This window comes from Salarias fasciatus, chromosome 20 (assembly GCF_902148845.1).
Source record: "Salarias fasciatus chromosome 20, fSalaFa1.1, whole genome shotgun sequence".
Classification (NCBI taxonomy): Eukaryota; Metazoa; Chordata; class Actinopteri; order Blenniiformes; family Blenniidae; genus Salarias; species Salarias fasciatus.
The window spans coordinates 5,658,049-5,863,720 of NC_043764.1; the positions used below are offsets into that span (position 1 = coordinate 5,658,049).

Consider the following 205,672-nt stretch of genomic DNA (forward strand, 5'->3'; position numbering starts at 1 on the left):
AAATCAGACATGAATGAAAACATAACTGTCACTTCCAAACCAGCATTTTCCTTGAATTGGCCTTCATAAATGAACCTGAAAAAACATTGTACGATATTATATGTCAAACTGAAAGATTTATGACCCCAATAAACCCCTCCCTCCACTTCCGACCCTCGCCATCTGTCCACCATTTGTCCACCATTTGTCCACCATTTGTCCACCGCGCATTTGTCCAACGCCCCTTCTGAGGTCTTTTGAAGTTTTTATGATGGGTCAGGTGTTGAGGAGATGACAAGGAGCAAGACAGACGGATAGAGGGGGGTGAATTTAAATTGTGATAACACGAGTACTTAACTGCAAGAAACGGACTGATGAACAGGTGTCTGAATATGCAGAAAGAAGTGTCAGATAAAGCCGGTGATTTCTTTGTGTCAATGATCATTAATGGACTGGGAACACAGGATGCTTATACTTTAAAAAAATTAGCAGCCCCAGATGTGTTTTAATTGAGTCTTGTGGAATTACTAAAACGAACTAGAGAAATAGATGCAACTGAATTGTTTGCAAATCAAAAAAAAAAAAAAGCTAAGTTTCAAGCTGTACAATACACAACTCTGGGAGAGTATAGACCGTTTGTATCAACACAAGCATGCTTCAGAGGATGAGGACGAGACAGGATGAGACCAAATCAAGGATGATTTAGGGGTCGAGGTTATTATAATAATACTAATGATCACAAACTGGCAAGGGCAAAGAAACCTAAATGATACATGCCATTATCAGAGACTGTGAGCAAAGGAAAAAAGAGATGAAGCTAAAGTAGCTAGACCCACTGGAGTGCCACAAGTGTTGAATCAAGGCCAAACTCAACAAGTACCAAAGACAAACATTACACCAGAACAGAGAGCAGTTTCATTTCTGTGGAGAAAAACTTCTACACAATGAAAAGGCCTGACAGTCTTGGGATGCTGACAGTGATCAAATAATAATAATGATGGCTATTCAGACACAAGTTTCAAAATACACTGGTAGAAAATACCAAAGATTTGTTTAAACATTAAAGGGGAAACCAATAAAGTTTCTCATAAATGTAGGTGCATTTTTCTCTTGTATTCGTCAGCAGGAGATATACTGTCCATTAAGTAATGACACTGTTCAAACTGTCTGCATTTCTGATGTCCCACAAAGAGAACCACTGTCAAAACTGTTACCGGTTGAGATAGATGGCTGGAAATTTCAACATGTGTTTGTGATTTAGAAATGTTGTCATTATTAGGAAAAGTTATGATGTCAAAATTAAGATTATATAGTATTTGTGCTCCAGAGTGAGTAACAGTAAAACATCACAAAAATACATCAAATAGTAGGACAATATTTCACTGTTTGGCAAAAAGCAGCCTCTGTTTTTTGCTAAATGTTGATGTCGTTACTTGACTGTTCACAATAGAGGGGATCAGAACATTAGTGTCCTGTTAAGCAGCCGTGGCATTAAAGGGGCTGTATCATGCAAAATTCACTTTTTCTATGTTTTAACCTTGTTATATAGTTATGTACTCATCAAAACCACCCCCAAAGCATTTTTTTCCTTCGTGCCTGTGCGTTTGAACTTTCCTCGTTGTTGTGCTGCTCAGAGAGGCAGCCCCTCCCGTACCGTGAAAACGCTCTGTTTCCCACGTTCACGTCACACGGTGAAGATGGCTCTCCTGAGCCCCCCTTCCGCAGGCCCTCGGCAATCAGCGTTGCTGCTTTTTGTAACTCCGATTACGGAAATAAACTTTGACCATCGTCTGAAAGCAACAGTCAAACAAGAGCAAGAGTCTGAAGGGTCTGCGCTTGGTGAGTTTCTCACAGGAAAAGATGTTTTCGCGTGTCTTTGCGTGTAGAGAAGCTAGAGCTAAAGAGCTAAAGCTAGCTAGTGTATTTGTTTTGAAACGCTGATTGGTTGAAGTACGCTGTCAGTCAAAGTCCACAGGGGGAGAGGCGGGATTTTCAGTGAAACGGAGCGTTTTCTCTTTCGGGTTTCAGAATTAGCCCCAGAAAATCTTTTATTTCACACAAAATGACTTTTCCTTAGCGCCAAAAATTAACTAATACCATGTTAATGCCATTTCTAGGGTTTGGACTAGCTAAAAAAGCATGATACAGCCCCTTTAAGAATATTGCAGATGAGACCACTCGATAAACCATTGTAGGACAGAGTAGTGAAAAAGGACGAATTAGTAGAAAGTCCACAAATTTTGTTTGCCTCTCCAGAGGGACTGATGTTATTATTGAAAGATGTGCACGGAAATGTTGAACCATTTATCTGTGCAGCTACAAATGATCATTAGGACAGCGACTAAAATGTTTGACATTTGTTACCAGTTTCTTCATAGACAACCAGATGATGAAGATAGCAACTAAAATTTTATTGTTTGCTCGTATGATGAGGACACTTTGCATTTTTTTCATTAAAATCCTACAAAATACAATGATAGCAGAAGTTCAGTTGGATGACACAAATGTGTTGTTACAACCTCCGTCAGTTGTAGCGTCTGTTCCATCTAAATTGTGGACACAGCACGCAAATCATGTAGGACTGCTGGATATGGAACCTTATCAAGGAACAATTAACTATGTGAAATATCCTGTTTATGTTCACAGTATCCCTGGTCAAAGGAAAAAGAAATGGGGATCAGACCAGTGGTTCAGTCATTGCTGAAACAAGGAGTAATTGTGCCATGTGTGTCTCTAAACAACACTCCAATAAATCCCATTCAGTAAAAGAAAAAAACAGTGGCTCAGTAATTTGAAGATGGTTCAGTTTTAAAGTATCAGACGAACAACAAAGTCACGTTATATGTAGGGAGTGCTATAAACAAGATACAGCCAAGGGTGGAAGCACAACAAATCTTTTTCACCAACTAAAACAGTGGCACAAACTGCAGTACAGAGTGTGTAAAGCTGTGCCCATTACTGTCTGTCAAAGTAGAAAAAGAGTGAGAAAATGTAAATTGAGTTGATATTCTGTTTCTTGTGCAACTGGTTGAGACTGTTCAGAAAAGAAATTGCTACAGGAACAAAAAAAAAAACTGGTAATATAAAGCTGATGTTTATATTTGTTTCTTAAACTAAGCGCTTTATTTTGTTCTTTCTTTGTTCTTATATAAATGCTGCTCTTACAAGGGGTTGTCATATTTTGTTCTTTGGTAGTGTTTATTATTTGCATCTATGGATTTGTTAGAAAGGAGAAGAAAATCTGTAATTGCAAATCATGTAGGATTGCTGGCTATGGAACCTTATCAAGCAACAATTATGCAAAATATCCTGTTTATGTTAAAACAGTAACCCTTGTCAATGGAAAAAGAAATGGGGATTAGACCAGTGGTTCAATCATTGCTGAAACAAGGAGTGCCATGTGTGTCTCCAACCAACACACCAATAAATCCCATTTTTGAAACCAGGAACAAAAGTATAGATTTGCACAGGATCTGAGAAGAAAAAAAAAAAAAAAAAATGACAGCGTCATTCCTTTAACTCCGGTTGTACCAGATGTTAATGCTATTTTAGTATCAATACCAGCCAGAGCGAAATGGTACACAGTTGTGTATTTGTGTTCTGCTGGACACAGGAATACACAGGATTTGTTTAGTTTCACCTTCTGTGACCAACAATATCATTTTACAAGATTAACAATGTTTTTTTGTTTTGTTTTGGACAGTCCAACTGTCCACACAGCAAAATCACCATACCCAAATTAAAGGACAACTCCGGTTTTTTGACACCTGGACCTTATTTATAGGTGTGTGCATGCTCATATACTCACTCAGACAAACATCGTGCAGCTCGGAGTCCTTCAGAAGTTATTTAGATCCAAACGATGTAGCCGCACTAGCGGGGGTGCCACAGCAATGGAGCGTTAGCGCGGGACATAATCTCTGCAAAGTCGCTCATTTCGGCTGTATTTCTTCATCCATCGCCAGTGTTATCATAAAGTCAGCTCGTCTACCGTCTTCAGGTGGGTCAGCTGAAGAGCTGACAGTTTTCGCTAACTTAGCCACAATTAGCTCGGATGGGAACGTTGCAGCGCTCCTCTCCCCAGCAGAGAGGCACTTTGAGTCGGCCTCGGCTGTCACGGTGCCCCGGCGTCTGACTTCCAGGGGCCGAGTTGGAAAACGGCCCTCAGCTGCTCCACGGAGGCTCCGGACACCTGCGAAGACGCACGGCTCACACGCGGCCGCTGGGCCGCTGGATGTCTCTCCTCGCCGGGAGGATGCGTATCTCCGCTCCCCGGCAGATGTGCGCTCCGGGCCGGCCGCGGGACGCGCGACGGCCCACCGCGCCGAGGCCGGTGCTCTCTCCTCGCCGGGAGGAAGCATATCTCTGCTCCCCGGCGGATGCACGCTCCACGCCGGCCGCGGGACGCGCGACGGCCCGGAGCTCTCTCCCCGCCGGGAGGAAGCATATCTCCGCTTCCCGGCGGATGCGCGACGGCCCGGAGCTCTCTCCCCGCCGGGAGGAAGCATATCTCCGCTTCCCGGCGGATGCGCGCTCCACGCCGGCCGCGGGACGCGCCACGGCCGGAGCGCTCTCCTCGCCGGGAGAATCCAGATCTCCGCCGCCCGGCGGATGTGCGCTCCGGGGAAGGCCGCGGGACACCGCCGGAGGCCCCCCTTCCGACCGAAAGGCAACCCAGCGCCGATGGAGGAAAAATACAGCCGAAATGAGCGACTTTGCAGAGATTATGTCCAGCGCTAATGCTCCATTGCTGTGGCACCCCCGCTAGTGCGGCTGCATCGTTTGGATCTAAATAACTTCTGAAGGTCTCCGAGCTGCACGATGTTTGTCTGAGTGAGAAAATGAGCATGCACACACCGATAAATAAGGTCCAGGTGTCAAAAAACCGGAGTTGCCCTTTAACACTGTCAGATTTGATTTGAACACTTTTGCAGTGTCCATATGGGTCCACACCCATAGTGTTACTTTAATTCTTTTTTGAGTGTTGGTACTTTAACACTAATTAGGTGTAATTATTGACTCTATCTCGAGTTAAAATTTAAAAGGTTTGAATGATTGTATAGAAACTGGAGAGAGCTTCATCATAAGAGAGACTGAAAACAAAGTGAGCTTTGAATAGTCCAAAAGCAGCCAGTGAGCGCTGCATGGGAGAGCTTTCTGGTCCACAACGATGAAGAATTTTTGGATGTTCTTCTTTTGCTCACCATTGCAGAGGAGGAAGTGCTGTGTGGCACCAATTTTCTCCAGGAATGTAGTGAGGCTGGCTCCTTGCTGTAGGTAGAATGACACAAATACATGTACACAGTACAGTTAGCATAATATACCAGATGAGTAGAGCTAATTTTTTTGGGGGATGAATTTAGTTTACTTAATAGTCAGTTTGAGCCAGTATCTAAAGCGCATATACCTTAAAGGGCAACTCCGGTTTTTTGACACCTGGACCTTATTTATAGGTGTGTGCATGCTCATATACTCACTCAGACAAACATTGTGCAGCTCGGAGTCCTCCAGAAGTTATTTAGATCCAACCGATTTAAGCCGGCCACACACTACAGGATTTTTTCAATCTTCCCCGATTCAGACACCACACACTACACGACAGCAGAGGACAGATCGTACCCGATCTTCCTCTCCTGATCTTCTAGTGTGTGGTGTCACTCCGGAGCAGACCACACACCAGCAGATTCTTCAGCCGAGAATCGGCTCCTCACTCCTCCAAATCTCACGTCGTCCGACGTGACTTTGTGCCGTTTCCCTTCATTGCTGTTTTTACATTCATCTCCACTTTCAATAATAAGTGGAGAACTCATTCGTTCCCTCAGTTCATTCATTCACATTGGTATCGCTCCTTCAGTGCAGACCCCCCCCCACCCGCCGTGCGCACGGAGCACGGACTGTCAGCACCTTGTTAGAAAATTTAAATGTTCCAGTACAGAAGAGGGAAACAGTTTCAGATCATTTTATTATAATTTACATTTAATAATAATTCAGCTTATTAGCTAATCTGTTTGTGTGTTTTTTTTTTGTTTTTTTTACTTTTGAGTCCCGAGTGCAGCAGTAGAATAAAGTTATTAGCAGACCGTGTCAAATAAAAGCTACTTTTTAAAATCTTTTTTAAATCATCAAATATCTTAAATCATTCTTTATGTCCACAGATTTGATAGTTTAAATCAGAGTAAAAATACGTTGATTAGGAAAGTTTCATTATAGTCCGCTCTGTCTCTGAGGGCACGGAATCAGTGGAAAGTTTTTTTTTTCTTTTATTTTTTTCTTCCCCATTCTTCCGTGATGGTTAATAACGGAGATTAATTAAAACATTGGGATTATTGCAGGACTGGCGGAGATGCAGATATTAGATCGGAGTTTGAGTCTGAATGGAGGATCCAGTTCATCCAGGAGCGACAGGATTAACCATCACTTTCTGCACGGCTGAGTTTAGGAGCTCTGGCTTTTCTGTTTCACTGTCATATATAGTGAATATATTTCACAGACATATATTCATCATCCAGCTCTGACAGCTGTGAGTGGATGTTTTTAATCAGCAGCACCTTGGTGAGACGGAGCTGTTCATCCAATCAGAGAGCTTTATTTCGAGGGTGTGGACAGCTCTACTCAGAGCTGATCGGCGCCTCTCGGAGCGCACCACACACTACAGGATTTGCGATCGGAAATATTGAACATGTTCATTATCTCCGATCTCCCCTTCCGACGCCTCCCGAGAGGCTCCGACCGGAAAAAATCTCTCGGAACACACCGCACACTACAGGAAGATCGGACCCGAACTCATTTGCATACTCCCGACAATCGGACCCTGTCGGCCTCGATCGGGAGGAGAGGATCGGGGCAAAATTCGGCCCGATTATCCTGTAGTGTGTGGAGGCCCTTAGCCGCACTTAGCGGAGGCCACGGCAATGGAGCTTTAGCGCGGGACATAATCTCTGCAAAATCGCTCATTTCAGCTATATTTCTTCATCCATCGCCAGTGTTATCAGAAAAGTCAGCTCATCTACCGTCTTCAGGTGGGTCAGCTGAAAGTTTTCGCTAACTTAGCCACATTTAGCTCGGATGGGAACGTTGCAGCTCCTCTCCCCAGCAGAAAAGCACTTTGAGTCAGCTTGGCTGTCACGGCGCCCAGGCGTCTGACTCGCCGGGAGGCTGCATAAAGTCAGCTCGTCTTGGATGCTCAAAGCTCTGCTCTGCTCTGCTCTGCTCTGCAGGGATCTGCTGCGCTTAGCTCTTCTCTGACACCGTACTAACTTAGCCACAATTAGCTCGGATGCTGGAGCCTCTCCCGTCAGCCGCCCCGCGGCCTGCGCACAGCGCTCCTCACCCGGCTTGGAGACCTCCAGAGACTCTCGGTGAGGAGAAACTTCCAGGAGTGCGTCAGCCTCCGTGGAGCAGCTCCGGGCCGTTTACCCAATCGGCCCCTGGAAGCCGCGGCCTGCTTCATGCGCCTCCGTGGAGCAAGCTGCAGCGCAGCAGCTCCGGATCTCCCGGGCGGACACGCGCTCCGTGCCGGCCACGGCGCGCGCGGTGACCCGCCGCATAACCACGGAGGCGCGTGAAGCAGGCTGCGGTTGCTGGAGCTCTCCCGTCCCCTCCGTGGAGCAGCTCCAGGCCGTTTACCCAATCAGCCCCAACTCGGCCCCTGGAAGTCAGGCACACAGGCGCCGTGACAGCCGAGGCTGACTCAAAGTGTTTCTCTGCTGGGGAAAGGAGCTCCAACGTTCCCATCCGAGCAAATTGTGGCTAAGTTATTTATTTATTTATTTATTTATTTATTTATTTGATAGGGACAGTGCACATTAATTAACATCTGCATTGTCAAAACAAAACAGACGTAAATATGCCGGATTATAGCCACAAGGCTAATTTACATCCGTAGTCCCTAGACAGATATGAGAAAAAAGAAACACAATTAGTACAAAAGAAAACATGTTAAAAAATAGAATCAGTGATTACAAGACTGGTTTGCTTTAAAGGAATACTCCACCCAAAAAATGATTTGGCCTCATTTTCTACTCACCCTCATGCTGAGAAACACTCTGGAGCATTGTTTTGATGTGTCAAATGCAGTTGGAGATTTTGGCGGATTTTCGTTTTCCACAAACAGGGACCGACAGAGCCCGACAGAAAAAACGGTCCATAAAGTCCATAAAACGTGCCCATTTTCCTTCATACTGCTTGTCCGCTGTAATCCAAGTGTCCTGAGCGGGTAACGTCCATAATTAATTCTTAATGAGGTCATTTAGTACATTTTAAGGGCCTAAACAGTGCTTTCTCGTACTTCCCCGGTGCACGTCTGCGCGCGCAGCCTGAACTACAGAAGCCGTGGCAGACCAAGTCAGACGCTTGCGCGTTCTCAGCGACTACTTTTCAAAATTGCAAGCGTAGAAGAAGAAGTTCCGCTGTTTTTATTCTGCTGTGAGTGACCGAGCTGTGGACAATCACAAAAGTGATTGGCTACTGTTTTAAAGCTTTGACTTCTGTGTCCTGCTGAAAGCGTGCAAGCGTCTGGCTTGGTCTGCCGCGGCTTCCGTAGTTCAGGCTGCGCGCGCAGACATGCACTGGAGCAGTACGGGTTGGACAAATGCGCGGTGGACGAATGGTGGACAAATGGTGCAATGTTTTTGAACCTGTAATCCATCTCAGCAAAGGTGTGTTTATTTTGACACAGATCAGCATCAATTTAAAATACTAAAAAATTAGTACAGTGTTAAAGTGCAACAATGCGAAGTGTTGAGTGACCTTAGGGAAAATTTTTTTTTAAATCAAATTCAACAGTTCAAGTTATTCATTTACAGTTTTTTTCATTTCTGCTGCCATCAAAATGGGATCATTGTGATACAAATACACTGTCTCTTCTCTGTTTACAGTCACTCTTTAATTCTGTCAAGTTACAAAAGGTTTCTGGTCATGAGATTTGCTGTCGAGGAAATCAACAACTCCACCAGCCTCCTACCAAATATATCACTTGGCTATATTCTGTTTGACCAGTGTTCAGATGGGCATAGCTTCCCAGGCATATTCAACCTCATCTCAGTGAATGGCCTGATTGATCCTTGGGGTGAGCCATCCAAGAATTTGATTGGTGTGATTGGTAGTCACACAAGCCCTAAGACAATGAGCGTTGCTCCACTCTTGATGATGGATTTCATTCCCATGGTAACTTTGCAACCTGTTTTCTATTGTTTGAGCAAATCCATTACTCATTCTGTCACTTCATATCTGGCAATGTATTACAAATGTAAATCATCTAATTCTCTGTTACTTTCAACAGATCACTTATACTGCATCTGCTTCGGTGTTTTCTCAAAAGAAAAACTATCCATCTTTCTTACGAACGGTGCACACCAACAAAGACGTCATTGAAATTATCGTCAAGATTTTGAAGCACTTTCAGTGGCATTGGGTGTCTTTCCTTTATGATGATAATAGTTATGGCGATGATGGTAGAGAATTATTCATAAGGAACATTAAAGATACTGAGATTTGCCTGGCATACACCAAAGGCCTTGATCATCAAACAGATTACCCCCAAATATTCAGACAGATCAATACTTTGAGAGTACATGTCATAATTGTTTTTGCAACCGAATGGACGGCAGAAGTTCTTTTTGAATCAGCAATACAACAAAATGTCACCAACAAGGTGTGGTTGGCAACGGATTCATGGTCCTTGAACAGAAAACTCCCCAAGACAGAAGGAATCAGAGATGTTGGGACTGTGCTTGGGGTTGCTGCACCTGCAGTGACGATACCTGGCTTCAGTGATTTTGTTCATTCTGCCAAAGCTGCTGCTCTCTGTGAAAATGCAGAGCAAGAGACATTTTGCAATCAAGTTTTCAACTGCAGTGGGTTGAGTGCTGCAGATGTCATTGATGCAGACCCAAGTTTCTCTTTTCCTGTTTATGCTGCTGTGTACGCCATCGCCCACGCCTTACACAATACATTACATTGTGGTGCTGGCAGATGTAATGACAAAATGACAGTGAACCCACACATGGTAATACTCTACTTTGTTCCTTTGTGTATGTTTATATCAACAATATAAACAATATTCATAACACTGGATCAGAAATACTTTGTGAAGCCTGGTGCTAATATCAAGTCTCTGTAATGGACAAGTAACTGAATGTCCATCCATCAATCCATCATCCATCCATCCATCCATCCTTCTTTTCCACTTAGTCCATGCGAGGTTGTGGTAGCAGTATAGAGAGAAGTCTAGACATGTCTGTTCCTAACAAAGTTCGTCCAGCTACTGTAGATGAATTTCAAGTCGCTCCCAGACTAAACCAAAAGTGTACTCTCTCCAGTGACTCCACCTAGAAATCTGAATTCCTAACTATATCAAAAAGAGCGATTCTCACCACCTTGTGGAGAAAACTCATTCCAGCTGCTTGTGTCTGTGATTGTATTCTTTTGATAATGATCCAAATCTCATGACCACAGATGAGGGTGAAGACGTAGATTAACCTGAGCTGTAAAGTTCTGTTCCTGTGAGTGCATTAGTGCAGTCACCTTTTTGAATCTGTGGCCAATCTTATGATTCTTCCTTTGATCCCTTGTGAAAAAGACCTCAAGATACTTAAACTTTTCCAAATGATGAAGACGCTCCCTTCCTACCTGGAGATGACATGGCATAGTTTTCTATGGAAAAAAAAAAAAACAGGGACTCATCTGGACATTTGGAGGAGCTGATCCACATCCCAACCACACACTCACACTCAGTTGTAAACTGTTCCAGTGAATGCCGGAGGCTCTCATGCAATGCTGCCAGAAAGACATCATCTGCACAAAGCATACGGGCCACCCTCTTGGCCCTGAATGCACCCTGCCACCCTGTCCATGAATATCATAAAAAAAGAAGTGACATGGTACAACCTTGGAATCCAGTGCCCACCTTGAACAAGTCTATCTTAATGATGAGGATAAGGATGCAGCTCTCACAAAGACCAAATAGCAGCAGTGGTTCTGGTACTTTATACTCTCTAAGCACCTTCCACAAGACATCTCAGGGGACACGATCATAGGTCTTTACCAGGTCTCCAAAACACATGTAGACTGGATTGCCAAACTCTACTGTTCCTTTCCTTTTTTTTTTTTTTCCCTTGTCCTGTTCGGCAGCTTGGGCGTGCAATATTGTATGATTGTAGCCTTTTACTATCCGAACAGATTTTAATGTTAGCAGCAGGACGAGACTGAGTCTCCTCCTGCTGCTGCCTTTATTTAAAGCTGGCATCCGGCATGGCTGCCGGACAGGACCGGGACGGAAACGCTCAGAGAGCAGGGACAGAAAGAGAGAAAGATAAAGAGAGGGAGAACGGGGGGGGGGCACAACCTATGTACAAAGTCACAATACAAAACAGTGTTGTCGACGCACCACACGCAACCTAGAACAATCCCAAACCCCCAATCTAGACAACACCAAAACAGAGCCGACAACCAACACAGAAAATTACAGAACCATACATACACTTTTTTTTTTTTTTTTTTCCTGAACCATATTAGTGAACAGACCAGGCCACAAAAATAAAAGGAGGTGTAGGGGAGGAAGGAAATGCAAGGACACCACAAACCCTTTTTTTTTTTTTTTTTTTTTTTTTTGAATATAGCCAGCCGTAACTAGTAGTAAACTCGGGGCGTGCATCAAGAGAGGTCTACTACAGATCACCATTATTCTAACCACCACAAGAAGACAAGGTAACCGAGTGTGTGAAGAGTGATTAAAGATCAACGTGATCATGTGAATATGATGGTGACAGTGATGGTGATAGTGATCATGCATATATGACCTCTGACCTCTGAGAAGGCCAGAAGCAGGCCAGAGAGGCCCTCAGAGCCCAGACAGCCGGCGGTCATCACAGAGCCCGGATCCAAGCCGCCCCCCCAGGCAGACGCCCACGCTCCAGTCCAGAAACGGGGCAGAGGAAAGCCCCGGCCGGGGACCCCGGCAGTCCCGGGGCCCGGGCCCCGCGGAGCCACGACCGGCAGGAGCCGGTCCACCCCGGGCGCCGGACGCCCGGGGCGGGCAGGGCCGAGAGCCCAAGGCCCAAGAGCCCAGGAGCCAACCCCCCACCCCGGGCGGAGGGCCATGACCCACCCGGGAGAACCAGCCCACACGGGCGGCTACCCACCCCAGGCCAGTACACCCCCCAGCGCTCCGGCCACGCACCCCGAGATCCAGGGCATCCCCCCCCCCCCCCCCCCCCCCCCCACCCCCCCCCCCCCCTATTTAGAGTTAAATAGGAACACTGGTCAACAGAGAGGAATATTAATAGAACTCCACAGAGTGTCAGCATTAGAAAATTAACACTGGACAGTGTTGAGATTTTAACTCTACAAAAGTGTATATATGAGACCACTCTAACACTTTTAGAGTTAATTTAACACTGGAAAATTTGCTGTGCTGTAGCTCTTTCCTCTCTAGTGAAATGACAATACATGTTTCAAGAACCAGTATCTGTTGCAGGGGCTGACAACTTACTTTGCTCGCTGCTCTCTCATGCTGCATGAGCAGTGTACTGCTTGCCCAGGTTGGATGTTGTGTGTGGTGGGCCATGTAGCCCTCCTACATAGCTTTTTCAGGCTGTCCACGGCCAGCACAGCTGTTTTCCATAGGCTGTTTCTTGGTGACCTGTTCTGTCAGTGTACATGATTTTCTGTCTCCTTGGCATAGGAGACGTTTAGACATGTTTGAGCATTCACTCCAGAACTGTCAACCTTGGGTGGCCCTACCTGGAGCATGTGCATTGGACAGCACAGCTCTGAAGATCACAACACAACACAAGCCCTCAAGCCACAATTATGCCACAAATAAAGAGGATGCAAACAATGGCTGGATTGAAAGAGTTAAAAAGTTTTCAATGGATACCTACGAACCTGAAAGTATATTATTTGACATAGTAAGGCAATCTTGAGGAAACTTATATGAAAAACGTTAATTGAGGAGTTTAGTGATTTTTTTCAAACAACTGAAACCAGTAAAGGATTTTTTCAAGCTGAAGAAGGAATTCTGTCGAGTTTTGGCGGTGTGTTTTGTGTATTTGGAGAACTCGCTCCACTGCGTCCCTCCTATAAGGGCTGCATCAGGAGTATGGACTCCAGGACTCATTGCTAAGGGCTGTCTGGTCTCTGTATATCTGAAATAGGAGTCCTGTCCACATTGCAGGCAGTAAGTCAGACCTGCTCCCAGTGCACGTTAGATTTCAGCAGGTCTGCCCTTTTTGACAGGTTTCATTTATAATTATTATGGACAGAATTTCTGGTTGCAGCCAGAGGTCCGGTTCCGGAACAGCCCACTCCTCATCCACGTTTGGATTTTGGAGTTGGGCTCAGTCTGGGTAGGAGCCCATAGAAGGTTATTCAGCTTGGTCGTGAAACGACCGAGCCAATCAGTGTCGCGGCTTTGTGTTTTCAATTTTTTTTTTTTTTGCGAATTCCGATGGCTAAACCGGAACTGACGCTATCGCTGCGTGTAGTGGACTTTGACTTTAACCATCAAAGCTGCAATAAGTAAAGTTATAGCCAAAATACCAAGAATTACAACAATCAAGCAAGAGCAAGAGTCTGCGCTTGGTGAGTTTCTAACAGGAAAAGACGTTTTTGCATGTCTTTGCGTGTGGAGAAGCTAGAGCTAAAGTGCTAAAGCTAACCCTTAGCGAAGCTAACGCATTTTGATAACAAATTTGTTTTGAAGCGCTGGTTGGCTGAAGTGCGCTGTCAGTCAAAGGAGTAACGGACACCCCTTGCATGAAGTCTCTATGGGCTCCTATCCAGACTAAGCCCAACTCCAAAATGTAAATCTGGATGAGGAGTGGCTGGGTCTGGTTTAAGAGGCTATTTTGCGTCTGCTTTTCACAGAAAATATTGTCCTGTTAGCTTCATCAAACCTGGACCTACAACATGCACTAGAGAAGTCTGAATGTGAGTGTCAAGTGAAGGGAATGAACATAAGAAGCTTCAACTCTCAGGCCATGGTCCACAATTGAGAGATGATTTGCCCTCTCTGTGTCAGTGGAGAGTCCCTGTCTCAAATTGAGGAGTTCACTTATCTTGGGGTAGGAGTAGGGGAAGGATGGAACATGAGATTGATAAGTGGACTGGTTCAGCATTGGCGGTAGTCCATCAGGGTGATGAAGTAGCTGACCCAACTTACCATTCAATCAACATTCCCAACCTCATGGGTCATGATGGAAAGGACAAGATCCTGGATACACGGGGCCAAAACAAGCTTCCATAGGGTGGCTGGGTGCTCCCTGAGACATCTGGTTAGGAGGTCACCAGGAAGGAGACTGTCTCAAGCATGTCCTGCCACTTGGAAGCCCCAGGGAAAACCTAGGATATGCTGAAGAGACCGTCTGTTGGTTGGCCAGGGAACACGACGGAATTTTTGTGGAAGAGCTGGAGGAAGTTTCTGGGGACAGGCAAGTCTGGGCATCATTGCTTGGACTGCTGCCCCTGTGGCAGTGGACCAGTAGCTGAAGATGAATGGATGGATGGCACTCAAAAGTCTAAAATGTTCAACCAACGTTGAAATAGCATTTTCTGTGATATTGTAACATTTCATGAAGAAACCCTTGTTAATCACTTCAAAATATTTATTAACACTTTCCTCAGGTTCTAGCAGAGCTGAAAAAATCTAATTTTACACTCTTCAATCAAACTATACACTTTGATGAGAATGGTGACCCCACCTATGGATTATACGTAATAATTTTTTGGAACCACAATGGTGATGTACAGGAGGTCGGCTATTATGAATTTTACCCACCCTTCCATTTGGTCATCAACAGCACCGAAATTCAGTGGCACACAAATGGAAAAGTAAGTCATTTTTTTTCTCTCATTGAAAAATCTGCACTTTTTAACAAGAGCATTTTCTTTTGGTATCTGCTCAGATGTGAGGATAGATTAGAAAAATAATAAAATAGTGATTTCAAGATTGTGTTTCCACAAATGTTTGTACCTAAAATCTTTTCCAAAACCTGAACCTAACTCACATTCTTTCGTATGTCCCTAACAACTGTGCCCAACAGGTTCCAGCATCAGTTTGTTCCCAGGAGTGTCCTGATGGATACAGACAAAAGCCAGAAGGGATTCACAGATGTTGCTTCTACTGTGAAATCTGCCAAAATGGAACTTTTGTCAATGTCACAGGTAAAGCATTATTGGAATAATTTTTTAACCATGGATATGCTGAAAACTGTTTCAGACTGTGTTTTCTTTAAAGGCAAAGGTGGTTACCCACTCAGGTAATTGACTCGACTCAGATATACATGTTTCAATTTAGCCATTGCACATGTAAGTTATTATTCTGTCACACCTTCACTGACAGCGTGTCTCTCTGTGTTGTGAAACAGAGGATCCCTACACTTGTGTCTCCTGCACTGATGCTGAATGGTCTGCAGAGGGAAGCACATCATGCAGCCTGCGGGTGGTGGAGTTTGTACCTTTCACAGACACTGGAGCTGTGGTCATCATGGTTGCTGCCTTGGTCTTGGTGGGACTGAATCTGGCTGTGTCTGTTCTCTTTGCCATCAACTATAACACACCTGTGGTCAGATCTGCTGGAGGACCCATGTGCTTCCTCATTTTAATCTGCCTCACTCTTTCTAGTCTCAGTGTGTACTTTTATTTTGGTCAACCAACAGCAGCTTCCTGTGTCTTCAGGTTTTTACCATTTCTGCTGTTCTACACTGTCTGTCTGGCCTGTTTTGTTGTACGCTCTTTTCAGATTGTTTGCATTTTCAAAATAGCAGCTAAGTTCCCAAAGCTTTACAGCTGGTGGATGAAATATCACGGACAGTGGCTGGTCATCGTTGTGTCTTTTGCCATTCAGGCTCTTTTACTTATTATTGGATACTCTTATGATTCTCCCAAACCCTTCAATGAAACATTTTGGTATAGAGACAAAACAGTTCTTGGTTGTGACATTAATTTGAAATCAACATCCACTTCTGTGATTTTCCTTTTATCCCTTTGTTTTCTTTGCTTCATTTTCTCTTACATGGGGAAAGACCTCCCAAAGAATTACAATGAGGCCAAATCGATCACTTTCTGTCTGCTCCTGTTCATCCTCACATGGATCGCTTTTGCCACAGTGTACGTACTTTACAATGGGGCATACATCCAGACTCTGAATGCTCTGGCAATCCTCTCTTGTCTGTATTCTTTCCTTATGTGGTACTTCATTCCAAAATGTTTGATCATTATCTTCCAACCCCAGAGAAACACACAGCAGTACTTCCAAGGTCTCATTCAGAGTTACACCAAAACCATCAGTCAGTAACTGCAACAGTGAATATCCTCTAAATACATTCAGTAAAATATAATCTAGCATTTTCAGTAATTGTACAAAAGCTTTAAAATGTGAAATTGTCCCACATATCAAAAACATAACCATAAAATTGCTTTCAGGTTTATCTTAATTGAGGCAAACTGACATAGACTGACCAAGATTATTCTTGGGATGTGAGAAATCCTGAAAACATTCCAATTGTATTAATACCCATTGTATCCTGCAAAGCAACGGTGGTCAGCAGTGGGCCATATAGTGAACCCTACTATCTAGCTGACAATTTTTCGTGTGCCACTTCAGTGATTTTGCCCTTGGCAGTTGCCCACATTGCCTATCACAAAAAAGCCAATCTTATGAAGCTACAAAGAAAATATATTTTTATCAAAGCATTTTGCTAAATAAATTATCTTACTACTAGCATTAGTTTGAAATTATTTGAAAGTAGTGGTAAATGTATTAGAGGGTGTGGGGGTCCTTGGTGTGTTTAACTGTATACCAGATCTTGTTGAAATCAGCATTCGAGCTTTGTCACTGTTTAATGTAGATTTGCATATCTGTTTACTATATTGTGATTGAAGTATGAAAACCTGAGAATTATAATTTTCTTCATGATCAATAAAGATTTTATCGTGTTTGCTGTTTCTGTAGTATGTACTTCAAAGTTTTTCTGTTTTCATTTACTGTCAATGTGACAGTTTTATATTTGGATGCCTAAGGTTGTGAATGTTGGCATTAAATAAATACTGTTTCATAGAGCACTGCAATCGATTGCCATTGTCACATGTGAGTTCAATTCAATTCAATTCAGCTTTATTTATGAAGTGCCAATTACAACATGGTTGTTTCTAGACACTTTTACAGAGAAAACCCAACAGATCCACATGAGCAGGCATAAGCAACTGTGGAAAAGAAAAACTCCCTTTTAACAGGAAGAAACCTTTGCAGAACCAGGCTCAGAGGTGGCGGCTTTCTGCTATTCCGGTTGGGGTGAGGGGACAGAAAGAGAAGGAGATAGGACAGACAGCTTCTTGTATCTACATACAATTCATATATAAACACAGGGTACATAGGTTACAAGAGGAACAATCATCAATGACATGTAGCAATACAATGAAATTACAGTAGTACAATGAAATTACATTGAAGGGAGAGAAGGAGCAGAACTGGGAGCCGGTTCCACATGGTAGGAGCCCGGGGTTAAGTAAACCTTACACTCGCTGGGTCCGGGTTACCTCGATTAATCAGTGGAGCAGCTGTTTTGTTTGATGCCAAATTACAGTTGCACCCATTGAATCCAGGCTGTCTCAATGGATCAGCTGATTGATGTTCTGTCTGCAATCCCTCAAGCATGGCTCTAGTCCAGCTAAGAGACAGCCTCTTCGTCCAGGGTTTTGGTGTTCTGACTTTTTGGTCTCCCACAGTGGAAAGAGAGAGAGAAGTGGACCATTGAAGTGGACACAGGTTCACAAATTTATACAATAAATCCACGACTCATTTTCCCAACATAACCTTACAGAGCAGTTACATTGTGGTTGAGAGAGAGAGAGAGAGAGAGAGAGAGAGAGAGAGAGAGAGAGAGAGAGCAGGCGCAACTCCTAGCTGTAAGCTTTATTGAATAGAAAGGTCTTAAGCCTCGTCTTAAAAACCGAGACTATGTCAGCCTCCCTTACAGACACTGGGAGCTGGTTCCACATAACAGGAGCCTGGTCGCTAAAGGCTCTACCTCCTGTTCTACTTTTAGAGAACCTTGGAACCTCCAGCAGACCAGCACTCTGAGAACGAAGCGTTCTCCTGGGGCAGTATGGGACTAAGCTGTTTAAGATATGATGGGGCCTGGTTGTTCAGGGCTTTATAGGTTAAGAGGAGGATTTTGAATTCTATTCTGGATTTAACAGGAAGCCAGTGAAGGGAAGCTAATATTGGGGTGATATGTTCTCTCCTACTGGTTCTTGTGAGAACTCTTGCAGCAGCATTTTGAACGAGTTGGAGACTTTTTAGGCAGTTATTGGGGCCCCCTGATAACAAGGAATTACAGTAGTCTACTCTGGAGGTAACAAATGCATGGATTAATTTCTCAGCATCGTTTTGAGTCAGCATGTTCCTGATTTTAGAAATATTACACAGGTGAAAGAAGGAGGTCCTGCAGATCTGTTTAATGTGGGAGTTAAAGGATAAATCTTGGTCGAAGATCACACATCCCTGGATTAATACGTTGGTTGTCGTGGATTTTTATTTAAAAAGTATCCTCGGCCAGTCATGGTGCAAAAAACCCACAAACATATTTTCCGGAAAAATCTCAAAATCTTCAAGTATATCCACTCTTGGTTCTTGAAGTGTTCAATCGTAATTCTCCTCGGAACAATCAGGCAGAGTCGGAGTCAGAATGCAAAGTAGAGAGCTTTATTACTAAAACCCCCGGCAGTCAGGTAGACCAAAAAAACTGACGAGCGGACCGCTCTCCACTCCTTCTATTTATACTATTTTCTGGGAGTACATTGCATGTCATATGACTTTTCATCAAGACTACACAAATGCTATAAACCATTCCGTAACCCTCCATTGTGGCTGTACAGATCTGAAAGCACAATTGTGAACCTGTCATTTGCCTCTCTTCCCCCCTCCCTACAAAGGTGAATGTCCGTGACCCCTTCTGAGGCCTTATCAGCCTCCATCAATTCTCCATGCATTCTCCATCCATCCTTCCCAAATGCCAGATGTTGTTTCAACAATTCATAGTGTCACATTCCTTGTCAAGTGAGCCTCATTTGCGCAAGAGGGAAACAGAGAGGCAAATGACCTGTAGTCTTAGCTTTAGAAAAAAGCAAACTGTCCAGCTGCCAAGAGGCTGCCGCAAAAATGAATAATGGCAGGCAGGAGAACAGAAAAAGGATACATGTCTTTTCCACACCTGTGTACACAAGCACACTTTAACTAACAGAGACATGCATGATATGAATAATAGTAAATAACATAATATAATAAGCATGATGTAAAGAATATTATAAAATTATTCAACATGGTCCAATAATGTAATACGTGAACTAAAGAAGCGATATTGATTTCAGGGAGAACTGGAACTTTGCATAAATCTCATCAAGGACAACCCCACCTGAATATTTTTCAACGCTACATCATGTTACATCAGAACCATTTAGTATGTTGCTGATTGTAGTGTCCTGCACGTCTCCAAACATTTCTATTATTGCATCAGCCAACACATTGAAAAATCATATTTTAATACTGTAAATCAACAAAATAATATTTTTTTTAAAAAAAATAACATTTTAGCCATCATGTGTTTTTCTTTTCTTATTTATGCATATCCACACACTTTCACCAGCTTTTTTCTATTTTCAGAAAGTGTGCAATAATTACTGAAACAAAAGTAGGCAGGTGCATAAATTTGGACACCCTTGTTGTTTTATTGATCTGAGTACCTTTAGCACTAATTATTGGAACACAAAGTTTGTCTGGCAAGCTCATTGACCCTTGACCTACATACACAGGTGAAGCCAATCATGAGAAAGGGTATTTCAGGTGGCCAGTTGGAAGTTGTTCTTTTTGCATCTCCTCTGAAGAGTAGCAACATGGGAGCCTCAAAACAACTCTCAAATGACCTGAAAACAAAGACTTCAACATCATGGTTTAGGGGAAGGATACAAAAAGCTAGCGCAGAGATTTAAGCTGTCAATTTCCACTGTGAGGAACATCGTGAGGAAATGGAAGACGGCAGGCACAGTTGTAGTTAAGGCCCGGAGTGACAGGCCAAGAAAAACCTCTGATAAGCAGAGGCGAAGGATGGTGAGAACGGTCAAAGTCAACCCACTGACCAGCTCCAGAGACCTACAACATGATGTTGCTGTAGATCAGGGGTCGGCAATTAGCGGCCAAATGTGGCCCGCCGAACCGTCCAATCCGGCCCGCGAGAGGATCCCAACACACGCGCGCACAAACGCATTAACGCACGCATTACCCCGGGCCCTCGAGCGGACGCACGCACCCCTGTTAGAGTGCGATATCTGTCATTGTGTTGCAATAGACAACCTTCGAGGGATGTGTTGTTTAGTTGTGGTTGCCGGTTTGTCACTGAAAAATAAAGAGGAGTGGCACCCCGCCTGGTGAACATAGAGCGCAAGTGAGTGTGCTGCACCGAGCTCACCGTGTGTGTTTATTCTCCAGTAAGTTTGAATGTTTGTTTCACAAAGTCACTGTAATGAGGCGATTGTAGCTCAACCTTGAGCGGCGAGCGTTTCCAGGGAAAATCGGCGCGCCCGTCGACTTGCACTGCCACTCGCTGCCGCCCGCCACCCGCCGCTCCATCGCTCGTCGCTCGAGTTGAAATAATTGAACCTTTCAAGCGAATTTGCGCCAGGACAGCCTATCAGCGTGGAGGTCTTCACGGACGTGCTGACGTAGAGCAGCAGGGCTCCAGCCACGCAGAACAGTTGGCTTGATGCCAAGGCGAGCGGCGAGTGGCTTGCGGTGAGCGGCGTGCGTGATCTCACTTGTTCACCGCTTCTGGTGGAAACCGGGCGAGCCTGAAGCAGCGCTGGAACCGGCCGTCCGGGCGCAGCTCCTGCAGAAGACGGTGGAACTCACCGAGCTCAGACCACCTCCGGAGGGCAGCAGGCAGCCTGAAGTGATGCTGACGCCTCGCTGCAGCCGGAGCTGACTTCCTCAGGCCAAATACAGAGCAGCGATGGTGGCAGGCGGAACATCTCAATCTCTATTTGTAAAAGCACGTCTCATATTCATAAAAGTGCTGAACATTAAAAACGGTCATAAAAACAAAAAAGAACAAAACCCGCACCATCGATCAGTATGTGCGCGCGCACACACACACACACACACGCTCAGTCTTGTATTTCTATCCTTGTGGGGACCGTCCATTGACTCCCATTCATGTCTAGCCCCTAACCCTGACCCTTACCCTAACCCTAACCCACACCACAACAAAGCCTAACCCTAAAGAAATGTTTTTGCACTTTTACTTTTTTCAGTAACAACAACATGGTCAAGAAAACACTGTTTCTCCTACTTAGGACCGGAAAAAGGTCCCCACAAGGCACGTCGTTCCACGTTTTGCTGTCCTTGTGGGGACATTTGGCCCCAACAAGGATAGAAATACGAGAACACACACACACACACACACACACACACACACACACACACACACAGACAGCCGGGTGCACACAGGACTGTGGGACAGACAGATGAGTCCTGTCCACTGCTGCTGTGCAGGAGACGGTGAGGAGGAGCTGTGATGTTTCTGCAGGATGTTCTGTGTTGCATATTTGTTCCAGCGTGACGCGTCCCGCGAATAAATTCACACACCAGCGATAAAAGTCGTGCATGTAGCGCGGCGCGGTGCCATTTGTTGCGCAAATGCAGTCGCGTTAAATACGTCAGGTGCTGCAGCCCCCCCCCCCCCCCCCCCCCCCCCCTTGGCCCGCGATTAAAGTGCCCCCCAAAAAAGTGGCCCGCCGCCAAATCTAAGTGCCGACCCCTGCTGTAGATGGTGTCACTGTGCATCGTTCAACTATTCAGCGCACTTTGCACAAGGAGATGCTGTGTGGGAGAGCAATAAGAAGGAAGCCTTTTCTTTGCACATGCCACAGAGTCGCTTGTGGTATGATGAAGCACATTTGGACAAGTTAGCTTCATTTTGGAATAAGGTGCTGTGGACTGATGAATGTAAAATTGAGTTATTTGGACATAACAAGGGGCCCAGACTTTTTCATACCACTGTATACCGCATAGGTGGAATAATAATAATAATAATAATGATAACACAAGATCAGAGTCTGGACACACGATCCTACCACCACCGCTTCATCAAGGATGGAACCGACCCACAATGCAGGATCTGTGGAAGATATGAAGAGATTGTCGACCACATCATCTCAGGCTACCCAGAACTGGCAAAGACAGAGTATATCCACCGACACGACAAAGCGGCAGCCTACCTGCACTGGAAGATCTGCAAGGAATACAACATCAAGACAGCTGATAAGTGGTACAAACATCAACCCAACACCGTCACCGAGAACAACCAGATCACCATTCTATGGGACATGCCCATCCAGACAGACAGAGAGATCAAAGCAAATAGGCCAGATATCATCATCAAGCATAAAATGAAGAAGGAATGCATCCTCATAGACATGGCCATACCATCTGAAAGCAACACCTCTGTCAAGGTAACAGAAAAGCTGTCGAAATACAAGGACCTCGAAATCGAGATCAATAGGATGTGGGGAACAAAGACCACAACAATACCAGTGGTCATCGGAGCTCTTGGACTTGTGAAGACGGGATTAGAGAAATACACCGACAAGATCCCTGGCAACATCAACATCCAAGAAGTCCAGAAGATAGCCCTCCTTGGAATAGCACACATGCTACGGAGGGTTCTATCAATCAAGTAGAAAGCAACAGCTACCCTTTAGCGTCTCAGGACCATTGTTTGGACCCGGCTCTCTCGGAAGTAAAGAAGGACGCATAAAGAAAATATAATAATAATAATAATAATACATTGGTTTTACATAGCGCTTTTCTGGACACTCAAAGATGCTTTACATTGCATAAATTCATTCACTCTATACTGGGTGGTGGTAAGCTACGACTGTAGCCACAGCTGCCCTGGGGTAGACTGACGGAAGCGAGGCTGCCAATCTGTGCCATCGGCCCCTCCGACCACCACCAACCATTTACTCTCACAACTTTCATACTTTGGCAAGGTGGGTGAAGTATCTTGCCCAAGGACACAACAATACATTGGTAATTGATGTAACTGTGTATCATAGGTGATGTTGCTTTTGCAACTCTGTTAACTATTTAATCGGTATTATGCAAGCATTTGTTAGCCGCTCTCCCCAACAAATTTCACCACCAGCCGCCACTGGATGGATGGATGGATGGATGGATGGGTAAATTAATTGAAGATTTATTGAATGAATAAACATGCCGAAGAAGTTTAAAGGAAAATATCAATGTAGTTTAACATAATGACCCAATCTACACCTGTATTTGTCTTTTTTGTTTGTTTTGTCTGTTTGATAGCTCTTTGACGGATATTATTAAGGTAAAAATGCCATGTCATGGCGACTGACAAAACACTTCCGAATAAAGGACTAAATACTGCTCATTTGAATATTTGTAGTTTGCGTAACAAAATTCAAGATATAGCTGGAATTTTAGGAAATTATAATTTAAATATTTTGGCAATATCTGAAACGAATCTGGATGACACAATAGAAAACTCTCTTTTGCAGATAAATGGGTACTTATTATCTGATAGAAATTTAGATGGGGGTGGGGTTGCCTTTTATGTTCAGGATCAATTGCCTGTCAGAATTCGACATGACCTTGGCTGCGTTGGTGTTGAAGTTCTTTGGTTGGAAGTGCAGTTACCACATATGAAGCCAATACTGATAGGCTGCTGTTACAGGCCACCCAATGCACCAGTTGTTTGTTTGGATCGAATTTGTTATATGTTAGATAATGCCTGTGACTTAAACAGAGAGATTTTCTTTTTAGGTGATTTAAATATTGATTGGAGCTCAAAAAATTGTTCCCTAAAAAATAAGTTGGAGTCTTTAGCTGCAACTTGTAATTTAGCCCAAGTTGTCACGAAACCAACTAGGATAAGTTATAGGCCCGACGGGACAAGGTCTACTACCTGTATCGATTTACTTTTTACTAATTCAATGGATTTGTGCTCAAAAGCAATTTCTATTTGTGTGGGTGTCACTGATCATAATCTAATTGCAATTAACAGGAAGACAAAAGTTCCAAAAGCAGGTCAGAAAATAATTATGAAACACATATTTAAATATTTTAATGAAGATATTTATTGTGCAGACATTGCAAATATTAACTGGACTCAAGTGTTGCTTGAGGAGGATCCTGACGAAGCTTTGGAGCTGTTTATGAATTTAATAATGCCAATTATCGACAAGCATGCACCACTGAAACAAATGACAGTGAGAAGTATTGCATCTCTGTGGGTGGATAATGAATTGAAAGAATACTTCAGTAAGAGAGACGCGCTAAAAGCTGAAGCAACTTCAACAGGTGATGTTGTATTATGGGACAGGTACAAACGGTTAAGGAATTATGTGACAAAATTAAAAAGAACAAAGAAAAAGGCCTATTACGAAAACAAATTCAAGGACATAAAAACAAATGGTAGTAAAATGTGGAATACGCTGAATGAATTAACGAAAAGAAACTCAAAATCAGTTCCATCATTTTTGGAAGTGGATAATTTGTTTTTGACTAAACCAGTTGATATTTCTAATTATATAGGTGACTATGATAAAAACAAAGTACAAAACTTGAGAAATAACATGAATTCAAAGACAAAAACCGATTTAGGACATACAACTATCCAAAAAAATATTATGAAAAATACATTTTGTACATTCATTTTTGACAGAGTGACTGTATCTACTGTAGAGAGTGTCTTAAAATCAATGAAAGTAAAACCCTCAGGTACAGATGAACTAGATATAAGGTTATTAAAATTAGTGTCTGACATTGTTGCAATGCCTGTGAGTCATATCATTAACATTAGTCTAGAAAAATATAGATGTCCTGTCAAGTGGAAAATAGCTAAAATTGGGCCTCTTCCTAAAAATGCTAAAGAGCCTTTTTCTGCAAGAAATAGTAGTAATAAGTATTCTACCTGCTTTGAGCAAAATCATGGAAAAAATACTATATGAACAAATAAATCTTTATTTTTGTGAAAATGGGTTGAATTCACCATCACAACATGCTTATAAGAAATGGCACTCCACAACGACAGCTTTAACTCAGATGACTGATGATTGAATCAATGACATTGAAAACAAAAGACTAGTTGGAACTGTATTGATAGATCTTAGTGCAGCGTTTGATTTATTGGGTCATGATTTACTTTTGGAAAAGTTACGTTGGTATGGGTTCCAAAATTCTGCTTTGCAGTGGATGAATAGTTATCTGAGTAATCGAGAGTTTATGGTTTTATTCAAGGGCAGTTATTCTGAGGTAAGAAGTCTCTCTTGTGGAGTGCCGCAAGGTAGTTTTCTTGGGCCATTGTTATTTTCTATCTTTATGAACGAGTTGCCTTTTATTTTGGAGAGTGCCCCCATTGTACTATACGCAGATGACTCAACAATTTATGCAGCCGCTCATAATTCTGTGCAACTGAATACAATTTTGAATAAAGAGTTAAAGTTAGTGGAACATTGGATTAATGAAAATAGGTTAGTCATTAATACCGAGAAGACTAAATCATTGGTGATAGGATCACCTTATCTCTTAAAAGACTCTCCTGTATTAAATTTGTCTGTTGGAGGTACAATTATTGAACAAGTGACTGAGGCCGAGCTGTTGGGATTAACAGTTGATAGGATGCTCACATGGAACAGTCAAATTAAAAATATCCTAAATAAAATGGGTAAAGGCATGGCAATGGTGCGCCACTGCAAAAAATGTATTCCACGTAGTATAAGGAAAACATTGGTTGAATCAATAGTTTTGTGTCACATAGATTATTGTTCTTCCATTTGGTCAACCACAACAGAAGTAAACTTGAACAAATTACAGGTTGCACAGAATAAGGCGACTCGGCTTGTCCTGAACTGTTCATTTAGAACAAGTATCAATGACATGCACGTTTTTTGTTACCTCGCTGTCGTACCAGTCAGTCTCAGAGGACAGTGCCATATAGGGCAATGGTGGCATGGAATTCATTACCACAATTCTTGATTTTTCAGAGGCATGCAAATACGTTTTGTAAAAGACTGAGATTGTTTATATATACACAAGATTAAAATGATTAGATTATTTTTATAGCAAATTGTGCGCAAAACTAATATTTTGAAGAATGCTTGTAAATGAGCTATTATATTTTGATCGAGTATGTCTATTTATTTCTGAGAGATTTTCTTAAGAAGAGATGAGCTATCACATTTGTTTGTATTGTGTTATTGTATTGTGTTATAGTGTTATTATGTTTGTGTTGTTTGTTATTGATTGTCTTTGTGAAGGTGTCATGAATGAATACTCTATGTGCATCCTGTTCTTTCGGATGAGTTGGTGTATTTGCCTTTGTTTAATGATGAGTTTAGACCCCAGGAAGAATAGACACTGATATTCAGTGGCTAATGGGGATCTTAATAAATAAACAATAAACAACCTGATTAAAAACGAAAACTCACTTGCCCATGAGTTGTCATTTTCTGTGTTCCTGCTTCCATAATTCATAATTAACACACAAATTTACAAAAAGTTTTCTGACGATGTGTAGGTAACTATGTATCTATAAATGTCATGCATGTCCACAAATATGGAAATTAAGAGATTTTTTACCACCAGTATATCTTATATGACCAAAGGTGGAGGCAAATCTCATCATATGACACTCCAGTACAAAAGGGACCTATCGATATCAAATGATGAAACCTCTTGATACAATTTGGGGCTGAATGTTTTCCAAGAGACAACTTGGGCCCAATCCCAATTCTACCCCTTTCCCCTACCCCTCAGCCCTATCACTCTCCTACCCCTTTTAGAATAGGGCTGAGGGCTCGGGCTATCTTTGCAGCACGATGAATTGGGATACCCCTTGGCCCCGCCGCACTCCTATAACAACAAAAAATTATGGATATTAGAAATGATAGAAATTACATTAGAAATTACTTTTATTTCTTAATAATGGTATTATTATTTACCTTATATTTCTTTTTGAGGTTCTCCCACTTTTTTGAAGCTTGCTGGGCTGTAACTTCCCCTTCCAAGCCATTGTCTTTTATGAATTTCCTAAAGTAATACATATATATTTATATAAACACGTTTTATTACTGACATATTATAGCTCAGACGAATAATATAATTTACTCCCACTGTGTTTTGGCGCTGTATTTTGATTTCAAAAACTTTTCTTCATTTTCACCTCTAAACTGAATCAGAAGTCGGGTTTCATCAGGGGTCCCTGTGTCAAACATATTACGTTAAAAACATGATAAAAGATGACGTTAATACACTGATTAGTGCTCTTCAGAAGTTACACATTTACGATCGGAAACGGTGCTACGTAGCGCTAAAACGTTAATCCATGACTGGGACACTGTCACGCTAGTATAGCTATAAATTTCAGTGAAGCAAATACACTTTTTATAGCTTTTTAAATAGTAAACAGAAAGCAAGCTTACATTTGTGCGACTCCGTGGTGGGCGCCATGTTTTTTTCTGGCCAATGCAAAACTCCGCCTACCCCTATTGAGAATAGGGAGCATCGATGCAGACTTCACTGAAAGGGGTGAAATAGCCCTTCCCCTTTCCCCTACCCCTATTCAAAAAGTAGAATTGGGATAGCCCTTAAAGGAATACTCCACCCAAAAAACGATTTGGCCTCATTTTCTACTCACCCTCATGCTGAGAAACACTCTGGAGCACTTTTTTGACATTTCAAATGCAGTTGGAGATGTTTGGGGATTTTCGTTGTCAACAAACAGGGACCGACAGAGCCCGACAGAAAAAATGGTCCATAAAGTCCACAAAACATTCCCATTTTCCTTCATACTGCTCGTCCGCTGTAATCCAAGTGTCCTGAGCGCGTAACGTCCATAATTAATTCTTAACGAGGTCATTTAGTACATTTTAAGAGCCCAAACAGTGCGCTCTCGTACAGCTCCATTGCATGTCTGCACACGCACCCTGAACGACGGAAGCCGTGGCAGACCAAGCCAGACGCTTGCGCGCTTTCAGCGACTACTTTTCTAAATTGCAAGCGTAGAAGAAGAAGTTCCGCTGTTTATATTCTGCTGTGAGTGACCGAGCTGTGGACAATCACAAAAGTGATTGGCTACTGTTTTAAAGCTTTGAATTCGGTGTCCTGCTGAAAGGGCACAAGCGTGTTGCTTGGTCTGCCGCGGCTTCCGTAGTTCAGGGTGCGTGTGCAGACATGCAATGGAGCTGTATGAGAGCGCCCTGTTTGGGCTCTTAAAATGTACTAAATGACCTCGTTAAGAATTAATTATGGACGTTACGCACTCAGGACACTTGGATTACAGCGGACGAGCAGTATGAAGGAAAATGGGAACGTTTTGTGGACTTTATGGACCATTTTTTCTGTCGGGCTCTGTCGGTCCCTGTTTGTTGACCACGAAAATCCCCAAACATCTCCAACTGCATTTGAAACATCAAAAAAGTGCTCCAGAGTGTTTCTCAGCATGAGGGTGAGTAGAAAATGAGGCCAAATCGTTTTTTGGGTGGAGTATTCCTTTAAGCCTCATGAACGCGCATATCATTGGGGTCGGGGTAAGGGGGAAGGGTAAGGGGTAGAATTGGGATTGGCCCTAAGTCCAGCAGATGTAACCTGATGGCTCTTACCTGAACAGATAAGAACAGCCACACTCATACTGAAAACTTTGCATTTGTTTACTTAGTTGAAACAAACCCTCAGCTGAAAGCTCAAGCCAATCACAAGAGATCAAGTCAGATGCTGTCAACCTGCCTGCACCAGTCCCCTGTAAACACAGTTCATATTACGTTTGCATACAGATTTGTGGTTTTCCACCAACTATTAGAGCTGGCTATTTGTGTCAGTCCTTCTTCATTCTCGAATGACAAACTGCTGATTTCGTTTCAGCTGATGTATCGGAAATTAAAAAAAAAAAAAACACTAAAGGCAATGATGGTGCAGATTTTGGCTTTTCTGTGTCTTCTGGGATCTGTCCTGAACGCTGTACCTCAAAACACTATCCCATCCTCAGAGTTTCAGCTGGATGGAGATTATTTGCTCGGTGGGCTTTTTAACATCCATCATGTCAGCTCTCCTCTTCATCTCGACAGACCAGAGGCCATCGACTGCACCAGGTGAGTTCCATGCCTTCATTTAAGCTTTTAACAAACCTCTATTTATATGAGTCAATCAGATCTGTTCATTCTTACATTCAGTCTGACACCATGACAGAATGCTTTGTATGACTTGTGACCAGGGGCGGAGCAGGGGTCCCAGCCCAGGGGGGGCGGAGCAGGGGTCCCAGCCCAGGGGGGGCAAAGCAGTTCTCCATGGGCCCTTGTGGCCTGAACATCCCCATTAAAACATAATCGCTTTAAAAAATGCCGCAGATAATGTAATGTACAATGTACGTAATGTACTACACTGTCTGGTTCAGACACAAATCTTTCTTTAAGCTTTTAACATTTTCAATATTTTCTATAAAAAATAGATTTTTTTTCTCAATAGCTCCCAGGTTATTTGACCTATTGACTCCTAATCACTTGTGAATCACATTACTGTAGTGTCTCTTTCAGACACACGTCGTTGTTTTCGCTTTAAATATTGCAAAAAAAAAAATTAATCTTTGTAAGAGAAATGCAGTATTTGAGCTCAATATCTCCCAGTTCATTTGACCTATTGACTGAAAAGCAGCATTATCACAAGCTTTCCTTAATTTACTTTGTTGCTCAGTTTAGTTTTTGTCAACATTATTCATGCGTCTTCTATTAATTATGAATAAGGTTGTGATCAATGTTTGTTTTGCAATCCTCTCGTTTCGCTTTTACTGTAATGCGTAGAATATGTGCGCACCGCAAAAATAACGTGTCGGCTCACTTGGCTTTGTCAGAGCGCCGGCTGGCTTGACCGCAGTAAAATTGCAGCAACACATTATTTAGCGGTGCGCACATATTTTACACATTACGGTATAAGCGAAACCGAGAGGATTACAGGCTGCACCTCCGGGAAAACTAAACAACAGACAACATGAGCAAGCTTTTTTTTTTTTTTTTTTTTGTTTTTAAACTTCATCCTCATGAATGCGACTGTTATAGAGTCCAATTTTCCTTTCTTACCATTTTCTTCAGCACACCCCCCCCCCCCCCCCCCCCCCCTTCAGGATGGGCCCCCACGCAGCAGTGGGCCCGGGCAGCTGCGCCCCTGCCTGCTCCACTATTGCTCATGACCCAAACCTTGAATTCCCTCAGTGTTGGAAAAATAAATCTGAATAAATCTTCAGAGCAGGGTTATCTATTTATTCATTCATTCATTCATGTTTTACACCACTCATTTGCTGCAAAACATCTGGTGGTCTCATATTATGAACGTGCCCTGATTCACATCAGACATGAATGAAAACATAAGTGTCACTTCCAAACCGGCATTTTCCTTGAATTGTCCTTCATAAGTGAATCTGTAAACCATCTCAACAAAGAACAGCATTAGTTTAAAATATTAACAAAACGAGTAAAATATTAAAGTGCAAAAATGTAAAGTGTTGAGAGACTTTAGGAGAAAAAAAACATTTTAATCAAACTTAACAGTTCAAGTTATTTATTTACAGTTTTGTTTTCTTTTTTGCTGTCATCAAAATGTTAATATTCTGATTCAAATACACTGTGTCTTCTCTGTTCACAGTCACTCTTTAATTCTGGCAAGTTATAAAAGGTTTCTGGTCATGAGATTTGCTGTCGAGGAAATCAACAACTCCACCAGCCTCCTACCAAATGTATCAATTGGCTATATTCTGTTTGACCAATGTTCAGATGGGCATAGCTTCCCAAGCATGTTCAACCTCGTCTCGGTGGATGGCCTGATTGATCCTTGGGGTGAGCCACCCAAGAATTTGATCGGTGTGATCGGGAGTTACACAAGCCCTAAGACAGTGAGTGTGGCTCCGCTCTTGATGATGGATCTTATTCCCATGGTAACTTTGCAACTTGTTTTCTATTGTTTCAGCAAACCCATTACTCATTCTGTTACTTCATACTTGGCAATGTATTACAAATGTAAATAATGACATTTTTTTGTTACTTTCAACAGATCAGCGATGGTGCATCTAGTTCTGTGTTTTCAGAAAAGAAAACCTATCCGTCTTTCTTACGAACAATCCATACCAACAAAGACGTCATTGAAATTATCGTCAATATGTTGAAGCACTTTCAGTGGCATTGGGTAGCTTTCCTATATGATGATAACAGTTATGGCGATGATGGTCGAGAATTGTTCATAAGGAACATTCAAGATACTGACATTTGCCTGGCATATACCAAAGGCCTTGACCATCAAACAGATTACCCCCAAATATTCAGACAGATAAATATTTTGAGAGTACATGTCATAATTGTTTTTGCTTCAGACAGGACGGCAGAAGTTCTTGTTGGGTCAGCAATACAACAAAATGTCACCAACAAAGTGTGGTTGGCAAATGATTCATGGTCAGTGAATAGAAAACTGCCCAAGACAAAAGGAATCAGGAACGTTGGGACTGTGCTTGGGGTTGCTGCACCTGCAAAGACGATACCTGGCTTCAATGATTTTGTCCATTCTGCCAAAGCTGCTGGCCATTGTGAAAATGCAGAGCAAGAGACATTTTGCAATCAAGTTTTAAATTGCACTGGGTTGAGTGCTGCAGATATCATTGATGCGGAGCCAAGTTTCTCTTTTCCTGTTTATGCTGCTGTGCACGTCATTGCCCACGCCTTACACAATACATTACAATGTGGAGTGGACAGATGTAATGACAATATTACAATGTACCCAAACATGGTAAGCATGCAAATATTCCACTTTGTTCCTTTGTGTGTGTTTATATCAACTATAAAAAACAATATTCATACCACTAGATCCGAAATAGTTTGTGAATCCTGGGGCTAATATCAAGTCTCTGTGATGAACAAACCATTGAATGTCCATCCATCCATCCATCCATCCATCCATCCATCGTCTTTTCTGTTTAGTCCATGCGAGGTTATGGCAGCAGTATAGAGAGCATAGAAGTCCAGACATGTCTGTTCCTCACAAAGTCCTCCAGCTACTCTGTGGGAATTTCAAGTCGCTCCAAGACTAAGTCAAAAAATATACTCTTTCCAGTGACTCCTGACTGTATCAGAAAGATTGATGCTCACCACCTTGTTTAGAGAACTCATTTTACCTGCTTGTAGTAGAAGTATAAAGCTCCTCTTGTTAACATGCTTTCTTATTCTATTTTATTTATTTTGAGTACTGATACATGATATTGCTGGACCTGACAGGGGGACAGAAAGACAGGTAAAGAGAGAGAAAGTGAAAGAAAAAAAAATGAACAGACAGGCAAACAGCAGCAACAAAAAAAAGACTGAAGAGAAGGAAGAGAGTGCAAAGATATGACGGTCATTTAATTAGTATCAACACTCCACCTGCATAAAGGTATGACAGAGGGCATCCTTTGGACCTTTGTTGGAGAACATAGCTGGGAGTGAGCTGAGTCGTGCAAACTAAGAATCCAGTTATGAAATTACACTAGAGCATCAGGAGAGGCCTTTTACAGATTGCCATTAGTCTAACCCACCCCAAGAAAACAAGGTAACCAAGTCCACATGCAGAATATGAAGGGTGATTAAAGATCAGTGTGATCAAGGAAATGTGACAGTGATCATGCACATATGACCTCTGACCCCTGAGAAGACCAGAAGCAGGCCAGAGTCACAGAGAGGGATGGACATGTAAATGTTTCTTCACTGTTACACTTTTGTCAGGTCATTTGTAGTTCTAAACATATTTAGGGTGTTTTTAGCTCACTTTTTGCTTCTCCCACAACATAATTTCTCCCTCCTACAGCGTTCATTACAATTACATGCAAATTGCCAATTATGCAAATTGGGTGATAACGTCATTGAGCTAACTTCTAGTGACTTTTAGGCCAGCCAATAGCTACTTTCCTTACTGGAGAGTTGGCAACACTGCTTGCACATCCTGGATAACTTCCAACTATGCTTCCTAACAAAAGTCTGGAGAATATTTTCTGTTATATCTTTGTGCAAGTGTGGTGGCCAGTCATCTGGAGTGTCGCTTCCAATTGGATTGTCATATCTTCTATGCACTCTCTTCTTCCTCTCCACTCTTTTTCATTTGCTTGTTTGTTCACTTTTTTTTTTGTCTCCCTCACACTCTCTCTCTCTTCCTGTGTTTTTGTCCCCCTGTCAGATCCAGTGATATTCTGTCCCAGTATTCAAACCAAATAATATAAAGTATTGAATTATACTATCTAGAGGAGCCTCATACTTAAAGGTTCCTCTTGGAACAGCAGCCAGACCTCCATTCTGTTGCATTATGCTGGACAGGACAGGGTAAAAAAACAAAAAAACAAAACAAACAAACAAAAAAAGACCAAAGCCCATTTTACACTGGATGCAAAACAAAGCAGAAAGGAAGCAAAGCAGAACCATTATGTCACACAGTGTTAGCTACAAGCATAGATACATGGTGACAAGTATTAGCGGTAATTAATGGCATCAGGCGGCATCTGACCTCCAGTTGTGAGTGCTGGACACTCAGGTAAAGCAAGGGGCAGAGCTGTTGAGCTGCCTCCATTGTTGAAGCAACTGCTGAGAGCTGTGCTCACAAAGTGTCCCACGCCTGCGGCAACCCCCAAACCCAGTGGTGGACACTGAAAGTAAGGGATTTCTTCAAGCTGAAGAAGGAGCCCCATAGAGACTTGTTGGCTTGTGAGACTCCCGAAATAGCTGATGGGCACTGTCAGGCCAGGCTGCAGCTCAAGTGGTTGTCGAGGCAAAAACTTGGGTCTGGGTGGAGTTTAGGAAGGCCACAGAGGAGGACTGTCAGTTTGCCCTGAAGAAATTCTGGAAAACTGTCTGGCACCTCTGGAGGGGAAAGCAGGCTTCCACCAACATTGTGGACAGTGGACGTGGGGAGCTACTGACCTCAACGAGGCATGTCATCAGGGTGTGGAAGGAATACTTCTTCTCAATCCTGCTGCTACATGTTCCACGGAAGAAGCAATGACTGAAATCTCTGAGGTGGACTAATTCATCACCCAAGCTGAAGTCACTGAGGCAGTTGGTAAGCTCCTTGCTGGCAGAGCATCGGGGGGTAGATGAAATTTGCTTCGAGAACCTGGAGTCTCTGGTTGAGCAGGGACTTTCTTGGCTGACACGTCTCTGCAACATCACGTGGTGGTTAAGGTCAGTACCACTGGATTGGCAGACCGGGTTGGCAGTTTCCCTTTTATAAGGAGGTACCAGAGGGTGTTCTTGTAGTATATGCGGATCACACTCCTCAGCCTTCCTGGGAAAGTCTTTTGCTGGGTAGTGGAGAGGAGGATTCCACCGACAGTCAAACCACGGATCCAGGAGGCACAATGCAGTTATCACCCAAGTCACACAACACTGTGCCAGCTCAATACTCTCCATCGGGTGCTTGAGGGTTCATGGGAGTCTGCCCAACCAGTCCGTACATGTGTTTTATGTATTTGGAGTAATCGTTTATCTGTGCCCCTCCTATGAGGGCTGCTTCAGGAGTGTGGAGTCTTCGGCCCTTTGCTCAGAGTGTCTGCTCTCTGTATCTAACTGAAGTGGGAGTCCGGTTCGTATTGCAGGCAGTAAGTCAGACCTGTTCCCAGTGCATGAGAGTTTCAGCAGGTCTGACCCTTGTCGCTGATTCTATTTAGAATCTTATGCTCAAAATTTGTAGGTGCAGCCAGGGGTTAAGTTCAAGGATCATATGGTTTTGTTTCTGCTTTTCGCAGATGATTTCCCTTTAGCTTCATCAAACCAGGATTTACAGAATGCATTAGAGCTGTTTGAAGCTGAGTGTCTAGTGACGGGGATGAACATAAGAACCTTCAAATCTGAGGCCATGCTCCTCGACTGAAAGATCCTTTGCCATCTCTGTGTCAGTGGAGAGTCCCTGCCCCATGTTGAGAAGTTCAAGTATCTTATTTTTCATGAGTAGGGAAAGAATGGAACATAAGATTGATCGGTGGACTGGTTCAGCATCTGTGGTGATCCGTCAGGGTGATGAGGCAGCTGACCCAATGTACCATTAATTAGTATTTCTACATTCCCATCCTCATGGGCTCTTGGTCATGATAGAAAGGACAAGATCCTGGATACACAGGGCCAAAATAAGGTTTTGTAGTGAAACTCAGTGTTCCCTTAGAGATCTGGTTACAAGGTCACCACGGAAGAGATTAGGTCAGGGCCACTAGTCCTCAACAACCAGTGGGACAATTTGAGGTGGCATGGACATCTGTTTTCAATCAATTTTCAATAAATTTATTTTTGTATAGCCCAGTATCACAACAACAGTTGCCTCAGAGGGCTTCAAGATGTTACATTGATTGGTAAAAATAAAAACAGTGAATAAGCATAATATTAATATGTCAAATTCACAGTAACGAGACAAAACGAAGCAACCACCGCCTTAGAATCTCACATCCGGCAAGGAAAAACTCAAAAAACCCAGTGGGAAAAGAAGAAATCTTGGGGAGAACCACAGTATGGAGGGATCCCTCTCCCAGGGACGGACAGCTTTGGCAACAGCTAGCATGAGACAATAAAAAGTAAAGCCTAGGACTATGTTGAGTACAGTCTGTTGGACGGTCCAGCACAGGAACTACGGATCCCAGAGGTAGAACTGAAGCCAGTCTGTGGGCAGGACCGACAGGAGTGTCCTCCCGGTCCGGCCGGAGCTTGTTCGTAGGCCCTCGTAATAGTGGAGTCAGCAACTGAAACTGGAGAAGACTCCCCCTCGAAGGGGGGGACAGCAGGTGAAAAGCAATGAAGGGACTAAAGGGAATAACATTCAGACATTAGAGGATAGGGCTCAGTGCACCGTATTTCCCACAGCATTCTTGCTCCTGGGGCAGCTTTGTGAATAGTTTAGTATTTAAACTAGTATTTAGTTAGTATTGTTTAGATAATTTAGTTTAATTTAGTTTGGTTTAGTTTAGTTTGGTTTAGTTTAGTTTAGTTTAGTTTAGTTCAGTTTAGTTTTGGAGGCCTCACGGGCACCTGCCAGGGGAGGTGTTCTCGGCATGTCCTACTAGGAGGAGGCCCCGTGGAAAACCTTTAGGATATGCTGGAGAGACTGTCTCTTGGCTGGTCAAGGAATGCTTCAGGAACCTTCTGGAAGAGCTGGAGGATGTGTCTGGGGACAGGGAAGTCTGGGCATCGTTGCTTGGACTGCTGCCCCTGCAACCTCGAATCAGCAGCCAAAGATGAATGGATGAATGGCACTCAAAAGTCTAATGTATTCAAACTTTAAATCGCATTTTCTGTGATCTTGTAACATTTCATGAAGAAACCCTTATTATTCACGCCAAAATATTTATTACCCTTTCCTCAGATCCTAGCAGAGCTGAAAAAGACCAATTTTACACTCTTCAATCAATCTATACATTTTGATGAGAATGGTGACCCCAACTATGGATTCTACCTAATAGTTTTTTGGAACCACAATGGTGACGTACAGGAGATCGGCTATTATGAATTTTACCCACCCTTCCATTTGGTCATCAACAGCACCGAAATTCAGTGGCACACAAATGGAAAAGTAGGTTATTTTCTTTCTCTAGCTGAAAGTTCTGCACTTGTTTAGGAGATCACTTTCTTTTGGTATTCCACTTCTGCTCGGACGTGAGGATGGAATAGCAAAATAATCAAATAGTGATTTCAGGATTGTGTTTCCACAAATATTTGTACCGAAAATCTTTTCCTGGACCTGAACCTAACTCACATTCTTTCGTATGTCCCTAACAACTGTGCCCAACAGGTTCCAACTTCAGTTTGTTCCCAGGAGTGTCCTATAGGATACAAGAAAAAGCCAGAAGTAGTTCACAGGTGTTGCTTCTATTGTGAAATCTGCCAAAATGGAACTTTTGTCAATGTCACAGGTAAAGTATTATTGAAATAATTTTTTAACCATGGATATGCTGAAAACTGTTTCAGACTGTGTTTTCTTTAAAGGCAAAGGTGGTTACCCACTCAGGTAATTGACTCGACTCAGATATACATGTGTCAATTTTGCCACTGCACATGTAAGGTATTGTTCTTTCATACCTTCACTGACAGCGTGTCTCTCTGTGTTGTGAAACAGAGGATCCCTACACTTGTGTCTCCTGCACTGATGCTGAATGGTCTGCAGAGGGAAGCACATCATGCAACCAGCGGGTGGTGGAGTTTGTACCGTTCACAGACACTGGAGCTGTGGTCATCATGGTTGCTGCCTTGGTCTTGGTGGGACTGAATCTGGCTGTGTCTGTTCTTTTTGCCATCAACTACAACACACCTGTGGTCAGATCTGCTGGAGGACCCATGTGCTTCCTCATTTTAATCTGTCTCAGTTTAGGTAGTCTCAGTGTGTACTTTTATTTTGGTCAGCCAACAGCAGCTTCCTGTGTCTTGAGGTTCTTCCCATTTCTGCTGTTCTACACTGTCTGTCTGGCCTGTTTTGTTGTGCGCTCTTTTCAGATTGTTTGCATTTTCAAAATAGCAGCCAAGTTCCCAAAGCTTTACAGCTGGTGGATGAAATATCACGGACAGTGGCTGGTCATCGTTGTGTCTTTTGCCATTCAGGCTCTTTTACTTATTATTGGATACTCTTATGATTCTCCCAAACCCTTCAATGAAACATTTTGGTATCGAGACAAAACAGTTCTTGGTTGTGACATTAATTTGAAATCAACATCCACTTCTGTGATTTTCCTTTTATCCCTTTGTTTTCTTTGCTTCATTTTCTCTTACATGGGGAAAGACCTCCCAAAGAATTACAATGAGGCCAAATCGATCACCTTCTGTCTGCTCCTGCTTATCCTCACATGGATCGCCTTTGCCACAGTGTACTTGCTTTACAATGGGACATACATCCAGACTCTGAATGCTCTGGCAATCCTCTCTTGTCTGTATTCTTTCCTTATGTGGTACTTCATTCCAAAATGTTTGATCATTATCTTCAAACCCCAGAGAAACACACAGCAGTACTTCCAAGGTCTCATTCAGAGTTACACCAAAACCATCAGTCAGTAACTGCAACAGTGAATATCCTCTAAATACATTCAGTAAAATATAATCTAGCATTTTCAGTAATTGTACAAAAGCTTTAAAATGTGTAATTGTCCCACATATCAAAAACATAACCATAAAAATGCTTTCAGGTTTATCTTAATTGAGGCAGACTGACATAGACTGACCAAGGTTATTCTTGGGATGTGAGAAATCCTGAAAACATTCCAATTGTATTAATACCCATTGTATCCTGCAAAGCAACGGTGGTCAGCAGTGGGCCATATAGTGAACCGTACTATCTAGCTAACAATTTTTAGTGTGCCACTTCAGTGATTTTGCCCTTGGCAGTTGCCCACATTGCCTATCACAAAAAAGCCCCTGATGTAAAACAGATATGTGGGCATAAATGGACTATGAATTAATAGGTTGACAGGAGATACTGGAGGGAAGCTTTTACTAATAATATTTTAATAATTCTCATCATGCCAAAGTGCTTTCAAAGAAATATTATTCTGCAATTCATTTTTGCTGAATATGATGTAATGTATTATATTCTCAATATTATGAAGCTACAAAGAAAATATAATTTTATCAAAGCATTTTGCTAAATAAATTATCTTACTGCTAGCATTAGTTTGAAATTATTTGAAAATAGTGGCAAATGTATTGAAGGGTCTCGGGGTTCTTGGTGTGTTTAACTGTATACCAGATCTTGTCGAAATAGGCATTCGAGCTTTGTCACTGTTTTATGTAGATTTGCATATCTGTTTACTATATTGTGATTGAGGTATGAAAACCTGAGAATTATAATTTTCTTCATGATCAATAAAGATTTTATCGTGTTTGCTGTTTCTGTAGTATGTAGTTCAAAGTTTTTCTGTTTTCATTTACTGTCAATGTGACAGTTTTATATTTGGATGCCGAAGGTTGTGAATGTTGGCATTAAATAAATACTGTTTCATAGAGCACTGCAATCGATTGCCATTGTCACATGTGAGTTCAATTCAATTCAATTCAGCTTTATTTATGACATGGTTGTTTCTAGACACTTTTACAGAGAAAATCCAACAGATCCACATGAGCAGGCATGAGCGAATGTGGAAAGGAAAAATTCCCTTTTAACAGGAAGAAACCTTTGCAGAACCAGGCTCAGAGGTGGCGGCTTTCTGCTATTCCGTTTGGGGGGAGGAGACAGAAAGAGAAGGAGATAGGACAGACAGCTTCTTGTATCTACATACAATTCATATATAAATACAGGGTACATAGGTTACAAGAGGAACAATCATCAATGACATGTAGCAATACAATGAAATTACAGTAGTACAATGAAATTACATTGAAGCGAGAGAAGGAGCAGAACTGGGAGCCGGTTCCACATGGTAGGAGCCCGGGGTTAAGTAAACCTTACACCCGCTGGGTCCGGGTTACCTCGATTAATCAGTGGAGCAGCTGTTTTGTTTGATGCCAAATTACAGTTGCACCCATTGAATCCAGGCTGTCTCAATGGATCAGCTGATTGATGTTCTGTCTGCGATCCCTCAAGCATGGCTCTAGTCCACCTAAGAGACAGCCTCTTCGTCCAGGGTTTTGGTGTTCTGACTTTTTGGTCTCCCACAGTGGAAAGAGAGAGGGAGAGATCATTTTATTTCCATTGAAGTGGCACAGGTTCACAGATTTATACAATAAATCCACGACTCATTTTCCCAACATAACCTTACAGAGCAGTTACATAGTGGTTGAGAGAGAGAGAGAGACAGAGACAGAGAGAGACAGAGAGCAGGCGCGACCCCCAGCTGTAAGCTTTATTGAATAGAAAGGTCTTAAGCCTCGTCTTAAAAACCGAGACTATGTCAGCCTCCCTCACAGACACTGGGAGCTGGTTCCACATAACAGGAGCCTGGTAGCTAAAGGCTCTACCTCCTGTTCTACTTTTAGAGAACCTTGGAACCTCCAGCAGACCAGCACTCTGAGAACGAAGCGTTCTCCTGGGGCAGTATGGGACTAAGCTGTTTAAGATATGATGGGGCCTGGTTGTTCAGGGCTTTATAGGTTAAGAGGAGGATTTTGAATTCTATTCTAGATTTAACAGGAAGCCAGTGAAGGGAAGCTAATATTGGGGTGATATGTTCTCTCCTACTGGTTCTTGTGAGAACTCTTGCAGCAGCATTTTGAACGAGTTGGAGACTTTTTAGGCAGTTATTGGGGCCCCCTGATAACAAGGAATTACAGTACTCTACTCTGGAGGTAACAAATGCTTGGATTAATTTCTCAGCATCGTTTTGAGTCAGCATGTTCCTGATTTTAGAAATATTACAAAAGAAGGAGGTCCTGATCTGTTTAATGTGGGAGTTAAAGGATAAATCTTGGTCGGAGATTACTCCTGGGTTCACACATCCCTGGATTAATACGTATGTCCAATAATGTAATACGTGAACTAAAGAAGCGATATTGATTTCAGGGAGAACTGGAGCTTTGTATAAATCTCATCAAGGACAACCCCACCTGAATATTTTTCAACACTACATCATGTTACATCAGAACCATTTAGTATGTTACTGATTGTAGTGTCCTGCACGTCTCCAAACATTTCTATTATTGCATCAGCCAACACACTGAAAAATCATATTTTAATACTGTAAATCAACAAAATAATAATTAAAAAAAATAACATTTTAGCAATCACGTGTTTTTCTTTTCTTATTTATGCATATCCACACACTTTCACCAGCTTTTTTCTATTTTCAGAAAGTGTGCAATAATTACTTAGACAAAAGTAGGCAGGTGCATTAATTTGGACACCCTTGTTGTTTTATTGATCTGAGTACCTTTAGCACTAATTATTGGAACACAAAGTTTGTTTGGTAAGCTCATTGACCCTTGACCTACATACACAGGTGAAGCCAATCATGAGAAAGGGTATATCAGGTGGCCAGTTGGAAGTTGTTCTCCTTTTTGCATCTCCTCTGAAGAGTAGCAACATGTGAGCCTCAAAATAACTCTCAAATGACCTGAAAACAAAGACTGTTCAACATCATGGTTTAGGGAAAGGATACAAAAAGCTAGCGCAGAGATTTAAGGTGTCAGTTTCCACTGTGAGGAACATCGTGAGGAAATGGAAGACCGCAGGCACAGTTGTAGTTAAGGCCCGGAGTGACAGGCCAAGAAAAACCTCTGATAAGTAGAGGCGAAGGATGGTGAGAACGGTCAAAGTCAACCCACTGACCAGCTCCAGAGACCTACAACATGATGTTGCTGTAGATGGTGTCACTGTCATTCAGCTGCAAATTCTACGTCGCTTCCGTTGACGTCACTTCCGGGGACGCTCCATAGCGTGCGACCCGGCAGCTCCTCGAGTGTTGTTTCGGTTGTTTGTACAGCGTCTGAGGTGTCACCTTGTCAGTGATCAACAATGTGGTTACTCAGATTGGACTACTTGCTGCTTTTGTGGGGACTGCTTCTCGTGCTCTGTACATGTTACGAGCCGAGTGAACCTACCCGGATTGGTTTTCTCCCGCGCATCACCTTTAGCTGGGAGTCTTTACTTCAGCTCCAGTTCCCCACGCTTCATGTCAGGCCGCCTCCTGGCATCCCACCGGAGCTCTGATGCACAGCAGCTGAACCCGCGTGCCGCAAACGGGGTAAACGTGGTGGATTAATCAGGATGGATCTTCTGGACCGGCGTCAGCTCCCGGCTCTGCCGCCGATCGTGCTTGGGAACACACAGTCGATCCGCCACAAACTGGATGAGGTAGAGGCGTGGATCACAGTCCGACAGGAGATCAGGAACGCCTGCCTGCTTGTCTTTACTGAATCCTGGCTCAACGACTCCGACCTGGATGAGGATCTGTCACTGAGCGGCTTTGGGATTCCGCTGAGATTGGATCGTAAAAAGGAAGTTACTGGCAAGTCATGCGGAGGAGGAGTGTGCTGCTATATTAACCAAAGGTACTGTAACACTGTGGTGGTGCGAGAGAAGATCTGCACACCTGACATAGAACTTTTGTGTATCTCTCTCCGGCGAGTTTCAACAGTTATTTTTCACCATTGTGTACGTGCACCCGCGTGCAGACGCTGCAGCCGCTGCACAGCTGATCGGTGACGTCACGCACCGGCTTGACAGTATCTGCCCCGACGCCACGCCCCAAAATTTATCCTGGGGGACTTTAATCACTGTCGTCTGGGAGACACTCTGAAGACTTATGAACAATATGTCACCTGTGCCACAACACAGAGGAACACGACCATAGATCTGTGCTATGGCAGTGTGAATGGAGCGTATAAGTCAATGCCGCTTCCTCCACTTGGATCATCGTATCATAACTGTGTTTACCTCATGCCGCGGTACGTCCCTGTGTTCAGGCGCTTGCCACGCGAGGAAAAGACTGTGAAGTGTTGGTCTGAGGACAGCATTTCTACTCTTCAAGCTTCGTTTGAATGCACTGACTGGGACTGCTTCTTTGATTCTTCTGATGATATTAATGAAATGTGTGACTCTATCTCTTCTTGTGTCACGTTTTGTGTGGATTCAGTTATCCTGTCAAAAAAGGTTGTTATTTATCCAAATAACAAGCCATGGGTAACTAAAGAGCTCAAATCAGTTATCAATAAGAAGACAATGATTTATTGCACTGGTGATCAATGGGAGAAGAAAGAAATCTCCAGAGAAGTGAAAGGTGAACTTAGAAAGGCCAGACTTAAGTACAAAGAGAAAGTTAAGGCCCAGTACACCAGTGGTGATATCAGAGCAGCTTGGCGTGGGATTAAAAACATGGCCTCTGGTAGCCATCAAAAGGAGGACAGGAAGCTTGTCACAATTAATGGTTTGTCTGATTTTGAACTGCCAAGTGCTTTTAATTCTTTTTTCACTCGGTTTGAAAGAGTTGATGTGGAGGAAAATGTGTCAGATTGCAGGAATACTGTCAAGCCTGTAAGTGAGATTGTAATTTCTGAGAGTCACGTCACTGCCCTCTTTAAGAAGGCCAAAACAGGGAAGGCGAGGGGCCCTGATGCCATCTGTGGTCGTACCCTGCACCACTGTGCCACACAGCTCAGTGGTGTGTTCTCCAGACTGTTCTAGTCTTGTATGAATCGCTGTAAAATCCCCTCTTTATGGAAGACCTCAACAGTAATTCCTCTTCCAAAATCCAGCAAGCCAAGAGAGCTGAATGAATTCAGACCAGTCGCACTCACGTCACGCGTCATGAAATGCTTTGAGCAAATATTAAAAGCCCACATATTGCCTTTTATAGCAGGGAGACTAGATCCACTGCAATTCGCTTATCAATCAAATAAAGGGGTGGAGGACGCAAAGCTTTTCCTACTTCACACTATCTACAAGCACCTTGAAAACGCAGGGGCCCATGTCAGACTCTTATTTGCAGACTTCTCTTCTGCTTTTAATAAAATGCAGCCTCACATCTTGATTCAAAGGCTGGCTTCAGATTTTAACCTTCCGGACCAATTGTTGTCATTGATCTTAGATTTTCTCACTGATCGGGTCCAGCGTGTTCTAGTCAATGGTTGCTTGTCTCCTCCCACCACCTCCAACACGGGTTCCCCTCAAGGCTGTGTCCTGTGTCCTCTTCTGTTTATTCTCTACACCAACAACTGCAGATCCGCTGAGGAGAACAGATTTCTGATTAAATTTTCAGACGACACAGTTCTGGTTTCTCTACTGTCACGAAAGGAGGGAAATCATGGTCCTGCTTTAGGCCATTTTGTTAAGTGGTGCGAGGAAAATTACCTTGACTTAAATGTTTTAAAAACTAAGGATATGGTCATTGATTTTAGACGGACTTCCTCCCACAGTGTCAGTGTCATCCATGGAGAAAACGTGGAAATTGTCAATAGTTATAAATATCTGGGCACGGTGATAGATGACAAATTAAGATTTGACATGAACACTGAGCACATTGTCAAACGTGGGCAGCAGCGTACCTACTTGTTAAGAAGGTTGAACTCTTTTAATGTGAACAAAACTCTTTTAAATAATTTTTACTGATCGTTTATTGAGAGTTTACTCACATTTTCTTTTATCTGTTGGTTTCAATCCTTGTCTGTGAGGGACAAAAACAAACTGCAGAACATTGTCAAGACCTGCTCTAAAATCACAGGTGTTAAACTGAGGGACTTGCATTCTCTGTGGGAGCAGCAGGTGCTGAGTAAAGCACACAGCATCTTGGCTCAGCCTCTTCATCCTCTGACTCCAGAGTTTATCTTGATGCCTTCTGGACGCCGGTATTATGCTCCAGCGAGGAAAACTGTTTTTCAAACTCTTTTGTGCCTTCTGCAATGAAATTATTGAATTCCAGCTCCTAAATTGTTTATTGTATTGCTTGTTTTAATATCGTTCAACCTGAGTTCCACTTGTGGTTAAACTGGACTGTCTCATGTTGTATTTACGTGTGAAACGACTTGAGATGTGCTGCAAACAAATTGCCCTTTGGGATTAATAAAGTTTTCTGAATCTGAATCTGAATCTGTGCATCGTTCAACTATTCAGCGCACTTTGCACACGGAGATGCTGTGTGGGAGAGTAGTAAGAAGGAAGCCTTTTCTTCGCACATGCCACAGAGTCGCTTGTGGTATGATGAAGCACATTTGGACAAGTTAGCTGCATTTTGGAATAAGGTGCTGTGGACTGATGAATGTAAAATTGAGTTATGTGGACATCACAAGGGGCAATATGCATGGCAGAAGAAGAACACAGCATTTGAAGACAAACATGTGCCACCCACAGCAAAATTTGGTGGCGGTTCAATCATGCTGTGGGGCTGTGTGGCCAGTGCAGGGACTGGCAATCTTGTTAAAGTCGGAGGTCACATGGATTCCAGTCAGTATCAGCAAATTCTTGCAAACAATGTTCAAGACTCAGTGACAAATTGAAGTTGCGCCGGGGCTGGATACTTCAACGCAACAACGCCCCGAAACACCGCTCAAACTCTACTACGGCATTCATGCAGAGGAACAACTACAATGTTCTGGAATCGCTATCTCAGTCCCCAGACCTGAATATTATTGACAGTTTGTGGTGTGATTTCGAGCAGGCTGTCCATGCCCAGAAACCTTAAAACCTGACTGAAGTGAAGATGTTTTGTTAAGAAGAATGGTCGAAAAATACCCTCAACCAGAATCCAGACCCTCATGGGAAGCTATCGGAAGCATTTACAGGCTGTTATTTCTGCAAAAGGAGGATCTACTAAATATTGATGATATTTTACTGTTGTGGTGCCCAAATGTATGCACCTGCCTACTTTTAAGTAATTATTGCACACTTTCTGCTAATCAGAATCAGAATCAGCTGTATTGTCATTGCATCAAGTTACCGAAGTTACAAGTCATAACGGAATTTCTTGGGTTTTAAGGACACCCAGGCAGTCAATTATGGCGCTGCGTTTTGAAAAAGAAACAGAGTTAGAGAAACTCAGACAGAAATTGGGGGAGGGGGGCTGGTAAAAAAAGATACATCAATTCAGATCGCGGTTCCAAAAGGGAGTCGTGATTAGAAGTGAGAAACCAAAAAAAAGCCAAGCTGCGCACAAACATAGCAAAACACATGAGACAAATTGCTATCAGACTAGTGGGTCAGTGGTTGCTGCCCTCATCGGCGCAACACGCCATCACCACTAGTTGTCAGCAGAAGAGAGGGGAGGAGACATTGAGAGAGTGTGTGTGTGGGGCGAGGGGGGTGCGAGTGTGTGCTCTATCAGTTCGTCAGTCCATGTGTATGTGTGTGTGTGTGTATGTGTGTGTGTGTGTGTGTGTGTGTGTGTGTGTGTGTGTGTGTGTGTGTGGTTGGCCCGTCCTCTCTGCGCTCCAGCTGGTGGCCTCCGTTGCCATGGGGATGTCCTCCAAGGAAGCAGTCCAGAAGGGGGAGGGTGATTTCGGGGGATCAGTGGTAGGAGATAGGGAGCGACCTCATGTCCTTATCTTCTTCTGGGAGATTGTTTGAATTCCAAGGGGCCCCAGATTCAGTCCAAAGGTTTCTTGGTATCTTGTTTTAGTTGGAAGAAGCCGTTGTGACTTTCCCGTTATCGCTGGTTCTCAACCGTCTCAGACAGCAGCTGAGTTTAACCTCTCATGATGAAATCCATCTTGCGTCTCAGTTCGTCCACAATCCCAGCGACATTGTCCATCTTTCGAAAGAGTTCGCAAATTCGATCAGCCTCAGCTTTTGCCCGTTGATTTGAAAAGACCGTCCACCCTTGGACGTCTTTTGTGGTGGCGGTCTTGTCAGTCTTCCAGAGGATCAGACCACTGACCAGGCCAATCAGCAGCAGACCGATCCTCATGAATCCAAAAATGTAAACATCTTCTGCATCCTCTACAGACAGGGTTGCCAGACATATGATGGCTCTCCATTGACCACGGGACTCCATCACAGACCCAGCATGCCGAGTCCCGTCAGGGCAGACAGGCTCCCCCGCTCCTGTATTTCTTTGTGAGAAAATCGTATCAATTGCGTTGAGAGACCAGCTGATCAATTCCATGGTTGATATGTTTTGATTCTTCGAAGAAAATCAAGTCAGGTGGTTGCTCTAGTTGAAAAAGACAAGACAGAGTGCTACAGCAGAGACAGTAGGAAGGGAGAGAAAAAGCAGGAGTGATCGGAAAAGCGTCCGCCTCCTCCAAGAGCCAGCGCAGACACCTAATCCTAAAAACTTCATTTCACTTCTCAAACATCACTATGTTTGTCTGCTATATGATGTATTTAACTAAAATTGCTGATGTGAACAACCAATGATTTATAAAGGAAAATCTTGAAAATGATCAGGGGTGCCCAAACTTTTTCATACCACTGTATACAGCATAGGTGGAATAAAAATAATAATAATAATAATAATAATAATAATAACAATAATAACACAAGATCATCAGAGTCTGGCCACACGATCCTACCACCACCGCTTCATCGAGGATGGAACCGACCCACAATGCAGGATCTGTGGAAGATATGAAGAGACTATCGACCACATCATCTCAGGCTGCCCAGAACTGGCAAAGACAGAGTATATCCACCGACACGACAAAGCGGCAGCCTACCTGCACTGGAAGATCTGCAAGGAATACAACATCAAGACAGCTGATAAGTGGTACAAACATCAACCCAACACCGTCACCGAGAACAACCAGATCACCATTCTATGGGACATGCCCATCCAGACAGACAGAGAGATCAAAGCGAATAGGCCAGATATCATCATCAAGCATAAAATAAAGAAGGAATGCATCCTCATAGACATGGCCATACCATCTGAAAGCAACACCTCTGTCAAGGTAACAGAAAAGCTGTCGAAATACAAGGACCTCGAAATCGAGATCAATAGGATGTGGGGAACAAAGACCACAACAATACCAGTGGTCATCGGAGCTCTTGGACTTGTGAAGACGGGATTAGAGAAATACACCGACAAGATCCCTGGCAACATCAACATCCAAGAAGTCCAGAAGATAGCCCTCCTTGGAACAGCACACATGCTACGGAGGGTTCTATCAATCAAGTAGAAAGCAACAGCTACCCTTTAGCGTCTCAGGACCATTGTTTGGACCCGGCTCTCTCGGAAGTAAAGAAGGACGCATAAAGAAAATATAATAATAATAATAATACATTGGTTTTACATAGCGCTTTTCTGGACACTCAAAGATGCTTTACATTGCATAAATTCATTCACTCCATACTGGGTGGTGGTAAGCTACGACTGTAGCCACAGCTGCCCTGGGGTAGACTGACGGAAGCGAGGCTGCCAATCTGTGCCATCGGCCCCTCCGACCACCACCAACCATTTACTCTCACAACTTTCATACTTTGGCAAGGTGGGTGAAGTATCTTGCCCAAGGACACAACAATACATTGGTAATTGATGTAACTGTGTATCATAGGTGATGTTGCTTTTGCAACTCTGTTAACTATTTAATCGGTATTATGCAAGCATTTGTTAGCCCCCCTCCCCAACAAATTTCACTACCAGCCGCCACTGGATGGATGGATGGGTAAATTAATTGAAGATTTATTGAATGAATAAACACATGCCAAAGAAGTTTAAAGGAAAATCTCAATGTAGTTTAACATAATGACCCAATCTACACCTGTATTTGTCTTTTTTGTTTGTTTTGTCTATTTGATAGCTCTTTGACGGATATTATTAAGGTAAAAATGACATGTTATGGCGACAGACAAAACACTTCCGAATAAAGGACTAAATACTGCTCATTTGAATATTTGTAGTTTGCGTAACAAAATTCAAGATATAGCTGGAATTTTAGGAAACTATAATTTAAATATTTTGACAATATCTGAAACGCATCTGGACGACACAATATACAACTCTCTTTTGCATATAAATGGGTACTTATTATCTGATAGAAATTTAGATGGGGTGGAGTTGCCTTTTATATTCAGGATCAATTGCCTGTCAGAATTCGACATGACCTTGGCTGCGTTGGTGTTGAAGTTCTTTGGTTGGAAGTGCAGTTACCACATATGAAGCCAATACTGATAGGCTGCTGTTACAGGCCACCCAATGCACCAGTTGTTTGTTTGGATCGAATTTGTTATATGTTAGATAATGCCTGTGACTTAAACAGAGAGATTTTCTTTTTAGGTGATTTAAATATTGATTGGAGCTCAAAAAATTGTTCCCTAAAAAATAAGTTGGAGTCTTTAGCTGCAACCTGTAATTTAGCCCAAGTTGTCACGAAACCAACTAGGATAAGTTATAGGCCCGACGGGACAAGGTCTACTACCTGTATCGATTTACTTTTTACTAATTCAATGGATTTGTGCTCAAAAGCAATTTCTATTTGTGTGGGTGTCACTGATCATAATCTAATTGCAATTAACAGGAAGACAAAAGTTCCAAAAGCAGGTCAGAGAATAATTATGAAACGCATATTTAAATATTTTAATGAAGATATTTATTGTGCAGACATTACAAACATTAACTGGACTCAAGTGTTGCTTGAGGAGGATCCTGACGAAGCTTTGGAGCTGTTTATGAATTTAATAATGCCAATTATCGACAAGCATGCACCACTGAAACAAATGACAGTGAGAAGTATTGCATCTCCGTGGGTGGATAATGAATTGAAAGAATACTTCAGTAAGAGAGACGCGCTAAAAGCTGAAGCAACTTCAACAGGTGATGTTGTATTATGGGACAGGTACAAACGGTTAAGGAATTATGTGACAAAATTAAACAGAACAAAGAAAAAGGCCTATTACGAAAACAAATTCAAGGAAATAAAAACAAATGGTAGTAAAATGTGGAATACGCTGAATGAATTAACGAAAAGAAACTCAAAATCAGTTCAATAATTTTTGGAAGTGGATAATTTGTTTTTGACTAAACCAGTTGATATTGCTAATTATATAGGTAACTATGATAAAAACAAAGTACAAAACTTGAGAAATAACATGAATTCAAAGACAAAAACCGATTTAGGATATACAACTATCCAAAAAAATATTATGAAAAATACATTTTGTACATTCATTTTTGACAGAGTGACTGTATCTACTGTAGAGAGTGTCTTAAAATCAATGAAAGTAAAACCCTCAGGTACAGATGAACTAGATATAAGGTTATTAAAATTAGTGTCTGACATTGTTGCAATGCCTGTGAGTCATATCATTAACGTTAGTCTAGAAAAATGTAGATGTCCTGTCAAGTGGAAAATAGCTAAAATTGTGCCTCTTCCTGAAAATGCTGAAGAGCCTTTTTCTGCAAGAAATAGTAGACCTATAAGTATTCTACCTGCTTTGAGCAAAATCATGGAAAAAATACTATATGAACAAATAAATCTTTATTTTTGTGAAAATGGGTTGAATTCACCATCACAACATGCTTATAAGAAATGGCACTCCACAACGACAGCTTTAACTCAGATGACTGATGATTGAATCAATGACATTGAAAACAAAAGACTAGTTGGAACTGTTTTGATAGATCTTAGTGCAGCGTTTGATTTATTGGATCATGATTTACTTTTGGAAAAGTTACGTTTGTATAGGTTCCAAAATTCTGCTTTGCAGTGGATGAATAGTTATCTGAGTAATCGAGAGTTTATGGTTTTATTCAAGGGCAGTTATTCTGAGGTAAGAAGTCTCTCTTGTGGAGTGCCGCAAGGTAGTTGTCTTGGGCCATTGTTATTTTCTATCTTTACGAACGAGTTGCCTTTTATTTTGGAGAGTGCCCCCATTGTACTATACGCAGATGACTCAACAATTTATGCAGCCGCTCATAATTCTGTGCAACTGAATACAATTTTGAATAAAGAGTTAAAGTTAGTGGAACATTGGATTAATGAAAATAGGTTAGTCATTAATACCGAGAAGACGAAATCATTGGTGATAGGATCACCTTATCTCTTAAAAGACTCTCCTGTATTAAATTTGTCTGTTGGAGGTACAATTATTGAACAAGTGACTGAGGCCGAGCTGTTGGGATAAACAGTTGATAGGATGCTCACATGGAACAGTCAAATTAAAAATATCCTAAATAAAATGGGTAAAGACATGGCAATGGTGCACCATTGCAAAAAATGTATTCCACGTAGTATAAGGAAAATATTGGTTGAATCAATAGTTTTGTGTCACATAGATTATTGTTCTTCCATTTGGTCAACCACAACAGAAGTAAACTTGAACAAATTACAGGTTGCACAGAATAAGGCGGCTCGGCTTGTCCTGAACTGTTCATTTAGAACAAGTATCAATGACATGCATAACTGTTTGGCCTGGATGCATGTAAAAAGTAGAATAAATTATTCTCTTATTAAATTCATAAGAAATGTTATAATTACAAAAACACCAGAAATTCTGTTCAATGAATTAACTTTTTTCAGTGATGTGCATCAATATTCTACACGTCAATCAGATGACGGACGTTTTTTGTAACCTCGCTGTCGTACCAGTCAGTCTCAGAGGACAGTGCCATATAGGGCAATGGTGGCATGGAATTCATTACCACAATTCTTGATTTTTCAGAGGCATACAAATACGTTTTGTGAAAGACTGAGATTGTTTACATATACACAAGATTAAAATGATTAGATTATTTTTATAGCAAATTGTGCGCAAAACTAATATTTTGAAGAATGCTTGCAAATGAGCTGTTATATTTTGATCGAGTATGTCTATTTATTTCTGAGAGATTTTCTTAAGAAGACATGAGCTATCACATTTGTTTGTATTGTGTTATTATATTGTGTTACAATGTTATTATGTTTGTGTTGTTTGTTATTGATTGTCATTGTGAAGGTGTCATGATTGAATACTATATGTGCATCCTGTTCTTTCGGATGAGTTGGTGTATTTGCCTTTGTTTAATGATGAGTTTAGACCCCAGGAAGAATAGACACTGATATTCAGTTGCTACTGGGGATCTTAATAAATAAACAATAAACAACCTGATTAAAAACGAAAACTCACTTGCCCATGAGTGGTCATTTTCTGTGTTCCTGCTTCCATAATTCATAATTAACACACAAATTTACAAAAAGTTTTCTGACGATGTGTAGGTAACTATGTATCTATAAATGTCATGCATGTCCACAAATATAGAAATTAAGAGCTTTTTACCACCAATATATCTTATATGACCAAAGGTGGAGGCAAATCTCATCATATGACACTCCAGTACAAAAGGGACCTATCGATATCAAATGATGAAACCTCTTGATACAATTTGGGGCTGAATGTTTTCCAAGAGACAACTAAGTCCAGCAGATGTAACCTGATGGCTCTTACCTGAACAGATAACAACAGGCACACTCAGACTGAAAACTTTGCATTTGTTTACTTAGTTGAAACAAACCCTCAGCTGAAAGCTCAAGCCAATCACAAGAGATCAAGTCAGATGCTGTCAACCTGCCTGCACCAGTCCCCTGTAAACACAGTTCATATTACATTTGCATACAGATTTGTGGTTTTCCACCAACTATTAGAGCTGGCTATTTGTGTCAGTCCTTCTTCATTCTCGAATGACAAAGTGCTGATTTCGTTTCAGCTGATGTATTGGAAATTTAAAAAAAAAACACTAAAGGCAATGATGGTGCAGATTTTGGGTTTTCTGTGTCTTCTGGGATCTGTCCTGAACGCTGTACCTCGAAACACTGTCCCATCCTCAGAGTTTCAGCTGGATGGAGATTATTTGCTCGGTGGGCTTTTTGACATCCATCATGTCAGCTCTCCTCTTCATCTCGACAGACCAGAGGCCATCGACTGCACCAGGTGAGTTCCATGCCTTCATTTAAGCTTTTAACAAACCTCTATTTATATGAGTCAATCAGATCTGTTCATTCTTACATTCAGTCTGATACCATGACAGAATGCTTTGTATGACTTGTGACCAGGGGCGGAGCAGGGGTCCCAGCCCAGGGGGGGCGGAGCAGGGGTCCCAGCCCAGGGGGGGCGGAGCAGGGGTCCCAGCCCAGGGGGGGCAAAGCAGTTCTCCATGGGCCCTTGTGGCCTGAACATCCCCATTAAAACATAATCGCTTTAAAAAATGCCGCAGATAATGTAATGTACGTAATGTACTACACTGTCTGGTTCAGACACAAATCTTTCTTTAAGCTTTTAACATTTTCAATATTTTCTATAAAAAATAGATTTTTTTTTCTCAATAGCTCCCAGGTTATTTGACCTATTGACTCCTAATCACTTGTGAATCACATTACTGTAGTGTCTCTTTCAGACACACCTCGTTGTTTTCACTTTAAATTTTGCAAAAAAAAAAAAATAAATCTTTGTAAGAGAAATGCAGTATTTGAGCTCAATATCTCCCAGTTCATTTGACCTATTGACTGAAAAGCAGCATTATCACAAGCTTTCCTTAATTTACTTTGTTGCTCAGTTTAGTTTTTGTCAACATTATTCATGCGTCTTCTATTAATTATGAATAAGGTTGTGATCAATGTTTGTTTTGCAATCCTCTCGTTTCGCTTTTACCGTAATGCGTAGAATATGTGCGCACCGCAAAAATAACGTGTCGGCTCACTTGACTTTGTCAGAGCGCCGGCTGGCTTGACCGCAGTAAAATTGCAGCAACACATTATTTAGCGGTGTGCACATATTTTACACATTACGGTAAAAGCGAAACCGAGAGGATTACAGGCTGCACCTCCGGGAAAACTAAACAACAGACAACATGAGCGAGCTTTTTTTTTTTAAACTTCATCCTCATGAATGCGACTGTTATAGAGTCCAATTTTCCTTTCTTACCATTTCTTCAGCACCCCCCCCCCCCCCCCCCCCCCCCCCCCCCCTTCAGGATGGGCCCCCACGCAGCCGTGGGCCCGGGCAGCTGCGCCCCTGCCTGCTCCGCTATTGCTCATGACCCAAACCTTGAATTCCCTCAGTGTTGGAAAAATAAATCTGAATAAATCTTCAGAGCAGGGTTATCTATTTATTCATTCATTCATGTTTTACACCACTCATTTGCTGCAAAACATCTGGTGGTCTCATATGAACGTGCCCTGATTCACATCAGACATGAATGAAAACATAAGTGTCACTTCCAAACCGGCATTTTCCTTGAATTGTCCTTCATAAGTGAATCTGTAAACCATCTCAACAAAGATCAGCATCAGTTTAAAATATTAACAAAACGAGTAGAATGTTAAAGTGCAAAAAATGTAAAGTGTTGAGTGACTTTAGGAAACAAAACATTTTAATCAAACTTAACAGTTCAAGTTATTTATTTGCAGTTTTGTTTTCTTTTTTGCTGTCATCAAAATGTTAATATTCTGATTCAAATACACTGTGTCTTCTCTGTTCACAGTCACTCTTTAATTCTGGCAAGTTATAAAAGGTTTCTGGTCATGAGATTTGCTGTCGAGGAAATCAACAACTCCACCAGCCTCCTACCAAATGTATCAATTGGCTATATTCTGTTTGACCAATGTTCAGATGGGCATAGCTTCCCAAGCATGTTCAACCTCATCTCGGTGGATGGCCTGATTGATCCTTGGGGTGAGCCACCCAAGAATTTGATTGGTGTGATCGGTAGTAACACAAGCCCTAAGACAGTGAGTGTGGCTCCGCTCTTGATGATGGATCTCATTCCCATGGTAATTTTGCAACTTGTTTTCTATTGTTTCAGCAAACCCATTACTCATTCTGTTACTTCATATTTGGCAATGTATTGCCACAGAAAGTAATGAGAAATTCTCTTGTCTTTTCACCAGGTCAGCTATGGTGCAGCCAGTTCAGAGTTTTCAGAAAAGAAAACCTATCCGTCTTTCTTACGAACAATCCATACCAACAAAGACGTCATTGAAATTATCGTCAAGATGTTGAAGCACTTTAAGTGGCATTGGGTATCTTTCCTTCATGTTAATGACAATTATGGCAGTGATGGTCGAGAATTGTTCATAAGGAACATTCAAGATACTGACATTTGCCTGGCATACACCAAAGGCCTTGACCATCAAACAGATTACCCACAAATATTCAGACAGATAAATACTCTGAGGGTACATATCATAATTGTTTTTGCAACCGAATGGATGGCAGAAGTTCTTTTTGAATCAGCAATACAACAAAATGTCACCAATAAGGTTTGGTTGGCAAATGATTCATGGTCCATGAATAGAAAACTGCCCAAGACAAAAGGAATCAGGAACGTTGGGACTGTTCTTGGGGTTGCTGCACCTGCAAAGACGATACCTGGCTTCAATGATTTTGTCCATTCTGCCAAAGCTGCTGGCCATTGTGAAAATGCAGAGCAAGAGACATTTTGCAATCAAGTTTTCGATTGCAGTGGGAGTGCTGCAGATATCATTGATGCAGAGCCAAGTTTCTCTTTTCATGTTTATTCTGCTGTGTACTCCATCGCCCACGCCTTACACAATACATTACAATGTGGAGTGGGCAGATGTAATGACAATATTACAATGTACCCAAACATGGTAAGCATGCAAATATTCCACTTTGTTCCTTTGTGTGTGTTTATATCAACTATAAAAACAATATTCATACCACTAGATCCGAAATAGTTTGTGAATCCTGGGGCTAATATCCAGTCTCTGTGATGAACAAACCATTGAATGTCCATCCATCCATCCATCCATCCATCCATCCATCGTCTTTTCCACTTAGTCCATGTGAGGTTATGGTAGCAGTATAGAGAGCATAGAAGTCCAGACATGTCTGTTCCTCACAAAGTTCCTCCAGCTACTCTGGGGGAATTTCAAGTCGCTCCAAGACTAAGTCAAAAATATACTCTTTCCAGTGACTCCTGACTGTATCAGAAAGATTGATGCTCACCACCTTGTTTAGATAACTCATTTTACCTGCTTGTAGTAGAAGTATAAAACTCCTCTTGTTAACATGCTTTCTTATTCTATTTTATTTATTTTGAGTACTGATACATGATATTGCTGGACCTGACAGGGGGACAGAAAGACAGGTAAAGAGAGAGAAAGTGAAAGAAACAAAAAATGAACAGACAGGCAAACAGCAGCAACAAAAAAAGAGTGAAGAGAAGGAAGAGAGTGCAAAGCTATGACGGTCATTTAATTAGTATCAACACTCCAGATGAGCAGCTACTGCACCTGCATAAAGGTATGACAGAGGGCATCCTTTGGACCTTTGTTGGAGAACATAGCTGGTAGTGAACTGAGTCGTGCAAACTAAGAATCCAGTTATGAAATTACACTAGAGCATCAGGAGAGGCCTTTTACAGATTGCCATTAGTCTAACCCACCCAAGAAAACAAGGTAACCAAGTCCACATGCAGAATATGAAGGGTGATTAAAGATCAGCGTGATCAAGAAAATGTGACAGTGATCATGCACATATGACCTCTGACCCCTGAGAAGACCAGAAGCAGGCCAGAGTCACAGAGAGGGATGGACATGTACATGTTTCTTCACTATTACACTTTTGTCAGGTCATTTATAGTTCTAAACATATTTAGGGTGTTTTTAGCTCACTTTTTGCTTCTCCCACAACATAATTTCTCCCTCCTACAGCGTCCATTACAATTACATGCAAATTGCCAATTATGCAAATTGGGTGATAACGTCATTGAGCTAACTTCTAGCGACTTTTAGACCAGCCAATAGCTACTTTCCTTACTGGAGAGTTGGCAACACTGTTGGCAACTACCAACTATGCTTCCGAACAAAAGTCTGGAGAATATTTTCTGTTGTATCTTTGTGCAAGTGTGGTGGCCAGTCATCTGGAGTGTCGCTTCCAATTGGATTGTCGTATCTTCTTTGCATTGTCTTCTTCCTCTACACTCTTTTTCATTTGCTTGTTTGTTCACGTTTTTTTTTTTGTCTCCCTCACACTCTCTCTCTCTTCCTGTGTTTTTGTCCCCCTGTGAGATCCAGTAATATTCTGTCCCAGTATTCAAACCAAATGATATAAAGTATTGAATTATACTATCTAGAGGAGCCTCATACTTAAAGGCTCCTCTTGGAACAGCAGCCAGACCTCCATTCTGTTGCATTATGCTGGACAGGACAGGGTAAAAAAAAAAGAAAAAAAAAAGAAAAAAAAGACCAAAGCCCATTTTACACTGGATGCAAAACAAAGCAGAAAGGAAGCAAAGCAGAACCATTATGTCACACAGTGTTAGCTACAAGCATAGATACATGGTGACAAGTATTAGCGGTAATTAATGGCATCAGGCGGCATCTGACCTCCAGCTGTGAGTCTTGGACACTCAGGTGAAGCAAGGGGCAGAGCTGTTGATAGATCACCACCTGGTGGTGAGCTGGTCCGCTGGCAGAGGAGGAAACTGGATCGACATGGTCGGTTTAAAAGTGGTTTAAAAGTCTGTTGGGATATTTGGTGAAGACCTCTGTCAACACATTTTTCAACTCCCTCCCCAGAGAGAGTTTCTCCAAGATCCCAATTGAGGCTGGGACATTTAGTCTGAGTGGACGATGTTCTATGCCTCCATTGTTGAAGCAACTGCTCAGAGCTGTGCTCACAAAGTGTCCCGCGCCTGCGGCAACCCCCAAACCCAGTGGTGGACACTGAAAGTAAGGGATTTCTTCAAGCTGATGAAGGAGTCCCATTGAGACTTGTTGGCTTGCGAGACTCCCGAAGCAGTTGATGGCTACTGTCAGGCCAGACTGCAGCTCAAGTGGTTGTCGAGGCAAAAACTTGGGTCTGGGTGAAGTTCAGGAAGGCCACAGAGGAGGACTGTCAGTTTGCACTGAAGAAATTCTGGAAAACTGTCTGGCACCTCTGGAGGGGAAAGCAGGCTTCCACCAACATTGTGGACAGTGGACGTGAGGAGCTACTGACCTCAACGAGGCATGTCATCAGGGTGTGGAAGGAATACTTCTTCTCAATCCTGCTGCTCCATGTTCCACGGAAGAAGCAATGACTGAAATCTCTGAGATGGACTAATCCATCACCCAAGCTGAAGTCACCGAGGCAGTTGGTAAGCTCCTTGCTGGCAGAGCATCGGGGGGTAGTTGAAATTTGCTTCGAGAACCTGGAGTCTCTGGTTGAGCAGGGACTTTCTTGGCTGACACGTCTCTGCAGCATCACGTGGTGGTTAAGGTCAGTACCACTGGATTGGCAGACCGGGTTGGCAGTTTCCCTTTTATAAGGAGGTACCAGAGGGTGTTCTTGTAGTATATGCGGATCACACTCCTCAGCCTTCCTGGGAAAGTCTTTTGCTGGGTAGTGGAGAGGAGGATTCCACCGACAGTCAAACCACGGATCCAGGAGGCACAATGCAGTTATCACCCAAGTCACACAACACTGTGCCAGCTCGATACTCTCCATCGGGTGCTTGAGGGTTCATGGGAGTCTGCCCAACCAGTCCGTACATGTGTTTTATGTATTTGGAGTAATCGTTTATCTGTGCCCCTCCTATGAAGGCTGCTTCAGGAGTGTGGAGTCTTAGGCCCTTCGCTAAGAGTATCTGCTCTCTGTATCTAACTGAAGTAGGAGTCCGGTTCGTATTGCAGGCAGTAAGTCAGACCTGTTCCCAGTGCATGAGAGTTTCAGCAGGTCTGACCCTTGTTGCCGATTCTATTTAGAATCTTATGCTCAAAATTTGTAGGTGCAGCCAGGGGTTAAGTTCAAGGATCATATGGTTTTGTTTCTGCTTTTCGCAGACGATTTCCCTTTAGCTTCATCAAACCAGGATTTACAGAATGCATTTGGGCTGTTTGAAGCTGAGTGTCTAGTGATGGGGATGAATATAAGAAACTTCAAATCTGAGGCCATGCTCCTCGACTGAAAGATCTTTTGCCATCTCTGTGTCAGTGGAGAGTCCCTCCCCCTTGTTGAGAAGTCTTATTTGTTGAGAAATCTTATTTTTCATGAGTAGGGAAAGAATGGAACATAAGATTGATCGGTGGACTGGTTCAGCATCTGTGGTGATCCGTCAGGGTGATGAGGCAGCTGACCCAATGTACCATTAATTAGTATTTCTACATTCCCATCCTCATGGGCTCTTGGTCATGATAGAAAGGACAAGATCCTGGATACACAGGGCCAAAATAAGGTTCAGTAGGGAAACTCGGTGCTCCCTTAGAGATCTGGTTACAAGGTCACCAGGGCCACTTGTCCTCAACAACCAGTGGGACAATTTGAGGTGGCATGGACTAGGGCATTAACAGAAACATTGACTCTTCGACAAGTCGACTTCCGTTGCACAAGTCGACGTAAATTTGGACGAGTCGAAAAGTGGTAGGTTATTCTTTCTCTCACCTGATCACCCGACAGAGCGCAAGTCTCCATCCAGCACGTGTAGATGCGTTCATCTTTCTCCATGAAAACATGCAGCACAGTCCAAGAATGTGAGGGAAGGTGACCCAGAGTAGGATTACTAAACTGATTGTGATCTAAGGCTATTACAACAATAAGGATTATTTTTTACACTTTATCTTTAGAGGCTGGTGAGTTCTATTTTCTTTACTTTTATTGCAAGCTGAAGTTAGTTTCTCATTGATGCCTATGCGGTTCTGAAGTATTTAATTTTCATTTATTTCATGTTGAAAATGGTTTTCTAAGTAATTTTCTGTGAACCATGCAAGTAAGACCAGTATTGAATTATGATTCCGACAGCTATTGGGTTTTGATTACTTTATTATTTATTTAATTGAGACAAGTTGCAGACTGAAGTTGGTTTCTGATTGGTGCCTATTTACCGTTCTGAAGTATAATTTCCATTTATTTCACGTGAAAACAGTTGTCTAACCAATGTTCTGTGAACCATACAAGCAAGACCAATATTGAATTATAATTTTGGCAGCCATTGGTTTTTGATTATTTTGGTATTTATTTCATGAAGACAACGCGCTCTTTTTTTTCCAAAGCATGATGAAGACACGGACGGTGTGCGTCTTGGCTGCCGCTGCTTTAAACGTAAAAGAAAACTCTCGGTGTTAGCCTTTGTTTTGTTCGGGTTAAAATATACATGGCTACGGTGCAGTGAACCTTAATGCATATTGCTCCTTGCTGGACAGCTGTGTGTCCGTGTCGCCCCCCCAGTCAACGTGATGACGTCATCACCTTTTTTGACGGATAAGTCGACTTGAAAAAAACTGAAGTCGTTAATGCCCTAGCATGGACATCTGTTTTGGAGGCCTAACGGACACCTGCCAGGGGAGTTGTTCTAGGCATGTCCTACCAGGAGGAGGCCCCGTGGAAAACCGAGGTTATGCTGGAGAGACTGTCTCTTGGCTGGCCAGGGAATGCTTCAGGAACCTTCTGGAAGAGCTGGAGGACGTGTCTGGGGACAGGGAAGTCTGGGCTTCGTTGCTTGGACTGCTGCCCCTGCAGCCTCGAATCAGCAGCCAAAGATGAATGGATGAATGGCACTCAAAAGTCTAATGTATTCAAACTTTAAATCGCATTTTCTGTGATCATGTAACATTTCATGAAGAAACCCTTATTATTCACTCCAAAATATTTATTACCCTTTCCTTAGGTCCTCGCAGAGCTGAAAAAGACCAATTTCACTCTCTTCAATGAATCTATACATTTTGATGAGAATGGTGACCCCAACTATGGATTCTACCTAATAGTTTTTTGGAACCACAATGGTGACGTACAGGAGGTCGGCTACTATGAATTTTACCCACCCTTCCATTTAGTCATCAACAGCACCGAAATTCAGTGGTACACAAATGGAAAAGTAGGTAATTTTCTTTCTCTAGCTGAAAGTTCTGCACTTCTTTAGGAGATCACTTTCTTATGGTATCCCACTTCTGCTCGGACGTGAGGATGGAATAGCAAAATAATCAAATAGTAATTTCAAGATTGTGTTTCCACAAATATTTGTACCGAAAATCTTTTCTTGGACCTGAACCTAACTCACATTCTTTTGTATGTCCCTAACGACTGTGCCCAACAGGTTCCAACTTCAGTTTGCTCCCAGGAGTGTCCTATAGGATACAAGAAAAAGCCAGAAGGAATTCACAGGTGTTGCTTCTATTGTGAAATCTGCCAAAATGGAACTTTTGTCAATGTCACAGGTAAAGTATTATTGAACGAATTTTTTAACCGTGGATATGCTGAAAACTGTTTCAGACTGTGTTTTCTTTAAAGGCAAAGATGGTTACCCACTCAGGTAATTGACTCGACTCAGATATACATGTGTCAATTTAGCCACTGCACATGTAAGGTATTATTCTTTCATACCTTCACTGACAGCGTGTCTCTTTGTGTTGTGAAACAGAGGATCCCTACACTTGTGTCTCCTGCACTGATGGTGAATGGTCTGCAGAGGGAAGCACATCATGCAACCAGCGGGTGGTGGAGTTTGTACCGTTCACAGACACTGGAGCTGTGGTCATCATGGTTGCTGCCTTGGTCTTGGTGGGACTGAATCTGGCTGTGTCTGTTCTCTTTGCCATCAACTTTAACACACCTGTGGTCAGATCTGCTGGAGGACCCATGTGCTTCCTCATTTTAATCTGTCTCAGTTTAGGTAGTCTCAGTGTTCACTTTTATTTTGGTCAGCCAACATCAGCTTCCTGTATCTTGAGGTTTTTACCATTTCTGCTGTTCTACACTGTCTGTCTGGCCTGTTTTGTTGTGCGCTCTTTTCAGATTGTCTGTATTTTTAAGATAGCAGCCAAGTTTCCAAAACTTTACAGCTGGTGGATGAAGTATCATGGACAGTGGCTGTTCATCGCTGTGGCTTTTGCCATTCAGGCTCTTTTACTTATTATTGGATACTCTTGTGATCCTCCCAAACCCTTCAATGAAACATTTTTGTACAGAGACAAAATAGTTCTTGATTGTGACATTAATTTCATGGCAACCTCCACTTCTGTGATCTTCCTTTCATTACTGTGTTTTCTTTGCTTCATTTTCTCCTACATGGGGAAAGACCTCCCAAAGAACTACAATGAGGCCAAGTCGATCACCTTCTGTTTGATCCTGCTCATTATCACATGGATCATCTTTGCCACTGAATACATACTTTATTATGGAAAGTACATCCAGACTCTAAATGCTCTGGCTGTCCTCTCCAGTCTCTACTCTTTTCTGATGTGGTACTTCCTTCCAAAATGTTCAATTGTCATCTTCCAACCACAGAGAAACACACCGCAGTACTTCCAAGGTCTCATTCAGAGTTACACCAAAACCATCACTCAGTAGCTGCAGAAGTAAAGATGTTGGTGTCTTCACATACTCTTAAGACTTTTTGTAACAACATGATTTTCCAATTTCATTCAGTGTATAAAAGGTCTATAGTGGGATATTTTCACAAATACTAAAAACATAACCAGAAGACTGGTTTAAATCTCATCTTAACTGAGCCAGCATGACCTGGACTGGCCAAGGCTATTCTGAAATGTGACAAACCCCTAAAACTTTACATCAATGATTAGACCAATTGTATCGACCAAAGCAGATGTGCCTTAAATTGGTTTTATATTTTTAACCTGACAAATGATATTCCAGTGAAACTATTTTAATCATATGTGAAAGAATGATCCATTGTTATCTCAGAAAAAAAAAAATCAATCTGCGTTGTTATCTTGAAAAAATAATGTAAATGTTGACACTCTTTAATTGTTGCCATTGCAATCTTTCCTGTCCAACAACCAGGCAGTCTCAATCAAGACACCATGGTACCACACCTTCGATCTGGCGTTTATACAGTAGAAAGACGAAATCCACTCCACCCATACGCACTCTCTCACTACTACAGGGCAAGGACATGTATATGTTTTTCTCTATTTCCATCTGTTTACCTCAGTGGCTGGATACACACTCTAAAAAGTAAGTCAGAGAGGCTTCTAACACCACTTGATTTAATACATGGATCCAAGTAAAAAATTGCAATTAGTTGATTTTGATAAACTTTCTAAGTTCCAAACCTATTTTTTTCAAGTTGTGAAAAAGTTATGTTCTTAATTACATCAACTTAATTTTGCTTGCAGTTTGAACTCAAAATTCATTGTTGATGGGTTTAAAACAAAATTCAAGTTGTTATAACTTAACAAACTTGGCTTGATAATTTGATTTTGTCAACGTTGACTTCACAATTTTAAGTTCCCTCTCGCCACACACCATGACTGGCTAAGTTGGACAGTGGGTTAGCAGGATGAAAAACCTTGATACAAGCAACATTTCATGGGTGACTAAAATTCATTTTTAGTAGGGTAAGGACACCACGTCGGCATGTTTAGAGTTGGTCACAGCATAAAGGAAACAGGCTCTTTGAAGAATTTAACAATGATAATGGTAGTGCCGCAATGCATCATGGGAGTTTTGGTTGAGCTATTCCAGATTTAAACATTGATTTCATTATTTATTTCGATGTTCTGATGTTAATAGTGTTATTGGTAGTTGTGTTTGGTTGTGTTCTTGTTCAGTTAATCTAAATAGTTTAGTTACTTTTTGTGTCAAACCTGGAATGAGAAGTATTGAGCATTTAATCTGCTCCTGCTACTACTTTGAAACTTATGGCGTTCAACAGAACAGTTCCCATATGCCGCTGGGCTTATTAATAGCCTGATACCGCCTGTGCAGAATCAGTCCACAGTGCCCATGACAACATCGTATTCCCAAATATTCACAACATTAAGGTTCAACAGAAACTGGCCATTTTAACAACTTAAAAGTGGGCAGCCAATTTATTTGAGTTATCAACTTAAAAATCTTGCATTTATTAAGTAAGCAGTACTTAAAATGATCTTTTACTGATGGCAAAAAATGAATTCACTCAAAGTAATATAGTTTGTTGGTTCAATGTAATTTCTGAGGTTGCCATAACTTAAAAAGACTGATGCAAACTGTTAATTTTTTTTGTTGAGTCTAGACATTTCTTTTTAGAGTGCACACCAATGTAATTACTGAGGTTGAGTGAGTGATTATTATACCATGTCACCACGTGCAAGGTGGTTTCTCCAACCACAGTAGTCTTCTTTATATCAGACCCAGGTGCAGATTAATGTGTGGGCTCTTCTAGGTTGCAGCCCAGTGGCCCCAAATGTTGTGGGGCCCTCTGACTGGCCACAGGATTTTTGGAAATTTAAATGTACTTTAATGGAAAATTTGATTAGCCTCTATTTGTCCATAAGGTAAAAAATAAAAACAACTAAGCACCTGATTGCGTATGCATATTTTTAAAGGGAGGCTAAAAACATACCTTTTTAATCTGGCTTTAATTGACCTTTTATCGTTCTTATCGCCATCATTTTTATCTTTCGTCATTTTTATTTTTAATCTACTTATCCTATTTCTTTATTCTATTTTTACTATGTACTTCAAACTTATTTTACATTTTTTACTTTATGATCTTATCGTACTTATTTTCTATTAACTTTGTATCACGTCTTGTTATGTTTTTAGCTGCTTAAATCCAGTGTTTCCTGAGGGGGGTCCTTCACACCGGGAGTTGGTTCCGGTCTTCTGCTGGGGTCACTGCGCTCAAGTCCTTTGGTCCTGGCTGGCCTGGGGGCCTCCACACCTCGGTGTGTGGGGTCCCCTTGGTCTGACGGGGTCGGGGGTCGAGCGCTGGGGCCCCAGTATTAATGACCTTTGCCTTCTCCTGGTGTGGACGGCCCCACTGGTAGTGTTTTCCCATGATGCTTAGTGCCATGCCATGTCTCCTCTGCTTTGCTGTGCGCAAAAATTGGGAGTATGTCTGTTTGTGTGTGTGTGTGTGTGTGTGTGTGTGTGTGTGTGTGTGTGTGTGTGTGTGTGTGTGTTCTCGTATTTCTATCCTTGTTGGGGCCAAATGTCCCCACAAGGATAGCAAAACGTGGAACGACGTGTCTTGTGGGGACCTTTTTCCGGTCCTAATAAGGACAAACAGTGTTTTCTTGACCATGTTGTTGTTACTGAAAAAAGTAAAAGTGCAAAAACATTTCTTTAGGGTTAGGCTTTATTGTGGTGTGGGTTAGGGTTAGGGTTAGGGTTAGGGGTTAGACATGAATGGGAGTCAATGGAAGGTCCCCACAAGGATAGAAATATGAGACTGTGTGTGTGTGTGTGTGTGTGTGTGTGTGTGTGTGTGTGTGTGTGTGTGTGTGTGTGTGTGTGTGTGTGTGTGGTGTTTACTTATTGATGGTGCAGTTTTTATTCTTTTGTTTTTATTACAGTTTTTTACTGTTCAGCACTTTGCGTTGTTTTCATTAATAGGAAAAGTGCTATGCAAATAAAGTTTGATTTGATTTTATTTGATTTGATACATGACTGCCCTCTATCCAATGAACAGACTTGGGTCGTTGTCAACTGATCATTTTGTCTTTCAATCACACAATGGCAAAATATCCAACAGAATTCTCAAGTGGTTGTCATAGGCTACGTTCACACTGCAGGCTGAAGTGACCCAAATCCGATTTTTTTGCCCCTATGCTAACCGTATCGGATCTTTTCCTGACAGTCTGAACGACACAGATCCGATTTTTTCAAATGCGACCCAGGCCACTTGGATATGTGGTCCTAAATCCGATGCGTATCTGATCTTTTGCCATGCGACTTCAGTCTGAACGGCCAGGTCGCATTTATCCGACCTGCACGTCACGATACGGGGCGCCGAAGACGTGTGTCTTACGTGAGAGTTAAAAAAAAGGCGCTCGCAGACGTACATTAAGGGGGTTATTGTCATCCGAAAATTATTATTGAACTCCGTAATTATTGAACTCCTCTCACATCACCGTCCCACCACTCCTGGCTGCGTTTCTCTGTTGCTGCCGCTGCCCCACAAAACGTCATGGACAAAAACTTGGCTCTCTTCCTTCTCATTCGCTAAATTCTGCAGGGCCAGGACAACGGAGAGGAAAAATAATAATATCAACATGCGCTCTCTCTCTCTCTCTCTCTCTCTCTCTCTGTCGCGCGCACGCGCGCACAGACAGAACGAGGTCGGCGCGGCTGATTAGAAGCGCTGCGCTCAAATGTTGTTCAATGTTTAATTGTAAGAATGCTGTTTGATCAGTTCTTAAATAAATCATTGACGCTTGAAAAGCTGTAGATTCTATATGTTGTTTGTGAGTTCCGCAAACACTGAAGCGCACTGCTGCGTGACGTCATTATTTCCTCTTCTGCGCATGCGGGACACTTCTGGGTGGTATTCCGTTCAGACGGGAGATCACATACAAGTCGCATTTTATTGTAAATGTGAACGAACTCGCAAAAAAATCGGATTTCACAAAAAAATCCGAATTGAGCATTAAGCCCTGCAGTGTGAACGTAGCCATAGACAAAATAACCATCCACAGCAAGCAGAGGGGGACTGTGACCAAGCTTATATCTGTATAGCCACAGTTACCTGGCAAAGTTACTGGCAAGGCGCATCAAAACCACAACACCTCCACAAGGTGGTGTTTCCAGATGTTGACAGTACTGAGACTCTGTCTGACTTTACCTGTTGCCAACACCAGCAAGGAACACTCCGTATCAAAACTTTGACTTGTGAAAATTAAACTGAGTTCCACAATGGGCCAACAGATTGAATCACCTGTCTCTAATGGCCATGGAGAGTGCTGTTCTCAGACATTATGACTTTACCAGCTTTGGAAAATACTTCTCAGCCAGGAAAACAAGAAAGAGAGCCCTGTAAAGGGAAAGTGTGTCTATTGAGGTGCTGCGCTGTTGTATTCCTGCCATTATTATCTTTCATATTTGCTGCTGCTGTGTTGCTGCTTTTTGTTGAATAGCTTTTTTTCCCTATCTGACCGATATGTAAGAGTGCGTAATGCTTGTCCTCCCCTGAAGAGATCGTTGTCCAAGATGTCATCTGGTGCTGCAAGAACCAATTGAAGAGATTCCTTCCTTCGGAGGAAATGCAAGGATGAGAGAGACACTTGTAAAGCAGTTGTTGAATAAAAATCTTTACTTATGTTGCTTTGTTATTGGCGAGAGTAGGTGGAAGATAATGTTGTCAATTGTTCCAACACCTGGTAACTCTGGGCAGGTTGCGCAACTCTTCTTGTATATTTCTCAAAGTGGTGTATGATGCCTTCAGAACTGTACATGCCAAGCATTTTGTAGCTCAATTTCTGGGGCTTAGTTGAAAGATTTTGCTTGTTCCTTCCCTTGAATGGGATCTGTCAATCTACAGCAAACTTCTCAGTTATTGGGATGGTTTCAACTTTGATGTGATGCAATCTATTAGTGGTCAGATCTTGTGCAGTGGATGATCCTGTGTTCCTACTTCTTTGTTGCTGAAGTGCAGGGCTATCTTGATGGCTTCCCATCTCTTCAGATTCATTGCCTGGAGCACTCTTTCCAAAGCATGCAGGTGGATGGTAATCCATACATGTACGTGACATGTAGACCACAGTACCTGCGGACTGGCTCAGATCTTTCGTCATGAGATTTCTCTGCTATTCTGTTCTATTTTTTATTTTCTTCTTCGTCTTTATTTTCTTCTTCACTCTCCTCAGCAGACTCCTTATCACCCACTGGTCCTTTTGCTTGGAAAATAGAATACTGATACATACCATTTGAATGAACCTCTGTTTCTATTACTTATACATTCAGGTGCTTGCTCTGTTCACACACCTTAATCACCTGAAGTCTTCAAACCTGATTCTGTGGCCCACTCCTCCCCACTGTCACTCTCAACTATCAAGTTCACTGTCCTCACTGTCTGTTTGAATGACCATAACTTCATAGTGAGGATCCTATGACTGCAACATGTAGTTTGGTCCATTTCCTATAATTGTGTGTGGATTATATATGAAAACATGGATTGTGTTGCTTATTGTAGCGTCTACCTCTATAAATACGTGTTTGGATGAATCAGACAATAATAGGGAGAACACAATTTTAATATTATACATCAACAAAAATAAACATATTTAAACCATCATATGTGCTTTTATTTTTATTTGTGCATATTGTCATATTTTTTGCTTCTGAATTATTTCTATTTAATAACATGCCTATATCATATCCATCTGACAACTGGAAGTACCTGTCTAAAATTAAGGAATAATTAAAAAATTGCACAATGGCTGATAGTTATCGCTGGACAACATTGCTCTATAACCTCCCCAAAGTTGGACAAGATGATAAGGTTTGACTGGTGAATGAACTCTCCAAAGTGAAAATGTCTAAACTGGATCAGGGATACAGGTTCTTTGGTTTACCTTCAATTATTGTAGTAAGTACTCTGATTCTGGTGACTCCATCGCTAGTTTGCTATTTTTAATGAAAAGCTCAGCTACTAACAGAGAATACGTATTCAACATCGGGCAGTGGCACATAGAAGATAGAACATCTCTCAGTGTCAGAAGAGGACAGTGGAAAGGACATCTCAGAGGCTGGAGGTCCTCAGCCTACCTGTCTGGGCATGTCTGCTCCATGGCATTCTTTGACCCGGTCAAAAACTGATGGTCGAAGAGTCCGATTTTCCCCCCAGCAGTTAACTGACTTGGTGTAGAGACAGTTTTTAGACTCTTCTGCTCACTCTTCAACACATTAATGCTCTCCTCATCAAAATGTAAACTGCAGACAAACGTGATACCCCGGAGAATATTAAATAAAGGCCCTTAATCCCTCCTTATCAGCCTCACCCAAGAGTTGCAGAGGAGTTCATCTTTCGGGAAATTGTGGAATCTGAGATGTGGCTGTCTTTGTTTTGAGGTTGAGCAGCCTGGCATGCTACAATAACAGTAACAAGAGGAGACACTCATTGTTCACAAGTAACTGGCAGCCACCTGAAGTGATTGTACACTGCTCTGTTACTGGAAACGTACCAGAAGCAGGAAGTGTAATATAGGCCTATTTAGAAAACCGAGCTTCAATCTTTCCTTTCACCATCACTCTGTCACATATATCATTGCTTCCTGAAATGACTGTACATACTCCCAAAAAATCCAATTCCTACTTCAAATCCTGCTTGTTTTGGAAAGAAATATATCCCACAACAATTTCAAATAATAATAATAATAATGATAATAATAATAATAATAATAATAATGACAATAATAATAGTAATCATAATCATCATCATCATCATCATCATCATCATATTGGAACAGAATCAAAGGGTTAGTTTCAGGACCAGAAATGTGCTTTGTTGACAGGTGTACTTTACATTACAGTGCCTAATGAAGTGGATGGTGAAAGCATGTTTGAGAAAAGGTTTTTACAGTTAAGACGATTAGAGTTAGTTGAATTTACAGTTGCATTTTTAACCCTGTTTGGATTTCTTCAGAAAACTGTAAAAGTAAGACATTTCCCCAGACTACATATTTGTTGAGTTGTGACCTGAATAGCTAAAAAATACAATCACAATTTTACCATCTTTAGTAGAATGAAGGGCCGCACGGTGGTGCGGTGGTTAGCGCTCTTGCCTCACAGCAAGAAGGTCCTGGGTTCAAATACCGGCCGGGGCTTGGGGCCTTTCTAGGTGGAGTTTGCATGTTCTCCCCCTGTGTGCGTGGGTTCTCTCCGGGTACTCCGGCTTCCTCCCACGGTCCAAAAACATGCATGGTAGGTGAATTGGTCACCCTAAAATTGCCCCTAGGTATGAATGCGTGAGTGAATAGTTGTCTGTCTCTATATGTCAGCCCTGTGACAGACTGGCGACCTGTCCAGGGTGTACCCCGCCTTCGCCCACAGCAGCTGGGATCGGCTCCAGCCACCCGCGACCCCGAAAGGGACCAGCAGCAGAAAATGAATGAATAGTAGAACGAAAACACTTTTTTTAACGTACAAATAATTCTCAGATCATATTCATGGTGCATTTCTGTAAATGGTACAAACCAAATAATGTGGAAATGTGCTGCAAATCAATAATTACTAGGATGTAGTGTCAATACACAACTTGTAAAATCTTATAAAACTGGTACAGAGTTACCACTTTTTGTTGCAACTTCCTCAGTGTTTAAAGGGGCTGTATCATGCTTTTTTAGCAAGTCCAAACCCTTGAAATTGCATTAACATGGTAATAGTTTATTTTTGGCGGTAATAAAAAGTCATTTTGTGTGAAATAAAAGATTTTCTGGGGCTAATTCTGAAACCCGGAGGAAAAAACACTCTGTTTCACTGAAAATCCCACCTCTCCCCCTGTGGACTTTGACTGACAGTGTAACCAATCAGCACTTCAAAACAAATACACTGGCTAGCTTTAGCTCTTTAGCTCCAGCTTCTCTATACGCAAAGACACGCGAAAACGTCTTTTCCTGTTAGAAACTCACCAAGCGCAGACCCTTCAGACCAGGGGTCTCAAACTCGTGCCAAAGGGCCGCGTGGCTGCAGGTTGTCATTCCAACCAAGCAGGAGCACACCAGACTCCACTCATGTGATCAGGTCTTCAGTGTAGCTTGATGACATGAGTGGAGTCTGGTGTGCTCCTGCTTGGTTAGAATGAAAACCTGCAGCCACGCGGCCCTTTGGCACGAGTTTGAGACCCCTGCTTCAGACTCTTGCTCTTGCTTGATTGTTGCTTTCAGACGATGGTAAAAGTTTAAATCCGTAATCGGAGAAACAAACAGCGGCAACGCTGATTGCCCAGTTCCTGCCGGAGAGGGGGCTCAGGGGAGCCATCTTCTCCGTGCGACGTCAACGTGGGAAACAGAGCGTTTTCACGGGTGCGGGAGGGGCTGCCTCTCTGAGCAGCACAAAAATGAGGAAAGCTCAAACACACTGGCACGAAGGAAAAAAACCCTTTGGGGGTGTTTTTGGTGAGTACATAACTATATAACAAGGTTAAAACATACGAGGGGGTACCCAAAAAAAACGGAATTTGGTCAGAAAACAATAATAATAATGAGTTCCGACTTCTGGCTGTCAGATGTGCTGCAGGTAAGCCTCATGCACATCTGTGAGAAATCTAAGCTCCGAGAGTTACACTGACGCCTGTCAGGCGCTATTTATAGTAACAGAGTGCAGAGGCGGTCTGTGATTTTTTTCCAAAATGGCAACATTGACTGGGAAGCCAGAGCAGCACGTAAACATTAAATTCTGCTTTTTGCTGGGAAAAAACAGCAGCAGAAACACTCAGCTTGTTGCAGCAAGCCTACAAGGATGATGCTCTGGGAAAAAATCAGGTCCATGAGTGGTTCGGGTGGTTTAAGAAGGACCAGATGTCCACGCATCAGGTTCGCTCAGCCGTGAAAACAATGCTGAGCTGCTTCTTGGCTGTCCAGGGTATCGTCCACAGCGAGTTTGTCCCTCCAGGTCAGACTGTAAATCAGGACTACTGCATGGAAGTCCTCAGACAGCTCCGTGAGGATGTGAGGAGGAAGCGGCCCGCGGAGTGGAGCCCGGTTGATCCACCACCACAGAGCACCAGTGGACACGGCGCTGCGCGTCACGCAGTTTCTGACGAAGAATGGGATGAATCTCCTCTCCCATCCGCCTTATTCGCCAGATGAAGCCTCGAGTGACTTTTTCTTGTTCCCCAAGTTGAAGAAGGAGCTGAAGGGACAGCGGTTTGCAGGTGTGGAGGAGGTGACAGAAAAATCGCAGCCGGCAAAAAATGGCACAATTACACGCGGGTCTGATGATGCATTCGTCAAGTGGGAGACGCGGCTGGAGCGCTGCATTAATGCGGATGGAGACTATTTTGAAGTCGACGGTGGTGTTTTATTTTGAAATGTCATAAGTAAAAAGTTATAATCAAATTCCGTTTTTTTTTTTGGGTACACCCTCATACAAAAAGTGAATTTTGCATGATACAGCCCCTTTAAAGAAACCAGTAGGCATGTACAAAACATTTCAGTTCCATAGTGCCACCAGCTGTCTGCAGCATACTCAACTTACTCTGTTTACTGATTCCATTTGATCTGATTTAAAAAAAAAAAAAAGCTATCATCAAAATCACAGAAATGAGATCACATAAAGTGGTTTTGTCACTTAATTATTATTATTATTATTATTATTATTATTATTATTATTATTATTATTATTATTGTAACGTGAGGGTTCAATGGGTGGTGGTCGGCTTACTCTAAGAAGGAGTAAACCAAAGGAAGAACACAGAGATGGTCACAAACAGCTTTTTACTTTAATCGCACTTTCCCTCCACTACATACATCACACTTCCTCAACCCGTCTCGTCATTCATCACATGTTCCCACTGACCAATAAGCAGCCAGAAGCATTTGAACTACCAAACTCATCTAAAACTCAAGGGGGCGCCACACCTCTGCCAATATCCCCATATACAAACATGACAGCATGGAAATAAATGTAGAAACAATAAACACAGATTTCCAACAAGATACAAGAACCATCTTGAACATCTTACATTTCCTTCCTCTCTCACAAAATGAAACGTCCTCGTTTCACATACAACAACAGAAGCAGCAAACACTGGAAACAACATTCATGAACAATGGCTTCAATGTAAAACATAGTCCATAAGGTATTTGGGGGCTCTGACTGGACGTCTGCTGGGGAAAGATGAAGAGTCAGTGCCCAGCTCAACCAGGACAGACGGGACACAGTCAGTGTCATGAGCCAAATCAAGGGGGGAAGCTGTCAAACAGTTGGTCTGAGAAGAAACCAATGGGGGAGAACAGGATTGCAAGTGTGGTTGGGGCTCAGGCACCGGAGCACTGCCTTGTCCAGGTGTGTCGTGAGTCGTCACTGCTGCAGGTTGAGAAGGCTTAAAGGGCAACGCACCAGACAAAGCAGTCAATCGAGGGGGATGGGGCTGCAAGCAGGGGTCAGGAGGAGGCGCCATACTTGTTTGACCCGGCACGGGAGCATTGTAAGGTCTGAGACGGTTGTAGTGAACAATCTGGGACTTGTCAGACTGGTCCAGAAGATAATGAATCCGATAGGTTACTCCAGGAGATTCCATGCCTGCACCAAGGCACTCCAATATTTCAAAGGGGCCTTTCCAGTGAGGAGCAAGTTTTTGTTTGGCTGTAGTAGGGTCATTTAACCACACGAGGTCGCCAGACGAATATGGAGTGTAATTAATTCTTTTGTCAAACTGCTGTTTTTGTTGGTTGTGAGCAAGGTCGCTGTTCCATTGAGTAGATCTGAATGCTGACTGAAGTTTCTGAGTTAATTGTGCAACATAATCAGCAGTCGAACCTGAAGTCGACGAAGATGTTGTAGACAGCAACAGGTTAGCAGGCATTCTTGCTTCATGGCCATGGGTAAGAAAGAAAGGGGTGAAGCCCGTTGTTGAGTGTGGGCTGGCATTGTAGGCCAAGGCAACTTGATTCAAACAGTCATCCCATTCACCTGGCTGCTGGAGAATTGACTTGGCCAACTGATCAATGAGAGTTCTGTTAAATCTCTCAACCATGCCATCACATTGAGGATGATATGGGCTGGTTCGCGTTTTCTGGATGCCCAGCAATTCACACAGATGCCTCACCAGATCAGATTCAAATTGACATCCCTGATCTGTGTGCAACATCTCCAGAATGCCGTGCTCACAGATGTAGTTCTCAAACAGACACTTTGCCACTGTTGTGGAGCGTTGATCAGGAATGGCATACAGATTGACATATTTGGAGAAATAATCCTGAACAACCAGCACATATCTGTTGCCACGACTTGTAATAGGGAGCTCAATGGTGTCAGCTGCAACCTTTTGACATGGTGCATCAGCAGCAATGGTTTTCATCGGAGCTCTGTGGTGAGGTATGGGGTAACAACTGGTACAGCCCAGGGGCTGAAGCTCTCTTCAATAACATCAGCTTTCAAGAGGTTTTCAACTTGTGCTTGTATTTCAGCTCTCTGCTCTGGCATTACTCTGTAAGCCCTCTGTTTGATTGGTGTGGCATCACCCGTTCGAATATGGTGCTTAATTATGCCAGTGCGACCTCTGTCCTCTGCATCTTTACTGAATACAGCTGAATATTTCTGGAGCAGTGATTTCAAAGACTGTAGTTGAGAAGGTGAGAGTTGTTTTTCATTCAACTGCACAGGAGGAGCCACATCAATCTGAGGGAGGGTTGCACAACATGTTTCATCACTTGGCACAATATCAACAGAGGAAGCAGAATGAAACTCACCCAAGTGTTGGCCAGAATACAGTTCAATATCATCTCTGGAGGGATTTAAGAGCCGAACCACAGTCGTGCCGTTTTGAACTTCACTGAGGGAGTGTGCCATAATTACATCACAGGTTGGGTTAGGCATAAGAACACCGCAGTAGTCAGTTGGGACAGGTGAAGCGGGTGTAGCTGGTGAGACACTGGCCGTGATGAGGGTTTCACTCATTGCTGGTATTTTGGTGGGAGCTAGTACAGACACATTACAGCAAGCAGCCACTTCATGCCCTTTTGGTAGTAGAGGAACTGTGACATCCCACAGTTGCAGTTCCTTATGTTTGAGATCAAGGAGGGCATGATGTTTTTCGAGGAAATCCCAACCCAAAATAACTGGCTGGTAGGCACCTCTGAGAACTTCAAAGTCATGCTGCCACAAGTGTTTCCCAAGTCTGATCCCAATAGTTAATTTGCCCAAGATATCCAAGCGCTGTCCATTGACTGAGCGTGCTGTGGCAGATGAAGCTAACATTGGACGTTTCTTCAGAGCTGGATGTGCATTCCGAAAGTCTTCACTAACAATGGACATGAAAGAACCAGAGTCAATTAAAGCACACGATTCAATGCCTTCAACAATAGCACAGATGTTAGGAGAAACACAATGTTCAGATGGAGCACACTTGACATCAGGTAGCCGTTTGGAAGAATTGTTCTGGGGCTGTGATGTCAAAGCTGATGTTTGCCCCGCAACAGCAGCTAATTGAAGTTTCCCTGGTTGTCAGTGCTGGAGCGTGTGCGTCTGTCAGGAGACTGGAAGCGAACACTGGTCCTTGGATGTGGACTCACATCTCTGTATCGCTGACCCGCAGGACTTGGACTGCGTCTGTTAGCATCATTGTCACGGCGACCATACCCAGAAGACGAGTAAGACGAGTGTGATGGGGAGTGGTGTTGATCACGTCTGTCGAGACGTCCATACTCACGATGTCTGCGATGGACAGGTGAAGGTGAACGGCATTCATAATATGACTCTGGACCACGATCATAATACTGGTTAGGTGAGTAATGGCGTCGAGGAGGATGGCTGGTATCTGATGGTGAAGGAGAGGCACCACGGGCATTGTGTCGGTAATCATCATATCTGCCACGCCCGGAGTCCAGACGCTGAGCAAGGTAACCCTGCTTCTCATGCAGTTGTTTCACTTCCTGTTGCAGGTTGGCTACTGTAAGCGTCAGCTGCTCAACTGCATGTAGGAGTTTGTCATCAGTGGGTTTAGGATAAATCACAGCCACATGTTCAGCACGCTGAGCATAAAGGGATCCTGGTGTGGTCAGTTGCAGTGCTGCACGTGCTCTTTCACAACGACTTGCAACACGAAGGGCCTCATCCAAGTCTGCAGCGCCCATTTCATGGATTTTAGGTTGTAAAGTGCCAGCAACAAAGCGGCGAAATTTTTCACCTTCCAGTGCATTGTGGTCATAGTTCGGGAACGCCTCAAGCACAAGACGAGTAATGTCAGCACTGTACACATCCAAACTTTCACCTGGTTTACGAGGTCGGGCAGTCACATGTGTTTGAAAGAATGGCAATGAGTATCTACGTCCAAAAACATCCTGGAGTTTGTCTTTTACTGAATCATAGTCTCTCTGAATTGATGGTGATAGGCTATCCCAATACAGAAATGCAGCATCAGCAAGACGAGTGGGGAGAATGGAAGCCATTACCGTAGTCAAATCTGCGTCCTTGGTAGTCATGGCTTGCACTGCCACTTCAAAACGCCGAGACCAACTCGTGAAGGATTCAGTCCCATCACCTTTGAAAACAGGAGGAAGCTCAATCTTGAGGGTGCCAGCAGGTGAGGGCAAAGGGGGGCAGCATTTCTTGAAGCATCCACAGATCTCCGTTGCCGTGTGGGGGAGGGTTGCCGCGGACGTACAACATCACTCTCATCAGCGGACATGGCAAAGCAAAAGAAAAAAAAAAGTCCCCTCAAAAGTCACAAAAGTGCATCAAAATAGAAAAAAAGACTGCAAAATGTGTCCACAAAACCTCCTAAAACGTTAAAGCTCCAAAAGAGTACTCCAGCGGGTGTAGCACAAAAAAAAGAGTCCACAGTGAAGTGAATAAAACTCACCCAATGTGCAAAACCACCCAAAAATAGCACCACGCTGCCACCAAATGTAACGTGAGGGTTCAATGGGTGGTGGTCGGCTTACTCTTATAAGGAGTAAACAAAAGGAAGAACACAGAGATGGTCACAAACAGCTTTTTACTTTAATCGCACTTTCCCTCCACTACATACATCACACTTCCTCAACCCTCTCGTCATTCATCACATGTTCCCACTGACCAATAACCAGCCAGAAGCATTTGAACTACCAAACTCATCTAAAACTCAAGGGGGCGCCACACCTCTGCCAATATCCCCATATACAAACATGACAGCATGGAAATAAATGTAGAAACAATAAACACAGATTTCCAACAAGATACAAGAACCATCTTGAACATCTTACATTATTATTATTATCATTATTATTATTATCCCATTATGGCTTCTTTCCATAAAAGTTCAATGATAATAATTATGATACTTTTTATTTAGAAGCACCATTCAGATCACTCAAAGTCATTGTACTGAGAAACAGTAAGATAAAATACAGGCAGAGTAGAAAGAACAAAACCGTCAGACTCTGTCTCCCATACTTCTGCTGTCTTTATTAATAATAACAATAATAATAATAATAATAATCATGATAATAAACTATTTGTACAACACCTTTCTATTTCATCCCTACTGACTGCCAGAGGCGGTGCTTAAAGCACTGGAATGGTCCCTTCGCACATGCGTAGTTTGAGTATGTACACCAACAATCGTCACTCGTGACCGCTGGGTTCCACTGACGGGACGAGCCTGTACGGCGTCATGATGCACCATCACTGGGAGCCTTGTGACATTCGAGGTCGGAGCTGCTGATGCCCTCCAAAGGCTGTGACGTGTTGCGGTCCCGTTCACCTGACTCGGCAGCGCTGCGCGTCACCTGTGATGAGAGATTCATTCATACCTTCGGCAGACGGTAAGGTTGCTGAATCTACTATTCCTCATGGTGAGTGATGGGGGGAGCTGCTGCTCCCCCCGGGCTTGTTTACATGACGACTGCGGCCGTTGCGGCGTGGTCGGTAGTAGCTTGGGGCTCAGGGACGCTGCTGGTGTTCTCCCCCAGCTTCAGGTAGCGAGCAGCAATCTGTCTGATGTGTTACTGTGCTTCTGACTGTTGTGCAGCCGCCTTGAGTTCCACGCTGAAGAGGCTTGCCGTGGCTGCTGGCTTGGGCTTATTGCGCCGACAGGCGTGCCGCCGCGGCTGGCGGAGCATGGCGGGTGGCGGCATACGGCTGCTAGCTTGGCTGAGCAGCTAGCCTGTGATGTGTGTTTTGGTGGAGGAGGCCCAGCCGCCTCTTGCAACTGACTGCTGCGTGGTTTTCTGTTCTGTTGTGTCACCGCTGCTCCGGCGGATGACGTCGCAGCTGGCGGACGGACGGGGGGCCGCCGTTGCCGCTGCCACCGTGGTGGGCGCGGTCCACGGCGGGTGTTAGCATGCAGTCGGTAGCGCACGGCTCGGCTGAGCGGCTGGTCAGTGATGTGTGTTGCGGGCAGGGGGCACTGCCCCCGTGTGCACCAGCCATTACATGCTCGTGGTTATCACGTGCACCCCCGCTCCGGCGGGGGACACCACCACTAGCAGGCGGAAGAAGTCGCCACCCTGTTCTCTGGCATCTACGTTGTTGTGCAGGCCAGGGGTGTATCTCTGTTTTTGAGCCTGCAAGGCAGACAGTGCAGGAGGCTGCTAAGCACTCTGGGTTGGCTCTCTGAGCTGCTGGCCCGGTGATTGCGCTGCACCCCCACTCTGGTGGGTGGCGCTACTGTGGGGGCTGATGGAGGAGGGGGCTGCTGCACAACCGTTCCTCCTCCTGGACGGAGCTCTATTCGTGCGCGCCTCGCTTGGCTTGTCGGCATGATTTTTGCTGATTGCGGTAGGGCTGGCATTGGCTGGCTCTGGGTTAGAGGCCGCATGTGCTGCTTACCCTGCTGTTGGACCCCGCGGTGGCAGTCGCCACGTGATGAGTGTTGGTTTGGGCACTGCCAGTGCCACTGTTGTGTTCTTCCGCTTATTGGTGCATGCTTTGGAGCAAGGCGCCTCTGGTGAAGGGGCAGGAGGGAAAGGGCCCTGCTGTGCCACCGTTCCCTCCCCTGAGCGTAGTGCAACTACCCCTTGTTGGCCTTGCCGTCGTGCGCCGGCTGTGTAGGCGGTGTATGCCCCCTTCTTCAGCGTATTGCACTAACCTTGTCTCCTGACCCTCTGACACTGTGGGTGTCGGTTCGGCTGTGTCCACCCCTGCCTCATCCCAGCAGGTGCCGTCTTATGAGACGGAGGGGAGCGGGGGCCGCTCCCTCTCCCGGATGTGGCTCCGCTACTTTGCTGATATGGTGACGTTGCATTGGCTGTGCAGGTGACGTGTGCTCCCTTCCCGCAGCTTATCGCCCTGGCCCCGTCTTGTCCTACCGAGCCCCACTCTTGGTGTCGGCCCTGAGCCTCTAGCTGGTGACGGCCGTGCTTTGCCTTTCCCAGGCTTGTACGGACCCTGTTTGTGGTGTAACGAGGCCAGCATAGGGCGGTGGCCGCGGTTCCCACCGTGGGGTCCATTCCCCTACTGGGCGTAGCATCGGCCGGGCTTCATGGGCAGGCCCGCCTGTTGATGGCTGGCCTCCCAGTGGCGTTGTGGACGGTTGGCTTCCTGTCTGGCTGGCCTGCAGGTTGTGTGCCTTCAGGGGCCTCAACGCACTGACGGAATCCATCTCCTGTTGGAATCCTCCGCCAGGGGGGTGGTGCCTCCATGGGGGATATGTGCGCTGGGGTTTGCTTAGGAGGTGGCCACTTTCCACCTGACCTCCCCAGAGCTGTTGGCCTCTGGGCCACGAGGCGCTCGTGCACTCTTGGCCACAAGTCCTTCAGTGGACGTTCCCGCCTGCCCCTCTCCTTGGTCGACGCCCATCACAGTGCTTTAGAGGGGTGCACACACGGCTGCTGGTGGCCCCCTACTGGCCGGTGCGGGCCTGGTTTCCTCTGCTCCACCGGTTGTTCCACAGCAGACCATGGCGCCTTCTCAGCAGGAGGGTCCTGCTGTCTCAGCACGGTGGCCGGGTGGGACACCCCTGTCCTCACCGTCTCTGTTTTGCACCTGGCGACTGAGGGGCCCGGCTCACTGGTGAGCAGCTGTTCGGAGTCTGTCGGGCGAGCCGCCTCGGATGCTCGGGCGCCATCTACTGGCGGGTGTATGATAGTGGGTTGCACAGTGGTGCAACGGCCATGGGGAGGATCCGGTGCCCTGCCCAGTTCTCCGTGGTCCTGGACTTTTGCAGTCTTTGAACGTAGCCCGGTCCCCATTCACCCTGGCAGTGTATGTGGCGGAAGTGCCAGCCGGCAAGCATGGTTGCAGGCAGTGTGATTGGGGACCACACTGTGGTGTGGGCTTTCCTCAGGGGGGCTCTGAGGCTCACCCCCCCTGGAGCCCGCGGGCACCCACCTCGGATCTACATCTGTTGCTGGAGAGTTTGTGTCAGCCTCCCTTGAACCTCTGACTGCAGCAGAGTTGCAGTTTGTGTGTACGTAAGACGGCATTTATGCTGGCCGTTACCGCGGCATAGCGTGTGGGGGTACTGCACGCTCTTTCTATTTGCCCGTTATCTACAGTGGCCCTAGGCGGGGCTCTGCTCTTTCTAGGCAGTGCCTGTCCCACTGGGTTGTGGACACCATTTGCCATTCCTATTAGGCCGCAGGGCGGCCTCTGCCCGAGGGTGTGCATTGCCGCTCCACCAGGGCGGTGTCCACGCCATGGGGTGCCCTGACGGGGGTGCCCCTGGGCGAGTTATGGGCTGTCGCTGTCAGGACGATGCCTGGCACCTTTTCCAGGTCCTACAGGTTGGCCATTGGGCCTCCGCACCCACTGCGGTTGGTACTGGGCCCTGCAGAGGCTTCCCAGTGGGGTTGGTCTCTGGGATTCCTCGTGACTAAGTTGGCATACGTCATTCCAGTGCTTTAAGCACCGCCTCTGGCGGTCAGTAGGGATGAAATAGAACGAGAGTTACGAATGTAACTACGGTTCTGTGAATCCCGGATGACCGCCAGAGCGCTCTGTCACTCAGAATCCTCGTGGTCATGCGAGAAGATTCTGTAGGAACCGAACTGGGTTCTCCCGTGGGAATTTATAGTAATTCCTGGGTCACCCAGGGGTCACGAATGACGATTGTTGGTATACATACTCAAACTACGCATGCACGAAGGGAACATTCCAGTGCTTTAAGCACCGCCTCTGGCGGTCATCGGGGATTCATAGAACCATAGTTACATTCGTAACTCTCGTTCTAGGTCATTGTGTCACAAAGTGCTTTACACAAACATAAATAACAAGGAATAAAAACACAGAGCAGAAAACACAAAAACAGGAAAAGAAACAACAATATCACAGAAAAGCGAGACTAAAGAGATGAGTCTTGAGCTGCTTTTTAAACGAGTCGACAGAGTCCGCTGATCTTAGACCAATTGGGAGGGAGTTCCAGAGAGTGGGTGCCACCATTTCAAACGTGCGGTCACCTTTAGTTTTCAGTCTCGAACAAGGAACTACCAGCAGGCCCTGATCAGAGGACCTCAGGGACCTGCTGGTAACATAAGGCTGTAACAAATCTGAGATGTAAGCCGGTGCCTGGCCATGCCGAGCTCTGTACGTGACCACAAGGATTTTATATTGTGTTCGGAACTTAATGGGGAGCCAGTGGAGAGTAAACAAGATTGGAGTCACGTGGGACGTCCTGGGGGTCATGGTCAGCAGTCTGGCAGCGGCGTTTTGGACCACTTGCAGGCGATCCAGAGACGCTTTGCTGACACAGGTAAACAGCGAGTTGTAATAATCCAGGCGTGAGGATACAAAAGCATGGATTAGGATCTCCATCTCAGCTTGAGACACAATGGGCCTGAGTTTGGCTATGTTCCTCAACTGGAAAAAGCAAGAACGAATCAGAAGTTTCACATGTTGATCGAGAGTCAGAGCCTGGTCCACAGTGACACCAAGAATTTAACGGACGGTTTAATCAAGGAGGTGTGGAGACATAAGACATCTTTGATCCTAGGCACAAGACTAGGAGGAGCAGAGTTAGGAAATTCAGTTTTATCAGAATTTAGCTTCAGAAAGTTATTAGCCATCCAGTTTTTTATCGCTGCCGCACAGTCACTTAGAACTGACAGTAGAACTGACAGTGAGGCAATGTTGCGGGGTGTGAAGGAAAAATACAGCTGGATATCATCAGCATAGCAATGATAAGAGACACCTTTAAACTGATTTATTATTTGCCCAAGAGGAAGCAAATACAAGGCAAATAGACTGAACCAAGGACTGAGCCTTGAGGCACACCACAGCAGAGAGGTTCAGATGAGGAGGCGAAGTTACTAACAGAAACAGCACAGCTCCTGTCAGAGAGGTAGGAGGAGAACCACTGCAGGGCTGTCCCCGTCACACCCACCCAGTGAGCAAGTCTCTCTATCAGTATGCTGTGGTCCACTGTATCAAATGCTGAGCTGAGATCCAACAGCACCACCATCGAACAGTCACTGCGCATCAGGAGGTCATTAGAGACTCTAAGAAGGGCCTGACTGAAACTTATCAAAAATACCGTGATCATCTAGGGCAGTTGTGAGCTGGATCGCGACCACTTTCTCCAAGATTTTTGACAAAAAAGGCAGCTGGGAGATGGGCCTGTAGTTCTGAGGCAGAGAAGAGTCCAGATTTGATTTCTTGAGCAGAGGCTGAATAACAGCACCTTTGAAACTAGCAGGAACACAACCAGATAACAGAGAGGTGTTAATTATAGAAAGCACCGCAGGACCAATTGACCCAAGAACATCTTTAAACAGAGATGTTGGAAGGACATCAAAAGAGCAAGAAGAAGTTTTCATACGATTAAACACGTCAGAGAGTTGATGCAGGGTTATAGGAGAAAAGCTCTCCAGGATAGACTGCCGAGAGAACCAACAACCAGAGGGGGCTGGAGAGGGGACAATATTTTATCTAATATCATTAATCTTGCCTAAGAAAAAAGAAAGAAAATCCTCATCAGAATATATTGGTACCGTGGGTAAAGCTGGGGTAACAATATTACCAATAGTCTCAAATAACACTTTGGAATTACACCGGTTATTCCAAGCCTGGAGAAATATGCAGTTCTGGCATCCTTCACAGCATTATTAAAAGATGTTAAAAGTTATTTTAAAGAAGAAAAGTGGACATGCAGTTGAGAGGATTTCCATAGGTGCTCAACCCTTCGACAGTCTCTCTTCAGCGAGCGAATACTGTCATTAATCCAGGGGGCGGGCTTGGTTGCGGGGGCCCGTCTTGTTTTGAAAGGGGCCACATCGTCCAGAACAGTACGGCAATGATCATTAAAAGAATGTGCCAAGGTGTCAACATCACAGTCTACATCAGAATCAAAACAAAATGCAGCAGTAAATTTTCCTGCAGAGAGGTGGTTAAGGATGCGAGAGCATATGGTAGGTCGGCAGGGTAAGGAATCCAGTGATTTTCAGTTCATCAGTCCTTTTGTTTGTGGCTTACTTTCTTGTTTTTTTCACATGTGATAAACCTGCTATTTCTTGTGAACTGATCCAGTCCAAAGCTGACCTGTGTGAACACAGATAATTGACTGTTGTTTTTTTTTTCTTTTTCCTTGTGACATCTTGTTTTATTCAACCATCCTGCTTTCTTAGGTATCAGGTATTGCCCCCCTGTTGTTTGTCTTTTTCTTTTGGATTTCAGTACCTGTTTGGCCCACTTTTAGTCCTCCGTTTTGTTTTTGTTTTGTAAAATTACTAAACTGACTTACTCAACGATAATTCTGGGTTACTCAAGTTACATTTTTCATCTACTTTATGTTGCTCCTCCAAGCTGAGCCGGGTTGTAACAAACAAACACATGTCAAACAAGTCAATAGGAAAATATCAATGTAGTTCAACATAATTCCCTAATCTAGACTTGATCAAGACATAAAAATCACATGCCCATGGGTGTTATTTTTTATGAAGCAGCTGCCGTAATTCATTTGCTCACGATTTTTAAAAAAATGTTCAAACCACAATAGTGCTGGACAGAATTTCAATATCAATATATACCGCGGCATATTTTTATTCAATAACGGTGATATGAGTTTTAAACAAAATTTCGATATAGTGCATTACAGTATGCATTTCACAAACACTAATTGCTGTTCACGGCACCGCTGATTCAAGCCAAACAGAAAGCGCTGCAAGAGAGTGATCAGTGCTCTGCACGCCACAGCTGGCCGTCCTCAGCTCAGGCTACAAGCTAGCTCCACCACGGTAAGTTTGAGCTCCAAAATGAGAACTCGTGATGTAAACGCGACTGAACAAGCTTCCACAAGCTAATTTGTGGACACGAAATAATAAATCGTGTGCATGAAATAGTAATTCGTGGCCACCAATTAGGTATATCATTCACTGAACAGTCCAGTAAAGTTAGCAGCATGTTGACAGATGCGGACTTTCGGTCTCAATAACTCTTTTACAAAATGTCAGTAACATACAAAGGGCACCTCCATCCCATCATTATGAGGTGGACTACATGATACAAGCTCATTTTTAGTAAAAGTATCTGTCTATCAAGCATCAGAAACAATATTGATTTATATGAGCAGCCGTCCTGCTGCGAGGTTAAGGGACCGTCTACAATTTACAAGACGCTACAACAGTGAAGACAAATACCACAAAAAAAAACAGTACAGGGATTCACTGCAGTGTCACCATAATCACTACAACCTTAAAGGGGCTGTATAATGCAAAATTCACTTTTTGTATGTTTTAACCTTGTGATATAGTTATGTACTCACCTAAAACACCCCCAAAGCGTTTTTTTCCTCCGTGCCTGCATGTTTAAGCTTTCCTCCTGTTTGTGCTGCTCAGAGAGGCAGCCCCTCCCGCACCCGTGAAAACGCTCTGTTTTCCCACGTTGACGTCACACTGTAAAGACGGCTCCCCTGAGCCCCCCTCCCGCAGTCAGTCCCGCAGGCAATCAGCGTTGCTGCTTTTTGTAACTCCGATTTCGAGGATAAACTTTGACCATCGTCTGAAAGCAACAGTTAAGCAAGAGCAAGAGTCTGAAGGGTCTGAAGGGTCTGAAGGGTCTGCGCTTGGTGAGTTTTTCACAGGAAAAGACGTTTTTGCACGTGGAGAAGCTAGAGCTAAAGAGCTAAAGCTAGCTAGCGTATTTGTTTTGAAGCGCTGATTGGTTGAAGTACGCTGTCAGTCAAAGTCCACAGGGGGAGAGGCGGGATTTTCAGTGAAACGGAACGTTTTCTCTTCCGGGTTTCAGAATTAGCCCCAGAAAATCTTTTATTTCACACAAAATTACTTTTCCTTAGCGCCATAAATAAACTATTACCATGTTCGAGCCAATTCTAGGGTTTGGACTAGCTAAAAAAGCATGATACAGCCCCTTTAAGTAATTCTGTACTTAACCTTAGTAATTCTGAGCACTTTTATTTTTCTTCCTGGTTGAAGCACCTTTGTTTGAATCTATAACAATAACATAACTGTATTTAAGTGTAAAGTTAAAGCTATTTATATTGAAAAAGGTGAAACTTGTGTTTATTTGACAGTGATTTCATATTTCTTAAAAAAAGGTAAATATTTAATTTATTGTAGTTTTTATTTCTAAAATTTTATACTGGAGGAGCTTCCTGGATAAATAGTTTCTAGTTTTACAGGTAGTACATTATGTACATGATTCTTAACAGTTTTTCTGAGGCTTTTGTATTATTTATATCGATATCGGAATTATATCGTATCGACCGAAATTAAGACCTATATCGTGATAAAATTTTTGGCCATATCGTCCAGCCCTAAACCACAATCATACATCCAGGTAATCACATATCTATTAAACATCATGCATTCCCATCCATCCATCCGTCCATTCAAATTCTATGCTGCCTCTCCTTTTCAGGGTCACGGGATGCTGCAGCCAATCCCGGCATACTGTGGGCAATGACAGGATACAGTCTGGACAGGTCACCAGTTTATTACAGGTCATGCATTCATTCCCACATGCATGGAAATTATGACTGAGGCTTTTGCCTCACCAATATATCCTATCTTATGAAAGGTGGAGGCAAATCTTACATAACATCCCACTTGAAAGGGGACTCACCACAATTACATGTTTTTATCTCATTTCTGCTTCTTGGTATTTTTCTAAATAGCTTTATAAACTGATAAAGCCTCTGGGATACAATTTGTGGTGAAATGCTCTTCAAGAAACAACTAAGTCAGCTCACCTGAGAAGATGATTTTTACCTTAACAAATAAGAACATGTACTATCACACTGAAAACTACATTTGTTTACTTTGCTGAGGCAAACCCTTGCTGACAACACAAGCCTGTCACAAGGAGTCAAGACAGATGCAGTCAACCTGCCTGCACCAGTCCACGCCAAACATTTCATGTCATGTTTGCATACAGATTTGTGTTTTTCCACCAACTATTAGAGCTGGTAGTAGGTGTCAGTCTGAGCATTCTCAAAAGTGACAAAGTGATGATTTAGGGTCAGTTGATGCTTCAAAACTAAAACAAACACTGAAGGCAAAGATGAAGTACATTTTGGATTTTCTGTGCCTGCTGGGATGTCTCCTGCTTGTTGTAGCTCGAAACACTGTCCCAACCTCAGAATTTCAATTGGATGGAGATTATTTGCTCGGTGGGCTTTTTGATATTCATCATGTCAGCTCTCCTCTTCATCTCGACAGACCAGAGGCCATCAACTGCACCAGGTGAGTATCATACCTTCTTTTAAGGTTTTAACATACAGCTATTCACAAAAGTCAATCAGATTTTTTAATCCTTCAATTTTATTTACATTTAATACCACAACAGAATGCTTCAAATCAGCGATGACCTAAATCTAGAATGAGCCTAAATAATTCTTCAACAGAGCAGGGTAGTTGTTTTAGGTTTTATACTACTCATATTTGGTGAAAAACATATGATCATATATGAATATGCCAAGATTTACTTGAGACATGAAAACACAACTGCTAGCCACATTTTAAACATTTTTCTTTAACTGACCCTTACTTTGACACAAAACATTCTCAGTGTTCAAACATTTTTAGCACTGCTAGAATGTAAAGGTAATAAAAAAATATTGGCAAATGAGTAATTTTAGGAGATTTTCTCAAATTTCACAGTGAAAGTTCTAAATTTACAGTATTTGTATTGCTGTCCTTTTTTAAAATGCAGTGTTTTCCCCATTCACTTTCTATTTGCAGTCAGCCTTTAATTCTGTCAAGTTATCAAAGGTTTCTGGTGATGAGATTTGCTGTGGAGCAAATTAACAACTCCTCCAGCCTCCTCCCAAATGTATCCATTGGCTATATTCTGTTTGACCAGTGTTCAGAGAGGTATAGCTTCCCAAGCATGCTCAAACTCATCTCAGTGAATGGCCTGATTGATCCTTGGGGTGAGCCACCCAAGAATTTGATGGCTGTGATTGGGAGTTACACAAGCCCTAAGACTGTGAGTGTGGCTCCCCTCTTGATGATGGATCTCATTCCAATGGTAACTTTACCAATTGTTTTCTGCTGTTTCAGCAAACCCATTACTCATTCTGTCACTTCATATTTAGCAATGTATTACCACAGAAAGTAATGATAAATTCTTTCTTTTTTTCACCAGGTCAGCTATGGTGCAGCCAGTTCAGAGTTTTCAGAAAAGAAAGCCTATCCGTCTTTCTTACGAACGGTGCATACCAACAAAGACGTCATTGAAATTATCGTCAGGATTTTGAACCACTTTAAGTGGCACTGGGTAGCTTTCCTATATGATGATAATGATTTTGGTAATAATGGTCAAGAATTATTCACAAGTAAAATTCGAGATACTGATATCTGCCTGGCATATACGAAAGGCCTTGATCATCAAACAGATTACCCCCAAATATTCAAACAGATAGATGCTCTGAGGGTACATGTCATAATTGTTTTTTCTTCTGAATGGACGGCAGAAGTTCTTTTTCAGTCAGCAATACAACAAAATGTCACCAGCAAGGTATGGATTGCAATGGATGCATGGTCCTTAAACCAAAAACTCCCCAAGACAGAAGGAATCAGGAACGTTGGGACTGTGCTTGGACTTGCTGCTCCTGCGACGACGATACCAGGCTTCAGTGATTTTGTCCATTCTGCCAAAGCTGCTGCTCTTTGTGAAAATGCAGAGCAAGAGACATTTTGCAATCAAGTTTTCAACTGCAGTGGGTTGAGTGCTGCAGATGTCATTGATGCAGACGGAAGTTTCTCTTTTACTGTTTATGCTGCTGTGTACTCCATCGCCCACGCCTTACACAAAACATTACAATGCAAAGTTGGCAGATGTAATGACAATATCACGGTGTACCCACACATGGTAAGCATGCAAATATTTAATTTGATCCTTTGCGTTGGTTTATGTGAACATTAAAAACATCAGTCATATAATTGGATCAGAATTCATTTGTGAAGTCTGAGGCTCATATCAAGTTTCACTTGGAAGGCCAAGCCTGTGTGCCAACCAACAAAAAGCATTTGTGTTGGCGCCATCAGAGGTTGATCCAGTTGAGCAGGTGAAACATAGTATTGTTTCAAATCCTTGAAATGTGACATTTTATGTTTATTAAAACTGAATTCAAATTGAACTGAAATAGACAAATGCAATAAAAACAAAATTTGGGCCTTCCAGCAGTCTAGTTTGATATTTTTGAACTAACCCAATCATGGGTATTTATAATCCTTTCAATGACAACTGCTTTACTTTGTAGCTTGTCAGTTAAAGTGTCTCTGAGGATGGTGGGTTTATGAAGTATTTTCTCCCATCACCACCCCACGCAGGCCTTTCACAACCACACAGTGCATTAGCAGGTCAGAAGGCCCTGCATGTCCAACCGATATAATGTAATCACGAAGAAGTGAAGAAATGATTGACAGCATTGTAGATCGGTTAAAGGAGAACTATGCAAGTTTTGCTCTCGCGCTCCCCCTACTGGTCTGCTGTGAAAGCTCACTGTCATAAAGGTTCGCTGCATCACCCTCCGCCCCCACCCTCTCCCTCGTGTGCAGTGACCGTCCCTGTCCCGTTTCCTTTTTTACGCTCATCAGACAAAGGTTTTTTCTGTCTTTTTGGTCCTGCCATCCGTGAGCACCTAAGGGTGGCGTTGCTAACGCTAGCCAGGGTTTCATGTTTGTTACACGCGCTTTTACTTGTACTCCCGTATGAGTGCCGTGAAGCAGGTTTGTTCTCGTGAGATGTACTCGGGTCGGTCCCTATGAAAGTTGCAAGTGCTGTTTTCAGGACACAGACACCAGGGGGAGTGGAGGGACTGGCGAATCGCCGTGACAAGTCTTTGTTTACCCCCACAGGGATTCTGAAAAACATTTATTGAGGTAAAAAAGTTGCATAGTTCTGCTTTAAAGTTATGCGATCTGCAAACAAAAACAGATAGTCGGTGATCTTGTGACCTGAAAAGCATATTCAATCAAAAAATAAACCCTTTATATTCACCTACAAGTGTTCTTTATTTCTATTTTCAGGTCCTGGCAGAGCTGAAAAAGTCAAACTTCACACTTTTAAATCAAACTATACACTTTGATGAAAATGGTGACCCCAACTATGGATTCTACTTTATCGTCTTTTGGAACCACAACGGTGAAGCACAGGAAGTCGGATATTATGAATTTTTCCCACCGTTCCATTTTGTCATCAACAGCAATGAAATCCAGTGGCATACAAATGGAACTGTAAGCACCCCCCCCCCTCCCCCAAGTCAAATTAAAACTTCCGTACTTCTGAATGACAGTACTTTGTTTCATGATTCCACACCTCCGTGTGTGCATGGATGACAGTACAAAGACTTTTTTTTTGGCATACCTATAGCAGTCAAATCCATCCACTGGGCAACAAAATAAATTTGTGGTTTATTTGTTTTCACAAATATTGTGCCCTATTTTTTTTTTCCTGAGCCAAAATCTGAGATAAAATCTTTCTTGTGTTCCAAATGATTGCCTCCAATAGGTTCCAACTTCAGTTTGCTCCCAGGAGTGCCCTGTAGGATACAAGAAAAAACAAGAAGGAATCCACAAATGCTGCTTCAGCTGTGAAATCTGCCAAAATGGGACTTTTATCAATGTCACAGGTGAAGTATTATACAACAAAACATCAGCAACAAATGTGTAAACCATGGAAATGCTGGGACCTTTTTCAGACTGTTGTGAGTTGTCTTATCAGGCAAAGATGTTTCACTATTTACTAACTGGCTCAACTCAGGAAAACAAGTATCAATTTAGTAACTGCACATGTAACTTACGGTTTTATTCTGTCATGCCTTCACTAACAGTGTGTCTCTCTGTGTTGTGAAACAGAGGATCCCTACACTTGTGTCTCCTGCACTGATGCTGAATGGTCTGCAGAGGGAAGCACGTCATGCAGCCTGCGGGTGGTGGAGTTTGTACCATTCACAGACCCTGGAGCTGTGGTCATCATGGTTGCTGCCTGGGTCTTGGTGGGACTGAATCTGGCTGTGTCTGTTCTCTTTGCCATCAACTTTAACACACCTGTGGTCAGATCTGCTGGAGGACCCATGTGTTTCCTCATTTTAATCTGTCTCAGTTCAGGTAGTATTAGTGTTCACTTTTATTTTGGTCAGCCAACATCAGCTTCCTGTGTCTTAAGGTTTTTTCCATTTCTGCTGTTCTACACTGTCTGTCTGTCCTGTTTTGTTGTGCGCTCTTTTCAGATTGTCTGTATTTTTAAGATAGCAGCCAAGTTTCCAAAACTTTACAGCTGGTGGATGAAGTATCATGGACAGTGGCTGTTCATCGCTGTGGCTTTTGCAATTCAGGCCCTTTTACTTCTTATTGGATACTCTTGTGATCCTCCTAAACCCTTCAATGAAACATTTTTGTACAGAGACAAAATAGTTCTTGATTGTGACATTAATTTCACGGCAACCTCCACTTCTGTGATCTTCCTTTCATTACTGTGTTTTCTTTGCTTCATTTTCTCCTACATGGGGAAAGACCTCCCAAAGAACTACAATGAGGCCAAGTCGATCACCTTCTGTTTGATCCTGCTCATTATCACATGGATCATCTTTGCCACTGAATACATACTTTATTATGGAAAGTACATCCAGACTCTAAATGCTCTGGCTGTCCTCTCCAGTCTCTACTCTTTCCTTCTGTGGTACTTCCTTCCAAAATGTTCAATTGTCATCTTCCAACCACAGAGAAACACACAGCAGTACTTCCAAGGTCTCATTCAGAGTTACACCAAAACAATCAGCCAGTAGCTGCTTCAATGGACAGGTATGTCTCAAAAAAGAGTAATGCTTCAGGCTATCTTAACGCTTCCTGGAATCTTCAAATCTTTTTCTGCCAGCAGTTAATATATACAGTTCGTCAATGTCTTCACATCCTGTAAATGTTATTCTTAAAAATACAAATCAATTGAGCACTCTTGATGAGGTGCATGCAACTTTTTCCATGTCATAATGGGCCAGGAAGTGATTCAAATTTCTGGGTTTTGCCTTCTTCTCTTCAGGCAATTTATCTTTGACATTTTTTTAATTGTTTTCTCCTCAACAACTTATCTGGGACCAGGTCACAGGGTCAGTAGTCTAAGCAGAGATGCCCATACTTCCCAATCCCCAAACACTTCCTCAAGCTCTTCCGCTGGGATCTTGAGGCGTTCCCTGGCCAGCCGAGAGACATAGTCTCTCCAGTGTGTCCTGAAGACCTCCACAGGGAGGCGTCCACGAGGCTTCCTATAGAGGTGCCCGAGCCACCTCAGCTGGCTCCTCTGGATGTGGAGAAGTAGCAGCTCTACTCCAAGTTCCTCTCTCGTGGCTGAACTCCTCACCCTAACTCCAAAGGAGCCTCCAGCCACCCCACAGAGGAAGCTTATTTCAACTGTTTGTATCCGGGATCTTGTTCTGTCGGTCGTGACCCAAAACTCATGACCATAGGTGAGGGTAGGGGCATAGACTGACCAGGAAATTGAGAGCTTTGCCGTTCAGCCCAGCTCCTTCTTTACCACAACAGACCAATACAACGATCGCATCACTGCAGAGTCTGCATCGATCCGTCTGTCAATGTCACGCTCCATCTTTTCCCCACTCGAGAACAAGACCCCAAGAAACCTGAATTCCTCCACTTGATCAAGGTTCTCTCCACTGACTTGGAGAGGACAGACCACCAGTCGAGAACCATGGCCTCAGATTTGGGGGCGCTTAACCTCATCACCGTCACTTCAAACACAACTGCAAATCACCCCAGTGCATGCTGTCGGTCCAGGTTCAATGGAGCCAACAAGACAACCTCATCTGCAAAAAGCAAAGATGAAATCCTGTGGTCCCCAAACCAGACCCCCTCCAGCCCCTGGCTGCACCTAGAAAATCCGTTCATAAAAATTATGAGCAGAACCGGTGACAAAGGGCAGCCCTGCCGGAGTCCAACATGCACCGGGAACAGGTCAAACTTATTGCCAGCCTCCTACGTCGGTCATACAGAGACCAGAAGGCTCTTAACAAGGGGCCCGGACTCCAGACTCCGTATTCGCGAAACACCCCCCACAAGACACCACGAGGGACATCTTCTCCAAGTCCACAAAACACATGTGAACTGGTTGGGCGAACTCCCATGAACCCTCGAGCAAACTATGGAGGGTATAGGGCTGGTCTAGTGTTCCACAACCAGGACAAAAACCACATAGTTCCTCCTGGATCTGAGGTTCAACTGTCAGTTGAGTTTCTCTCCAGTACCCTGGAATACACTATCCCAGGGAGGCTGAGGAGTGCGATCCCCCCATATCCCCCTCCAGTCCCCTTTTGTTAAAATGGGGAATCACCATCCCAGTCAGCCAATCCAGAAGCACTGTCCAGGACCTCCACACTGGTGAGTTTGGCTTGGGCGATGGACGAGTCCATGTCTGAGGCCTCAGCATCTGCTTCCTTCACAGAAGACGTGGAGACAGGATTGAGGAGGTCCTCGAAGTATTCCTTCCAACGTCCAGTGATATCCTGAGCTGAAGTCAACAGCTCTCCACCTCCACTGTAAACAGTGTTGGCTGAGACCTGCTTTCCCCTCCTGAGGCGCAGGACACTTTGCCAGAATTTCTTCGAGACTGACCGGTAGTCCACCTCCATGGCCTCCCCGAATTCCTCCCAGACCCGAGTTTTTGCCTCCACAACCACTTGGGCTGCAGTTCCCTTGGCCTACCGGTACCTGTCAGTCAGTACCTTCTGGAGTCCCACGAGCCAACAAGGCTCGATAGGACTCTTTCTTCAGCTTGATGGCAGCCCTTAATTTCAGTGTCCACCACCGGGTTTGGGGGTTGCCGCCATGGCAGGCACTGGAGACTTTATGACCACAGCTCCAAGCAGCTGCTTCGACCATGGAGGTGGAGAACCTGGTCCACTTGGATTCAATGTCCCCAGCCTCCCTCGGGATCTGGGAGAAGCTCTCCCAGAGGTGGGAGTTGAAAGCCATGCTGACAGAGGGTTCTACCAGACATTCACAACTGACCCTCACAACACGTTTCGGTCTGCTAAGTTTTTCCGGTTTCTTCCTCCACCAGCGAATCCAACTCACTGTGGTGACCGGCCGACAACTCTGCTCTTCTCTTCACCCAAGTGTCCAAGACACATGCCCAGATGTCAGATGACACAACAACAAATTTGATCATTGACCTCTGACTCAGGGTGTCCTGATGCCAAGTGCACTTATGGTGCCCTGTGCTCGAACATGGTGTCCATTATGGACAAGCTAGCACTCAAGTCCAATAACAGAACACCACTCAGGTTCAGATCAGGGAGGCCGTGCATCCCAATCACCAACCTCAAGGTCTCACTGTCACTGCCCACATGGGCGTTGAAGTCCCCCAGTTGAACAATGGAGTCCCTAGTCCCCACTGTCCAGCACCCTCCCAGGGGCTCCAAGATGGCCGGGTACTCTACACTGCTGTTCGGCCTGTAAGCCGAGACAACAATGAACCTGTGTATATTTAATTTTATCATCCATTGAGTTTTTTCTCGCCTCCCGAAAACATAATCAATAGGCTGGTTTAAAATTGACCTTAACTGACCTAGAATGACTTGGAATGATTGAGATTATTTTCGTGATGTGAGAAACCCCAAAAGTTTTCTCCACTCATTAGACCAACTGGATCATTTCAAGAAGAGACGTGCTCCTGTCTCCCTGTAGGTCAGTTACAAACCCTGAAGCCAAAATTTGCAGCCTGCACAGCAATTTCCAAATAACTATAAATTATTATTAGCTTGATCGGTGATGTGGAAGGAAACTACTGTAATCATATTTTAAGCAATTATCAATTATGATTACTGTATTTATACTGTATTAATAAAACCTTTTTAGAGTTACAATTACATGTACATGCAATGAACTATCGAAAATATACATTTTCAGTTGTCTTTTTTATTTAATTACTAGCCATAATTGTCATCTATTGTAGTGTTCGGACACTTTTGCTTCTTGATTGTGAGCAAGTGAAATATTGTGTTTGCTATCTCTGCTTCAAAGTGTTGTCAATCAAAAATGCAAATCTATTGTCTATGACAAGTAAAATGCATTTGTGTCAAACCAATGAAATGTGGAAGGAACACCAGCACGTACAGCACCCTTTCCCAACACAGTCTGCGTGTGATCAACTGACACTATAACAACAGCTTTGAGTTAACTTCATTGCTTCACTCATATTTTCTGCACTTGTTGCTGTACTGCTTTCATCATTTTGAAATCATTTGAAAATAGAGGGTTTTCTTCCAGGAGTTTTTAACTTTTTCATGTACCAGATCTGCTTGTGGAAATGTGCACACGATTTATCGACAATACATTTGTGTGCAGTATATTTTGATTGTAGTAAAAGACACCTGAGAATTTGAATTTCCTTCTGAATCAATAAAAAATTTAATTTATTGAGTAGGCTGTTTCTATCATAAGTAGACCAGTGGTTTGTTTTGTAAATTGTTTTTGTTTGCTTTGTATGTGACAATTTTTCCTGATATTTTTTGATTCACAGTGTTATTTTTTATGTTATCTCCTAAAATCATCCTAATTAGCCCATTTGGCTTTGATTTCATAGAGTATATTGTCATTTTAGCAAAGCATTTCAAACCCTAAAGGGAGGAATTTCTTTTGCTTGCTAATTTTTATACTATTTTCTTGAATTGATTAGATCTTTCTAGATTATAGTTACAACATGTACTTGTGCTTCTTACAGGTTTATTTGTTGTTTTTCTCCCCCCTACATAAGAAGAGTAAGCATTTATGAAATCTAGAGTACATTGAAGAACTCTGTGGTGCAGTGGTTAGTGCTTTCACCTCTCATTGAAAAGGGTTTGAAGCGGTGGTTGAGTGCCTATCTGTGTGTGGGGATTTTTTTCTTGGTACTTCCAGTATTCAAACACTTCAGAGACATGCACGTCATATTGCTCACTGACTCTAAATTGTCAAATGTGAGACACTTTTGACATTTCCTCCCCTCTAGGCAAGCTATGATATTTCAGTACAATTTGCACATTCATTCATAGTTCAGGATGTTTTCTTGTAACATGAATCATCACAATGTGTTTAAGTAGTGGAAATATGATTGTTTTCAAAAGAAAAAAAAGTGATCAAGTGTCTCAATTTGCCCCAGGCCCGGTGTAAAGTGAGACAGAACAGAAAAATCAAAGGTTTAAAGTGAAACAGCTCTGGTAATCTGATACACTTACTTTTTCCCCTTAAAAAGCGATCATAAGCACACATGTTGAAGCAGTAATCCTCCTGACAGCTAACTTGATCACTACACATTGTAGAACTAATGTCAGACTAGTAACATAATTATGGGGATTGGTCAATGAGCATTTTTTTCTCAACACTTGAAATCACTCTGAACAAAATCACAATCAACTTAAATATTGAAAAATATTTATTTATGAAGTGGACGGACCATGTGGGTCATCTGCCATGGCAGGCTCAGAGTTAGGTGCAAACTCTTCATCAGAGAAAATATCTAGGTTATATGAGGAAAATCCCAGTGGCTCCCAATCCTGAAAAGATATTCTGTGGTGTCACTGCTGACATGAAGGCCTCATTCACAAGTCCTGAAATCTGGTAGATGGAGACTTTTATGCAAGGGTTAGAGCTCATATAGCCATCCATGGCTCAGCTGTAGTGGGTCGTTGGGTATATACTTTTATTACCATTATTTCCATGATGAGTCAAGGGAACAGCTATATTAACTGCACATCATGCAGTTGTGACATTCGTACACCAAGCCTATAAGATGTTCTGCTAAAATGATAGGCTTCAACAAATGGTGCTGTGACCCGGGTCTTGAACGGGCCATATCCAGTGCAATCGAGGGACTGCATGCAATGGGATGTGTGCAGTGGTATGGTGAGTAGAACAATGCCATTGTTCTTTGCTTTTTCCACAGTTTTGGGAGAGACATGAGCTTTCAGATTATCTAGGAGTATGATGGTCACGGGTGCAGTTCGTGTGCTTTATCAGGTGGTCAAGGAACTCTGTCCAGGTGTCTTCGTTCATCCATCCAGATTGAGTGAGGTGCTCCGTTCGTGAAACAGTCATTAAACCTAACTCTGGGGAAGATGAACATCTGGGGTGCGGCATTTCCAGCAGGATTCACTGCAAACACCACAGTCACTAATTCTCCTCTCTCAGCTGATGTGACAAAACCAACCTGTTTTTTTCCTGTCTCTGTGACAACCTCAATCAAATAGAAAGCTTAGACTTAATGGCATGTACAATCAGTAGGCTTCTGCAGATCTAAAGGTACATGTATTTCTTTTCAGCCCTTTCATTTTTCATGTATCACTTTACCCTAGAGCATTTGTCTCACTTTTCCCCATGGCCACCTTTTCAGAGAAAAGATCCTTTCCAGCATTTCAGAGTAATCTTCAAATAGCATCAGTCACACATTTTTATATGATGCTAGTTCATGAACATGGATGATGTCAGTTGTTCTACCTGAATCAATTTGTTTTAACATAACTTCTGATTAAGTTGGCACAAAAAAAAAATACTTTCACATGTAAAAAACATATTTTTTTAATCAAAAAAACATGTTTACCAAAGAACCACAGGATTCTTTACTTTATAGCCAGGGGGAAATGGGAGGGGCCTGAAAACATTATGTTTACATGGCCACAAATGTGTTCCATTTCATAGATACAGGGGCTGTATCACATTACTCGATGTCTCACATTGCCTCACCTTTCCCTACATGGAAATCATGACTGAGGCTTTTGCCAGTCCCCAGTATATCCAATCTTACCAAAGGCAGAGGCAAAGCTTATCATATCACAACCCAGTACAAAGGGGATCTGTCACAATGATTTATTTTTTTTCTTCTCTGTGTTTTTGGGGGATTTTTATAAATACCTTGACTCAACATGCTGTCCCAGCCTCTGAGTTTTATCTAGAGGGGGATTATTTGATTGGTGGATTTTTTGACATTCATCGTGTTGCTGTTGCTTTTGAAAAAAACAGACCAGAGGCAATTGACTGCTCCAGGTGAATCTTGAGAAAAATCTTCAAGTTGAGAGTCAAGTTGTAACAGATTTTATAGATCTTTGTTGAAGCATGATGGCTTATTGTCTTGACTTGAAGTATTCCTATTTACTGCTCTCTTTGCGTCTTCAGGCATGCCTTCATCCCGTCAAGTTACCGGAGGTTTCAGTTGATGAGATTTTCTGTGGAGCAAATCAACAATTCTACCAATCTCCTGCCAAATGTCCATCTTGGCTATGAAATATTTGACCAATGCTTGGATGCAGAGAGTTTTCCAAGTATTTTGAATCTCATGTCAGCCGATGGCCTGGTTGAACCTTGGGCTGACCCTCAGAGGAACCTGACCAAAGGGCCCAAAGCGATTGCTGTAGTTGGACCTTTCACCAGCACTGACACGCTGACCACGGCACCACTCTTCGTAGTAGATCTCGTTCCTGTGGTAAGATCAACCGTTGTTATTATTCTTGTCCAAACAAATGATCCAAAATGAATACAGCAGTCAACATCATGAAATAATTCCTCTTTTACTCTATCACAGGTCAGTTACGGAGCTGGTAGCTCTGCATTTTCAGATAAAAGTAAATTCACGTCTTTCCTTCGGATGGGACATGCCAATAAAGGCACCATAGAAGTGATTGCTAGCATTTTGCAACACTTCAATTGGCGTTGGGTTGCTTTCCTCAAGAGAGATGATACTTATGGCATTGATGGGCTGGAGCTGTTCATGAAGAGGATTGAGAAAACCAACATCTGCCTGGCCTACACCTACAGTTTGAATGACAACACAAATTACTCCCAAATATTCAAGCAGATTGAGGCACAGAAAGTGAAGGTTATAATTGTCTTTGTTCCAAAACTCACTGCTGAAGCTATTATTGAGTCAGCGGTCCATCTAAATATCACAGACAAGGTGTGGATAGCAGCAGACACCTGGTCTCTCAATAAAAGGCTCCACAAGCTGAAAGGAATCAGGCACATTGGGACTGTGATCGGGGTGTCTCAGCCGGTGATCCCAATCCCTGGTTTCAGTGAGTTTCTCTATTCTACGAGAGGCCGCGTGCTTCATGAATATACAAAACAGAATTTGTTTTGCAATCAAGTTTGTAACTGCAGTGGTCTGTCTCCAGAGGAGGTCATTTCTCTAGACCCAAGTTTTTCCTTTTATGTTTATTCTGCCGTGTATGCCATTGCTCATGCCTTACACAATGCACTGCAGTGTGGAGCTGGTAAATGTGACAGCAACGTTACAGTTTACCCACACATGGTAAGTATGCAGTTATATGTCAGTGTTTTTCCAGAAGTATTAATTGGAACTGTATCCTTTTATTTTTCTAGTTATTGGATTTGATAACTGCATCTCTTCACGCCTTCCAAATTTGCACATCACACAATCACAAGACACTGTTTTAATAGTTGAAGTTGCTAAATACTGCAATAGGTGTAGTTTCATAAGAGCTGAACACCTTCGATTTATATTTTTACCACAATTTTTACCACGTCTTTCTCCAACTTATAGCCCCTGATTGATGCAATTAACTTCAACAATTTTTTTATACATATTATGTGGTGAATTCATTTCAGTCATTAAGTACTTTCTCGCTGCTCCTTCACTCTAGGGTGTTTTAAATTATTAGTTATATTGTCAACCATTCATACACACTCACACATGCTGAAGTCTGCAGTGCAAGGGGCTCAAATCATCAATTTACACCAATCTCCAAGGGGAAGTTCCTCCAATTTTAAGGGATATTAAGGCTAAACACTGTAATGCATGTGTGACTCAAAGGAATCGCAACACTTTTTATGATACTTAAATGGTATTTTGAAGTTATTATTATTATTATTCTTTACTTTGGGTTATATCTATCCAAGTGGGCTGATGTAAAAGTTCCACCAATGGCTTAACTTTTAAAGTAACAATACACTAAAATTCTGAAATGTAATCATTTATATAACACCATGTACCAATAAAGTCAATATTGCCTGGAAAACTCAAAACAGAAATTACAGAGACAAGAAAAAAAGACATAAAAATTGACATTGCACAGACATTGTTTCCCCCTTTCAGTAATATTTCAACAATTTCATCAGTTTAAAATCTGAAGTGACAATAATCATCTTTTCTGTTTATACCCACACCAGATTCTAGCAGAACTTAAGAAGTCAAAATTCAAACTTTTAAATCAAACTGTTGAGTTTGATGAGAACGGTCAACCCAGGTATACATCCTATAGGATAGTTTTCTGGAACAGCAATGGTGATGCACAGGAGGTGGGTTATTATGAAGTATACCCATCGTCACGCTTCTTGCTCAACAGCACTGAAATTCAGTGGCACACTGAAGGAGAGGTGAGTAGACGGATGTTCTGCTCAACAAATATTTTAACTGATTTGTTTGTCTGCTCGGATGTGAGTAAGGTTGACTGCACACATTTGCTTAGCCATACCTGTGACGAGACAAACCACAATATCAGAAAAATAAAGCAGTGGTGATGTTGAATTCGTTGTTTACACGGATGTCTACACATAACATGCAATGTACATTCAAATCCACCACTTTGGGGATGAAGAAAGTACTCTTAAATGTACTGACCTCTACTGGTTTGTTTGCCTCAACACATTTATGTATTCACTTTCCTCCTTCTCAACACTCCTAAATGAATCCTGCACAGGTTCCAACTTCAGTTTGTACCCAGGAGTGTCCTGTAGGATACAAGAAAAAACAAGAAGGGATCCACACATGCTGCTTCAGCTGTGAAATCTGCCAAAATGGGACTTTTATCAATGTCACAGGTGAAGAATTACACAAAAAAACATTACCAGAAGATATGTAACCATGTATATTGCTGAGACGTATTTCGAACTGTTGTTAGTCTTCTTTAAAGGCAATGATGGTTTACCACTCAGGTAATTGACTCAACTCAAATATACAAGTGTCAGCTAAGTCACTGCACATGTAAGGTATTATTTTTTTGCACCTTCATTGACAGTGTGTGTCTCTGTGTTGTGAAACAGAGGATCCCTACACTTGTGTCTCCTGCACTGATGCTGAATGGTCTGCAGAGGGAAGCACGTCATGCAGCCTGCAGGTGGTGGAGTTTGTACCGTTCACAGACACTGGAGCTGTGGTCATCATGGTTGCTGCCTTGGTCTTGGTGGGACTGAATCTGGCTGTGTCTGTTCTCTTTGCCATCAACTATAACACACCTGTGGTCAGATCTGCTGGAGGACCCATGTGCTTCCTCATTTTAATCTGTCTCACTCTTTCTAGTCTCAGTGTGTACTTTTATTTTGGTCAGCCAACAGCAGCTTCCTGTATCTTGAGGTTCTTCCCATTTCTGCTGTTCTACACTGTCTGTCTGGCCTGTTTTGTTGTGCGCTCTTTTCAGATTGTTTTTATTTTTAAGATAGCAGCCAAGTTGCCAAAGCTTTACAGCTGGTGGATGAAATATCACGGACAGTGGCTGGTCATCGCTGTGGCTTCTGCCATTCAGGCCCTTTTACTAATTATTGGATACTCTTATGACCCTCCCAAACCCTTCAATGAAACATTTTGGTACCAAGACAAAATAGTTCTTGATTGTAAAATGAATTTCATGGCAAAGTCAAGTTCAGTATTTTTCCTTTCATTCTTGTGTTGTCTTTGTTTCATTTTCTCCTACATGGGAAAAGACCTCCCAAAGAACTACAATGAGGCCAAATCGATCACCTTCTGCCTGATGCTCTTCATCCTCACATGGATCACATTCATCACCATACACATACTTTACCGTGGAAAGTACATCCTGACTCTGAATGCTCTGGCAGTCCTCTCTAGTCTCTACTCTTTCCTTCTGTGGTACTTTCTCCCAAAATGTTTGATCATTATTTTTCAACCACAGAGAAACACACAGCAGTACTTTCAAGGACTCATTCAGAGTTACACCAAAACAATCAGCCAGTAGCTGCTTCAATGGGCAAATATGTCTCAAAAGACAGTCATGCCTCAGGCTATATTCATACTTCTTCAAATCTTCAAATCTTTGTTTTTCAATAATTGTTTATTGATGTGGATAGTTTCTCTTTATGTGTGGGATTTTTTTCTGCTCTAAACTCAAATGTGCATATATACATTGTATGAAATCATTAGCATTTTTCATTAAAGTTTGTAAAGTTGTCTACAATTGTTGATTTTTCTTTTTCATGTATTATTTTACAGTCCATTTTGTGTCCTCAGTTATGTTGATCCACACAGGAAATAAAGAAGCCACTCCATTGTTTGGTTGTGATGTTGTGCTTCAGGGAGTAGAGTTGAAGGCAATGCTGAGTTATTCATAAAAATGGATCCAAATTATATTTTCATTCATGTCTCACTGTACAAAATATGATATTTCCTCTCTCACAGAATAAGCATATAAAGTTGCGCCCTTCCACCCAGTCGTTACTGAAGCTCAAATTGAGGTGACTGTTCCTCAATGTGCTTACCGATTGCAAAAGCTGGAATAGTGAAGGATGATTTTTGAGATGAGACTGTTTCGATAGCAGGAACTTGAGTCTTCTCTTTCTGACTGACCAGCAAAACTTATCTACTGTCTCTCTGTGGCCACATGTGATTGTAGTTGCGAGTAAAACTGTGAACTTAGCAAACAGCGAAAGCTCTATAAGTAAATATAATTGATAGTGCTGTCATGCAATCAAAAAAATGAATCTTCTTAATTACACGATTTGTAATTAATGAATCTAATTAATCGCATTTTAATCTCATATCTGCTTTAGGTCCCCAAGTGAAGAATTCGAATTCTAGGACGTTACAGAATTGTAGTGCAGGACTCATCAAATCAATACACCAAGAACAGAAGATTTGAAATGCACATTTTTACTGATGATGAATGAAAGGTAAGTCAGGACGTCTTGTCCAAAATAAATTCGAAGTTCAATCAGGCAACTCAAATAACACTTTCACTGTGTTTCATTACTGAAATTCAAAAGAAGAAAAAGTTTACGTACATCCCAGCAAACCAATTTGACCTGGTGCACTATTCAAAAATGCAGTACAAATATAGATAAAAAAAATTCTGAAATGAAATAAGGCTGAGTCTCAAATAGCCACTGAAGCAAACTAAATTCTAAATGAATACTAAAGCTAACGCAATACAGCAATTCAAAGTGAATACTACAACTATATCATGCCTCTAAATAAGACAACAATTCCGTTCACACTGAATTGCCACTCAAGTGTGCTATAAAAATCTTAGATTATTTTTTTAATGCGTTAATTTGCGGTGTAATCAATTAATCTAATTAATGCATTAAAGTGACAGCCCTAATAAGTGACAGATATTCTGACCTGTGGTTACACATTGTCTGCCCTCACTCAAACTTAGCTGGAATTGACTCCCATGCCTTGCCTCCCTGAACAGGATAAAACCGTATATGGATGGATGTTAAACATTTTACCTCAATTGAACTGACTTTGCATACTGATTTGTGAAAAACTCCTCCAACCCATGATTTATTGCACCTCATGAACTGACGTGCATGGAAATAGTGACTGAGGACTGACCATCACTACTGTGACATAGAAAAGGGAGTGAGAAATCATACATCACATTCCATCCCAGCTCATGATAAATGAAGAAGACCTGCAACAATGAGGTTATTTTTTGCTTCTTTCTGTCTCTTGGGAATGTCTCTCAAAGCATTGACTGAATATACTGATGCTGTCTCTGAGTTTCATCTGGAAGGAGATTATTTGATAGGTGGACTGTTTGATATTCATCCTGTCAGTACTCCTCTTCGTCACCTCAGACCAGAAGCCATCGACTGCTCCAGGTGAGTCCTGGGTTGTTTCTCAGTGAAGGGTTGCACCAGAATATTGAAATCTTAGCCTGGTTTTCAGTCATTGCATGATTAAATCCAATGCATGACTATTGGTATTTTAGACTTTACAAATGTAATGTGGTTGTCACTAAGGCAAAATCAGAGCTTTGCGAAGCTACATTTTGGTCTCCTAGCCCAACTCAACATTTCATGTCTTCTTCATCCTCAGCCAACCCATCAGTCTCTCAAATTATAGAAAGTTTCAGACGATGAGATTCACTGTGGAAGAAATCAACAACTCTACCACTCTGCTTCCAAATGTCTCTCTTGGTTATGAAATATTTGACCATTGTTCAGACATTTCAAATTTCCCTGGTATTTTTGACCTCATCTCTATCAATGGTTTGATTGAACCTTGGACTGAAGGACATCAGAATGTGTCATCAGTGGTAGCTGTGACAGGACCCTTCACTAGTACTCAGGCTATAAATGTAGCCCCACTGTTCATGGCAGATCTTATTCCCATGGTGAGTTTTTCACTAATCACATGATTATAAACAGTCTTGAGTGTTGCTGACAATGACCACTGTCTCTGTTGATTTTTGAACAGGTCAGTTACTCGTCTTCCTCTTCAGTTTTCTCATATAAAATAAACTATGGCTCTTTTCTACGGACAGCACATCCCAATTCAGACACCATAGAGGTGATTGTAAACATTTTACTACACTTCAACTGGCGCTGGGTGGCTTTTCTAAACAGTGATAATGACTACGGCCTGGACGGTCTGGACATTTTCAGGGAGAGGATTGAGAAAACTGAGATATGCATGGGATACTCCAAAGCACTCAATGAAAATTCTGATTATTCCAACATATTCAAACAAATAAATGCATATAGGATTTCTGTGATTATTGTTTTTTCACCTATTAGTTTTGTCGAACCTCTCCTTGACTCGGCAATACGACTAAACATCACAAACAAGGTTTGGGTGGCATCAGACTCATGGTCCTTAAACAAAGAGCTCCCCAAGAAGGAAGGACTCAAACACATTGGGACTGTAGTCGGAGTGTCTCAGCCAGTCGTGCCAATACCAGGTTTCCGTGAGTTCATTTACTCTACTGACAGACAGCATCTTTGTGGAGAAACAGGACAGCTGAGGCTTTGCAATCAGGTCTACAACTGCAGCGAACTGAGTGATGAAGATATCTACGCTGCAGACCCATCATTTTCTTTCTTTGTGTATTCCGCCATCTACGCTATTGCTCATGCCCTCCACAATACCCTACAGTGTGGAGCTGGCAGGTGTATCAACAACATGACAGTGTACCCCCACATGGTGAGTATACAATGAATTCTGATTTTCATTTATCAGATTCACATGTAGTGAAATGCTAATTTTTAATGAAATTGTTTCTTTCCATATTGTGTATAAATGTTGTGTATCCACATCAGGTGCTTGCTGAGCTGAAAAAGTCGAACTTCACTCTTTTAAACCAGAACATTCACTTTGATGAGAATGGAGACCCTGGGTTTGGATCCTACTCTGTAGTTTTCTGGAACCACCGTGGTGAAGCTCAGGAGGTCGGCTTTTATCATTTTTACCCATCAGCCAATTTCTCCATTAATGACAGTGAAATTCAGTGGCATACAAACGGGGAAGTAAGTATTGTTGAAATTGTTCTTTTTGAAAGAAAAAAAAAAATAAAGACCTTCTGGTATGTGTTATCAATAGCCAGTCATCCCAGATCTTATTTTCCTTCACTTCCATTGTTCTGATGTTCTTTCACAGATTCCAGTTTCCATGTGTTCTCAAGAATGTTCTGTAGGATTTGCAGAAAAGCCAAATGGGAATCATGAATGTTGCTTCACTTGTGAAATCTGTCCAAATGGGACTTATATCAACACCACAGGTAGATTACTACACATGGAACAAGGAGAACTGGACATAAATATAAGTTTCCAGAATTATGTCTTCAATTAAGGGTATTCATGAATATCTTTGGGATTTTACTAGCTTTATTTACTTTCTCTGTTTAGCGTAAATACGGGACAACACACACTTGACCAAATATAGATTCTATTCGAGTAACTGTGGTAGTGTGAAGGCTGAGATACATTTCTCTTTCTACATTTTCTCTACATTTTGTTGTTAGAGTGGCAGAAACTGTTCTTTTTCTTCAACTGATGAAATGGTTCTCACTGAATTTGTGGTCCCAAAAATAATTTTCACGAGTGAAAGGAGAAAATCTTACATCTCCTGTTTGATGTTCATTGAAATTCCGACCTAACTTCAATGACAGCGTGTCTCTCTGTGTTGTGAAACAGAGGATCCCTACACTTGTGTCTCCTGCCCTGATGGTGAATGGTCTGCAGAGGGAAGCACGTCATGCAGCCTGCGGGTGGTGGAGTTTGTACCTTTCACAGACGCTGGAGCTGTGGTCATCATGGTTGCTGCCTTGGTCTTGGTGGGACTGAATCTGGCTGTTTCTGTTCTCTTTGCCATCAACTTTAACACACCTGTAGTCAGATCTGCTGGAGGACCCATGTGCTTCCTCATTTTAATCTGTCTCACTCTTTCTAGTCTCAGTGTGTACTTTTATTTTGGTCAGCCAACAGCAGCTTCCTGTGTCTTCAGGTTTTTACCATTTCTGTTGTTCTACACTGTCTGTCTGGCCTGTTTTGTTGTACGCTCTTTTCAGATTGTTTGTATTTTTAAGATAGCAGCCAAGTTGCCAAAGCTTTACAGCTGGTGGATGAAATATCATGGACAGTGGCTGGTCATCACTGTGGCTTCTGCCATTCAGGCCCTTTTACTTCTTATTGGATACTCTTTTGATCCTCCCAAACCCTTCAATGAAACATTTTGGTACCAAGACAAAATAGTTCTTGATTGTGACATTAATTTCACAGCAACAATAAGTTCAGTATTTCTCCTTTTATTGTTGTGTGGTCTTTGTTTCATTTTCTCCTACATGGGAAAAGACCTTCCAAAGAACTACAATGAGGCCAAATCGATCACCTTCTGCCTGCTCCTGCTCATCTTAACGTGGATTTTCTTTGCCACTGAATACATACTTTATTATGGAAAGTACATCCTGACTCTGAATGCTCTGGCTGTCCTCTCCAGTCTCTACTCTTTCCTTCTGTGGTACTTCCTCCCAAAATGTGTAATTATTATTTTCCAACCACAAAGAAACACACAGCAGTACTTCCAAGGTCTCATTCAGAGTTACACCAAAACAATCAGCCAGTAGCTGCTTCAATGAGGTATGTCTCAAAAGACAGTCATGCATCTTAATGCTTCCTAATATCTTCAAATCTTTTTCTTGCCAGCAGTTACAGCAAAGCAATCAGCCAGTAGCTAGCAGCAGTTAAATGTTTCTTAGCAAACAGATGGGTTTTGTTTGTTTGTTTGTTTGGTTGGTTGGTTGTTTTTTTTTTTTTGGGGGGGGGGTTATGTTTTGTTTTGTTTGGGTGACTTTTAAAATATGTAGTGTTCATGGCTAAACCTTTACATTTTAATTAAAGTCTATTATTGTTTGAAAAGAAAACAAAGTTGGCAACAAATGCTTTGCAACCACTTAAAAGGAACACAACATTACTTTTAAGGCCTTGTTCAGTACTAAATCAAAACTGCTGTTGGGATCTGACAACTCCGAAGATACTGTATATTTCACATAGAATACCTGGAAACAATGTATATTGAGCTGACAGACCCAAAAAAGGAGGAGATTTTGATCTGACAACAAATTTTGTCAGATCAAAATTTGTTGCTTCAGCTGTTCTGTCCCAGTCTATTTGTAAGCAAATCGAGTTTTTGGCCTTAAATGTGGAAGTAGCAAAGTCCTTATCCATACATGTGGTTGGGTGTTTTAGACCTCCTTCTGCCTCCAAGGAGGCGTTGTCCTCCTTAAAGCACATTTTATATAAAGGAACTTTTAATGGCTGGTGATCTGAACTGGGATTGGCTCACTGCAGCGTCTGATGAATTTAAATCTTTCTATGACTCTTTTAATCTTAGCCAGTTGGTCAACCTGCCAACAAAGCCAAATCTTTAGAAACCTCATAATTCCACTTTAATTGATTTAATTCTCACTAATGTGCTTCATAAATTTTCCTCCTTGGGCATCTTCTGCAATGATGTGAGTGATCATTGTATTGTTGCTACTTGCAGGGATGTTAAAATCCCCAAATGTAAAGCACGTATTGTTTTTAAGAGAAATTTAAGTCTTTATCTACTGATAAAACTTCTCACAGTCTTCCCACATTTGTTCTTAAAGACTCAGTTCCAGTTTATGACAGACGAGACGTCTTGAACTGCTTTAATAAGCACTTTGTATCATCTGGTTGTTTGACTCCTCACGGGCTTCCCCTGTCACTTCCTGCTCTGACACTCCTGTGTTTTGTGGAGTTCCTTTTAATATCTGGAGTTCCTTTTAATACTTCCTCTGGAGTATGTGTTGCTTTTGATAAAAATCTGTACAGTGCTTCACTTTTAATTGATCTGTCAAAAGCTTTTGACACTGTGGACCATGCTGTCCTAAAGCATAGGCTTCTCTGTCTGGGTTTGTCAAAAGATGCTGTTGCCTGGTTCATAAACTATCTGGATGACCGGACTCAGTGTATTAAGTATGATGACCTTTGTTCTGACTTTGAGAATGTCCGCAAGGGGGTGCCACATTGGGACAATATTGGGACCCCTGTTGTTCATTATGTACATCAATGATCTGGGACAAAATGTGTCTTATGGCAATATTCATCTATACGCTGATGACGCTATCCTTTACTGTTGTGGTTCAACAGCTGCCAAAGCCATCGGGTCCCTACAGAAAGCTTTTGATGTGGTTCAGCACACACTTTTGTCACTAAAACTCATCTTAAATGCTGAAAAGACTCAGTTAATGTTGTATAACATTTCTTGAAGGAAATGTTATAGAGGTGGTTCACATGTACAAATATCTAATCTTAGTATCTGGCTTGATGACTCTCTCGCTTTTAAACCCCACATAGATAAGATGGCAAAGAAACTCAAGTTGAATTGGGTTTTTTCTTAAGGAATAAGTTCTGCTTTTCTTTTAACGTGAAAAAAAGGCCTGTCACTGCAACTTTTTTTTTTTTTACCAGTTTTAGATTATGGAGATTTGTTTTATATAGATGGTACTCGTCAATGTCTTTGCAAGATAGACAGTCTTTATCATGCCTCTCTTAGGTTCATAACGAACTGTAAAGCCGTGACCTATTCATTGTGACTTGTATTCTCGTGTGGGATGGCCTTCTTTGTCCACTAGGACACTTGGACATTGGTATACTGTCATTTACAAGGCCATGCTTAGTCTGTTGACGACCTCTCTCCTCCACTCAGCAGCAGCGGCAGCAGTGGGGGTGGGTGCGGAGTGAGGCCATCTTCAGCGCGTGCACGACACCGGTAAACAGACCAGCATGGAAGCCAAAGGAGCAACAGGGAAAGTGGCTGTACTGTTACAAATTCATTTTGGCAAGCTACTTTCTGCTTTGAACATGGTAAAATATGGTTTACCTGACATGAAGTGGCCATTTATTTTGAACAAAAAAGAGTCGAAGTGGCTTCTGCTGTGTTTCCTCCGAAGGATTGTGTACACATGGGATGTGCATGTAGCGTCGTGCACGCTGAGTGGGAGCAGAGCGGAGGGGGGAGTGGGAGGGTTTTCTCAATGTGAGGAACCAGTCAGAGAGCTCGGGGGCGGAGCCAACACTTCAAACTGAAGGTCAGGGCTCAAAATTGTACAGAATCACGGATAGCTCCTTTAATTTCGATGGTAATTTATTATACTGTGTATTGTAATTTGTAACTCTGTAACCCCCAGGACTCCCTTGAAAAAGAGGTTTTTAATCTCAGTGGGACTTTCCTGGATAAATTAAGGTTAAATAAAAAATAAAGAAAGAAAGAATGTGTATTTTTCATTCACTCATTTCTCTATTAGTATAATTTAAAGTGACACTAAGGAGCTTTCAGTTTTCGTTGATTTTGGCGGCACCAGTGGACAAAAGCGGTAGTGTTTTGCCTGAACGAATACTACAGTTCCCATGAAAACTAGCGCATGGCGTCGTAAAATGCTGCTCCCCGTCGCATGCTGAACTCACCTACATTTGTTTCCAGTGGCTGTGTGAAGGATGGATAACGACGAGGTAATGAATCTAATGGTGGCTAAACAATGTTATATCATGATGTGACGCATGCCGTAAAGCAGTCCCCACATCTGGAGTTCTTTAGTGTGCAGGGTTCCTACCACCCTCCTCACAGTTGCTTAGTCCAAGTGAAAGCAATACTGACGCCCTCAGGCAGTGACAGAGGGGTCATTCAACTAGTTGTAAGTCGATGTATCATCACAAAAGATATTAAAATGTTTTATTAAGGTTGAAAAGTTCCTTAGTGTTGCTTTAATCAATACTTACTCAGAAAGTTTACAGTAGGATTCAAAACTCCATTTGCATGTATGTTTAGCCTTTGCAATAACATTGTAAAAATCAGTCTGCTGAAACACGTGATATCATTTCATCAGCACACTTTGAGAAACTCCTGAACCTGAGCGATACGCCTTACATAGAGCAGAGTTTGGGGTCTCTGGAGTGTTATCTCCCATTTCTGTAGTTCAGGGATGGGCACCTTAAATGATGTGAAGGGCCACATTTGTCTTGAAGCCCCTGGTGGTGGGCCATGCTCCCGTGAAATTGTGTGTGTGTGTGTGTGTGTGTGTGTGTGTGGGGGGGGGGGGGGGGGGGGGGGGGGGGGGGAAATGGGGTTGTGTTGGCATCATGTCGAGTGAAAACAACCAGTATTACGCAGTTTCGATCATAGAGAGTAGTGCACGTTCGGAGTTCTTTAACGTTGAAAATGTGGACTGATAAGGAGAGTAGGGATGTTGTTGTGTTGTCAGATCAAGTGAACAATTTTGACGTAACACACAAAGACCAATACCGGGAGAAACTACGGATTTCAGGCTGCAGCAGGACCTGCACTTAATGCCAGCCACCTGTTCCAGCAATGCACAGCTGAGACTCAAGAACCCCGCGACCTGGAGGATGCAGACATTTAGTGCGTAGATCTGCAAACTCCAGGCCAAAATGGACTTGCTCATCATGGAAGTCATTTAACCTGTTTGGCCCGATGGACCCTGTACCGGATCCAACAGCTGTTTGCTCCATTTCAACGAGTGTATAAAGTGACTAAAATGTTGTGAGGACGATTTCTTTCAATTGTGTCTTAAACAAAAAGCCTTAATCTCACTAACTGAATGCTACAGCTGCACTTTGAAGACCGAGTGTTTGTTTTATAGCAACTTTAAAATCCAGATGCAACAATTCGACACGCCCCCTCACCCACACCTCCAGACACAAAACGCTACACAACGTAAGATTCGTTTGCTCCACCGCAACGTGTTGGATATCATATGAAACTACAAAATCTACACTTTAACATGACACCAGGCAGAATATTCTCTGAGCCAATCAGCTCCCGTCAGCGGCAAAACAAACCGAAAACCGATCATCCCATTTCACAGCCAGTGCCTCAGATCTCATGTTTCTCACACATTCTGCGCCAAATCTCAAAGCTATTCACACCAAACTCAACAGATTTTATGACCTTACCGTTTTGTGGTCATTTTCCATCTATTCACGCTCTCCTCTGGCCAAAATTAGCCACATAATCCTCTACAATAGTGAAACAGCGTCATACGCCTGAATGTTTGTTTTCACTCCAACATGGTGGTGACTATCCCGACATGCATTGCAGGTTGGGTGTGTGACGTCAGCTGGTAGAGGCTGGAGGCGCGGAGGGCATGCCATCTGGTGGCCAAACTATGTCATTGCAACTCAATGTGTGCAGCAAAACATATTTTTTTTCTTTTTCAAAAATTAATTGGGGGGCTGTACGGAGGGAGGGTGCGGGCCGTATGCAGCCCGTGGGCTGCCAGTTGCCCATCCCTGATCTACAAGAACAAGTTATTTTTTATAATGCAAAATACAGCTTTTATTGGTATTACCTTCAATTTTGATCTTCATTAGTATTTTGCCTTGAAGACTGGATAGAGACATCTTCTCCATTACAAGCAACATTTTTAATGTTTTGGCCTCTATCAGTCTGTAACATTCTCTGTGCAAATGGATATCATAGCCAATAAAGTCAGCAACTTGCTCCAGTTCATGGTTCTTTAAATCAAGGAACTGTGACAGAGTTGCCAGGAATTTGACATCCTTAGCCCAGCATTTACTTGCATAAATTCTGACTCAGGCTTGTCCTTTGTCAGGTGCCACACAATATTTCCTACAAAGAGAAATTGGCTTTATTATTGAACACCACAGTCATTCCTTTTGCGTATTATGTGTGTTGAGGAATTAACCATCTCCAGACCAGTTATACGTCAATCTTTTCAACCACTTTTACCCCGGATTTTCACGTGACTGAAGAAACTATAGACATGAAGTTCAAGTTTTTGTACAGTTAAATGACTTTATGAAAATTTGAAATTTTGACAATACCCAATCATGCTTGGTGGCATCATGTCCATGTTTTTTGAGCACCAAATGTAATTCTTATGTATATGCATCAACACGCACGCACGCACACACACACACACACACACACACACACACACACACACACACACACACACACACACACACACACACACACACACACACACTAGCATGTACACCAGCAAATACAAAACGTCTCAGTTTGGCATTTATCTTGACCAAATGTCCTTCCTACACATATGTACCAAAACATACACCAGGGATGGGCAACTGGCTTGCTTTTGGCAAGGCAAAATACTAATGAAGATCAAAATTGAAGGTAATACCAATAAAAGCTGTATTTTGTATTAGAAAAAATAACTTGTTCTTGTAGATCAGGGATGGGCAACTGGCAGCCCGCGGGCCGCCCTCCCTCCGTACGGCCCCCCAATTAATTTTTGAAAAAGAAAAACATATGTGTTTTGCTGCACACATTGAGTTGCAATGACATAGTTTGGCCACCAGATGGCATGCCCTCCGCGCCTCCAGCCTCCACCAGCTGACGTCACACACCCGGCCTCAATGCACGTCGGGATAATCACCGCCATGTTGGAGTGAAAACAAACATTCAGGCGTATGACGCTGTTTCACTATTGTAGAGGATTATGTGGCTAATTTTGGCCAGAGGAGAGTGTGAATAGATGGAAAATGACCACAAAACGGTAAGGTCATAAAATCTGTTGAGTTTGGTGTGAATAGCTTTGAGATTTGGCGCAGAATGTGTGAGAAACATGCGATCTGAGGCACTGGCTGTGAAATGTGATGATCAGTTTTGGTTTGTTTTGCTGCTGACGGGAGCTGATTGGCTCAGAGAATATTCTGCCTGGTGTCATGTTAAAGTGTAGATTTTGTAGTTTCATATGATATCCAACACGTTGCGGTGGAGCAAACGAATCTTACGTTGTGTAGCGTTTTGTGTCTGGAGGTGTGGGTGACGGTGTGTGTCGAATTGTTGCATCTGGATTTTAAAGTTGCTATAAAACAAACACTCGGTCTTCAAAGTGCAGCTGTAGCATTCAGTTAGTGAGATTAAGGCTTTGTTTTTAAAATAAAAACAAATAAATGAAAATTGGTTTGTTTTTCAATATCCCGTTTGTTAAGACAGATCAAATAAAGGAAAGTTGAACTACTGGCCACAGAGCAGATTTCAATGTGATTTTTCAGTTTCTTCGATCTCCATGACCCGGAAGTTCTATCGTCTGTGTTTTGGTTTTTGCCCGGCGGGAAAGTGGGCGGGTCACGTCAACCTGTGGTTCAGTTTAAGGCCACCACACACTACAGGATGATCAGGCTGAATTTTGCCCCGATCTTCTACTGCCAACCAAAGCCGTCAAGGTGAGACTGTCGGGAGTATGCAAATGAGTTCGGGCCCGATCCTCCTCTGGTGTGTGGTTGTTCAGAGAGATTTTTTCCGGTCGGAGCCTCTCGGGAGCCATTGGAAGGGAAGCTCTGTGGCCATATTTCAACTTTCCTTTATTTGATCTGTCTTAACAAATGGGATTTGAAAAACAAACCAATTTTCATTTATTTGTTTTTATTTTAAAAATAAAAAAGGAAAAACGATTCATTTTTCAATATATTGGTTTTTGATTCTAAATTGAATATCAATGCAACGAGTGATACACGGATTCTAAAATATTAAACGTAACGCACCTCCATATCAAAACAGTAAAACAAGCCATTCAGCTTCGAGCACACTCTGCTCACTGTGGCATCTCACTGTCACCCACAGGCGGAATCTACATCATCCTCTTTCAAATGATCCTTGACGGCCAAAGTCAGCTCATGCAGAGCTCATTTGAATGATGGAGCATTTAAGCATAACCCCAGATATAGAATGAAGTCATGCGTGTGTTTGGTTGTGACCAGGTGTGATCCTGACACTTCATTGTGCATCCTCAGAGCTTGATAACTTCGAGATGTTTATTGCACACAAACCAAAAGATCTATCTATTATTTTAAATAGTTGTATTCCAGATAAAGTTTGTTTTTGTTTTTTTTTGTTTGTTTGTTTGTTTTTTGCTTTTTGTTTTTTTTAAGTCACTGCTGCCAGGCTTGGTGCCAGGAATAAATGTCAAGGAGCTTGGGAACCTTTCTGTTTGGAATTTGCATGTTTTCCTTTTGCATAGATGTGTTTTCTCTTTGGCTTCCTCCCACTGCCCAGTGATGTGTTTGAGGTTAGTTGGGGTAGCGACTGGTGCAGCTGAATGCTGCAGTCAGTAGCACATGGCAGGAGTATGTCCATGTTGCTCACGTGTTTATCTTTATAAAAGTCTGATGCTCAAGCACAGGGGGCAAAAATAGACATGCCCTGTTTTGCCCCCTCGTTGTCTGGGTTTGTTGCAGGCAAGAATGAATATATCAGTCCACAAACCATAAGTCATGGGGGAAAAAAAAACGTACTCAACAGTTTTCCAAACACCAGAGTTGGATGGTACAATGTTAACTTCAACTAAATTTTCCATTCAGATGGGATGGTTTGTGGTGAAGTTGGCCCTAAAGTGACCTTGTGGTCGTCAGGGAAAGCATCTCCTTGGATGGTTTAGTACACTTATTTGTGAATTCTCCACCGACTATTTCTCAGCATCAATCATGCCCACGTGCATGGAAATTCTGAGGCTTTCCTGTCAGCAACATCGTCTGTCATCAGAGGCAAACATCTTCCATGCTGACATGAGATCTGTTAACCCTAAGTACAAAATGGATCATTTTCTCATCAGCATTTCTTTATCTACTATCTTCATTTCTTTATCTTTCAAACCACAGCTCAGTGGAGTGTTGCAGGCTGAGAGTTCCAGCTGGAGGGAGATTATTTGAGCATGCCAAAGGTCGTCTTCATCACCAAAGACCAGAGGTCACTGACTGCTCCAGGTGAGTAATCCAGCTCAGGTGAAATCTTGTGATGTGTTTTACTGAAAGCATGCGGTGGAACGCGGGTGGTTTCATATTTATCTTTGGATTTGATGGGGGCCTCGGAGCCTCCTCCTGGAGAGGCCCCAGAGAAGACTGGGGAAGACCTGGGACACGCTGGAGAGACTGTCTCTCGGCTGGCCTGGGAACACCTTGGGATCCTCCCCGAAGACTGGAGGAAGAGTCTGGGGACAGGGAAGTCTGGGCATCCCTACTTAGACAGCTGCCCCCGTGACTCGGTCCCGATAAGCGGTAGAAGATGAATGGATGGATGGATGGATGGATGGATGGATGGATGTGATGGCTTTAAAGCATCTGTATCTATCTGAGGTTCCAAGGATGAACTTGACGTTTACCAAACAGTATTATTTTGAAGGACAGAAGCAAAACTCATGCAGCACAGAGACTGTGAAGTCACTCCATCATAAACAATAAAATCTATGTTTCATCTATTGATAAATGTCATCTTCCATCGTTGAATTCACACTTCTTCCCTGCACCCACAAGAGGGCGCCTACATGAGGGCAACCTCTCAGTTCACCTCCTTATCAGAGAAATTCAGTGGTGGGGAGGCTGAAAGAGCAAGAAAAGTCTGTTTGGTTTTGCTGACATGTTTTATTTGTTTGTTTGTTTGTTTGTTTGTTTGTTTTTTGTTGTGTTTTCTAATTGTCTCATACAGGTGTCAACTTCACTTTGTTACTTCTCTGTTGCAGAAGAAATAAGTAAACTGTAATAAACTTGAGTGCTGCTTAATCTATCCCAAGAACCTTGCGTCAGCATCACAGGTGAACCCTGTGATGAAACAGGAGGGGTTAAACTCACTGATGGTGGTTCAAAACTTCGTGGAAACATTTCCATGTCTGTGAAGACAGGATCTGGTGGCAACATTTCAAAATTCACTTAAAATGTGATTCAGGATTCACTGCAAAAACAGTCTGTAAACAGGAGATTCATAAAATAAAAACTGTTCTGGTAAAAGTATTAAAACTGAGGAACTGATATTTGATATTGAAGGTAGAAACAGAAAACACTCAAAACCTTGATTTTTGAACCAAATAAAATGATGCACCAAAAGTCTTTGAAGTTATTTTATAAATTCAACAAAACCAAATAGACGATTTTCATTACAATCCTTCTTCAAAAAGCATTAATTCACAGTCTCTTTTGTTCTGTTTAGAAAAGTTACCAGCTGGTAAGTTGACGTCTCTACCATATAAAAGAAAACCAAACACTGTAAACAGACAGAAACTTTTGGTAGTGGCAGTTCTTCTGCTTTAAGCCCTATTGAATGAGAACAATTCAAGTCTAAGAACGGAAAGGAGAATGATATCCAGTTAAGAAAATAAAATAAATCAATCCAGTTTCAGCCACAGCAGCTATTTGAACTCCAGCCTGAGGTACCCGTACTTCCATTCACCCTTTAATAAAGTGATATCAGCGCATCTCCAGTCGTATATTTTCCTCTGAAAGAAAACATCCCTGCAGGCTGCATCAACTGTAGCACAGGATCCCATGAAATGATGTGTCTGTTGTGTATTTCTCTCGTCTACACGCCGCTCTGAGGATACTGTGAGGCGGTAATGTGAACACACCTCCGCTCAGAGGTGGTGAGGAGCCCGGGCTGCTGTTCACTGCCTCTGTGAGCAGATTAACAGTTAAGCCGCTGATAGACTCACATGGCACGTTGGGCTCAGCTCCATCTTCTCCTTGATGTACATCTCCACGTGGCAAATGGTGGCGTTCCCAACACCTGGATGTAGTGCCTCTCCAGTGGCTGAGCATGAAGAGGAAGCCATTCACAATCATTAGAAAACAAAGAAAATCTAACAGAAACGGCTTTAACTTTAATTCCATGAATGGATCTTAATAACCGTGTGGATTATCTGTCAGGTTTTACCTTGAAGTTGCTGATTAACCTCTTCAGCCCTGAAAACAGCTCAAAGGTCATCAGACGTTTGTCACCATGCAAGTATGAAATGTTGATCAATAGCACCACCTGCAGGACGGTCGGGGTAACAGCACGCTGAATCGCGCTCATTCTTTTTTCTTTTTTTTTTTAACCTGTCCTGAAGCAGCAGAATAAAAGTCTGCCTGCTGTTATGTACCCGACAGATTTGCTTCTCCAAGAGGAGCTTATAAGTATGAAGCCCCTCTTGTTAACATGCTTTTTAATTTTTATTTTAATTTTATTTTTTTTTTTTGAGTACATGATATTGCTGGAGACAGAAAGACAGGTAAAGACAGAAAAGTGCAATAAAGTGGAAGAAAGAAACTTGTGAACAAACAAGCAAGCAACAACACCAACGACAACAAAAAAAGAAAAGAGTGAAGAGAAGGAAGGAAGAGAGTGCAAAGACATGACGGTCTTTTAATTTATAATGACACTCCAGACAATCGGCTACTGCACTGGACTTCTATTGGCCAGGGCCCAAGAGCCAAAGAGCCAGCACCCCCCCCCCCCCCCCCCCCCCCCCCCCACCCCTCCACCCCACCCCACCCCCTCCACCCCACCCTACTCAGGCAGAGGGCCATGACCACACCCAGGAGAACCAGCCCACATGGGCGGCTACCCACCCCAGGCCAGTGACCCCCCAGCACTCCGGCCGCGTACCCCAAGATCCAGGGCATCACAACATCCCAATACACCCCCCCCCCCCACCCCCACCCCCTGCGCCCCTGCTCCCCCCTGTCCTCCCCCATCTCCACCCCACATACGTACATAGTATGAAGAGCTTTTTTTCTCTTTGTGTGTGTGTGTGTGTGTGTGTGTGTGGGGGGGGGGGGGGGGGGGGGGCATGCAGCACATCATATTTAATCAATGCGTAATCTATACATACACTCAATACAATCAAGTCACCAGTGAGTGTTCTTCCAAGGTACGAGACAGTCTTTCATTTGTGAGCATCATAACTCTAAACCACAGATTTACAAAAGCACAGAGAAACAGAAATAAGCTTCCTGTCCTTTGTCTGTGGGCCGTGGCAGCAAAGCATGTCGTTCATGGCAAAACAATGAAAAAAGAATTTAATCAGGTCTGTATAATAAAAATTGTAGTACAACAATATTTTTTACCAGATTTTGTACTGAAATGGATCTTTTAGAAATGGACACATCCGACATGGGCGCTAATCACTGGTGAGCATGACGAAATGGGGGAAAAATAATAATAATAATAATTAAAGCCGCGAGCGGCATTGGTCGGGACCGAGCCTCCCCGCCGGCCAGCGACTGAGACGTCCACCCACGAACATGCAAGTTGTTAGCATCTCACTTCGTCTAAGATGTAGCTGTTAGCGTCTGTCATCCACTAACATGTAGCTGTTAGCATCTCCCATCCACTAACATGTAGCTGTTAGCATCTACCACCCACTAACATGGAGTAGTTAGCATGTCCCATCCACTAACATTGAGTAGTTCGCGTCTGCCATCCACTTACATGGAGTTCTTAGCATCTCCCATCCACTAACATGGAGTAGTTAGCATCTCCCATCCACTAACATGGAGCTGTTAGCATCTCCCATCCACTAACATGGAGTAATTAGCATCTCCCATCCACTAACAATGAGTTGTTAGCATCTCCCATCCACTAACATGGAGTAGTTATCATGTCCCATCCACTAACATGGAGTAGTTAGCATGTCCCATCCACTAACATTGAGTAGTTAGCGTCTGCCATCCACTTACATGGAGTTGTTAGCATCTCCCATCCACTAACATGGAGTAGTTAGCATCTCCCATCCACTAACATGGAATTGTTAGCATCTTCCATCCGCTAACATGGAGTAGTTAGCATCTCCCATCCACTAACATTGAGTAGTTAGCATCTCCCATCCACTAACATGGAATTGTTAGCATCTTCCATCCGCTAACATGGAGTAGTTAGCATCTCCCATCCACTAACAATGAGTTGTTAGCATCTCCCATCCACTAACATGGAGTAGTTAGCATGTCCCATCCACTAACATGGAGTAGTTAGCATGTCCCATTCACTAACATGGAGTAGTTAGCATGTCCCATCCACTAACATTGAATAGTTAGCGTCTGCCATCCACTTACATGGAGTAGTTAGCATCTCCCATTCACTAACATGGAGCTGTTAGCATCTCCCATCCACTAACATGGAGCTGTTAGCATCTCCCATCCACTAACATGGAGTAGTTAGCATCTCCCATCCACAGACATGGAGCTGTTAGCATCTCCCATCCACTAACATGGAGTAGTTAGCATCTCCCACCCACTAACATGGAGCTCTTAGCATCTGTCTTCCACTAACATGGAATTGTTAGCATCTCCCATCAACGAACATGGAGTAGTTAGCATCTCCCACCCACTAACATGGAGCTCTTAGCATCTGTCATCCACTAACATGGAGTTGTTAGCTTCTCCCATCAGCGTTTGAGAGTCACAGAATAAAGGCAATCAGTGGCAGAGTTTGATTGACAGCTGCTGTCAGCTGTGTAACTGCTCTGCATGCCCATATATGGTAATTTCTGTTAGAGTGGAGAGAGGAGAAAATGAAAGTCTTTCTTGGGGAAACAACTGCTCCTTATTCCTTTTCTGTTTGGCATAACTGAACAAAAAATATCACGTTTGATAGGAAAATTTGTTGGCTTTCAGTTGGTGAGGCTTTCAGAGAAGTCAGACGTTTAGTTTGGACCCCAGAGCCCTCAGTTTGTGAGAAGCGCGAGATTTTTCCCCATCCGGCTCCATTATAACTGAGAGCAAAAAAAATGCAGAGCGCACACCTTTTCTTACCTGTGAAAAGATACATATAACATGATATTTTCCCCACTTATGTTACATCATCTTGTTCGGGAGAACCTGCTGGAACTTTCCGTGTGCTCGGTTTGTTGATAGGAGTCACGGTTTAGCCGCAGGCGCCACTTGTTCGAGGTGCTGAAAAAAGGCGACTTTTTTCCTTTTTTCCCAATTATAACGGATGAGGGCCGGAGCAAGGCAGGATTTCAGACTTCCAACTTTGTACGCTAATAAAATCCACACCGTTAGACTTTTGACAAAGTTGTTCACAACTTTTGTAGAGAAATTTGTCCTCTTTCACGTGGCGTGACTCTTATGTCTGTACGACAAACGGTCTCGGAGGAGATAATTTTTTCGTGAGGAGTGATTTTGAGCAAAATTTTACTTTGAAAGGGAAAAAGCAGACTTCCTGTTGGATTTAGGTCAGGGGTGTCAGCGCGTGAAATGTAGATCTCGATGAGACGAACGCGTGAGTGTTGGTTTGATCTCGCTACGACATTCCTGCGGGCCGTAGCGACTGTTTTAGACGTTTTTTGGGATCTAGGTGGCGCTAGAGAGCAGATGTTGTTTTTTTTTTCCATTTTATAAAATTTTTCGCCGGTCATGATGTGCGTGCCAAATTTGGTGAGTTTTCGTGCATGTTTAGGGGGTCAAATTTGCGTTTACTTGGTAGGTCAGTATAATAATTAAAGCCGCAAGCGGCATTGGTCGGGACCGAGCCTCCCGGCCGGCCCGCAACTGAAACGTCCACCCATGAACATGCAAGTTGTTAGCATCTCCCTTCGTCTAACATGTAGCTGTTAGCGTCTGTCATCCACTAACATGTAGCTGTTAGCATCTCCCATCCACTAATATGTAGCTGTTAGCATCTACCACCCACTAACATGGAGCTGTTAGCATCTCCCATCCACTAACATGGAGTAGTTAGCATCTCCCATCCACTAACATTGAGTTGTTAGCATCTCCCATCCAATAACATGGAGTAGTTAGCATCTCCCATCCACTAACATTGAGTAGTTAGCATCTCCCATCCACGAACATGGAGTAGTTAGCATCTCCCATCCACTAACATGGAGTAGTTAGCATCTCCCATCCACTAACATTGAGTAGTTAGCATCTCCTATCCACTAACATGGAATTGTTAGCATCTCCCATCCACTAACATGGAATTGATAGCATCTCCCATCCACTAACATGGAGTAGTTAGCATCTCCCGTCCACTAACATGGAGCTGTTAGCATCTGTCATCCACTAAGATGGAGTTGTTCGCATGTCCCATCCACTAACATTGAGTAGTTAGCATCTTCCATCCACTAACATGGAGGAGTTAGCATCTCCCATCCACTAACATTGAGTAGTTAGCATCTCCCATCCACTAACATGGAGTTGTTAGCATCTCCCATCCACTAACATGGAGTTGTTAGCATCTTCCATCCACTAACATGGAGGAGTTAGCATCTCCCATCCACTAACATTGAGTAGTTAGCATCTCCCATCCACTAACATTGAGTAGTTAGCATGTCCCATCCACTAACATTGAGTAGTTAGCGTCTGCCATCCACTTACATGGAGGAGTTAGCATCTCCCATCCACTAACATGGAGTTCTTAGCATGTTCCATCCATTAACATGGAGCTGGTGGCTTCAGTCATCCACTAACATGGAGTTGTTAGCATGTTCCATCCACTAACATGGAGTCGTTAGCATCTCCCATCCATTAACAAAGAGTAGTTAGCTTTTGCCATCTGCTTTCCTGAGTCACTGAATGAAGTCATTGAGTGTCAGAGTTTGATTGACAGCTGCTGTCAGCTGTGTAACTGCTCTGCATGCCCATATATGGTAATTTCAGTTAGAGTGGAGAGAGGAGAAAATTACAGTTTCCTTCTGCGAAACAACTGCTCCTTGTACCTTTCCTGTTTGGCAAAACTGAACAAAAAATATCACGTTTGATAGGAAAATTAGTTGTCTTTCAGTTGTTGAGGCTTTCAGAGCATTCAGACTTTTAGTTTGGACCGCAGAGGCCTCAGTTTGTGAGAAGCGCGAGATTTTTCCCCATCCGGCTCCATTATAACTGAGAGCAAAAAAAATGCAGAGCGCACACCTTTTCTTACCTGTGTAAACTTACAGATACATGATATTTTCCCCACTTATGTTACATCATCTTGTTCAGGAGAACCTGCTGGAACTTTACGTGTGCTCGGTTTGTTGATAGGAGTCACGGTTTCGCCGCAGTCGCCACTTGTTCGAGGTGCTGAAAAAAGGCGACTTTTTTCCTTTTTTCCCCATTATAACGGATGAGGGCCGGAGCAAGGCAGGATTTCAGACTTCCAACTTTGAACGCTAATAAAATCCACACCGTGGGACTTTTGACAAAGTTGTTCACAACTTTTGTAGAGAAAATTGTCCTCTTTCACGTCGCGTGACTCTTATGTCTGCACGACAAACGGTCTCGGAGGAGATAATTTTTTCGTGAGGAGTGATTTTGATCAAAATTTTACTTTGAAAGGGAAATAGCGGACTTCCTGTTGGATTTAGGTCAGGGGGGTGAGCGCGTGAAATGTAGATATTGATGAGACAAACGCGTGAGTGTTGGTTTGATCTCTCTACGCCATTCCTGCGGGCCGTAGCGACTGTTTTAGACGTTTTTCGGGATCTAGGTGGCGCTATAGAGCAGATGCTGGTTTTTTTTCCATTTTATCGAATTTTTCGCCGATCCGGATGTGTGTGCCAAATTTGGTGAGTTTTCGTGCATGTTTAGGGGGTCAAATTTGGGGTCAAACAGGAGGGACGCGTAAGAATAATAATTAAAGCCGCAAGCGGCATTGGTCGGGACCGAGCCTCCGCGCCAGCCCACGACTGAGACGTCCATACACTAACATGGGAGTTGTTAGCATCTGTCATCCACTAACATGGAGTTGTTAGCATGCTCAGTCCACTAACATGGAGCTGTTCGCATCTGTCATCCACTAACATGGAGTTTTTAGCATGTCCCATTCACTAACATGTAGCTGTTGGCATCTGTAATCCACTAACATGGAGTTGTTAGCTTCTCCCATCCACTAACATGGAGTAGTTAGCATCTCCCATCCACTAACATGGAATTGTTAGCATCTTCCATCCACTAACATGGAGTAGTTAGCATCTCCCATCCACTAACATGGAGTAGTTAGCATCTTCCATCCACTAACATGGAGTAGTTAGCATGTCCCATCCACTAACATTGAGTAGTTAGCGTCTGCCATCCACTTACATGGAGTTGTTAGCATCTCCCATCCACTAACATGGAGTAGCTAGCGTCTCCCATCCACTAACATGGAGTAGTTAGCATCTCCCATCCACTAACATGGAGCTGGTGGCATCAGTCATCCACTAACATGGAGTTGTTAGCATGTTCCATCCACTAACATAGAGTAGTTAGCATCTCCCATCCACTAACATTGAGTTGTTAGCATCTTCCATCCACTAACATGGAGTAGTTAGCATCTCCCATCCACTAACATGGAGTTGTTAGCATCTCCCATCCACTAACATGGAGTAGTTAGCATCTCCCATCCACTAACATGGAGTAGTTAGCATCTCCCATCCACTAACAAGGAGTAGTTAGCTTTTGCCATCTGCTTTTGAGAGTCACTGAATGAAGGCACTGAGTGTGAGAGTTTGATTGACAGCTGCTGTCAGCTGTGTAACTGCTCTGCATGCCCATATATGGTCATTTCAGTTAGAGTGGAGAGAGGAGAAAATCAAAGCTTCTGTTTGGGAAACAACTGCTCCTTGTACCTTTGCTGTTTGGCATAACTGAACAAAAAATATCACGTTTGATAGGAAAATTTGTTTTCTTTCAGTTGGTGAGGCTTTCAGAGAAGTCAGACGTTTAGTTTGGACCGTAGAGGCCTCAGTTTGTGAGAAACGCGAGATTTTTCCCCATTCGGCTCCATTATAACTGAGAGCAAAAAAAATGCAGAGCGCACACCTTTTCTTACCTGTGAAAACGTACATATAACATGATATTTTCCCCACTTATGTTGCATAATCTTGTTCGGGAGAACCTGCTGGAACTTTGCGTGTGCTCGGTTTGTTGATAGGAGTCACGGTTTAGCCACAGTCGCCACTTGTTCGAGGTGCTGAAAAAAGGCGACTTTTTTCCTTTTTTCCCCATTATAACGGATGAGGGCCGGAACAAGGCAGGATTTCAGACTTCCAACTTTGTACGCTAATAAAATCCACACCGTTAGACTTTTGACAAAGTTGTTTACAACTTTTGTAGAGAAATTTGTCCTCTTTCACATCGTGTGACTCTTATGTCTGTACGACAAACGGTCTCGGAGGAGATAATTTTTTCGTGAGGAGTGATTTTGAGCAAAATTTTACTTTGAAAGGGAAATAGCGGACTTCCTGTTGGAATTAGGTCAGGGGTGTCAGCGCGTGATATCTAGATCTCGGTGAGACAAACGCGTCAACGTTGGTTTGATCTCTCTACGACATTCCTGCGAGCCGTAGCGACTGTTTTAGACGTTTTTAGGGATATAGGTGGCGCTAGAGAGCTGATGGTTTTTATTTTTATATTTTATGAAATTTTTCGCCGGTCACGATGTGCGTGCCAAATTTGGTGAGTTTTCGTGCATGTTTAGGGGGTCAAATTTGAGGTCAAAGGCGCGGGGAGTATAATAATAATAGCTAAGAAAAAGAAACGGACGAATAACAATAGAGACCTTGCCCTACGGGCAAGGTGGCCTGCGGCCACCTTGCCCTCCGGGGCTCGGTCCCTAATTAAAGCCGCAAGCGGCATTGGTCGGGACCGAGCCTCCCCGCCAGCCAACGAATGAGACGTCCACCCACTAACATATAGCTGCTGGCATCTTTCATCCACTAACATGGAGCTGTTAGCATGTCCTATCAACTAACATGTAATTGTTAGCATGTCCCATCCACTAACATGGAGTTGTTAGCATGTCCCATTCACTAACATGGAGATGTTAGCATCTCCCATCCACTAACATGGAGTAGCTAGCATCTTCCCTCCACTAGCATGGAGTTCTTAGCATGTTCCATCCATTAACATGGAGCTGGTGGCATCAGTCATCCACTAACATGGAGTTGTTAGCATCTACCACCCACTAACATGGAGCTGTTAGCATGTCCCATCCACTAACATTGAGTTGTTAGCATCTCCCATCCACTAACATGGAGTAGCTAGCATCTCCCATCCACTAACATGGAGTAGTTATCATCTCCCATCCACTAACATGGAGTAGTTAGCATCTCCCATCCACCAACATGGAGTAGTTAGCATCTCCCATCCACTAACATGGAGTAGTTAGCATCCCCCATCCACTAACATGGAGTACTTAGCATCTCCCATCCACTAACATGGAGTAGTTAGCATCTCCCATCCACTAACATGGAGTAGTTAGCATCTCCCATCCACTAACATGGAGTAGTTAGCATCTCCCATCCACTAACATCAAGCTGTTAGCATCTCCCATCAACTAACATGGAGTAGTTAGCATCTTGCATCCACTAACATGGAGTAGTTAGCATCTCCCATCCACTAACATGGAGCTGTTAGCATCTCCCATCCACTAACATGAAGTAGTTAGCATCTCCCATCCACTAACATGGAGTAGTTAGCATCTCCCATCCACTAACATGGAGAAGTTAGCATCTCCCATCCACTAACATGGAGTAGTTAGCATCTCCCATCCACTAACATCAAGCTGTTAGCATCTCCCATCAATTAACATGGAGTAGCTAGCATCTCCCATCCACTAACATGGAGTAGCTAGCATCTCCCATCCACTAACATGGAGTAGTTAGCATCTCCCATCCACTAACATGGAGTTCTTAGCATGTTCCATCCATTAACATGGAGCTGGTGGCTTCAGTCATCCACTAACATGGAGTTGTTAGCATGTTCCATCCACTAACATGGAGCTGTTAGCATCTCCCATTAACTAACATGGAGTAGTTAGCATCTCCCATCCACGAACATGGAGTAGTTAGCATGTCCCATCCACTAACATGGAGTAGTTAGCATCTCCCATCCACTAACATGGAGTGGTTAGCATCTCCCATCCACGAACATGGTGTAGTTAGCATCTCCCATCCACTAACATGGAGTAGTTAGCATCTCCCATCCACTAACATGGAGTAGCCAGCATCTCCCATCCACTAACATGGAGTTGTTAGCATCTGTCATCCACTAACATGGAGTAGTTAGCATCTCCCATTAACTAACATGGAGTAGATAGCATGTCCCCTCCACTAACATGGAGTAGTTAGCAAGTCCCATCCACTAACATGGAGTAGTTAGCATGTCTCATCCACTAACATGGAGGAGTTAGCATCTCCCATCCACTAACATGGAGTAGTTAGCATCTCCCATCCACTAACATGGAGTTCTTAGCATTTCCCACCCACTAACATGGAGTAGTTAGCATCTCCCATCCACTAACATGGAGTTCTTAGCATGTCTCATCCACTAACATGGAGTAGTTAGCATGTCTCATCCACTAACATGGAGTAGTTAGCATCTCCCATCCACTAACATTGAGTAGTTAGCATCTCCCATCCACTAACATGGAGTTGTTAGCATCTCCCATCCACTAACATGGAGTAGTTAGCATCTCCCATCCACTAACATGGAGCTGTTAGCATCTGCCATCCACTAAGATGGAGTTGTTCGCATGTCCCATCCACTAACATAGAGTAGTTAGCATTTCCCATCCCTTAAAATGGAGATGTTAGCATCTCATTTATTAGCATGTAGCTGTTAGCATCTCTCATCCACGGATATGGAGCTGTTAGCATCTCCCATCCACTAACATTGAGTAGTTAGCATCTCCCATCCACGAACATGGAGTAGTGAGCATGTCCCATCCACTAACATGGAGTAGTTAGCATCTCCCATCCACTAACATGGAGTAGTTAGCAATTCCCTTCCACTAACATGGAGTAGCCAGCATCTCCCATCCACTAACATGGAGTTGTTAGCTTCTCCCATCTGCTTTTGAGAGTCACTGAATGAAGGCAATCAGTGTCAGAGTTTGATTGACAGCTGCTGTCAGCCGTGTAACTGCACTGTATGCCCATATATGGTCATTTCAGTTAGAGTGGAGAGAGGAGAAAATAAAAGTCTTTTTTGGGGAAACAACTGCTCCTTGTTCCTTTGCTGTTTGGCATAACTGAACAAAAAATATCACGTTTGATAGGAAAATGTGTTGTCTTTCAGTTGGTGAGGCTTTCAGAGCAGTCAGACTTTTAGTTTGGACTCCAGAGGCCTCAGCTTGTGAGAAGCGCAAGATTTTTCCCCATCCGGCTCCATTATAACTGAGAGCAAAAAAAATGCAGAGCGCACACCTTTTCTTACCTGTGTAAACATACAAATATCATAATATTTTACCCACTTATGTTACATCATTTTGTTCGGGAGAACCTGGTGAAACTTTGCGTGTGCTCGGTTTGTTGATAGGAGTCATGGTTTAGCCGCAGTCGCCACTTGTTCGAGGTGCTGAAAAAAGGCGACTTTTTTTCTTTTTTCCCCATTATAACGGATGAGGGCCGGAGCAAGGCAGGATTTCAGACTTCCAACTTTGTACGTTAATAAAATCCACACCGTTAGACTTTTGACAAAGTTGTTCACAACTTTTGTAGAGAAATGTGTCCTCTTTCACGTCGTGTGACTCTTATGTCTGTACGACAAACGGTCTCGGAGGAGATAATTTTTTCGTGAGGAGTGATTTTGATCAAAATTTTACTTTGAAAGGGAAATAGCGGACTTCCTGTTGGATTTAGGTCAGGGGTGTCAGCGCGTGAATTTTAGATCTCGACAAGACGAACGCGTGAACGTTGGTTTGATCTCTCTACGACATTCCTGCGGGCTGTAGCGACTGTTTTAGACGTTTTTTGGGATATAGATGGCGCTAGAGAGCCGATGGTGTTTATTTTTCGATTTTATCAAATTTTTCGCCGGTCATGATGTGCGTGCCAAATTTGGTGAGTTTTCATGCATGTTTAGGGGGTCAAATTGGCGTTTATTTGGGCGTTAGTATAATATCTTAAAGCCGCAAGCGGCATTGGTCGGGACCGAGCCTCCCCGCCGGCCAGCGACTGAGACGTCCACCCACTAACATGAAGCTTTTAGAATCTGTCTTCCATTAACACAGAGTTGTTAGCATCTCCCATCCACTAACATGGAGTAGTTAGCATCTCCCATCCACTAACATGGAGTAGTTAGCATCTCCCATCCACCAACATGGAGTAGTTAGCATCTCCCATCCACTAACATGAAGTAGTTAGCATCCCCCATCCACTAACATGGAGTAGTTAGCATCCCTCCTACATGAGTAGGTTGAGCAATCTCCCATCCCTAACATGGAGTAGTTAGCATCTCCCATCACTACCATCCAACATGGAGTAGTTAGCATCCCCCATCCACTAACATGGAGTAGTTAGCATCTCCCATCCACTAACATGGAGTAGTTAGCATCCCCCATCCACTAACATGGAGTAGTTAGCATCCCCCATCCACTAACATGGAGTAGTTAGCATCTCCCATCCACTAACATGGAGTAGTTAGCATCTCCCATCCACTAACATGGAGTAGTTAGCATCTCCCATCCACAACATGGAGTAGTTAGCATCTCCCATCCACTAACATGGAGTAGTTAGCATCCCCATCCACTAACATGGAGTAGTTAGCATCTCCCATCCACTAACATGGAGTAGTTAGCATCTCCCATCCACTAACATGGAGTAGTTAGCATCCTCCCATCCACTAACATGGAGTAGTTAGCATCTCCCATCCACTAACATGGAGTAGTTAGCATCTCCCATCCACTAACATGGAGTAGTTAGCATCTCCCATCCACTAACATGGAGTAGTTAGCATCCCCCATCCACTAACATGGAGTAGTTAGCATCTCGCATCCACTAACATCAAGCTGTTAGCATCTCCTATCAACTAACATGGAGTAGTTAGCATCCCCCATCCACTAACATGGAGTAGTTAGCATCTCCCATCCACTAACATGGAGTAGTTAGCATCTCCCATCCACTAACATGGAGTAGTTAGCATCCCCCATCCACTAACATGGAGTAGTTAGCATCTCGCATCCACTAACATCAAGCTGTTAGCATCTCCTATCAACTAACATGGAGTAGTTAGCATCTTGCATCCAATAACATGGAGTAGTTAGCATCTCCCATCCACTAACATGGAGTAGTTAGCATCTTTCATCCACTAACATGGAGTTGTCAGCATCTCCCATCCACTAACATGAAGTAGTTAGCATCTCCCATCCACTAACATGGAGTAGTTAGCATCTCCCATCCACTAACATGGAGTAGTTAGCATCTCCCATCCACTAACATGGAGTAGTTAGCATCTCCCATCCACTAACATGGAGTAGCTCGCATCTTCCCTCCACTAACATGGAGTTCTTAGCATGTTCCAACCATTAACATGGAGCTGGTGGCATCAGTCATCCACTAACATGGAGTTGTTAGCATCTGCCATCCACTAACATGGAGTAGTTAGCACCTCCCATCCACTAACAAGGAGTAGTTAGCTTTTGCCATCTGATTTCCAGAGTCACTGAATGAAGTCATTGAGTGTCAGAGTTTGATTGACAGCTGCTGTCAGCTGTGTAACTGCTCTGCATGCCCATATATGGTAATGTGAGTTAGAGTGGAGAGAGGAGAAAATAAAAGTCTTTTTTGGGGAAACAACTGCTCCTTGTTCCTTTGCTGTTTGGCAAAACTCAACAAAAAATATCATATTTGATATGAAAATTTGTTGTCTTTCAGTTGGTGAGGCTTTCAGAGCAGTCAGACTTTTCGTTTGGACCTCAGAGGCCTCAGTTTGTGAGAAGCGCGAGATTTTTCCCCATCCGGCTCCATTATAACTGACAGGGAAAAAAATGCAGAGCGCACACCAACTTATACCTGTGAAAACATACATAAATCATGATATTTTCCCCACTTATGTTACATCATCTTGTTCGAGAGAACCTGCTGGAACTTTCCGTGTGCTCGGTTTGTTGATAGGAGTAACGGTTTCGCCGCAGTCGCCACTTGTTCGAAGTGCTGAAAAAAGGCGACTTTTTTCCTTTTTTCCCCATTATAACGGATGAGGGCCGGAGCAAGGCAGGATTTCAGACTTCCAACTTTGAACTCTAATAAAATCCACACCGTTAGACTTTTGACAAAGTTGTTCACAACTTTTGTAGAGAAATTTGTCCTCTTTCACGTCGCGTGACTCTTATGTCTGTACGACAAACGGTCTCGGAGGAGATAATTTTTTCGTGAGGAGTGATTTTGATCAAAATTTTACTTTGAAAGGGAAATAGCGGACTTCCTGTTGGATTTAGGTCAGGGGTGTCAGCGCGTGAATTCTAGATCTCGGTGAGACGAATGCGTCAACGTTGGTTTGCTCTCTCTACGACATTCCTGCGGGCCGTGGCGAGAATTTTACTGTTTCTAGGTGGCGCTAGAGAGCAGATGAGGTTATTTTTTCCATTTTATGAAATTTTTCGCCGGTCATGACGTCCGTGCCAAATTTGGTGAGTTTTCGTGCATGTTTAGGGGGTCAAATTCGCGTTTAGTTGGTAGGTCAGTATAATAACGAAGAAGAAGAACGAGAAACACACGAATAACAATAGAGACCTTGCCCTACGGGCATGGTGGCCTGCGGCCACCATGCCCTCCGGGGCTCGGTCCCTAATTAAAGCCGCAAGCGGCATTGGTCGGGACCGAGCCTCCCGACGGCCAGCGACTGAGACGTCCACCCACTAACATGTAGCTGTTAGCATTTGTCATCCACTAGCATAGAGTTGTTAGCATGTCCCATCCACTAACATGCAGTTGTTAGCTTCTGTCATCCACTAACATGGAGTTGTGAGCATCTGTCATCCACTAACATGGAGCTGTTATCATCTCCCATCCACTAACATGGAGTAGTTAGCATCTCCCATCCACTAACATGGAGTAGTTAGCATCTCCCATCCACTAACATGGAGTAGTTAGCATCTCCCATCCACTAACATGGAGTAGTTAGCATCTCCCATCCACTAACATGGAGTAGTTAGCATCTCCCATCCACTAACATGGAGTTCCTAGCATGTTCCATCCATGAACATGGAGCTGGTGGCATCAGTCATCCACTAACATGGAGTTGTTGGTGTGTCCCATCCACTAACATGGAGTAGTTAGCATCTCCCATCCACTAACATGGAGTAGTTAGCATCTCCCATCCACTAACCTGGAGGAGTTAGCATCTCCCATTCACTAACATGGAGTTCTTAGCATCTCCCATCCACTAACATGGAGTAGTTAGCATCTCCCATCCACTAACATGGAGTTGTTAGCATCTCCCATCCACTAACATGGAGTAGTTAGCATCTCCCATCCACTAACATGGAGTAGTTAGCATCTCCCATCCACTAACATGGAGTAGCTAGCATCTTCCCTACACTAACATGGAGTTCTTAGCATGTTCCATCCATTAACATGGAGCTGGTGGCATTAGTCATCCACTAACATGGAGTTGTTAGCATGTTCCATCCACTAACATGGAGTTGTTAGCATCTCCCATCCACTAACATGGAGTTGTTAGCATCTCCCATCCACTAACATGGAGTAGTTAGCATCTCCCATCCACTAACATGGAGTTGTCAGCATCTCCCATCCACTAACATGGAGTAGTTAGCATCTCCCATCCACTAACATGGAGTAGTTAGCATCTCCCATCCACTAACATGGAGTTCTTAGCATTTGCCATCCACTAACATGGAGAAGTTGGCATCTCCCATCCACTAACATGGAGTTGTTAGCATCTCCCATCCACTAACATGGAGTAGTTAGCATGTCCCATCCACTAACATGGAGTAGTTAGCATGTCTCATCCAATAACATGGAGTAGTTACCATCTCCTATCCACTAACATGGAGTAGTTAGCATCTCCCATCCACTAACATTGAGTAGTTAGCATCTCCCACCCACTAACATGGAGCTCTTAGCATCTGTCTTCCACTAACATGGAGTAGTTAGCGTCTCCCATCCACTAACATGGAGTAGTTAGCATCTCCTATCCACTAACATGGAGTAGTTAGCATCTCCCATCCACTAACATGGAGTAGTTAGCATCTCTCATCCACTAACATGCAGTAGTTAGCATCTCCCATCCACTAACATGGAGTTCTCAGCATTTCCCATCCACTAACATGGAGTTGTTAGCTTCTCCCATCTGCTTTTGAGAGTCACTGAATGAAGGCAATCAGTGGCAGAGTTTGATTGACAGCTGCTGTCAGCTGTGTAACTGCAAAGCATGCCCATATATGGTAATGTGAGTTAGAGTGGAGAGAGGAGAAAATAAATGTCTTTTTTTGGGAAACAACTGCTCCTTGTTCCTTTGCTGTTTGGCATAACTGAACAAAAAATATCACGTTTGATAGGAAAATTTGTTGTCTTTCAGTTGGTGAGGCTTTCAGAGCAGTCAGACTTTTAGTTTGGACCTCAGAGGCCTCAGCTTGTGAGAACGCGGAGATTTTTCCCCATCCGGCTCCATTATAACTGAGAACAAAAAAAATGCAGAGCGCACACCTTTTCTTACCTGTGAAAACATACATATAACATGATATTTTCCCCACTTATGTTACATCATCTTGTTCGGGAGAACCTGCTGGAACTTTTCGTGTGCTCGGTTTGTTGATAGGAGTCACGGGTTAGCCGCAGTCGCCACTTGTTGGAGATGCTGAAAAAAGGCGAATTTTTTCCTTTTTTCCCCATTATAACGGATGAGGGCCGGAGCAAGGCAGTATTTCAGACTTCCAACTTTGTACGCTAATAAAATCCACACCGTTAGACTTTTGACAAAGTTGTTCACAACTTTTGTAGAGAAATTTGCCCTCTTTCACGTCGCGTGACTCTTATGTCTGTACGACAAACGGTCTCGGAGGAGATAATTTTTTCGTGAGGAGTGATTTTGATCAAAATTTTACTTTGAAAGGGAAATGGCAGACTTCCTGTTGGATTTAGGTCAGGGGTGTCAGCGTGTGAAATGTAGACCTTGATGAGACGAGCGCGTCAACGTTGGTTTGATCTCTCTGCGACATTCCTGCGGACTGTAGCGACAATTTTACTGTTTCTAGGTGGCGCTAGAGAGCAGATGGGGTTAATTTTTCCATTTTATAAAATTTTTCGCCGGTCATGATGTGTGTGCCAAATTTGGTGAGTTTTCGTGCATGTTTAGTGGGTCAAATTTGCGTTTCTTTGGGCGTTAGTATAATAATAATAATATAGAACGACGACAATAAACGAACGAATAACAATAGAGACCTTGCCCTACGGGCAAGGTGGCCTGCGGCCACCTTGCCCTCCGGGGCTCGGTCCCTAATTAAAGCCGCAAGCGGCATTGGTCGGGACCGAGCCTCCCCGCCGGCCAGCGACTGAGACGTCCACCCACTAACATGAAGCTGTTAGAATCTGTCTTCCATTAACACAGAGTTGTTAGCATGTCCCATCCACTAACATGCAGTTGTTAGCTACTGTCATCCACTAACATAGAGTTCTGAGCATCTGTCATCCACTAACATGGAGTTGGAAGCAGCTCCCATCCACTGACATGTAGCTGTTAGCATCTGACATCCACTAACATGGAGTAGTTATCATCTCCCATCCACTAACATGGAGTAGTTAGCATCTTCCATCCACTAACATGGAGTAGTTATCATCTCCCATCCACTAACATTGAGTAGTTAGCATCTCCCATCCACTAACATGGAGTAGTTAGCATCTTCCATCCACTAACATGGAGCAGTTAGCATCTCCCATCCACTAACATGGAGTAGTTAGCATCTCCCATCCACTAACATGGAGTAGTTAGCATCTCCCATCCACTAACATGGAGTAGTTAGCATCTCCCATCCACTAACATGGAGTTGTTAGCATCTCCCATCCACTAACATGGAGTAGTTAGCATCTCCCATCCACTAACATGGAGTAGTTAGCATCTTCCATCCACTAACATGGAGTAGTTAGCATCTCCCATCCACTAACATGGAGTAGTTAGCATCTCCCATCCACTAACATGGAGTAGTTAGCGTCTCCCATCCACTAACATGGAGTAGTTAGCATGTCCCATCCACTAACATGGAGTAGTTAGCATCTCCCATCCACTAACATGGAGTAGTTAGCATCTCCCATCCACTAACATGGAGTAGTTAGCACCTCCCATCCATTAACAAGGAGTAGTTAGCTTTTGCCATCTGCTTTCCAGAATCAGTGAATGAAGTCATTGAGTGTCAGAGTTTGATTGACAGCTGCTGTCAGCTGTGTAACTGCAATGCATGCCCATATATGGTAATGTGAGTGAGAGTGGAGGGAGGAGAAAATAAAAGTCTTTTTTGGGGAAACAACTGCTCCTTGTTCCTTTGCTGTTTGGCATAACTCAACAAAAAATATCACATTTGATAGGAAAATTTGTTGTCTTTCAGTTGGTGAGGCTTTCAGAGCAGTCAGACATTTCGTTTGGACCAGAGAGGCCTCAGTTTTTGAGAAGCGCGTGATTTTTCCCCATCCGTCTCCATTATAACTGACAGGGAAAAAAATGCAGAGCGCACACCAAATTATACCTGTGAAAACGTACATAAATCATAACATTTTCCCCACTTATGTTACATCATCTTGTTCGGGAGAATCTGGTGAGACTTTACGTGTGCTCGGTTTGTTGATAGGAGTCACGGTTTAGCCGCAGTCGCCACTTGTTCGAGGTGCTGATAAAAGGCGACTTTTTTTCTTTTTTCCCCATTATAACGGATGAGGGCCGGAGAAAGGCAGGATTTCAGACTTCCAACTTTGAACGTTAATAAAATCCACACCGTTAGACTTTTGACAAAGTTGTTCACAACTTTTGTAGAGAAATTTGTCCTCTTTCACATCGCGTGACTCTTATGTCTGTACGACAAACGGTCTCGGAGGAGATAATTTTTTCGTGAGGAGTGATTTTGATCAAAATTTTACTTTGAAAGGGAAATAGCGGACTTCCTGTTGGATTTAGGTCAGGGGTGTCAGCGCGTGAAATGTAGATCATGATGAGACGAACGCGTCAACGTAGGTTTGATCTCTCTGCGACATTCCTGCGGGCCGTGGCGCCTATTTTACTGTTTCTAGGTGGCGCTAGAGAGCAGATGGGGTCAATTTTTCCATTTTATAAAATTTTTCGCCGGTCATGATGTGCGTGCCAAATTTGGTGAGTTTTCGTGCATGTTTAGGGGGTCAAATTTGCGTTTACTTGGTAGGTCAGTATAATAATGAAGAAGAAGAACGAGAACGAGAAACACACGAATAACAATAGAGACCTTGCCCTTCGGGCAAGGTGGCCTGCGGCCACCTTGCCCTCCGGGGCTCGGTCCCTAATTAAAGCCGCAAGCGGCATTGGTCGGGACCGAGCCTCCCCGATGGCCAGCGACTGAGACGTCCACCCACTAACATGTAGCTGTTAGCATCTGTAATAGTGGACTTGTTAGCATGTCCCATCCACTAACATTGAGTAGTTAGCATCTCCCATCCACTGACATTGAGTAGTTAGCATCTCCCATCCACTAACATGGAGTTGTTAGCATCTCCCATCCACTAACATTGAGTAGTTAGCGTCTGCCATCCATTAACATGGAGTTGTTAGCATCTCCCATCCACTAACATGTAGCTCTTAGCATCTGTCTTCCACTAACATGGAGTAGTTAGCATCTTCCATCCACTAACATGGAGTAGTGAGCATCTCCCATCCACTAACATGGAGCTGTTAGCATCTCCCATCCACTAACATGGAGTTCTTAGCATTTCCCACCCATTAACATGAAGCTCTTAGCATCTGTCTTCCACTAACATGGAGTAGTTAGCATCTCCCATCCACTAACATGGAGTAGTTAGCATATCCCATCCACAAACATGGAGTAGTTAGCATCTTCCATCCGCTAACATGGAGTAGTTAGCATCTCCCATCCACTAACACTGAGTAGTTAGCATCTCCCATCCACTAACATGGAGTTGTTAGCATCTCCCATCCACGAACATTGAGTAATTAGCATCTCCCATCCACTAACATGGAGTAGTTAGCATGTCCCATCCACTAACATGTAGCTGTTTGCATCTGTAATAGTGGACTTGTTAGCATGTCCCATCCACTAACATTGAGTAGTTAGCATCTCCCATCCACTGACATTGAGTAGTTAGCATCTCCCATCCACTAACATGGAGTTGTTAGCATCTCCCATCCACTAACATTGAGTAGTTAGCGTCTGCCATCCATTAACATGGAGTTGTTAGCATCTCCTATCCACTAACATGTAGCTCTTAGCATCTGTCTTCCACTAACATGGAGTAGTTAGCATCTTCCATCCACTAACATGGAGTAGTGAGCATCTCCCATCCACTAACATGGAGCTGTTAGCATCTCCCATCCACTAACATGGAGTTCTTAGCATTTCCCACCCATTAACATGAAGCTCTTCGCATCTGTCTTCCACTAACATGGAGTAGTTAGCATCTCCCATCCACTAACATGGAGTAGTTAGCATCTCCCATCCACAAACATGGAGTAGTTAGCATCTTCCATCCGCTAACATGGAGTAGTTAGCATCTCCCATCCACTAACATTGAGTAGTTAGCATCTCCCATCCACTAACATGGAGTTGTTAGCATCTCCCATCCACGAACATTGAGTAATTAGCATCTCCCATCCACTAACATGGAGTAGTTAGCATGTCCCATCCACTAACATGTAGCTGTTTGCATCTGTAATAGTGGACTTGTTAGCATGTCCCATCCACTAACATTGAGTAGTTAGCATCTCCCATCCACTGACATTGAGTAGTTAGCATCTCCCATCCACTAACATGGAGTTGTTAGCATCTCCCATCCACTAACATTGAGTAGTTAGCGTCTGCCATCCATTAACATGGAGTTGTTAGCATCTCCCATCCACTAACATGTAGCTCTTAGCATCTGTCTTCCACTAACATGGAGTAGTTAGCATCTCCCATCCACTAACATGGAGCTGTTAGCATCTCCCATCCACTAACATGGAGTTCTTAGCATTTCCCACCCATTAACATGAAGCTCTTAGCATCTGTCTTCCACTAACATGGAGTAGTTAGCATCTCCCATCCACTAACATGGAGTAGTTAGCATCTCCCATCCACTAACATGGAGTAGTTAGCATGTCCCATCCACTAACATGGAGTAGTTAGCATGTCCCATCCACTAACATTGAGTAGTTAGCGTCTGCCATCCACTTACATGGAGTTGTTAGCATCTCCCATCCACTAACATAGAGTAGTTAGCATCTCCCATCCACTAACATGGAGCTGTTAGCATCTCCCATCCACTAACATGGAGAAGTTAGCATCTCCCATCCGCTAACATGGAATTGTTAGCAACTTCCATCCGCTAACATGGAGTAGGTAGCATCTCCCATCCACTAACATTGAGTAGTTAGCATCTCCCATCCACTAACATGGAATTGTTAGCATCATCCATCCGCTAACATGGAGTAGTTAGCATCTCCCATCCACTAACATTGAGTAGTTAGCATCTCCCATGCACTAACATTGAGTAGTTAGCATCTCCCATCCACTAACAATGAGTTGTTAGCATGTCCCATCCACTAACATGGAGTAGTTAGCATCTCCCATCCACTAACATTGAGTAGTTAGCATCTCCCATCCACTAACATGGAGTTGTTAGCATCTCCCATCCACGAACATTGAGTAATTAGCATCTCCCATCCACTAACATGGAGTAGTTAGCATGTCCCATCCACTAACATGTAGCTGTTTGCATCTGTAATAGTGGACTTGTTAGCATGTCCCATCCACTAACATTGAGTAGTTAGCATCTCCCATCCACTGACATTGAGTAGTTAGCATCTCCCATCCACTAACATGGAGTTGTTAGCATCTCCCATCCACTAACATTGAGTAGTTAGCGTCTGCCATCCATTAACATGGAGTTGTTAGCATCTCCCATCCACTAACATGTAGCTCTTAGCATCTGTCTTCCACTAACATGGAGTAGTTAGCATCTCCCATCCACTAACATGGAGCTGTTAGCATCTCCCATCCACTAACATGGAGTTCTTAGCATTTCCCACCCATTAACATGAAGCTCTTAGCATCTGTCTTCCACTAACATGGAGTAGTTAGCATCTCCCATCCACTAACATGGAGTAGTTAGCATCTCCCATCCACTAACATAGAGTAGTTAGCATCTCCCATCCACTAACATGGAGCTGTTAGCATCTCCCATCCACTAACATGGAGAAGTTAGCATCTCCCATCCGCTAACATGGAATTGTTAGCAACTTCCATCCGCTAACATGGAGTAGGTAGCATCTCCCATCCACTAACATTGAGTAGTTAGCATCTCCCATCCACTAACATGGAATTGTTAGCATCATCCATCCGCTAACATGGAGTAGTTAGCATCTCCCATCCACTAACATTGAGTAGTTAGCATCTCCCATGCACTAACATTGAGTAGTTAGCATCTCCCATCCACTAACAATGAGTTGTTAGCATGTCCCATCCACTAACATGGAGTAGTTAGCATGTCCCATCCACTAACATTGAGTAGTTAGCGTCTGCCATCCACTTACATGGAGTTGTTAGCATCTCCCATCCACTAACATGGAGTAGTTAGCATCTCCCATCCATTAACATGGAGTAGCTAGCATCTCCCATCCACTAACATGGAGTAGTTAGCGTCTCCCATCCACTAACATTGAGTTGTTAGCGTGTTCCATCCATTAACATGGAGCTGGTGGCATCAGTCATCCACTAAGATGGAGTTGTTAGCTTCTCCCAGCTGCTTTTGACAGTCACTGAATGAACGCAATCAGTGGCAGAGTTTGATTGACAGCTGCTGTCAGCTGTGTAACTGCACCGCATGCCCATATATGGTCATTTCAGTTAGAGTGGAGAGAGGAGAATATTAATGTCTTTTTTGGGGAAACAACTGCTCCTTGTTCCTTTGCTGTTTGGCATAACTGAAGAAAAAATATCACGTTTGATAGGAAAATTTGTCGTCTTTCAGTTCGTGAGGCTTTCAGAGCAGTCAGACTTTTAGTTTGGACCCCAGAGGCCTCAGTTTGTGAGAAGCGCAAGATTTTTCCCCATCCGGCTCCATTATAACTGAGAGCAAAAAAAATGCAGAGCGCACACCAACTTATACCTGTGAAAACATACATATAGCATGATATTTTCCCCACTTATGTTACATCATCTTGTTCGGGAGAACCTGCTGGAACTTTGCGTGTGCTCGGTTTGTTGATAGGAGTCACGGTTTAGCCGCAGTCGCCACTTGTTCGAGGTGCTGAAAAAAGGCGACTTTTTTTCGTTTTTCCCCATTATAACGGATGAGGGCCGGAGCAAGGCAGGATTTCAGACTTCCAACTTTGTACGCTAATAAAATCGACACCGTCAGACTTTTGACAAAGTTGTTCACAACTTTTGTAGAGAAATTTGTCCTCTTTCACGTCGTGTGACTCTTATGTCTGTGCGCCAAACGGTCTCGGAGGAGATAATTTTTTCGTGAGGAGTGATTTTGATCAAAATTTTACTTTGAAAGGGAAATGGCGGACTTCCTGTTGGATTTAGGTCAGGGGTGTGAGCGCGTGAAATGTAGAACTTGATGAGACGAACGCGTGAGTGTTGGTTTGATCTCTCTGCGACATTCCTGCGGGCCGTAGCGACTGTTTTAGACGTTTTTCGGGATCTAGGTGGCGCTAGAGAGCAGATGTTGTTTTTTTTTCCATTTTATAAAATTTTTCGCCGGTCATGATGTGCGTGCCAAATTTGGTGAGTTTTCGTGCATGTTTAGGGGGTCAAATTTGCGTTTACTTGGTAGGTCAGTATAATAATGAAGAAGAACGAGAACGAGAACGAGAACGAGAAACACACGAATAACAATAGAGACCTTGCCCTCCGGGCAAGGTGGCCTGCGGCCACCTTGCCCTCCGGGGCTCGGTCCCTAATTAAAGCCGCAAGCGGCATTGGTCGGGACCGAGCCTCCCCGCCGGCCAGCGACTGAGACGTCCACCCACTAACATGAAGCTGTTAGAATCTGTCTTCCATTAACACAGAGTTGTTAGCATGTCCCATCCATTAACATGCAGTTGTTAGCTTCTGTCATCCACTAACATGGAGTTGTGAGCATCTGTCATCCACTAACATGGAGTTGGAAGCAGCTCCCATCCACTGACATGTAGCTGTTAGCATCTGGCATCCACTAACATGGAGTAGTTATCATCTCCCATCCACTAACATTGAGTAGTTAGCATCTCCCATCCACTAACATGGAGTAGTTAGCATCTCCCATCCATTAACATGGAGCAGTTAGCATCTCCCATCCACTAACATGGAGTAGTTAGCATCTCCCATCCACTAACATGGAATTGTTAGCATATCCCATCCGCTAACATGGAGTAATTAGCATCTCCCATCCACTAACATGGAATTGTTAGCATCTCCCATCCACTAACATGGAGAAGTTAGCATGTTCCATCCACTAACATGGAGTAGTTAGCATCTCCCATCCACTAACATGGAGTAGTTAGCGTCTCCCATCCACTAACATTGAGTTGTTAGCATGTTCCATCCGCTAACATGGAGCTGGTGGCATCAGTCATCCACTAACATTGAGTAGTTAGCATCTCCCATCCACTAACATGGAATTGTTAGCATCTTCCATCCGCTCACATGGAGTAGTTAGCGTCTCCCATCCACTAACATGGAGTTGTTAGCTTCTCCCATCCACTAACATGGAGTAGTTAGCATCTCCCATCCACTAACATGGAATTGTTAGCATGTTCCATCCGCTAACATGGAGTAGTTAGCATCTCCCATCCACTAACATTGAGTAGTTAGCATCTCCCATCCACTAACATGGAGTTGTTAGCATCTCCCATCCACTAACATGGAGTAGTTAGCATCTCCCATCCACTAACATGGAGTAGTTAGCATCTCCCATCCACTAACATGGAGCTGTTAGCATCTCCCATCCACTAACATGGAGTAGTTAGCATCTCCCATCCACTAACATGGAGTAGTTAGCATCTCCCATCCACTAACATGGAGTAGTTAGCATGTCCCATCCACTAACATGGAGTAGTTAGCATCTCCCATCCACTAACATGCAGTAGTTAGCATCTCCCATCCACTAACATTGAGTAGTTAGCATCTCCCATCCACTAACATGGAATTGTTAGCATCTTCCATCCGCTAACATGGAGTAGTTAGCATCTCCCATCCACTAACATTGAGTAGTTAGCATCTCCCATCCACTAACATGGAATTTTTAGCATCTTCCATCCGCTAACATGGAGTAGTTAGCATCTCCCATCCACTAACATGCAGTTGTTAGCTTCTCCCATCCACTAACATGGAGTAGTTAGCGTCTGCCATCCACTTACATGGAGTTGTTAGCATCTCCCATCCACTAACATGGAGTAGTTAGCATCTCCCATCCACTAACATGGAGCTGTTAGCATCTCCCATCCACTAACATGGAGGACTTAGCATCTCCCATCCACTAACATGGAGTAGTTATTATCTCCCATCCACTAACATGGAGTTTTTAGCATCTCCCATCCACTAACATTGAGTAATTAGCATCTCCCATCCACTAACAATGAGTTGTTAGCATCTCCCATCCACTAACATGGAGTTGTTTGCATGTTCCATCCACTAACATGGAGTTGTGAGCATGTTCCATCCACTAACATGGAGTTGTTAGCATCTCCCATCCACTAACATGGAGTAGTTAGCATCTCCCATCCACTAACATTGAGTAGTTAGCATCTCCCATCCACTAACATGGAGTTGTTAGCATCTCCCATCCACTAACATTGAGTAATTAGCATCTCCTATCCACTAACATTGAGTAATTAGCATCTCCCATCCACTAACAATGAGTTGTTAGCATCTCCCATCCACTAACATGGAGTAGTTAGCGTCTCCCATCCACTAACATTGAGCTGTTTGCATGTTCCATCCACTAACATGGAGTTGTTAGCTTCTCCCAGCTGCTTTTGAGAGTCACTGAATGAAGGCAATCAGTGTCAGAGTTTGATTGACAGCTGCTGTCAGCTGTGTAACTGCAATACATGCCCATATATGGTCATTTCAGTTAGAGTGGAGAGAGGAGAAAATCAAAGCTTCTGTTTGGGAAACAACTGCTCCTTGTTCCTTTGCTGTTTGGCATAACTGAACAAAAAATATCACGTTTGATAGGAAAATTTGTTGTCTTTCAGTTGGTGAGGCTTTCAGAGCAGTCAGACTTTTCGTTTGGACCTCAGAGGCCTCAGTTTGTGAGAAGCGCGAGATTTTTCCCCATCCGGCTCCATTATAACTGAGAGCAAAAAAAATGCAGAGCGCACCCCAATTCTTACCTGTGTCAACATGCATATATCATCATATTTCCCCACTTATGTTACATCATCTTGTTCAGGAGAACCTGCTGGAACTTTACGTGTGCTCGGTTTGTCGATAGGAGTCACGGTTTAGCCGCAGTCGCCACTTGTTCGAGGTGCTTTAAAAAGGCGACTTTTTTCCTTTTTTCCCCATTATAACGGATGAGGGCCGGAGCAAGGCAGGATTTCAGACTTCCAACTTTGAACGCGAATAAAATCCACACCGTCAGACTTTTGACAAAGTTGTTCACAACTTTTGTAGAGAAATTTGTCCTCTTTCACGTCGTGTGACTCTTATGTCTGTGCGACAAACGGTCTCGGAGGAGATAATTTTTTCGTGAGGAGTGATTTTGATCAAAATTTTAATTTGAAAGGGAAATAGCGGACTTCCTGTTGGATTTAGGTCAGGGGTGTGAGCGCGTGAATTTTAGATCTTGATGAGACGAACGCGTGAGTGTTTGTTTGATCGCTCTACGACATTCCTGAGGGCCGTAGCAACTGTTTTAGACGTTTTTCGGGATCTAGGTGGCGCTAGAGAGCAGATGGGGTCAATTTTTCCATTTTATAAAATTTTTCGCCGGTCAAGATGTGCGTGCCAAATTTGGTGAGTTTTCGTGCATGTTTAGGGGGTCAAATTTGCGTTTATTTGGGCGTTAGTATAATAATAATAATAGCGAACGACAATAAACGAACGAATAACAATAGAGACCTTGCCCTACGGGCAAGGTGGCCTGCGGCCACCTTGCCCTCCGGGGCTCGGTCCCTAATAATAAACTTTATTTGTATAGCACCTTTCAAGATCATTGAGTCACAAAGTGCTTTACACATCTTAAACAACAAAGGATAAAAAACTGAACAAAAAACAACACAAAACGGGAAAAGAAACAACAGAATCACAGAAAAGCAAGACTATAGAGATGCGTCTTGAGCTGCTTTTTAAAGGAGTCGACAGAGTCCGCTGATCTTAGATTAACTGGGAGGGAGTTCCAGAGAGTGGGAGCCACTACCTCAAACGCGCGGTCACCTTTATTTTTTAGTCTTGAGCGAGGGACTACCAGCAGGCCCTGATCGGAGGACCTCAGGGACCTGCTGGTAACATAAGGCTGTAACAAATCTGAGATGTAAGCCGGTGCCTGGCCGTGCAGAGCTCTGTACGTCACCACAAGGATTTTATATTGTATTCGAGACTTAATGGGGAGCCAGTGGAGAGCAGATAAGATTGGAGTTATGTGGGACCTCCTGGGGGTCCTGGTCAGCAGTCTGGCAGCGGCGTTTTGGACCACTTGCAGGCGATCCAAAGATGTTTTGCTGACACAGGTAAACAGCGAGTTGCAGTAATCCAGGCCTGAGGATACAAACGCATGGATAAGGATCTCCATCTCAGCTTGAGACACAATGGGCCTCAGTTTGGCTATGTTCCTCAACTGGAAAAAGCAAGAACGGATCAGAAGTTTCACATGTTGATCCAGAGTCAGAGCCTGGTCTACAGTGACACTTAGAATAAAAAGTATTTTGAGGGCTTCCTGGTTATGGGCCTAAAAATCTGCCTAAAATTCTGCTGAACAAATATATGATACAGCAGTACTGACCAGAATGGACCCGTCCATCTGGGATCGTATCACACTGTAATGTCTGTAAATTCAAGTAAAACTCAGAGTTCACTTGAGAATGCACTGAAAGCAACAGACCCTTTGAGCCACCGGCCATTGCGTGAGCCATTTCTTCCCCTTTTATTGCTCATTAAAACATCTCCCATTCACAAATGTTAATTTAACAGCATAACTTAATTTATCACAACATCGCCAGCTAACATTGCAAGATAAGGACAAACACAACAACTGGTCAGTGAGGCGGCTCTTTCTCCCGCTTCCACTGCTGCTCTCTACGACATTCTTACAGGCTGTTTTAGTGTATCTAGGTGGTGCTAGAGAGCTCATCTTGGCAGCAATGGGGTTCATTTTTCCATTTTTCAAAATTTTTTGCCAGTCATGATGTGCGTGCCAAATTTGGTGAGTTTTCATTGTTTAGTTGGTAGGTCAGTATTATAAGAAGGAGAAACAGAAGAAGAGCAATAGAGACCTTGCCCTATACCCTTCAGGGCTCGGTCCCTAAAATACAGCACTGAGCTCTTCGTTATGCACACATGAGATGGCATCTTGTCACATGATTATGAATCCCTGATGGTGAGTCCGCGGGTTTCCTGCTGCTTGCCATGTTATTCTCCAATAATTCAACTGCCTCTCTGAATGAGGTCCGATCACTTCCTCCCATGAAGAACAAGCACTTCCTCTCTCACCCCGGGCGGTTACAGGAATTCAAATTGGGGCGGCAGTCGCCTCCATTTATCACCTCAGTCTGCTGAGTCACAGCCAGTGTTCCTCCTTCACCGGGTGGCGCGGTCCGGTGTTAAATTGTGCAGGGATGAATTGTGAGAGGAGGTGGTCATTCAGCAGAAACCAGATTCAGGGCTGAGTTCTTCTTTATGACCTTTTAAATGACATCGATACCCGGTGAGTGATCAATTATTTTGTGTGACCATTGTATTTTTTCAGAGTGGCTCATTGTGATTAAGTCTAACTCAGTGGGAGGATGAGCAGCCGTCATGGAGCTGTAACCACATGCTGTTTTCCTCAGTCTGTCGAAGCTGCCAGACCAGACAGGCTTTATCACACTTCAACTTCTAAATTTTGGATTCTGTTGATGATTTCACTTTGAAATATCTGGTTCGTGTTGTTTGAAACTGTTGGAATGATTTGATTTTACACTTATGATATGGTTTTAATTATCCTTCCGAAAATTCACAATAAATTCTGCTCTAGATCGGTTATTTTCAAAAGTTAGTTCCTATTTTTTCCTTCCTCTCATAACTCATTCTCAAATATCTTAAGCTATTCCTTTGACCCCTGAACCCTTAAAGAATCTTTGTGCCAAAAGTTATTTTTTTTCCAGCTGATTTTGGTCAGAAGGGAAACATATTTCGAGTACATTCAGTCTGTTAACTTTAATGACATCTCGTCAAAGATAGTTTTGTAAAGCTGAGTAAACATTTACTGGTGTAAAGAGCTCTGTTAGTGAGCATGATTAACTGACTGTTTGGTTGTCTGGTTGTTCGGTAGCAGTTGACGTGAATTTGCATACTGATTTGTTAGAACTCCATCAACCCATGATTTGTGGCACTTGTGAACCCAGTATGGAAATTATGACCGAGGCTTAACCATCACAACTTTGACAAAACTTAGAAAAGGCAGTGAGAATTCCCACTAAATCGTTGCGCTGATGAAATGAAGACCTGCAACAATGAGGTTATTTCTTGCTTCTTTCTGTCTCTTGGGAATTTTTCCCAAAGCACTGGCTGAAAGTATTGACGCCGCCTCTGAGTTTCATCTGGAAGGAGATTATTTGATAGGTGGACTGTTTGATATTCATCCTGTCAGTACTCCTCTTCGTCACCTCAGACCAGAAGCCATCGACTGCTCCAGGTGAGTCCTGGGTTGTTTCTCAGTGAAGGGTTTGTTCATATAATGCATGGAGTTATTACTGAGGTCAAAGCAGAGGTTTTGAAGCTACGTTCTCCTAGCCCGACTCAATATCTCGTCTTCTTCATCCTCAGCCAACCCTTCAGTCTCTCGAATTATCAAAGGTTTCAGTTGATGAGATTCACTGTGGAAGAAATCAACAACTCTACCACCCTGCTTCCAAATGTCTCTCTTGGTTATGAAATATTTGACCATTGTTCAGACATTTCAAATTTCCCTGGTATTTTTGACCTCATCTCTATCAATGGTTTGATTGAACCTTGGACTGAAGGACATCAGAATGTGTCATCAGTGGTAGCTGTGACAGGACCCTTCACTAGTACTCAGGCTATAAATGTAGCCCCACTGTTCATGGCAGATCTTATTCCCATGGTGAGTTTTCGACTAATCATCACATGATTATAAACAGTCTTGAGTGTTGCTGACAGTGACCACTGTCTCTGTTGATTTTTGAACAGGTCAGTTACTCGTCTTCCTCTTCAGTTTTCACTCAAAAACAAAAATATGGCTCTTTTCTGCGGACAGCACATCCCAATTCAGACACCATAGAGGTGATTGTGAACATTTTACTACACTTCAACTGGCGCTGGGTGGCTTTTCTAAACAGTGATACTGACTACGGCCAGGACGGTCTGGACATTTTCAGGGAGAGGATTAAGAAAACTGAGATATGCATGGGATACTCCAAAACTCTCAGTGAAAATTCTGATTATTCCAACATATTCCAACAAATAAATGCATATGGGATTACTGTGATTATTGTTTTTTCATCCATCAATTCTGCTAACGCTGTCCTTGACTCAGCAATACGACTGAACGTCACAAACAAGGTTTGGGTGGCAACGGACTCATGGTCCTTAAACAAAGAGCTCCCCAAGAAGGAAGGACTCAAACACATTGGGACTGTAGTCGGAGTGTCTCAGCCAGTCGTGCCAATACCAGGTTTTCATGAGTTCATTTACTCTACTGACAGACAGCATCTTTGTGGAGAAACAAGACAGCAGAGGCTTTGCAATCAGGTCTATAACTGCAGCGAACTGAGTGATGAAGATATCTACGCTGCAGACCCATCATTTTCTTTCTTTGTGTATTCCGCCATCTACGCCATTGCTCATGCCCTCCACAATACCCTACAGTGTGGAGCTGGCAGGTGTATCAACAACATGACAGTGTACCCACACATGGTGAGTATACAACGAATCAACCATGTTACATTTGAAGCTGCATCCTTTATTCTCACAGGTTTGTTCTTATGTTACTGATGTACATCATGAAGAAGTAGAACATTGTCCAGTGCTGTGATCTGTGTGAAACAGCATATTTGTGGTTATAATATATCACATTTTCAATATAAAGTTGCATTTGTTTCTTTAAAAAAAAACCATGAATTTTCTGGAAAATGTATTTTAACATATTTCTTTAGGTTTTCCTGACACCTTCAAGAAACTGGGACTTCCTTCTGTATTGTGTATAAATGTTGTGTATCCACATCAGGTGCTTGCTGAGCTGAAGAAGTCAAACTTCACTCTTTTAAACCAGAACATTCACTTTGATGAGAATGGAGACCCTGGGTTTGGATCCTACTCTGTAGTTTTCTGGAACCGCCGTGGTGAAGCTCAGGAGGTCGGCTTTTATCATTTTTACCCATCAGCCGATTTCTCCATTAATGACAGTGAAATTCAGTGGCATACAAATGGGGAGGTAAGTCCTGCCCTCCTTGTTGATATAACTTTTACAACAATTCAGATACTGTTTTATCTTATGAGTCATTTTCTTTTTATGGTTATTACTCTCTATTTCACATAACGTGTTTACTGTTTCAGTCTCCTTTCTGTTGTCTAGATTCGCCATTTAAGCATCTCCTTCTGCTTTCACAGGTTCCAGTTTCCTTATGTTCTCACGAATGCTCTGTAGGATTTGCAAAAAAGCAAAATGGTATCCACAAATGCTGCTTCACTTGTGAAATCTGTCCAAATAGTACCTACATCAACGCCACAGGTAATAAAGGAAAATGAAGAAAGTAATTGTTTCCATTCTTTGATAAAAGATGAGAGAATATTTTGTGATTCTTGTTTCTAATAGCCTTGAAAACCTTCCCCCCCAACCCCCAATCCGTGCTATAACTAATGACTAAAAACCTAAAATGCAATCATAAACGATATAGAGTATCTCAGATTAGAAATTCATCGCTCCCAACTGAGTAAGTAAAGTTTCTGAGAAGGTGAAAATGAGCTACTTCAGCTGCTACTTGGTGAAGATGCTTTACCATTGGTTATTTTTCAACCTAACTTCACTGACAGCGTGTCTCTCTGTGTTGTGAAACAGAGGATCCCTACACTTGTGTCTCCTGCACTGATGCTGAATGGTCTGCAGAGGGAAGCACGTCATGCAGCCTGCGGGTGGTGGAGTTCATACCGATCACAGACACTGGAGCTCTGGTCATCATGGTTGCTGCCTGGGCCTTGGTGGGACTGAGTCTGGCTGTTTCTGTTCTCTTTGCCATTAACTTTAACACACCTGTGGTCAGATCTGCTGGAGGACCCATGTGTTTCCTCATTTTAATCTGTCTCAGTCTCTGTAGCATTTGTGTTTACTTTCATTTTGGTCGGCCAACAGCAGCTGCCTGTATCTTGAGGTTTTTACCATTTCTGCTGTTCTACACTGTCTGTCTGGCCTGTTTCGTTGTGCGCTCTTTACAGGTTGTCTGTATATTTAAAATAGCAGCCAAGTTGCCAACGCTTTACAGTCGGTGGATGAGGTATCATGGACAGTGGTGGTTCATTGCTGTTATTTTTGCCATTCAGGCCTTCTTGCTTCTTGTCGGATATGGTTGCCGGCCTCCCGGCCCTCACAATGAAACAGTAATGTACCCGAGTAAAATCATACTGAGTTGTGACGTTGGTGTCGAGGCATGCACGGCTCCTTCAATTGTACTTGTAACCCTGTGTTTTCTTTGTTTCATTTTCTCCTACATGGGGAAAGACCTCCCAAAGAACTACAATGAGGCCAAATCGATCACCTTCTGCCTGATCCTGCTGACCCTCACATGGACCCTCCTTTTCACCATACATATTCTGTATCAGGGAAAGTACATCCAGACTCTGAACGGTCTGGCAATCATCTCCAGTCTCTACTCTTTCCTTCTGTGGTACTTTGTCCCAAAATGTGTAATTATTATTTTTCAACCACAGAGAAACACACAGCAGTACTTCCAAGGTCTCATTCAGAGTTACACCAAAACCATCAGTCAGTAGGCAACACTGGATGTGCATCTTTGTAAAAAAAAGAGAATTTACCTTGTGAATTTTAGAATAAAAACACTTTCTTTCTTACAAGGCTTCAGAAGATTTTCTAATGAAAGTCTATGAATATTTTGACAAGAAATACTTTGTAATTACTTTTTAAATATGGTGTTTTCAGTCATTTTAGGCATGATGTCAATAAAGATATCACTTTACTGAAAAGTTAAAATCATGTTGTGTTGAACTTTTCATCTCTGAGAATTTGTTCCTGTGGTGATTTGGTGATTTGATGAACAGATAAAGTTTTCACAGAACTGTTGCACCACTGAATTACCATTGTATATCTGATTATATCTGACTGCTGGCCTTTTCCTTTTTTGTTCAAACATTTTCAGTACTGCGCAATTCATAGAACTTTAGGTCACAACACTAAGGAATAATTGTGACAACAGTGACGTTATTATATACATATGCACCTTATACTGCACCTTTCATACAACAATATAATTTACATACAGAAATAAATATTTAAAAAACAACATCTAACAATCATCAATCTCAGTCCACAACCTGAACCTGAACATGGTTCGCTTTCTGCTGAGTCCTCCTTTCACAGTGACAGTGTTTTCCCACATGGTGGCGCCACTTCTCAGTGATAACAAATAAGCTCACCGTTGTCCTCACTTTGTGCTCAATCATCAGTCTGCCACTGAAAAAATGTCCCTTTTGATTTTAATGAAGTATTTCTGCTGTAACCTATTTTATTATTTAATGTGTATGAGTGTTTTCAAAGTGCAATGTCCCAAGTCTTAAAAGCGGAACCAGTAAGAAGCACTTTGTATTTTTGTGCCTGTATGATATTAGTTTCTTCACCGTTAACAAAATTATAATGTGAAAAACAAGTAAAGGTTAACCTCGTGCGGTGAGATGGGTTCATCTGCTTTACAAACGAGGGCTTATAGCAGCGAATCGACCTGCTTCATCTGTGAATCATCACATTTTGTGAGATTGTGTTTTTAATGAATGTGGAACTGTCTGAACAGAGAACATCCTCTGTGAGGTTCCATGTTTCACAGGTTTGTTGTTTCCATCTCTCAGCACGCGCTGTGACTCCCGCGCGCCTTTGAAAGGCGCGTGACGCACGTTCCGCCATAAAGCAGCGCATCAAACCCAGCTGGTTCGAGCGAGGCAGCTCCGGACGCGTCGACCTCCGCCGTCTCCATTTGAAAGTGAAGGTTCCCCGCAGCGCTGCTCAGGACCCGCGGTGGCCCCGGGCCGCGGGGGGCCCGCGCCGCGGTTCCACCGGGTAAATGGTCGTTTTGTTGGAGCCATTGAGCTTCCTGGCAGGGAAAGGAGGAGGACGGACCGTGAAACTAGGAACGAATTGGTAAATAGTGCCACTTAGCATGGCATATGGCGCGTTTGGGGAGCTGCGCGCTGACACCAACAAATTGACAATTTCATACCAATTTCCGAGTGAAAGATTGCCACACACGTCGCCAAGCAGACATATATATCAGCCACAACCGGGGGTTTGTGACTTGCTAATTGATATCAGTTTTCTCAGTGTCAGAGTGAAATCTCTTAGAAATAACAATTTAAAACAAAAGTCTGAATATTTCTTCAGACAAGAAGGTAAAATTACCTACACTGCAGCATAACTTTTAATTCCGTCTTTATTTCTTTCTTTCCTTCTTTCTTTCTTTCTTTCTGTTTAAGCTTGTTCGTGATTCTGCTGAGAGGACACATATTCTGGTACACAAAATATGGAGCGAGGAAAATTGGAGGAACGCCCCATGGCTTTTCACTATACCTTTTCCCCCTTTGCTCGGACCCTGGGAAAAAAAGAACGTTGGAGACCAACTCCATCCATTAGCAGGGAAAAGAAAAAAAAACATGACTGTTTGTGTTTGGTGGCCATATGCCATTTGGTTAAAAGTAACTGAAGTCCTCATCCCTCAGAAAGCCAGAGATTTTACCTTTGGTTTCCATTTGCAGCTATTTGTTGCTCAATAGCTGCTTTGGACTGATGCTGGAAAATATTGTTAAGACTTCATATGAGGAAACATTTATTGGTAACATTAGAGTAGAAAATATCTATCTGTCTGTCTGTCTGTCTGTGTGTCCAGCTATGCACTTATCTAAAATACTGTATTTAGGAACAACACTAGAAGATACCTTTGTTTATACATATTTTTTTAAATGTGATTTTTAATCTCAATCCGGACCTTTAATGTCCCCGTTGCTCATATGACTGTTGTTTTTACGCACGACTAAAGACAGAGCGCCAAAGCCTGCTGGTTTTTCTCATTCAAATCTGTCTCTAGTCGTTCAGAGTAAATGGCAGATGTTTTGCAATTCAAGGAGAATCAATACCCATGCGCTTTGGTGTTTAACAAAGGCCCTCTCCCTTTTGTTTGGCACTTGTGTCTTTCAGTTCAGAGCTCGACAAAGGCTTCATCCTCCAGCGAGTTATAAAGTTACTTTCCAGTCAGTTCATTTCGGCCCTTGAGAAAACCTTAAGCGATGTTAATGTGAAGCCCTGGGCCTTTCATGCGCTAACCCCGGCACACACAGCCAAACAGCGGCCATTGTGTCCCCAAACCAAAGTAAGAAGACTTTAAATAACCCGTGGGCCAGTCTATAGAAATTCATGATGCCATTTCTATTTGATGTTTGATCAGAGCTTCGCCAATGGGCCTGTCGCGTGGCTTTTCACAAAATCCTGTCGATATTTGTAATATTTTTTTTTCCAGTGCACCTGCCCGTGTACCTGCTGCTGTTTGACTGTGGCCTTGTCCACTGCACAATGCGCATGGATGTGTCTTCACTGCGGCCCCGGGGCCATGTGAATGGAAGGCGGTACATCGATTTGTTGCGCTCACGGTGAGCCAAATTATGGACCAAGGTTTGCATATCTTAACCAGGCTGTGCAGAGGCACGCGGACGAAATATCAACCGACTGACACGATGCGCAAACTGCATCCAAGTGTAAGACTATAAAATGATAACACAACAACAACAACAACAACAACAACAATAATAATAATAATAATAATAATAATAATAATAACAACAATAATAATGATAATAATCATATAGAAAACTATTGTTTGGTATATGAATAATAGTGGGATGATTATTTAAAATATATTGTGGATGTGTAATGTCTTTAAATTCTCCTGAAAGTCAGCTTTCGTGCAGTTCTCTCCCGTCAGGTGTACAGCTCACCCATTGGCTTGCAAATGCGTCACTTTGTCTCTCGGAATAAAATGGTTTATTGCAGTAATTGCGTAATTGCTTCACTAATTGTTGTTAACAAGTTCCCCTCGTAGTCTAATTATTACAGCAGCATTGTCAGGTCTCCTCCGGCGGGAATCCATGACAAAGCTCCAGTGGGGTTAATGAATGACAGGGTGCTGAAAAGTGAAAGTGAAGCCAAAGCCAGATCCCTTTTATAAACATACACTTAACTTGTCTTTTAACGGCACTTGCATTATTAGACCCATTTAGTACACTTGGTTCTTGCTGTGCTGTTGTTAGACTTATGATGGCAATGCGACTTATGAGAGGAGTGCGGTGGGAATAGAGGGAAACAGAAAGTGTCTGGCTGCATTCCTTCACTGCAGACATGAAGCCATGTTAATAAATCTACACACCCCTTTCTTTTATCATAGCAAATCTGCCTTCTTGTTCTTTTGATCCCGACGTGAAGAGCCAACACTAATTGGAATTATACCGAGTAATCAGCGGTGAAATGTCTCCTCTGTGGCGCAGAGGAACAAGACAGGCGACTGTTGTGGCTCCACGCTGAAATCAGCCTTTCCACGGTCTTGTGTTACAACCAGGCGTGAAAGTGCAGATAATGTGGCGTCCAGAAGGGACAAAGGACTCCAAAAAGCCCTCAAGGCGCACAGCATCTCCGCCAATTTTCATACCGATTAAATGCTTCACCTTATGCAATTTATCGGTATTAGAACAATTATTGTTCCCTGACACATCCCCCGTGCTTCTCTTTGAACTCCCCTGACTTTTGCGAGACCAATCTATCAATCATCTGGATCTCTTTCCTCCACTTACTGCCCCTGATTGATATATTTATCTTGAAAAAGCATATTTCCAAACAACTTAGTTCCCTATCCGTGCAATTTAAGCGCAATTATTATTGCGCATTTCTTTTGGAAAACATGCCCCAAACCATATATTTAACCGCAACAGAAAATGAGCAAATTTAAATTTTTAAATTGAGATTTAAGCCGCAGTTTTATGAAAAGCCAACGGATGCAGTCTTCTGATTTTGTGACTGCTTACAGCATTGTCTTCATCCTGGTGCAATAATACAACCATAATACATCTCAGCTACTGACCAACAACAACAGAAATGACAGTATGTGAGGTTATGGAGATGCCACTTCACAATACATACACAACGTTAAATGTAAAAAAAAGATAGAAAAAAACAGAACTTGCACATTACACTGAATATTGAGTTGCAACTGCAATGTCTTAAAATTCACCCAAAATCATCATTCATACGGGTTTTCACATCCAAATCGTGACCACTTTGTGATAACAGCACCACTGACACATCAAACCCTGATGTTTGTTTTACTTTTTTTGTTTTTCAAATACATTTACATGAAACTGGATTGTGGACTTTATCTTAAAACAGAGTGAAGAGAAGATGATCTGCAATTTGTCTTTAGAAGAGGAGGGAGACTTTTTTTTATGTCCACTGTGGTCACAAGCAGGCCAAAGGATCAAAGGCACATTACTATAAATTGGCCTCTTTTCATGGTGCTTCTCCTCAGAGTGAATACAAATATGCTCCTCCTCTGCGGGCCAGCAGTCAGTTCATCACGGCTCTGTGTACAGGGTGAAATACGGATCCATCCATCCATCATCCATCTATCCATCTATCTATCGAGCTAGCTATATCTATCTGGACCTTGACCAATTTCAACAGTTTGTTCAACTGATTCTAAAGCACAGTATATAATCCTGAAAACTACTTTCAGAACCGCAGGTTCTTCCCCTGTACTTCTACAATTAATTCAAAGCATTTGTTCTGTTTAGCCAATCAGTTAATTTTTCATTTAAAAATATCATTGATTGTATCTATTTTTTCATGTAATAGTTTGTCTGGGAAAATCTTTTAACACAATTCTTCAAAAAAGAAATGAAATGTAGCAATGGAAGTGAAAAAGATTATTCCCTGCATGAGTAGTAATACTGGAGTACAGCTTTTACTTGAGTAATATTTTAAAAACATTAGTTTTACTCGTAGAAGCAAAATGTTACTCGAGTTCACTTTTAGGGTCTTTCCACCTCTGATTTTCAGGGTGTCTATATGTGAGCGCAAGATGCGCATTGGGCTGCGCCGAGCCTATAGTCAACACATTGTTTCAGCCGGTTTGACTTTTCCCAAGCCTCGGCCCTTTTCAGGAAGCAGTGTGGAGAATCGGGAGGCGAGGGACCAAGGACAAGGGGCGGCCCGCGATTCTCCTCGGTGCCTCTCTGAGCCTGGTATGAAGACAAAAAGTGGTGACGCACAAAGGCCAAAGAAACTTAAAATTGTAAAAGCGTCTTAAAGGTATTCCAAATCTCCTACACTTTTACTCCAGATGTGTGTCGTGGTTAAATGTTCACACAAAGCGTAGCTGCAGCGTTTGCCTAAAACACAGATTGTAAATAGTTTGGCTGCTGTAATAAGATTTGCAGGTGCAAACGTTTTACTGTCAGCGACCACCAGAAAATCGAAATACTGTGGGAACATGAAGAGAATTACCACGGTGCTGCCTTCGACCTGGTGGCGTGAAACTCACATGTGAAAGAATGAATACAGGAGTCAATGGTCCCCACAGCGTGCACCGTGCACAACCATTGCAACAATGTTTATCGTTTCTATGCTCCTTTTTAGTTTCACCACACACGTTGAGTGTTGGGCATCTTCCCCATGGCTGCAGGCCTGCCCGTTACGCTGCTCATCATATTGCATATAGGAGGGTTTTTTTTTTTTTTTTTTTTTTTTTTGCAGTGCAAAAAACATTTAATGTTTTGATTTTGTTATGGAACAAAGCGGCAGATTTGTGTCTGACTTTTCCTGCGAAGGTCTGCGCATTGTTATGAAGTTTGTGATACAGGATGAAAAAATAAAGCTGTGCAGACATCATTGCGGAATCATCCGATTTGTATTAAAAATATACAAAAAAGAGAGAAATCCTCAATCATCTGAGTATGAAAAAATATATGTTTTGAAAAGTGTGATGAGTTGAGCTCCTTGGTTGACAAAAGACGCCCGCCGTTGCTCATTTGAGCGCGAGAGACAGGCGGGACTGGTGGCATTGAGATGTTAAGTAGGTATCTCCATATAAACCCTCTCAGGATCCAGTGCACCACTCCGTGGGTCAAAGACAGAGGGAGAATCATTACGAGGGAACAGATAGAGAATGGTGGCCACATCGGACTGCGCTGAAAAATCCAGACCAGGAAACAAGGTGTGTTTAAAAGTTCTTTCCAGAATGACTGAATATAAAGAGTGGGAAATATCAGTATAATCAGTGTTGTTCGCAGCACTGAGTTTGCTCTCCTTTTGCAGGTATCCAAACCTGTCATGGAAAAGAAGAGAAGAGCTCGAATAAATCAGTGTTTGGACCAACTGAAGTCTCTTCTGGAGAGCTACTACAGCACCAGTGTGAGTGTGCAGACGCCATGCTTGGTTCTTAAATAGTGGTTCTTTACTTCTAATGAGCCTTTTCAGTCAAAGCACTTGACTGGAGATGACTGAATGTTGCGTTTTTCCCCGCTTAGATTCGGAAGCGCAAACTGGAAAAAGCAGACATCTTGGAGCTCACCGTGAAACATCTAAGGAACATCCAAAAGATCCAAAGCTGTGAGTGACATCTTTAGGAGAAAATGTCTTTAAATGGCTCAAATTCAGTTTTGTTGATGATGCAAGAGATTGTTACGAACAACCATAGGCGTGCGTTTCTAACCCTGGTGCGTCTTTCCGTTTCTTCCAGTCACCGCGGCAGCATCCGACTTTTCTGATTACAACACCGGTTTCCGCAGCTGCCTTGCAAACGTCAACCAGTACCTGCTGACGGCAGAAGGCCTGACCGGGAGCGATCACTGGATGCTGTCGCAGCTCTCCAGCAGACTGTGCCGCTCTCGGAGGAGAGCCGCCGCCTTCAGCACCATGGACAGCGGCCGGGACCGGGAGGAGGCGCCGGCCGAGGCGCAGCGGCTCCCCTCATCCACAGACCGGCTCAAGGACGGAAACACGCCCCAGTCCGCTCCTCCGAAGCTCCAAAATACATCCACACCTGTTTTACTACGGAGAGAAGACACATGCCAGCCATCTGGAGCCGTACAGACTGGACTCAGCTCGGCACCTGCAGGAAACACCACTGAGAAGAACTCCAGTCCGAAAAACTTTGACTTTCACAGCCACAGACATGAAGCTGTAAATACTCCGCAGAGCGTGTGGAGGCCTTGGTAGAGCTGGTGTCACTTCATTGTTGATTGTATATATTTGCCTCATAGAAACATAAGAATATGTCTTATAGTTTACATTGAAAATGTATTATTTTCTCAATAAAAGTAAAGAAAGATTGTGTTTTCATGTCAATTTCTAGTAAACTATAGCCTGATAATCCCATGGAAAGTTTTTTTTTTTCTTTTTTTTTTTGTTTTGTTAAATATGTGGGTCAAACATGCAGCATAGGCCCACATGAAGATCTGGCCCACACCATGATCTTGTTAAGTGTAAAAATTACAAAGAAAATGTTGCCTGAAAGATTTAATCAATATGTAATAGTGAAAATCGTTTACAGGGACGCTGGCTGAAAGGTCAATGATGCAGTTTTAAAAGAAAAGATATAACACCAGCAAAGTAGAATAGGTATCAACACCACATTGTGAAAGCTGAAAGTTGCTGAAATCCTTTTCCTGGAGCAACTAGGTATTTTCCAACACAAACACTGTGATGGATACAGAGCTTTCTGATTTAGCAAATATATCAGAAAGTCAATGCTATATCTTTGGATGCAAAATAGTCAATTGTATAATGTAGTTTTTAGTTTTTTCTCTAAGTGAAAACTCTTAAAAAGTCAGTTATATGTTATGGTGTTGTTGATTGTTTCTCTTAGCCATCAACTTTTTCAGTTTGTGGAATGTTTTAAAAGAAACGCAGATTATTAAACCATCAACTGCAAAAACATTTGAAGCTGTTGTTATTTAAAGGTTTTTATTTTTTCACTGACCTGAACCAGATGGTCTAAACCTTTCAGAGAGAGAGTTGCGCGTTGTGTATCTTGAAAGAACGAAAATGATAACGATCTCCTCAACTATGTCTATATTTGATGAGCAAACTACATAAAAGCTGCAGAATTTGGCTAATTGATGTATCATTAAATTGTAAGCTTCAGTTACATGTTTTAATGCTACTTCAATCATGTAATAACTTACTTATAACTTACTTAAAAGGCAAAAATATTTTGACAAAAATCTAATATCTTATTACACTAAGTTGGACATTGGAAAAGGTCAAAATATTGGCAGGTATTTTGTTATTCACCATTATCACATTATTGAGTATTATTGTATAGTACATATTAATAGTACATTATTGATTACAATATCGCTTTAAAAATTTTAATTTATAGCGATACATTAATAAAAGAGAGGGGAAAATACTAAACTTTTCATGACGGTCTCAAGCAGCAATGGCTTATTTTTTGTTGCCGCTGCTGTTAAAATGATTTAAGTCACATGATGAATTATCACGTCAGACTTTTGTAAAAGTTCATTAAGACAATCATAAACGCAACTCCACTTTCTCCACTGCAGCGTTAGTGGAAAATCTGCGTCGGTTGTCTCATTTCTCTCTTTCTTCTCAAGTTTCACGCCTATAAGTACCGAAGCGGTGTCCTGCAAGTCACGCGCTTGTCTGACAACTCAACAATTTTCTGCTGCAGGCTGCTGATTACACGCCGTGCTCTGTCTGTCACGGAGTCACTGCGACCTGGACAAAGATGTTAACTTATAAATAAATAAATAAATAAATAAATAAATAAATAAATAAATAAATAAAATGCGATTCCAAGTTTGTGGATCAGAGTAACATTTATGCCTCTGATAAAAGGTATATTGTGAGTTCACTATTTCAAAAACTGTAGTTTCCCCCTAGGTATATAGTAGTAGTACAAACAATGTGATTGCTTTACAGTGTTTTTGGTTCCAACCTGCAGGGGACAACATTAGGTTTCGGTATTTGGTCTCGTTGCGCACGACAACTCTGCCAGTCAGCCCCCCGTGCACAGTGAAAATGTCCCCCGGTTTTCTTCCGCTGCTGTGGCAGTTGTGTCATAAAGTGTGTGTTGGGGAGCAGCCGGGGAGAGGATGGCACCTTGCAGCGAGGAGAATCGCTGAAACGCCCACAGCTCATTCAGAAGGCGCGCGGCTGAAAGGACACCGCAGTCTGTCGTATGGGAGGGTTTCTCTAGTGAGGAAAACAAAATACTGATGCTTGGTTCGTTTTTTGTTTTTGTTTTTGTTTAGTTTTTTCCGGGCTCCTAAACTCCTAAAATCCCGTATTACTCTCTGAAGTATTCCTCCTGGTTGTTTGGCCGGATCAGCAGCGCACAAACCCATAAATCCTCCCAATATTCCCTCCCTCCAATGTCAAAGCCACTCTTTTAATGAGAGCTGCAGAGGCCAAAGTTTGTTTAATGCAATAAAGAAAAAATGCCACGTGACATTCAGACTGAATGCCCTCAGCCTTTCTCTAAGAACTTCTATGAACTCTTCTCAACATTGTCTCAGTGGGTTTTATTTTTTCTTAATAATAGCGGCGCACACTGGAGCCGAGAGCCGGGGGGAGGAGGGCAGAGAAGTGGAGCAATTAGCATCAGACTGGAGTCAGTCAGGCGATCCTAAGAGAGCAGACGTGGATGAAGTGCGCTGCAGACGCTCTTTTCTGCTTTTTCTGCTCGTAAATGAGTCTCACTGACGCACTTGATGGAAGAATTAGGCGTAAAAACAGTCTTCCAAGAAAAGTGAAACACCAGGAGCACTTTGTTTGAACAGTAGATTCTGAGCTCTTTTTTGTTGGAGTTTGCCCTGGAGTCTTTAATGCAATAAATACATCAATGAATATAAATCAAGATAATGCCTTATCAGTAGTGATAAAGCATAAAGCATCCATATGAAGACTGATGGACAATTGATTTTTACAGTCCTAAAATGCCACCTTAGAGGCTTTTCTGTGCCGTTTTAAGTGAACTGATGTCTCTAAATCAAGGTGTGATTGTCTGTCTCTCTTTGATGGGCTGCTGATCTCTCCTGCTTCCTAGCAGCTGGGTTTGGCTCCTGCACTCTAAAAAGAAATGTCTAGACTCAACAAAAAAAAAAAACAAAAAAAAAAAAAATCAACGCAACAGTTTGCATTAGTCTTTTTAAGTTATGGCAACCTCATTACAAATTATTGAACCAACAAACTATATTGCTTTGGGTGAATTCATTTTTTTGTCATCAGTCAAAGATCATTTGAAGTACTGCTTACTTAACAAATGCAAGATTTTTATGTTGATTATTCAAATAAATTGGCTGCCCACTTTTAAGTAGTTAAAATGGACAGTTTTTGTTGAACCTTAATATCGTGATTATTTGGGAATACAATACTATCATAGCCCATGTGGACTGATTCTGTACAGGCAGACACAGGCCTTCAATTAACCCCAGAGGCAAATGAGAACTGTTCTGTTGAACTCTATAAGTTTCAAAGTAGTAGCAGGAGCAGATTAAATGCTCAATACTTCTCATCCCAGGTTTGACACGAAAATTAACTAAACTATTTAGATTAACTGAATAACAAGAACACAATCAAACACAACTACCAATAACACTATTAACATCAGAACATTGAAATAAATCATGAAATCAATGTTTAAATCTTGAATATCGCATCCCAAACTCCCATGATTCATTGCGACACTACCATCATCACTGTTAAATTCTTCAAAGAGCCTGCTCCCTTTATGCTGTGACCAACACCAACCATGCCGATGTGGTGTCCTTAACCCACTAGAACTATTAGAAATAAATTTTACTCGCCATGAAATGTTGCTTGTATCAAGGTTTTTCATCCTGCTAAACCACTGTCGAACTTGTCCAGGCATGGTGTGTGGCGAGAGGGAACTTAAAATTGTGAAGTCAACGTTGACAAAATTAAATTATTCAGCCAAGTTTGTTAAGTTATAACAACTTGAATTTTGTTTTAAACCCATCAACAATGAATTTTGAGTTCAAATCGCAACAAAATTAAGTTGATGTAATTAGGAACATTTTTATTTATTCATAACTTGAAAAAATAAGTTGGAAACTTAGAAAGTTTATCAAAATCAACTAATTACAATTTTTTATTTGGATCCATGTATTAAATCAAGCGGTGTTAGAAGCTTCTCTTAGTTACTTTTTAGAGTGTGTATGCCCCAACAACTCAGCTCACATCAGCTCAAATTTACTTCGAGCATGTTAAAAACAACCATAGCTGAACTAAAGAGCTGTACATAGATAGACATAAAAACTCAATAACTTGAGATGCAATCAGTGAAAGGCAACAAAATACGATTGAAAAGAAACAATAAGATGCAATAAAATGGAAACAAATAAAGCAAAGGGAAAAAAATGGGTCTTAAGATTAATTTAAAAAAGCACCCTAAGGTGGATCAATCAGAATAGCCTAACAGATGCATACATTCCCTCAAATTCTCAAATGATGTGTTGGTTCCTGCATTAAACTTCATTAAGTTGTTATCAAGATATTAAGGAAATAATACTGTTCATGACCATAAAACATAAAGTATTCTTTTATGAATACAAAGTTTCAGTTTCATAAATTCACTGACTACTGGAAAAAACTAAAGCACACCAACAATTAATTTGAAAGATTATCTAATAAAGCATTTGGATTGAATAACTGCTGCCATCACACAGAAAATTCATGCGGCATGGTCAATATGTTGGATTCCTTTGAAAAGCAGCAGTAAAATTAACCACTCATTAAATTTACCACTAACTTTTGCATCAGCTTTTCAATTACAAAATGCCAAAAGTTCTTTGCCGAGCTCCATGTCAAGCACCTCAGTGCTCTCTGAAATGATCAATCTAATGGAAAAAAGAGGAATAACCCCGACAGGATATACACACCACACTGCAGCAAATGTCTAAAAACACACAGAGGCATCATCTTGTGAATTTAATCAGTCAAATATTCTTAACAAAGTCATCATCTGAACGAGAAAAATCAGTTAACAATTAACATCATTCATATTTGAGCCATAAATCTTTCAATATGTTACAAAATTATAGACTGATATTGTAAACACAACAGAATGCAAACAGGTTCATGACAGAGCAAAGTCAGACAGGGGGACGGCGTGGCGTTGTGTTTCCAAATAAAGCCACATTTCAGCAGACTTAACCGGCTGCGGTGAGCTACTCTAATACTTGGAAGTGAAAAGAAACATTGAAATTACAGCTGATGATTCAAAACATAGATGTGAAACACGTGCAACATCAGTACTTGGATGGAAACGGAAACGGCAACCAAAAAAGTTTCACAAATTAATAAGGCTGTCCAAAGGGAAAGTTCCATCTCGGATGTCGGATGTTCTCCTTCTGCTCTGATTTCTCTGACAACTTGCAGTTGATTTGTGCAGATACATTCATGTTAGTAGTAAATGTCTGTGTGAAGTCAGAGATTCTCTGCTTTTAGTTGGATAATTGTCACTTTGGTTAAAAGAAATAAATCCTGGAGTGAATTCAGAATTTTATGCAGCAAATCCAAGTTTGATCGTGAGACTATAATAACCACAGGGTCACCTCACCTGTCTGTTCCTCAGCTGTTTATTGTTCCCCAAATTCAACACTGTGTGAAGGTTTCAGTGAATCTTTATGGAGTTTAAAAGTGGCACACTTTCTCAGACAAAGTTGCTTTAAATCATCCTGAAGAACTGAGCACAGATCCTGGATGAAATCTTCTGGTAAAGCCAAACGGTTGAGGGAACCACACCATCTCTTCCAGGACTCCTTCCCACTCTCTCACAGTCCTGTCAAGCATTCATTTTTTTGCAGGAGACTAAAACTTCTGCACAGTGCTGTCTGGGTTTATGTGGAAGTGAATCGAAATGTTCTCATTTTTGTTTTGTTTTACATCCACACCAACTGAATCTTTATGGACCCTTAAAATATTATGTTTAATGTTTCCACTTAGATACATCAGAAAAAAGAAAACGTCACAGTCTGAAAACTTCCACAGAGTTCATCCGTTATCACAGTCTGAGACTCCCTCAAGAGTTTTAGTCTGAGGTTACAAAATGAGGTCAGATTAGATCATGTTGATGCCCGATAGAGATACTCTGAAATCTAGAATATCAGCGTTCTGGAGACTCCTGCTTTTGTCTGAGGTGACCTGAATGCCAGAATGTTTTCCATGCTGCAGTGTTTTTATTAATCAATATGTAAATGTGAGAAAATTCAGTAAAATCTCGTTCTTTCATTGCGGATGTCCACTTTTGTGGACTTATGCTGCATTTGATGAGTTTCCTCTTTGAAACGATTCTTTCCAATGTAATTTCAGAGTGCTGTCTGGTTACTTTAAAACTCATGGCTGAGGAGGTCAAACAAGGAACCGCGACCGGTGACGGTGGAGTTCAGGCTGACACTCTCAGCGGACGAGGATAAAGCACCGTTTCCTGTTGATCTGATGGTTTTGTCTTTATATGCAGTGGGCAACTGTAACACGCCATGATTTCCAAACATAAAACAAACATTGTAATAATAATAATAATCGTACGACAGTTTCGTTAAACAGAAAACATCAAAACCATGAATCCAATATCCGTTCTATATACAACACATCTTCAGTCCTCTTTATAAAATGACTTCACATTTTCTTTAGAGACTTTGGGGTTTTTCATGGTATAGTTCAATATCTCACACAGCAACTGCAAAACTATGCAAAAAGCTTGAATTACAACTCTGAATTTGATCCAACAGGTGCTCCAAATGTCTGTAACGCCTTGTGAATAATATAATCGATGGAAATGAATGTGTCAAAGTTAAACTCAAAATACAAGGGCAATAAAGCTCGTGTTCAAACCAAACCAAACACTCGGTCCATACAGGCCAAACAGAGTGAAGAAAAGGTCAAAGGCAGAGAAGAACCCGCCACACCTGTAATTCTTTAAGCCGTTATTCAAAACCAGAAAAAGGAATGGTCACACCATGTAAAACCTACTGATCTGTGTCAACGCTGAAAAAAAGTGTCTGCAGTGGATAATGTCATGAAAGCTGAATACCAAGCCCACCCGACCTTCTCACCAGCTTTTATATGTGGATAATATTTCATCAAATATGTCCAAAGAGGCGTTCAAACACAACAGATGCATTAAAACTGATTAGTGGCACGAGTAATAAAAAGGCTGACGTGTTCCAGGTCCCAGGTTCCCGGTAACCAGCCTCATGTTTGCATCATGACGAGAACTTCAATCGTAATAATAATAATAATAATAATAATAATAATAATAATAATAATAATAATATGTGGGGGTGCTGCTTTTAGGAGGTGGAGCCCACAGAATCGGAGTGAAAGGTGATGTATCCCGAGGACGACGCTGAGGGGGTGCTTACAAAACTGTTTGTGCTTCCTTTACTCTCAGCCTTGCTCAGGTGCTGCGGCCCCCACTGTGCGCCCCCGGCACCCCCGCCTGTCCTGGGCCTGCTCCCAGAGTGTCCCGGAGTCTGCTGGCTGCGGCCGGGCGAGCCCCCTTCCCCGTGCCGCCTGCCGTCCCGGGGGCGGTCCCGGCAGCCCTTCCCGGAGCCGCAGGCCCCGGGGCTCTTCTTCGCGGCGGGTCTGTCCGGCTTGGGCGAGCCTTCGGGCGAGTTGCCCCTGCTGCTGCTCCTGCTGCTGCTCCGTTTGTGTTCCGAGAGCCTCCGGAGCACCTGAGGCTCGCGCTCGAAGTCTGTGAGCGGGAAGTGAGGGAGGATGACGGCGTGCTGCTCGTACACGTTGGGGATGAGTGAGATGGTGGATGTGCGCCGCGGGCTCTTCCTGGGGCTCGGCAGCGGCGTCTCGTCGATGAAGTTGATCACCTCGTCGCGGCTGAAGCAGCGCAGCTCGTCCTCGTAGCGCTCCCCGCCGCACACCACGCGCGGCAGATGCCTGAGGGAGTGCATGCTGTCCTCAGAGCGCCGTCGCTTGCGGTGCGGGTGGTGGTGGTGGTGGCTCTCCTCGTGGTAGGAGACCAGGCTGCTCCTGCGCCTCTCGTGGCGCGGCAAGGTGCAGCTGTAGTGGGCACTCACTATCATGTCCTCGGTGGACCCCCACCGGTGCAGGTATGAGGGGATCCGGTCGCTGGTCCACATGTCGGTTTCGTCGTGGGAGTATCTTCTTGTAGGGGGCACCTGGACGCAAGACACACAGAGCACGGCCTTCAGTGTTTCGACAGCTCGGACGTGCAGAAAAACACATGTTCAAGAGCAACAACACATGACTGAGCATCATGACACTGCCTCAGATCGACTCTACAGACTGCATGCAGGAATCTTAGCACTAAAATCAATCATTACAATTTCCTTTGCTTGACCTGCTTTTGTAAAATCCTTCATGTAGCACAAGCTGTTTATTTTATTTTTTTCAAAATGATCATTTAAATATACATTAGCAGGGTGATAACAGTATCCACCTCCACTATAAATGGAAAACTGCAAAGGCTGATAGTTGCCTACATGTTATACTCACATTTGGTTCTGCTCTGACAACTAAGCAAGAGAGAGAGGGTTTGTCAGGGTGATGTCAAGAACCTCAAGGCTGATATCAGCCTGCCCCCCTGTGGTGGCTTCGAGTGAATGCAGAGAGAATAAAACAGCAGACGATACAGTAGCGTTGGGTGTTGTAGGGTGGAGAGGCAGAACAGCAGAGGGCAGCACAGGCACGAGAATGACAGGATGCAGGACTGACTCAGATGGATGGATAGAGACACACATTCACACACACACACTCACACACACATTCACACACACAGAGCATAAAGCCAGGAAACCTTCATTGTGCTATTGAACCAGGTGAGAAGTGCCGGAGCAGTTCTCAGATGGAGGTGCTGCTTACTGATAAGGGCCTGAAAGGGTTTGAGGAGTCGAGACTGTGAGGGATTTAAACCCTTCAGGAGCAGCAGATGTAATACTTTTCATTTACTCAAGTCTTCCTGCAGCCGAAATACCACAAAAAAAAAAAAAAAAAAAAAAAAATGCAGTTCACTTGAAACTGCACACACAGACACAGGCAAATGAATCCACTGCGATGTGAGAGGTCGTTTACGACAAAACAATGGATGAAGTGATGATTTGTGACAGCTACTGTATACATCTCTGTTTCAAGACTTGTTAAAAAGTTGGACTGAATAGAGCCTTGGCTCTTTGGGTCCACTGGTTTTTTGAAATGTCTGATCTAAAGCAGGACATTTTGGGTGCAGAACCAATTAAAATGATTTTCATTTTTAGTAGAGAGTTGTGGAGATAATTTTGGGCTTCGATCTCCACTGACAGATCTTAAGTTTAATACAAAGATGACACAGTGTTAAGATGCATTGTACTTCATTCTATACTCATGTGTTCTGACCGCAGTCTTCAAGACCAAAATCGACTGTATTTTAACAATTAGGAGCCACATTGATCCACACTGGACCAGAGGATGAGGATTACAGATTCCTATTGGGATTGGGATCAGAACAGAGGTGCAGGTTCGGTTGGATTACCCTCAAAGACTGCATGTAAGAACAGGCTTTTTCATTAATGCAAGCTGAAAATGAGCATTTCACTGTTTCACTGCGTCTGAATGGGATGGATGCCGGATCCAATGGACACAATGCTTTTGGGTAGAATATGAGCAGGTGTTTAAGGTACTTCCCTGAAATCCTCGAGGGATTCCTGAAATGTAGAAGGTAAGTCTCGTACTGAGCTCTTACCCTCTTATAAGATAAGAATGTATTAAATCGACTTGTAGGTCCAGAGCAAAACAGTACTTGTTAACTATGAAGCACATCTTGTGTGTTAATGAGACTGCTGATGGTCATATTTACCAAACATTAGTCAGCCAGAGTGAATTTTTGTGAGAAAGGGAAAAAAATTGTGTTTAACACATTTTGGAGGGATACTGTTACAAAATATTTCAGAAAATTTCAGGCAAGATGCTGTATAGGCCGTTTGGTCATGCACATTAGCAATGAATTGTCATTTAGAAATAATTCAACCGATCAAGTAAAAGAAATGAAGAAAATCAATAAAAAAATATACCTGCAAATACTGCATTTTATCTTCCTGTTGTTCCCTCAATGGATACCCTTGCAGAACCCCCCTTTCTAAGGTTGAGAACTCATACTTGGCATTATGGTCTATCGTCACGATTTCAGGCGCCGAGCTATAGTCATACGGTCTGTCATATATTAAGTCGGCATGAATTCCTCCGTCTTGGCTGTTTTCTGCAAAGTGCAGAAAAGTACGAACGTCAGGATTAGAGAGCAAGGGACTCAATACACAAGACAGACAGACAGACAGACGAAGAAGATAAGAGAGACAAGATCAGTTGTTCTCTGATTAGTTGGCTTTTAAATCTCTGCTCAGGATTAGAAGATTTAGGTGAAAAATAATTGCAAGAAAAATGACCAAGAGTTTAGGAGTTTAGTTTAAATAATTAGCGAGGGAATGAAAAAAACCCTCTCATTGTTGCTGACTGTTCAAAACATGGCAAATAGCACAGCTACTATAAACAAGCTCTGAGAGTACGAGCTCACAAAAACTACAGTCACAAAAATCTGGAACGCTGAGTGTGTAATTTCCCCAATAACTGCATTTATGTTCATTACAGATCAATTGGAGATGATGCAAAATGTTGATCTTGAGAAAAATGTTGGCCCAAAAGGATGAAAGATGGAGGGAGCTATTTGCACAGGCAGCTTGGCATGCAAGTCAGTAGCTTCAGGGGAAAAAAAGCAAAAAAAAAAAAAAAAAAAACCAAGAAACAATCCTTATACATACAACTGAGATGAGTTATACATGGCAAGCCCTCTGGAAAAAAAGCAGAGAACTAGCAGTGTTAATTATCACACAGGACACGGACTGCCTCGTGTTGTTTTTCAGACTCCTGCTGGACGGGGAGCAGTCATGGGGGGTGAGGATCAAAAGGTTCGGAGGGTTAGAAAGAGGAGAGAAGGGGTTCAGACCGGGTTCAGTTTAAACAGAGCCAATAGTTAAAAAGACAGATGGTTCACGCTGCCGTCAGTTTGTGAAGTGGGGCGAACATGGACCCCGTGCCCGAGTCTATCTATGATTATCATGTGACCTAATTCTGGGAGCACATTGAGTTGAAGTGTCTGTGATTCTTTAGTGAAATGTTTCATTTTCAGCCCTTGTTTCCCTGATTACAGATGTACTGAACCATTTTCAGTAGGGGGAGTCCCTGCCTCACGAATACCAATAAAGGAAAGCAAACAACACAAATAAAAGCAAATAAAAATGTGAACATTTCAAACACAGTGTGGTTTAGTTCGATGCTATAAAGCATATAGTTCATATGCTTCAGTGACTCGAGGGAAATATGACCATCATAATGACATGAAAAACGATATTCAGCTTTTTAGTAATCGCTCCAGTTTCACTCTGGTTCTCCAAATAGATCAGGAACCATTTAGTTTTATTCATATCGCGGAAGATTGCTCAGTTTCAATGCATTAGAGAGAAAAAAAGACAGAAATGCTGCAAGATAAATGTCCTATGTGCAACATTTTTCCTTTTTTCAAATAAAATCAATGTCATAGCAGAGATAAACAAAGCCTTTTGAATAGTACACAGCATTTACAATAAGCACAGAGGATAAATCTTCAATAAGAAGAGAGATATTACACAGACACTTGTCACTTCGGGTTCATCTCCTGACAACAAAGGTCACATGATAGGTCACATGATAACATTTGACCACTGATTTCTGACCTCCAGCTACAACGAAACACAGCAAAACATGTGCAGTCCTGCGACACTGTGCGTCACATTTACTGTGCGCATTATATATATCTGGAAAACATGAGATAAATGGAGAAAAAGTCCAAAATATGATTACTATTTTTTTTAATGGAGTCAACCACTTTATAACTAATAAATATAAATTACAATCTCTAGGCAAAAACTGATGTAATTTCTTTAAACATTTGACCTGCATTATCTGTGTTTTGGAAAGCTGAATGGTTCTCCATTGGAGAATATTCAGAAATGTAGAATGTTCCCACTGCATACATTAACCATACTTAACACTGTGGGGTGTCTGTAAGCTACTTCTTTACAGTTATTTTCATGACCACTACATGGATGGGATTTAATCAAATCTCCGTAAAAGTTAAAATCCTTTTGAATGTGAATAAAACTTTGACCATTAGCAGAACTTTGTCTCTAAAAACGTCAAAAGGCAAAACTCTACCAAGCTGAAGGTCGTGAACTGAAGCTACTGTGGTAGCTTGAAGTGAACAGTGGTTTTCAAAGTGTGGGGCAAAAAAAATCAGTGAGGCATGGAAATCTTTTACTCTGCAGGATGTTTTCTTTTTGATTCTTTATAAGAAATCAGTATAAAATGATTTAAGTAAAGAATTTTATCACAAATTCATCTGTTAAAACATTTTTCAAGAAGATAATTCATTGTAAGTGTGATAGAGACTAAAACACAACCGACTTTAACAGTAAAACCAGAAAGTCTGGTTCCTCATTGCAGGGCAAAGCATGAGAAGTGTGTGAGAGGAGGGGCTGATTTAAGCTTTTCCCACAATTTGAAAACCCCTGCAGGAGAGAAAACTGTTCAGGATCATCGATCACACCGATCCAGAGCATCGAAAACATCATCTTTAGGGACCTGCTCTGCACATTTTGTTTGTGCGTGTTCTTTTGGAACAATTTAAGCTTAGCTTTCCTCTCAGCACGCCCACTAATCTTCAGTGACAATTCTGCAGAATGGGGATTAACATCCATTTATCATCAGGTGAGGACGAGCAGGGAGAGAAGGAGGTGGGGTGGGAGGGGGGAGGGGGGAGGGGGGAGGGGAGGGGGGCGCCTGAAGGCACACTTACCCTCGTCCACGTCGTCATTGGACATTATGGCCACGCATTTCTCCCACACCATGCGGATGTCGGCCCGGTAGCGGTCGCAGGCCCACAGGAACATGGGCAGCAGGATGGACTGTGCGATGGAGCACCACAGCACGCACAGCACCATCCAGTTGTAGGAGCGGTGGAACTTCAGGCTGGCAAAGCTCACCACCTGTGCAAGGTCAGTTAAACATTTGTAAAACAAACATTTGCATCTGTTGCTACATGCTAATCAGCACAGTTTGGTGAGCGGTCGATGGTATGGAGCTGGAGAAACAACACGTCTTTATCTGGACAGGAGCACGGTCCACACTGACAAATGCTCCAAATGTTTATTACCTTCCAGTCTGTTTTTAACGTCACCAACGGTAAATCTATCCAGCATGTCGAGAAGGACGCTGGGCTTTCTTCACCAGATAGAACAATATATCTGAACATATAATCAAAGTGGGTGGCAGCAGATACAAGGCTCATGTCTTTAAATGGGCATCATCTCGTTACTGGAGTCAACATCAACAGGTAAATGTACGCAGCTCACGCTTCCTCTTATAAACAGCTCGGAGATCCACGCCGCCTCATGGAAAATGAACCCACAGTCCTGTAATGCTGAGGCCCAAACATGGCAGAGCTGCACGCCACAAGTCCAACCACTAATCCATTAAAAAATACATGCACTTATGTTTGATGGCTGTAAAACAATAGCAATAGGCTGGAAAAGTCATCATCAGAAACCAGAAACGGTTGAAGGAAAACACATTTCTCACAGAAAACTAAACACTTTCAGCTCCTAACATCTCTAAAGAAATCAAAATCCACCGAAACCCCTGCCCGAGTTCAGGAACACCTCTAAGAATGCCACCGCCCGTGGACGCAGTTCAACACGGAGCCTTTTGCTTTGAGAGACAACTTTGTTCCTTTTCTAATAATTGTACTCTGAGTTTGAACTCATTCACACACAGATGGGATAAGAAAACCACCCACGATCATCTAGGAAAAAGAAAAGAGCTGATCACAAGCAAAACCCAGAAGATAAAGTCTGCTTGTGATATTTGAGCTAAAAAGCACTCAGCAGACACACAACACACAGTGGCTCTTATGCAAATCAGAGGAAAACCATTTGACATCGAAAACGAAAACTCATCATGCTCAATGCAACATCCTCTAGTTGGACCTTGAAATGGAGCATCTCTCGCTTCGTGGCATTATGAAGGCATCATTAAGCTGTATGGTGTCAGTTTAACAGAAGAAGCCGTCTCCACCAGCTGAGGTGAATCCATCTAAAAACAGCGAAGTCTGACAAACACAGTGAAGACAAATGAAACATACTGTAGGCTTTATTTATGCTTCAGGTCACAAATGCTGCTGTATTTCACTCCATAACGCATGTCAAGACGATGTTATGAGTGTGCTTTAGTGTTTCAGACAGTGGTAACTATGCACCTGCTTTCACCACACTTTGGTTTTAAGGATTATCTTAGAAGAAATCTCACTTCATTCTAAAATCCTCATAATTCGTGTTCTCAAACAAAATGTTCTAGAAAAGCTTTTAAATACAGATAAATGTTTTTCTTGACAGTTTTAGTAGAACTCTTAATCTCAAACAGGAAGGTCGAACCCATTCGATCGACCTGGCAAAAGGTTAGTTTCAGCGTGGAACTTTAAAGTTTAAAGAAATAAAGCAGAAAATATAAATTGGCCATAAATCATTTTACACAGGAGGCACGTTGGTGCAAAACTGGTTTTATTACAGATAATCCTTCAATCATTAAAACAGTGCCATTACTTTACCACCTACTAGTAAAAGTAACTCATTCATTGAAAAAGTAACTCTGACCCGCTTTACTTTGCCCGGTTTTGTCTTGCCTTATTGGCGAGCATGCCGCTGTATTGCTGTGGCGTCGCTGTGTCACATCGGCTGAGCTGTCAGCACGGCGCGGCTCAGTCTAATGACTGATTCACTCATTAGGTTCAGCTGAAGTTACATCAGTCAGTGGGAGGAAGACGCTACAACCGGCATGCAGACAGCGCTCACAAAGCCGAAGCTGCTCTTTATGTAACGTGATGCATCACATGAATGTTTCCTGCAGTCGGAGAGCGATTCACGAAGCTCCTTCAGTTAACAGGAGCTTAATGAAATCATAACTGCTAAGACAGCTACAGTGTTTAATGGGAAAACAGAACAGGGAGAGACAGCAGCTTTGCAACAAGTTCATAAAAACGGTATCTGAATGCCACAGCTGTACCGTATTTTCCAGTTTATGACTCACAACTGACTGCGAGCTGTATCTGAAGAGATAAAATACAAATTTAAGTTGCACTGGTTTATAAGAAACATTTACTTTTCCATGCCTACAATGTAGCTGCACCATCAACAAACTGAAGAGTGCATTATTTTATCCATCTCCTACCATTATAAATTTGTCCTTTATCTTGTTTCGTGCAGTTTTGAGAATTTCCAGTAAAAATTTAGTGGTTTGACTTTTTCTTCTTGACATTTTGCTTCCACTGTCAGTCAGATACTGGAGATTTTTCCTTGAATGTGGTTACATTGGTGTTTTTAATTTGGAATTTGTTTATTCATAACTGAGGAATTCCGAATTATATTCATAAGCTTGGTGTTTACATGAGAAAAATACAGAATCCTCTTTTAAGATGCGAAGGGATCAGATTGAACTGGGGGCGGCCGTGACGTAATGACGTCTACAGGAAGTAAAAAGCACGTTGCTGGATATTTTTCTCTCTTTCTCTCTTGATTCATTTTGATACTGCAGCTTTGAAAATGGCTGCATTGTTATGCTCCCGTCCATCTGCTCTTTTCATTACTGTATATCTATTTCTTCTAAGGCTCCCATTAAATAAATCATCCCTATACGAGTCAAACTGTGGGCCGCCATCTTGGAATATTGTGTCATTGCGACGGACGAGCATGAACAGAACTATCGGAATGAAGTTGCGCCAAATTTACACATAATTCCACTTCCAGAGAAAATAAACTGGCCAGTTTATTTTCTCTGGAACTCAATTCCAGTCAAAGTTTTCAGACGTTTACATGGTCATTTTAGAGCTAAATTAGGCTTTTTTCAGATTTAAACAGGAATAAAAGGTCCCATGTAAATGCACTGAATGATGCTGCTGCAGCATTCTTTTGTCACACGGTGACGTCTAGTGGTCTCAAAATGCGATGCACCAGTATGTCGTCACATGTACAGTAAGTTGCTTCAACGTTTAAGTTGCTTGACAAGAAAAAAAGGTTTGATTTACAGTCTAGAAGTGACTATAATCAGCATTGCTCAATCAGTCGTGACGTTACCGTCAGCGTCGCTACAAAATGTGCTACGGTATTTCCATCTCTGCACAGTCACAATGGTTTTTACCATCAGTCCTGCTCTGATTACCTCCCCGCTGTGGTAAAGTTCACAACTATTACGCAGGTTCATCTGTATGTATAACAGCTTTCCATGCATTTAAATAGCTCATTACATCAGGTCATAAAGACAACGATCACACCCTTTGTTGTTGCTTCCACTGCACTTGAAATATGATCATTCATCTGTACTATGCAATTCTCTCTGTTTCACTCACACATCCGGACGCGCATTATTGTGTCTGGCACAGTCTTTTCGGATGAACTCGGATGGCGTAACAATATGCAGTTTTTCCTACAGTGATGCTGTTCAATGTCACAGGAAATAGTGGGCAACAAAAAGCAACATCCTCCTATTCATGCTTCATTGTCTCACATTTACCAATTCATAAAAACTTTCTCGTGTCCTTTGTGAACAACAAACAGCCGGTGTTTGTGCCTGAAGACCTGTGAGATCATCTGCAATGACTAAACAATGGGAAGGATTTAATAATGGATTTTGTGGTTTGCATCAAAAATTAACATTTTTTCAAACTTTTTTTTTTTTTGGTCTTATGTTTAATTGAACTTTCAATAAAGAAGCAGCAGATGGGAAATGAAGGCATGTGAAGTTGCAAAAGACTCAAAAAAAAAAATAGGTGGAGATCTGGTACATGAACAGCAGGAAAAACGCCAGCTGATGAAACGAGGGACCCTTATTTTGCTTGAGGGTTGAGGGAAAGGCTCAGCTCACGGTGGGCAGAGATTGGCAAATAGCTGCAGATTTGGATAATCCCACCGGGAACAGGTTACGTGGCTTTAAGGCTTAAATTAAGAACACTATAAAAGCCTTAATAGATCTGCAAGGCGCTGCTGCCTTCACAGTGTTTTTGAGCATATTCACATGCAGAAAGATGAAATGCTTAAAAGAAACTTTTATCTCATACCGTATTGCAGATGAAATAAATGTGAAACATTATGTTTTCATTGGACGCTTCTGTAGTTTGATGCTTCTTCAGATATCTTGTACCGTTTGATTGAAGCATCAAAACACATTGAAACACAATAACAGACATTCTTTTCAAAGTGATCTCACAGCAAAGAGCATGTTTTTGAATAAAAACCCATTAATGTATCCAGTGTTCGTGTGGCTTTTAACTCAGAAAGTTACCAGTCGGAAAAGTCTCATTTCCCAGTTGGGAGTATTCACACAAGAACAAAAACAGCTTGCAATCTCACTCCACAAAAATCTGCAGATGAATGACAGCATGATCATCAATCATGTGAGTCAACACGGACTAAACTTCGCTTGTGAAGTCAATATTATTGATCGACGTTGCTTTTACACATATAGAAGTAGTGCTGAAAGTTCTCCCCTTAACAGCAAGAACGAGTAATTACAACTATAGAGTGCGTCATTCGAACATCTCTCATGTAGATGCACAAAAGTAATTCATGGGATTCCCCAGTTGTTCGTCTGAGCTCTCAGAAACTTCCAATTTCCCCAGGGGAAGGTTTCCCAGTTGGACAGCTTTACCACACGTTGGTACTCACAAACAGAATTCATTCCACACACTGATTTACATAATAAAAAAAACAAAAAACAAAAAACAGACACGCTTGAACAAAACGGAGAGCTGTCCAGGCTCATCTGCCTTGCTGAGAAAGCTCTAGCGCAGTGCCTTGCTTTAAAGAAGACAGGCTGGCTGGTTTGGCACATCACAAACAATGAGCCCCGAGCTTTCTGCAGGCTCTCAAGTCTGCGCTGACAAACAGTGAACTAACTTGTTAAAAAATGAATGAGGACCTGAGGGTGAAATTTGCAAACCAAATGCGGTCGCTCGAAGGATCAGTTTCCCAAAGGTGATGGAGGGGAGTTAAACTGTATTTAAAGCCGGATTTCCCCAAAAAACACCTATCCTTTCTTTATTTCAACCAGAATCCACACACGCGCACACACACACACACACACACACACGATTCAACTTGGCCTACTTACAGTGACAGATGAACAGCAACTTGCAAGTTGCTGTAAATAATGAAACATCTCAGTACAATTACAGGCACTACAGCAGGAAGCTCCGCCCACCAACTCCTCTGCTGTCTGTAACCCCGACCAACCCGGACCGCTATCTCTCCGCCTCTGGCACAGACAGTTGGCGTGATGAAGCGGCCACAAAACGAGCCCGTCTTCCCTGTACATTACCCTGATTGGTCTTATTTCAATCAGTTGACCACTTTTTTTTTTTATTTTTGTAATCCAAATGATTTAAATAAGAGTAATTAAGAACACAACTTCAGTAAGTCATGACTGAAACACACGCTGGCATGAAAACCTTTGTTAATAATGTCATTTAAAGCTTCAGCTCAGGCTGGACTCGCAGTTATTTTACAGTGCATCAACCGAGCTGAATGTTTCATGACGGAGTGGATTTCCCTGAAGCAGTACCGCTTCCATCACTTCATTTCTGCATGAATAAAATAATATAGGAGTAATGGCAGTTGTATATTTCTTGAGTAATTGTGTTTGGTGCCATTCAAAAACGCTTGCTTTATGTGTAAATATAGCTGCAGCATGGTCCTTTTGCATGGAATGAGGAGACATGTTAGAGACTCGGAAAACAACGTTAAGTTGGCAGGATGTCAGGGTTTTAGAAAAATGATTTCTTTAGTGTGGTTAATCTCATTAAGACCTCACAAAGACATTCAAACTGATCCAAAAGTCAGATCTAAGATTTTTTTGGTTTGTTTTTAATCATATTTTTTTATTTTATGGGTTTGTTTCTTTCGGCAGTTTAAAAAAAAAAAACAGACTAAAGTCTTATCTTTTGGCAATTTGACCCATTTTGTCCACTGGCTCAGTTCAAATGATGATTTTAGCAATTTCAAGTGTAATAGAGAAAATAATATTATGACTTGTCAATAATTTAATAATATAGGTAAAGTAGTACATCCTTAAATTCCAAAGAGAGCTGGATATGACAGCATATTCAGTGAATGAATGTCTTCCACTGTACTGCTCTTTGCACAAATACCGGAAAAACATTTTTTTTAACGCTATTTCAGTTCTGTTTTTAAATTATTGGCTGCAGTTAGTAGATTTTGTTTTTTTTCTTTCTTACAATACTATTGCTTTTGATTTACCTTGTACATTTTCATACATTCATTGTTATACATCTGTGATACTCTATTATGCACGTGGAATTTTCAGTAATAATATATATAGTTTATAATGCTGCTTTCATCAAGTAATTACAAATTCGGAAATAGGCAGTTATTATCGAGGTATTATGTTATTGCCTCTAAGACATTTATTATTCCTCATGTTCTTAGATTATAGCCCTACTACTGAGTCAATGTGTAAGATTCTTCTACTTCAAATTGCGTATTCTCTCATGAGAAGAGCTTCATAAACACAGTTTGTCGGATGGATGGATTCCTCGTGTGAACTCACCAGTATGGGGAAGCCAGTCAGGAAGTCATAGATGAAGACAATCCCGCTGATCAGGTACGTGATCTGCAGCGACGTCTTGAGGGGCTCGGATCCGTCGATGGACGACCTGCGCTTCCCCTGAGCGTCCTCCACCACGATGGTGGGGACGTTAAACTTGTTCTTGTCGGCGTTGTGACCCGCCTGAACGGAGAAGGTCTGGAAGAGGGCGATGCCGATGCAGATCACGCCCATGGCCACGCTGCCGCCGATCAGCAGCAGGAAGCACACGCCGAACCCCAGGCCGATCTCCGTCACGATGAAGCGGCAGTCGGAGGTGTAGAAACGGTTGTAGGTGTCGTGCCAGCCCACGGCGGGGAGCGTAGACAGGATGAAGGACACCATCCAGATTCCCATCACCGTGTGCACCGCCTGCTTCTTGGTGTTACTCAACCTAGATGCACAAAGAAAGATGTTTTTGTTGTAAAATAAATTCAATTGAAATTGAATTTAAATTTTGTTTTTGTTTTTGAGGCCATGCAGTCACAGATTTTGAAAAGATAACCCTCTATTGACCTGTAATCGTAACTCCAAGTGTAAAAACATGTCAAAAAAAAAAGAAACTACCAGGAAGCAGAGAAATACACTCAAGTGTGAGTCATGATTGTGGTTCCAAGGACTTATCCTGCATGACGCCCAATCACAGATTTGTAAGATGAGCTCTTCGGTGTCATCACAAACACACAGCAACCTTGAAAAAGATATTGAACATTATATTTATCTTGAAAAAGAGGCAGAAACTCTCAATCTAAATCCAGGCCTCCTTGTTATGGGGGTGTTTATGTACTGCAAAACTGTTTCTAAACACATTTATATGATCACACAAGATGCACACTGCTGAAAGACAGTGACCCACATCACCTACCTGCAAAATCATTTGAAAGCAGCTTTGTCAGAATGCCTGACAGAGGGTTTTACTTTTTCTGGAGAGAGAAAAGTTGTCCATATCTTTAAAAGTAAACCAAACTGAAGCTATAACAAAAGCTGCAAATGCCACCAAATCCCAGATTCAGACCTGGGACACCAAGCTGAGAGACCTCCATTCCACATAGTCATCACTTAGATAAACTGGAGATGAATGTGGAGAGAAATCGATTTTTCACTGATGGTAAAAGATTGGTTTTCACGTCCCTCGGTCTATTTGTCATCAAGGTCCATTTCAGCACGAAGGGATTTCTATTCCCTCTCACCTCCGAGTAATTGTTACAGTCGAGCAATTTGCCGAATGTGTTTGTGTCCTCTGGCGATGCAGCACTTTACAAGATTCACAGCAGCGACTCACGCATGTCTAAAAATACAGCAGGCAGCGACTGGTGTTTTCATTTCCTAAAACTTGACCGAGCCCATCTGCCTGAATATTTGCTTGTAAAGAGCTGCTGAGCTGGAATGGACACCGGCTAATAGAAAGCCCTTCATACTCTCGTTACTTCAGTCCAGCATAAACAAACTGGAGGATGTAAAAAAGGATTAGTGATACAGAATTGGCAGACTACAGAGCAGAGTAATGGCTATAGTCTCACCTCCCCACAGCAAGAACACCCCTGGTTTGAATCCAGCGGTGGGAATTCCCTGAGCTGTGTGCTTTCTCCACATAGCCCAGTTTCCTCCCACAATCCAAACAGGTGAATTAGTCTTTAAACTGAGCGAATGGGTGTGTGTGTGTCTCTCTGGGTCTCTCTGTTTGCTACGGGATCAGCTGGATGTGCCCTGAGTTTCATTCATTGTAAGCTGGATGGATGGATGCAGAATAGAAGAGTTTCTTTGTTAGTGTGTGGCAAAAAATGTGCTAAGAAAGCCATTGCACATACAGATACAGATGGAGCATGCACAGCTTACATGTAGAAACCCAATCCGTGCATTACTGAGGGGGCAGCGGTAGCCTCTTTCTTTGCACTATGGCTTTGTGCAAAGACAAGTAGGTCTTGTTGTCACAGTGAGTAATAATGCTAGCCTTCCTGAATGTGCCTGGGGTACACGGGGAGGTTACGTCACTAAGCTGCATGAATGTATTACCAGAGAGAAAGCATTGCGAGTGAAAAAAAAAAAATACAAAAAACAAACAACCTCCTAGCAGATAGCGAGCGCAGGGTGAGGAGAACAGCTGCCAAAGTACAAGGTTAGAATTCATAATTCAGGCCTTCAGTATATGTTAATGTCACAGACAAGGCAGCTGTGCTAGCTCAGCAGAGCTAACGCGGCGCAATTTAAACGAAAGATGAACGGCAATTACACGGCGCATCACCTGCGCCACAGCTCGTCCACATCACCGTTCAGAGCGAGCTGAAAACAAAAAGATGTGGCGCTGAGGGGAAAGTTAATGCCCGCAGACAGGGAATGAGAGGGAATGTAGTGAGATGAGTGAGGGAGCAGACGGGAGCCATAAAAACAGTTGCGCAAAAACCTGATATCTCTGTGTGGGCATCATCCAGTGGAGGCAGCTGCACAAGCAATATAGATAGCAAGATTGAGCACACATTTAAAGAGAAGTTTGCATATCTTATTTGGGCGTCTGCTTATCTGCAAATTGGCTGAGCTGACCATGGGCGGAGCGTTTGATACCACAGGAAGTATAATAATTGTGTTTCAGGAGGGGAGGAAGAGTAAGACAACATAATACTGATCTTGACACTCACGCACTACAACCTGTTCTCCCCAACAATAACCCACACAGCTTTTAGGTAATCTGCAGATATGAGTCTAGAATTCTGGCTGCTTTTGCCACAGTATTTGCTCCAGAAATGCATTCGACTGCAAATGATTAACTTTGTGCCTGACGGCCAGAAAAGAGAGATCTGCACAGCTACAAATAACAGCTGAATTGCACCAAAGCTGAAACCTCTGGGGTGTGCTTCAGTGCGAGATGTTCTTTTCCTGTAACAAACCTTCACACTAATCAGAGTCGTCAATATGCTCTGATGTGCAGCTACCCTGACTGCAGCATCAAAATAATATCTCTGGCTTTATTAACGTCAGCACGTGGTATCATCAAGGAGCACCACTGCGTCCCTCATCGCAGATATTCCACCAAATCTCATTTCAAAGGAAGTGGCGATGGCGCCGAGTGCGTGTGAACAGCAGTTATCTTGGGTGACTAACAAGACCGAATGGAGCGGGTGCAGTTAATGCGAGGTCAATGTGATCTTTTATTATTCAGCGTTACTTTGTAATATCGCATGTTCTAAGGTGCCAGATGAAAGTGAAAGCTCGACTTGGAATATGCTCAGTCTGGAGGGATATGCCTGGTGCTACCCCAAATAACTGCAAGCAGTGAAAGTGTTGGCACACGAGAGCTGACGCGACGCAGAACATCCTGCCTGAAAACTGGAGGTGAGCAGCCAGAAAGTCCTGTCTGAGGAATCCTCTGCAGCAAATGGCTTGAAACCTGAAGCAAGACAGTTTTCCAACAAAGTATCTGAAGCTGCTGATGCATGATACTTTATCCAACTTTGGGTCAAATGGCAAAGAGCCCTGGACTGATCGGAAGTCCATCACAGAAAGACAGGCAGTGACACAAACAGAGATTGGTACCTACAGACAATTAAATTCAGTAATTCAGATTCAAATTCGTGTTTTGGGGCAGTAGGAGGAAACCAGATTACCTCCTGGTGAACCTGATAGAACCCAACCGAGGCTCAGACTGTGGACATTCTCACTATGAGGCCCTTTCTTCATCTATTTATCTTAAAAAAAACCTTTTCATCCAACTGAGGGTCAGGAGATCTCGTGGCTATCCATTTGGTGAAGGGCAGAGAGGAGAGGTAAAGATGATAACAGGCTTAAATCACCCACACGTCTCAGAAAGTTGTCTACAGGTGGAAATGTGACTGTATGCCTCCCTGTGTGCGTGATGTACTGACGACCTGGTCTGGGTGTGCTCTGCCTTTCACTCACGCTCAGCGACACAGACTATCATTAATCTGCAGCCTCGCCACCCTCAGTGTGATGAAGCAGATCTACAAGATCAATAGCTTGCAGGACGAAGCTAGAGAACAAAAGCTTTTTTTTTTTTGCAAAAATGCATCTATAGGTTCATTTTCATCTACAACAAAGTATTTACATAGTCGGTCAAGCCCTTTTGACTATGAAACCAAATGTTTTTTCTCACACTGTTCTAATGGGACCTGGAGGTGATCCAAGGAAAAAACTCTCAACAGCTACAGCACCAATTAGCCACGCAAAACAACTAAAGAACTTCAAACTTAACAGCATGCAAGAATAGCAAATCAATAATTCTGAAGGAATCCCTTTGAATGGAAGCGAGCACAAAAAAAATAAACTCTTTACTGTACCGAGGTGAAAAGAAATAATTCAGAAGATTTGTGTGGAAAAACAAGAGTTCTCAACTTTATATCAAGTTTAACGCTGCAGTTTAACAATATCTGGGCCACATTTCTGTACGCCGACCAACAGGAGCCTCACCTGTAGTTTACAGGCCACCGTACCATCCACATGCGGTGATAGGAGAGCGAGGTGACTGAGAAGCAGGTAACCAGCGTCAGCGTGTAGAAGGTGGACACGAACACCTTGCACAGGCCCTCGTTCCACTCGTAGTTGGAGTGCTTCCGCCGCAGCATGATGACGCAGTACATGGTGATGGGGATGGCCATGTTGAGGATGTGCGTGCCCGCCAGCGTGCAGATGAGGAACTCCAGCGGCTTCCACTTCTTCTGCTTGGCGCTGACGCTGAGGATGCTCCAGGTGTTTGCCAGGATGGACACGCCCGAGCAGACCAGCCAAGCCAGCGTGTTGGCGTTGATGACCTCATCCGTCATGGCGGCCGCGTCATCCACCATGTTGCAGCGCGGCGCGGCACGGCCTGGGCGGCCGCGAGGAACCGTTGGCAAGAGCGGGTTCACGCAAGGAGAAGGAGGAGGTGGTGGAGGGCAGGAGGGGATGCAGGGCGTGGAGCGAGGAAGGCATCCTATCTAGGTGGGCGTGCTCTCTCCATGGGCTCGGCACAGCGGGGAAAGGACATGGTGGCGGAGCGGCACAGCGGGGCGTTCGAGGGGGAGGATGGCGGAGCTGGGCCGGTTTCCTCCTGGAGAAAGAGAAAAGAAAAACAACAACAACATTCAGAGAGACCAAAGCGGTGAGGAGAACTATATCAGTCATTCTGGTTCAAAATAATTCCTCAGCCACAATCACTCATTGGTGAATTAATAGCGTGTCATTAATCACAGCAGTTTAACTGAAAGTCACCCACTTCATGTGTCTGAGACGGAACAGTAATCAGTCAGCTGGGCTTATTTTAAAAATGCTGCAGGCAGAAACAAGAATAGCCGAATCCTGCAGTCGTGCAATTCTGCAGAAAGGACTGAATTATGGATGTGAAGCCAAACAAGTCACAGTCATTCAGTGGGAATGATGGGAAAGCAGAGTTAATGACGCCTCTGAAAAAATCTAAATCTAACCTAAGGTGGAAAGAGCCCCGGTCATTCAGTAAAACATTGTTTAAATTGCTCTCAATTACGGGGGACTTAAAGCCACAAGTACACTTCTGAAAAGCCAAGTATTAGTTACAGCTGGATAACTGTATTGTCAACAGCATGAAAAACCCACGTTCGAAATACAAGTCTCAGAACATTAATGTCACTACATTTCATTCACTCACAAAAATTTAATCTGTAAAAAAAAAAAAAAAAAAAAAAAACAGACACAGATCCTGTTGAAATTAATGTTTTAAAATTAATTCAAATTGTGGCCTCGCTTGTGCTTTTCAATGTTACCAAGTGGATTAAATGCTCAAATTCTACATGAGTTACATACAGATTTCCAGACTAAGTTCTGAAGTTCACTACTGAATTCAACACAAGCAAAGAAACCCTGTGGTGAAATCACTGTGAAATCAGTGCGGTGATACATTAAAACGAATCTCAAAAGAAGACCAACTCTTCACTGGACATCTTCATTTAATGATCTAGTGTTACGGATTGAAGGTCAAAAACTGGGAAATCTGAAGCACGGGAGCTGACACTGGCAAAAATTCGACAAAAACAGTCAAAACCTGCCAAAGTCAAACTGTCCAGACCGAGCAGGAGGTCTAAATGACGAGGAAAATGGGCAACGGCAGCAAGACAGTGTGACCGTGAGATACAGGCAGGAGGGCAGACTTGAAAAGGCACAGGTACATATAAGGTAGAAGCTGAGGGCAGCAACAAGCACAAATTTGGGAAAAATTAACTTCCTGATGTTTTTGTTAAGAAATAAACAGCTGCTGAGATCAATGGGTGAATAAAAAGGCCAATTCTTCTAGCTTAATACTTTATTCGAAATGCCTGGTGGGTCTTCCTTTATAGTATTCGACTGTCATAAATGTGACATTTTTGAATAAAAAACTATTTTGTTTATAATATAGTCAGTTCAACAATGTGTGCTTTAGGTTAATGAAAAATAGTTTCCTTTTTATTATGATTTTTACTCCAATGGGAAAAAAGTATAATTCAACTTTTAAGTGTTTTTTTTTTTTTTTTTTTTTCCCAAGTGACAGTTGATTTCATTTTTGGTTCCTTTGAGCTTCATCACAGGCAGCAGAGCCGACATGCTGAATTTCACATCTGGTCCAATACAAGCAGCCTGACTCACTTCCTCAGGGTCACTTCCAGCAGAAAACCCCTCCAGTGAAAGTACCTTGAGGAGACGATACTTTCAGTTCCACCGCTGTGCCGCGAAAAGTGCTACGACACAGTCGAGGCACGTTGTCACATCCACTTCCTGTCTGGTGGCTTGTCCAAACAGCGACGTGCTGCAGGCAGGACCCCTTAGAGGGCACACTGGAAAAGACGCGCATCGTCACCTGACTCTCACTTGCACTGATCTAATCTCTCATTCTCACCCAGTCAGTTAATCCACAGAAGTTATGGGGCCGGATCTGCCACGCATCCCATGACCTGCGCAGCCATACGAGGCAGCGGATGATCGTAAAACATCCTGCTGTTCGGAGAAGCCCCAAGGTCACAGGAGAGTAACTGAAACTGGCGATGTTGCAATTTAGTCAGGATGGAGTAACGCTAAATACATTTTAGCAGCACAAAGTAGAATCTCACCTTTTTTTTTCAGCATGAAACAATGTGCTGCAACAATGGTGGGTCTGAACATCACATCTAGTAATGTGATAATGGCCAACAACAGCTTAATAATGGTGGTCATTTTAAATGTCATAAAGGCAGTAATGTAATTATAAGTAATGTTGAAAAAAACTTATAAGCATAAATGAGAGTGTGTGTTTCCTATTATTCACCCTCAGTGAATTAATATAAGAATAATTATGCCATCAAATATACCTATTTTGGATCATTGAATTGCATGAAAATACTTCAGTTTGAAGAATTCAGAGATATTTATATATTATTATATCACTGACTGCAAATTATTACAAGGATTTATTAAAGCAGTAATGATGAAACAACCGGCAAACACTGTTATACAATGACTTTATTGCATCTAAAATGGCAAAGAAGACACTTGTTTATTCATACATCTATCTGTATCAATATCTATATCAATCTATCTAATCTAATCAAGGCCGTGAGGCTGGTGCCACTCCAGGCTGGCACCGGGTGAAGGGCACTGCACATCCATCACCAGACTAACACACACACAGCCACACAAATAAGAAATTAGAGTCACCTTTTCACCTGGCAAGCATGTGTTTGGAAAGCTGGAGTGCTCATGCATGCACAGAGAGAAAAGCTCTGACTCAGAATCAGACCTGGGCTGTCCACAATCCGGCGATGATTCAACTATGACATACTGCAGATAATGTATAGACGTCAACGCTGAGAGTGCAGGCTGGGCTTTTTCTCCACGTCATTAACCTGTTTTCTCTTTCACATTCACTGTTAATGTCACTATTGTAATTGCAGTAACTACTGCTTCACTCCAGACGCAAACCATTAAAAAAACATGTTCAGACCTCAAACAAGACGGAAAAAAAACAAACAGGCTGGAAAACAGAAGAGAATGATTTACAGCTTGGAGGAGTCCCCAGGTGCTTTAGTTGTTGGGGGAGTTGGAGGAGGAGCAGGAGGAAGAGGAACAGTAGTATGTGGAGGAATATGAGGGAGAGAGAGACAAAGAAACTCCCCTAATCAGTCACTGACTGATCAGAGTCTGACTGACAGCAGACTGAAGGGGGGGGGCTGCTGGAATCGTCCGTGTAGTTGAGGTGGTAGGGGTCATTGTGGAGGTCAAGGTGATTGAGATAGTGAGGTGGCTCTAGGTAGTTGAGGGTGGTTGTAGTAGTTGGGGTAGTCTTAGGTAGTTGGGGATAGTTGGAGTGGTTGGTTGTAGTTTGGGTGGTTGGAGGCAGTTGGGGTAGGTGGAAGTGGCTGGAGATATTTGGGGTAGTTGAGGCAGTCGGGGGTGGTTGGGGGTTGTTGGGGTAGTTGGTTGTAGTTGGGGATAGTTGGGGTAGTTAAAGTAGTTAGGGTAGTTGGGGGTGATTGGAGGTAGTTGGGGTAGTTGGAGGTAGTTGGGGTAGTTGGGGTAGCTGGGGTAGCTGGGGGTAGTTGGGGTAGGTGGGGGTCGTTGGGGTAGGTGGGGTGATTGGAGGTAGTTGGGGTAGCTGGGGGTAGTTGGGGGGGTAGGTGGCGGTCGTTGGGCTTGTTGGGGGTAGTTGGGGTAGTTGGAGGTAGCTTGGGTAGTTGGGGTATTTGGAGGTAGCTGGGGGTAGCTGGGGTAGCTGGGGTATTTGGGGTAGGTGGGTTCCACTGAGCCACAGTCTGTTTACTATGAACAGAATCCTGAGCCGAGTCAAACATCAAACACTGCAGCAGCGTCACATAATCCACTGCAGCTTGAACCAGATCCTCCGGAGTCCAACAGGTTTGAAAAGGAAAAAAGAAAAAAACAAACGCAGAAAGAAAAACTGCTGCAGGAGAAACAACCAAACTACAGAAAGAGTGCAGGATGTGCACAGTGCAGCGAATGAAATACCTTTAATGAAAATACATGTGATGACAGTCAGGAACATTTTCAACTGTGGCAGATTCAGTGTGTGTGTTAGTGTGTGCCTCAACCAGTCTGTGCTGCTGTTTGTTAGGCTGAACTCAGAGAAAATCACCGGCTCCGTCACAACCTGTGCTCCGATTTGATAAAACATCTTTTCACCTGTCGCCCAACCTCTGAATCACAGATGGCGAGTGACAGTATAGCAGTACCTGTCCCCTTCCTCCCTATCCTCTCTAACACTCTTTCATTTCAACGAGCATGCACCCTGGGATTTCTGCTCTGGAAAAAAAAAAACAGAAAAAAGCTTTTCTAAGTAAAAATTCACTCGTCTTTTTACGGCTGTGGATCAAACACACACCACTGAAATGAACACAGGTACCGCGTTTACTTACTACCTTAACTTAACAGGACACTTAATAAATGGAGAGACCAACAGGATTATTATGATTACTGCTTGTACCTCAATTTTCATTTTCTACAAGTGAAAATACCCTGATGAGAAAAAAATCTGTCCTGTTTACAACCTAAAGAGTCACTGCTTCACTTGTTTATGTGTCTAACATGGTGATTTCTAATGCCACACAATACGCTGTCGTTTCTAACCAAGACCCAATAAATACACTGTAAACATGAACCATGGCAGGAGCAGGGACTTTCATACGGACAGACGACCAAGCTGGTTGTTACGCGACTATATAAAAATATCAAGTCCCAGGAGAATAAGGACTGGGAGTCATGACACTCTGGAGGCCGCCAGTGTTGTCATTGTTCATCTCGTCGGGCACGTGCACATAATCATCTGTGTGGTTGGGAAGTTGTTTTTTTTTTTTTTTTTTTTTTTTTTTTTTTTTTTTTTAATGACATATGAATCTTTTCAGGAATTCCCAGAGTCATAAGGTTTTAGCAAGGCAGCTTTTCCATCATTTAAACCTGCAAAATCACTGAATTTGTCAACAGGAAATAGCCTTCGCCATATTTCAACTTTAACATCTGACAAAACCTTCAGGAATGAACGCTGCAGCTCTCAGTGGACGGGAGACAGTCGGGGGAATTTTTAAAAGACGAGGGGGAGGTGGAAAAACTCCCAAAATACCAAACAAAAACTAGAGCCTCATTAAAATGCTTTAAAACGAAGAGAGAGTGACGCGGATGTTACTGGACTGCTTGAAGAGACAATGAAGCACGCAAGTCTATCTATCTATCTATCTATCTATCTATCTATCAGGTCTTTTTCAAGTACAAAATGAACGCGAATGTTTTCTGCGTGGGCGACTCACGAGGCCCAAGAGGAACGATGCCAGCTTTCAATAAATACGGGAGATTGTAGGATGAGGTCCTTCAGGGTCATTCCAGGATGTTTACAAGCAAATGCAGCTTTAACCTCTGGGAACAGCTGGGTTGCAGTGGATGTTTACAGTAAAGCCGATAACAGGGAAGATATATCCAGATAACACAAGGTCAACTGGCCAAGTCAGGGATTTACTTCCTCTGAACCGCAGATCAAATGTAGCTGTCCTATAAATATTGTACTGAAATTCAGATTGAATTATTGAAGGGTTTTCCCATCAGACAGTTGTGTTTACCCATCTACCACGCTAACTTCTTCATATTCCCCTTACAGTGAAGATACAGTCAGTGTCAATGTTCAGTGCAGTAAGGTGAGACAGCAGAATTGTATCGATTACAAACACATGCAAATTCTAGATTTTTAATCTTAATGTTCTTCAGTTTTGTTTGACGATCAAATTTGCTATGTTCTCCTGCATGTTTGACTAAATGGCCGACCACTGAAACAGAGATAAACTGAAGCAAACAAGTCCTTCAACACAAATTAGCACCGATCAAACAAACTCTGCTTGTGGAAAGTAACATCAATTACAACTCTGCAAACACTGGACTGCACTCGGAATTTTTAATTTCTGTTTTTCTATTTGGCTCTGCACAGTGTAAACACGCTGGCTTCAGGTTATAGTTTGTGAAACACGAGTGGAAGATTTATAGGCTATGGAAGGTGGCTGTGAGACAATAGAAGGACAAAGACTAAGACAAGGCAAGGAAAATGTGTCTCACGACTTCAGGGACAGACTGATTTCAGAACGATAACACCGGCAGCGTAAACCTCCAAAGGTAATGTGATTCTCACATGAGCAGAATGGGAATAAAGATGAACAGGAAGCTAATTTTAGTTTGTTTCTAACCATTTTCAGTTGATGATATTGGCCTTTGGTGAGACAAAACACCAGTCAGGAATCAGGATCATTATTTTTATGTTTATCGTCTGCTCATAAAAAAAAAAAATAAAAAAAAAAAAAACCATGTCTTTCACATCTGTTATTGTAGACCATTTGGTGTCGATCAAAATGTAAATTACTCACATTTGCTCTGGTTAAAATGCAGCACTTATTGGTGGAGTATCATGTTTCCATGACTACTTCCGATGAACGGCTCCACATTTCCAAGACACTGAGCGTGACGCGCTAACGCTGCTGCCACCAGTGTTTCTCCAAGCACTTTCATCAAACTTTTTCCTTTTCTGCACCATTTATTTGGTGCATAAATCACTATAAGAATTTTTCCAAAAAAGCTTTTAGACATTTTTTGATGCTCTTCCATTTCAACATTTTAAGCCTCTCTCAGTGAGACGACCACTAAAAGCAAAATGTACATCACTGTTCGTGGCATCCAGGAGTTTTAGAAATCCATGAAAATGATAGATTTTCATTGTTTTCCACTTGAGATTCATGAAATCTTCTGAGGTCCAGTAATACCCAATATCCACATTCTGAATAACATGAATTTAAACTAAATATTTTAAGTTTTTCATGGACATGGTTTAATGGCAAAAATGTGCAATTTAATAAACGCACAAAAAAATTAAGTGGAACATCTTTCAATCAAAATTATTTTGAGCTTATGCTGTGCATCACCTACATTTCAGTGTTTTCGGTGAGGTTTGTTTCCCACTCACACACAAAGTGTTTAACAGAGGTCAGATAAAAACCTGCATTTTCTGTGTATATTCTGTAGTAAGTTCAAGCTGAATTACACAGCTGAACATGATGAAGTGACTGTAATTTACCTCTCATGGCCTACTTTCAGAACCAGCAGGGCCAAGTGATTCCCACAGTTTGGGAATCTCTGCAGCCTAATTTCTCTCATTTATTGGAGGTTGAGGTTATTTTTGTGCCATTGATTATTGAAGAAAGATTATATTAGACATAATGACGCACGTTGAGTAACCTCCGAGAAGCAGAATTTTTTGTTGCAGAGAGATATTTTCTTATAAAACTAAACCAAACTGAACTGTAACTTTATATCCATATAAAGCAGGCAGACTTTGGAAATGCTAAAATTATAAACCTTCTTTCAGTAAACTTTGAGTTGAAGTCCGGCCAAGTGTTGTCTTTGTTGGAAATCTTACAAAAGTTTATTCATTCTCATTTTTACTGAGACAACGCTTTACATGAGCGTAAATAACTGCATTGACGAAAGGTTGTGGGAAACGAGAGACGTATCGAAAGAGCAGTGGTCGTAATGCTGGCTCCACTTTAACAAGTGACTGACGCGCTTCCTCATCACAGTGGGACCTACAGCTCAATCACCCACAATCCCCTGGGCCTCCAAGTCAAATCCGTCCTGCGCTCCAGGGAAATCAGCACTGACAATTACAAACAGGGAGTAAAGACCTTCTCTTCTACGTCAAGTCACCGAATGTTAAAGAAGAGGCGCAGATTCACTGTGGCACCGCCATTAAAGACGACTGGAAATCAGAAATCTGTCATATTTTAATCATGATTCATGTCACACAGTGTCCTCGTAACAGGCAAACATTATTGATCTCTTCACAGAGCGGATCGTCATTCATTTTTTTTAACCTGGCAAAGTTCACCATCAATCAAATAGTCAATATTATCTTCTATACCATCAGTCGAGATAAATGTTTTATGTTCAAAATAACAGATTTAGAAATTGATTCAGCTTTGACTGTATTGATAGATGTAGCATTTTTATAGCAGTCTGAGAAGCTGTGGTTAGAAGGGAGGAGGTGTGTGTGTGTGTGTGTGTGTGTGTGTGTGTGTGTGTGTGTGTTGGGGGTGGGGGGGGGGTTGAAATGTTTTAATAGAAACTGGACATAAACTGAGGAAGAAATGTGTCCAGCAAATAAAATAACAATGAAGCCTTACACAAGCCGTTACACTAAACTAAACTAAATTAAACTAAACCAAATTAAACCAAACTAAATTAAACTAAACTAAACTATCTAAACTATATTAACTGAATACTAGTTTAAATACTAAACTATCCACAAAGCTGCCCTAGGAGCTAGAATGCTGTGGGAAGTGCGGTGCACTGAGCCCTGTCCTCTAATGTCTGAATGTTATTCCCTTTAGTCCGTTCATTGCTTTTCACCTGCTGTCCCCCCCTTCGAGGGGGAGTCTTCTCCAGTTTCAGTTGCTGACTCCACTATTACGAGGGCCTACGAACAAGCTCCGGCCGGACCGGGAGGACACTCCTGTCGGTCCTGCCCGCGGACTGGCTTCAGTTCTACCTCTGGGATCCGTAGTTCCTGTGCTGGACCGTCCAACGGACTGTCCTCAACATAGTCCTGCTTTACTTCTTATTGTCTCATGCTAGCTGTTGCCAAAGCTGTCCGTCCCTGGGAGAGGGATCCCTCCATACTGTGGTTCTCCCCAAGATTTCTTCTTTTCCCACTGGGTTTTTGGAGTTTTTTCTTGCCGGATGTGAGGGTCTAAGGCGGTGGTTGCTTCGTTTTGTCTTGTTACTGTGAATTTGACATATTAATATTATGCTTATTCACTGTTTTTATTTTTACCAACCAATGTAACATCTTGAAGCCCTCTGAGGCAACTGTTGTTGTGATACTGGGCTATACAAAAATAAATTGATTGATTGATTGATTGATTGACAAGTCAAATAGCTGAGGAACTCTTGCCCAAAAAAATAATGTGTGTGATAAGACAAGCAAGAGAAGCTCGATCTGTTTTAATTGTTGCACAAACCCAACCACACTCGATGTGGATTATTCTTAAAAAAGAAAAAAAATAGACAACAAGATCTAATTTAACAGCACAGTGGAACAGAGTGCTGGTGCCTCACAGCAAAAACACTCACATTTCAAGTTTTTTTTATACCTGACTTTGATTTTGGACGAGGCCCGAGCGTATCTGCCAGTCTTTATTTTTTCACTCACAGAAGCTTGCTTCAGACTGCTGCTGGTCCGCAGCCAGGCACAGCTTCCATCAGCGGCTTCCTCAAACCGAATCTCCGTGAGCAACATATTCAACACACTCCTTCATTAGGAAGGTTAGGTTAGGTTAGGTTCAGGGGATTAATAACACTACTGAAATGCAGATTAAGCCGACTGAAGTGAAGATCTTGTGTCGCTTCACCTGTTTGGCCCACCGGCTTCCTCCCACAATTCAAATAGCTGTGTCGCCTCCAGATTACGCTGCCATGCTGTTGTCATTTCCAGGCAAGACTGCAGTCATTTACAACAATAAAGTATCTGTCAAACTCATTTAAAGAAATATCTCCAGCCGCGTGAAAGCTGCTGCTGCTGCAGAGGAAACCGTGCCTCTCCTGGGTGACTAGCTTTGAATATGAGTCATGTTTTTGACTGCCGAAGAAAGAGACCAGACACTTTTTCACTCCAGATCTTAAATTGTGATCAGCTGAGCTTCAGAGAGGAAGCGACATGTTTACCCAGACACATCTTGACAGGCATATAGACGTGTGAATTCATTAAAACAAAGACAAAACCAGATGACAGTGAGTCTGAATAAGCTTAAGATCATTAAGTTCACAGGAATCTGATGGTGTTCAGTGTTCCAGCAAGCCACGCTCACTGGCTGAGTGTCGGCCGGCGTGTGCTGGGCGCGGTGCAGCTCCTGAGCATCCCTGCTGACAGGCATGATACATGCGGCCTTACTGCCCGACCGGCAACTCTTCAGCAGAGCTGTCAGGGAGGAAAACACTCCGCTGTGGGAGCCAGTGGCTGCTTTCCCCAGAGCACGGGCTCAGTGTTTGATATTACACCGCTGATGCTTACAGATGACGGATGCTTTACCTTGAAAGTCAAGTCAGGAGCGCTCGGCCTCATATATTCACAGGAGCACAAACAGGCAGGCAAGAAGGATGTGCTCAAGCACTCTTTGTGCATCCCACTCAAGATCAATTAAAACACTCAGGTATGATTTATAGTTACGTCTTATACTATGTGAGACATCAGTAAATATCTTATATTGCTCTTGTGTTGACTGATCAAATCACAGTTCTCCATCATGGACCTTCGTAATTTGCTCTTAATGACTGAAACAATTCTGCTCCGCTTGTCTTCCTGAGGATGCAAGTTGCATCCTGCAGGTATAGCAGTCAGTGCTGTTTTCTCACAGAGAGAAAATCTCTGGTTCAACCCAGATTTCCTTCTACAGTCCAGAAAACATCCATTCAATTGGTCAATCATGGTCCGTTTCTTACAGATGTCTCTCTTTCCCTGTGTTTGCCCTGTGATAGATTATGTACCCTCTCTTCATCTACAGTCCACTGCTCTGACACCGCGCCAGATAAATCAATGCATAAAACTGACAGATCACATCCTGACGGGCTTAAGCCAGAATTCTGGCTTCTGTCTGCACCATTTGCATTTTGAGGAAGTGAAACTGTTAATGGGAACGTTTGACCTCCATCGCACGGACTGCTACACAAAGTAGGGCAGCTAAGCTGGTACTCTGGATCTGTCCTCTAACACGGTGGATAACAATCTGATCCCCCATGTGTCTGGTGTCAGAGTGTCCTTGGGCAAGGCACTGGACACTAACTTTCTCCAAAAAGAGTATCAGCACATCAGATGACAGCTATTACAATCAGTGTGAATGACTGAAAGGATCATGTCGAGCATGTTGAGGCTGCTGAAGCTTTTTAAAACTGCTCATGATGATAAACAAAGACTGTAAATGAATTCACTAATTTTATATGTATATTTTTTAAATGAAGCTTAAAAAAGTGAAATGCACTTGCTTTAGGTCATAAATCTACTGAACCAGAGGGTGAGACTGGTTGCTCGATGTTTTGCTCGAATACAGCTGGAGCAGAAGTTAGGAGGCAAGGAGAGAGCCAGTAACAGGAGGTGCAGGAGCTGCACCACAGTTCACTGTTCGTACAACCTTGCACTTAAAAACAGATTGCTAAGCACTTCTGCCTTGGCACTAGGATGATCTGTGGAGCCTGTGGTTACAGTGATGCTCAGACAGTGTGAAGGACACTGCATGAAATCGGTCTGTGCAACCCAAGTTCAGCAAAGCTACAAATCCAACTCTTCCAGGAACCATGAAAAAAGCATGACGATTTATTTTACGCTCCGTGATCGGATGGGGCCCTGCTTGTTTCAGCTGGATCCTACACTGCCGGCCAGAAAGCGGAGAGGTGAGAGTGCTGATATGAGAGCAGTTTAGGGGGAGATGACATTTACAGATGCAGCATTTTCACCAGTTTACAGAGTCCAACCAAACCAGGCTTCCAGTCTCAAGAGGATTGGCAGTGAGGGAAGTTTCAAACATCACAATAATGGCAAACACACTCCAACAGTCACATAAGAGCTTTCAAAGAAGAAAAGAATGAAAACGGTGCCTTGGCAAAGTATGTCCCCTGACCTGAATCCAGCACAGCACCTTTGGAGTGTTTAAAGTGGGAGGCAGAGCAACAAAAAGCTCTCCAGCAGGAGGATCATCTGTGAAGAATGGCAGCATTTGAACCAGACCTTTATCATCCCTGTCCAGGATGTTTCAATCTGCTGCCAAAAGAGAGAGCAGACATACATGAATCTTTAAATTTAACAGACTGGAACCAGCTGGTTAGCCCGAGGTATCCAAACCTGAAGCACAACACATAAAGATCAATGAAACAATGACAGTGGTTTCCTTTTAATAGCATGTATTTAAAAAAAAGTGTTAAATGAATAAATATTACTGCAATACTTGAGTGGAAGTATTGAGTTGAAGTCTATAGGAAGTCACAAAATAACATATCTACTGTCTGATAAATGCTCACACTTGTGTTCTGCTAACTGTTTCTTAACAGTTTATCACCATTAGTGAAACACTTCAGACCAACATGAAAGGTGCTGACTGAGGGATTGATTTATGCAGCTTTTTGGCAAATCTTTTTTCGTATCCTGTGCATAGCCTTGTCTATTTATTCTATCTATTTATTCTGGTGCTAAAAAGCATCTATTTATTGATAATTTTCACGGTGTGTTATAAATTGAGGTGGCCAAAGCAACGTCATTTCATTCCTCAGTGCACTGGTTGTGTATTGTGAAATGACAATAAAGGAAGTCTAAGTCTAAGTCTACGTCTAAATCTTTTTAATGAGAGTAATAAAGCAACATAAGATACATTTCAGCAAGGAAATATTCTTATATACATAAAATCTTCTGAAAGTACTTTAAAACTATTAATTAATCTCAACTTATTCAGGTTAAAATGTCAGCCAGAGCTGTTAAACCAACTCAGACAGACTTTTGTCATACAATGAGGACTGGGGGAATTGACATTTCATAACGAGAAACAAAGAGATTAAAGCCTAATGTGTTTGAGTTCATTTGGCTAAATGCAGATAATTTCACAAATTATAAAACAATTATTTAATTTATACTTTTCAAATAAGACTAACTGCTTCAAGAATAAATTATAACCCACATATGCACAGGGGGAACATGCAAACTCTATAAAGAAAGGTCCGTGTCCAGTTTCAGCGATGCTTTCTCACTTTACGTTAACCCCCGATGCACACTGGATGCGGTCCGGCTCCAGAACGGCTGCGGTCCGGACACTGCAGCTAATCCGTAGTCATTAAAATCAATGCTGTCATGCACACCGGCCGCGGTCCGGCCGCGGTCCGGCTGCGGAGTCTCTGCGGAGCTCTGGTCTCTTTCCGCAAGGATCCTAACCCCTCATGCACACTGGATGTGGTCCGGCTGCAGTCCGGCTCCGGTCCGGTATACCGCAGCACTGTGATTCACACCGCCTGCGGTGTCTCTGCAGTCCACTGGAGAAGGTTGCCAGATCTGTCGTTATTCCCCGTAAGACAATATGAAATCCATTTTACTCAATAGAAAGCAGCCCAAACCGCCATCTCGGATGAAAGTGCACGTTAAAACCGTATTTGTATGATAAAAAACACATCTTAAACACATAATCATTTCATCAACCCGTCCAATGTGTTCAAAACAGATGCTTGATTTGACACAAACCCTCCCAATCTGGCAACACAGAGCTGCTCCGGTCAGAGAGCTGTTATGAGCCATTTTGGAGTCATTTGACTTTTCAGCAGTGATGAAGTACAAAACCGTTCATTCTTCTTAAGCGTATAATGACTACATGACGTTGTTTGTTCTGTATTCTACCAGAAGAAGTAAAAAAATAGAATATTAAGGCAAAAACACGACATGGATTTTATTTTGAAGTGACTTATTTTGGAACACGTATTACGTTTCCTTCCGGCACCCGACTTGCTTCTGTCTGGATTGACGCGGTAGGGCTCCGGTGTTCGGAAAAATAGGTTCCTTGCGGAAAGAGACCGGAGCTCCGCAGAGGCTCCAGAGCCGGACCGCAGCCGGACCGCAGCCGGACCGGAGCCGGACCTCAGCCGGACCTCAGCCGGACCACGGCCGGTGTGCATCACAGCATTGATTTTAATGACTACGGATTAGCTGCGGTGTCCGGACCGCAGCCGTTCCGGAGCCAGACCGCATCCAGTGTGCATCGGGGGTATTTTTCCGGACGCCGGAGCCCTACCGCGTCAATTCAGACAGAAGCAAGTCGGGTGCCGGAAGGAAACGCAATACGTGTTCCAAAATAAGTCACTTCAAAATAAAATCTGTGTCGTGTTTTTGCCTTAATATTCTATTTTTTTTTTTACTTCTTCTGCTAGAATACAGAACAAACAACGTGATGTAGTCATTATACGCTTTAGAAGAATGAACGGTTTTGTACTTTGAAATGATTATGTGTTTATGATGTGTTTATTATGAAAAATACAGTTTTAACTTGCATTTTCAACCGAGATGGCGGTTTGGGCTGCTTTCCATTGAATAAAGTGGGGTTCCTAGTGTTTACGGGGGATAACGACAGATCTGGCAACCTTCTCCAGCGGACTGCAGAGACCCCGCAGGCGGTGTGAATCACAGTGCTGTGGTATACCGGACCAGAGCCGGACTGCAGCCGGACCGCATCCAGTGTGCATGAAGGGTGAAACTAGCAGCCTTTCAATCCTAAAATCCTAAAAAAAAAAAAAAAATTCAAAAAGGCTCAAAAAGAAAAGAGGACAAAAGCAGGAAATGTGATGAAAAGTAGTATGAAGTGGTGTCACACAGCGATTTACAGCCACCAGCTGATGTACCTGGGCCAACTCCATTATTCAATTAGTTTTACAGAGAAAAAAAGTTCACAGTTTGCTTTCAAACCGGAGGAGGAGCAGGTGCTCTTTCTTCCAGACTGCCTGTGAATTCTTCTGATGAAAAACAGCTTGGCCTCACAGTCCATGGACCTGACATTTCCAGCCAACTTAATGATCTGAATGCACGACTTCAAGGTAGCAAAAAGAAAAGAAGAAGAAGAAGAAAATCTTTACGCTTCACCTTTTTGAAATGAGAGAGAATCACAGACTACAAACCGTCACGGCTCACTCATCCAGAAAAATGACGACTTTGACGTTTTGCCATTATTGGATTCTTTTCAGAGCAAGAACAATGTGTCACAAGACGACTTGCAGGTTGATGTGGCTCATCTCAGTGGAAGGAACTCTCAGTCAGCTATTTATTACAAGTGACAAAGCTGACAGGAACGTCACCTGAACTGAAGACACCAGACTTAAAGAAAGGAGTTGGGGTAGAAAGGCTGAAATATGAATGTTACAGAGAGGTGAGGCCGACTCCCAATCAACCAAAGACGAGAAGAATATTCAGCTGAGAGCAGTTTCGTGATGTCCGAGGTGTATGGTGGGGTAGTGGTTCGCACCGTCTGTTCACAGTGAGGACAGCCCCGATTCGGGTTGCTTTCTGTGCACTGTTTGTATAACAAATAATATCTGCTTTCTTCTTTATTATATTGGGAAATTTCTATTGGTCAAGTGCAAGTAACATTAAATAAAGTCACCCACAACTTGATTCAGTGGAAAGCTCACTTGTGTGTATCCCCTGTTTAATTCCCGGTTTGGGGGCCTTGTTGTCCGTGTTCTCTGGTCCACAGTCCAAACCCTGCGTTAGCGGGGAACCTGTGACTCCAGATTGCCCGTGGGTGTAAATGTGTGTTTGTGTGCGGTCTCTGGGTTTTCTCTGTAATGGACTGGTGGCCTGTCTGGCCTGCGCCTTCACCCTCCCTCAGCTCTATGTCCTCCTGAGTTGGATAAAGGAACATATAAAATGGATATGATCTCCACACAGCATGACAAAATCAGCAAATATTGGTTTTCTTCCCCCAGTTTTCGCCAGTTCACATGATGCACGGCCCGAATCCCAGTCCGTGCAGGTGAAGAGCTCTCATTCTCCCCATGAGGGATTAGGCTGACCCTCACAGGCTACAACATTATCAATCTTACTCATCTCCACTGAGAGCTCATTATCTAGTTATCAATGAGCAGCCTAGAGAGATTTCTTTTCTTTTCTTTTTTTTTTCTTCATGAGAAATCAGCAGATGGACCAATTTTAAGCTACTGCCTGGCAGAAACACTACGACACTCAAAATAGGAGACTGATCCCTTCAAGAACAAAATATATTTGTCATCTTTCCAATAAAGACAAGCTCCTGGGAGCAAAAGGGAGACTACAGGTCGTGTCATTTTTGGGTGAACTCACACAATCGCAAACACAGTTTTTGGAAACAGAGCGGGAAAGCAATTTAAAAAAATGCACTAAATATATTTTTAGTGATTTTTAATGGGCGCTTTACTTCCTCACTCTCGACCTGTTGGGAGGTTACAGATGCTCATAAACTCTATAACCCCCTATTCACGAGACACGTTTAGTTTCAATCTGAGTTCTGCAAACAAACATTTGCAATATTTTACAAAAGAAGCAAAGCAAAACATTGGAAAACAGCTGAGCTTAAATATAGATGCCCACCACCTCATTCAAAGTCCTTTAGAACACAACTCCCTGAGGATTCTATTCACATGAAAGCCAAACAGACAATTGTGCACAACATGCTCTTATCATGCCTTTATGGGATGAGCTTCGATGCACTAAAAGCAAACCGAGTCTTATTGTGTAAGTTGCATAGCAACTGTATCAGTCTTGCACAAAACACTAAACTCCACATCACAAAGACTTTTTTCCTTAATCAAACTTAGATTTGTGATTTCAAATCATGCTACAACAACACAGCGATGCTGCGCTATACACACACTCTTCACTATATAAAAAAAACAGTGAGAATAACTGTATTTCCCAAAAACTCTTCTCTGTGAGTCTCCAGAGTCTGCTGCTTCACATCATCTCCACAGAGAGCCAGGCTGTGTCCGACATCGCTCCCTTTTCCCACTCATTCAATACTCCCCATACAATACTCCATAGTATTGTCTATGAATCACCGTCCTTTCAAGTCACTGCTCTGTAGTATTTCACTGCAGCTTTGTTTATATTGTGTTTACACAAACATGTCAAAATCACTGGCCCCTCGTACAAAACGCCACAAGAGGAAACTTTGTGTAATATGTTGTTCAAATCCACAGATTTCCATTAACTGTGGTGCACTTTTCCCAACAGTCATAAAAGGTCACCAAAAGCCTTGTGCCTGACTCCAACTTCACTTAGTCCTGTGGCAAAGTGGATCGATGTTCAATAGGAAAAAGGCCTTTTCCCACATTTGTATTTGAAATGATAACACAGTCTATCGACGTCAACAACATAATTTTTGCTTTATGGGAAACCATCAAATCAACACATGTTTTTGAGGGGAAAACAGAAGTCTGTTAATGGCTCCTTAAAAGCTTTACGAACCAGGAGAAACGGAAGCTGCTCAAATTCATTTTCTGAAAGCATTTTGGTTACATCATTATTTTGCTTCACCCTATTTCAGAGTGCCATAAGAATGCAACCATTACCATGGTGCAGACATTATTGGTTTACTTGAGTGGGGTGCCTCCTCCTTACACTGTACTTCTCTTAGCGACTCTCCTTAGGTGCTGTCACTGTAAAATATCCGCTAACAGCACATGACAAAAGACAGAAAATATGCAAGCACATACTCAAGGACTGAAGCAACAACAATAACATGTTGTGAGCCCATGCCCCTTCTGTTTAACCACTGCACTTTGCTAAAGCACAGCAGGAAGACAGAGTGAGTTAGCAGCCTGCTCTCGGATCACACTGAAGCCCCTTCGTCATCCGCCACTCAGCCCAAGTCTCCAAACCAAACCGGCGAAAATCTATCAGCTCCAGAAAATAGAGAGCCCCGGAGGTGCTCTGCGACCCTAACCTCTGGATCCCTGCTAATATAATTCCTCATGAAAATCCATATGTCCTTCACCATGGACTCCTCATCAGTCCAGAAAGTGTGTAAATGCTAGGCAACCTGCCTGATCAATGCGCCACATTCGTGAGTATTGGACTCAATACTTTCACTTGTGATCTATGTGCTCTTTATTAAACGGGTGCGGTTGTAAGATGTTGTCAAAGGTGTAAAATATCAAATCTGAATGTAAGTGAGCCAAAGCTCTCTGATGAACCGATTCCTCTCTGCTGTGTGTCATTCCCATGCTCTCATTCCCCACATTTCCTCTCTAGATCAAGATAGTTTGACAAGGTGGAAGAAGCCATCGCCATAAATAGAACTGGCTTTCGCAGCATGGCTGGAACGAGCCTGCTGGGTTCTTCTCCTCATAATTCATTAAAAAAAAAAAAAAAAAAAGAAAGAAAAAAGAGCGTCAAGGCCTCTTTATTGTGATTTGGTTCATTATGTCAAAGTCTTTTTTAAATATAACTTTCTCTCTGATGAGAGACATTTCCAAACTGAGTGTGCTCACTAGTTTCTACATTTCGTATTGGAAATGTGTTTCGTTGGGACCGTGACGCTGCATTAACAAAACACGACAGGAGCCAGCTGCTGTATTGCTGAATACCAATAAGATGCCATTAAAAACTGAAATATTCACACATGCATGCGCCGTGAATCCAGTTCCTTAATTTTAACTGCCTGTTCTTAGTTTTTCTGTCACACAACATCTACATGTTGCTGCAAGCCAATGTCAGGCCGAACCACGCATTCACTGAAAATGTAAAAAGATTCAAAGGTCACAAGGTACATTACGGTATGCTGATAGAAAACTTGTGTGTTTGTCTTAGCTGAGGTTGTTGCAGGCTAAAGAGTTGAATTTTTCCATCACAAACCTAACCCTTGAGGCTTTCTTCCTGTTTATGTTAAGCTACCTCCAGCGATGACTTGTAGCCGGATCACTGGACGCCATATGGCAAAAAAGCAGCATGCAGTTCAGGGTGAATCGGCTGGAAGACTAATGCCGTGCATTAGATTACTAATTTGTGTGAATTAAAAGGCTCATCATTAGTTTATAAATCCTCCTTTCATATCCATTAGTGTCACGTTACTGGTCCACGCTGTCGAGGAGGAAGGCGGAGAGGAGTGTGAACGCAGGCTAACGCGGTCACAAAATGACAGAGCCCAACGTGTGACAAACAAAATGTCACACATGCCCCGCGAAACACTGAGATCTGTGGTGGGCTTTTGTGGTGTAGCAGCAACTGTCACGAAGGCTGCAGCACTTTGAGCGAGCGGGGGGAGTGATCGCTGGCGTGCATGGCCACTCTCTGACCTGTGCCTGCATGTAATCCACTCCTCCCTCTTCCCCTCGTCTGATGGGGACTGTGTTAAAGCAGCATTTAGAACATTTTCTGATCACTCACTTGTTCATTTTGTGTCACTATAATGAGCATCGGCACAAGAATTCAGTTGATGCTGCTGCACGAAACACATGTAGGGAAGAGTTTCAAGCATTTAAATCACACGTTACTACTCAGAAAGTCACATTATCATACTTTCCTTCTAGTCGAGTCAGAAGTTCAAATTGATTCCTTTAAAAGAGAAGAAAATGGTATTATCATGATAAATGTTATTTGCCTGTGCTAGAAAACGGGTTTGAAGTCAGTGAATGTTCATAGTATTTAGCTGTGAGTGAGAGGTGTACATCTTTATATACCTTTATATCCTCTGACACATATTTCTCTGTAACAGACCTTATAGTACAAGTCACATTTTAAAATCCTTTCCATTTTATTATTTCTGAAAACTATGGAAGAAAACCTTTTTTAAATTAAAAAAAAATCGTTTCTGTACTTTCTACACTTTCATTTAAAAACAAATAATTAAGAAACAAAAGACTATTAGGGAGCATTGATCAAGACAAAGGTGAGGAGTAAAAAGCACTCCTGATCCTATGCAGAGCATAAAATTGTCCAGGTTTGCACGCTTGATCACAACATGTTCACCCATAAATCAGCCTATAGCTTCTGGGCAAACGGAGACTTGCAGTGTTCCCTGTTACTCGTGGACTCAATCAGCAGCGGTGGAAATCCTGAGCTACAGCACAAAGGATTACGTTAGATAGAGTTTAGTTAACTTAGTGCACCGAGATCATCATACTTGTGATTCCGTCTTAATGAAGCTGATTCTAGATACATATATATAACTACCATCATGCCATGTGCATCAATGCAATCCTCAATATAGGTCAGGTCTGCATCCGCAGGAATGCTGCGTGTTTAATTCATAGATTTGCGTTCATGTGCTTCCAGCTGCCACCTGTTTGGAAGAAGCCGTGCAGGAGATTTTCGTTTGTTTTCGGTGTTTTGGTTTGTTTGCTTGTTTTGAACATCCACTGGGAACGAGCTCGTGTTGTGACCGGCTGCTTTCTCTCTTACCTCTCAGAAGATGCTCCTACCGGCTCATTGTTCCGGGGGAATGGACGGAGGGGCGTGAAAGTGGCTTTACATCCCCAAACTGAGTCCACGGCATCAAGTTGAAGGGCTGACCTGATGGAGACGGACGAGCCCCGAAACAGCACCTCCACCTCCACAGCTCCACTCCTCTCCTATCTTCTGGTCTTCTTTTGTCTCATTGGCGATGTGCAGAAAAATATCTGTTTTATATATAAAAAGAGAAAAATTCGGTTTGGTTTTGAATTCTTGGAAAAAAGAGAGGAAAAGAGCGCACGTTTCTCCCGCACGATGCGCGCCGCGGCGCGTCTCCAGAGGAAGAGGTGATTTCAGAGAAAGGAGCAAATTGTTCTTGTATTTTCCGACAGCTAGTCGCGCGACTGATGAGGCATGACTGCCGCGCGCTCCCGACACGTCAGGCTCGTGCGCGCGCCAGACGCTCCGTGGCCGTGGGAGTGAACCGCAATAAGAAATAATTCATGGAAAAGAGGTCGGCATTGACAGAGTCAGGATCCTGCGTGTTGCACCCGAGCACAGGACGCTGCTCCCACACGCTCAGCAAATTCAGTAAAAAATAAAAAAAAATATCCTCACAGTTCGGTCCGTGCACGGACCCAGTTATTTGTTTTCAATCAATATTTCTTTTCAGGAAGTAACGGGGAAAAAGTGAACTGTGAAAAGTTTCAATAACCACAGAATTTTACTGAATTTAAAAAAAACTGGAATTGCAATTTCTTATTTGTGGCACTGATAAAGCTCAATTTGCACTGTAGTTTTTCCATTGAAGGCATCAAAACTATAAATGAACATGTGGAATTATGGTTCGAACAAAAAAAGCGTGAAATAACTCAAAACATTCATGAACTTCTCTGGACTTCACCTGAATTTTTTTTTCCAACAGCATTGAAGCCGAGCACTTGTTGGCTGTTTTGCCTTCATTCTTCGGTCCATCTCATCCCATCTGGATTGGGTTTAGCTCAGGTGGCAGAGGAGGCATCGCTCGCCTTCTAGTGAAATAGCTCTCACACAGCCTGGAGGTGTGTTTGGAGTCATTGTACTGTTGAAAAATAAATGATGGTCCAACTGAACACGAAGCGGATGGGATGGCGTGTTGCTGCGGGATGCTGTGGCGGCCATGCTGGTTCGGTGTGTTTTCAGTCTCCAGCAGTGTCACCAGGAAAGCCCTCCTCCTCCTCCTCCATGCTTCATGGTGGGAACAATGCATGCAGAAACCATCCGTTCACCTTTTCTGCATCTCACAAAGACACGGCAGCTGGAACCAAAGAGATCCAATTTGAACTCAAAGCACAGATTTCCACTGGTCTACTCTCTCCGTCCCTTGTGTTTCTTGGCACAAACAAACCTTGTGTGCTTGTTGCTTTTCCTCAGTCGTGGCTTCCTAGCCGCTATTTGACCATATTTGACCTTTCTTGGCGTGGTCCTCATGTGAGCCAGTTCCTTTGCAGCGCTCGGTGGGTTTTGCGGCTGCACATGGGGACACATTCATAGTTTTTGCAATTCCCCAGACTGACTGGTCCTCAGTTCTTACAGTAATGATGGACTGTTGTTCCTCTTGGCTGAGCTGATTGGTCGCTGCATAACAACCTGACTTCTGCACAACACAGCTGATGGCCCCAACCCCATTAAGAAGGCTGTGAATTTAGTCAACAGTATGGAAACTTCCAAAATAGCAGCACAGATGCCAACAATTTACTGTAAATATACTGTATTTCATAAACACAGTAACAGGAAGCTATAAAGTAGTTTCACGGTAAATACTGTAAAATACCAGTAAAGTGCTGCCGTGTCTGCTGCCAACACTTTACTCTTATTTTCCAGTATATTCCCCTGACACCACAGTTTCTCCTGCTGCTGAGGCGCACCCCACACTTTGAGCACCGCTGCCCCAAAGAGTCACTTAGCAATTAGTTAATGAGATTAAATGACTTTATTTCATTAATTTTGACAAATACCAGGAAAACATATGGATACAACTGCACTATTGCAATTATTCCTCTACTTATAATTTTGAATAATCATAATAATTCTTATTATTATTATGATTATTATTATTATAAAGTGAGATACACCTTCTATCAGTCACATCAATGCACGTTCTTTCCTGTGTTATTCATGCTCCTTCAAACGGGTTCCTTCATTGACATTATACGACTTATGTAAGAGTTCTTCCACGGATGATTGTGTGCCCCCGCAGGGCGAGGATTGTACCCAGTGAGAAAACTAATAGGGTCTCCATGAACGCAGAGGTCTCTGGTGCTTCGGTTTGTGTCGCTGTTAGCAGCGCTGCATTCATTTACATTTGTTTTTGATGGGTGCTCTGATGAGCAGTGCATGGATCTGTTCTCCATTCATTAAACCCACACACACACACACACACACACACACACACACACACACACACACACACACACACACACACACACACACCTGGGAGGTGTCCGTGCACTGAAGGCTGTTCAGTGCTGAGGAGCCATAAAAAGAGAGACTGAGGCAGGACTGAAAATGTCCCCTGCCCTCACCGCTGATCCAATAATACTTGCGATACAGTACCTAAAGCTACACTGAAGAGCGAGGATTACATATCAGATCACATGGGACTGCAAGAAAAACAACACATCCTGTCAAACAAATAAATTTAGCCTGTCTGACTTTGTTATTATGTAAGGGTGGAACATTTTTGAGAAGTTGAGGCCAAGCCACAGAGAGAGATGGAAGGTTTTTGTTGATAAAAGAGCGGTGTTTGCTCGGAGGAGAACATGGGTGTTTAACATCATGGGCAGCTTACGTGCTGGGTTACTGAGGGTGAAAGAAAGCTTAGTACAGATGTATCAAGCATAAATCCCTCAGGCCAACACCGGCCCCCCAGAGAGCAGTTTACAACGACCTTGCAAAATATGAAAATTACAAAAACAACCAAGCGTTTCTAGTGTGTTTACTGAAGATCACACTGTTTTAGTGACACCAGAATGAACACAACACTGAGACACCCGTGATATGGTGTTTACCACACAATATTCATCTAGCCAGAGAATTTTCATGATTTACTTAAAATCTTTTTTTACAGTTATTCTTGCTTTCAGGTAATTATGTTTTTGTTTTTATTTTAATACCTCAGACTACTCAACCATAAATTGGATTATGTCTGATCCTTGAACTAAAAATGAAGTTTTACACCCCTGGTTCAGCAGCTTATCTGGCCAAATTTCAAAGGTAGCAACAACAGAACAAACCTGCATTTCCTTGGTAACTTTTGACGTAGCAACTTTAATTTTATATATTATGACAGAGCAAAGTTGCAGTTTTAAATGAGTCAGTGTTTAATTCCTCATTGTTTTAGTGTGTTGTGAGAATAAAGAGCCACATATAAAGCATAATAATCAGTTCAAAAAAGAAAAAACTTTCTGTCTGTTCTCCATTCACAGGATGATCGTGACACAGTTTCCCATTGAATCTGAACCAATACTTTCTATCTGGAGTTTGCATGTTCTCCCTGGAGTTTCTCTGATTTTCTCCAACAATCCAAAAACATGGCAGATATGACAGTTTAATGTTAAGAAACACCATTACATACCAGTTATGTAAAGAAATCCCATGGTGGTATAAAACTGAGCAAAATCGCAAGTATTTGATTTCTCGGCTTTTGTCCACCTGAACAAATCACTTTTCTACAATACAATTTCTTCCTCAAAACAATGCTCTAAAATGTGGTTGTAATATATGAACTTGAAGTAGCGCTGTTGTTCAAGCATGGTTTTCCACATTTTTAAGGAAAAATGGATATGTGGCGACTCCTGAGACCAGCCTTGTCCCTGACAGGAGGGTTGTGGCTCCAGCATTTGTCAGTAGCGCTGCGGCCTTGTCCAGGGAGTAGTTCAGATGCTTTAATAAAACATCCCTTGCAGGATCACACGTGCACGTGTACAGTGTAGCCACAGCATGGAACATGCAGTCTGAAGCGCAGTGATACTTAACAAACGCTCTCCCCTCTCCACGTGACTGCAGGTAAACACGCCCTGCTAGTCGCTACCTGTCAATCACAGCGTGCATCACGTGACCCAAGCTCCCGTGCGTTACCACAGTAATCCAAACACCACGTGACACACACACTCACTACATTATGGCTCCTACAGGATATATCTCAGAAGATAAATTCATCAATGAGACACATTAAATGGATGTATGAGGTGTTTTCTTCAAACAGCCAAACACTGTCATGTTTATGGTATAAAGATAGTTATTATGTGGATATTTCAGTATCACCAGCTCATAAAGTTTGGTGTAAATTCACACAGAAAGGCACTGCTGACCCGTAACTGTGCAGTCAATGCTGCACTGATGAACTGCCTGTAAGTTTAACTTTACAAATATTGCAGTGGCAGAATCTCTTTTTTGTCCGGAGTTTCCCTAAAATGTGTAACAAATGTGTGTGCGGTAAAAGACCCTTTTGATGAAAACACTTTGAAAAGATGGAAACGAGATGAAAGAGTGAAAAGCAGCCAATAGATGTGTGTAACAGAACAAAAACAGCGGCAGCTGTGATGCGAGTAGAGCGGAAAGTTGCTCTTTGTGATGGAGCATGCACATTTTCTGGCAGCTTCAAAGTGAACGGAGCACACATAAAACCTGCTTAAAGCACCTTTTCTTCTCTGATAACAGCAGTTTTGCATTTAAACAGCGTGACTCTGCAGGAGCTGGCTGGAGTCTACATTTTTCTTATAGACTCTTAAAGGCGTTCGTTAAGTTGTCAGAATAAAGTGAGTCGGGACCGGTTTAACAAATCGGTTCAAGGCTGCATGAATTAGTGATCCATTTACACAATGACAGAGGAAATCAATCACTTCTGGTGCAGAATCCTGCACAGGAAAAAAAAAGCTGATGGTTCTTCTGACAGCACTTTCAGAAAAGGCTTGTGCAGCAAAATAGTTTTAATACATTTAGTTTCTCTGATATCATTTATTACACATACACTGTATAATTTTTCTGCAATATTTTTGGACCTAAGTTGAAGATTTTTTTTTTCTTTGAGGCAAAAGCACTTTGACAGCCCTGCTGTACACCAAGCAGATCATATGCTGCTTTCTACAAAATGTAGTTTGCTTACGTTTTCTTGATGCACAAAAGGAAATTCCCTGCAGAACAATAAAGTGTCTTTTAATGTATCACCACTGAAGCAGCTGGGCATTTCTTATTGGCACAATGACGAATGCACCTCTTATACATGGTTTATTTATGCGGTTCATATTTAAAGCAGACGTGTACTATTTACTGACAACAAGCAGCAAGGCTTCAGATTGCAGCCACGCTCTCTGAATTCAGGAGAACGTGCGGTGGAACAGAAACATAAAACGAACACAAAGTGTCTGACTGATTTCCATAAATAAGAATCTACACTCTGGGCTACTGTGAAAAGACATTTGGCTCTTTCCAACAAGATCATCTCTCAGTGTGGATATATAGAGGTCACGTTGACACACATGCAAAAAACAATCCTTCTGCAGCTTGAGATGATGAAATGATGAATACAGTATGCAGTCATACTCATTTAGTATTCTACCAAACATTTCTCTGTGATTCTACGAATCAGTCCTTTGGATAAATCTATCATTAGAGCTGAACGAGCCAGGAGAGCTGGAGTTTGTGCGATGCTAAGTGACCTGGAAGTAAAAACTAACAGAAGGCATTCCCACCCACTGGCTCCACTAGGTTCTCCTCTCTCTCACCGTCAGCTCCACAGTCCCACTCTGCACAAACAGCAGCTCCTTAATACTTAACTCTGTTCGTTAATGTCCTGTTGATGTACTCTAACAATCTACCTCCTCTCAGTTTTAAAGGTAGGAAAATTTAGCAGCTGCCAGTGAGGTCTGCTGCGACTGAAAAGAAGAAGGAGGTTTCAGGCCAGACAAAGTACAGCCCATTACCTACTCCTCTGCAAGGAAAACCCTGCTGGCTCTGAGCCCAGATAAGGCAGGGTGGCTGAATGTAGGGCTCCATCGCTGCCGTGTGAAAGAGTTCCAGGAAAACAGCCGGAACAGAAAGATGAAGCACTGACTAACATTGGTTTTTGTCTATTTTCTTTGTGATGTTTGAGTCCTGAAGCCTCTGCAACCTCTGCCAATGAAACAACAGAGCGGTGGTTTTTCTCTCACAGATATCGACAAACTTATTTTCACGGGTGACCTTCAAGCCTTAATGTGTGCACGGTTCAGGTTTCCGTGTCTTATCTCAAAACGACCGCTGCCAGAAAAATGACTGACGAGACGGTCCTGCGGTGGAGCGGCACGAGGAGGAAATACAAAGAAGGCCACTCAGTAATGAAAGCCGAGAGTTCTGTGAAGACCAGGTCACTTTATCATTCATCCTTCCCTCCGAGTCCTTAATG

The 205,672-nt window shown here is 42.7% G+C and overlaps 8 protein-coding genes and 1 pseudogene across 10 annotated transcripts in view; 8 read left to right on the forward strand and 1 right to left on the reverse strand.

Annotated features, from left to right (window-relative positions):
• The window catches only part of LOC115408499 (taste receptor type 1 member 2-like), a 22,061-nt gene extending 3,125 nt beyond the window's left edge, over nt 1–18,936 (forward strand). The window contains 4 exon segments of the mRNA XM_030119305.1: nt 15,021–15,141; nt 15,345–15,722; nt 15,725–15,789; nt 18,913–18,936. Of these exon segments, the coding sequence (XP_029975165.1) occupies nt 15,021–15,141; nt 15,345–15,722; nt 15,725–15,789; nt 18,913–18,936 (588 nt within the window).
• A 10,027-nt stretch (nt 18,937–28,963) lies between these two features.
• Nucleotides 28,964–47,559, forward strand: LOC115408502 (taste receptor type 1 member 2-like; annotated as a pseudogene).
• Nucleotides 47,560–52,103: 4,544 nt separating this feature from the next.
• On the forward strand, nt 52,104–61,639 carry LOC115408504 (taste receptor type 1 member 1-like). The gene is made up of 6 exons (XM_030119311.1): nt 52,104–52,285; nt 53,835–54,123; nt 54,241–54,963; nt 59,961–60,167; nt 60,387–60,507; nt 60,711–61,639. The coding sequence occupies exons 1-6, from the start codon at nt 52,104–52,106 to the stop codon at nt 61,637–61,639; spliced, it is 2,451 nt and encodes an 816-aa protein (XP_029975171.1).
• A 23,472-nt stretch (nt 61,640–85,111) lies between these two features.
• On the forward strand, nt 85,112–89,840 carry LOC115408505 (taste receptor type 1 member 1-like). The gene is made up of 6 exons (XM_030119312.1): nt 85,112–85,293; nt 85,792–86,080; nt 86,198–86,923; nt 88,084–88,290; nt 88,565–88,685; nt 88,912–89,840. Exons 1-6 carry the CDS (start codon nt 85,112–85,114, stop codon nt 89,838–89,840), a joined length of 2,454 nt encoding a protein of 817 aa, XP_029975172.1.
• A 6,062-nt stretch (nt 89,841–95,902) lies between these two features.
• LOC115408506 (taste receptor type 1 member 2-like) lies at nt 95,903–100,025 on the forward strand. Its single transcript, XM_030119313.1, has 6 exons — nt 95,903–96,084; nt 96,214–96,520; nt 96,620–97,345; nt 98,224–98,430; nt 98,754–98,874; nt 99,097–100,025. The coding sequence occupies exons 1-6, from the start codon at nt 95,903–95,905 to the stop codon at nt 100,023–100,025; spliced, it is 2,472 nt and encodes an 823-aa protein (XP_029975173.1).
• A 1,721-nt stretch (nt 100,026–101,746) lies between these two features.
• On the forward strand, nt 101,747–105,134 carry LOC115408507 (taste receptor type 1 member 1-like). Its single transcript, XM_030119314.1, has 6 exons — nt 101,747–101,892; nt 102,110–102,407; nt 102,491–103,216; nt 103,333–103,539; nt 103,670–103,790; nt 104,206–105,134. Exons 1-6 carry the CDS (start codon nt 101,747–101,749, stop codon nt 105,132–105,134), a joined length of 2,427 nt encoding a protein of 808 aa, XP_029975174.1.
• Nucleotides 105,135–113,252: 8,118 nt separating this feature from the next.
• Nucleotides 113,253–147,352, forward strand: LOC115408509 (taste receptor type 1 member 1-like). Its single transcript, XM_030119315.1, has 7 exons — nt 113,253–113,304; nt 143,909–144,041; nt 144,173–144,470; nt 144,557–145,282; nt 145,593–145,799; nt 145,976–146,096; nt 146,424–147,352. Exons 1-7 carry the CDS (start codon nt 113,253–113,255, stop codon nt 147,350–147,352), a joined length of 2,466 nt encoding a protein of 821 aa, XP_029975175.1.
• A 6,437-nt stretch (nt 147,353–153,789) lies between these two features.
• On the forward strand, nt 153,790–154,841 carry her3 (hairy-related 3). Its single transcript, XM_030119318.1, has 4 exons — nt 153,790–153,837; nt 153,939–154,034; nt 154,151–154,232; nt 154,363–154,841. Exons 1-4 carry the CDS (start codon nt 153,790–153,792, stop codon nt 154,839–154,841), a joined length of 705 nt encoding a protein of 234 aa, XP_029975178.1.
• Nucleotides 154,842–159,586: 4,745 nt separating this feature from the next.
• On the reverse strand, nt 159,587–199,706 carry gpr153 (G protein-coupled receptor 153). 3 transcript variants are annotated; one of them, XM_030118600.1, is made up of 7 exons: nt 199,258–199,706; nt 178,779–179,397; nt 174,324–174,753; nt 167,509–167,698; nt 165,437–165,466; nt 163,146–163,165; nt 159,587–162,808 (listed from the first exon to the last, which is right to left on the reverse strand). In XM_030118600.1, the coding sequence occupies exons 2-7, from the start codon at nt 179,150–179,152 to the stop codon at nt 161,963–161,965; spliced, it is 1,890 nt and encodes a 629-aa protein (XP_029974460.1). In that variant the 5' UTR covers nt 179,153–179,397; nt 199,258–199,706; the 3' UTR covers nt 159,587–161,962. The 3 variants fall into 3 exon arrangements, with proteins under 3 accessions (XP_029974460.1, XP_029974461.1, XP_029974459.1); XM_030118601.1 differs by lacking the exon at nt 165,437–165,466; XM_030118599.1 differs by lacking the exons at nt 163,146–163,165; nt 165,437–165,466 and adding an exon at nt 164,696–164,880 and having other exon boundaries at nt 199,258–199,705.
• Between the last annotated feature and the right edge of the window lie 5,966 nt (nt 199,707–205,672).

Bases quoted from the DNA above. Each gene is read 5' to 3' on its own strand.
- LOC115408504 (XM_030119311.1), top strand. From the start codon at position 52,104: ATGGTGCAGATTTTGGGTTTTCTGTGTCTTCTGGGATCTGTCCTGAAC. The intron at 52,286-53,834 runs GTGAGTTCCATG...CTCTGTTCACAG, and splicing joins GAGGCCATCGACTGCACCAG to TCACTCTTTAATTCTGGCAA. The intron at 54,964-59,960 runs GTAAGCATGCAA...CCCTTTCCTTAG, and splicing joins TTACAATGTACCCAAACATG to GTCCTCGCAGAGCTGAAAAA.
- LOC115408505 (XM_030119312.1), top strand. From the start codon at position 85,112: ATGAAGTACATTTTGGATTTTCTGTGCCTGCTGGGATGTCTCCTGCTT. The intron at 85,294-85,791 runs GTGAGTATCATA...TTCTATTTGCAG, and splicing joins GAGGCCATCAACTGCACCAG to TCAGCCTTTAATTCTGTCAA. The intron at 86,924-88,083 runs GTAAGCATGCAA...TTCTATTTTCAG, and splicing joins TCACGGTGTACCCACACATG to GTCCTGGCAGAGCTGAAAAA.
- LOC115408506 (XM_030119313.1), top strand. From the start codon at position 95,903: ATGATTTATTTTTTTTCTTCTCTGTGTTTTTGGGGGATTTTTATAAAT. The intron at 96,085-96,213 runs GTGAATCTTGAG...TTGCGTCTTCAG, and splicing joins GAGGCAATTGACTGCTCCAG to GCATGCCTTCATCCCGTCAA. The intron at 97,346-98,223 runs GTAAGTATGCAG...TACCCACACCAG, and splicing joins TTACAGTTTACCCACACATG to ATTCTAGCAGAACTTAAGAA.
- LOC115408507 (XM_030119314.1), top strand. From the start codon at position 101,747: ATGTCTCTCAAAGCATTGACTGAATATACTGATGCTGTCTCTGAGTTT. The intron at 102,408-102,490 runs GTGAGTTTTTCA...ATTTTTGAACAG, and splicing joins TGGCAGATCTTATTCCCATG to GTCAGTTACTCGTCTTCCTC. The intron at 103,217-103,332 runs GTGAGTATACAA...TATCCACATCAG, and splicing joins TGACAGTGTACCCCCACATG to GTGCTTGCTGAGCTGAAAAA.
- LOC115408509 (XM_030119315.1), top strand. From the start codon at position 113,253: ATGCCAAAGGTCGTCTTCATCACCAAAGACCAGAGGTCACTGACTGCT. The intron at 144,471-144,556 runs GTGAGTTTTCGA...ATTTTTGAACAG, and splicing joins TGGCAGATCTTATTCCCATG to GTCAGTTACTCGTCTTCCTC. The intron at 146,097-146,423 runs GTAATAAAGGAA...GTTGTGAAACAG, and splicing joins TACCTACATCAACGCCACAG to AGGATCCCTACACTTGTGTC.
- her3 (XM_030119318.1), top strand. From the start codon at position 153,790: ATGGTGGCCACATCGGACTGCGCTGAAAAATCCAGACCAGGAAACAAG. The intron at 153,838-153,938 runs GTGTGTTTAAAA...CTCCTTTTGCAG, and splicing joins AATCCAGACCAGGAAACAAG to GTATCCAAACCTGTCATGGA. The intron at 154,035-154,150 runs GTGAGTGTGCAG...TTCCCCGCTTAG, and splicing joins AGAGCTACTACAGCACCAGT to ATTCGGAAGCGCAAACTGGA.
- gpr153 (XM_030118599.1), bottom strand. From the start codon at position 179,152: ATGGTGGATGACGCGGCCGCCATGACGGATGAGGTCATCAACGCCAAC. The intron at 167,699-174,323 runs GTGAGTTCACAC...GACCTTGCACAG, and splicing joins TGACTGGCTTCCCCATACTG to GTGGTGAGCTTTGCCAGCCT. The intron at 162,809-164,695 runs GTATATTTTTTT...TCTTGCGTCCAG, and splicing joins ATAAAATGCAGTATTTGCAG to GTGCCCCCTACAAGAAGATA.